General features: G+C 38.0%; 2 protein-coding genes across 2 annotated transcripts; both read right to left on the bottom strand.

Annotated features, from left to right (window-relative positions):
- Positions 1-23383: 23383 nt before the first annotated feature.
- On the bottom strand, positions 23384-78633 carry LOC150091837 (bcl-2-related ovarian killer protein homolog B-like). Its single transcript, XM_090385895.1, has 2 exons — positions 77860-78633; positions 23384-23562 (listed from the first exon to the last, which is right to left on the bottom strand). The coding sequence occupies exons 1-2, from the start codon at positions 78559-78561 to the stop codon at positions 23449-23451; spliced, it is 816 nt and encodes a 271-aa protein (XP_090242021.1). The 5' UTR covers positions 78562-78633; the 3' UTR covers positions 23384-23448.
- A 38544-nt stretch (positions 78634-117177) lies between these two features.
- TM9SF2 (transmembrane 9 superfamily protein member 2) lies at positions 117178-235574 on the bottom strand. Its single transcript, XM_090377241.1, has 18 exons — positions 235341-235574; positions 220348-220415; positions 201324-201417; positions 196664-196791; positions 195007-195136; positions 194749-194894; positions 178787-178904; positions 169499-169575; positions 156620-156728; positions 154967-155099; positions 152531-152592; positions 150681-150738; positions 140425-140482; positions 133590-133749; positions 133232-133383; positions 125654-125765; positions 120570-120741; positions 117178-118417 (listed from the first exon to the last, which is right to left on the bottom strand). The coding sequence occupies exons 1-18, from the start codon at positions 235467-235469 to the stop codon at positions 118350-118352; spliced, it is 1974 nt and encodes a 657-aa protein (XP_090233367.1). The 5' UTR covers positions 235470-235574; the 3' UTR covers positions 117178-118349.
- Positions 235575-259830: the final 24256 nt, after the last annotated feature.

Here is a 259830-nt window from a genome sequence, read left to right as displayed (position 1 = left end):
TATTCGTATCCAAATCATTAGCCACAGTTGTGAGGGTCAAACGAGATCGCTTGCCACAATTTCCCGAACTTTTGCAACTCTGTCCTCATTTCGAGATGTTGATGCCCACTTCTTGGGTCATCCTCACGTCCGTCTTTGAACCTCTCATACTGTAAATGCACTGTTACGACTTTTTCATCACCATAAACAATTTTTTTAACATTTCATATTTCAGATTTTCTTAATCTAAAGCAAAATTTTAATATGCGCTCATTGCTACTTTGTAAAATCGTGACACGTGACTTTAGCACTACTAACGAAACTAGGTATTTCTTGAAACCTGTCAGCCTACTCGACAATCTTCGTACTATCATCTCTTGAAGGAAGTTTGAACCGTTCTGTTTACTTTCAAATTCGTCGAACATGACCACAACAGCACCAGCCAGGGAACTTTATTGCCACAACTCGTACATTGCAATAGAGAACAATACAATATATTCAGGGTTGGCTCGATAGGGTTATCAGTGCAACTGCACCAGCCACTCTACTTTCAGAGCTCCGAACTCTCCAAAATTATTTGCTATTTATACAAAATGCGTAGATATTTAAAACTTTTTTGGAAAAAATATTAAACACCTGCATGCGCCTTATTTTCTTTAATTATTCTAAAATTTATGTTTTATTTGTATTTATATTCGTGTTTTTTTCTTTTATGTTGATAAAATTTACTATAATTTTTTTCAGTTTTAAGAGGAAGCTCCCATGAACTCCTTTTATTGGATCTCGCGATTTTTTCTAAGCCCGTTCTGAATTTATTTATTTACTGTTTCCTGCAAAATTGGTCCATGAATATGCTTAAAAATGCTTGTTTTAAACGTATGGTATGCTTTTAACTTTGGATCATGTTTACGATGCTCAAGCATTTAGAGAGGACTCAATGTGTTGCACGCCACTTGTTTGGACTGAAATGCTTTTCACAGGTCTCTTCAGTCAAGGATTCCTTTTCCGCTTACCAATTATTTTGCCTCCAACTCATTTGCATACGACAGTTTGCAAAATACGATTCTGGTTAATTTATGATTTTTCTCGTATAACCATTTTCATTTTCCTTGCTGTTTCTTGGCATTTAAAGTTAGAGGGCGTTTAATGAATTATTTAAATTAAGAAAGGCATTTTAAAATAGCGTTTATGTTTTTTAAATTTAAAAATCTAAATTTGAGAAGCCTGCTGTATACTGATCAATAAAATAATGAATTTTTTTTTATTTCCCTTTTTTTTTTTTTTTTTTTTTGTCTGCCTAATTCGTATGTATAAAATTGACATCGATCACAAAACGATGTTTCTTTCTTTTCTTTTTATTTCATTTTACAGTTCAGGAAAGAAAACATAATTAAATTTTCACAAAGGAAAAAAAACTTTCGAATTGAATTACAGTTATGGAGTCTACATAATTCAATTTTATTTTTCACTTTTTTTTTCTAAAGGCAGGAATGTCCATTCTGTCTTCTGCCTACAAATCTCACTGCTTCACAGAGGTCGCTTCAGTCATTTATGTTTTATAGGTTTATAATCCATCGAGCTGCATTCAATCAGGATCTCCTTGCTGGAATGATTCGATTTTTACTACAGAGCTCTGATAATTTCTTATTAATAATTAATAATAATTAATTATGAATAATTTTGTGATTTTAATTTCGCAAAATAATTAATTTTGTGATTAATTATTAATATTGATTAATAATTTAAGTTTAAACAGAAACGAACAGTATCCACAAAAAAGCAGGTTCGAGTGCAACAAAGGGAATGCTTTAAATACACTGCTCGACAAAATTAAGAGAACAAAGTGTTTTTCATGAATATTTTATTCTGATTGGTGACACCGAAAGCGAATATTTGATATAATAGGCATCCTGCAATATCCGAGTATCCAATAAAAAACAATCTACCACTTACAGAGCATCACATTATGGAAATCATTCATGCCTATAAAAACGGGTTGCGACCACATCACTTCATTCCCATTTTTGGCTTACTCAGTGGGATAGCCACATCTGCAGTACTCAGGATAGCAAGTCATCATCGTTTAGTTGGTTCTTTGAGATGGCGAGCCGTTGGACGACTTGAAGCGGGACAGTCTCAGGTGGAGGTGGTACGTTGGCTCAATGTGTCACGCAGTGTCGGCTCGGCACTATGGGGCAGTTTCGAGCAAAGATTGTCCTGGATGACCTGGTAAACTGGACCCTCACAAATAAATTAAAAATATCAAACACAAAAACAAAGCTAATGATCATCAAAAACAGGTTGGATTACCGCAGACCCCCCCGAAAGTGCTTATTCACGGGAAGCAAATTCCATATATGGCACTAAACACCTTGGCATAATATTGGACGACAGGCTCAGTTTCCAACCACACGTGAACAGTTTAGCAAACAAAACCAAAGCCTTCACTGCAGCCGTCATCAGGATCTCCCGTTCGGACTGTGGACTAATCAAAAGAACCATATCTCTCTACTATAAAGCTGTGTTCTTGCCAATTGCCTCCTATGCTGCTGCGGTCTGGTTCCATAGGTCACTAACAGTAAAACCCGGGCCAAACTCCTTTCCATACAAAGAACCATGCTGCTTGCGACACACCGACTACCAAGAACAACATCAACTAATGCACTTCAGGTTCTATCTGAGGACCTTCCCCTGGACCTATATATAGCTTACAGAGGTTTCATCTACAAATACAAAAAAGGACTACCAACCTCACTCCTTGGAATAGACTGCAATCCTGCTACAAATATCAAACAGGAAAAAATAAACCTATGGAATAAACTCCTCTCCATCTGGCAGGTTAGATGAGATGAAAGTCCCACTGGAGAGGTCACCAGACTTTTTATCCCGGATGTCACCTTTGCCACGAATAAGTCACATTGTAATTGGTTCTACCCATCCATGAGCACATCCTGCATCTTAACAGGACATGGCGCTCTAAAAGCGAAACTGTTCCAATTCGGATTGGCAACAAATTCTCATTGCTCCTGTGGGGAAGAGGAATCCTGGAACCACATCCTATTGTCCTGCCCCAACTACGAAGAACAACGGACAACACTTAAAAATAAGTGTCCAGAACATCCCAGAAGTCAATCTTAAAGCCTTAATTGAAAATGAGACGAACTTTCAAGCACTTCAAACCTTCACCAACGACGTCTTCAGCAGAAGAATGCAGATGCTTCACCACACTGGATAATTCAACAAGCTCTTGCTGAGCTGTTTCCTGTGTCACCTACCAGTCATCCTGGACTTGAATTCTTTTGATCTCTGAGGTTGTTTAGAGATGTCAACCACTGGTGTGTTTTTTTTTTTTTTTTGTTTTTTTATATTTATTTATTATTATTAATTTATATATTTTATTTTATTTTTTTTTTTTCTGCTGGTACTCAGGACTTGAGAGTTTTGTTGTGTTTTATAATTTTGTAAAAGAAGCTCCATTTTCTGCTGGAGTTTCTTACACAGCTTTGAATGATTGTAAATAGAGAGTGTTTATGTATTTTTGTATTTATGTAAATAAATAATAAAAAATATGAAGCAGTTTCAGGAGAGAGAGAGAGAGAGTACCATTACAAGTGGAGCTGGCCAAGGCCGCCCGACTGCTACGTCTACTACAACAGACCGCTATATGGCTCTAACACCAAGACGGAAGGCCTACGATGTCCTGTCATCGTAGAGCTACCGCCTTCCACAGGTGAAAACATTTCCAATCGGACTGTGTTAAGAATGCCCAATTCAAGCGAACTCTACCCAAGGAAGCCAGTGGTTAGTATCCCATTAACCACCGTAGAGCTCGTCGAAACTGGTGCTGTGAACATGTGACTTGGAACCCTGACAAATTGGGTTCAGCTCTGTTCTTTGAGGAGTCCCGTTTTGGCCTACAAATAGATTCTAGACGCTACTTCATCTGAAGACAACGAGGAATGCGGCACTAACCCTCCAATATCGAAGAAAGGGAGACACGGTGTAGGCGTTGTTCTCATGTGGGGTGGAATAATGATCAACGGCCGCACCTCTCTTCATGTTTTTGATCTGGGTACCGTAACTGCGCAGAGGTGCCGAGAGCAGATCCTCGAACCCTATGCGAGACTTTTTAGGGGGTGCTGTTGGCCCAGATTTTCTTTTCATGCTCCACAACGTCATGGCACATTGAACTCAAATAATGGAGATCACTTGAGCTCTATGTGCAATGATGAAGATCTTGAAATTGAAGATATCCAACGACTGCTTTGGCCAACTCGATCATCACACTTGGTAAGGTCTATGCTGGTAGAAGAATGGGATTTGTTGCCACAGAATCTTATAGACACCCTTATGTCGAGCATGGTTCACCGCTGTCAGGCCTGTTTAACTGTTGGAAGGATCATACGCCGTACTGATGTCATGTAACTGTATTTTCGAGCATCTTGTATCGACTTCTGTAATGTGACCTTTTGGTTATTCTTATACAACCCCTATAAATGTCCCCTATACCTGTCCGAAGGTTCTCGGTTTCTCCTCATTTTATCGTTGTTCTATGGTGTACCACCATACCAAATTTTTTCCCGCTTTATCTCAAGCTGCAAGGTTGCTCCACGTTTTCTACGAGTTTTGTTAATTTTGTTGAGCATTGCAGAATAACAAGCCTCACATTTCCACTTTTAGTTTTGTAATAAAACTTCTTTACAGCAAAGGAATCTGGTTAATATCGAGCTTCATTAAGAGTTAACTGCACCTTAGATGTGCACTATTTTAGGTCTGTAATTAGTATGCGCTTGTTTTTACAGCTGACTGTGCGCTGCATGTTAGAAAAGTTCTTGGACTCATAATAAGAGCTAGCCAACTCTTATTATGAGTCCAAGAACTTTTTTCGTAAAGGAGCTCGTATTAAAAAAAAAAGTGTAGCAGTATGAAGTAAACTAATTTCAAGAAAATTTGCTTGTCTTTAATAGAATAAATAAATCAATAAAATTAATTAATTAATTTGAAAAGGCTGCAAATTAAAATATCGCAGGCCGTGTCAGAACTATCGTTCTTCGAGGTAGCACAACTGATATATATATTGCCGTTCTCCTGACACTGGGTGGAAAAGACTTGAGTTTGAATCCCATCGATGACGTAAGGAATTTTTATTTCTCTTTTTCACAACATGGCAGAGTTAGTTGGTGTCGGGGAGGGCGGCATGGTTTTTCCTCCCGAAATATATATTTACCAAAGTTCTGACCATCGTTCTGACACGGTTTTCATAGCTAGAACCCCTGTTATTATATGGTACACACACAGTCAAATGAGATGCCCAATGGAAATGTACCGAGCTGTCACTCGTGATTCGGTCATCACCAGATCGTGCACACTGCCAACTTCTGGAGTGATGGACATTTGAGGTCTTCTACAGCATGTGTCATCTTCCAGGCTCTCCCTCACTCGTTTAAATTCTGCTGATCACTTTTTAACCATGAAATAAGAAGGGGTATCCTTCCCCAGTGTTGTAACCATATCTTCCTAAATTGCCTTTGGCTTTGCTCTCTTTTTTTCTCAAAAATTTGATGACTGCAAGGTGACTGATGTTGCCTATCTTTCCTCATTCACACAATTTGACTTCAGGACCTGTATTTAAAAATATAATTATTGAAACTGCATGAAACGTGGTGGTTTACTATCTGAATTTTTATATGTTAAGTACAGAAAGGGCAGAGGAATCAGAGATCAGATCTTAAGTCTACGACTGGTTATTGTAAAATGTAAAGAATTCAATGTTCCAGTCGTTTTGTGTTTTATAGATTATTCAAAAGCATTTGATTGTGTTCAACATGAGAAACTATGGGAAACGATTACTAATATGGATTCCGAATCCACGTAATTCAGCTGATTAAGCTGCTCTACCAGGAACAGGAAGGAACTGTGAGAACCAACATAAGAAACACAGACTTTTTCAAAATAGGTAGCAGTGTCAGGCAAGGCTGTATTTTGTCACCTCACATTTTTAATCTTTATGCCGAAGATAACACTAAAACTATGGTGATTGGTGATAATCTCGGTTCCAGTAAAGTGATGGTTAATGGGCAAGACATCGAAGAAGTTGATGAATTTGATTCTTAGGATCAAAAATAAATAAAAATAGTGACTTCTCAAACGATGTAAAGAGACGACAGGCAATTGCTAAAATTGGTCACTGATCTTAAAAAATTATGGAGAGATTAAGATCTGCCCTAAAGACGAAACTGAGAATCATTGATTCGTTAATTTTTCCAGTTGCCACTTCTGGATGTGAAGAATGGAATCTGAAGAGTTGACAGGAAGAAAGTTGAGGCATTTGAAATGTGGTGTTACGGGAGAATACTGCGTATTTCTTATCTTGATCGAAGAACAAATGAGTGGATATTGAATAAAATTGGCAGGCCCAAAATTCTTCTTCATAGCATCAACAAAAGAAAACTCAATTTTTTTGAACATATAGTAAGAAGGGAAAACTTTCTGTTGAAGAATATCATGGAAGGAAAAATCGAGGGACGAAGGTGCAGAAGAAGCCTTCAACTAGGTGGAAGGATGGGATCTGGGCATGACACTTTGCGATGCCGCTCGTAGAGCACATGATCGATGCAGTTGGAGGAATTTCTTGGTGACCACAACAGCTCTTCAGGGAGCTGTTGTGGTCACCTAGCTGTTGTGGTTTCATACTCAGGCCACGAACTTTTCAAACGCCCCTAGTAACACTGATCCAGTGTCTTTTAATTTAGGGATAATCAAAGTGATGTATAATGCATTGTTAATGTCAGAATAATATAGTGTTAATATAGTGCTATATGAATAGCGAATTGGAAAAAAAATTATTTAACCAAATTAGATCTTTGTGGAAAGAATTAATATCGTTGCATAAGTAAGTAAAAAAAAAAAAAAAAAAAAAGAAGAAAAGAAAAGGATGAAAGAAATTCAATGCAAAAGTCGGCTTGTAATCCTAAAATGACACAAGTTAATTAGTGTTACTTTTTTGTCTACTTCAAGCAATTAATTATAATTCACAGCGGGTTTCGTTGAAGCGTAAATCGAGAATAAAAATGGAATTTTCATGAAGGTATAAAAAATAACTCGATTTATCTTTGTTTACTAAAAGCAGGAAACGCAAAAGTATCTCGAAGAGAATTACTTTTGGTTCCCTTCAACGACGGAACTCGAATCAGGTCATTTCCACCCGGTGTGGGGAGGACGACGATTCTACCAACTGTTCTACCCATGAGGGCTTGTGTGTCGTGCCTAACATTGCCATCAGAAACCAAAGAATGGAACAACTGATCAACATCAAGTTTTGTGTAAAGCTGGGGAAAAGTCCCACTGAAACGCGAAATGTTACTAACAGATTATGGATATAGATGAGGTTATGTTCCGAGCACAAACATTTCGATGTTTTCAGCTTTTTAAAGAAGGCAGAGAGAATGTAGTAGCCGATCCTCAATTCGGACAGATTCAGATGTCTGATCTGCAAGACCCAATTGGTGGACAAAGTGCGCAAGTGACCGTTGATTAATACTGAGAATGTTAGCAAGTGAGTTAAATGTGAAAAAAGAATCGATAAGGTCCATAATTACCACCGACTTGGGAAAAAATAAAAAATTACACGGTTCGTTCTGTGGAACAAACTGTTTGAGTGATGAGGAAAAACGCAGACGATTGGACGCTTGCAAAGATTTTGTTTGATAACAGCTGATAGTGTACTGGGAACGAGAGTTGTTGCTTCCAGTATAATCCTCTAAGAACAAAATACAAAGTGCAGAAGGGAAATCACAAAGTTAACCAAGACCAAAAAAAGTTTTTTTTACAAAAATCGCCTATCAAAATCATGCTGATTGCATTCTTCTGTCACAAAAAAGGATAATCCATATGGAATTTATTCCAGAAGGAAGGACTGTTATGGCGAGCATCAAGCACGTGCAGCCAGATTTCATACAGTCTGGTTGGTGAATGTTGCACTACAGTACGCCTGCTCACATCGCGATAAATGTGGGGTGGTTTCCAGCGCACAAGCAGGTTGCAGTGCTCAATCACCCTCCTAACCCTTCTGACCTGGCTCTAGGAGACTTTTTTTAAATCTTTCAAGTTGAAATTGAGATTCAAAGGGGCCATAATTTATGATATCCAGAAGAATGTGACAGCAGAATTAATTTTTTTACAAAAATCGCCTATCAAAATCATGCTGATTGCATTCTTCTGTCACAAAAAAGGATAATCCATATGGAATTTATTCCATATGGACTGTTATGGCGAGCATCAAGCACGTGCAGCCAGATTTCGTACAGTCTGGTTGGTGAATGTTGCACTACAGTACGCCTGCTCACATCGCGATAAATGTGGGGTGGTTTCCAGCGCACAAGCAGGTTGCAGTGCTCAATCACCCTCCTAACCCTTCTGACCTGGCTCTAGGAGACTTTTTTTGAATCTTTCAAGTTGAAATTGAGATTCAAAGGGGCCATAATTTATGATATCCAGAAGAATGTGACAGCAGAATTAATTATCATCACAGCAGACTAGTTTCCAAGTGTTCCCGAAGCTTGTATGTACGCTGTAACAAGTATATTAGGTCCCTTGGGAGTCGCCTTTTGGGTAGTACAGTCGGTATAATCACCGTCCTGGCAAACAACAGGTGGAAAAGACATGAGTTTGAATTCTGTGAATGACGCGAGTAATTTTAACCGGTCTTTTTCACAACATGGCTGAGTTAGTCAGTCTCATGCGAGAGTAACATGGTTTTTCTTCTGGAAACTCGGGCTTTTCTTCCAGCAGACAGCAAATCTACAACAAAATACACGCAATTCACAGAGATAATATCTATGGTGCAATATGGTGTAACTCCTGATGCACCTGAAACCCTACAACAAACCAACTCATGGGGACTGTTTTGAGGGAAACGAGTAAGGAAATATTGTTTATGCGTTTTGAATAAGGAGATCTACCTCCTTAGCCTAGAAGTGTGGTTGTGTCGTCCATCAACATCACAACCAACCTATATTATATTAGGGTCACCCGGTAATTTCTTACATATATCTATGTGTATTGTAACTGTAAATTGCGTGTGTGCCACTGGTCGATTTGCCTGTTTTGCTGGACGAAAAACCCCAGGTTCTGAGGGGAATGCCTTGTTATCCGCCTGAGACCGACTAACTCAGCCACGGAGCGAAAAAAGCCCATTAAAGTTCCTCGCTTCATCGACGTAATTCCAACCCATCCCTTTTCCACCCAGTGTTGGGAGGACGGTGACGATACCACTACGCGCGCAGACTCCATCGACATCACCAGAAGTGATTCAAAGAATTAATGACAAAACAACAAACCCAATCAAATTCATTAAGATTATCTCTATATATCTCGTACATTTGCCGAGCACATGCCTTAAAAGTAAGCCTCCACTTGTTTCTCTATAAAACCAAACAAATCTTCAACTGGAACCATAAGACTCAAAGCGTTCATTTCGCTTGGTGAATGAGTGAATAGTCATTTAACATTCTATGGATGAATTAAGTGTATTTTCACCTTGATGGATCTGTGACAGGGGGGTTGAGAAATCACTCCACCCATTTAAGTCACTATTGGTCCCTTTATATTTGAAACCATTAACAATCGAGGGTGCTTTGATACATGCACTGTTAAAGGCACGCAACATCTTAGCCTGTTGAAGACCAAAATTATCTCAAGAGATTAATGAATATTGTTTACGTGGAAGCACAATTTTTATGCAGGATGGTCAAACCTCCTACAAGAAACCTTCACGGAAGAACGATTCGATTGTTTCATATTCGAAGGATACTGGTGAAGATCCCATCGGAAATTTTGAATGCAGCTATGGAGAACACAACGCCCCTTCCTAATTATTTTTTAGAAAAAAATGGTGGATACGTGGAAATTTTATCGTTCATAAAGATTGGTGACTATTTTACCTTTGTGTTAGTCTTCTAAATTAATCACTTTATGCGCGCCATCGTGGTAAAATTCCAAACTATTTTATCGTTTAAATAAAATAAAAGAAAATAAATAAAAATCCTCCATAGACTGATTACAAATGCAAAGAGCCCCGAGTTATTAATTCTTAAAAAGGAGAAATTATTTATAACCACCCTATATTAGAAGGAAGGTTTTTATATTTTTTTCATTGGAATAAAAATTCCAATGAAAAAAAATATATATATAATTTCACAAAAATGAGACTGCACTCAAATGAAGCATATTTTAGCGAAATTTCCTAACATTGTTTTAGCTCATACATTTAAACACATTAAACCACGTGCTATCTGAAACAGAGGAAAGAAAGAAAGAAAGAATTACCTTCATTCTCAGAATTCCAAGATACGATTTAATGTTTTTCTGGTGTACAGGCAAGCAGGACTATTTAGACGAACCACACACTGCATGTAAAAATGGGTTTGTTTAGTAGTATTGATCTGATAAATGCAGGTCAACGCGGGGGTCTCTCTCTCTCTCTCTCTCTCTCTCTCTGTTTAGCTGTTTCTTTCTTTCTCTCCTGAGACCCAACTTCCACATAAGAATGCCAAGCATTATCATGCTCGCAAAATCTCAACTGGTATACTGCCAGAGTTACCGAGAATTTTTGTTTATTTCCTAAAAGAAACTTTTAAGTAAAACTGTAGCTTTGGAAAATATAAAACAACACTCTTAGTTAAACAAACACGACAAGAAATGTGTTTTAAATAGTTGCAAGTGACAGAAAGAGAGAAAGAAAGAGATTTATTCCTACTCCCATCTCTGAAATCCTTTTTGCGTGGCAAGCATATCTCTGACGAAGACACGTTTTAGTATTAGTAGTGGAAAATGATGCAAGAAAGCAAACTTATAAAGCATCAGCCAAAAAATAAAAACAATTCTCATATCATATCTGTCTATCTAGTTCTTCCTCGAATTTATTAAAACTACCACTTCTACAAGAACAAATGGAAGTTTGTTCCAACAATCAACCATCTGCTGGCTGAAGGCAAACTTCCTCACATCTATCCTGCAACCATCCTTCTTTAATTTGAATTTACGTCCCCCTTACGTGCAGTCTGAGCAAGAGGGAAAATGCCATCATCATTTAGCTTGCTCAATCCATTCAAAACATTAAACATCTCAATCAGATCTGAAAACGACTAATGGTTTCACGGGCAATCTTCAAAAGTATATCCATGAGTGGCAAAAAAAAAGTGCCTGGGAAGGCACTTATTAGAAGGTGTTTTATGTGTGAATAGATCAGGATTAATGTTCTGTAAGGAATACTGTAATAGTTTAAGAACCATACTAAAAGGGGCCATTAACTGCAGAAATGGAAGTTATATGCTCAGTTCAGTCCAGTTTAAGCGTAGGAGGAAAGCCAAATTTTCATAACTCTAACCAAGCATGCTTTGCCATGCGGTTCCGTTCAACCTCCAATAATTTTCTGTTTTACTTTGGACTGCCGACTCGGTTGTTAAGAATTGATTTTAACTTTAACATGCATACATTTCTTATTTGGATCTGTTACTATAAAAGTCTGAAATCCGGTAAATCCTGGGAGTTACCAATTTGCATGACATTCGAACTTTTGCCAAAGCCTAAATTTCGATTGTCATGTTTAGTGTAAGATAGGGAAATTTATAGAATTCATTAACAATTTGCAAGTATTCATATAATGACTGTCTTGTTCTTTCATCTGTTTTTGCAGACAGCAGGATCAGAACTGCATGGATAATGCAATGGTCATAATTCTCACACTAGAACAAACGTGCCTTTTTACCAAGTTGCCCTGGTGTTGTACTGTTTTCAACAGGTAGCTGTACTCATGTTTTAACTTTGAAAACGAATACGCGTAACAGCTTACTTCGAACAATTTTACGGCTGTTTTTAGCATTAGCATTAGTAGAAGCATATGATGCAAGAAAGCAAGCTTATACAGCATCAGCCAAAGAAAACCCTTCCCATTTCACCCATCCAAACACTGCAAATGTTTGTCTAGTTCTGCTTTGAATTTATTTAGGCTATCAACTTCCACAACGACAGCTGGAAGATTGTTCCAGTAATCAACCACCCGCTGACTAAAGGCAAACTTCCTCACATCTATTCTACAACTGTCTTTCCTCAATTTGAATTTATTCCCCTCCCAGGCGATTAATCTGGGTAAGAGGAAAAATCCCATCAGCATACAGCTTGCTCAAACCATTCGAGGCCTTATACACCTTAATCAGATCACCGCGTTTTGTCTAGTTGTCGCTGGAGGCCACTTGCTATGCCATCGTGGATAGCACAGTTGGTAGGATCGCTGGCCTCCCCACACCGGGTGGGAAAGACCTGAATTCGGATCGGTCGATGACGGGAAGAATTTTTATGAGCCTTTTTCACAACGTGATTGAGTTAGTTGGTCTCAGTCGAGAGAAGTATGGTTTTTCTCCCGAAAACTCGGGTTTTTCATCCAGAAAACTGAAAATCAATCAACTAATAACATTTATTTATTTTCTATTTTTTGCCAAGCACAATTATTTCTCTAAATAGATGTCGCTAATATCCGACCAAACGACAACCACGTCTTCATTTAATTTTTAGTATAAATGGCGGTTCATGAGGATGAATTATTAATAAACATTTAAAAATATGAATATGTCACTCTGCTCTGTTTCCAACAGAAATTTTAAATATTTTTACATTTTTCTCTATCAGAAGCTGTCATTTTGCTGTGCAGAGGCGAGACGATAATATCGAACTGAATAAATAAATAAATATTTCATCGTTTAAGCGATAAAAGGAATGTCAAGTTAGTATGCCATATTCAAATTTTTAGTAACTATATTCACGCTCAGGATTTGTTTAGAATTACAGATAAAAAAAGAAAAAGAGAAACATCATGGTAATGACTTTACATTAAATTACTGTTTTGAACGTTTGTTACCACTGTACTAGCAAAAAAAATGATATCTTGGAATGTAAAGAAAATTCTTGTCTAACAGGCAGTAGAGAGCTGGCAGAATGCTTGATGGCTGCAATAAATATTCTACATATTAGTTTCAAGAGTTCAGGGTTTAAAAAAAAGAAAAGAATGTTATCTTAAATGCGGAATATTAAGATAGAATCTTTAACCATTTCTCCTAGTTTATTTGCGAGCCTTAAGATTCTTGTGTCTGTGCTAAGCGTTAAAGTGGCATTCAACAAATGCTTTTCACTATTTGAATAAAGACATTGAATTTATTTTTTAAATGTCGATGTTACATTTTCTGGATTGGTTTGTATAGTAAGAATAAAAGCTGATGATTCTGTATACACGGTGGTAAGAAAAAATGGAAAGGAAAATAGAAGGTTAGTAAATGTCGATAGACTGCAGCGCTCCTAGTATCTTGGAAGTTAGCAGTACTAATTCCTTAACTATTATTCGTTCGTTTTTGACATTTAACTGTAATTTTAATTTTTTTCGAGACATTTTTCCGACTTTTGCATTGTGTGCTCAACCATGCATCTGTTGTTGTTGTTGTAGATAAAAAAAGGTTTGGTTCTGTGGTCGATTTTCTGTTTGCTGAACGAAAAACCCAAGTTTCCGGGAGAAAAAACCATGCTAACCTCGGCTGAGACAGACTAACTCAGTCACGTGGTGAAAAGACCCGTAAAAATTCCCCACGTCATCAACGGGACTCGAACTCAGGAATAATGTCCGAGTGTTCTCTCCAACTGCAGTGGAACAACTAAATCAAACACCGAGTAATCTTGCAGCACTCTAGGCCTTTGCAAAAGAAGTTTTCGCTTGGAGGAAGAGGCTTATTCAGAGGGCGAACCCGTATCTACCCCGGGTTTAAAACAAGTTTTCTCTCTCTCTCTCTCTCCTGTTTTGCACTGGCTCTGGAACTTGTTCCTGCAGCCGGTGTAGCAATAGCGCTCTCATGCTACACTTTCCCTTTCAGTTCCGTGCCGGATGGAAAACTTTTTCCCCCTTTCTTTATCTTACTTTTTTTTCCAAATTTTCTCTTTGCTGGCAACCCCGGCTGCGGGCTCTCTTGTTTATTATTTTTGCCTCCCTACACTAACTCGTCCTCCTCCCTGAGGAAAGAATTGAATTTCAGATAATGAGGAAGAGGGGGAATGGGGAAAAGAGAAAGGGGGACTTCTCTGTGCTGGGAAGTCCCCCTTTCTCTTTTCCCCATTCCCCCCTCTTCCTCATTATCTGAAATTCAATTCTTTCCTCATTGCCTTCCTGCGGCTAGGGAAGAGCGCCTGGAAGCGGTCTTCAGCGCGATTGTTACTTGTAGGTAGCCAAAAGGCCATAACTAACACTACACCACAGAATACACACTAAAGCTCACAAACAGTTTTTTTTTTTCCTGTCATTCTCCTGCGTAGGATGAAATGCTCCTGTGCGGGATGAAAAACTTTTTACCCCCTTTTTCTTCCTCTATCTTCATCCGGCACGGAATTTTCTTGTGCAGGACATGGTTGGTTGGTTGATTGATATGTTGTTTAATGGCACAAGGGCTACTAAGGCCATATTGTGCCTTGTGCAGGATATACATATATATATATATATATTTTTTTTTTTTTTATATATATATATACTACACGCATATTGGCTAACCTTAACAGTCTTTAAAAATGAACAGGGCAATGAGATGGAGAGGAACTTAGGTTCTTCCTGCGAAAACATAATTTTCCAAGTTAAAACGATTTAAATTTATATAATATTGACGTGTTTACAAAATTAGTTAGATTCCATGATGTTTGGAGAAAAAAAAAAACATGAGTTTTAAATGAGATTACAATCTATCGCGGAGGTGGTACAAAAATTGCACACTATCCCGGTTCGACAGTATCAAGAGTGTGTCGGGAATATGCTGTTGTTGTTATTTTATTCCGGAATATTTTATTTCATCGTGGACAGCGCTGTGGGCGGAGAAAAGTGGTGGATGAACTGGCCGTCGACGTCTCTCACATTGTTTCAGCCAACCGGACAACCGAAGAGCGACAGTGGTACAAATCACCGCTGACTTCAACGAGGGAGGTGCCAGAAACGTCTCCACCAAGATCATCAGGCATTAGCCGCAATACGTCATGGGAGCCGCCGACCCGCCAGAGTCCCATTGATAACACCACTACCCAGGACTCTATGACTCAATTGGGCAAAAGAACATCGGCACTGGACCTTGGATGATTGGTCTCCTGGTCCGATGAGTCCCGTTTCCAGTTATTTCGAGCGAACGGGAGGATGCATATCTGGCGGAAACCGCATGAAACTATGCACCCGTTGTATCAACAAGGAACTGTTCAGGCAGGTGGACGGTCGGTAATGGTCTGGGGCATATTCAACTGGCAAACGTTGAGACCTCTGGTACGTCTAGACACATCTCTGAACGGTCCAGGTTATATGTCCATCCTTTCAGATCATCATGCATCCACAGGGCAATGGACTCTTCCAAGCAGGACAATGCGCCTCCCCACAGAGCCGTGGTGACTAGAACATGGTTCGAAGAGCATGTGCAGATTTTACCACCATGGAATGGCCTCCCCGTTCATCGGACATGAACCCTGTGGAGCATCTTTGGGATGCTGTGGAAAGATCCGTTCGAGCTTTGGATCCTCCATCCAGGAATGATCTTTTCGCACTGTTAGCTTTCTGATTCTCGAGAAATATTCTCGTTAAATACAATTTGCAATTTTGTTTAGAAATTTTAAAGTTCTCATATAACCTTGAGCTTCCAGTTTGAAAATCAAATTTGAAGAAAAAACTTTTTTGATTAAATAAGAAAAGAATATATCAGAAATTGTATGGACTATTCTTACACCATGTGGATTTTTTGGAAATTTGATAAGAATATATTGTTTTACCTCCCGGAAACTATAGGAATATGGCAATGAAGTTCCCGGACTAGTGTTGTTGCAATAATACTCAATGAATTTGAAAATAAACAAAAGTGGTATGTTGTAGTCCAATCTTTCACCAACACATAGTGGTAGATAGATTGTTCAAATAACAATCAGTTTTGTTAGTAGCGTTAACGTTCCTTGTCACGATTTTGCAATGGAATAACGAACGAATACCAAATTTAGCTTTAAACTGGGCAAATCTGCAACAGAAACGTATGAAATTTTAAAAACTATTTGTGATGTTAAGCCTTTAAGTTTCAAACCAGTGTGTTTGAATGGTATAAGCGGTTCAAATACGTTCAAATAAGTGAGGAAGATCGAGATAATAAAAAAAGTGGACGTCATCAACTTCTCGAATGAGGATAGAGTTGCAAAAGTTCGGGAAATTGTAGCAAGAGATCGTTGTTTAACCCCCAGAAAAATGGTTGAAGATATGAATATGAATAAGGAGACGAGTAGTCAAATTTAGCATGAAGATTTAGAAAAAAAGAATATCTGTGCAAAATTATGCTGCACATCCTCACGGATGAACATAAGCAACGAAGAGCGTCATCACGTTAAGACTTCGTCCAGGCTTGTCAAGACAACTCTAATTTCTTTGACTTTATTGTCACCACTGGAAATGAGTGAAAATGGTGTTTCACTACGATCCTGAGACCCAGCATCATAGCACGCAGTGGATCTCAAAATCATGACCAAAAAAGTTTCGTTTACAGAAGTCCAGGATCAAGATGATGTCGATCATGTTTTTCGACAGTGTTTCACAAGAAAATTTTACCTAAAGGAGGGGGAAGAGAGCTAATGCTGTGTTTTATGTACCAGGAGCTTCAAAGAAAGATCTCTGTAGTGCATTTCTCTGATGAGACCGCAATTTCCAGAGAAAGGCAGCTGGTTCCTGTTGCACGACAATGCTTCCGTCTATTCCTCGCTTGTTGTGAAGACAACAAGCGTTTGTTGTCTTCACAACAAGCGAGAATTGTTGATCGATTATTGATCAGTACAATGCCATGACAAAATATGGTATTGTACCAAATCTAGCACCAGCAGACTTGTTCCTCTTTCCCAAGGTGAAAACTTCTCTCAAAGGAAAGAGATTTTAGGATGTTGAGGACTTAAAGAAAAACGTAACCGCAGAACTGGACATCATCTCTTTGGACGCCTTCGCTGATTCTTTTGAGAAACTTTTAGAACAGTGTAATAAGTGCATTCAATCGGGTGGTGATTACTTCAAGTAAAAATAAAACCATTTTTGAGCTCTTTCACTTTGTGTTCCTTTTATTGCACCAGTCCGCGAAATTTATTGCTTCCATTCGTATATCAACAAACTTATTAAACAGAGGCCTTTCAAAAACTATATTTAAATAATAAAGTAGGGTGATAAAAAAGCACGGGTTGAACAGTGGTATCGTCACAGACCACCCCCAGGTTCGGATCCCGTCGATGATATAAGGAACTTTAATGGGCTTTTTCACTCCGTGGCTGAGTTAGTCGGTCTTAGGCGTAGATAGTTAGGTTCCCCCCAGAAACTAGGGTTTTTCGTCCAGCAAAACAGGAAAATCGACCAGAGAACAAACGCAGTTCATATATAAATGCATATATGGGTGTATGTAATCAATTATGGGTTACCTTAATATAATAATATATTTTCCTACTTGGGAATAAGAAGTGGGGGATTAAAATAGGTAAAAAGTACGTACAGGCTATTAAGTTTGCAGACGAGCAGGCCACACTAGCAGGTTGCCCTGCTACGCTGCAAAAAATGATCAAAAGACTAAATAAGAAAGCTCTGAAGTATGGAATGAAGACAAACATTATGAAATCTAAGGCAATGATGATTGGTAAAAGGTTAATTCCCTTCCGAATTGAGATCGATGGAGTAAGAATAGAACAGGTAGAGCACTTTAGGTATCTGGGGCAGTTATTTGCACAGGACATTTCATGTCAAACTGAGATTCAATCCAGAATTGCAATGTCAAAATAATCTTTCAATAAACTGTCCTTGATTACACAGAAGATGTCATAAGAAATTAGAAAGAAGATAATAAAGACATATATCTTGTCGGTGACAGTATATGCAGCAGAGACATGAATTTTAACAAAGAGAGACAAAAATAGACTTGAGGCCTTCGAGATGTGGTGCTGGCGCAGGATGAAAAAAATTAAATGGACTGAAAAAGTTTCGAATGTGGAAGTATTAAGACGTGTCCAAGAACGAAGGAAAATTTTAGGTAGAATAAAATCAACTGGACCAAAATGGGTGGGCCACGTGATTCAACATGGTGCTTTGCTTCTGGATGCAATGGAGGAGACTGTGGAGGGAAAACTTCCTTGGGTAGACTAAAAAAGACCTTCATCGGAATGTTGCTAGATGAAGCAGGACTTAAAAAACTTTGAGGAACTAAAACAAATCAGAACAGGAGAGACAAAGATGGCGACAGCTCATCAGACCAACTGACCAGTCACAAGACTAAATTACTGATGATAATGATGACAGTTGTTGCAAGTTGGATGATTTCAGCTATTTACTCCAAACAGCTCGTGTTTTCCACCTCATCCCATCAATGCTCCATTGGATTTAGATCTGAAGACTGAGTAGATAACAGCAGCAGCAGGTTGAATTCACTCTGATGTTCCTGAAATTAGTTTTCGTGGAACGTTAAAAGTTATTTAATTCATTCGTCTGGTCCATTCTCGCACTGAAATGCACATATGCAGGATCCCATATGTGCATTTTAGAAGACGGATTTTCCTAAAAAAATGTATTTTTAACAGTGTCTATTTTTAACGGATCTGCATTTGTTATAACTTGTGTAAATGTTACCAGCCAAACAAAACAGCGTTGAGCGATGACCTAAGACAGTGCAACATCCTTTACAGTCAGGAGACGACAATATGTACAGCTGACGGTCTTTGAAAGGGATTGGATCATTCGACTGTAAGAAGCTGGATGGTCAACACGACAAATCACTATTCGTGTGGGTTGTGATGTCCGACAGGTTGGACTCTGTTGGCACCAACGGATACAGGAAGGTACTCGAACACGTTCCAGGTCTCTGGTGATATCAGAACTTGCAGGAAGCGGATTTGTCAAAATGGGCCAGATTTACAACGTCGTAATGTCATCTCCACCTGAGTCTGTGTCGGCAAGCACGATCAGCAGACGGCTGCAAGGGCTGTATTCTAGCCGTCCGTTGCTTTGTCTGCCCTCTGACGCCATCTCATCGTCTTCTGCGTTTGCAATGATGTGGAGAAATGCTGCTTGGGCAAGAATGGTATCGTGCCATCTTTAGTGAAGTATAACGTTTCTGTTTGGGACCAGTGACGGCCATATGTGCGGCTAGAGTTAATCCGTCGTATATATACTGCCGTACCATTAATATCCGGACACTCCTCGATGAATGGGGAAACAGGTCCTGTGCATGCAACACATTACAGAACCTGCTATAAATATGCACACTGGGCTTCGAACAGACAATCGCAAAAGTGGCATGCAAAATGACACATTCAACAGAATTACCTCAACAGTTTAACAGAATTGATCACCGTAACAAATGTTAGACGCCAATTAACATGATGTGAGGAGCGCGAATCCTGGACTGTAGAGCAGTGGAAAACAGTCCTACGGACAGATGAGTCGAGATTCTCACTTTACCAGTCTGATGGCCGTTCCTGGGTGTGGCGAATGCCAGGGAAACGGTTCCTTCCTGATTGTATCCTCCCAACAATGAAGTTTGGTGGAGGCAGTGTCATGGTATGGAGCTCCTTTCATGGTTTGACTTGGACCCATTGTCGTTATCGCCGAAACCATCAATGCTGTGCAATACCAGGACAGCCTGGACAATTATGCACTTCCAACATTATGGCAATACTTCGGGGAAGGCCCATACCTGTATCAGTAAGACAACGCGGCATGCCATACTGCTCGGGTCGTAACAGAGTGGTTTGAGGACATGGATGTGGAAAAGTTAGATTGGCCAGCCCAGCTGATCTGAACTCTATCGAGCATTTTGGAATGTATTGGATCGTCGGGTACGTGCAAGTCGAGATCGCCCAAAGAACAATGCCTAACTGGTGACTGAGATAAAGACCGAGGGGAGGAACATATCACCTGACATTTATAAAAAGTTGGTTGAGAGTAATCCGCGAAGACTGAAGGTCGTCATAAAAGCAAAAGGGTTCAGCACAAAATATTAAATGACACAATAAAAGCTTTTTTTGTCTAAAGGCAGGTGTACTGATATTAATGGTAGGGCAGTGTATATATAAAGCGATATAAACAAAAAGTTAAAGAGAGGAAGACAGAGAGTGAAGATAACTAATAAAATATGCATAAATTACAAATAAAATATACATAAAAAACAATTTCAAAATTAACCAAACATATCAAAATTAACCAAACAGGACAATTAAACCAGTGACATTTTCTAGTTACCAATATTATGTTTAGATAGGTACTGTGTCCAGTTGCATACAACAGTAGATTCAAAGGTATATGAACTCAATGACTTCGGGACAAAATTCTTCTGGGATCTTTAGTCTCCACAGGTGTTCACATAAATATACAGGAATATCAACTTCTCTTATTACAAAATGTTACTATTATAAAAAGAAACAACCTTGTACATTCATTTTCTACTTGTAAGAAGCATTCCAATAAAAATTCATGAGTATAAAGAATGGAAGAATCATTAATATACGAGTCAGCTCATTTTTAAACCACTGATCTAAGATCGTATACTAATCTGCACACCCAGTGGTATCCAACTATTTCAATTCCATTCAAAGATATGTGACCATATCGATCTTTCTAATAACTATAATTACAAGATGGAAGAGCGCAAATAAACTCAGTGACAAACATCATTTCCAATGTCATAAATATTCTTAAGGGAGTTATAACTCGTACAATTTTGCCTAACTGATTATTAAGAGTTCGGTGGGATGAAAGATTAATGTATTTGCTTTCTTCGGGGACAGTAAAAGTTGTCCAATTAACTGAAAATACTTATAGTAGATTCAAGTTTCCAGGAATAATCCTACAATGTTTATCACAGATGCAGATGTTAATAACATAAAAGAGGTAATTTATGTTATATATTACATTTCAGGCACGTTAGAATTTTTATTTTTTTCTTAAATTAATCATTTTTAGACAAGTTCTCAAATGTGTAAACGCCTATTAGTTTCAGTCCATCCGTCTGTCCGGCTGCATGTAACAATTGGGCTCCAGTTGAACGGAATTTTTAACAATTTTACATTTCGGTCTTTTAGGAAAATTTATCGAACTGTTCCTAATTTCATTAAAATCGGAGAAATAAAAATCCGACTTTTTATACAAATCTTATATAATATAAAATAATAAGTAAATAAGGTTACTTGTTTATTATTTTATTTTATTATTTTAATGTGTCATTTTAGACATGAAATTTAAGAAAAAAATCGTTCAATATGATCCTATATCTTTTTAAATATAATAATACAAAACCCCAAGACATTTATTAAAAAATGTTCGAGTTCTATTTTCCCGATTTTAATAAAATTTGGAATGGTTGGACAAATAAAAGAGCCAAATATAAAATAGCATTAAAATCGCGTTCTTGGTAGTCGAATGTTGCATGTGGACGAACAGACATGAAGCTAATAGGCGTTTACCACTTAGCGAAAGCACCTAAAAAGATGAAATCCGTCTTTGCTGTTAAGTTACAGTTGTTTTTTTTTTTTTGTAAGAAAACCCCAAACACGAAAGGTATAAAAACCTATAGTACTTAGTACCGTGCATGAGTTGAAGGAGATGGAGGACGGATGCCGAAAACTTTGCTGTGGTGACTAAACATGGGTTTCACCACTTCAAGACTCCAATAAGCAAAGTGGTGGAATTGCACCGGTTGATGAGAGCCATCTACCACCTACCATAGAACAACGATCAAATGAGGAGAGAGCGAGAAACTTCAGACGGGTATAAGGGACATTTACATGTATAAGAATTACCAAAAGGATCACATTTCAGGTCTACACAAGATGCTCGAAAATATGGTCACATGATCCCCATCAACGGCTAAACAGGCCCGACAGCGGTGAACCATGCTCGCTATAAGGGTGTCTGTAAGATTTTCTGGCAACAAATACCGTTCTTCCACCAGCGCAGGCCTAAGCTCTCCAAGTGACCGAGGAGTTGGCTGTCGGAGTGCAATGCGACGCCCAAGGGAGTCCCATACATGTTCCATCGCATTGAAGTCTGGTGATCGGCAATCGTTCGATATCTTCAGTTTCAAAATATTCCACCACCACTTGAGCTCTATGTGCAGTGGCGTTGTCGTGTGCATGAAAAGGAAATCTGGGCCAACCGCACCCCTAAAAAGTTGCACGTAGGTGTTCCAGTATCTGTTCTTAGTACCTCTATCTAAAACATGAAGAAGGGTGCGGCTGTTGATCATTATTCCGCCACAGACGAAAACACCGCTTCCACCGTAAGTGTCCCTTTCTCATTAGCGCATTCCTCGCTCTCTCGAGATGAAATAACGTTTAGAATCTGTTAGTAGACTAAAACGCGACTCCTATTTTATTGTGATCAGTGTCACCGAAGACACTGTTCACAATAAAATATTCATGAAAAACATTTTGTTCTGTTAATTTTGTTGAGTAGTGTAATAACCTTGTTAAAAAAATATCATTGTTTGTTGCATCGCTCATCTCGGCCGGACCCCCCTTGAAGAATTCCTGACCCGGGTACTGTATACCCTAATTCACCCCACCTCCTCGTGCCTGTTCATAATTCGGTTATTGACCACCCAGCAATCTTCACGACTCAATATGAATCCCAAGAGGAGACTACTCCCAAGCATTTTGAACACGTGACTGTGTAATCAGCCATTATATTCTATACACCAATGAAGACTGATAATATATTTTGTTCTTTGAGACCTTCATGTTATTCTACTTTCTGTTTAGAATAAATTTTGAAACTTCCTCGCAGGATCTGCTGTCACTGTCCACTTATTTTTACTTCTCCATACTTTATCTACGAAATTCCGAATGACTGACTGTTCCATTCGTGTATTTTCTTTTTGGCTTTTTTTCTTTCTTAAGAATAATGATATTCAGAATTTAGTTGTCTTAATGATTCAGAAACACGTTGGCAGTATACTTAAAACACTTTTGAAATAAAATGAACTGTAGAATCCAAAATTCTCTATCTGTCCATTAATAATAATTAAAATGTCATTTTATTTTGGCATCGACGATCAATTTTTGAACACGATAGGTGGTTATTTTGATATTTATGCGAAATTTAATGTGTTCACAGCGCCATTTACAATTCTAATGACGTCACCATTCGCGTTTTGGAAATTCACAAATTCTTTAAATGCAACAGACTGAATGATCGTCTGCAGAAACCTAAGAATGATCGTCTGCAGATTCCTAAGCACCAAACGAGCAAGAAAAAAACAACTCTCGTTAGCAGGTTTAGTCGAAATAAATTAAAACACTTTATTTACACATGAATATTAAACATCGGTTTTAAAATACTGTACTGACATCAAACAAATGACACAAACGTTAATCTTCTCGTGAGAACCCTATTATTCCGAACACGTGCCGTTGTCAGGAGAACCAGTAAACGAGCAGGGCGGCCACAAGAAATGTTACCGACGCAATCGTAGCCGCTTCCATAATCCGGGCAGTCGTAGATTTTTTGAATCGAGATAGCATCGTTGCCTGAAAATTTAAAAATAATAATATTTAAATAAAAAGTTGTAATATATGACCTCTTTTGAAAACTATTTTACTACAGAATTGCAAAATAACTTAATTATTACATTTCTATAAACAATACTTCATTAACTGCAAAAGAAGAAGAAAAAAACATAATCATAATAATAATAACTAGGGGGTTGCGCTCGCTTCTTTTGATAAAGTAAAATAATACCTGCAGAAGCTTTCGACACTGTGTGTCTCTTCCTCTGCTATGAATACATAAATACGTTACATATGGAAATCAAGAATGGTATCGCATGGTCAAGTTAGATAAACATAGAGCGCGACCACGCTTAAACAGAAGCTTGTTTTACCACAGTAAAACAAGCTTCTGTTACGTATTTTAGTATTTGTTACGTATTATCACGTAACCCGCATCTCTCTTTTCCCATTGGCTGAATAAATATCACTAGGAGGAAAATTATTTTAATGTATAGAAAGATAATAATAATTCAAGTGCTAACATACTTCGGGATCATAGATTGGACTAACCTCGAGCTAGAGGATATCATCAGAAAGACAAGACCAATGATGACCAAGAGCTGCCAACAACAGACGAAGTCAGCCTTGGGGAGACTGATAATATCTCGGAAAGAGGGAAGAAGAGGACTGATAGAATTCAACAGAAAACAGCGATAGCTAACCTGAAAGATTATTTTCAGAAAAAAAAAACAGCAGCACTCTAGCAGGAAGGAAAATAGACAAGCAGCATACTCCATTCAACCTAAAAGGAGTCCACTCCCACCCAAACGCCACAAACGAAGTTAGAAAGTTGGGCAAAGAAGACACTCCAGGCAGACACTACAATGACCTCCATCAAGATAAAATTGCTTCCAATTTATGGCCCACAAGCGGGACGCTCTTCCTCGAGACTGAAGGATTCATGCTCGCCATCCAAGACTAGGTAATCAACACCAGAAACTATAGAGGGTAGAGTGTATTTAGTGTCAAACCGCAGTAAGGGTTTCCTCCATCTCCGCGTTGCTTTCATTGAAGGTGTACCAGTTCACTGGGAAGGCCAGAGATTTAAAGTGTGTGGATCATGTATGTAGTGTTGTGTACCGTTGTTCCTCTGGCCATTTAGTCGTTGAACCCCTGCTGAGGCCCAACGTTGCTCGCATTCAGCCCCGTGGAGACAGATGACCAGTAGGTTTAAAATTTCACTCTGGCAGGTCCAGCCAACTAATTCCTGAGATTTCAGTGGCTAGGCCCTAAAAAAAAAGGGGGGGGGGGCGTTAAAACTGGAATCTAGTTAAGCCAAAAGATGGTCTTAAGTATGCAAATTAATTTTTGGACATTTAAAATTTTTAACATTGTGTGTGGCATTCACTATCAATATAGGTAGAGTAGTGGGGGAGAATGAAGACTGGGGAGAAAGACAGAAATATGGCGACGATTGGGAAGGCGACCCGAGTAGGTCAGTGAGGCAGGCCCATGCCTCACCAGGCGAAGAAAGGGGGACAGCAGGGAATGTGTTGTGTCTTACGCAAGGCGGCCCTTAAACGTTAGTTTATCTCCACCATGGTTCTCTGTGATGATATACAAGGTTCTATACAATGGCCAGAAATGAGTGTATTTCATTGCATTGTGTGTGTGTGTGTGTGTGTGTGTGTGTGTGTGTGTGTGTGTGTGTGTGTGTGTGTGTGTGTGTGTGTGTGTGTGTGTGTTATTTAGCTGTTTCTGGCTGCTTTGCTACTAGGAAGCAGCGATCACCAGGAAGGCTGCTTCCCAGTACCCGTTCACGCCACGAGGAGGCGGGCCCAACTATACACGCACTAAACTAAATGTAATATTGTAAACACCGATAGGAATAAGTGCAAGTAATAATAATAAAAAATAAATAAATAAAAGATAATAATAATAAATTAATTAGATAAAATGTTAAAATAATTTTTAACATTTTAAAACGGCAGGGAAGGGAGGAAACAGAGGAACCGTCTCCTCCCCCTGCCAAGGGGAAGGGAGCTGAAAGTGAATAGGGTTAGGGCACCCTATTCAGATCGCCAAAAGGCGTTTGGCAGCATAGCTGCGATTTGTTTGGTGGTTCCACTCCGATCTCAGCAGAGATCAGACCGGTTATCATGTCATTCGTGGGATAAGTCCCGTCCGTATTGTTTTTATTGTGACCTGTTGTAGTGGTCGGTTTAGATCTGCTTCATTACTCCTGTGGCCAGTCTAACTTTATAGATAGTTCGGATGTGAGTATTCAACGTTGGGCTTAATGTTAGTTTAGTGCGATTTGTGCTCTCCTCGTAAACAGCTTCTGAGCGAAGTGAGAAAATGCCTCATATTCGTCTGCAGGGTACTCTTGATTTTTTGGCAGATATGTAGTCTTCGTGATGTAAGTCATCATAGAGAGGGCAGTCGTGCATGAGGTGCACCAAGTCTCTGTTTCCCACAGGGACACCATGTGTCGTCTTCTAGGCCAAAGGACACTAACTTGGCCCTGATCGCACCATGTCCTATGAGGATATACTTGGTATACAATCCTTGTGAGAACCATGGGGGAGGTTTTGGGTAGGTTTTGTTGATGGTCGGGATGAATTTCCTTGTAATTTCTTCCTGTTTTTCTCAGCCTTGAGGTTGTTTCTGACATCTGTTTCAAATCCCAGGCATGTCTTAGTGACTCATTTAGATAGATGATAGAGCAACCCTATCCTAATGACTTCGAGGTCGAGTGGGAGGGCCCCCACCATCATCTGGAGCGCGTGAGTGGCCAGAAACTATAGAAAATGCATCGCCAAGGAGCCTGGAGTATCAGGTGACACATGTCGACGATGCCATCTGGCCTCAGAAACGATCCAACACATCGCCGCCGGATGCAAAGTGATCACTCCAACAGAGTTCACAGGTAGCCAGGATAATACATCAGAAGATAGCAAGGAAATACCAGTTGATCGAAGAAAGTGTGCCATACTACAAGTACGAACCCCAGGCAGTACTAGAGACCCAAACCCACAAGCTGTACTAGGACCGCGCCAGTAATAATAACCGATAGGACAATCCCACACAACAGACCGGACATAACCCTCGTGGACAAGAAGGAAAAGGCTACCTATCCGATTGACATAGCAGTACCCAACACTGGCAACCTGCAGAAAAGGGGGAAAATCAGAAAGTGCACGAACCTAAGACAGGAGATCAAAGAGATGTGGCATCTGCAAGGAGTAACGACCATCCCGATCATCGTGTCAACCACCGTGCCAAAGACCCTACATAACAGCCTAGCAGCAATAGGTCTCCCAGCGAACACCTACAAGGAACTCCTGAACACCTGTAGGATAGTTAGAGAGTTCCTCGATGAACAGTAACACCAGACATGAATATTCACCATCCTGTGTACTGTACTTGGTAGCAATGTCTGTCACGAGGTGGAACCCTCAATCAGGGAGAAATAATAATAATAATAATAATGTCAGAGAGTTCCTCGACCAACAGTAACACCAGACATGAACAATCACCACCAATGTACTTGATAGCAATACCCGTCACGGGGTGAAACCCCAGTCAGGGAGATAAAATAATGTTAATATCAAAAAAATTAAGATTAACAATCATTAAAATTTTAACCATTGTGCGTTGTACAAACACATTTTATCGTACTTAAGTTAAAAACAAAAAAAAAAAAAAAAAGATGGGCACGTGCAAAATATTGTTTATCCTCTAATACTCTAAAGCTAACGTTACTTCCATGTTTTTATGACCTTGTATCTTATTTTAAGGAACATTAATTTCCCAAGAATGACACGTTAAATATTTCAATAATTTTATGTGTTTACATTACACTAAAGTTGTGAAAGTGATATATATTATTACTATTTTCTTTCCGGTAATAAAAGTCAAAAGTTTTCGCAATGCGGAAGTCTGAATGATTTGTGTTGTCGAAGTATACAAATTACGAATTCAGTAATATATATGCTTAGTAATCCCTTCTGCAAGTAACTGTTTCTTAAATTACTTTCTTAGAATTGCAGTCGAAGTGGTTTGGATTCAATTAAATTTATACAGGAAAGTTTTCCCATTTGTTTCATCACCATCAGACCATTAGTCATTAATGAACGACGCCACTACAAGAAAGTCTTCCTTTTGAAATAATGACAGCGGAATTGATCAATTTGTAATAATTTTATAGATTAAATATCAGTAGTTTATTTAATTAAAATAGTTTTAAAATCAGATTATTTTAAATTAATAGCGATTTTAATCAACATGACCAAATACAGGGGGTGGGCAAAATAATGGAAACATCTGCTATGCAAGTTGTAGTTTTTGTAATGACGTATGCATGACGTATTTATGAACATGCAGTGACTATTTTATATTTTATTTGTTTTATTTTATTATTATATTTTTTTGTTTCTTGAAGGAAAGAAGATAAAAGCTGATGTTTGTTTAGTTGCGATATAAAAAAGATCCATGAAGAAAATAATCGACCTGTTTGAATTCCAAGCCACTGTAGGCATATTCGGAGAAGAGAGTGAGAAGCACATTTCCTCTACCTTCATCACTCAAGGGGTTTGAGACATTCCTCTATGAAGAATGGCCAAATGTTCCTCTTAAGACAGTTCAAGATTTATTTGAATCTATTCCACGCAGAACACAAGCTCTTTTAAAATGGCCCAACACCATATTAGTGTATACCTGTAACTTTTATCACGGGTGTTTCCATTATTTTGTACACCCCCTGTATATGAAGGTTATTATTAAATCGAAAAATTGTGAGGAACAAATAAATCATTTTTTTAAATAAGTTTCTTAATGTACAATAAAATTAAATATACCAAAATTCAGATCGTACACAAAAAGTATAATTTACTAAAAAACGGGACGTCACGTCAACGCAGGTTAATGCAAAATTTGAAATAGTCTCATCAATAACGCCCTCTGTGTTATGTTTTTCAATCGACCGTCTGAGGGCGCTGTCATCCTTCCGGTGATGGTGACAGCTCTTGGACTTCAGCTCTTTAAAAACTACATTTGTCCACGTAGCCAACCTAAAGTAACTAATTTGATAATGAATGCAATCTTTGACCGTATTTAGCAGTCACGCGAGCATGAACCACGGTCCACGCAAAGAGCGTGTGCTTCTGCATCCTGGAGCCTTGCCTATGTCCGGCCTATTATCTGTTTATTATTCCAAATAAGTTGGGAGTAATAATTATTATTATTTAATTTGTAGGGGGAGTTTGTCTACATTTGAAAATCGCATTTTGTTGTGGGGAGAGATGAATCGTACAACTTTTATTTTAAATATTTTGAAAAATTAATTCGAAATGCTTGGGTCGTCTGCTTCAGTTCTATAAGAACCAGAATTAAGCAAATTAAGAATCGAAGCAGACGACTCAAGCATTTCTTGTACTTGCGTCTGAGTCGTCTGCTTCGGATCTATAAGAGCCAAAGCAAAAATCTCAGACACAAGTACAAAGAATTTTTTTTCTTTTTTTTTTTTTTATTAAAAATTAAATAAAAATTAGTTGAAGATTAAACTGAAGGAGAAAACAAAGAAAACTGAAGGAGAAAAAGTAGAATTAAACTGCTACTGCTAGGAAAACAAATTTAAAAAAAAAAATGGTATTCCATGACTGCGTATTTTGTTTATTTCTCTGAATAGTTTTAATGAATTTTTCCTTAAGTAAGAAAACACGCAAAGAGAGAAAAAATGTTGGAAAAAAGTCAAGATTCCGAAATGCCATGACGTTTAAGCTTTGCTAACGGATATCCTAAATTATAAATCGTGTTCAGTGCAGGAGCCGAGTAACCATAGAAACCAGTTGTGTCTTCCCACGCCTGGCAGTACTATTCGATTAAGATATAGATCCTCGCGTTCATGCAGATGTAGCATTAAATGTTGGTCTAATTTAAGATAACCGGGAACTAGATTAAACGAGTAATTGTTTGCCTGGGGTGAAGAATACCTGTGTTGTTCACTCTCTTGGAAACATTGATTGCTTTCGTATTGCTCTCTCTCTCTCTCTCTCTCTCTCTCTTTGTTCACAACTAGCTCGTGCAAGCAGGCACTTCTGTGTACTTGAGAAGACCAGAGATGAAATACTGCAACAACAACAAAAATGACGTACACACAGACAAGAAAAAGTTAACAAGTTAATTTAATGTACACAGTGCGTTTCACTTCAAGCCCGTTTGATTTTTACTTCTTAAACAGATTTTTTTTCTTTTTTCTATGATTAATAGAAGAGAAAAGTAAATAACTAATTATCTTATTACCAATTAATTACTAAATTATTTGCTAAAAATATATAAAAGTAATTGTTTTCACTTCACTGCACGTATTGTAATAATTTATAATCAACAGCGCGTGAAATGCAACACATATTTGGTCTAAGTGATATAATAAACAATCGTGGTACACTGTCAACGCTTTCGTAATGCAATTTACACTGTTTTTTCCTTGATTTTAATAAGAGTTGAAATACACCACGTATTTAACGTTTCTGCTGTGATCAATATAATAAGCAAATACTGTAGTACTAATTTATGATTTATGAATTTAGTAAACTGATAACAAAAAAAACGAGCAAAATGTAACGACTTTTATGGACGAACAGAGAACGTTTCGTTTCTGCGTATATTCGCTGCACGTTTTGTAATGATTTATAATCTGCAGAGCGAAACATATTTGGTCTAAGTGATGAAATAACTTAAAAGAATGGTGGTACACTGTCAACGTTTTCGTAATGCAGTTTACTTAGTTCTTCCTGGATTTTAATAACAATTCAAATGCATCCCGTATTTAACATTTCTGCTGTGATCAATATAGTAAGCAAATAGCACTAATTTCTGATTTATGAATTTAGTAAACTGATAAAAAAAAAAAAAAATGAGCAAAACGTAACGACTTTTATGAGCGAGAACATTTGGATGGCTTGGCATGTTTTTTTTTTTTTTTAAAGCTAAATATAAAATTTTATCAAAATTCATGTACTAGGAATCAAGTTATTACATACCGATGGAGGGAGAAAGAAATAATAACGGGATTTCTATTGGTCCTATTTTAATAAAATTTGTTATGGATCGAAAAATTTTTCTAAAAGAACAAAATATAAAACCGTATGAATATCCATCGATTAGAAGTCCTGTTATTACATGCGGACGAACAGACAGACGGACGGACATTGCGAAGACAACAGTCGCTTTACGCATACGAGGTATGGTAATAAAGTTCCCGAACTGGTATAATAAAAAGAACACTAACTGAAGGAGCTCAAAAATAGGTTTATTCTTTTCAACATAATCATCACCTGATTGAATCCACTTATAACTCCGTTTTAAAAGTTTCTGAAAAGAGTTAGCGAAGATGGTCAAAAAGATGGTGTTCGGTTCGGCGGTTATGTTTTTCTTTATGTCTTCAACATCCTGAAATCTTTTTTTCTTTGAGGGCAGTTTTTCACATTGAGAAAGAGGAAGAAGTCCACTGATGCTAGTTCGTGAGAGTAGTGTGGATGGTTGATCAGTACAATGCCATATTTCATCAAAAATATCTTCATAAGTGCAAAATGGGCAGGGGGGCATTGTCGTCAAGCAAGAACCAGCTGCCTTTTTCTCGAAATAACGGTCTGACTTGGAAAATGCGCTTCAATAGTCTTTGAAGAAGCACCTGTAGGTAAACTGAGTCTTTCCATTTCAAGTACAGATTTTTTTTAGATCACACCCTGTTTGTCGAAAAAAACTTGATCAGCATCGTCTTGATCCTGGACGAAATGTATTGGGCCTTGATAATAATTTTTAAGTGCACTGCATGTTCTGACATCTCATTTCTGGGTCCGACTGAATCACTCAACACTCATCTCTATTGACAATACAGTCGAAGAAATTAAGATTATCTTGAAAAGTCTGAATGAAGTCTTCATATGATGATACTCTTCCTTGCTTCTGATCATCCGTGAGGCTGTCCAACACAAACTTTACACAGACCTTCATTTTCCTAAATTCATATCCAACTCATCAGCCATCATTCTGAGGGTATCAAACATCGATTTCTTGTTACGAGGAACTTTTGCATCTCTCTCTCTCCTCATTTCGAGAAGTTGACGGACGCCCACTTCTTGGGTCACCACAAACATCCTTATGTCTGTTTTTAAATCGCTTATACCATTCAACACACTGGTACGACTTAAAATTTCAGCACTATAAACAGTTTTTAACATTTTATACATTTCCGTTGCAGATTTCCCCAATTTAAAGGAAAATTTGATATTTGTTCGTTGCCCCATTGCAAAAGTATGACACAGAACCTTAATCACTAACGAAACTGAACAATCTCTTACCACCATCCGTTGAAGGAAGTTTGAAATACAACATACCACTTTTGTTTCCTTTCAAACTCATGACCATAACAGCACCATTTTAATGAAATTTCGGATATCTCGACAATTTCATCCACTGGGAGTGGAGTTATTACATGCGGACGGACGATATCGATAAGATAAATAGGCGTTTGACGCAAAGGTGCTAACGCGTCTAAAAACGGTATGAAAATTAGAATTTTTTTTTTAAAAAGCCCACAAACGCTACTATTATTATTATTTTTTTATTATATTGTACATTATGAAAATACAAGGAAGTTTTAAAGATGGTTCCACAATCGTGTGCAGAGTTTGAAGAAAATTTTGCAAGAGTGTTTTTAATCAGACCATGACTTGTATGTTCCCTAAATAGAACTCATTTTCCGGCTTTCAAGAGATGTAGTTGGTTTTAGAAAGACGACCCAGATGTCGTAAACGTAAATTGTTTTGCCAGGATGCGATCGAAGGTTGGCCATTCCGCGTATACTCGGGAGAGATGGAGCCATAGTTGTCCAGCTATTACCTCGCAAATCAGATGACATTCGCTTTGCCGACAGTCCTGGAAAAAACATTTAGAACTAAAATAGCTACCCAGCAAGATCAGGGTTGCTTTTTTAGGTTTTACTTTAATTTTAAAATTGCCTTTTCTTTGCCCACTAAAGTGTAAAGACATATTTCTGAAGAGCAAAAAGTATGTATAATGAAGTGGAAGGACAAAGAAAATCAGGATAAATACCCCCCTCCCCCAATGAATACCCATAAAATTTCTGCCCAAATTTCTGGTATTAAAAAAATTCTACGTTATACAAATATATATAGTCTACCGTCTTGTAACTGTTTGCATATACACTATATGACCAAAAAAATACGGACACGCTGATAGTTGCAAAAAGAGCTTATAATTCAAAAGGCTAATACATAGGCAGGGCCACCTTTGGCATGTACGATAGCTTCAACTCTCCTGGATATGTTTTCTATCAACTTCCAGTAGATGTTGTTGGCTATTTCTCCTGTAAAGAAGTTGGCAGAGCCGGTTTGGGGGAAGCAGTTTCGACTGCAGCCTAATCCAAGGATCCAATTCTTGCCACAGGTGTTCAATGGGGTTGTGGTCCAGCTCTGATGTGGTCATTCTAATTTTTTGATGTCATTGTCCACAAACCAATTCTGTGTGACTTTCACTTTATGACATAAAAAGTTTTCGTGGTAATACTTACCCCCCCCCCCAAATTCACAGTATTGCCATAGTAGAGGTAGCTCACAACTGTCAAAAACATCTAAAAAACATGAACTTTTAGGCACTGCCATCAACGGGCCAAGTCCAGACCAATCGAAACAGCCTCATACTGTCAGAAATCCACATCAAACTTCATGGTGGAGACAATACACTCTGACCTTCGGCTTGTACACGTTCATTGGAACAAAACACTCTGTAGTGAGATTTGTCACTACATAGCACCGTGTTCCATTTTTCATTGAACCCAGTGCGAAACAGCATTCGCACAAAGTCATCTAGAATTCTTTTTTCTTTTAGGTATTACCCAGTCTTCCATCTTTGAATAACATCCACCATAGTGAATTTCAGACAAGTTGATCCAACCAACATTCGACATTGAAAGTTTTTAAGCTCCGATCCAGGACCTATACAGGTTTCTAACTAATACTGATGCGGCAGAACCAGACTCACGAAATTTTTACTGGAACGTCCGAGCCGATACTTTTGGTTATATACTGTATACAACAGGACGAGTGAGTTACCAAAGGTTAACATAAAATAGGAAAAGGAATTACGGGCACACATTGTCGAGAAGTGACCATAGAATGGCTGTCAGCAACTGTCATTCTAGGCAACCATGCAGTCAGCACCCTTCTTCCCTCAATTCCCAGGCTGCTGACTTCTAAATGAAAAGTGTTCTATTGAAGTCTTTGTAGGTTTGTAGTCATATACCAACGATTTCCTACCAGTAATGATGGAACAAAGGTGTGGTCGGTAGCACGTTGAAGGAGTCTGACGTGCAAGAACTCGCCGCTTTCTGTGATCATCAGAGAGGATGCGAGGCAAAGTCACTTCCTAACTTTTCCTAACAAATTGCCCACATACTGCCCTTCTGGGCAGAACAGTGGGTGGAAAAGACCTGAGTTCGAATCCAGTCGATGACGTCAAGAATTTTTATTGACCTTTTTCACAACGTGACTGACTGAGTTAGTTGTTCTCAGAAGAGAGTAGAATGGTTTTCTCTCCCGGAAACTTCCAGCAGTTTTTCGTCCAGTAAACAGACAAATCAACCACAGAACGCATGCAATTTACAGACATATTATATACGGCGCAATATGGCCTAAGTTGCTGATGCGCCGAAAACCCTAAAACATCTTGCCCGCATTGTCTACACTGCTCGACAAAATTAACAGAACAAAATTTTTTCATGAATATTTTATTGTGAACAGTGTCGCCGAAGGCGAATATTTGATATAATAGGCCTTCTGGCATGAAAATTCCGAGTATCCAATAGAAATCGATCTATCATCTTACACATTATACAAATTATTCATGCCTATAAAAACACGGGTTGCGACCACATCACTTCATTCCCTTTTGTTTGTCTTTCTCAGTGGGATAACTATTATATTAGGGTTATTTCATCTACCAATGTGTATTGTGTTCTCTGGTCGATTTGCCTGCTTTGCTGGAAGAAAAATACCAGTTTTTCCGGGAGGAAACCCTTGCTATCTACGCCTGAGACCGACTAACTCAGCCACGGAGCGAAAAAAGCCCATTAAAGTTTCTCGCGTTATAGACGGGATTCGAACTTGGGCCTTTTCTACCGGGTATGGGGAGGACGATGACGATACCACTGTCGCTCAAAGGTTACGTCAACCAGAACAGACCGCTATATGGCTATAACAACAAGACGGAAGCCCTCCAATGTTTTGTCTTCAACTGTCTCTTGAGGTTGCTGCAGCCACAGGTGAAAACATTTCCAACCGGACTGTGTTAAGAAGGCTCAATTCAAGTGGGCTGTACGCATGGTTTGTATCCCATTAACCCCAAACCACTGTAGAGTTCGTCGAAACTGGTGCCGTAAACATGTGACTTGGAGCTCGGATAAATGGGATACAGTTCTGTTTTCTGATGAGTACCGTTTTAGCTTAGAAACAGATTCTACGTTATTTCATCCGAAGACAACGAGAATGCGGTACCATCCCTCCAACGTCAAAGAAAGGGACACTTAAAGTGGAGGTGGTTCTCATGTGGGGCGGAATAATGATCAACGGTCACACCCCTCTTCATGTTTTTGATAGGGGTACTGTAACTACGCAGAGGTACCGTGGACAGGTCCTCGAATCCTATGTGCCACGTTTTATGGGTGCAGTTAACGCAGATTTTCTTTTCATGCACGACAACCGCACTGCACATAGAGCTCAAATGGCGGATGAATATCTTGAAACTGAAGATATCCAACGACTGCAGTGGCTAGCACGACAACCAGACTTAAATCCATCGAACTTGTGTGTGGGACATCTTTGTGCATTGCATTGCACTCCGACAGGCAACTCGTCGGTCACTTGGTGAGCTAAGGTCTGCGTTGGTGGAAGAATGGGCTCTGTTGCCACAGAATCTTGTAGACACCGTACAGTTTATTGAGCATGGTTCACCGCTATCATGCCTGTTTAGCCGTTGGAGGAATCATACGCCGTACTGATGTGATGCGACCATAATTTCGAGCATCTTGTGTAGACTTCTGTAATATGACCTTTTTGGTAATTCTTATACAACCCCTATAAATGTTCCTTATAATTGTCCGAAGTTTCTCTCTGTCCCCTCATATCATCGTTTTTCTTTGGTACACCACCATACCAAATTTTGTCCCACTTCATCGCAAGCTGAACGAGTTACACCATGGTTTCTACGTGTTCTGTTAATTTTGTCGAGCAGTGTGGTATAGACTGCTAACCAATGCAGTATCAGTTTTCCACCAAATATGAATTAATTATTCAAACCGAATTTCTGAAATTTCCTAGTAGTTTGCGAATATTATAAAGTAAGTATTATTGCAATTGAGGTTTATATTAAAGTTGGAAAGTGCCCCAAAAAACAGTCATTAGTATATGAAGTTCCACTACTATTAACAATAGGGTTAGAAACTTCAATTTAAAAAATTACCAGTTTCCTCTCTATTTCCATTAAAACTTTCTTATAATTCTGATGTAAATTCTTACCATCTATATACTCCTTCACGTCGTCCGGCAGAAGAATGAAACACAAGACAGAAGAGAGTGAGTTGCAATCATATCTGCAGTATCTCGTTATAAACTTCCTTGCGAGGACTTCAAGCAAGGCAAACTAACCAAAGGAACTTAGTAAGTAAAATTTCTAAAGACTTGCTACTTAAGAAGATTGAAAGCTCTCGACTTCTCCTCCTTAATGACGTGCTTTTCAAACACGTTAATCACTTTTTTGCATTACGGTTCTCGTTACGAACTATTCGTCTGCTCCATAAAAGTATTGCTCAGCGTTCTTTGATTACTTATTTCACAACGCCTTGGCAGCCTGGAAATTATTTTGATGGTGCCACGCAGACTTTGATGACTTGCGTGGTCACAAGAAATTCGCTCTGCGAGATGTAGCTCATACATGGTATTGATTTAGGCCTAACTTCCCAAATGTCGTGTCTTCCAAGAAGCAGGTACTGATGGATGATAGCTGTCTCTTAAATTTATTATCACATTGAAATATTAAATATATTACTACACACTGTATTTTAAATTTCGCTTCTTGTACACAATATTTCCAAGCATAGACCGCTCTAAAAACTTAAATTATATATAAATAACAATTAGATACATACTGTCCACTTACCTCAATTACAGTATTAACTTAATATCGAAAGTAGTGAACCCTGGTAGTGAAAATGTCTTATATTTTAAATAAAAAAATTAAAAATAAATAAATATCTATTTTTAATGTCAAATTTAATTATAATTGGTGGTTACGACTGATATTCGTGTCGTCTGCATTTTTGTATGAAAATTAGTGCGATTAGACACAGTGAATTTTTATATGAGGGGAGGGAAGTGTTAAACACTTCTCTCATATAAAAATTCACTGTTTTTTTTTTTTTTTTTTTTGACTTCTCGGGGACAATGGTAGACTTTGCAAGGCGAGGTGGACCCAATACTATGCAAGGAGAACCCAGTTCCTCCCATGGTACTCGTGGGTAGCACAGTTGGTAGACGGTGTCAGGAGTTGGGAGCATGATTTTTTCTCCCGGAAACTCGAGTTTTTCGTTAAGCAATCAAAAAATCGACCACAGAACACGCGCAATTCACAGACAGTATATACAGAGTAATATGGCCTTAGTCACAGATGCTCCTAAAACCCTACAACAACAACTCCCATACTTGGTTTTTTGTATAAACCAAACAGATAAAGGGTGAGTTTTGTACAGTATGTAACGCTGGCTAATTAAAATTAAATTAACATTGTTGCAAAGCTTAAAACTTGTGGTGGATGATCAGCATGGCGTTGAGCATCCACCATTGGCCAATTGTGTGCAGACTGTCTTACACAAAGATGCAATTGTGTTCAATACATATAATTATCTTCATTGTTGAACATTACGTATTATGCTAACTCAAAACATCCAGAATAGATAAGGTAGGAATTTCAGATGGTCCGGTTCCGAAATAAATAGACAATGTATCATCGTGTTAGCTATTTTCGTGAACCATGGAGCGTCGATCACAAGAATCTTTTGATGGGGTCGACCATCAGTGTTCAATACTGAAACACTCGATAATGTTGATCGATGTTCTTTGCAATTGCCACGAAAATCATTCGTAAATTTTTTTTTTATCAAAGGTTTCATTTTTATTGCATTCGAGATATGCAGAAACTTAAAAAATAGAATTTTCACTGAAGAAGTGGTAAGAAAATGCCACGAAATGTTTGACTCCATTATGTACGTACATATTTCCAAATCGGAAATAAAAATATCATTAAACTACAGGTGATTGCTTATTATCTTCAAATAACACAGTTTACCTAAGCGCCATGTCGTACAAGGAATATCTAATATTAGGATTTTTTTTTCTTTGCTTTTAGAAGTTCATTCAAAATGGTGTCAACAGTTTAGACGCTGTTTTTTATTTTTTTCTTTCTTTCTTTATTTTTTTAAGGATGTGCTCTTAATTCCATCTAAGTGTATATTATGAATAGTCCAAATCTGTGAAATATAGTGAAACGAAAGTCCCAATGTTTTTCACGAAATGGAAGAACTAAAAAGACTCAGAAACTTAAACAAAAACTAATATTATTCCCTAAAAATATATTTATTAAAGCAATACATAGAAGTTTTGCGACCTTTCAGTATGACAAACTAAAATCAAAAAATTTAAAAATGGAACTTTTAATGTTGAGTAATAAAGTACTAACGGTAACATTTTCTTCGATTTGAAAAACATGGTGGGTAGACCCGGGCACTCTAAATTCAGCTATTTTAAATCTTTCTTTTTCGCAATATAGAAATCGCAATGATAATAAAGATCATGTGGTTTGGCATCAGCCCATTCTTTTTGTGCCCAGAATCTGCAATATTCCATCTTGTTGTCTTGAGATGCCCAATGATGAAGAAACATTTGCAGAAACTGGCAGATCTGCTGAGGATTCAACGCTTGGACCTACTTCATCATATACACTAGTGTGCAAAACTTAAGGACCAACACTATTTCTAAAGGTTACAACCACAAAATCAAAATCAAGCTAATCTGGCTTGATTAGCTTGATTTTGATTAGCTAATCTAAATCCCATCGAACAGATATGGGATGCTCTGGGGAGACGCCTAGCGGCACGCCCACATCGGCCAGAAAATGTTCACCATTTCTTCCTCTTCCTGAAGATGGCGCTGACAGAGGAATGGACGATGTTACAGCAAGAACTTATCAACAACATTGTTCTAAGTATGGACAGGCAGTGCAAAACCTGCATCGACATTAGGGGTGGCCATATCTCCTACTGAGGACCACCTCTTCCCTTTGTTCCATCTTTGGCAGTGATGCATCTGTATCATGGCAGCCAGTGCTATGTTGCCATTTTTGAATAAAGTCCGTCTGTAGCGTTTTGTTTCCGTTGTTGTGTCTGTGTTGTTTTCTTCATCATTTCTGTACCTCACGAGGTTCCTTTGGTATGGTTTCCCATATCCAGGCCACTCATATGAGAAGCTACAGGTGAAAACCTGACTGGTCTTTAGGTTTTGAACACCAGTGTATAATGAAGCAGATTTCCTCCTCTACATTAGATATGGTGTGGGTTTTAAGATCCATAGCTAATTTTTTCAAGCACAATACTTTTTCCTTCAACCAGAACCTATTGCGTTTTTGCGTATTCCCGATGACTGCTTTTGTAAATAATGAAAGTCAGAATTTTACTTATTTTAGCTTTTCTTTTTCTCTCTGTGCTCCTTCAATTTATCATCAGGAATTGGTGATAAATTCTTTAATAATTTTTCAATCCATCTAATCTTAGACCTTTTGTCATATTCGTTAGAGTTTGTGATTGTAGGTTTATGAGTCATTCATTATTCATATCATTAATTTTTCATGGACTCTTCACTCCGGAAATCCCTATTGGTTGACCCTCCCTTGAAATAATTTTAGAAAAATTAATTTTCTTCAGAGTTTTGTAAATGGCAACCAAGAGACTGTGAACTAATTGTGCGCTAGGATTGTACTGTTATCTATAATCAAACTTTAGAGTGCCCAGTGGGCCACCCAGTTCTTTCCTATGCCCTCGTGGTTCGTAGGTGCTTATAAACGCCGTTCTTGAGTTCAAATCCGATCTAAACAGGAGGGACTTATGGGATTTTCACACCGTAATCGAGCTAATCTGTCTCGAGCAAGGTTTGCTTGAATTTTTCCACCGTCACTAAAATTCGAATTTTCCATCCCGAAAAGTAAAATAAAATACACGCCATTTACAGCAAGTTACTGGTGCCGTCTGACCTAATTTGCCTTGGCGTGAATTCAGAACAACCCGCTACAACTCTGATTTCTATGTCGGCATGTGGTTTGCTCTTTTCTTCACTGAAATTGTAACTACCGAAAATTACCACGCAGTTCATTTTATAAAAAAAACTGGTGGCCACCACGATCAAGGGTGCATTTCAACCTTCAGAAACTTTATGTTTACAGATAGTGCAGAAACATAAACGCGGCTTACTGTTGGTAAGTAAGATCATGCTTTTGGAATGATCTTAGGCGTGTAATTACCCATTAGCCAGCGGGTGGTTGATTGTTGGAACAAACGTCCATCTGTCGCAGTGGAGGTCAACAACTTAAGTTCAAGGCAGAGCTAGACGAGCATTTGGAGTGAATGGATAGGTGAAATGGGAAGGGGGTTTTGGGGGGTGCCGATGCTATATAAGTTTCCTTTCTTGCATCATATGCCTCTACAAATGCTAATGCTAATTACTCCAATTACCCAACTAGAGCCCGCGTGGGTAGCTCAGTTAGTAGAACCGCCGTCCTCCCCACACTGCGTGGAAAAGACCCGAGTTCGATTCAGTCGATGATGGGAGGAATTTTTATAGGCCTTTTTCACAACGTGGCTGAGTTAGTCAGTCTCAGGAGAGGGTAGTATGTTTTTTCTCCCAGAAACTCGGGTTTTTCGACCAGAAAACAGAAAATCGACAACAGAACACACGCATTTTACAGACAGTATACACGGAGCAATATGGCCTTAGTCGCTGATGATCCTAAAACCCTACCACAACAACATACCCACCTAGATGCACTGTTTAACCACAGACCCCGGCTTTATCTTCTCCAACTTTTCCTTTGAGACTATTTAACACAGAATAGTTATACAAACGACCCCTAGACATTGAAGGACCGCCAACAAAATATTGTAAACTTTTAGATCACTCTGTACATATAATTTAATTGAAGAATAACTCTTTATCTATCCATCAATTTAACCTAATAACCCCTGGCTTGTAGCCGTGAGGCTACAAGCCAGGGGTTAAATTGATGGATAGATACTATGTTACAAAAACTGATGTTCACTTAAGTTTTCGAATTTCTGTTTTGCATTATATACACTACGTAAAAGACTGGAAATATTAAATTAGATGGAAAATTTATATGGATACACGAATAATAAAAATATGGATGCGTATCTTTTTATACGGAAGTTGCTCAGTGCTATTTTGTTTTTATTGCCATCTTATCTTTGCTACTGTGTGCTGCCACCTGCTTAATAACCGATCAGCTTTCGCGGCTTCCTGTTGCTAAGCAAAATAGCAGAGGGCGGTTTATAAGTGTTGTTTCCCCTTTCTTGAATCATTTTACACACCAGCTACTGTATTTTATTTGAATAAGAGTTGCAAAATTTTTATACTTGATCGGTGTCCAAGTTTAATTTTAAGCGAAATATTCAGAACTAATAACGGTATACAAATGACACTGCTAAAACTAAAACAGTAATAACTATCTTTTGATTTAACCGGATAGCTATCTTTTGGTTTATCTGGATAACTATCTTCTGGTTTAACAATTTATTATTTTAATTAGTATATAATTATGTATTTGTTATTTTATAATTAGTATTTAAATAAATGAATAATTACCATTTATTTATTATTCTAATGTTTTTTATATTAAATGTGTGAGTATATAAGTCGTTTGGTTTTTTTCCCCCTTTTACGATATATATTGCTTTCAGTGATATTAAAATGACACCAACAACTTCAAAGATAAATTTAGAAATAAATATTTAATTTAACAAAAATATTAAAGAGATTTTTCTCTATTGCATTAAATGTTAAGAGGGATCTCTGTTCTTTTTTCTCAAGAATTTCATCGTTTCGCTGTCCATTGATTTCGTATTTTTCCAATATACGTTTAAAAATGTATTTTTATGTAGATACAACAAGATGGGCTTTAAAACGTATTCCTGCCTAGGGGTCTCACAAAACTTGATCAGCCGTTGAATTCTCCAAGCTCGATATGCCCAAAGGGAGATGTGTCTACTTTATGTGAATGTCATCCGCTGTCTTTCACCACTTGTTGCGCAGTCTCCGTATGGCTTAGTGCATCCTCTTGACAACACAGTGTTTTCTTAATAAGAAGCGAACGAACTGCTACAAAAATATCTCTGATCGTAAGAGTAGCTCCATGGCAACGCATCACTTTCATCCCGTGCAACAGAAACATGGAGTTAGAAGCCTAAAAGAAACCAGGTGAATTTAAGACACTATTGTCACTACCATTATTCACAGGTGGTAGTTTGCGGTAATAAAAAATAATATTTAGGAGGGAATAAGCAATGTCCTTACTAGTTGATTAAAAAATCCACATTTTTGAATATTATCTCTGAGGTACACATCAATCTACACACACAAGCCAAAAGAAATGCTTTTTAATTGGTTAATTACAACGAAAAGACATCACTTTGGAGTAGAAAAAAAAACAAAAACAGCAATACTGGCGTTTAATGAGGGATGGTGTACTATCTGGAAAATCTCAAAACTAGAGGAGGTAACAGATCCCTCAACGAGACTCTGATTACAGATAACAGGATTAAAATAAACACTTTCTCCTACTCACCGATGTTTTCATTTCTTAAGAAAGTTTTCCAGAAATACAAAATATGTTGAACATACTTGATAACCTTTTTTATTACCGAAAAAAATGGTAGCTACAATTGTTTGAACTTTTTTCTCTTCATTTCTTTCTAGAAACAGAAAGAAAGAAATTTCTTTCTTTCTTTCTGTTCTAGAAAAACCGGGTAGTTTTTCTAGACCAGAAGCGTAGTGATTAAAAGATAATTGTGTCTTTTCCCTGGAGATATTCTTTTCGTGCTGTCTGGAGAAAATTGTTGTTTACTTGCACCAGTATTACGTTCTACAAGTTCATTAATCCTTAACTAATTAACAACACGTACTCCGATTTCTAGAATTTTCTAGATTTCTAGAATTATCAAAGCATTAGACGAATGCTTTGATAATACATCCTGAATTCGTAGACTACAGTTATGCTTAAAACAGTTATAAATAAAATATTAGTGAAGTGCGTGAATAAAATACTATTTGAATTACTGGCATGAGATTAGTTTACACTACGTATACAGTTCACATCCGGTAAACCATAAATTTTGTGTTCAGATAATTAAACCGGAATATTACGTTTCAATTGGTGTATCCTGCTCGTTTTCGGGGCACATAAAAATAGATATTTAAGCAAATTTACATTAAAATGCAGCATAAGAAATATCTTTAATTTCTGATTTTATATATGAATACTCTTTTGTGTAAGAACACTCCTTGAACCTAGTACTGTTGTTTAATCCACGAGACACCCTTGATTTCCAGAGGGTGTGTGCCAAAAGAATTAAGAATGCTTGCAATCTGGGATTGAAATCACAGGAATTAAAAATTCTTGCAATCGCATATTGCAGGAATTCTTAATTGTGCTGATGGGTCTATCAGACCTCATCAGTTGTTTCTTTTCTTGCAATTTTAACAACGTTAGACAGACAGTATCGGGTATCTATGTATTCTCCATAGTACAGAAGCTTGAGCTGCCGGTGCTTTGTCTTCTTGGTAGCACAGTATTTATAATCACCGTCCTCTGAACACTGGGTGGAAAAGGTCATGATTCGAATCCCATCATTGACGCGAAGAATTTTTATGGGCTTTTTTCACTCCTTGGCCGAGTTAGTCGATCCCAGGCAAGAGCAAGATTCCCTCTTCCCAGTTTTTTTTTAATTTTCTCAGGTTTTTTTATCCAGCAAAACCGACCTGCGAATGTACGCAATTTACAGCTCTTGGTAGAAGTAGGGTGGAGTCCATTCCACTCCATCAGTATTTATGTTAGTATTTTTCTGAAGCGTTTTTAGAAGTAACAATACTTTATTTTTCAATAAATATTTTGGAATAAAACAGTCGTTTTATTTTTATTTTATTTCTGGTCATAATTACCATGCATTAAAAAAAAATCGATAGGCCTCTGATGGTGAAATGACTGCCTGCTGGTAAAAGTGTTTTCTGAAGGACAATGGTAATAAAAGACTGTCTTCTGAAGTTAAAAGTACTGTTGATAAAAATTATCTTCATATCGACCGATCGTCTTCTTCAGGGGAAGATGCCCTCTTAGGTAGCAGAGTTGGTGTTACCACCGTCTTCCCCACACCGGGTGGAAAAGCCGACTTCGAATTTTGTCAATTACGCGAGCAATTTTTATGGATCTTTTCACAAAGTAGCTGAGTCGGTCTCAGGCGAGAGTAGCATGGTTTTTTCTCCCAGAAACTCTCGTTTTTCGTCCAGCAAACAGCAAATCAACCACAGAACACAATTTATAGACATATATACGGCGCAATATGACCTAGTTGCTAATGCGCCTAAAACCTTACCAGAGGAAGATGTTAACAGCAAGGAAGAGTCTTCCATTTTAGTTGTCCAATCCAATTACAAAAGTCCTCCCTAACAGAATAGTGGTTTAGCCACTCGACAACAGTTTTAAGAGGTCTGAACTGAATTTCCATCATAGACTGGAGGAATTTCTAAAAAAAATATTATATTAGGGTCACCTGGAATGTTAATTCAGCTACCCCGGTGTATTGTGTCTGTGAATTGCGTGTGTTCTCTGGTCAATTTTCACGCTTTGCTGGACGAAAAACACCAGCTTTTCCGGGGGGAAACCCTTACTATTTACGCCTGAGACTGACTAACTCAGCCACAGAGTGAAAAACAGCCCATAAAAGTTCCCGGGTTCGACAGGATTCGAACATGCCTTTTCCACCCGGTGTGGGGAAGACAGTGACGATACCACTGTGCTACCGTGCAGACAAAGGAGGATTTCTAAAGGCTTCTTCAAAATCGAGGTTGTAGTCCATATCAGAGTTAGAAGTAGGGCCTACAGGCATGATTTATTCCGGTATTATCGCCCGCGAACACACAGTTGTATAGAAATAATACACAATGCTGTAATATCGTCTAAGTGTACCATATTACAGCATTATGTACCTAAAAATCCGGCAAGTGTACGGTCGCTGTACCTGTCAAACCTCCATTGTATACTTTTGAGATGTTTGCTTTTGACACACTAATGGTTTCTTATGTTTTCTCAATTGTGGCTTCTGATAAACGTGCTCCAACAATAACACCTTTCTCGAAATCGGAAACATCACCCTGTCTTCCCCATGACCGGATCGACTAAGAAGCCGCAGAAAAGCGTACAGTATTTATCTGATATCAAGGAACTTATGATCATTCCATGTGACAATTTACGAGGGCTGTTCAATAAATAATGATCATAATTTTTCATGAACAACCGTACTGCTGCCTATTTCTAGCTGATCTGCGGAATTTAAGACCAAACCAAGTTGCATCACACAGCAACTGCGCAGTTGATTCGTGCGCACGGTGTGACCTTGGTGGTCTGACAAGTTTATGCCTGTGCAGTTTTGCTACGTAACAATAGATGGGACACGTGAGACACAGTATGCTACTCTCAAATTTTGTTTCTATCTCAAGAAAACATCAGCTGAAGCGTACGAAATATTAAAAGAGGCTTGTCTACACTTCCACACAATACAACTCGCTTTCGGTTATGGAAGTTTTAAAGATGGACGTGATTCAATCACAAACATAGGCGGTTCTGCAGTTTCAACCACCACTCTCAGAACAGATACCATAAACACAGCTTCTGTAATCGTCAGAGAATACCGTCGTATAACAGTAAGGCAACTGGCAGGGATGTTGAGAATATCAGTAGAAAGCACGCACGGTATTCTCCATACATATGATACGTGTTTGTGGACGCTGGGTTCCAAGACTACTCACACATGAGCAACAGCAAGTTCGCATGGAGGTTTATCAGGAGCAGCAACGGAGGGTTACTGAAGACAATGAGGTTCAGCACAAGGTGATAATGGCGGATGAGAAATGGCTTCATCATTTCGACCCAGAGAGTAAGCAACAAAGCTCTGTTTGGAAGTCTGCGTCCAGACACACAGAAAAAGCAAACGTTGTGGCAGGAAAGATTATGGTAATCTCTTTTTTTTTTTTTTTTTTTTGACCTTCAAAGAATGGTTTACCAGCCTGTTGCATCATACGACTGTTACGGGATCTCACTACGAATTTTACGCCCTCTTGAGCAGCACAGTTGGTAGGATCGCCGTCCTCCCTACACTGGATGGAAAAGACCTGAGTTCGAGTCCCGTCGATGACGTTTTTATCGACCTTTTCCACAACGTGGCTGAGTTAGTCGGTCTCAGGCGAGGGTAGTACGTTTTTTTTTTCTCTAGGAAACTCGGATTTTTCGTCCAGCAAACAGAAAATCGACCACAGAACACATCCAATTTACAGACAGTATACACGGAGCAATATAGCCTTAGTCGGTGATGTTCCTAAAACCCTATAACAACAACAACAAAACTGTACAGTACAGTACTGTACTGTACACTTTGGAGATCACATTCGTCGCAAACGACCAGAACTGCGAGAAGGTGGGTGGATGCTGCATCACGACAATGCGAGATGCATTGCTCATACTGTCATCGAGTACTTAGCCAGCAGTTTCTCATCCGCTCTACAGCCCTGACCTTTCACCCTGTGATTTTTATTTTTATTTTATTTCCAAAGTTAAAGAAGGAGCTGCGAGGAAAACGTTTCTAGTCAACAGAAGTTGTGAAGACATTGGAGGCGATTCTCAAACGCATGTCAAAAATGGCTTCCACCATGTTTCTGAAGAATGGCAGAAACGTTGGAGTAAGTACATTTCATCATCTTTATTTATCATCCATATTTTGATAGTCCTTCTCGATGGACCATCATGGACATTTTGATGGACCATCAAAATATGGATGATAAATAAAGGTATATTGTGGGAAAAAAATGATAAATTTTTATTGAACATACATATCGTATTTCCATACCGTATGTTTAATTATCTGTTGACTCCAGCAGCTTCAGAGCTCGGCATGTCCCGTGTTCGAATCTGAACGACTCCACAAAATATGCTATACATTATTTAGAGTAAGCATCATATCTCATTACTGTAGCTGTGTATTTCTCTAACCAGACCTGCTGTCCTGGAGAATAAATAAGAGTATAAAATGCATTTAAATATCGACAATTGACTAAACCATATACGAGCATGCAAAGTGTTTTCAAATACTAATGTTTTTCTAGTGAATTCTATACTGAATTTTTAGAACTCAATGCCATAAAATGTCATTGATGAATAGATTTTTTTGCTGTACCTTTTGGATACGAATAGACTGCTGCTCGTTCAATCATGTCATATGGTAGTAGCTACAAGAACACACCTTAGCGATACAACCATGCGTTTCCCATTCATTTCGACCTATAATTCAAGCGATGTACCACTCCCATCTTTTGTACTTCGTTATCATAGTGGCACTAGAAATCCCCTTTAATTAAGCTCACGAACATGGCCGCACTACGAGCCATTAATCTGTCTAATTAGCAGAGCTACCATGTGGCTCGGCCATGATTCTTTGACTGGATATTATTCTACGTGATCTTATCAAAGTGTTTCTAACTCCCATTTAAAGCAACGAGAACCGAAATCGATAACGAATGTATCAACTCCTCGCGCAACACGTTAAAGTAAGTCAGAATCTAGTACTGAATGGCTAAACGCTTATAAATTAAGATATGAGTCGAGATTTTTTACTTGATGTATCTATTGCTCTGAATTACTAAAACCAAGTGTGAAGTCTACAGTATTTCATGCTTAAATATAATTTTATTCGAGAAAATAACCACTTTTTCCCCAAACGTTTTAAGGTTTCTGTTCATTTTCTGTCCCTGAGAACTGCAGTCTGCATAAATGCTTCCATTAACAAGGCAGGGACGTTTCATGTGTAACAATTATAATCAAGAGGTTATTCAGCTGAAAGTAGAAAAGCTGATTAATCTAGGATTTTCTCTTCTTTCAGTTAAATCCCTTATGTGAAATTCCAACAGTCTCTTGTAAAAGACGGAATATTACAATCCTAACTTCAAATTTTTCAAACATGGAAATATCAGTCTTTTCCCTCTTCACTGGTCTTCAATGGAGATGTTAGAGTTCATATATATAAGATTGGCAAAAGAAATAAATTCATTATGTATATATATATATACTGTATATGCAGGATGTCCTTGAAATCTATGTCGATATTTATTGAGGACTAGTTCATTAAAATGCAATAAGAAAAGTCTACACTCGTTTGAAGTAGGAGCAACGGGTTTTGAGTTCGGGATTCGCTTAGTTCCGCTTTCTAGCGTTTTGCGAACATCACGAAGTGGAGTATGCCAATCAGATTGTTGCTGTGATGAAAATGTAAGGCTACAACGAATGGATTGTTGCTGTGCTGTACTTCATTGCTCGCCATACAGGTAATGAAGTTACTGTGGTATTACTTCATTACGTGCATGGCGAGAAGGAGCATTAATGCAGAATATGCAGGCATTCACTTTGCGTATGGTGTATGTGAAGGAAATGCTAGAGCTGCAGCCACCGAGTACTAGCGTCGTTTTCCAGCAAGGCAACATCCTAATTGGTTGTAATTAGGGCTTACAATACCGGGATACCGGTCATTTTTTTCCGGTATTGATACAAAAAATACCGGTTTTTCGGTACTAATTTAAAAAAAATCGTTTTTAATTTAATCCCATAAATGTTATAAAATCGCCTTTATGTGATTATGACGTCGTTATCTCTACTAGCAAATGTTCGATAAATCATCGATAGGACACCATGCAACATTGCAACCTGTCCACAATTCTCGGACAACTTCATGTCTGACTGTACTGTAACTCCCAAGTCCCGTTCCTCCACTACTGACTTTAGTTCAACTCCACTAGGTGTATAAGTTATTTTGGGGTTGCTGTTCTCCAGATGTAAGACCTTCCATTTTGCTGAATTAAAGCATAGCTGTCACTTTCCTGACCATCCCAGAAGTCTATCTAGGTCACTCTGAAGAAGCTCTGCTTGGCGGCGATCATTAACTACTCTACTGATCTTTACATCATCTGCAAGTTTAGACCTCACGCCCTCCATCCCTTCATAGATGTCATTTAAGATAATCAAAAACAACAATAGTCCCAATACTGATCCTTGGGGAACCCCTCTACTTACATTAACCCAATCTGAGGAATAACCATTTATCACAACCCTCTGCCTGGTGCCCTCAAACCATCGTGCTATCCATCTAAGGATTTTCCCTATGATTCCAGCCTGCTCCAACTTATAAAGTAACCATTCATGTGGGATTGAGTGAAATGCTTTGCTGAAATCCAAATAAACATGTCGAAATTATTCCCTAAATCCAGCTCACGAGTGACCTGTCAAAATGGCTGACTAGATTTGTTAAACATGATTTTCCCTTTACAAAACCATGCTGTGTTCCATCTCCATTCCCATCTAAATGATCCTGAATTCCACCCTTGATCATTGCATCCATGATTTCCCCCTACTACCGAAATTAGATTGGCCGGTCGGTAATTTCCCGCTACACTCCTAGAACCGCCTTTATGTTCCAATTTACACCAATCCAACGGAATCTCTCCTGTCCAGTGATGCTCTCATAACTAGCCGTAATGGTTCAATGCACTCACTTGCCACCTCCTTTAAGATTATAGGGTATATGCCATCAAGCACAGGAGCCTTACTCGCCTGTAGGCGCGAAAGTTCTCGTTAATTCTCCTTAAATAATCATTTGAAATTTCAACATCATTAACCACTTCCATAATATCTCATTGACACAAAGGGTTTTTTTATGTAAATATCAATGCAAAGTAACTGTTGAGTTCATCTGCAACTTCAGCTATGTCATCTAATACTATCCCATGCCCATTACATAAGGGTCCAATCTGATTTGTCCTTCTGTTCTTTGCATTTATATATGTGAAAAATTCCTTAACTGCACTCTTTGCTCTCTTCTTTATTCCTTATCCCCACTCTTTGCTCTCTCCCAGAATCAGTAAAGATACTAGAGTGAAAATTATACTTCACTTAATAAAACGCCTTTCTCCTTCAGAAAATGATGAACATAATTCGACCATGGAAGACCAACATGGAACAGAACATCAGTGTTCCGCAAATTCTTTCCAAAATAAGAAATTGCCTGACTCCAATGAGATTTTAAAAGATGAACTTGAGTCGGAAATTAATGAAATACTTTTAACTATTTTTGCTAAAAAATTTCAAAGCCTAGAAAATATGGACTGAGATCGTCTACGATTATCTCAGTACCAGAATAGAATCCGAAAGGGCGTTTTCTGCCAATAATCAAATACTGTATGTACAAAAATTAGATCCATTTTAAACGATCATACTATTGATTGCTTATGTTTCTTAAGAGCTCACTTTATTCGGACAGGTAGTGTGGATGCTTAAACATAGCTAAACTTTGCAGTATTTTTTTGTTTTTAGAATAACTGTATTTTAATGGTTTTTTTTCAGAATATTTATTATTGCAATAAAAGTTTATTTAAAACATGAGTTCAAGTATTTACAGTACTCGTTTTTTTCCTTACTTTATTGCACCTAATTGTCATCAAAATTTTTGAGAAAAACGTTTGTTTTTGGAATACCGGTATCCCGGTTTCATAAATTAAAAATACCGAAATACCGGTATTAAGATTTTGACCGGTATTGTAAGCCCTAGTTGTAATAGGGTTTTAGGAGCATCAGCGACTAAGGGCATATTGTTTCGTGTATATTGTCTGTAAATTGCGAGTCTCCTGTGGTCGATTTTCTGTTCGCTAGACGAAAAACCCTGGTACCCGGGAGAAAAAACCATGGTACCCTCGCCTGAGACCGACTATCTCAGCCATTTTGTGAAAAAGGCCCATAACAATTCCTCACGTCATCGACGAACTCGAATTCAGGTCTTTTCCACTCGGTATGGGGAGTACAGCGATTCTACCAAATGTGTTACCCACGAGGGAAGACCTAATTGGCGTGTGTTTGTTTGTCAACGTCCACTGTAATTTGAGGGAATGGGGTTCAGTGAAAGGGCACCACGACCGAATACTTTACACAAGCAGAGGAAGAGGTGGATATCGTGACAATAAATCCCTTCACCAGCACTCGAAGAGTTGCTGTAAGAACGGGTTATCCCAAAACCTTCGTTTGGCGCACTGAACTACCTGCATATGGAGTGTATGCATGCCAGATGCATCGAGTTCAGGCACTGCAAGCAGGAAATTCATTTGCGGGTCAGAAATTTTGTTTATGGAAATCCTGGAAAATCCTCACACCATTCGGCAATCCGTTTCAAAGTGGGATTTAGCTTCAATATTGCAGGGCCGCCATTGTAGGAGATAACTTTATTCATCACGAGTTCCCTGCCCACCTAAACGCTACTCATTACTTACAGTTTTTTGCAGGGGACATTGCCAACACGTTTGGAAGATGTTCTATTCCTTTAAGTGTACATGCTAATATGTGCTTTCAGCACGACCGAACACCTCCATATTTTGGGCGACAAGTAAGAACATTCTTAAATGATCGTTACCAGAATCACTGGATTGGTCGCGGAGGTCCCATTTCTTGGCCTCCGCGCTCTCCTGACCATAACCCGTGCTTGTGCGGTAGCACAGTGGTATCGTCACCGTTCCCCCCAAGAAATGTGAAAAAGGCCAGGGTTCGAATCACGTCGATGATGCAAGGAACTTTAATGCGCTTTTTTTTCACTCCGTCGCTGAGCTAGTCGGTCTCAGGCGTAGATAGCAAGATTTTTCCACCAGAAACCGGAGTTTTTTCGTCCAGAAAAACAGGCAAATCGACCAGAGAACGCACGCAATTTACAGACATAATACATATACTGGTATATGTAAGAAATTATGGGTGGCCCTAATATAATAATAATTTGACCTTAATCCGTTGGATTTTTATGTGTGGGGTCATATGAAACAAATTATTTGCGCCAGAGAGGTAAACAACCGAGATGACTTATTGAATCGCATCCACCAAGCTTCTTCTGCTATTAAAAGCAACACAGTGCTACAGGCGCATGTACGGGATTCCTTCTCACACCATGTTGAAGCCTGTCTTCTGTCACATGACACTTATTTCGAACGTGTTTTGTGATATTTCTTTTGATCCAACTTCAGTTTGATTGCAGTACTAATAAAATTCATTTACTCCTGCTGTACAATGTTATCGAGTTACTGTGTGCTCTTCATGTCATGACTAAATTTTAATCAAATCAACTAACATTTATTGTTCTGGATTTATTGATAAACACGTACAGTACAAGTAGCATTATTCAGATTCTTAGTAATGATTAAAATAAAAACGTCTTTACATAAATAAAATGTTTATAATTAAAGTATGCTTTTTCATAATGATTGCTTTTCATAAATTTATTATTATTCCCAAAACGCTATAATCGGAAATTACATAATTAATCCTTCTGTCCTTGCCCGAGACCGAGTAACTCAGCCACTGAATGAAAACCCATAAAACATTCACGCGTCATTCAAGGAATTAAAACCTTCACAACGGACTACGGTAGATCTAAGAGACGCAATCCTGGCGAAATAGTAGAAGAAACCTTCTCCAACGTTTTTTAGAAGCTTTATATGAGATGTGGCAATAAAATGAATACAAAATGAAGGAGTCAAAAATGGTTTTATTATTTTTTTCCCAAAGTAATCACTAACTGATTTAATGCACTTATACCATTCTAAAAGTTTCTGAAGAGTCAGTAAGGGCGTGCAAAGAGATGATGTTCAGTTCAGTGGTTACGCTTTTCTTTATATCCTCAAGATCCTGAAATCTCTTTCCTTTGAGAAAAGTTTTTTTTTTTTTTTTTTGTTTGTTGTTAGCGCATCGGCTTCTGTGGCCATAATGCATCTCCCAAAGTTTTTGCATTTTACTCTGATCCAAGCCAGAGGCGGGATTCGAACCCGCGCCCTTTGGGTTGCCAGGCAGGCACTTTACCCACCTGGCTAGCCCGGTCGGCTGAGAAGTTTTCACCTTGGAAAAGAGGAAGAAGTCTGCTGCTGCTAGGTCGGAAGATTAGGTTGGATGGTTCATCTGTACAATTCAATGTTTCATCAGCAGTAACTTCACAACAACTAGGGAATGGGCGAGGTCACTATCATGCAACAAGGATCAAATGCTTTTCTCTCGAAATTGCAGTCTCACCTGGGAAATGCGCTTCAACGATCTTTTTGGCACGTGTACGTAAAATACAGCATTGACTCTCTCCCCTTAAGGTACAACTTCCTAGTGAATCACACACTGTTTGTCGAAAAACATGATCAGCATCGTCTTAATCCTGGACGTCTGCAAACGAAACATTTTGGGCCTTGGTAAATAATTTTGGAGTCCACTGTATGCTTTAACGTCTCATCTCCTGGTCGTATTGAAACACCCAACACTCATCTCCGGTGACCATACGATAGACGAGATAAGGATTGCCTTGAAACGTCCCTTCATTGCTTCTCCTCATCCGTAAGGCTGTGTGACACAAATATTGCACAGACCTTTTCCCCCTAAATCGTCATGCAGAATTTGACGAATCGTCTCTTTTATCTAACTTATCAGCCATCATTCTAGGGTCGAACGAAAATCTCTTTCTCTTTTCTCCGAAGTTTTGAAACTCTGTCCTCATTTCGAGAGGTTGACGGACGCCCACTTGTTGGGTCATCGCAAACATTCTCAGATCCGTCTTTGAATTGCTTATACCATTCAGGCACACTGTTGCGACTTTTCATTACCGTAAACAGCTTTTAGCATTTCATACATTTCAGTATGAAATGATATCAAAATTTGATATCCGTTCATTGTTCCTTTGCAAAATCGTGCTACTGACGAAACTGGTTGTTACTTGTTTCGTTAGTAGCAGTTTTGACTGGACAGTGTCCAGTCCAAACATAATGAAACCTTTCACTTTACGAAAACTCTGACAGATCTACTTCTCGTTATACTCTCATTGTACTGACTTCTCTCAATCATCTGTATGACGTGTGGCGTGACTTGAACCCCATGAGCTTTATTTCTTAAGCAACTCTGTGACCTCCTGTACTTCCGGACCAATCCGACAGTACGGACTATCACTCTGTGGAGATTGGGGATAAGCGTATTATATAATAAAAATATTCAAACATGATATTTGCAAATATTTTTAGTTTATCAGCTAGAAAATAGCATACTTATTTTATTATACAATCTAAAGATTTCCCCGAATTTACATCGGTAAAATAAAAATTTCTATGATTATGTGACTGCATTACATTATGCTGTCAGCTCACCTGAATTTTTCTGATATTAATACGAATTTTTCCTGAATACCTAGGCTACGTGCATAACTTTCAAAAAACAAAAACGGAATTTTCTAAAATCCTGAGTTGTCCTGTTTCCCGAGGATTCTGGATTTACAAGGTTCTATTATATTATTCATTATAAAGGCGAATTAAAACATTGACCAGTGCAGTGTCACACATGGTCACCAGGAAAAACAATACTGAATTAGAAATCTTTGTATTATGCTCAAAGTAAGTTTTTAAGAGCGCATTTTGCAAATTTACTTAATCTAAGCTGGCCTTAACTTGGCCAATAAAATCATTATTTCGATTTATTTTAGGGAAATAGCCTAAAGTTGCATATCCGTCAGTTGGAGTAATAAATTATTCATTAATTTTAGCGAAGTTTATAATCGTCCATTTAACCCTTGAAGCAGGGTGATTTATCACTTCATCCATTTTCTGAACCTGCTGTAGATGCGGAAAGTTGTTGACTTCCTCTTGTGAAAATCGTAATTTGATCTCAATTCTTTACAGTGGGTAACAAAATTTCAATAAGATTCTATTTATATGCATTTCTTGACGTTTCTTTAAGAATTTTGGTTTGCTGATTTCGAATATGACCTTAGTTTGGTATCAATTGTTTTCCCAGAAATGAAACAAAAACATATCAGATTTATTAACAACGTTTAACCTCTGTGCAGAGTAGAGTATTAATCTTTGCTACAAGCAAAGAACAAGATAAAAAAAAAATCATAAATTAAAAAAGTAGAAACTTTGTTCCGTTATCAGAAAATCTCCTTAAAAATGTCTGTATTTTTTGGTCAGTCTGACGATCCCAAACCAAGAATCAGATATAGTTGCCCATCAAAACCCAACTATTATTTTTAGGCCACCAGAATAATTAAATCCATCTGCCATTCACTGTGCATTATATCCGTAAATTGAGTGCGTTCTATAGTCGATTTGTCTGTTTTGCTGGACGAAAAACCCGAGTTGCCGGAGAGAAAAGCCTTGCTGTCTACGGTTGAGACCGACTAACTCAGCTACGGAGTGAAAAAAGCCCATTAAAGCTCCTCGCGTCATCGGCGGGATTCGACGCGGGCCTTTTCCACCCGGTATGGGGAGAACAGTAACGATACCACTGTGCTACTACTCGCGCAGACTAGTTGCCCATTATATCTTCATCCCGCCTTCTTTGGTACCTCTTCTTTATTGACTATTTCCTGGAGCAATCTCTTTCCACGTGCTCTTGACTATCATCACCTAGTTCGGCTGAAAAAAAAAAAAAACAAACCCAGATGAGTGCGAATGATGGAGCTTAATTGACATTCCGCATCCAATTTTTTACAATTTGAATCCCTTGTCAACTAATTCTTTGTAACTTTCACTCTCAATGTTACCAAGAAAGTCATCATCACAAGACGAAACGGCTTTCAAACATTTCGCCTTGTAGTCATTTTGTTTTCCAGTTTTTGCGAGGTCAACATCTGTTTAATTTGCAGAACAATAAATAGTCACTTTTCACTTCTGCATCGGAGAAATTTAGAAATGTATTTGTAGGTGTCACCTTGAAGATCCAATGTTTAAATAAATTTTTTGGCCACTCCCATCTTGAAACCTAGTTGGAAACCAAGAGGTCGTTTACAACATTGTGAACTAGGCTGGAACTGATTCTTGCAGACCATTTTTAACTTCTATGATGACTAAGGGTGAAAATTACAAAGAACTAGTTGAAAAATGAAATTACCGAAAAATATAGTGCTGATCTACTACTCTGTGTCAAGAAGCACAGAAAGCAAGAGAACTTAGTGAAATCTCTTTTTCAGGGGAAAAGATTCCCCTGCATCTTGAAGTACACACATCCCATTTATACTGGTCATGCTTGATCTTTTAATCTAAGGAGTACTTATTTTTTTGTAATCTTTCTTGATATAAGCAAGGTGTGCCGGAATCTATGGGCGTATATTCCCATTGTGTAGCGACAGCTTTCAAACTTTCACTTGAATTGGCTAAGAAAAGACGCCATCTTTTTCCTTTTGGCGTCTTTTCTTATGTGACAAATACCAATTTCTTAAAGGCCAAAAGGTTGGCAAATACTAGTTTCTTAACGGCCATAACAACTTGTATAAGTGACAGTCTTTTTGTAAATGTGGAAGTCTTGCAACTGGGATCGAGTAGATTCCATTCTTGTAAAACAAGGTGTCAGGAGCTTTGCAATGGATTTGGTTAGACCTATGTCGCTCGCCAAATCATCCAATTCTTGTTGATTAGGAAAAATGTTTTACTTGAACAAGCTTCTGAAGTGCACCAGTTACCCTGTTCACTAGATTCATTATCCACTTCTGAGCACTTCTCTGGAAAGTGGAGTACCGGAGCAACAGAGAGTGAGTGAGTTTGGATACACTTCAACTTTTCAATCGACAGACTTTTTACTTAGATATATCCACCATTTAAATGATAGATCCCAACATAATATTGCATCTGCGTGACAGGAAAAAATTATTCCTCACATTTTATTCCACAGATTTTATTTTAATTTTATTCCAAAGATTTTATCTAAATCATGCATAGCTGTTATATAGCGAAAATACTATAAAGCCCTCGCACTATACTTATACATAGGGAAAAGAGTAAAGTAGAGATAGCATCCATAATTCAAGGCAGTATTCGGATAAAAGATAACTGCACTTTATCTTTATTAACTGATAATTGTACTGTATTTTACTTTTATTATCTTTTATTATAATTTTATTTTTAGCTTCATATAACTGTATTTTACTATTTTGTCTTTGTAATACTGCCAATAAAAATTTTCGAATTTCTAAGAGAAATTCAGTTTTCAGTAGATCGAAGTGAACTACTGAATTTTCAATTTATCTACTGATAAATATCGAATGCAGAGCAGACGCAAAGTAGCGATGGCGATGGTAATTTCCCTGTTGCTTTAATCTACTTAAATTCCATTAAAAGTTTATGAAACAAAGCTTTAATTATCAAGTTAAACGTAAAACAGAATATTTTATTTTACAGTAAAATATTTTATTTAGCTTACTTGAAATTTTACTTCATGAACGAGCACTGTTATTCGCAGGTGAACAATGCCTTCGTGTTCAGAGGTAGGTGCCATTACTATTTATTTATGCGTGTGACTTCCTAAAGCAAATTTTAGTTAATTTATTTAAAATGATCTTGATTCCTTTGTGTCTTCCAAGGCTATGCTGCTCACGCAAAATAAAAAGTGTGGTGCGTGGGAGATGCAGTAATGGCATGACATTACCAATTCTTTCTCGAAATGTTACGAACTATCGCTTTAGACTTAATTTTTGAGTTTGGCGCAGCTCATCTATTTAAAGAGTAAACATCCTTTTTTTTTTTAGACATCTGCATTGCAGATATCGTAAAGAGACTCTACAACGCAGCATATTGGTTGTGTGCATTCCAGTATTAGTGATAATGGTTTGTTTAGATTTATCTTAGAAAGTATATACTTTCCAGATGAATATCGCTTTATGGTATTCGTTTATCTACGTAATAAACGATGTTACATGAGTATAAAATGGCGCGCAGTTACACTGCGCACAAGCCATTTTATACCTGGGTACGTTTATTTATAGCTAGTTGTTTTATCTATTCAAACAGATGCGAAATTTCAGATCTGCAAAGATTAATAGCTTCTAGCTTTCCTTCTAAGTTTCATCAAAGAGTAAAAATATATTGAACTAGATCTCGGAATATATTTTTTACCTATATATGTCCCCTCTTTACTAGTCGTTCACCCCTACAGAAAAATGAGTTTATTTTGCATTACCTAGTTTATTTTACATAGTTTATTTATTATTTTTTAAATAATAAGTTCGTATATGAATTTTATATTTAAATAACTGGTATATTTATCATGATTTCTTTGTGATGTTTCTAATAATAATTTTGAAATTTTCAAGAGAAATCTTCAGTAGATTGGATATATTTATATTGATGTTAATATTAAATATTTTTAAAGAATTGTTTTTTAATAAGCGTTGGGCTGCTGTTTTTTAGAAACATCTGTTGATTAGACGCATTTTTATGATTAAGAATTCATTCAATTTTTTAAATATTCCTTTTGCATCGGGGATGATTCTTAATGAATTCTTTTGCTGTGAAAGAAACAAGTTGACAATGTTTTATTTTTTTTTTACCTCCTGGACTTTTGGGGATTGAGGAGTTCTTGAACTCTTGATGTTTTCTTTCTGAGTGACATTGAAACATCCCTCTTTCTTCATTAATTATTGTTGTATAAATATTGCAGTGCACAATGAAACATGTCAGAAGAAGTCTGCAAAGGCGGACACCCACTCACCCAGGCATTAATATAAGTATTGACTCCACTAGATAACTGAAGACGTCCATAGGGATCTGCTGTCTGCAGTTCTTTCCATAGTGTAGGAATAGATGACGGTTGCGTGTCCATACGCTTCACTTCCTGTTCCAAAACATCGAACAGGTGTTCAATTGGATTGGGGTCAGGCGAATTTTGATGCCAATCAAGATGGTGGTATTTTCATTGTTGTCCAGGAACCACCTGTGCACAGTGCCGTCCCAATGACACGGTCCATTTCGTCTTGGAAGATCCCGTTTCTGTCTGGAAAAATGCAACATAGCATGGTGCACATGATCTCCTAAGAGCTACCCCTAGACCTTACCAGTGGCCCACCTCCTCGTGGTGTGGACGAGTACTCAGAAGCAGCCTTTCATGTGATTGCTGCTTTTGAGTAGCCAAGTGGCTAGAACAGCATAACACGCCCTAAACTCACAAACATCACTAAATCACATGCTTAGTCCATTGACTGTGGTACTGTGCTTCTCAGTGACCCGAGGCGGAGTTGAACTGACTTTCTAGGAACCGCCCCCTCCTTTCAATAAAACATGCCCCGACCTTACTAGTGAAACATTGGTCCATATACACCAGGGGTTCTAGTTCTTGCTAGCAAACATTCCCCGTATTAGCAACCACCGCCATCTGCCTGGATAGTGAGCACCATGCACGATGAGTACATGGACTGGTATCGCTTGCACCACACACGAAGGCGTTCATCGGCTTCTTGTACCAGGTATTTGGACTCGTCCGACCAGCACACTCGTTTCCAGTGTCCAACCAATGTGTTGTTGACACCACAGCGTTTGCCGTCGACGATGAGCAGTGGAAAGGAGAGGCTGTCTCTTGGGTCGTATGCTGTTGAACTCCATATGTTTGAGTGTGCGGCGCATCCCCATTTGGGATATTGTTCTTGCATTCCCCATTTGTAATGCGATGTCAACTGCTGCACAGTGACCTGTCGTTCAGCTCGGATAACACGCTTCCCCCTTTGCTCACCGCGAACCGACATTGCTTAATCATTTACAGTTCTGTCAGCGGGAGATGGTTTCACCCTTTCGACATTCCTCGTACGCCTTAACGATAGTGGACTGAGCATCCGACAAGACGTGCCGTTTCCGATATGGAAGTCCGACGCTCTAAGAAGTATAATCATAACACGGATACAATATCTTCCAAAAGCAATGGCGCATCATCTCATGGACTCGGAGCAAGAGTACAGGGCTCTATCAGAATATGCGCAGAAACTCTTCTTAAGAAGAAGAACACTAAATGCCATCCACTACGACTGAAAGGTGCATGACAACAAAAAGAAGAAAGAAAATGAGAGAAAAGGAAAAAGAAAAAGGGAAGGAAGGGAAAATGTTGGACTGGAACTGAAGGACTAGCTACCTGATATGACACCCAAACTCTTGGATCAACCAATACCCCCCAGGAATGGAACTCACTGACTGACATCACCACCCTCACTCCTGGTCATGGACGGTTTTGGCCCATCCTCTCACCTCACAGTATGGACCCAATCAAACTGGACCTTACTGAATTAGACTTAACTTACTGACATGGACTCATACAAACCGACTGATCTTGGATCCCCTGAAGTGGATTCGCTAGGAGGGATCCCACCCTCACTGTAAACACTGACCTGGACTGACCTCTCAGCCATGCTGCTCTTCAGCCGGCTGGCGATCCAACCATGCGCCCTATGGTACTTTTTAACCACTATCCTGTGGGGGGAGGGGAGGTGGGCCCCCACCTTCTCTACTCCTCGCCATACCTTATTTTCGTTCTGGTGAGCATGGGCCTGCCCCACTGACCATTACAGAGGCCATCTAACCAATCGGCTCCTTACTTCCTTTCCTTCCCCCGGCCTTCAACTCCCTCCCCTTCCTATTAACTTACACAGCGATCGCCCCATATGTCAAAATTTAAAACATCAAAATTAATGTCCGACCTTTTAGGATTTTCTCCTGCTTTTCAGGGGTATAATCCCTTATATACAGCGACTCTATTTTTTTTTAGGTCCTGAAACATCAGGAAATTAGGTGGCAGGACCTGCCAGAGTAAAACTTGCAACTGGGTATTCCTGGTCTGCCCCCCCATTTGGAAGCTATAGGGCACAGTCAATTACGGATGGGGTGGTCATAATTTAGTGATCACTGTGTGTATTTTCTACTGTTGAAAGGTGCACATATAGTAGAACCTCATAAATCTGTCATCCTTGGGTCATAAAACACATGTCGAATTTATGAGGTTGTACTGTATTTTTATTATTTTTTTTCACAGTGATATGAAAGCAAATGCCTTTCAAATATCTTAGTCTTAGTTGAATCGGACAGTTCCTTTACCTCTCTTTCTTTATCTCTCACACACGCTTCTCAAAATCTGCTAGTCTTTGGGTTCTTCGCACAGCTCTGGGACTACCATCACATCCCTGAAGAAGAACAGGTCTCACAGACTAATTTACTTTTCATGCAAATAGAAAGCAACAATCTCCATGGCAACAAACATTTTGCATTCTGTGACCAAACCACTCTCCCCACCAACTGTTTACAATTTTGTACGTGTTGATTTTACTCTGCTAGCTTCGCTTTCTGTAGAGGAAATAAGGTACAGTGAGACGCCAGTCATCCGTGAAACCCCCTTGCACTTCTCCGAGGAATGTGTTGCCAAGACATTTTGACGTCATGCCTGTTGATAACCTTTCGCCTGTAGTAATTTGAAAGGGTTCGCAGGAGAGTAATATGGAATCCTCTGACAGTGCGCGAGATATTACAACCGCCTATTAAAACCCGAGAAGAAAAAAAAATATAATAATAAATAAAAATCCTTCATAGAAACTTGGAAATGAATGTTGTTTTATCCTTGTGACCTTGGTTAACTATAAAAGAACAATGGAAAGTTTAATTATCAAAAACTGACATCATTAGCATATTCTGTGGCTGTATTGACAAAGAGAAAAAGTGGATATTTTTAATTGGCTTCAATGTTGACGAAAGCGAGAGCTCGTGAACTGATATTTTTTTCATTATTTAGCTGGAGGTCTCGTTCAGCGTTAAGAGTTGGGCAAGTCCTCCACCTTTTACCATAAACGACGTAATGTGATTTCGCTTGTCTCAGCTTGTTTAGGTGAAGGCCAACATTTCCTGTTTACCTCCCTCCGAAATAGCGCACAGATAAGATAATGGATGAAGTAAGTAACAACACTGAATCTACTTAGAAGAATACAGTTCAAAGTCTGGAATTTATGATAACTAAAATCAATGGAGCGCGACCCTTAAGAGGAGTTAGATACCAGAAGTACCTCCAAGATAAGTAACAAAATCCATTCAGCTTCTCGCTGAAAGAACAACGTATTTCTTCTATGCATTAATTTCCAGGACAACGTGTATTAACTTTCTTTCCATTAAGCTAGAATCTTTTGGCCATTTGGTTAACTGTTTTGAATACGCCATGCAAAATCGAAGTTGCACTTGTAACATATACAGTCATTGGACACCAGGACCTTAACTTTGAACTACGCTTGTTTATTATTTAAACAGAGCCTTTTAAGTGGACTTTGATAAGTTTAAAAAGGACCATTGAGATACATGACACGTTTGTCAATAATGTCTGCCTGGAGAATTTAAAAGCGTCAACTAGCGATGCCTCTCAGAATTTACGAGAATATGGTTGTAAATAATTACTTTATTACCTCGTGTAAATAAATTTTGCTGTTTCTATGACAACCAGGAAAAGAACAATCTGAAAGGATGAAAAATCTTAAATGTGGGTTGTCTTTTTCTCACTTATGCTTTCCACATATCGGTATTTTTAACTCATTATAGTTACCAGAAATTTCTGTTCTCTCATTCCACTTGGGAAATAAAGCGAATACGAGACTGTATTATTATTAACTGGTATTATGTTCTTTTAGGCTGGACAGAAGTTAGTTTACAGTTGTATATTGGAGAAGACATTCCCTACTTCGAAATATTTTCCGAACAGTCCGAAGAAAGCACGCTTCTACACTACCAAAGATGAATAGTATGCCTGCAGCAAATGGCTTTCCCTGCTTTTAAGACCTGCAAGAAATCAGATAATGGAGGAGGATAGCTTTTTTTCCATGTCTGGCGACGTGGAGTTCTATGGAACATGGTCAAGTAATGGACATTTAAACCCCTAGGGGAATGCTGGAGAAATTCTCAAATAATGTACGTTAGTGAAACTCCTCGTCCCTGTCTACCTTAATGATGTCGAGAGTAGATTTGTACTATGTCTCTTGGGAGATGGCAGTCACAAAATATAAAGATTTATGGATACACGACTAAAAGTCATGGAATATCCAGGTTTACAAATTCAAAATTAGTACATTTAGAGTTTAGAAAATTATAATTACTGATTAAGATTTAAGATGGTTAAAAATATTTTAATATACATTTTGTATTTTAATGATATATTATGGTTTTTGAACTCTGGCTTGGCTGGGTCAGGGTCTATATCCTTTTCATGAGCGTATATATTTATGTATAATTTTTCGGCGAGAAATTTCTTCGTTTCGATGAGCCGTGTTATTAAAAACGTTTAGAAATAATGTCTCGAAACACCACATACGTCACTTATAATAACCTGTTCATAAACTGGTTGGTTCCTGCTTGTTTACCGTGAAATGGAGTTTTTCGTGTAATGGGAGTTGATTAGATCATGGAATGAGATTGGGCTTCCATTTTCATTTTATGAAAATGGAAGCCCGATTTCGCTAAAAAAGAAAGTAAAGAGTAATTTATAAATTGGATATAACAAACTGAGTGCTTGTTGATCGAGTTTCACTTCCTCCTTCCTCACCTCAGCATTTGATCGAAATCTTTGATCTATTGGGTGATCCTTTAGCGACTGTTTTGTATGTTTGAAAAAAATGTTTTTTCCCTCATTATCAATAGCGCTCATGTAAGGGAATGCGTTATATTGATCTGTTACACCAGAACAGAACTTGAAACTACTGTGGGAACAATTTCTTCTGGTCAAGAGACGAAACTTATTGAAACTCTCTTTAATCTAAACGCGCTTCATGTGTTTGCCAATCAGGTGTTTAAATAGCGGAAATTTCTGCTGACCGGCTTTGGATAGGTCTAGTGTGTTGTAAATATTTCGAGTGGATAATTAATAATTTATATAAGGAATAAATTGTTTATTCTGTGGTCAATTTTCTGTGTGCTGGACGAAAAACCCGAATTTCCGGGAGAAAAACCATGCTACCATCGTCTGAGAACAACTAACTCAGCCAGCCACGTTGTGAAAAAGGCCCATAAAAATTCCTTACGTCATCGATGGGACTCGAACTCAGGTCTGGTCTTTTTTACCTAGTGCGGGGAGGACGGCGTTTCTGCCAACTGTGCTACCCACGAGGACATAAGAAATATGTATAGTATAAATACTTTATGAAGACAGTGCATGAGTTCAGTGAAGGGAAAGGTTAAGAATTTTATGATGGTCTTCTGCTCTCCACTTTTTTTTTTTTTTTTTTATTGTCTCAAAGACTGAGACTCTAAGCGTCCTAATACTGGAATTGACCCACCTTCCCGTGTTTTTTTTTTTTTTTTAGTGTTTAGTGTGTTTAGGGTCTAACAGCACCAGGGATTCCCGCATCTGCGCGTAGTATACTTTGTGGTGTGGTACAGAACACTGTAGAGGCCAGAGGTTTAAAAGTGTATGGATATTGTGTTCTGTAATATTTTATACCGTTGTTCATTTGGCCTTTTAGCCGTTGGGCCCCTAATGAACCCCACCGTTGCCCACACTAAGCCCCGTGGAGGCAGACCACGTACACCAGTATTTTAGATATTTACCCTGGCAGGTTCTGCCACCTAATTTCCTGAGATTTCAATGGCTAGGATCTAAAAAAAAGGGGGGGGGGGAGAAACGCTAGAAATTAGGTCAGGCCGAAAGAGATATAAGTTATTCTGGGTAGAGTTAAAAATTTTGAGTGTGGGGCTTGTGTAGTTTTGACAATGGCCAAACGCCTGTTGTGAGATAGCTAGAGAGAGAGAGAGAGAGAGCGAAAGGAGGTTGAAGACTGGGGAGGGGTGAGAGACAGAAGTATGGGGAGAATAGGAAAGACGGCCCCAGAGTATCAGTGAGACAGGCGAAGAGTGGAGTGGAGGGGGACAGCACGCTGTCTCCTCTCCCTCGCCCAGGAACGGGAAAGATAGGAGCACCTCGCAAGAGAGTGAGGTACAGATTGCCAGAATAGCTGGGCGTTTTCACAGTCAGGGTTAGAGTCTATATCAGTTGTTGGTGGTCCACTGCGAATCATTCATGGGAAAAGCCCCGTCTGGTGAGGTTGTCTTGATATTGGTAGTTTTTGGTTCACTCGAGGTCCAATTTGCGTGACTGACCGGGTTATACGTTGTCCAACAAGGTGTGGAATGTCCCAGATTTCGAATTTCCTGTGTGTATTGTCACTTCATCTAGTTCGAGTTTTTTTTAGTTGGTACCGTGAAATAGCAATCAACGTTCTTCTCCTGGAGAATAAGTCCTGGGCGAAGCGTGAGAGCGCTCTGTAGTCATTCTCCGTTTCGAGTAAGTGCGACTCCAGATTCAGCGGCGTGTATCTTGTCCTTGTTATTAGGAGGCATCGCAGATCCTCATAGTGTTCACATCGGTGCATTAGATGGTCCCATGTCTCCACCTGCCTGCAAATACATAGTGGACTATCAACCAAGCCAAAGGCTGCCAATTTGGCATTGGCCATGTCCTATGATTAGAAAGGTCAGATTCAGGCTTGGATGAAACTAGGAAAGGGGCTGGGGGTACACCCTGTCAATATCTGGTAGGAATTTCCTTGTCATTTCTCCTTTCGTCGAATGCGCCCATCTGTTCTGCCATGCCCGCTGCAGGTGTTGGATTAAGTTGGCTTTCTCCGTCTTCCGATTGTTTGTGGGATCTATGGTGTATCCAGCAAAGGTGATGGGGACTCCCTTTGCAAGGTGGTATAGAATGACTGTCTTGATTACTTCTAGGTCCAGCGGGAGGGCTCCCGCGAGGACCTGCAGAGCGTGTGTACTGACCGTACGGCAGGTTCCAGTGATAACAAGGAGTACAGTTCTTTGGATTGTATCCAGGGTTCGTCTGTTTACAGCAGTTATGGATTTGTGGTACCATATAGGTGATTTCAGGGATGAAAATGGTTTTGTAATATAGTGAGAGAGTGCGTTTGTTGTTGTTGTCGTAGGGTTTTAGGATCATCGACTAAGGCTGTATTGCTCTGTGTATATTGTCTATAAACTGCGTGTGTTCTGAGGTCGATTTTCTGTTTGCTGAACGAAAAACCCGATTTTCCGGGAGAAAAAACCATGCCGCCTGAGACCAACTAACTCAGCCACGTTGTGAAAGAGGCCCATAAATGAAAAATCATCGTATTTTTTATATTAAAATATTGTATTATATTCGAATGAATGTTGTTATGAAGTCTTTAAATATATATTTGAACATTTTCCCCTCTGCTGTATATCTCTAGCAGTAAAAGTTCTTCAATATATTTAAGTTATACAATATTTAATTACATTTTAATTATTTAAATTTTAATTACAGTGCCACCTTGCGATTCAGTGTTCCCCAGTAGTCTGTTGACACATGCGCGTTACCGATATGAAATTGTACATTATCAGATAGCGATTAAGGCTGATTTTTTTTTACACTACAGTACATTCTGTTTTCGTATTGTCTGCAAACGTTTCGCTTGTCAAGTTCCTTCAAGTGTAGCAAAGTCAATAAAAGAGACTTCAAGTGTTTGTGCTATCTATAATGAATTTTGTGGAGAATGACGTTCTGTAAACGAACAAATGTTAACATCAAAATACGGAACAGAGATGGTCAAATACTTCAACTCTGTTTACAATTCTCGCCCTGTTGTTAAAAGCAAACATAACACTGCTAAGTTGGCATTTACTTCAGCTGATGACAGGTTGGTAATTTCGATATGTGAGATGGAAGTCGTTCCTGTGTAGTCTTACAGCAAAGGAAGAAAAAAGATTATTTTCCACCTGAAAGGATTGACTTTATCACACTCGACCACTAGCAATCTTCTCGCATTAGAGGAGGGTACACCTCGCTATTCATGGTGTACCATAAATATTCAGTCCCCGTGCACATTTAGCCCTGAGGAAAACCAACGGAATTTGTTTGTAGGGAATGAATAAGACTTAACAGCAAGTCACGTTCTAGTGTGATGGTCCGTCGAAAGTTGCCTAACAACTAATGGAATTTTTGCAGATATACAGGCAGACCAAATAAACCACGGCTAGCCTTGCAGTAAAATGGAACATGAATTCTTCAGTATCCTGTTATGAGCCAAACAAAAGTAACAAAGATATTTGAATGGAAATATACAACGCTGAGAAATCCAATCCGTCTGTTTGTATCGATTGCTGTTTTAAATCGGTTTTGTGTGGTCAAAAAATAAACCAATTTCTCTAAAAGGAATTCAGTTTTGTATAATATCTATACAAGGAAAAGAATGACATTGTCATGGCAACCAAGATCCAGTTATGGACAGTAGAGTGTAGAGTGTGTTTAGTGTCAAACGGCACCAGGGGTTTCCCCCATCTCCGCGTGCTATACATTGTGGGTGTGAAACAGAACACTGTCAATGCCAGAGGTTTAAAAGTGTATGGATTTTGTACATGTGTAGTGTCGTGTACCGTTGTTCCTCTGGTCATTTAGCCGCTGGGCCCCTAATGGGACCCAACGTTGCCCCACTCCGCCCCGTGGAGGCAGACCAGGTACACTACTTAGTTATTTACTCTGGCAGGTCCTGCCACCTAATTTCCTGAGATTTCAGTGGCAAGGACCTAAAAAAAAAAAAAAAAAAAAAACACGCTATAGATAGGGGTCAGCCAAAAAACAAAGGGAGTACTAGTCGGGCGATTTGATGTTGTTAAGTTTTTGGATGTAGGGCTCAAACAATTTGGAGTTGATTCAAACACTAGTTGAAAGTTAGAGAAGGGGAGGGAGACTGAAGACTGGGGGGAAAAGACAGAGTTACGGGGTCCATAGGGAAGATGACCCCAAGTCAGTGGAGCAGGCCCATGCCCCACCAGAGTGAAAAAGAGGGGTGGCGAGGGGGAAGGACACCAGGGATGAACTCCCCCTCCCGCCAGGGAGTGGAAGCAAAGGACCACGCAAGGGAGCGTGGCTAGGGAGGCCTAAAGGCAGCAGCTGAGCTGTGCTGGTGTAGGTTCTGTCACTCCTGGGACGAAGGAAGGAAGGAGTTTTTTTTTTTTTTTTTTTTTTTTCCCTTCTCCTGAGAGGACTGTCATATCCAGGAAGTTTCTTACTTTGATCTTCAATGGGTGCTGTTTGGGTGCCTAACCCGTCTAGCAGTGAAGACAGACTGCGCAAACTCTGTAAAGGCGGCGTAGCGCTGCTCGTCCATCATAATCAGGTGTTCACAATTCCGGGGATTTTCTTGCATTTTAGTGGCAAACCTTAGCCGGAACTCGTCATATACATGGCAATCATACATCACGTGATCCCACGTTTCTTCAGCCCCGCAGTGACACAGTGGATCTTCTATGCCTAGGGATGTTAGCTTCGCTTTAAAGGGTCCGTGGCCTGTAAATAGAAATGTAGTATGGAGGCCTGGTGAGTACCAGGGAGGAGGCTTTGGACTGATGAGGTTCACAGAGGGGATGAACTTTTTGGTTATCAATCCTTTGTTGGTGGTGTCCCATGTCTCTTGCCAGGTCCTGTACATAATTTCAGAGATTCTCTTCCTTTCCTGTTTGGGGTTGTTATCAAGGTTAAGAGTGATGCCTGCTGTTTCGGTGGGAATACTCTTCTTCAATCGTTGATATAATCCTCTTCTTATTACCTCTAGGTGTAGGGGTATACATCCAGCTAGCACCTGCAGAGCTGGGGTGCTTACTGTACGGCACGCCCTTGTTACGGCAAGGAGCATAGAACGCTGTATGGAGTCTAGTTTACGGCGATTTCGGTCGAGGGAGGCCCTAGTACACCATACTGAGGCTCCATAGCAAGCTATTGGCACAAATATGGCATTATAGATGAGGGCCAGAGCCCGGCGCTTTAGGCCCCAGTCTGCACGGCTTATACGGATGATCATGGCCGAGTATTTTTTTATTTTCTGTGACATATATTTCAAATGAGGATGGAAATTTAGCTTCATATCTAAGACGATTCCTAAATACTTGATTTCAGGGTATAATTTTATGGAGGTGTTGTCAATTTTGATAACCGGTGGTCTTCGTAGTTGGAGCGTTCCCTTGAGCAATATAGATTTGGTTTTCTCTCCCGAGATCTTTAGTCGGTGAATGGCTGTCCAATCCTGGAGCTTAGTTAGTGCACAATTTGCTCTCTCCTCTAAATCAGCTCTTGTGTCACCATGCACCACCAAAACCAAATCGTCAGCAAACGCAAGGGGTTGAGTCATCCCCAAGTCCATCCCAAGGAACTCGTCCAGGACGATGGACCAAAAGAAAGGCCCCAGGACCGAGCCCTGGGGACAGCCTCGGGAGACCTGGCTAGTGACAGACTTGTACCTGGTACTAACATGGACAGTGCGGTGTCTCAGGTACTCCTTGACACAGCTATAAAGGTTGAGCGGTGCTTTGGCTTGTCGGAGTCTTCTGAGAATACTTGGCCACCACAGCCGATCAAACGCTCCAGCAAAGTCAACTGTGATGGCTAGCACATACTTGCCTTGAGTGCTTGAAACCGTAGATATTAATTTCAGAAGAGCATCTTCAGTGCTGCAACCAGCTTTGAAACCGTACTGAAGTGGTGAAATGAGGTTTTCTTTAGAGTAGCATTTTGACAACCTGCTGAGGAGAAGCCTTTCTAGAAGTTTGCCTAGGACTGGCAAGAGAGCAATTGGCCTGTAAGATTTTGGCTCTTCAGGTGGTTTGTCTGGGTTCTTCAAGATGAGTTTAAGGCATGCCTCCTTCCAGATAGCAGGAAAGTGGCCTTCCATTAGGCATCTGTTGAAAGTGGCGAGCATGGTGTTTGGGAAGTAGGTTGCAAATTTCTTGATAACATCCACCTCGAGGAGGTCATTGCCAGGAGTTTTTTTTTCTTTAGTTTTGTCCAGTGCAGCTTTTAGATCATCATTTGTAAATGGTTCTTCTGTATTTTCTGTTGTATAAGAATCGTTAGCAGTAACAATCTGTAGTTGCTCCTCAGTTAGCTGTGCATCATCTGTTGGAAAGAGGGCATTTAGCATGTTATGGACAGAGTCCTCCCACGTGAAGGTGGAAGAACCATCAGGCTTTACAGTTGTACTGAGGACTTCACCTCTAGGGAGTTTGTTCACAACGATACGATAGACAACTCCCCAGGGGTTATCATTTCCAGTGATCGAGACCAAATTCTGCCATGAGGCTTTTTTGCAGCGTCTAATCATGGTAGTGTAACTGTTCCTTAAGAATCGGTAACTGTCTTTTGCGGCTTCGACCTCTAAGGGTGGGAGATGAGCACGGGCTCTCTGAAAAGTTTTACGAGCTTGGTGGACTCTCTTCCTCATATCTTGTAGTTCAGCATTCCACCAAGGGACTGCGTTTTTGAAGGGCCTTCTCTTGGGGATTGCCATAGCACAGGCCTCTTTAATGGTCTTGGAGAGGGATCCAGTTATGGACAGTGGAGTGAGAATAAAATAAATTTTTGGGGGGATAGTTGGAGGGCCATGCTTAAAACAAAAAAAAAAAAAAAAATGCGCTTTTGAAAACAAAACTTAGTAAACAGTCTTCGAGGAAAAGCGCCTTCGTGGTAGCACAGTTGGTAGCTTCGCCGTCCTCCCCACACTGGGTGGAAAAGACCTGAGTTCGAATCCCATCGATGAGGGGTGGAATTTTTATGGGTCTTTTTCACACCGTGGCTGGGTTAGCGGGGCGAGGGTGGCATGGTTTATTCTTCCGGAAACTCCGGTTTTTCGTCCAGCAAACAGAAAATATACCTCAGAACAGACAATATACATCTAAAACCCAACAACAATATCGAGGGAAAGCTTTCTTAATATCGATGTGGGTTTTGAGTATTACATTTCGTTGTTAGCAACGGTTCACGTGTTATGAGATCTTAGTTCATAACACGTAGCAGTGCGATTTGTTGCAACGTTGTAAGAATAATGGAAGCATTATAGGACTTCATTAAACATCATAGATGGGAATTCAACTATTTTAGCTAATAGGTGTTGAAAATGAGAAACTCCTTGTCCAGCATTTCCTTTGGGCATATGCACCTGCTGCATACCAACAGCGTGTGTCTGCATTGTAATACTAGATGATGAGAGGTATAAATCGGCGTTTGAATAACCCTTCAACAGGTAGATTAATTGTTTGCCACAGTTGGCATTACACCATGGAAATATATTATTGTCCGTCGAAATGCAAAACAAACATTGCAACAACTAATTACCCAAAAGAGGTATACACCTGTAGTTAAAAATAGTTTCTTATAACCTAATCAAGAAGAGATAAGAATTATTTCTTATCTCTTCTTGATTAAGAAAAAACAAACTCAAACTTTTAGAGATATGGATTTGTTATTCCTGAATAACGTATTTCAGTTCTGTAACTTCCAAATTTATACGGAAAGTTTTTGTTCAATAAACATAAAACATATCTCCAATATAGCTAAAGTCATGTTGCAATTTTAGATTATGATAATCCGTTGGATCTACCTATTCCAAGAGTCACCCAATATGGCAATGAACTTTTCTACCACCCCGGATATACTGTAAAAGGACATTCATAACAATTAATTATTCTTGAAATATATTGTAAAAAAAAAAAAAAAAAAAAAGATGTGAGGTGAGGAACGTCTTGCTAATCGAATTTTTTGCGCCAATAAACCCAAAATCAATCAATCAATCAAGCTAATTGAATTACTGGACTACTTCTATCAGTCCATCGGTTTGGATATAACATTTAAAACACGAAGAACGTGCCTTAATCTGAAATGAGATTTCATTTCTTCTTTCAGTGTCATTAGTTATGGGAATATCAGAATTGTCCGAAGTATTTGGACTAGCAGTTCCTAAAGTGTTGGACGCCCTTGGTTTTTTTTGGGGACTCTTGTTTTTATGAAGCACGTTTTCACGAAATATGGACAAACCATTCCATTAATCCCAGGTAGAAGTTTATTTTATTTCAATCTTTGATATTAAATGTATTGAAGCATATATAAATTGATAAAAATATGTTGTTGTAGATGGGTTTTGGAAGAAACGAATTAAGGTCATATTGCTCCGTATATATGCTCTGTAAATTTCGTGTGTTCTGAGGTCGATTTTCTATTTGCCGGACGAAAAACCCGAGTTTCTGGGAGAAAATACCATGCTACCCTCGCCTAAGACCGACTAATTCGGCCACGTTGCGAAAAAGGCCCATAAAATCAACCCAGGTGCTCACATCTGGTGAGTATGGGCTTGGCAAACCCAGGGTCCTGAGCTGGATATCATCATTCTTCTCTTTCTTGGTGATTCCTTTCTACTTCTCTCTCTCTCTCACATGGTAACTCGGGAATTATTTTTTTTCGGCTGGTGTAGCATAAGCTTCAGGCTTCCTTGTACCATATGGCTGTTGATAATAAAAATATTCCTCCCGTCATGGACAGGATTCGAACGCAGGTCTTTTCCGCGCGCTCTGGGAAGGATCGCGATTCTACCAACTGTGCTACCGACGAGGGCACAAAAATATGTATACTTATAGCTAAATTACGCTAAATGTGTTTATTTGCACTGGTTGTGACAAATGAGGGGGGTGGACGCTTGAAATTTTGGAAATATTTATTGAAGTGCTTAAAATATGGATGTAGAAAAAGGAAAGTTTAAAAACTTAGTACGTTTTCTAACATTTTATAATCGAGGATGTCAATTGTTTGTAGAAATTAAAATTTTAAACTTCTGGACGGTTTCTTTTTTCATTTCGATAACCCCGTTTTAATTTAATGTCTTGGAACTTTTACTATTAGAAATATGAATCATTTCAGAAGTAAGAGCCATCATACACGTTCCTAATCAGTTCAAAAGGGACAGACAAGAGGCTAGATAAGAAGAGGGTACTCACTTAAACAAGCATTGCTAAAATTATTTTCAGATGAACTAGTTTTGAATGGCATTGGAAAGTACATTGCACTTCACGTATCACACCAGTGTAAAGGTCTCTTTGAACTTAAGAATCTACTTGAAATTTATGATTCCATTAAAAGAAAAAACGTGAAAACTTGTTCGCCAGCCGAATTCAAACTCTGCTGTTCTTGAAGTGAACTTCCAAGGAAATTCGTTTTTTTCCCCTTTTGCTTCATTTCTTGAGCAACACATACATAAAGAATCACTAACGTTAAAAACTTAAATAGCAAGCCTGTTTTTTGTTTTTTTTTTAATTTTTTAAATATAATTGTGTAAATTTTATATGAAATCTATGAAGTCCTCGTGCCAATTAACATGACAAACTGATTACTCTCCCGCTTAAAATTACATTTCATTTTTCTTAATTTCCAAATATTTTATTAAAATGGGACGAAATTTTAACGGTTTTTATTAAAATATTTCTATTATGTATAAATATCAGAAAATTTAATATTTAAGAACTTTCTTGTTTTTTGTTGACAGTTGTGCTTTCTGCAATACTTCGTTGATTACCACTTTGTATTGGTTGCTATTCAACTGACTGCAGCCGTTCTGATACCCTACATAGTAGTGTCAAACTCTGTTGGCCTCTCGCATCACTGAGCTGTTTGAGACCACAGGATCGCATTGGCCGGATGTTATTTGGTTTTTTGGATAAATCTGGATGCACCCTAGGCATAATCATACGTGAATCCTCAGCAGGGTTGCAGTTTCCGAGATATCAATACCTCCTCGTCTGGCACAGACTACCATGCCACATTCAAAATCACTTAAATCTCTACTCAATCGTACGTATCTTCCCCACCTTCTTTATGGCTCGTGGTACGAACATTGGATGCTGTTACTGAAGGAGGTTCCATTTCATAAAAAGCGCAGGTCAAAGTGGCCAATGAGTCTATATAGATTAATTGTAAATCAGAATGAAAACAATGCTAATATGATGCCAAAATTTGGAAGCACCCTTTGGGACATAATACAACATTTCAAGATATTTCACACCCACTTTGGATAGCTGTTTGTTATTTTGGTTTTTAGGAGCATTGGCAACTAAGGTCATATTGCTCCGGGAATATGCGGTGGTCATTCCCTTGACCTTTCCGCATCCTCCGTATTTGGTGGTGACGGGCTCGAACCTCTGTCTAATCAAGAAGCGTGTGCTACCACTGCTCCTCCTTCCCACCTGGCTACGGAGGCGCCTCACTTTGGACAGCCCTGCCATATGTGTTTAGCTTCATTTCTGATTTTTCAAATGGGTTGTTTAATTTTTTTACGCTACTTTTTCCCACTACGAGGCTTGCCACGGATTGGCTACTTCTGTTTCAAAACTATTGATCTTGCATTTGAGCCTTCGTGGGTTATACAGTTGGTAGAATCACTGTCTTCCATACACCGGGTGGAAAAGCCTGAGTTCGAGTCCCGTCGATGACGTAATTTTATGGGCCTTTTTTCATGACTTAGCCGGTCTCAGGCGAGGGTAGCATGGTATTTCCCCTTCTGGAAACTCGGGTTTTTCGTCCAGCAAAAAGAAAATCGACTACTCGCAATTTATAGACATATATACGGATAGACTGTCTATAAAGTGAATTATTTCTGGTTGTTTTTATGCTGCTATAATCAATAGAATTTATATGGGAGGGAAAAAATTGCCCAACTTGTTGGTTGTACTACATGTACAGCAAATAAAAAAAAGAGAGGAAAAAAATTCAAATTAAAGAGAATTAATTATTATTTTTTTTTTTTTTGCAGTACTCCTTCCGCCACTACTGAATTTTATGTACTACGCCACATACGTGGTGTCGTACATTTAATTAACGCCAAAATATTAAGTGGGTTAACAAGCATTAAAATTGACCTTACTGTTTTTTATTAGAATCGATAGCATCTAGCTAAGTTGGGCGTATCCTTGAATGTTCATTGTGTTGTCCTTATCGGCATTGAAGGTCACTGACCGATATGGATATTTTAATGCCGTGGACACGATAATTAGATACCTTGTTTTTAAAATTAATTGCTGCATATCCTTAATAAATAATACGAAATTCCCTTGAACAGAAGTACCGGTAAGTAACAACAAAAAGGGGGGGGGGGCACAAATCTAAACTGAGCCTACTTTAGAAGCAAATCGAAACTCATTAAAAAAAAGAAAAAGCTCTATTTGTCTTGAAATGTCTTACTCTGGGAATTTTATCTCCAAAAAGACTTTGCTGTTTGGAAAGGATAATTAGTTTTATTTACGAAACTACATTCTTTCATGTTTTATAAAAGAAGCTGAGTTTCATCATTTAAAGATTAAAAAGGGGGGGGGGAGGATTTGGTATTTGCATTGGATTGGTGAATTTCTCCATTCATATCGTAAAAAACGTAAAGAAGTAGTTAAAACATTAAGAAAATGTGAAAAAATAAAAATGATAAAAATTTCAAATTATAAAAAAGCGCAACCGATTATTTTTATTTGAAAAATATTTATATCAAAAAATGAGGATTAGAGATCTCCAGATTTATTTTGATCACTTTAAATGACCGACAACTGAAGAATGAATCTGTTTTTCTATAAAAAGTTACCCCCCCTCCCTTAGACTGAAGTACCTGTATGCTGTTTTTTTTACAAACTTGGTACAAATCTAGCAATCTAAGGATGAAAAATGTTCACGATGCTCTTAGGTCCAGAAACGCTTCCTTTCCAAGTTATAGCCTTTTTCTCGTTTTTAGAGTGAAGGTAAATACGCCTGTCAATAAGTAAGTTGATATCTAAATTTGAACAGTTGCATATCTGACTTTACTGTAAATGCATGCAAATTTTGGAACGGATTCATCTAATCTTTCTGGATGGGGACTTTGAAATTCAAGCAGATCTTTGAAATTCTAATCTTTCTGGGTGATAAATTGTTCCTAAAGTGAGCCGTTGGTTTTCCTGAAGTTGCCTATAATGAATAAGTATTCATGTTATTTTTTTACATCGACCACGGATAGTCGTTACTCTGAAAGATAAAATGGCAGACATTTATGGATGATCGAATGGGAACAACAGCGAAGCGCAGTGTTTCAATCGGGAAACTTTTCTGCAATGACGATCTCCGGTCACAGATAATTTTGTTGTAATCAATCACAGTTTACAAGAAATACCATCATGAATTTTCACAACCATTCCTACATGGTACAGGAAAATCCTCATTTGATTACCCAGTCTCGGTAGCAGCAGTTCCATTGGACCATTTAGGGTAATAAGATTGGTGACTATCCAGTTGGTTAATTTTTTCCCGCCACGTACGCTCAATAGTTAAAGGTAGGTCCTCCTCCAAGAAATGCCTGCAAGGAAGACTTCTGGCCTATGCTCCGCTAAAGCACTAATTGCTCTTGAGAAAGAAAATTGTGCCAGATTTTCCCAGAATTGATAGGCTAACGACTCCTGATGCCATGAGAGAAGCCCAAGCTGTTTGAGAAATAGCTTTACTGTAAAGTTTTGACATTTGCAGTGCCAGGGATGTTGTTCAGGTATTCTGTTCCATAGTTTCATAATCATACTGCATTTTGTGAGCCTAAGACTGCGTATTGGCAACTTTGTTTCGACAGAAGACAGACTATTTATTGTTTCTATAAAATTCCAAAAAAGACGGTAAATATATGCAGTACAGTGGATAGTGTTTCTGGTGTGGGTTTTTGAAAAAAAAACCCACAAAAAAACCCAAAACCCAGAAAAAAAAAAAAACACACAAAACCCAGAAAAAAAAAAAGTTTCATGCTGGTAAAGGAATTAAGATTAAACTTTAGAACATGACTCTTAACCATGAATCTTTGCAACAACAAATTATAAGCACATCTAGCTGTGTCCCCTTCTTCACACTGATTGGACGATCTATTCCTTCGAGTAATTTTGTTTTCCGATCTAAAACCAGCAGTAAGGGGGGAAGGAAATCGTTTCCTGATTTTAAACTAGCGCCAAAGGGGAAAAAAACATGTTTTCCAGTAAACGGTTTAAGTGTTCCCCCCCCCCCCCCCCCTGATTTTAAATCAAGAAACAGAATCACGCGAAGGAATATATCGTCCAATCATTGTTCCATCTCGCAAAGATCCATGGGTAAGGATCTTGTTATAAAGTTAACCGGAATTAAAATATAAGCTAAAGGTTCAATTATAAAAAGCTTCTTTCAACCGTACCCTCCTACCCCGAAATTTTCCGATCGACATTAATATAGTTACTATAGTACTTATAATCCTAGTAAACGAATATTAAAGTAAATAAATTATTTTTTTTTTATATTCAGTTCAATTAAAATAAATTGTTTTATTATTAAAATAAAATTAGAATCCAATTTATTAAGGAAACTTAGTAACAGTTTAAACATAAAATTCTAAAGGCTTTTGCTCCAGTTATAATTGTATACAGCCATACGAAAAGAAGCAGTCAGATTGGCGCCTGCTGTTTTCATAGGTACAATTTCGTCTGCCACTGTCTTCTGTTATTATAAATGGATTTCAAACGTAATTATTTCCATTTATCTTAATTCGCGTTAATCATATTTATTTTATATATTTTAATTTTTATTCAAATTAAGAAAATAAGGATTTTTATAGCACTTTTTATTTAGTTTAAATAATGCGATTTTTCCCCCTCTTCGTTTCGTGTAATTCTATACTTTTGGTAGAAATACATTGCTCTTGGAAATAACAGGGAAAAAAAATCGCACAGTCGTAATTTGCATATACAACACCCGGTTGCTCTTGCTAGAAACTTCTCCTTTGACAAACATAATCGCCCAGCATCCATCAGGCACCTGACTACATCACCGCTAATAGACTACGTGCGGTTACGGAGATGTGCACGGCAACCTCATTATGTTTGCATTATTTGATCAGCAGCGCTTCGAAGAATCAGATGTACTGCTGGAGGTGGTGATGATGTTAGGAAAGACAAGTGGGGGAGAGGGAAGTGGAGGAGGGCGAGTTGGAGTGAAGTATGTTAATAAGGTTGAGTCATTTAAAATCGATAAGTTTATGCGTCTGTGATTTCACCTCAGTCAGTTTGTTATCTGGAAATATGCAAAAGAGATCCAGAATTTTTGTCCAAACTTTCTCTCAACACAAAGATGGACAGAAAGCAAAAGGTTAAAGTGCATACGAGTTTCAAACAAATCAGTGAACATTTTTAACTCTCCTCCCCTAACCTCGAAATGTCTCTTCAATAAGTTGACATATGGTTTAAAGAGTTTACTTACCCATCCTCCTTGTTGGACGATCCATCCACACAGTTCTCTCTCCATGAAGGCTCCCATACTTTGTACCAGACCAAGTACGAACTCCGGATGACCTAACTTCACGCAATCCACTGCCAATGCACCCGCAACAGCATACAACGCAACAATCCTCCCCCATGTAATGTCTGTACGAAAGAGTTCATTGGCCAGAGCGTGGAAAAGGTTTTGAACTACGGTTTCCGAAGCCAGGGCATGCAACCCTACGTTCTCTGTGACACTATGAAATAACTGTGGATGCAGCCGTTCAAGTTCCGCCCCCAGCTGTCGGAGTTCGGCTGCCACTTCTACTACAAACGACCCTCTGGCCAAATTGCTGATACTCTTCAGCCTCTGAAAACCCAATTTCTTATGAACTGCCGCACAAGACCGGAGTTTGGAGCGCAGATATCTACCACACAGACTCTTCGCTTGGTCCACGATCATCTGGTGAGAGTAAGCTGTGCGCCAGCCGATCGTCGACGACAGCCTGTGGGTCATAACGTGACCTACCTGGCCGAACTTCCGGCGGCGCAGGTTTGTTTGCGTGTCTCTGGCACTCTCCGCTGCCGCTGCATAGCCAGACAGCGAGGGTTTTTGACAGATCAGAGGCTGGCCGCACTTCTTTGGTCGGCATGGTGACTGGGTGCTGTTGGTGGAGCGAGCGAGCGGCCCGTTAGTAGGCATCGGGGTCGGCTACGACCGTTAATCCCATATGATCAACAGGAAAGGTCGACGACGTTTAGGTAGAATGCAACCAGGTGAGATGGCATGTGGCAGAACACATACCGCGCACAATCTTATCACCAACAGGTGGCTGTGTATCTGAGGTAGTCTTGGAAGAGTCCACGTCTTTGCGAGGGATGGAAGGAGACTATCACTATGTGCCAATATGAATTAAGAATGCAGACGCCGAATGTTTTAGGGAGGAAAGATTAAAGATAGCAAAGAACGGCGGAAAGGTCAGTGCTGGTTTGGAAGAGTACGGAGGTTAAAAACATTGTTAGGCGGGATCGCGAGTGATTGATATTCGTCTGCCCGCTAGTTATGCCGTTAGTGTGTTGAGGAGGTTCGCGATCGTGCTCACTATTACCGGGAGAATGTGCGTGTTGTGTTGCGCGCGACATGAAATCTACAGAAGTGTTAAGTTGCGTTCCTGTGGAATCTAGATAATTATCGTATTGGTGGCAGACGAGTTTTGGGTGCTGTTTGATCGTATGCTTGTTTTTCTGATTATTATTTTGGTATTCACGTACTGTACATAAGAACACTGATCGCTTAAGTGCACTTCCTTGATAATAATCAGTTGTCCCGGTATTGCACTACTGTACTTCAAATAAAATATTTCCCTACTGAGCATTATTGCCTTTAGAAAGACGATGCCACGGTATTGAGAAAGAGAGAAAAAAAAAATCTTTATTGCAGCATGAAACGGCGCGGCACGCAAGCTTGAGGTTTACATACTTATGAAAGTAAATTACATACAAAAGGGTAAAGGGTATTTTCAAATTAAAATTTAAAGTAGCTTATATTAAAATAGACTAAAAGGGTTAATAACAAACACCGAGATAGAGAGAGAGAGAGAAAAGCTCTCTGCACCTTCAGTTTGTAATTCATTCGACTATTTTTACAAAAAAACAATAAACATGAGAATTCGTTATATCATCACCATCTTACTTCTGTTTGGGAAGCATCATCACATTACAAGCGTCAAACCCAGCGATCTGACCCAGTCTGACAAAAAAAAAAAAAAAAAAAAGGCACGACATGCTTAGTTCGATTGTAGTCGTTGCGTGAATAAAACGTCTTTCTATAGCTTTTGTCATATGCAAAATTCTGAAGGTCAGCATCAAGTTTGTAGAACTGAGACCGCATTTGAAAGGAAGGGAAACGGTCCATCACGAAAAGTCTCGTATTCTGGGAGGTGGGCAGTCTTTAAATAGTCCTCAAAGCTGAGAGAGGCATTCTCCAGCAGCATGAATCCCATATGGATGGTTCAGAAATGAGTCCCGCAACATTTTTTAAATAAAAATATTTTCTGTTTATACTCCGGGACGACCACACGGAGTTCAGAAGGTAGAGAGAATACAAGAAAGAGCACCGTATTCAGCAGTCACGGGTTTGAACCCAGGTCACTCAAGGCACGTGTACTTATGCACCCTCGCGCTGACCACTCGGTTACGGTGGCCCTTGTTCACCTTGATGCCTTTGGTAATCAATAAGTTCAGAGAGTCGGGGAATGCTCATTGCATTTGCTAATGCTGTCCTTCTGTTTTGGGGCGGTAGGTTAGATTCAGTAGCCAATATTCAGATGCGATTAAAGGCTTTTTTGGTGGTTGGAGTGGCCGAAGCCTATACTTGCGATGCGTACAATAATGGTGGGTTCACAGTGGTTCTGATGTTCACAGTGGTTCCAGAAACTTTAATACACAGCAGGTTTTGTTTTGTTGTCTAACGCAGACCCGAGGCCCGTGAGGTGAGTTTATCCAGCTGAATAGTAAAATGGAGTTTAGGGTTGAACGTTACACCCAAACCAGAGTGCTCAGTTACAACAGGGATTTGGGTGTCACCAAAAGTCGTAGCGATCCCCGCGGGATTAGTCTTCAGTGAGAATATCATCATCTTGGTCTCCTTGGTGTTGATCGTCAGATCGAAGTGATAAAGAATGCAGTTTTCATTCGACTATTATTGATTACTGAGTGAAGTTAAGACTGGGCCTAATTGGGGTTAAAATCTTAAAGTCATTGGCATAGGAGATGATTTGTTAGTTATTCCGTACTAGTGGAGCTATAATTGCCGTGAATAACAATCCGGAGAGGATGCCACCCTGGGGAACTCCTATAGCATCATGAAGATGGCCACCGGTAAAATTACAGAGCCGAATTTCTGGGATCACTGCTTTTGGCGCATTCCTCTCCCTTATCTCCGGTCTTCAGCACAGCTGCTAGCAAACCATAACCGGCTTGTACTAACCGGCAGATTCCTGCCAAAGCAAATGCTGCCCTCACTGCAAGCCATCGACGGGGACCTCCAAGAAGTGGTCAACAATAAAAAATACAGGAAGGGAATCCTCGTCGAACTGAAAATGTAAAACTGTGCTTTGTTGCCTTCCAATAATCTGATGTAACTTATATGTTTTTCTCATGTGTATCTCTTTTATAAATATATTTTGCAAACCCCTGGCACCACCATACCGTGACGGGACTAATTGTATATATATCATGCTGCAGTTAAAGATTCTATTCTATTCCTCCTGTGTCAAGTTGCAACAATCTCTTACCAAGGAAGAAGAGAAAGCACAGAGTGTCTCCCTTGATGTGATAATATGATTCTAAAAGCCATCTTCAGGACGATGGCTATTAGAATCATATTAACATGCTGTATATTAAACTGCAGAATTAAATAAATGGAAATTTTGAAGCAAATGCAATAAAATCCCGTTAGAAAGAACTTCTCGTGGAAGGGGAGCGTATAATTTCGTTGTGCTAATATTTCGTTCTAATGAATATTAGTTGAAAATTATTTCTAAAGAGTCCTGTTGGTAGAAATAAATTCTGCTGCACTTATATTAAAACTTATATACATGTATATAAGTAGTAATTTCTGCTGTATTTTATTAAAATATTCTCTGTGACAGTACAATGGTTTTGCCACTTGGCACTCGATTGGAGAGGTTCGAGTCCAGCCGTAGAATGGAGAATTTTTCAAAGGCCTCTTCAATTCAGATTGTATTTAGCCGATCTAAGGCAGAGGGAGTAGCGGCTCCTCCTCCCCACGTGAATTATCAAAATTTAAATTACGAGCCGTCACAAGTATAAATTTAGGGATTTGGTACTAATGGTTCTACTTAACAACAGAGCAAGTTGACATATGTATGTGCAGCAGCAGAGACAATATGGCGTTCGCTGTACCACGAAGAAAGAAAAACTCGCCCAGGACAAGACAGTGTCATCATGGCGGATAGATGCACAAAAGCTGATGATGTGACCAGGCGGTTGATATCAATCAGGTGCATCCTAACCACCATCCACTATAAATTGGAAACTCACATCACAGGAAGGACTTGATTTTCAAAACTAAGGTAATACTGACATTGTTATAGAAGCGCCAAGTCTACCAATATGCTACATCTCTGCACTTGTTCGTCTACATTTAAACATTTCATAAATAGGTATGATCAGAAATTTCGAGGACTGACTTGTTTAGACATGGTAACGTGTGACTGATCCGTTTATCTGCAGTCAGTCGTAATTAGTGTACGTTGAATCCACGAAATGTTATAGCAGCTTTCGGAGAAGTGCTGTGTCGTTCGAAGACTGCTGTTATTCACAGAGTTTAAAAAGGGATCGCCGTTTCTTCGAAGATGGGTAATCCTTGCTATAGCTGCTCGCCAATTTCAAAACCAAAGATTCTATCACTTGTGTCCCTGATCTGATCAGGAGTGACTGACCTTTAACTATCTGCGAAGTCCCTACCGAAATTGGTGTTTATGGGACATGTCAATTTGCTAATGGGACCTGTTTCAGCCAAGTTTGTGCCTTCTCGCTGACGATCACAGAGAGTGACGAGTTCATACTGACCCACACTTTATTCCTTCATTCATTATTGGTGACCAAATCGTGGATGTATGTCTGTGATCTGGAAACAAAAGCCAAGTGCTCTCAGTGGAATATTCCATCTTCCCCAAGGCCAAAAAAAGCAAGACAGTTTCGATCAAATATGAGGATCATGTTTATCGTATTTTTTTTTTTTTTTTTTGATTCATAGAGCATTTTTCATTATGAATTTCTCTCGCATGGTTAAACAATGAATCAGGAATACGGCAAACAGTTCTATGTCGATTCCACGATGCTCTTGATAGAAAACGACCGGAAAAACAGGCTTTGGAGAATTGATGTTTACATCAAGACAACTCCCCTGCACACTCGACACTTTACATTCAAGAAACTTTTACGAAGTCCTCCATCACTTTTTTGTTATTGTTGTTGGTTTCCAAGCTTCAAGTTTCCTTGAAAGGTCACAGATTAGTAACGATAGAGGAAATTTTTAGAACAGGAACTCAGCATCTCCAAAAGAAGCCTATCAGAAATCCTTACAGAAGTTGCAGAACCGTTATACTCAGTGTGTACAATGTCGAGGAGGCTATGTCGAAGGAGATCCATTCGAATAGCCGGTAAGCATTAGCATTAGTAGAGGCGTATGATGCAAGAAAGCAAACTTACATAGCATCAGCCAAAAAAAAAAAAAAAAAAAAACTTTCCCGTTTCAGTGCTAGTGGCATAACTAGGGGGGTTGTGGCACCCAGGGCAAATAAAAAACTGGCGCCTCTTGGAAAATGCAAAAATTGGAATTTTTGCATATTTAACCATAAAAATGGCGCCTTCCAAATTTGGCGCTTAGGCAGGGCCGAATTTACATATAAGCTAAACAAGCTACAGCTTAGGGCCTCACATTATAAGGGGCCTCTCTCCATCTTAAAAATCCTTGTGAACTGTAAGAGAGAAGGGCCTCGTACATGCTATAGTTTAGGGCGACAACAAGTTTAAATCCAGCCCTACACCCAGGACACGTACCCCACCTGCCTTAGAGATTTAAGTTGTTTCCAGCTATTGTATCAGATTATTAGGAATTATTTGATGGGGAGGAAAATAATAGTTAAATCTCAACGTTTAATGTATGAAAGAGATATTAATCGTGGTTGCTCACAGGGTCTGTTTTAGGTCCCATTTTGTGGAATCTGGTTTTAAACCAGTGGTTTTGTGGAATACGGTTTTAAACCAGTGCATTGCAAGTTTTAGCTGGGGTTGATGCCTTTGGATTTATTTTTTTGTATGTAGATCATTCTATTATTATTTACGTAAGGGAGGTCAAATAACGTTTTTGGGTATTACTGTAAATCCATCATTATCAATTACGGAAATACCAACTAAGAAATATTGTTCAAGGTTTAGGCCTAAATGGTTGTCAGATGGACTAATGAGACATGTGGCAGAGAAGAAAAATGCATGGGATACATACAAATTAATGGGTGACATGGAAGCCTATGATAGATATAAGTTGGTCTGTAACCAAGTCACAAAGGAGATTAGGCAGGCAAAGGCAGACTACGAAAAATCCTTGGCAAAGGATGCAAAGAAAAACAGAAAGGAGTTCTTTACATACTTGAACTCGAGAAGGAAAGGGATGAATCAGATTGGTCCACTGGATATTGATGGTTCAACAGTTGAGGATCCTGCTCAGGTGGCTAACAATCTAAACGAGTATTTTGCATCTACATTCACGCATGAGGAGTTATTCAGGAAGGAGAATGATGTAGGTAAAGTAAACATTGGCAGTGAGCTGGATGATTTTGTAATAACTGAGAGGAAAGTGGAGGAGAGATTGTTGAGGATAAACATAAAAAAGGCACCTGGGGTGGATGGGATCTATCCAGTTATATTAAAGGAGGCAGCAAAGGAAGTATGCAAACCCCTAGCCATAATTATGAGAGCTTCTTTGGACTCAGGGGAGGTACCCATAGACTGGAGATGTGCAAATGTAACCCCAATTCACAAAGGAGGATCAAAGGCTGACACAAGTAATTATAGACCTGTTAGTTTAACTTCTGTTCCAGGTAAATTAATGGAGGCACTGGTTAAAGAAGCACTGCAGGATCATCTAGACAAGAATTCAGTTATAGCTCAGACGCAGCATGGTTTTGTTAAGGGCAGGTCTTGCCTGACCAATTTGATTGGATACTATGATGTAGTCACAAAAGAACTGGATGCAGGGAATAACTTTGATATTATATATTTGGATCTTAGAAAGGCTTTTGATACTGTTGCACATGGAAGACTGCTGCACAAATTGGAGCAGTGTGGCATTGGAGGCAAATTGCTGCTATGGATAAGGGGATGGTTGAGTGGCAGAAGACAGAGAGTGGTAATCAGTGGACACTGCTCAACGTGGACTAATGTTATTAGTGGAGTTCCTCAGGGTTCAGTGTTGGGTCCATTGTTGTTTTCGGTGTTTATGAATGATATTGATGATGGGATATCAAGTTTAATGTCTAAGTTTGCAGATGATACAAAGGTTGGCAGGGTCGTTAAGGACACTACTGACGCTATGCTGCTGCAACAGGATCTGGAAAGGTTGAACAGATGGGCTGAGAGGTGGCAAATGAAGTTTAACATTGACAAATGTAAAGTACTACATATGGGTAACAGTAACCCCAGAGCAATGTATCAACTCTGCGGTACTACACTGACAGTGGTGGAGAATGAAAAGGACCTGGGGGTAATTGTGCAGGCAGATATGAAGTTCTCTGAGCAGTGCAGACGAGCTGCAAGAGTAGCTCATGGTGTCTTGTCAATGATATACAGGAATTTTTCTAGCAGGGATAAGGAGGTGATTATTCCCTTGTATAAGGCAATGATTATTCCCTTGTATAAGGCCACATCTTGAGTACTGTATACAGGTCTGGAGGCCTCATTTCAAGAAGGATGTAGAGCTGCTGGAACGGGTACAGAGAAGGGCAACAAGATTAGTAAATGGAACAAAGGGTTGCTCTTACGAAGAAAGGCTTAAGTTTTGCAAATTACAGAGTCTGGAGACTAGGCACCGGCGAGGTGATCTGATAGAGGTGTATAAGGCTTTGAATGGTTTGAGCATGCTCAATGCCAATGGGATTCTTCATCTTTCTCAGAATAATCACCTCAGAGGGCATAAATTCAAATTGAGGAAGGACGGATGTCGGATAGATGTGCGGAAATTTGCCTTTGGCCAGCGGGTGGTTGGTTGGTGGAACCGACTTCCATCACTTGTTGTTGAAGTTGATAGCCTAAACAAATTTAAAGCTCAACTGGACAGGTATTTCGAACGAACGGAGGGGTGAAATGGGAGAGGGTTTTTTTTTTTTTTTTTTGGCTGATGCTGAATAAGCTTGCTTTCTTGCATCATATGCCTCTACTAATGCTAATGCTAATGCTAAAACAAGCGGAATATATTATCTAAGTTAGTTAATTTGTGGCAGGAGCGTTGGGACTCATGTAACTAGTCGAACAACGCATTCTTTTATTTCTAGTGTACAATTTCATTATAAGAATAAATTAAACAAGTGGTTTTATTCTTGTATGGAGGGTTCATACATGCTTACAGGACATGGCTCACTGAAAGCAAAATTACATGAATTAGGATTGGAAGATGAGCCTTACTGTGTTTGTGGCATGGTAGGATCATGTATTGTACGATTGTAATTTGTATGGTAAGTTCAGATGACATTTGGTGGTTAATTTTGGCAGGAGGAATGAGGCAGTGTCGTCTTCAGTTAATTATGATGCATTACATAATTTTTGTAGAATGGTTTTTAGAAAGAGGTTGTTGTCAGTTAGTACTTAATAATTGCATTAATGACGTTACAAATATGTTTACATTAATTATTATGCCTGTACGCTTTTTCCCCCCCTAGCTTCCTGTGGATTCAGATTGCTTGATGTTTTTATCCCGTATTTGGGAGTTATCTTCTGGGGTGTGTGTGTATATATATATATATTTTTTTTTTTTTTTTTTGCAAGCTTCTAGGAGTGGGCATTCTAGGGGCGGAATGCTGGTCCCCATTAGTCTTGCACTTCACTAGTGGGTGCAGGAGTTAGGTATATATCGTACCATCTTATGATAGTAAACCCAGGACTGGTTCTTCGTGCCAGCACTGGCACCTGGTGATATTTGTCCATTTGTGGCCATCACCTGGTGGCTGAGTGGTCTGTTCACTATAACATACTACACACACTTACATTAACAGACCACCATATTTAGATGGAGTATTATGCCTATAGTTATATTGGTAGAGATGAATATAGATCCGGGTGCCACCCTGTGGCAGGAAAAATACATTAATGCCATGCCCCACCTGCCTCGCCCTAGTTACGCCACTACTTTCACCCATCCATTCACTCCAAAAGTTTGTCTAGTTCACCCATGAATTTATTTAAGCTGTCAACTTCCACAACGACAGATGAGAGTTTGTTCCAGTAATCATCAAACCCGCTGGCTAAAGGCATCTGTTCTACAATTATCTATCCCCAATTTGAATTTATGTCCTCTCGGGTGTATGGAATCTGAGCAAAAGGAATAGTCCCATCAGCGTTGAGCTTGCTCAAACCATTCGGGGCCTTATACACCTCAATCAGATCGCCTCGCATGAGCCTAGTCTCCAGATGCTGCAATTTGCAGAACTGCCTGTTTTGGTAACAGCAACCATTTGTTACACTCACTAATCTTGTTGCCCTTCTCTGTACTCGTTCTAGTAGTTCAGCATTTTTCCTAAAATGAAGCCTCCAAACATGTATGCAATATTCAAGGTGTGGCCTGACCACTGCCTTACACAAGGGGATAATTACCTCCTTATCCCTGCTAGCAAAATTTCTATATATCATTGGCAAGACCATCATGAGCCACTCGTCTAGCCTGTCTGCACTCTCAGAAAACTTCATATCTGACTGCACAATTACCCCACCAGGTCTTTTTCATTCTCCACTACCCATATGCAGTACTTTGCATTTGTCAATGTTAAACTTCAGTTGCCACCTCTCAGCCCATCTGATCAACTTTTCCAGATCCTGTAGCAGCGTACCGTCCTTACTGTCAGTAACAACCCTACCAACATTCGTGTCGTCTGCAAACTTGGAATTAAGCCTGATATACCTTCATCAATATCATTGATAAATACAGAAAACAACAATGGGCCCAACACAGACCCCTGGGGAACTCCACTAATAACATTAGTCCGTGAAGAACTCCACTAATAACATTTAGTACATGAAGAACTCCACTAATAACATTAGTCCATTGATTACCACTCTCTGTCTTCTCTCAATAAACCATCCTTTTATCCATTGTAGCAACTTGCCCTTAATGCCATACTGCTCGAACTTGTACAGTGTCTTCCATGTGCAACAGTATCAAAAGCATTCCTAAACTCCAAGTATATGATATAAAAATTATTTTTTGCATCCAATTCCTATGTGATCACACCATAGTATCCAATCAAATTGGTCAGACACGACTTTCCCTTAATAAACCCATGCAGTGTCTGTACTATAACTGCGGTCTTGTCTAGATGATCTTGCAATGCTTTAACTAGCGACTCTATTATTTTCCGCTGAACAGAAGTTAAACTAATAAGTCTGTAATTACTCGTGTCACCTTTCAATCCCCCTTTGTGAATTAGGGATACATTTGCACAGCTCCAGTCCATAGGGACTTCCCCTGAGTCCAAGGATGCCCTTATAATAATGGCTAAGGGCCTACTTACTTCCTTTGCTGCCTCCTTTAATATAACTGGATAGATCCCATCAACCCCAGGTGCCTTCCCCATGTTTAACTTCAGCAATTTCTCCTCCACTTTGCTCTCAGTTATTACAAAATCATTTAACTCCCTGTTAGAGTTTGATAAGCTTCTGACTGGCACTTCCCACAAAATTCTTCATGTGTGAATGTAGATGCAAAATACTCATTCAGTTTGTTAGCTACCTGAGCAGAATCGTCAACAATAGAACCATCGATATGAATTGGACCAGTCTGATTCATCCGCTTCCTTCTAGAGCTTACATAAGAAGTCTTTACTGTCTTTCTTTGCGTCCTTTGCCAATCATCATTTTCAAAAATTAGTTCAGTCCCCAAACTTTTTGATCACACCTCCTGTGAAAAAAAAACTAGTTTTACAGAATACTGTTCATTCTTCTCTTCTAGAAAGTGTTTTATGAGCACACAGGGCACATTCCCGGGACTTCAGACTTACGTAAGAGCATGAACAGTGGGAATAGCTATATTCTACTCCCAGAAGGAATCTCAGCTTGTCTAAAAATGGCCCTGCGTATGGGTAATACTAAAATTAACTATAATACATTGTTACCAATTTGTCATTACCGAAATGAAATAAAATACTGTATTTATCCTTGTTTATAATCACCGTTCACCCAACACCAGTTGAAAAGACCAGAGTGCGAATCCCGTTAGTGAGGTGAGGAACTTTTTTTGGGCCTTTTTTCACAACGTGGCTGTTAGTCGATCTCAAGCAAGGGAAGTATGGTTTTTCCCTCCTGTAAATTCGGATTTTCCATCCAGCAAACAGTCAAATCGATCACAGAATGCACTTAATTTACGGATCAATATACTGACGCCTCGTGACCTTAGTCGCTTTGCCGCTTAACACACTTTGTACTACATCGATGTCAGTAGGCACTTCTAAAGGGATTTTTCAAGCAGTAGCTGCGTTAATTGGTGTTGGGAAGAATTAGTGTTCTTCTGCAGCTCTGATAATTCTGTAAAATACGAAACCGACCTTAGACCACACTATTAACAGATAACACTATACTGACTCCTTGTGGCCTTAAATGGGGCCTTTATTTGTTATATCTGATTGAAGAGATAGTCGTTTATGATTCTCAGCTCCTTCTCCCTCTAGTTGTGACCCACTGATAATACTGGTAATTTAGCAAACTCATACCAATGCCTCTGAGGAGTTTCACGACCACATTGACAGAACTGAAGAAGAATCAATAACATCAGAATTTCATGAAAAGTTAACTGTCCCAAATCCGTGGTCAACAGGCTAGTCCAGAGAACCATTCGGGTGGTTATTTCCAGGATACTTCTCTCCTCAGCTTGAACCTAAACTCTCCACACCACACATGATATCATTTGCATGATATGTGATTAACAAGAGAGCATGGCTGGCTAAAAATCATTGCCTAAAAATCTTCACCACTAGTGGAAAATGCGCCTCTTCAACCAGATCAGTCTACAAAATCAAATGACAAAATCATATCGGTAAAGGCCAGAATGTGTATGTGTGAGTGTATATTTATGCAGTGTAATGTTCAGTTGTGTTTTTCTGTCGATTTAGTTGGGCCCCCGGTGGGACTACACGTTGACCATCACTACCACGGGGAGGTAGGCCAGGTAGTAGAGAGATTAAAACTTTGGCTAGAACCAACACAGAATCACCTGAGCTTTCTATGTCAGCCCAAAAAATAAAAAATAAAATAAAATAATAAATAAATGAAAATAAAATAATAAATAAATGAAAATAAAATAATAAATAAATAAAAAGTAAAAATAAAAATTTTTGAACGAGAGCGCATGGAGGTTATAGAGGGGGGAAATGGGAGGGGGAAAAGGGGCAGTCATAGTGGAGGTAGCTGCCCGAAGTAAGTGAGTGATCAGAGGCCAAATGAAATGGGGGAAAAGGGCAGAAGGGGGGAAAGGGGGGAAACCCAAAGCAAAAGTCATCGGCAAACAGACTGTCCTATGAGAGTGAGCCAGATGGCGTCTGTGCTGGGTCGGCATTAGCAATCCCACATCATCCAAAGATGATGTCATTTGTCATTTCCGAGAATCAAAGTCCGTTAGTAGATCGTCTAATCGTATAGTGAAAGTGTAATCAGTTCCAGGGAGAGTCCACATTTAGAGGGAGTCGTAAGCTGGTATCCGTATTTGCATTGTAGGTATCTATGTCATTTCTTAGTTCATATTTAAATAAATCTTTATTTGTCCTACCAAATTTAAAATATATGAGTACATTGGTAAGCGACAAATTCCCTTCACGGCAGACAATGCCAGGGGATTACCATAAAATGTGAATAAAAGAATGTCTAAAATATACAAGAAAGGGCAACAAATATACATGAAAAGATGACATATAAATTGCATTACTCTTCACTACATTTCTGTCTAGAGTCCTGGCAATTGTAATACAAAAGTTCATCTTAACATCACATCCACTGATCAACTTGTGCGAGATATACATTATTCAATTGCGTACACACAGTTCGACAGAAATTCACACAACTACTAGGCAACAGTAGCCTCAGCGAGCCACACTGCGGTTTGTTTCCTATAATTCGGGTCTTCTATGAGCTTTAGTAGGTCAATTCCGATATGTGTTAGGCACTGAATTGATTCTAACGCACTGGCGGGTATAAACCTGTCGGCCATCTTCAGTCTGTTGATCTTCATTCTCAAGGATTTTGTACCTCTTAATGCAGATGGCGGGATGTGCCACTCACAAAGCTGCCAGAAGCATGGTGATGATATCGTGCCAGTCATCATTTTGATTGTGGTTATTAATCGTTTCCAGGCAATGATGTCTGGTAAACGCTGCAGTTTAAGCTGTTCAGAGAGCTTCGTGGTCCTTAACTGTTGTGGGAGGTGGTGCTTATGGTTTGCCCACTTCAGTTCTTAGTCCTTCGACGGAGGAAGATACCCCAGGCGAAGTGAGAGGGAGAATTGTAGAGTTTCTGCACCAGTATGAACATATGTTCCGTGCCAATAGGCAGGCCTATTGGCACGGAACATATGTACCTTTGTGATGAGATCAGCCGTGGGGTATTCATAATAGGGGCAGGAGTACAGAACGTGCTCCAAATCTTCCAGTCCACCTCAGGAGCATCGGCGTTCGTCTTTAATACCCAGTTGAGTGAGTTTGAAGTTGAGAGAACCATCAGCAGAAATATGACGTGAAGGCCGGTGTGAACCAGGGCAGGGAGGAGAGTTATGCTAACCTGGGGAAGAAATCTTTTGGTGGTTGTGCCTTTGGGAGTATTATCCCATCTAGTCTGTCAGATACGGTGGAGTGGTTGCTAGTATCTTTTATCTCCTGCTTGACGTTTCTATATATATGATTGATAATCATATCTAGGATGTGAGTATTCCTTTGCGCAGTCCGTACAAACTATTATTTTTGGGCCACCCGAATAATTAAATGCATCTGCCGTGCTGTGTGTCATGTCTGTTAATTGCATGTGTTCTGTGGTTGATTTTTCAGTTTTGCTGGACGAAAAACCTCAGTTTCCTGGGGTAAACTTTGTTATCTACGCCTCAGACCGACTAACTCAGCCACTAAGTGAAAAAAGCCGATTAAAGTTTCTCGCGTCATTGCGCAGTCTGTACAGGAGTCCATGGCAAATGACCTCCGCGATCAGGGATAGAATCCCCGCAAAAACCTGGCGAGCCAGGGTACTGACTGTGCAGCACGCAGGTGGGACAACGTTGGGCCTCAGCAGGGGTCCAGCGGCTAAACGACCAGATGAACAACGGTACACGACACTACACATGTACAATATCCATACACTTTAAATCTCTGGCATTTCCGGCGAACTGGTACACCCACAATGAGAACTACGCGGAGATGGGGGAAACCCCTGGTGCCGTCTGACACTAAATACACCTTACACCTTTTGGGCAGCACGCCCTGGAAATGGGTAGTAGCATTGTTTTCTGAATTGACTGTAGTTCTCTGGAGTTATTTGCTAAGACAGCCCTTTGGGCCCAGGCGCCAGCACCGTAGCAAACACCAGTTTGCTTATTGGAGGCCTGAAATGGTGAAACCCATGTTTAGTCTCTAGAGCAAAGTTTCCGGCGTCCTCCCCTTCTCCCTCACCCTCAACCCATGCACGGTACTACTAGTACTAATACTAATATAAAAAAGCACTTATAATACAATACTGTAGTATAATACTTCAATTAAATTGTCAGCGAAGTTTATCTGTTATTAATGATGTATCTAGTTTAATTTCTTTACATAAATTTTCTGTTTTGGCTCTCCAGGAGCCATACTCCTATAAAGGTGTGATTAAGGGCTTGCCCTGTCAATCTCAGTTAGTTCAATCTATCCCTGATACTTCTGGGGTTGGAGGCAACGCGGTGACTAGGGTTTGGGCTGCTCTGGTTATCGTGGACCCTCTGATCACGGTTACTAAGATCAATAGTCTCTGCTCCAAGTTTGCTGCTTGTGCCTGTCTTGAGGGTTCCTTCGGTAGGATTTATGCCGTCTCTTTGTACATGCGATGTTCGCAGTATGCACAGCCTATTGAGCCGTTCTTAAATTACCTGGAACTGTTGTTAACCAGACTTTCTGGTCTTCCGTTAATCATTATGACGGATTCTAATGCTTCTTCTCCCCTTTGGGGAAGCCCTACTTCTAACCCCAAGGGTGATCTCCTTGAGGATTTCATCGTTGCAAAAAACTTAATTGTCCATAATGTCCAGGGTCATCCCCCAACTTTTTCCAGTTCGCAGGGTCAATCTTACATTGACATCACACTTTCAAATCGTGCTTTTTCTTTCGGTATAAATAATTGGTCGGTTCGTACTTCTTGGTCGAGCAGTGACCATCACCCTATCACTTTTGACCTGGTCACCACTGTTAGGCCTTCTTCCTCTCGAGTTAATCGATTTCCCTCGCTATAAAACTAAGGGTTCTGACTGGAGCATTTTCGACTCTAATCTTTTGAGTTTGGTTAATGAGGATTTCATCTCTAATCTTTCTGAATTGGATCCAAATTCCCTGGAAGAAAAGATAACTGGAATTATTACTGAGGTCTCTGACCTTAGTTTTCTTAAAAAATCTCGTCGAATCAATTCTGTTCCTTGGTGGTCTGATGGTCTTTCCTCTCTTAGAAGAGATCTTAGGACCACCAGGCGAAACCTTAATAGAGCTAGAAGGAATAACAGGCCACCAATTGAAGTAAATAGGCTTGCTGACTTGTATAAGGCAGCTCGCAACAGATATTTTAACAGTATTAGAGAGGAGAAGGCCCAGGCTTGGGCTCGTCTCGTGGAAAGAACTATTAAATCAGATCCTTGGGGTTTACCCTATAAAGTCATTGCCTCTAAACTCCACCCACATATTCCTCAGACCTCGATCCATGTTCCAAATTCCACTGAAACTTTAACTTGGTCGGCATCTGTTGATGCCATCTTGGATGAATTGCTTCTCAGGGACATCTCTGTTCCTGAGAGCAATGAACAAACTCTTTTTAGATTACAGCATCTTGTGTTTGAAGGCTCTTCTTCTGAGGATCCCTTCACTAATATAGAAATTGATTCTGCCATTAATACCCTTACTATTGGCAAAAGTCCAGGTCTGGACCTCATGGAGGTTTCTGTGATTAAAAGAATCTGGAAAATCAAACCTATCCTTATTTCTATCCTTATGAATTCTTGCCTTCGGTTTGGTGTTTTCCCTGATCGCTGGAAAATTGCCAACTTAAAAATCCTTCTCAAGAGTCCTGGCAATCCAGTTGACTCTCCTTCTTCTTATCGTCCAATTTCCCTTCTTCCTTTTCTTGGCAAGTTGTTGGAAAAACTTCTGGTTTCACGTTTCAAGGGTTACTATAACTCAAAAAATCTTTGTTCTTCTTCCCAGTTTGGTTTCACGCAAGGTAAATCAACTACAGATGCAATTAATCTTCTCCTGAGCACTGTTCGAGCATCTCCTTCTAAATACGTTCTCGGTCTCTTTGTAGACTTCAAAGGGGCCTTTGACACCTTATGGTGGCAGAGTGTCCTGGCGAGGTTTCGGGAGGCCGAGGTCTCCTGTCCTATCTACAAACTAATTTCTAGTTATTTCGATAATAGAAGCCTTGTGGTCTCCTCCGGTTTTTGCTCGGTTACGAGGCCGGTTTCTAGGGGTTGTCCTCAGGGATCCGTTCTTGGCCCTGTTTGCTGGAACGTGGTCCTTGATGGATGGCTAAATGCCCCTCATGATGATATTGTCAACATTGCCTACGCCGACGATCTTGCCTTGCTTGTACCTGGGAATTCTCGTCTTGAATTGGAAATTAAAGCAAACCGCATCTTGGATGATCTTCACATGTGGTGTTCCCTCCATAAACTCTCCATTTCAGTCCCTAAAACTAAACAGGTTCTTCTGAAAGGCCTACTGAATCGTAATCGTCCCCCTGTGGTTAAAATTCTTGACCAGGCTGTTAAATTGGAAAGTGAATATAAATACCTTGGGGTGGTGATTGATGATCGTTTATCTTTCATTCCCCATTGTAAGTACCTTCGGCAGAAAATCCGTTCTCTTACCGGCTGGCTGTTGCGTCTTGCCCGTTCCCTCTGGAATCTTAAGTCGTCTTCTCTTGGTCTTTACTACAAGTGTATCTTCATCCCCATCGTCTGCTATGGTGCCGGCGCTTGGGGCTTCAGAATTCTTAATTCACTGGTCCAAAAATACCTTCTGCAGGCGCAGCGGTCCTTCCTTCTCTATACTTTCAGGGCATGTAGAACTGTTTCTACTGATGCCCTGCTTGTTATTAATGGTCGTCTCCCTATCTACCTGGAAATTATATTGCATTTCTTGTCTTACCATAGGAAATCTCTCTCTCCTGCCTCGGTGGGAGATTTTGCTAATAATAATTATGAGAACTCTACAAATGTTGATCTGGCCAGACTTTCCAGTCTTGCTTTGGAAGAGTGGCAACACTCTTGGGATGATTCCTCTCTCGGCAGAATCACATACGCTTTCTTTCCTCGTGTTTTTATTAAAGATAAAAATTTTAACTGGCTTCAACTTGGGTTATTTCCCACTTTCTTAATCACGGGACATGGAATTAATTCTCGTTTGTATAGATTTGGACTCGTCCCCTCTCCTCTCTGCTCTTGTGGCTCTGAGGAGACGGTTGAACATATTGTCCTACATTGTAATTTATATGTGGATTTAAGACAACAATTGTCTATCTGTACAAATATATATAATTTAGATGATTTTTGGCGCCTGGTTGGGTCGGCGGACTCTCTTTCTGCCTTCTCTTCTTTTGCTAATAGTGTCTTCCGGAGAAGAGCGGCTTTATCAAGGAATAACCCTTGATTTCGTTATTTGTTCTTAATGCTGCCCAAGTCTCAAGAGTTGCCCGGAAGGACTGGGGCTTAAAGAAGAGAACGCTGTCACTCTTCTATAAGGCAGTTTTCATCCCGGTTATCACCTATGCTTCTGGAGTCTGGTACAAGAAGGCCAATACCGTAGTAAACAGATCGCGCCTAGGAACTATCCAGCGCTCTCTTCTCCTTCTGTCCTCGCGTGCTTGTCGCACTGTCAGCACCCATGCGCTACAGGTCCTCACTGGATCTCTTCCTCTGGACCTGGAGATTGTTCGTCATGGGTTGCTCTACCAAATAGCCAAAGGAAGAGCAGTTACTTGTGCAGGTTTCACCACTGACCCAGCAAATAATAGAAACGCTGAAAAGATGAGACTTAATGAACATCTAACAGACACCTGGCAAGAAAGATGGCAGACATCAACTAAAGGCGCTGTCACCAAAAGATTCCTCCCTGATGTCAGGGCCTTCTACCCCCTCACACCTGTCTGGTTTTCACCAGGACTCTATGCTACCTACCTCCTCACTGGACATGGCTCCTTCCAGAAAAAACTACATGACTTCAGAATTTCAGACTCACCCCGCTGCCACTGTGGAGAGGATCAGACGTGGGAGCACCTTGCCCACAGCTGTGAAATCTACGAGGACTTCAGGAGGATCCTAATAACAAAACTACGCTTCAACTACCAAAATCAAGAACACCTCACCCTACAGAATGAAGAAACTTACCGAGCTCTGACTCAATTTGCAATGGACTTATTTACCAGGCAGAAAGCACTACCACCACCTTAGTATCCGAATCAATAGGTCATAACAACCATGACTGCCAATTGTTGCTATTCATCATTGAGCCATGAATGCTAATGCCTTGGACCAACTTGCACAAGACTTGACCAGCAGTGCAATCAAAGACAGGGTCCACACATACTTTGACAAATTCCTCATCATTGATTCCTGGACAAACTTTTCTCGACCAGACGTGACACATCTCATCAAGAAGAGGCCTAGCATCGATCCCTGGACTTGACCATTAATCTTGGACTCCCGGTTTTGACCACCCCCACTGTTCGTTCTGATGGACTACTGGACCAGCCTTCAGTCTGGATGCGACAAAGACTCACCAAATGGAGTCCCAATGACGGCACCTGAACTAGACCTTACTGAACATGACCCATCCACCATAGCAGCACTCACACTGCTGGATTTCCAGCAAGTTGTCGGCTGCAACTGACTGGCCGTGCTAGCTGTACCTACCCTGAACTTGCGGGGTATATCTCTCTCTCATTTTTTTTTTTTTTTTTTTTCCGGCTTTCTTCTGTTTCCTGCCATCCGTTCTTTACTCCCCCCCCCCTATTTTTCTCTTACAGAATGATTTTTTTTTTTTTTTTATTTATTTATTATTATTATTTTTTATTTTTATTTATTTATTTTTTTTTGTGGGGAGGTGGTTTTCGTCCACCCGCCACCCCACTCTTCTCTCTGGTGAGGCGTTGGGCATGCCACACTGTCATCAGGGGCCATCTTCTCTATTGGCCCCTTTCTTCTGTTTCCTACCCTCCAGTCTTTTTGCCTTCCTCCCTTACTTTTCTCTTGCACAACGTTTTTTTTTTTTTTTTTTTTTTTAGTTTATATATATATATATATATTTGTGTGTGGGTGTGTGTGTATATATATTTTTATATACACACACACTCATGCCCCCACAGGTATAAATCTAAAAACATCAAAATTACTGCCCGACCTATTTGGCCCTAGAACAAGTTATCAGCGAACAACCCTACGCTCTGTTAAAATTACAACCGTTGCTCAAGAAACAGCGATCATCTCATTCTTAAATCTGGTCCTAGCCACTGAAATCCCAGGAAAGTAGGTGGCAGGACCCGCCAGAGTACTCTAGCTACAGTGGTACACCCGGTCAGCCTCCCCGTGGCATGGTGTGGTAACGTCGGGTCCCACTAGGGGCTCGGCGGCTAATAGACCGGAGGAACAAAGGGCACAACACAATACACAGCACATGACCCCCACACACTTCAAATCTCTGGCCCCGATACAATGTACACCCGCGGAGATGGGAGAAATCCCAGGAGCCGTTAGACACTAACATACCTTATACCTTATACCTTATTTGTTCTTAATATTTATATATATTACTGTATTGATTTTTTTTTTTTTTTTTTTTTTTGAGAGGAGTTTCTTCCTTGCCTAAATTGTCTTGTGTTTTGGACGCAGAGTTTTTGCGTCTTTTTCTGGAGACTTGTTTCAGGTTTTGCCTGGCCGAGTGGGAGAGATAGACCACCCCTCTCCCACTTCGAACTCTGTCCGGGTTGCCTGAAATGATTTTCTGTATTAAATTGTATGTATTTTGTAAATACTGTAATTATCTTGTTAATCTGTAATTATCTTGTAAATATCATGGTGCTTTTGTTTGATTTGCTGTTTGCTCTCAGAATTGAGAGTAACTGATTTTATTGTTTTTGAATCAGCAGTTAATCTTAAATGTTTATATTGTACATTACTTGTGTAGTTAGCTCATTATTATGTGAAGAGACAGTTTTTCTCTTCTTGCGTTGTCTGTTTGGCTCTGAGGAGTGGGATGGACCTCTCCCTGCTCCCTCAGATCCAACCTTCAGTTGGCTGTTCTGGTTGAGTGAGATGATTTTCTTCTGTAGCCTGTCTTACTGCTGGCTGCTTCTCTTGCTGCTTGTGTTTTGATTTAATTTTGTTCCCTGCGGGGCTAATTATTTGTTGTATTTTTCTTTCCTGCCTGATTGCAGCTGCAATCAATTGGGTTTTTGCTAGTACCATATAGTTCTTGGTCTAGCATTTTTAGTTGTAAATGGGTTTTGGTTCTGAGGGGTGGGATGGACCTCTCCCCGCCCTCTCAGATCCAATTTCTTTGGCAATTGCCATCCATTTTTTTTTTTTTTTTTTTTTAATGCTTACCTATGCGTTATTATTAATTCTACGTGTCTTGTTATTTGAAACAAGTTTTGTTTTTCGCAGCTTGTGGTAGCAGCTTTGCACTTGCTGGTTATGTACATATGTTTATAGATTAGATTACTTGTGCAGAGACATTTTCTCTGCATATTCATTAATTATTGTTTAATACTTAACTTATTATTTTGATTTGTTATACTTAGATTTAAATTTAGAATTGCTTTTGATTCGGTTAACTAATTTATTTGTACAGTATTTATTGGTTTTGTCTTTGGCATATCTTTGCCTTGGGTGAGTTCTGTTTGTCTCTTTGTGTTTTGTATATATGTTTCTGTATTTCTTCTGGTTGACTATTTCTGTTAATTTCTTGGTTGACTAATTTTTCAGCCAAGATTTTAATTACTTATTTTGCAAATATTGTATATTTTACTCTCTGCTTATGCAGTGTAATTTGTTAATATGTTTACTGCTATGTTTCATATCGGTGACATAAGTATTTATTATTTATCTTAATTTATTCTTTTAAGTGGCTATCTAATAGCCACTTGTACATTACCTATGTTCTTTCCTTGAGACTTTTCTTTTTCCCCTTGTCGGTGCAAGTTGGGCTTCCTTCCCGGCTAGGGGAAATCTTTCTTTCAAAATTACAAGCCTTCAGGCTTCAAAATTTTACCTCTTCAAGCTCTCTCGCTTGTTAGATTTTCCAACTAGTGTTTTCCTCTTTCCTATTTCTTCTTTTTCCTGAGAGAGTGTTTTGCTCTCTTTTCTTCTTCTACTTTCTTTTCTCCTACTTTATCGTCCCTATTCCTTATTTATTATAACCGGGATTCCACTTGTTGGAATCCCACTAAGTGTAATTTAGATAGTTCCTGGAGCGCCTCCACGTGGCTAGGGACGGGAGTCGGGACGCAGGTAGCTTGCTCCCTGCCTCCCGGCTGCTAAGACTCCAGGGCCGGCAAACTACAACCATCACAACACACATATATACTTACACACACACACTTACACACACACTTGCCGGCTATAAATAACCTACAGATGCTACAGCGGTATATAGGGGTAACCCTGGAGGCCGCAATCAATACAAGAATACCTTGTCCCTTGTAGTATAATACTAACACTAGGTGGTAACATCAACCGGTGCAATACCACCGCTTTGCATATTGGAGGCTTGAAGTGGTGAAACCCATGTTTAGTCTCTAGAGCAAAGTTTCTGGCATCCCTCTCTCACCATCTTCTTCAACCCATGCACGATACTAAGTACTATAGGTTTTGATTTTGATACCTTTCGTGTTTGGGGTGTTCATAAAAAAAAAAAAAAACAATGGAGAGAAAAACAACTTTGTATAGAGCTGTCAGGGTTTTACCACGGATGCCCCAGTCAGCGTGAATGATGCTCTTAAGCATTGCAGTATACTTTCAAATCCAAGGTAAGTCACGTAAAGGGTGAAGGTGAGTTTGTTGTCGATTATTATACCAAGGTATTTTATTTCAGTGACGAGCCCGATGGAAGTCGGTCTAATTTTTATCACAGGCGGGCTATTGATGTTGTATTTCTTTGAGTAGAAGAGCTTTGGTCTTGTCTGGTGAAATGGCTAGTATATTTTCCTGGGTCCAGGAGTGAAGTACACCAATGGCAGTTGTTGTTGTAGTAGGATTTGTAGGAGCATCAGCGACTAAGGCTAAATTGCTCCGTGTAGACTATATTGTCTGTAAATTGCGTGTGTTCTGAGGTCGATTTTCTGTTTGCTGGACGAAAAATCCGAGTTCCTGAAATTAAAAACCATGCTACCCTCGCTTGAAACCGATTAACTCAGCCACGTTGTGAAAAAGACCCATAAAAATTCCTCCCGTCATCGACGGGACTCGAACTTGGGTTCTCCCCACTCGGTGTCAGGAGGACGGCGATTCTACCAACTGTGCTATCCACGAGTGCAATAGAGGAGGAAATACAAGGAAGTGTTCCTCATTCAGTACTTTCCCAGTTCCCTCTCGGTTGCACCATACTTACACCAATCGGATATACCCACATCTCGGATGATCCACTCGACTAGAGTGGCTATTACTATTGAAGAAGGAATCCTAAAATCTTGTCACCTAATCCGCAGAGTGTGGACCTTGCTGCCTTCGGCCAGTATTGATGTTACTATCCCCGAGAACACATCTGAAGAACCGGCTTCACCTGGAGGAATGCCTCATTACAAATGGCCGATTGTTTTCTGTTTTGGGACTTATAGGAGTATCAGCGACTTAGAGTTGAATTATTATGTATTATTTTTGAATTATTGTGTATTATACCTGTACAGGGCCCGATTTGCATGTTGTGCGTGCTGAAAAACTCTACTCTCTCCATCTGAGATCGGTTAACTACAACCTTGATTGGAGAGGACTAGAAATTCTTCCAGTCGTCGATAGACATCGAACCCACCTCTCCAAACGAGTGACAAGTGGCGAAACCACTATACCATTTATACCTTCACGGTATAATGGTTTCCAACTTGGATACGGAAGTGACATTGAACGATGGAAGAAGCCCTACGAAGCCGTACAGCCGTCTTGGACATCAGCAGCAACAGTTGACTTCCATGATGTTACCTCTGCCACTAACTTCTCATTAACTTCCCAGAGAAAAATACATCCATCCAGTAATTCCTTAAGGCAAATGTGATCTGCAGTTACCTATTCAAAGTGATTCTTTTTGCTTCAGCTTGTTTTGTTTCTTGTATTTCATTTCAGTGTTTTTCACGGAGAAAGGATTTCAGGGCAGGGAAGAGGAAGAAATCAGAGGGGGTGCAAGGTCGGGAGAATAAGCAGGATACGGCATTATTTCAAACCTATTAGGTTACACCTAACTGCAACAGGCGAGGAATTCACAGGGACATTGTCGTGGAGCAGGAACACACCTTTCGACAGCTTTCCGCGTCTTTTTTCTTTCATAGCAGCACGTAGCTTTATGAGGAGGTTGGAATAATACTTCGCCGGCACAGAACAGCCCTTTTGAAGGTAATCTGTTAGTTGATCCCAAAAAAACTGAGAGCATCACCTTGCTATCAGTTTTTTTGACACAAATACAACCACATACTACTTACCACAAGTACAACCACAAGGTACTTGTGGTTGTACCTTTGCCTTTTTTGGAGGGACGGGTGATTCTAAATGCTTCCATTGTTTTGAAATTTGTTTAGTTGTGGGGTGATAGTTATGGACCCAAATTTCATCCATGCTGAAGAGCCATGAAAAAATTTCTTTAGCTTTTCCTGGCACATCAACAACATTTCCTGTGCACATTGCGCCCTTTCCTTCTTCTGGTAAGGGGTTAGAAGTCTGGGAATCCATCTATCAGATACTTTACTCATATGCAACCGTTGATGAATGACGTTCTCCATAGACTCCACACTAGTTTGAATCTCTGCAGGTAGTTCTTTGACGCTAATATGGCGATCTTCCAGTATTAATTCCTCAAATTTTTACATCGGTTGCTGGGCATCCTGGGATTTCTTCATAGTGCACAAAGGTTCTTCCACATTGGAATTGATGACCTACGACTACGCCTAATAACAGCAATCCAATATATACCAGACAACCAAGAACCCAGACTATTAGACACTCAAGAGGACTACAAGGCACTCAGTCAATATGCCGAGGATCTATTTTTCAGAAGGAAATCAATGATAGCAATACACCAAAGGCAACCCGACTAGAATGACTGCAGAACTCAAACAAGTACGTGATATACAAAAACTCATCATACCACAGAAAGACAAGACTTTAGGGTGATTTGGATGGCCTACTGGCAACCCAAAACTGCACTCCCTTGTGCGGCTTTGTTTTTTTTTTTTTTCCTATTTCCTGGGGAGGGGGGGAGAGTATTTGCTCTTCTCCCCATATTTTCACTCTAGTGGGGCATGGGCATGCCCCACTGAAAATGGGGGGGTCACCTTCCTATCCGACCACTCATCTTCCTATTTCATCCCCCCAGTCTTCACCCTCCCATCCCAACACTTTCTCTTGTACAGCGACTTCCCCACACGTCCAAATTTAAATCACATCAAATTTTTCCCGACCTTTTAGGCTCTCTAGAAATAGTTCTTTCAGTGTAAAAACCCCACGCAGCGCTTTCTAAATGCAGTTTTACTGAAATCAACCGCGATCGCTCCAACCTTTATTTTAGGTCCTAGTCACCGAAATCCCAGGAAAGTAAGTGGCAGGACCTGCCAGAGTATAATTAGTCTCTTGGTGCACCCGGCCGGCGTCCTCGTCGCTAGGTATGGTAACGCCGGGTCCCACTAGGGGCCCGGCGGTCAACAGGCTGGATGAACAATGGACACAACAAACTATATACCACGTGACCCATACATTATTTTAAACCTCTGGCATAGACAGGGTACAGTCACTCGATACGTAGCACATATGCGGAGATGGGAGAAATCCCCGGAGCCGTCTGATCCTCAACATACCTATACCATACCTATTGAAATTGTTTATACCAATGAGCAACAATGCTGTACCGTGAGCAGTCTTCTTCATAAACAGCGACCATTTCTTCGTGAATTGTTTTCCCTTGCAGAAATAAGAACCGAATCACTGATTTCACTTTATCCATTGTGACACTTCATGTCATTCAGCGATGCAAAGGAAAAATGAATTGTCCGATCGAAATCAAATTTTGTGTGGTTGCTATAGCGATTTCAAAGTATCAAACAAAATAAATTTCATCCTTTTATCAAAATTGCTTCTGGGTGAGTACAAATCTTTTTTTTTAACTCCCCCTTCCCCACTCCTAGTCTGAGGCTTAGTCACCCAAAACATTAACAACAGATAGAACTCTCCAGGCACCTTTTTTTTAAGTTTGGCTTCTGCAATTTCTCTTCCACTTTCCTCTGCATGAAAAATCATTCAGCTCCCTGTTATGAATGTTCTACTCGTTAATTACAAACTAAATGGCATTTATAAAGTAATTTGATGCAGTTTTTTTTTTTTTTTTATCTTACCCCTTTCCGTTCTTCTCCTTCAAACTCGCTTTTATTTTATTATTTTTTTTAAACCTGACTTTTCAACGAATGGTGGCTATGGGATGGGGAAAAGCGTGGAATCTTTGTATGACGTAAGCAACTGAAATAAATAATAGATAAAAAAAAAAACACACAGACCAAGATATCGCTTAGATAATTTAGCTAATAAAGAAACCTTCCCTCAGGACTGACGTCAGCAGTAGAAAAGATGTTAATTGCATTTTAAGTACTTCTGCGCAGTCGGTTTGTGTCACGTGCCCCAGGCCCCAGTTTGAACGAGTGGAAAGTAGAGTACTTGCATGAGGAGAAGGATTTCTTTTTTTTTTTTATCTTTCCCAAGACATAAAACGTTCAAAACACGTTCAGAATCTTGAATACAGAACTATTAAATATTCTCAGTTGCAGGATTCGAAATATATATACACTAAGGGGCCACTTTTTTAGATACATTTCCTTTTTATTATTTGTTTTTATATAGTCTTATTTAATTTACTTTTCTTTTCTTTTTTGGCTAGTGCAGTAAAAGCCTGTGGCTTCCTTTCATTGTATGTGGCTAATATTAATATTCAGCCCAAGGCGAACCCGTAGTTGGAAACTTGTCGATGCGAGAGGCCAACGGAAGTTGCCAAGGCTTGTGCACAGTAATATGCTACAGTCAGTCAAATAACAATCCACTATAACAGTGGTAACCAAAGAGGCATTTCAGAAGGTACAGCTCCTTGTACCCTGTCATAGATGGAGTATTGCTGCCAACAATCGAACTAGGTTCGACTCTTGTCAGCAGGAAAAAAGGAGAGCACAGTTACACTCCGCTCAGGAACACCAACCCTGGAGAATTTTTGAAAAATATCTGGGCTCAAGAGTCCCGGTTCCTACAATTTTTCTCTGATGAGAGGACCATAATATTACGAAAACAGTATGAGTCCATGGACCCATCCTGCGAGGTGTTAACAATGCAGGCTGGTGATAGCAGTTTAATGGTGTGGGGAGTGTTTTCGTGGTGCAGATCGGAACCTTTGATGCCAGTGCAGCAACGTTTGGGTACCACAGGTTATTTGGAACTCGTTTCCAACTAGGCGCATCACCTTATGGCAGTTTCCATCTGCAAGTGAGTTATTTCAACACGAAAACGCGACGTAAAAAAATTGTACACCACATTTTCTACGTGTTCTGTTAATTTTGTCGAGCAGTGATTAAGAGCAGTGTGTGTAAACAATTTTGAGGCCAACAAATGTTATATTGTTTCCTTCTGGGATGATACCAATTATTGTTAACATTTGTGATAATTGGGCCAATTATGTTGCCCATTATTTTGCATTGGTATATACATGTATGATTTGGAGGGTCATATATTTTTATGGCCCTCCAAACATTTTGGGGACTTTACCTTAAAGAATCTTTACGTAGAGTGCCCACTGTCTGTATTCAGACATAATAGCTCATTGTAATTAATTATTGTTAACATATAGATATATAAATTTAATTATGTATAGTGTGTGTAATCATCACTTAGGTACCTACCCACCCACCGAAGAAGGGCCAAATAGCCCTGAAACGGTGCCGTCTGGGTGGTGGTATCCACTGAGAATGAGTAACAACAGTCTTCTCCTTCGGGCGAAGCGTTACTTATTCGAAGTAGTGCAATGTCATGGCAACTCGTCGTGAAGGTATTCACAATATGAGATGTAACTTAAACGATGCCGCTATTGCAAATTTGCTAATCTATAATTAACTGTGTATAAATGATGCAATTGCACTAAAATACACAGTCTAATTTTCTTCCCTTGATGCGATAATTTAGCACCTTTAGTGAAAACTGAACACGTTGCAATTCTAAAAACTAGTGGCCATGTTAAAAATGCGCAGAAGCTTGCACGCATCGGTCATTTCTATAATTTTTACTCAAGCTGTACGCAAGTTTTTTTTCGTGTGATTTAGCATATTTAAGGTTCTATCTGAGCAAATATTTATGAATGTAGTACTGTTTGTTCCAAAACCTCTCAGCAGATACAAAAGCTCTTCTAACTATATTGTCTAACTCACAATGCTGTCGCTTAGAGTAGTTTAATGATCATGAATATTTACTATGTATACTGGGTTTTCTGTTATTTTGAGATCATTCCCACTTTTTTTTTATGTGTAAACATCTTTGGCGGCACCTACTAAATTTCGGACGGTAGTAAAACCAATTTGTCACGATTTTATGAAACGGAAATGGCGTAATTTCAAAATTTACGGAAAAACGTTTATGATTCTGGGCATACCACTTAGGTGGCTTTGGGCTAACCATTGCCACACATGGCAGAAATCTTTTGGTAACCAGAGATATCTTGAAGGCAGTGATCTTGGATGTGTTCAGAGCCAGCATAAACCAGCTGGTTGCGGAAAAACGTTTATGATTCGGGGCATATCACTTAGGTGGTTTTTGGGCTAACCATTGCCACCCATGGCAGAAATGTTTTGGTAACCAGAGAAATAGATATCTTGAGGGCAGTGTACACAGTAGTTCCGTCTATCGCAACGGCAGCCTTACTAGTTGAAGTGCATGTATGTAGGCGTTACAGTACCCGTCTGTATTACTGAAGCGATTGTATATTTCCATCAAGAGGCGAATCATAAACGTTTTTCCACAACCAGCTGGGCTGGTCAAGAATATTTGAATCGGTTCGCGATTGGGAGATAACAGACTCCAAATTACATGCGCCAGTCGGTTTAGCATGGCGAGCTTTAGATCCTCATTCATCTCACTGTTTGGATGATTGTAAAAGTTTCGAAAGGGGTCTTCTTTTTCGCAGTCGCGTTACAAGGCTATGCAGGTCTCAGGGTCACCGTTGTCGTTGTATTGACACATCTTACATATTTCAATTGTTTTGCGAATGTCCAAGTCCGATTCATGCAATTTACGCTGTTCTAATATGAACTCTTGATCGTCGTCGTAGATCTTGACATATTTCATTTCTGACAGTATCTGTTTCCTCATTCCGAAATGGAATGTGCAGCGTTACCATCTCACGCTTGTACTTGTTGAGATCCTGAACCAAGTTATAGTTTCGATAGCGTATTATGCGTGGATACTGTCGTTTCTTGGAGACTCGTTAGAGCTGCATTTGTAATTTGAGACAAAGCATGATAGTATGACTGTAACAATACAAATACTTGTATTGTTGCAATCATACTATTCAACAAATGGCTACAATCAAATGGGTAATTAGCTATTGGCCTAACCTCTTCCAAAAGTTGATTCGGTAGAGCAAGCAGTGGGCATGTGCATAAAACATTACATCGTTCATACTAAATATTTTGGACTGAAGTAGGAAGCTAATTTCACTAACGTTGATTCCGCAGAGCATCGGACATGAGCATAAAACGTTACATCGTTCATGATTTCGGTTCTAGCTGTTCGATTTTAAAACGGTTCTGATTTCCGTCAAAGACGTTACATGTAAAACATCTTTCGTGCGTACAGGGTACACATGCAGTTTTGATTTTTTTGTGAAGGGTGGTATATGAAAACTGATGCTGTGCAACTTAAAATCAAGTAACTGCCATTATGATTATAATTATATTTTAATGTTGAAAATCTGTTCTTCAACATTAAATTTTTTTTTTCATTTTTTTATCATTTTAATGATAAAAAAAAAGGTTCTAGCTGTTCGAAATTTAGTAGGTATCATCAAAGATGTTTACACATAATACATCTTTTGTGCATCCAGGGTACACAAGCATTTTTTTCCCTTTCTCTTGTGGGTGTAAGGTTTAGTCCCTTTTTGGACCTTTAGGCTTTCGTCACTAGGATTTCACCATGTGGCCAGCACAACACTGCAACACGACACGCACAATTTGCACAATGCAAAAACATAATACTACCCACACTTCTGGTCTTTTACAGAGCTCTGTATCTGCACAGTGAAACGAGGTACAGATGAACTGTTTCAGGTGCTACCACAACAAAAAATATACATACAAGTTTTCCGGAAAAAAGTCATGAAACTCTCTCCAGAGACCAAGTAACTCAGCCACGTTATAAAATAAGAGCCCATGAAAATTCCTTGCATCATTGACGGATTCGAATCCAGGACTCCACCCTATGTGGAAAAAACAGTGCCAATATGCACTGTGCTACCCATGAGGGAATAAGTGCTTGAAATGTTTGCTTCACAATGGCAATATACGCCCATCAGCTCCCGTTGGTTGAGTATTCTATTCATATTAGAGGCCACAGAAATGTGTTATTAGAGATCCAGTGTGTTAGTAGAATATTTATTGTAGTTAATACCATATGTGCAATATTGAATATCTCATCCCAGCTAGGGGTTTTACAAGTTACAAAAAAAAAAAAAAAATTATATATACAATCTCATTTTTGTAAGAATAGCCCTCCTACATTTGCTCTTCCAGTGTTTCAGATTGGCATTGAGGCCTTGTGTGTTGCCTGAAGCATTTGAGCTGGCAGACATCTGTTTGCAATATGCAGATGATCCAGATTTGACTAAAGGGATAGTGAGGCCCTTGGGATGTAAAAAGGGACCCTCCCGTGGCATAAATCTCAAACACTTGGGGAACTAATATGGCCTGCCATAAACTTTACTGTGGTGTAGTCTTTTCATGTAGATTTTATGATGTAGCTTGGTATACTGTAGGCTCTGTACGAACTCTGTGGCTCTGACTTAAGGTGGCAGCTGAGGTCAGAATCACATCCCAATCTCTGACATGGCTTCTGAAAAAAAGATCAGAGAATAGTAAAAGCCCAAAATTTTAGGCATACAACAGTACTAGGTGAATCATTCTATTTTAATGTCCCAATCTCTGACTTGAAGCAGATGTTGCATTGCAATCCATATCAGTTGACTAAATATTCAATGAGTGGACTGCAACTGGGCATGAAAGTTGTTTGGGATCAAATATTACTTTCAGATCCTAGTATTGATAGTTATATCTGTGAAAGTTGTATTTTGAGGGAGAAAACTCTGATGGCAGAATTGGCAGGGTTTTTACAGCAAGAATTGTGCAAGGCAATCAGAGAAGTTACGGAAAACTTTTATTCTGTTGGTAACATATTGATGATCATGTATAAGACAGAGTAGTAAGAAATTTGATGTCATCATTCATAGCATGAGCACTGTTCCCTAGGTTACTAAATGGGAAGATTAGTGCAATGAACAGAAGCCCAGAAAATCCCTCCCTGGGGTATGCCAATAATGACAGTGAGGAAATGATTGTCATCCAGCAGAAAATATATAACTCCGGAAGTCAGCAGTGAGAGGAGGAATCCCAGGACATTTCCTTAACATGAAAGAATCTTTCCAATAGCAATTTCAGAATTATTCTCAAAAGCCTGCAAAATTTTTGAGGATGCTAATAGGTGTTTGGTGACTGTGGATCGGTGCTTGAGGGCACAGTGAATTTGGAGAAGCATCTCAGGAAGTGGGTGGCTGAAAAAAAACTGGTAACAGTAAGTTCAAGTAGACTAGATGCTTTAGGTATGGGCCTGTAGTGACTGATTGATGTTGGTCTACTAGATTATGGAATGGGCATTTGCTTCTAAATATTCCATTGCTGTGGAAAGTTTTCTTTTGTCAAAATATTATAGATTGTTAATAGGACATCAGTGATATTCAGACTTAAGCATTTTAACATGAAGTGTGGACTTTATTATGGCCAGCAGTATCCAAGTGGTAATACTTTGATAGCATTTAAGTCGCTATTTGGTGATCATGTCAAAGATATCCCATTTTTTGGAATTCTTCAGGACCTGGAGATTGGTAAGGGCAGCATTTAAAAACAGAGTGATATGGTCGAGCTACTCATCTTGATTCTGTGAATTTTCCCTTTATCCAAAGTGGCACTAGCTCTGGAGTAGGTCACTCTATGGAGTGTGTCACCAGTCTCCTTCCCAATGGTATGCAGGTGTTGCTTAAGCATAAAGTCATTGTGAAGACATGGTGTACACGGTGCAATGTGACCCTAGCATCTTTAGGACTTCGAGATGCTAGGAGGCCTTTGCATGGTGATTTCAATAAGTTTTACTTCCCCTCAGACAGCAGAGCACTACAGAACAGAGTGGATTGTATAAGTCAGTACAGATTGTACAAAGCATATACTTAGTTTTCAAAATTGACTGATGGAAAGTAAAAGGTATATTCACTGGTCCACAAGTAATGCATATGGTGAGTTCACAAGAACTGGAAGCAGCAATATAGCCAAAGCAGCTTTTGCACCATAAAACCACAAACAAACAACAAGAACTGTAAGACTAAATGACTGATGATGCAGGTCTGGCCTACTGAGTCTTGTAGCAAATGGCTTTTTGGTAACATTAAGAATCAAAATTACAAAAAAAACTTGAAAAATTGAAACGTGGGATGCAGAATGTCAACATGCTCCAAAACTTTTGTTCTCATCTGGATTTCTTCACCAGGACATATAATCAATGGAGAAGAGGTACCAAGGAAGGTATCTTTTTTGGTAGTAGTAGTTGCATGTGATGCAAGAAAGCAAGTGTATGAGCTTATACAGCATTAGCAAAAAAAAAAAAAAAAAAAATCACACCATGCCTGTCCAGTTGCTCCTTAAATTTATTTAACCTATCAACTTCCACAACGACAGATGGAAGTTTGTTCCAGCAATTAACCACCCGCTGGCTAAAGGCAAATTTCTGCACATCTATTCTACATTTGACTTTTCTTAATTTGAATTTATGTCCCCTTAGGTTCGTAATCTGAACAAGTGGAAGGATCCCATCAGAATTCAGCGTGCTCAAACCATTCAAGGCCTTATACACCTCAATCAGATCACCTCGCAAGTGCCTAGTCTCCATCCACTGCAATTTGCAGAACTTAAGCCTCTCTTGATAAGAGGATCCCTTCATTCCCCTCACCAATCTTGTTGCTCTTCTCTGTACACGCTCAAGCAAATCTACATCCTTCCTAAAATGAGGCCTCCAGACCTGTACGCAGTACTCAAGGCGTGGCCTGACCATTGCCTTATACAGAGAAACAATCACCTCTTTTTCCCTGCTAGCAAAATTCCTATATATCATTGACAAAACCCCATGACCTGCCCTGGCAGCCTGTCTGAATTGCTCAGAAAACTTCATATCTGACTGCACAATTACTCCCAGGTCTTTTTCATTTTCTACCACCTTAAGTGTAGTACCACACAGTTGGTACGTTTCTCTGGGGTTACTTCTACCCATATGCAGTACTTTGTATTTGTCAAGGTTAAACTTCAGTTGCCACTTCTTAGCCCATCTGCCCAAATTATCTAGATCCTGTTGCAGTAGTACACTGCCATTAACAACCCTGCCAACCTTTGTATCATCTGCAAACTTAGACACTAAGCCTGATATACCTTCATCAATATCATTGATAAATATACAAAACAACAGAGGACCCAACACCGAACCCTGTGGGACTCCACTAATAACATTAGTCCACGAAGAGCAGCACACATTAATCACCACCCTCTGTCTTCTCCCACTCAACCATCCTTTTATCCATTGTAGCGACGTACCCTTAATACTGCTCCAATTTGTACAATAGTCTTCCATGCGCAACAGTGTCAAAAGCTTTCCCGAAATCCAAATATATGATATAAAAATTATTTTTTGCATCCAGTTCCTTTGTAACCACATCATAATATCCTCTCAACTTTGTCAGACAAGACTTTCCCTTAACAAACCCATGCTGTGTCTGAATTATTGCTGCGGTTTTGTCTAGATGATCCTGCAATGCATCTTTAACCAGTGACTTCATTATTTTACCCGGAACAGAAGTTAAACTAACTGGGCTATAATTACTCTTGTCACCCTTCAATCCCCCTTTGTGAATTGGGGATACATTTGCACATCTCCAGTCCGTGGGGACCTCACCTGAGTCAAAGGATGCTCTCATAATTATGGCTAAGGGTTTGCTTAGTTGCTTTGCCGCCTCCTTTAATATAACTGGATAGATCCCATCCACCCCAGGTGCCTTTATGTTTAACTTTAACAATTTCTCCTCCACTTTGCTCTGTTATTACAAAATCATTAAGCACCCTGCTACGATTTGATGACCTTCTGCCATTTTCAAGCCTTAATAACTCATGTGTGAATGTAGATGCAAAATACTCATTCAGTTTGTTTGCTATCTGAGCAGGATCATCAACAGTGGAACCATTGATATCAATGGACCAATCAGATTCATCCCTTCCCCTTATAAGTAAAGAAATCCTTGCTGTTTTTCTTAGCATCTTTTACCAAAGATTTCTCGTAATCTGCCTTCTCCTGCCTAACCTCCTTTGTGACCTGATTACAGACTAGCTTATATCTGCCATAGGCTTCTGAGTCGCTTGATAGTGTATATGCATCCCATGCATTTTTCTTCTCTGTCACGCGTCTCACTAGTTCATTTGATAACCATTTAGGCCTAAACCTTGAAAAATATTTTTTAATAGGTATGAAACTTTTAGTAGCATCCACGATTAATTCCTTGAATGCTTCCCACTTAGAATTTACTGTTGGTAACATCGTCAGCTGATCCCACTGTACAGAATTTAAAAACTGTCTGAGACCACTGTACTCACCTTTACGGAAGCAAAAACCCTTTCCTTTACCCCTGATGGTAATTAAATCTTTAAGTAAATCCCACATCAGTATACTGTGATCACTGCCACCTAGTGGTTTCTTTATCTGCAAATTCTTAATACACGAATGATCACTGCTGATAACCAGATCAAGAGTATTACCCTCTCTGGTTGCCTCTTGAACATGCTGCTGCAGAAAACAATCATCCAATAAATCCAAAAAAGTCTTACTAATGTGTGAGTGACCAACCCACAAGTTCCAGTCAATATCTGGGAAGTTAAAATCCCCCATTATAAGACATTCTGGTTAACTAGCCCATTCTATTTCTCTGTACAATTGTTCATTGTACTCATTCGAGTCATTAGGCCTATAACCCACTCCTACTCTTATTTTTGCTTTCGCAGTGCTTATGTCACACCAAACTGACTCAACAGTGCACAGTTCATCTATATCAACTGGATGCACGTCTTTTGATTTTATGTTTTTCTTAATTAACAGCACAACACCTCCTCCCTTCCTATCCTTTCTGTACACATTGTACTCCCCAAATGCCAGTTCTGCATTCCTTATTTCTGTGTGACACGTTTCTGCTATCCCAACAATATCCGCCTTTGATGTCTTGACCAGCACTTCAAATTCAGAATGATCACTAAAGACAAATGTTCAATGTACATTTTTAAGGAAAAATTTTAACTTAACCCAAGGATTTCTCTTTTGTGATTTTTTTAGCTTGTAATTTGTAGCAAGAATAATACTGTACTGTGTACATAAGTCAGTGTTCATAAATCTAACAGTATTATTGCAAAGTTACTTTTCTTTTATTTCTTGCCCAAAAAAAAAAAAAAAAAAAGTAAAATTTTGGTCAGGTTCTACTTTTTTAAGCAGGTGCATATAATGAAACATTTTTTAATATACAGTGGATTCTGGTTATTTGGCCACCAGTTAATCGGGGCAAATCTTAAAAAACAGAAACGAATCGAGAAAATAGCCAGAGCTTACTTCGCTTAATTGGGACAGCCTGCCGTTTAATCGGGGCAGGAGACCGCAGCACTGGAGATTACCCTGATTGTCTCCGATGGTACCACGTGGTTCGGTCGAAATTCTGGAGGTCACAACCATAAATCAGTAAAAACAATTAGCAGTCATCTGTTTATTGGGCTTTTCTGTTAGTGAAATCTATCATAAATGGATAGTAAACTCGATCTTATTGAATTTGCGATAATACCGACAGCTGGAATTCTGCGGGTTATTATGGTGAAATGTGTTTACTTCCATGAAATCTTCACTCATATAAAAAATTAATTTTTAGATCTCTTCATTCCTATTTTTAAAGCTTTGTAACTCATTATTCCATTCTCACTTGCGCATATTGTGTTACTTGCAGTTTGTGTGTGCCGTGTTCGTTATTGATTGCTTATCTTTTTACTGTTTTAAATTTTAACCCCACCCACAAATGTCAGTGAACAGAAATGTCAACTAGTTCGTATGTACATATTACAGTATGTATTGATTATTACGTATATTCTTCCGATTTTCACGTATCATTTAATTTTTTAATTGGTATGGTAATAAAGGGTAAATTTGTACTTAATATATCTTTGCTTTTATAGCCTGTGGATAATATTCCTCCTTTTTTTCGCTAATTAGAATCGCTGTTTAATAGAATTAAAATTCAATTCACAAACGTGATCACAAGGACCGGCACTTACTACACATCGCATAGTGAACGGTACTTTACTATGGTGAGTTCGTTGTAACGTGATTTGATTGTACACTGAACCAATTGTAAAGGGGGGGGGTACATTGTATTTTTAACTATTTACGTGAAACTTCGGATAATTGGGGCAGCCACTTAATCGGGCTAAAATGCACTAGTCCTGATGTGTCCCAAATAACCGGAATGGACTGTATTAGGCTTCAAAAAATGTTCTCACTTAGGTTCCAAAAAATTGCTAAAAATATGCACTTAAGATTATAAAATTGAAATTTTTAGGATTTGTTGTGGTAATTACCAAGTAATTAAAAAACCATAACTAGAGCTAAGAAAAGAAAAAAAAAAAACTTGGTTCATCTTAGCAGATGTCACAGTGCTGCCCTTACTCTCCTGGGTAGTTAGCAGTGTAGTGTTATTTTACTCAAATGAGCGGTTTTAAAATTTCTGTGATGTCAAGCTGACAAAGCAATACTTTTTCTGACTCATGAATAATCAGATCAAATCATTGTTTTTTGATGTAGTTCAGTCATCTTGAAAAATGCAGTTATCCATAATAAACTGGATTTTTTATTTTTGGCTTATTTTTTGTGAGCAGAGGTTTTTCCCTTTCTGTACAAATGTTAACAGTTCATAAACTTACTTCTCCAGAACTTCCAAATTGAATCATGATCATCTATCCTACCAAAAGTATTCAGGCATGCTTCCTAATTTAATTAATAATGTGAACAAGATATATGCAAAGTAGCTTGATCATTGGTTCCATATCAATTTTTGTGACATCCCCACACTTAAACCTTGCAAAGTTAACAATAGCCATGTAGTGAAAAGATGGAAGAACAAGAGTGATGTGGATGCAGGCAAACCTTGGCTAGGCTAAAAACCCATGAGGGTATTGACACTCATGGGGGACAAAGGTAGCCTTACACTTTATTAAGCTATTCATTAAAACATGTTTTTGAAAATGTTATGTCTGCATGGGTAGTACAGTGGTATCGTCACCATCCTCACTTAGGTTCCAAAAATTGCTAAAACTATACACTTAAGATTATAAAATTGAAAATTTAAGATTTGTTGTGGTAATTACCAAGTAATTAAAAACCATAACTAGAGTTAAGAAAAGACAAAAAAAACTTGGTCATTTAATGAAACCAGGTGGAAAAGGCCTGGGTTCGAGTCCTGTTGATGACACGAGGAACTTTAATGGGCTTTTTATACTCCGTGGCCGAGTTAGTTGGTCTCAGGCGTAGATAGCAAGGTTTTCCCCCTGCAGAAATTGGGTTTTTTTTCATCCAGCAAAACAGGCAAATCAACCAGAGAACACATGCAATTTACAGACACAAAATACAGTTTATGTAAGAAATTACTGGGTGATCCTAATATAATAGTTTGGTAGTTTTGCAAATGTTGTCTGCATATTTTTGGTAGGCTAGTGTAGTGTTTAAAGGAACATATATGGGAGGGTGTAAAAGTTCTCTACTTTTACCAACCTTTGTTGGTAAAAATAGAACTTTTAACTTAAAACTCGCTAATTGTTTTACATCTTGAAATCAACTTGTTACTCTGCTTCCTCCTTTCCGAGAAATTTCCCCCAAACCTGCTAGGAAATTTCTTAAAACTACAAAACTACTAGAGAAAATACTCTATTTTGAATTTTTTAGTTTTTTATGCATGGAGCAATAGCTTTGATGAAATCTAAGCAAATTATGTCAACTTGACATATTGTACTCCACTCTCTCTCTCTCTTGGGTATTTTATGAAAGTCTCCTGACTCCATGTAGGTGAGACCACTAGTCCTGGACCTAAATCCTGCCAACTTGTATTGGATGGAAGCCATTAGATGAACTGAGATGACAGCTATCTCCAGTACCTCTCTATAGATGGCAACTAGTTTGTGGAGAAATGAGATTTGTTGCTTTGCTTTTATGTAGGTAATCTCATAATCAAAATGGAGCAACAAAACAGAACCTACATAGCAACTGGGGGTCATAGTCCTATACCAACAACTTGGAAATAAATTTTCGGTTTATACTCCGGGATGATCACATGGTCGGAGGAGTTCACAAGAAAGAGCACCATATTTAGAAGTCACGGGCTTGAACCCAGATTAGTCAAGCCACTACTCAGCCTTGAATGGGTTGAGCACACTGAATTCTGATGGGATCCTTCCACTTGTTCAGATTATGAACCTAAGCGGGCATAAATTCAAATTAAGAAAACAGATGTAGAATAGATGTGCGGAAATTTGCCTTTAGCCAGCGGGTAGTTAATTGCTGGAACAAACTTCCATTTGTCGTCGTGGCAGTTGATAGGTTGAATAAATTTAAAGAGGAACTGGACAGGCATTTGGAGGGAATGGTGTGATTTTTTTTTTTTTTTTTTTTTTGGCTGGATGCTGCATAAGCTCATACACTTGCTTTCTTGCATCACATGCCACTACTCAGCTATGGTAGCCAGCCTTCTAATCATGTCTACATTGAATATAATTTTTTGTTTCATATCATTGCTGTAACTTTTATTACTGGTGTAATTTTTTCTTCTTTATATTGGTAACGATAAAATGCATCCTTGTATAAATGTTAAATTTATATACTCAGAGAATCAACTTTCCGAAGAACTCCTACCCATATTGAAATTTATGCATCGCTTTTATATACTGCTAGCTATTTTTAACAAGGCAGAAAAAGCATTTAAAGTAATTGAACAAGTCATTTGATATTAAAACATGGCAATTACAGTTTGTTCACTCTGAAAGTTTTAATGGTGAAAAATTAAACATCTTGCTATATGGACAGTGCAAATCAATTTTTCCTATGATAAAAACACTCCATTAATGAATCTACTTCTGATTTTATTTTTAAATTCCCCAAAAACATTATTTTAAAATTTGATAAGCTGGTCCAACAGATGCAAATATAGAAAGTTCTGATTTACTTGCTCCAAATACAGAATTTTACAATGAAATATGATTATACACAATAAACAAAATGAAATTTAAAATTCATAACTACATGTACTTTTAGAACAAACCAAAGCGTTTTAATATTTATCAAGTATGACTTGAAAATTTTTATATTGTTGACAGACACGTTTAAATTGGTGAGGTGCTATTCTGTAATTTTCAATGTCCATAACTTGACAAAAGAGAAACAGCCTAATTTTTGTAAAAAAAAAAAAAAAAAAAAAAAAATGTAAAATGATGCCAACTAATTATTAACTGATTTTTTTATTTCAGTATATAGAGAAGGCTAAAATCTTATTTTTGCATTTTTCTCAAAATAATAATAATAATAAAAAAATAAAAAAAATCACTATATATATCAGTAAATATTTAACACTTATATTCAATATATTATAGTGCACATTTAGCCAAATGCTTTATGTTAAGAGAATTTAACACTTAACTTGTGAGAAACATACACAATGATAATACATTCGATTAAGTTTAGAAAAAATGCTAAAATGAGAAAAACAAAAAAACTGAATTTGTTAATACACACCTACAAAACAAATGTCAATTAATGTGCCTTTTACAAAGTTTTGAGAAGAGTTTAAAATTTTCCGATTTGCGTAAAGTTTAATGTGGCTGCATTTACACTGACTAGATTTTAGCTACTTTCAGACACACAGTAGCGGCATAAAAAGAAAAAGACTAAAGTACTATCGCAGTGAGGCTTACCAAAATGTTACGTAAAAAAGACTGGCTGAATATACAAAAAAGATTGCTGAAATAGTAAAGTTCTTATCAACCTTAAGTATGTTATAAAAACAATTGGCTAATGTACAATTTGTCCAATACCTTAAGCCCCCAAAACTATTTGTAAACGACCAAGCTTGATAACAAATCTTGTCAAAATCATTACATTTCACAGTATATTACATTATAATTTTGGAAATTAATTTAGATTCTTCTCTAGTCTTAAATATATTTTAAAATTCTTTTCTTTTGTCAACACATCAAAAATAAATTACGAAGTACTTAAAAGTTTAATATAATGCTTCAAAACAAAAAAATCAGCTGCTTCAATAAGAGAGATATCCACAATTTAACCATAATTATGCTATTTAACCATTTGCTTGATCTTGCAGAAATGACCATACACAAAGATACAATAAGTTTTCTCTATCATCCTAAAATGATTCCAATATTCAATGTAACAATGTTTTTGTATTTATACAAAATCCACTTTGCAAAAGATGCTATCTGTCACATTATAGTCATAGTGTGCTTTATATGAAATGAAGAATAATTTTTCTGCTATAACCTGGTGATAGGATACCTGCCACCAATCAAGGAGAGACTTTAGATCACCCCAGAACTAAAATGGTGTCGCTTTGGTGAAATTAGATAAAGTTTTTCCTTTTCTTCTAAACTGCCAAATCAGTGCACTTTTACCAACTTTAATTCTGAGGTGTTTATCCCTTTTAATTAATGCTCTTATTATACAAAGAAGTGCTGTGGTTCAATATAGTGGCACTGTACTTTGTAAAAGAAAATTTCTTCCTGATGTAACTGGGCAAGGCATTCACTCTCATCTTATGGCTAATTTTTGCAAACTTCATCATACAGCTTCTGTACATATCCAATTTTTATAGACTTTTATAACAGTTATTAATCCACCTTGACCACTGAATAAATTTTCCTAACAAACCAGAAGCAAGCGAAAAATCCGACAGTTCCTGTAAAAAAAACAAAAATCAATTAAGAAAAATTTATATTCAAATTTATGACTATAGAAAATAAAGTATAAAATTAATTTAAACATATAATCATAGAAGGGAAGAGGGGAATTATAAGTTATCCAGAAATAGGTTAGGTTACTCAAATAGTGTTTCTTTCTGAAAAAACTGGGAAAGAAAGAAACACTATATAGGGAATGGGCAGGTGAATTACCATATGACGTCATTCTGCTGAATACACACCATACTGTACTGAAATTGAAAGGAATGATTCTAAGACCACTTTCAATCTCAGAGCAGTTCAGTGTATATTGAACAGTTTTCTGTGCAATTTGTACCCTAAAAGAAACTGAATGTAGTATTGTTCTTCTCAAATACCCAATGCCAATTCCTTAAATGTCAACTACGATCTTTCTAAGACAAGCCTGTCTTACAAAAAAGTCCATTATTTCTATGCGACACCCTCATTTTTTGACGAGATCACAATTCTGTTAGATCCTGACTTCTAATTTCTCTTGGCATGAGCACATTACAAATATTGCAATATTGCTTCCTCTGCATGAGGGAAAAAAAAAAAAAAAAAAAAAAAATTTTTTTTTTTTTTGTTCTTGACATTACTTTCTTCTAAACTACTCACTCTGTGAAAATCTCAAATCTGCCCTACCTTGGAATACTGTTCCCCACATCTGAGGTGGCGTCCTCAAAAACCTCTCTCAAGCATCTAGACTCCATTCAAAAGAGAACCAGTTTAATTAATGACCAGTCTCTTATAAAGTCTCTCCACTCTGTCCCATAAAAGTTCAGTTTTTGCTGCAACCTTTTCTCTAGATACACATTCCAGATTACAAATGTTTCAATTTTAATGAAATTTGGAATGGCTAAATAAATTTTTCTAAAAGATCCAAATATGAAATGTCACTGAATTAAACTGACTGGGAGTTGAATTAATACATGCAGATGCATGAATGGATATGGTCAACAGATTTAATACTAAATGTTCACTATATACATACACTTTACACATTTGCAAATGCACCTAAAAATGGGTAAATGAATTAGAGATAATCATGGATATTCCTACAATATTCCTGTGCATAGATTAAAGTCATGTTAATAACAACTTAAGCCATATTGCACAGACTGAAATAACATAGTACAAGTTGTCTTTGTACTGTTTCCTTTCATTTTTAGTTGACAATCCCTGCAAGAGGTGCAATTCTGAATAGGTGGTCTTATATATATTTTTTTTATATTATTATTTCACTTCTTTCTTAATGCTCTTTATATATAAGTCATGTATAAAAAAGCAACTGCTATAACTCTTCACAGCATTTTTTTTTTTTTTTTGCTTTCGTTAAGTTCCGTAAGTGTTAAGTTCCGTTATAATTAGATTTGCCTTTCTTCTCAAACTGTTCTAAAATAGCTCTATAGCTTTGTAATTATTGTTAAGCTGCTGCATATAAGCTTCCCTATATGATCCTCTTGGTTTCTGCAATAACCTGCTACTGTGATATCATATCTGCTAATTCCATTTCAATGGCATATAAGCTTCATATCAATGGTACTAATTATGATTTTCAACAAAATAAAACTTTTATTAGTTCTGCTGAAAATTATTAAAATTTAAAATATAAATATAAAAGTCACTTCCATTGTTCAGTTCAGTGAACTTAAGAGTTTAAAAATTGAATTATGCAGTGTGCATATATATTTTTTTCAAATAAAGGAATAAATAGATAAATAATAATCAAAACAAGAAACTACTTTACATCAATAATAATAATAATTGAGACAAAAAACACATTTTTTACAATTAACATAAAATTTCTGTAGTAGATATGTTAGTCAACAGGTGACCACCATATTGTTTACGTTATGCTGAAACCAAAAACTAGGACATTAAAGCAGACAGCATAAATATTCTGACAGGTTCTTTGTATGTATAATTTCAAGTAAATGTTAGCATTTAACCAACAATTAATGTGCAATTGTTATTTTGGAGAGGGAGCTGAGAGATCTCATGCACCCACCTTAGAGTTAACTTTAGTTAAATATACTGATCTTTCTAATTTCTTTTATTATGATCTTTATTTTCTAATTAAGTAATGTAATTTTAAGCTCTTTAAACTATTTGTTAAAATAGTTTCCTTACCTGTCAATAAGAAGAAAAGAAAAACCATAATGAAGGTATAACCAAAATAAAGGAATGTTGATGTTATTCCTGTGATATTTAACTTGGTGAGAAAATAGTGAACGCAGTAGATGAAAAGATAAAAGGCTGTGAATCCACTTGTTAAGAATGAGCGCCACCACCAGTGATAATCCTATAATGAAAAGGTTATACACCAATGATGAATTAATAATTAAACAATTTAGTATTATTATTTCACAATTCTTTAAATGTACAGGAAATTATGGTTGCTTCCAGTGATCATGGTTATATAACTCTGCAGTGAATAATTAACAGAGAACTGAAAAGCTACTTTGCACTGTGGCTTCATTTTCTGCTGCTAAGCACAAATACTAGGAAATATCAAGTTTGTGTGAAAGATGAAGTGACTGATACATATGCATACTGCCCAATGACTAAAAGGCACTACATATGCCTAACTGCAGACAGTACACTAATGCTGCATCTCAGCCAGGATGTTTTCCACCTGGTGAACAATTTTCTGCTTCAAATCTTGTAATGGTGCTCGATATCCATGCTCCTGTGACTTTAAGTATCTCCATAATAAGAAGTCAGTGACTGCGAGATATTGCTCCTCAAAGAAGGAATGGGAAAAGACCTATTTTGTAAATATTCTGTAAGACTGCTACCCAGTTGATGACAGATCATTATTAATAAAGGAAAACCTCATTATTTCAGCGGGGAACAATACTCTAAAGTTGCTGTCATTTCCAATCAAATGAAAATTAAATATATGGCTATTGTGAAACCTGTGTGGTTCCTTAGACTCAACCTGATTAAAATATGTTCAATGAATTTGCATCAGTGTGGGGGAGTGAGGGTTATATTTTTCTTGCCAAAAAAGATCCCAAAACAAGTTGCACTGCTGTGTTATTGTGGTTGCCCAAATTCAAAGGACTACATACTTCAAAATCTGCAAATGTACATCTATAGGGAACCTACAACAACAGAAACGTTTCTTGTTAGTAATATAAAATAACTATGCAATAAAAATAATAGTATATTCCAATTGCTTGGATCTAGCTGAATTTCTACAGGTCCAGCAGCAGACAATGCATAAATTAATTTTGAAAATGAAATGCACAAGGCATAATTCTTATGGGTTTTGGTAATTAACTATATAGTATCGGTGTAAATACACCATAGTTAACCCATAAATTTGAACTACGTAAGTAGTGTAGAAGGCATCGTTTTAATTGTATCTCATATTGTGGTTGCCATCACAACGAGATAGTGGTATTGCACTACTTCAAATAAATAACACTTCTCTAGTAGAGAAGACTACTGTTATTTATTTTCAGAGGATACCACCACCACCCAGACAATCGTATTTACACCGATACTATATAGTTAATTACCAAAACCCATAAAAATTATGCCTTGTGCATTTCATTTTCAAATTACATTTTTACCAACACCCTTTGGCATCTCTCATATTGTGGATATAACTTTGCAACCGTGATGGCATGTTGTATTACCAGGGTACCTGCCCACCCACTGATGAAGCCCAATAGCCTCAAAATGATTGTCTGGGTGGTGGTATCCTCTGAAAATAAATAACAGTAGTCTTCTCCACTAGAGAAGCGTTGTTTATTTGAAGTAGTGCAATACCGCTATCTCGTTGTGAAGGCAACCACAATATGAGATACAATTAAAACGATGCTTTCTACACTACTTACGTAGTTCAAATTTATGGGTTAACTATGGTGTATTTACACAGATACTATATAATAAATTAATTTTGTATGTCAGTATTAACGTGGTTCATTATTTCTTGAGCTAGAGCAGCAATGGGAAACTCATGGTTTGCAGACTGCTTTTTCACATGGCTTGTAGCAACTTCAGAAAAATACTGCAACAGGCATTTATTTCTTATTCCAAAAAATTTCTGCCTCGTGTGACATCTGACATAACGTTTTTTTTTTTTCCCCCTCCCCATTGGTTTGTTTGTTTGTTTTTCTGCTCTCTCACTCATTCTCTCTAAATTTGGAACAATATCCTTCTATACAGTTTTCTCCATTAGTAATTTCTATAATATCCCTAATCAGGAGTACATATCTATACAAGCAGCAGTTTCCAAATGAAATACATAAAAACAAAACTGAGGTGAAAAGAACCTCCAAAATAACTTACAAATAGTCATGGCAAATACTGAAAATCTTTTGAAAATTGTCCAATTATTGTATTAATATATTTGATTTCTTGTGCTAATATGAAATAAATTCATGTATTTTTTGGTGTGTTTCAATTTTAATATTCCTAGTAAAGAGTTTAATAATTTACCATTTTTTTCAAAATGTTATTTAAAAAGAATATACAAATGAAAATATATGTGCATACACACACAACTTTTTCATCATATTAGGGCTGAAATTTTTGAACTTAAATTTTAAATAAGTGTTTACGATTTAGATTTTAAAATTTCCAAATTAAATTTCTACCCAATCAAATGTGAACAGTTGGCTGTATGGGGACAGTTTGTGTTGCATCTCCTCATGCTGCAACTGCTGTGTTTTAATCTTTCTATACATTAAAATAATTTTCCTCCTAGTGATATTTATTCAGCCAATAGGAGAAGGGAGATGTGGGTTACGTGGTAATACATAACAAATACTAAAATACGTAAGAGAAGCTTGTTCTCTTAGGTATTTAAGCATGGTTACGCACTATGTTTATCTAACATGACCATGCGGTACCATTCTTGATTTCCATATGTAACATATTTATGTACTCGTAGCAGAGGAAGAGACACACACAGTGTCGAAAGCTACTGTAAGTATTATTTTACTTTATCAAAAGAAGCGAGTGCAGCGAGCAGGGGCAAAGCCCCCTAGTTATTATTATTATTTTTTTCAAATAAAATCAGTTTTCATTTATTTCAGAAGTACACTAATAGTGATTGTAGACTAAACTGAGGATGGGGAGCAACTTTCCAAATTGGGGGAAAATGCACACTAACCATAAAATGAACTATAACAACTGATATAAGGCAAAATACGCCTCAATTTTTTATGATAGGTGCACAATATATGTTGTCTGTTTGGATACATTATTTTTTATATCCGGTTTATTAAAATCAGGTTCTGATTTAAGACATATAAATACAAAATATAAAAGATGATAACTGCAATTATTATTATGCACTTTACACATTCAACAAAAAAAAAAAAAAAAAAAAAGCAGTTTTTAGACAGACTAATATTTAGAAAATTATTTTTACCTTACTTCAGTAGTTTCAAATATCCATATCAACTTCTACAACAACAGATGGAAGTTTGTTCCAGCAATCAACCACCCACTGGCTAAAGGCAAACTTCCGCACATCTATCCTACAACTGTCTTTCCTCAATTTGAATTTATGCCCTCTCAGGTGATTATTCTGAGCAAGAGTAAGAATCCCATCAGCATTGAGCATGCTCAAACCATTCAAGGCTTTATACACCTCAATCAGATTACCCTGCAGGTGCCTAGTCTCCAGACACTGTAATTTGAAAACTTAATCCTTTCTTCGTAAGAGCAACCCTTTGTTCCATTCACTAATCTTGTTGCCCTTCTCTGTACTCGTTCCAACAGCTCTACTTAAAATGAGGCCTCCAGACCTGTATACAGTACTCAAGGTGTGGCCTGACCATTGCCTTATACAAGGGAATAATCACCTCCTTATCCCTGCTAGAAAAATTCCTGTATATCATTGACAAGACAACGTGAGCTACTCTTGCAGACCATCTGCCATGCTCAGAAAACTTCACATCTGCCTGCACAATTATCCCAGGTCCTTTCATTCTCTACCACTGTCAGTGTAGTATCACACAGTTGATACGTTACTCTGGGGTTACTGCTTCTCATATGCAGTACTTTACATTTGTCAATGTTAAACTTCAGTTGCCACCTCTCAGCCCATCTGCTCAACTTTTCTAGATCCTATTACAGCAGCATACTGTCATTAACAACCCTGCCAACCTTTGTATCATCTGCAAACTTGGACATTAAGTCTGATTTACCATCATCAATATCATTAATGAACACAGAAAACAACAACTGACCCAACACTGAACCGTGGGGGAACTCCACTAATAACATTTCTCCACGAACAGCAGTGTCCATTGATTACCACTCTGTCTTCTCCCACTCAACCATCCCTTTATCCATAGCAGCAATTTGCCTCCAATGCCACACTGCTCCAGTTTGTGCAGCAGTCTTCCATGTGCAACAGTATCAACAGCCTTTGTAAGATCCAAATATATGATATCAAAATTGTTCATAGTATCTTCTACAACAGTTTATACTTTTTATCAAATTGGTCAGACAAGACTTCCCTTTAACAAACCCATGCTGCGTCCGAGCTATAGCTGAAGTCTTGTCTATTTCTAGAATGTGATAAAAAGTATAAACTTTGTTGCAGAACCATAGATTTAATGCGACCTACAGCTCCCATGTTTAACAAAATACTGTTATACTGCATTCCAATAGAATACGTATTCACACCAGCATTTAGCAAGAATCAATTTAATGTTCCAATGCCCCATATGTCATTCACCTATATACTAACCAGAAACCACAAAGCAAAATCAATGCACTGCTGGAAATCTCATGGAGTTAACTGGTGCAGTAATAAGGGTCTACACTGCTTGACAAAATTAACATGAATATTTTATAGTGAACAGTGTCACTGAAGGCAAATATTTGATATAATAGGCATCCTGGAATGCAAATTCAGAGTACTCAATAGAAATCGATTACCACCTTACAGTCATATATTATGCAAATTATTCATGCCTTACAGCATTAGCAAAAAAGAGAGAGAGAGAACTATTCTAATGCTAGCAGCATTTTAACCTGACTTACTTAACTCTCTTGTCAATCAGTCAATCAACTTACCTCCCATCACCAAAATTTGTGTTATACGGTTTCACAGTGATGCTGGTGGGTTAAGAGAGCAAAATAAATACCATTTCATATACTATGAGGGTCCTCATATATTTAGCTGGTTAGAAAAACAGGTCTTGTTTGGTAAAGTTAAGTTTTCCTACTGTGATGGCACTTACCTCTGCACACAGATGGAAATAACAGAGCAGAATTGTGGTCTCAGAACACGTGATGATCAATATTACAAATACCAAGAACAGAAATCCAAACATGTAGTACATCTGACTTGACCTACAATAATTTTATAACATTAGTAAAAGTATTATAGAAAGGTGAAGAATTAAAACTGATATATGGTAACAAATTTTAACTCTTCAATTTTAACATACATATTAGCAGGCGATTATTTACCTAAGTTTAGGAAATCACACCACAACTACTGTCTTAAATGTATTCATTCAAAATACACTCATCAAAGTACAACCTTATGAAATTATTTATTTCAAATAAGGATGTTTTACTTTGACATCCTAGCACTTACCAAATTGTGAAACTGTAATGTTTAAAATGCTAACAGGAAAAATATATCACTAACAGTTAAAAAAAAAAAAAAAGTTTATGCAAATACAATTGTTATTCTCACTCAAAATTTGTTAACCTTCCTATAAGTTGAAAAATCAAGAATTTTTAGGTGAATAATTACTATACAACTTCCATCTGAGATGGACTAACTAAACCCTGCTTGAAAACAAGCTTGGATTGTTTGTTATTCGATTTTTAGGAGCATTAGCAACTAAGGCCATATTGCTCCGGGAATATGCGGTAGTCATTCCCTGACCTTTCCATATCCTCCGTATTTAGTGGTGACGGGCTTGAACCTCTGTCTAATCAAGAAGCGTGTGCTACGCACTGCTGCTTCTTCCCACCTGGCTACGGAGGCGCCCAACAAGCTTGGAAAAGTTTCCCCATCAGTGAAAGGGCTTGAAACTAATCTTTATACAAACTGCTAGCAAGTGACTTAACTTGCTATACCATGAAGAATTAGATATTCAAAAAGGCTTCTAAGGTTGGGAAAGTTCATGTTCACAATATTAAATTAATACACCAACTGTTTAAATTAACATAGTTTAATATTTACAAAAATAATGGATATTATAAAATAATCTATTTACAATGACTGACTTACTATACATTATAATAAAATAAAATAAAATAAAATAAAAGTACAAATACAATAAAATATAAATACTTAAAAGCATTAAAACTGTGCAATTGTAGCTTTCGGGGGTGCCTGCCTCCTTTCTCAACAACACAGCACATTAAGCAACACATTCTTAAGTATCAGGTTCATGGCACACGTGGTTGACCGGGCACATAAATTCTGGGACCGCAAGTGGCTCAAGAGCTTGTGGATTAGTTCACCTGAAAATAATACTATGAATAGAGATGGGGTGTTCGGCTTCACCCCCTTTTCGAGGCTGTAATCCTTGCAAAAGATGAGCATTTCTGCCTTCCATGTCCCCGAGCCGCTTCCGGTTCTGGTACACACGAAGAATATACTGCTCATGCACCTGGTCAACCACGTGTGCCATGAACCTGATACTTAAGGATGTGTTGCTTAATGTGCTGTGTTGTTGAGAAAGGAGGCAGGCATCCACGAAAGCTACAATTGCACAGTTTTAACACTTTTAAGTATTTATATTTTATTGTATTTTAACTTTTTACTTTTATTTTATTTTATTATAATGTATAGTAAGTCAGTCATTGTAAATAGATTATTTTATAATATCCATTATTTTTGTAAATATTAAACTATGTTAATTTAAATGGTTGTATTAATTTAATATTGTGACCATGAAGAATTAGTTGCGCTTTCTCCATTTGTGTGGTAACAGCATATGTGAAACTAGAATGCTTAAATTTCAACCTGCAGCTATTTAATTACTAGATGACAGTGACTGATATCAGAAGTTACTTATACAGAAAGAGTAATTATGAGTGATTATGCAAGCTACTTAACTAAGAATGCAAAGACAGAAGGAAGAAAAATTTTTCATGTTAGTACCATAGCCAAAAAGTAAAGTTGGAAAAGAAATAAAATCAAAGTGAAAACTGATTTTATTTCTTTGTGAAATAAAATTGTGAAAGGCTGTTTTCCAGATGTAAAATCAAACTCGCTATAATGTTTCACAAGCTGAAAGGTTACTTTTTATGAAGTAAAATCTGAAAATGAAGATGTGTAAAACTACAATTACTTAACACAGACAAACATATATGCAAATCTAGAAAAGGAGGATTCAGAAGAATGCAGCCAAATAATCAACTTTAGCAGAATAATGGTCTACTAAAACCTTCCAACTGTCTATGTGGGCAAACAAAAGGTTCACAGTTCTGATAGTTGACTCGAGAAAAATTTATTTTGCAACAGCAAATCAGATTAAGCATGCCAATCTGGTTGCGCTTTCAAGCATTCCAATGAAAACTGCAATACAGGAAAATTGACTGGATAGTTTTTTACTTCGACTGTGTGAAAATAAAAAAAATAAAATAAAAAACATACACCTAGGCACGATATAATTAAAGGAATCAGTAGGGATAAGGGTTATGGGATTATAATTTAAAAATTGTATGCATTTTCTGTATCGAGGACACTTTCACTGATAGAGAATGATTTTCAACCATCAAGGCTTGGACTTGCTCACATCAGAGATGACGCTATTACAGTCGAATCTCATTAATACAAAGTTCAAGGGACCTAAATTTTCACGAGGTCACCCAAAAGTGTCAAAATTATCTTTTTTTTGGGTACATACTATATATCTAAAAATAGTAATAAATAATAATAATATCAAAAATAAATTAATTTAAATTAATAAAATAAAATAGTAATAGGAATAACACATTTTTTTAAAGATTTTATTTTATTTGTAAGATAAACTAAGAGAAAAGCAATTAACGGAAATGAAAATATTGTACAGTATATATTTTGATATATACAATATTGTAGTATCAGAGTAAAAAGAATTACAATCTTAATATAAAACAAGACATACAAACCATTAACTTTTTAATAAATTAAATCTTATTTAAAGAAAGAATCCAATGTTTTTCGCACAATTGTCCTATATGCATTTTTAACTACAGCACAGACATTATCAATAGTTGTTTCTTTATTAACATTACTTCAGGTCAACACATTCTTTATTATGCTCAATGCATTTTGTGCATCCTTTTTAGATGGCAATGTATATGCTTCACTTTTGCTGCTGCTGGTAACAAAAACATCATCGTTGCTATGGTAGAAACTTCATTATCCACCTTCACAAACTCTTCAAATTCACCAATAAAATCCATATGCTCCTTCAACTTCCTCCATTCCTGAACATTGCCATCACATTTATCTACTGGACCATGTTTTTCGATGATATTCTCTCCAAAACTATTCTTTCTGAAGTAGTTGATTAATACACTTAATGCAATACGTCCCAAGCAATAACAAGATTACAGATAGCATACAAAACATTCCAATTTGGCTGCAAATTGTTCCCTCCTTCTATGTTGCGGATCAAGTACCTTATCAGGCCAGAGCTCTATATGCTCTCTTGAGGTTATAAATAATGCCCTGATCCAGTGGTTACGTAAAACTGGTGGTACTGAGAGTTAAAAACAACAGCCGTATATTTGTCAACTTAAGTTCCTTGGCAGAATGTGCAGTAAAATGATCTAGAATCATCAAAATGTTCCTTTTTTCTGAAGCGATTATTCTGTCCACTTTTGATAACCAAGACTGAAATTTTGACCGTAAGCCAAGCACTTCTATTGGCCTCATAATCACAGGGATGTTAGTTAACTTCTTTAAAACATCTTGGCTTGGAAAACTTACCAATCACAAGTGGGCATAGTTTTGTACTGCCATCTGAATTGCAGCATAACAGAGCAGCAAGTCTTTGTTTACTTAATTTTCCAACATGACAAAACTCTCCTCGAACAGCAAATCTTTTGTTTGGCAGCAAATTATAAAATAAACCTGTCTCGTCAAAATTAAAAATATCCTTTGTCTCATATTTTTCAAGAATGGACCAACTGTACAGACTAAAACCAGTCTGTAACCTTTTCTTTGTTGACTAAACCAGACTCGCCACAAACATTCCACAAAACCAGGTTATTCCAGTTTTTAAATTTTTGGAGCCAGCCACTGCTGCATTTGAAGTCGCTAATTTCATGCTGCTCAGCTAGATAATTTGCCTTTTCTTGTACCACTCGAAGAGTTTTGAACCACGAATTTGTTTCCTATTTTTATTTTTTTTTTAATCGCTGCTGCATTGTCACACACTTCAAGTTTTTTTTGGTATCATAAAGTAGGTAAAGGGAAGTTATATTCCTTTGCAATGTCCATTTTGTCTCATTCCATCCTATCAGCCAATTTTCAGTTTAATTTCATCCGTTTACATTTTGTCGCCATAACACTGCTAGATAAGATTTAATATAAACAAATTTTAAATTAATTTAAAGATATAAGTTCCAAAAAAGGCATCAGCTCAGATAAAAATGGCACAAAAATTAGATTACTGTATACTGTAGCAAAAGACTTTAAACTACCATAACAATTACAACTGACCTTAATCCCATGGAGAGAAAGCAACTTAGAAAAACTGTTTTTATTCTTTTGTTAATTTAACAGCTCATCCTTCAGAAAGATGTTTTTCAGAGTGCACTTACATTGTAGCTACTATAAACTGCTTTTGTTTACACAAAAGTAATTTCTAACACGTCTGTGCCATCCTTCGGAAAGTAGGGAACCAGGTGGCCAGAGGCAATAACTGGATAGCTGTGCCAATGTGCCAAGATTTGTATTAAACATACAAAATAACAATATTTATTTAAAAGTGTGAAAATGAACTTTGTAATACATATTAACCAAATTTTGTAATAAACAAATATATTTACAGTAGAACCTCTATATTTGTCATTAATCCATTCCTGAGGGACGGACGAACACTGAATCGGACGAATATAGAATCAATTTTTTCCATAGGAATTAACTAAAATTGGAATAATCCGTTCCCAACCCCGAATCTGATACATAAATAAATAAAAATTTAACCATAACTTTTACCTTTACTGAGGAGCGATGATGGCAGAAGCTGAAGAGGAGGAAAGAAATTATGTATTGTTTAGAAGGGGAGTCGCCTTCCATTAAAACATCAGGTAGTACTGTAACTCCAATTCTGGTGATCAATGTCTTTTTTGTTCCTTTCCTGACGATTCACTAGCACTTGATTTAGCAAAGAACTTGTCCAATGTTGTCTGTTTGTTTTTTAAAATTTTCCGAAAGTAGCCAATCACATTATCATTGAATGAATTTATATTTTGATTAACTACGGCAATGTTCGGGTGCCACTTCTCAACCATGCTCTGCGTTTTGGCCCAATTGGACAGCTTTCCTTAATGTCAGCAGTTGGGATGCTGCCTTCACTTGACCCTCCCTCCTCTAATAAAATTTTCTCCACTGCTTCAGCTTCCTGTTCTTTATGAAGGTCCAACAGTTCTTCTGTGGTGAGCTCCCTTCTATGGTCCTCCACCAATTCCTCTACATCCTCACTATCAACCTCCAATCCCATGGACCTGCCCAGAGACACAATTTCATCAACAACAGGCTCTGACCCCAAAACCTTCAAAGTCTCTTTCTGACACACACTCTGGCCACAATTTCCTCTAGGCCGAGTTCATTGTCCTGGAAGAACTTTCCCCTATGTCTTATCAATTATCCTCAAACAATGGAGGATATTAAAGTGATTTTTTCAAAATTCTCTCAATAACACCTTTGAAACAGGGCTTTTGTATAAAGTTTTTTAAAATAGGCAAGGACCTGCTGAACCATGGGTTGGATTAGAGGAGTTGTTTGGTGGTAGATATTTAATACGAAGAAAGCTGTATTCCCCTGCCAAATCGTCTTCCAAGCCAGGGGGATGAGCAGGAGCATTGTCCAAAACCAAGAGGGCCTTTACAGGTAAATTATAACTTTATAGATAAGCTTTCACATTTGGGGCAAACACTCCGTGAATCCACTCCAGGAAAAACTGTCTTGTTACCCAAGCCTTACTGTTAGCCCTCCACATCACATTTAGTTTACTTTTTATGATATTGTTCTTCTTAAAAACTCTCGGATTTTCTAAATGATAAATGAGCAATGGTTTAATTTTGCAGTCCCCACTAGTGTTACCACATAGCAAGAGTGTTAATCTGTCTTTCATTGGTTTGTGTCCAGGCAATGCTTTTTCCTCTTTTGTGATGTATGTTCTTCTAGGCATTTTTTTCCAGAATAGGCCCATCTCATCACAATTAAAAACTTGTTGAGGGATAAATCCCTCAGTGTCTACATAGTTTTTGAAATCTTCAAACTTTTTAGCATCTTCTGCATTCGAGCTTGAAGCCTCTCCATGCCTAACTACACTATGAATGCCTGTTTGCCTTTTAAATTTTTTGAACCAGCCCCTACTTACCATGAAATCACCACTGGCTCCTGGGTTCTTTTGCTGCAGGTCATTATATAACTGCCTTGCTTTTTCGCCGATGATATATTCTGAAATACTATCACCAGCCATTTGCTTTTCAGTAATCCATACTAATAAAAGATTTTCCATGTTTTCATACGTTTCTGATTTTTTAGCAGCAAGAATTTTTACACCTTTTGCCACATCAGCCACTTTAACTGCTTTTTTATTTTTAATTATACTGCTTACTGTAGTTCTTGGCATGTTAAATTCTAATGCTAAGTTGGAAACATGTGTTCCACTTTCAGACTTAGCAATGATTTCTTCTTTCAACTCAATTGTGGTTCTCACAGCTTTCCTTTTTGGTTGTTATTCTTCACTACACTTTTTTGGGGCCATGGTCACTTCTTTTTACAAAGATAGCTGCAAAAAAATTGCAAAATTAAAAAAAATTGCAAACAGAAAATAACAGGTGATGCACACTGAACGATCACACAAGGCAGACTGCTAAGCTATTGCATGGAGCTGGTTGACTGCGTGGGTAATTGTGCGAGGCTAGGATGACCATGTGGATGACTTTTCGTGACGAATATTGGATTTTTGGACTAATATCGGAGCATTTTTTTGCTGAAAAAAGTAACGAATATTGGATTTGACGAATATAGAGGTTCCACTGTATATAGAAAAGCCTATTCTTTCGCAGGGAAATGGTATGTGCTTCATATAAACGAGTTTGTATTAATGAGATTTTACTGTATACACAAGTTTACTTAATCTGCTAATGTCATTTTAATATAAAGAGCATAACCAAAAAAGAGAATCTGCTATTTACTTTAAAACTCAAGGTACCATACCATTGTGAGATGTACCAATTTAAATTATTTCAATGCCTGTATAAGAATATCAAGAAAATAGCAAGTTATTAAATAAATCTATACTTGTGATTTTCTGCATAGAATATCAGTTTCGATGAACACCAATTAATAATGCTACTAGCGTCAGCTAACTCAAGAATTCAGTGATTGTATTTATTACATGGCATATACTGTTATTGGCTGTTTATTACATGCTATTTCTGGAAAAGTCCATGCTTCAATGTGAAAATAAATCATTTTGCATTTTTTTTATAAAATGCATGCAACAATGAAATTATCATTGTTTAAAATTTTCTGACAATGGGCGTAAATAAATTTTTAAGAGAAATTAACGCACACATCTTTTCTGTGTAAGTCATACTTCATATCATTTATTTCATATACTCACCAGATACTGTTTAAAATGAAAAAAAGCTGTATAAAAATGCAACCAAAGGGTAGAATTCCTCCCATGATGATTCCAGGAATAGGTTGCGTATATATTGATTGCTCTGGGATCTGTCTAGGTATCTGATTTGTCCTCACAGGATGTTCAATGATCTGTACAATAAAATAAACACATGGATATTAATATTTATCTCCATATCAATTACATCATAATTCAGTCTAGCCAAAGAGTTAAATTAGATTTTATTTTGTCATAGTATACACCAGAACACATACTTCAAATATTTTAAAAGATGTGCATATGACTTAATGTTAGACACTGGATAGTATGAATACTACCAGAATCATCTGATACTCACTCGTTTCTTGAATCCAAAATAGGCTCCTACAAATGTCAGTGGCAAGGAGATACCAAACCACAAAGCTAGCAGAGCTAGCAGCGTGGTAAATGGAATAGCAGCAGAACTTCCTTTTACCCACAGAATAAGATTCATGGAAAAGAACAAGCAAAACAGAGCACTAGAAAAGATAAAGTAAAAGTTAATAAAATTTTTTGATGTAAATTATATTAACAATGCATATTTGAGAAAAAATAATAATAAATAATTAAAATAAAAAATAAATTAATTAAAGAAGAAATCAAGTGTTTATCTTACTTCAAAATCTGCAAAGCCTACCAGAGTCACATTTATAAGCTACTGTTCTATAAAAGTACAGCAGCTTTTAAAGCAATTTTTTTTGTAACAACTTTTTTTTTTTAAATTTAAATCCATACATTTAAAGGACTGATTTAAATGGCCAACAGGCAGAAAATTCGAAGTGTGCGTTACATTGAAATTATGTTTAAAATAAGCCTGCTATCTTTGTAATTACTGTTGTCAGAAATTTAAAATACGAGATAACTGCATATTAGTCAAATTTATTTTGTTTAATTTTTAAATTTTAGCTTAAAATTAAGCTTTTGTTCTTTGTTATTGCTGTTATCAAGATCTGCCTTGTGTTTTTTAAACTTCTGCTATTGCATATTGAAAAATGGGGTAGAGTAACTCAAGAAAATATTTGCCAATGTTTAAAATCTTACTTTATAAAAATTTTAATATACATCTACTGTTTTGCTCAAATTCACAATAAACAATAACACTGACCAACATGATTTTCACCTCCAATAATATATCAGCTGTTTGCAGTCAATTTTTATAACATACATTATGTTTGCAGTTTGTAACACATTTTTATGACTACATATAGCCATGAGATAAAGGCTCCATTGGAGAAGAGACAATCACCAAGTTGTGATCAGAGGTGCCTAAAGGACCACTCACTTTCACTGTGTACTTAGAAGAGTTGTTTGTGAGAAAGAGATCAAGTGTGTTGGCTATATAGTTAGGATTATCCAGTATTCTTGTAGGTAAATGAACAACCTGTGCAAGGTCATTAGTAATTGCAAAAGCCTCAGCATTAAGTGTATCCCATTCCTGCTTCTATGGGGATGGGATACACTTAAATAGAAAGAGTGCAAGAATATTTGCTGATGCTATCGATGCAGTGTTAGGTGGTCGGAAAACTGCTAGATTGGGGGAGATACACAGACTAAAAGATTAACAGTAGCCGCTGGCAGAGGTGAAAGTGATTCTTGCACTGCTTCTATTGGAATGAGCAACAGCCTGGAAAACAAGATGCAGGGGATTTCAGAGACTCCTGGGAGTCATTGCGGTACAAGTAAACACATGGGTTGTGTTAGGGTAGCTAAGAATATGAACAGGTGCATATATACTTGCATGTACACCAACGCTAGAAGTTTGGTAAATAAATTTGATGAATTTGAGGTGTTGGTCAAAACATCAAAGGCAGATATTGTTGGGATATCAGAGACGTGGTGTCACACAGATATAAGGAATGCAGAACTGGAATTTGGGGAGTACAATGTGTACAGGAAGTATAGACAAGATAGGAAGGGAGGAGGGGTTATGCTATTAGTTAAGAAATACAAAATCCATTGAGGTACAGCCAGTCAACATCACTGAACAGTGCAGCATCGAGTCAGTTTGGTGTGACATAAGCACCAGGAAATCAAAATTGAGAGTAGGAATGTGTTATAGGCCTAATGACTCTGACGAGTATAACAAAAAAAACTGTACAGGAAAATGTAGTGGGCCAGTAAATCAGAGAGTCTTATAATGGGGGATTTTTATTTCCCGGATATTGACTGGAATTTGTGGATTGGTCACTCACACACTAGCAAGGCTTTTGTGGATTTACTGGATGATTGTTTTCTACATCAGCATGTTCGGGAGGCAACTAGAGGGAATAATACTTTTGATCTCATTATCAGTAGTGATTTCTAAGTATCCTTATATTTCTAAGTGATTTCTCATTATAAGTATCCGCAGATAAAGGAACCACTGGGTGGCAGTGATCACAGTGTGCTGGAGTGGGATTTATTCAAAGAGGTAACTACAATCAAGGATAAAGGGAAGGGTTTTTGCTTTCGTAAAGACGACTACGGAGGTCTGAGACAGTATTTAAATTCTATATGGTGGGACCAACATGATGTTACCAACAGAAAATTCAAAATGAGAAGCATTCAAAGAATTAATCTTGGAAGCTACTAGGCTTTACATACCAACTAAGAAATATTGTTCAAGATTTAGGCCTAAATGGATGTCAGATGAACTAATGAGACATGTGGCAGAGAAGAAAAATGCATGGGATACATATAAATTAATGGGTGACATGGAAGCCTATGATAGATATAAGCTGGTCTGTAACCAAGTCACAAAGGAGGTTAGGCAGGCATAGACAGATTATGAGAAATCTTTGGCAAAGGATGCAAAAAAACACAGCAAAGAGTTCTTTACCTATGTAAACTCTAGATGGAAGGGAATAAATCAGATTGGTCCACTGGATATCGGTGGTTCAACTATTGATGATCCTGCTCAGATGGCTAACAAACTAAATAGTATTTTGCATCTACATTCACACATGAGTTATTCAGGGAGGGGAATGCCAGAGGTAAACTCTGGCAGCGAGCTAGATGATTTTGTGTAATAACTGAGAGGAAAGTGGAGGAGAAATTGTTGAAGATAAACATAAGAAAGGCACCTGGGGTGGATGGGATCTATCCAGTTATATTAAAGGAGGCAGCAAAGGAAGTAAGCAAACCCTTAGCCATAATTATGAGAGCTTCCTTGGACTCAGGGCAGGTACCCATGGACTGGAGATGTGCAAATGTGACCCCAATTCACAAAGGAAGATCAAAGGGCGACACAAGTAATTATAGACCTGTTAGTTTAACTGTTGTTCCAGGGAAATTAATGAAGGCACTAGTTAAAGAAGCACTGCAGGAGCATCTAGATAAGACCAGTTATAGCTTGGACACAGGATGGTTTTGTTAAGGGGAAGTCTTGTCTGACCAATTTGATTGGATACTATGATTTGGTCACAAAGCAACTGGATGCAGGGAATAACTTTGATATCATATATGGATCTTAGAAAGACTTTTGATACTGTTGCACATGGAAGACTGCTGCACAAGTTGGAGCATTGCAGCACTGGATGCAAATTGCTGCTATGGATAAAGAGATGTTTGAGTGGGAGAAGACAGAGTGGTAATCAATGGACACTGCTCTTCATGGACTAATGTTATTAGTGAAGTCTCTCAGGGTTCAGTGTTGGGGCCATTGTTGTTTTCTGTTTTTATAAATGATATTGATGATGGTATATCAGGCTTAATGTCCAATTTGCAGACGATACGAAGGTTGGCAGGGTTGTTAATGATGCTAATGACAGTACGCTGCTGCAACAGCATCTAGAAAAGTTGAAGAGATAGGCTGAGTGGTTTAACATTGACAATTGACATTGTTTAACATTGACAAAAATAAAGTACTGCATATGGGAAGCAGTAACCTCAGAGTAACATATCCACTGTGTGGTACTACATTGACAGTTTGTTTGTTATTTAGGAGCATTAGCAACTAAGGCCATATTGCTCCGGGATATGCGGTGGTCATTCCCTGACCTTTCCACATCCTCCATATTTGGTGGTGACGGGCTCGAACCCCGGTCTAATCAAAAAGCGTGTGCTACACACTGCTGCTCCTTCCCACCTGGCTACGGAGGCGCCTACACTGACAGTGGTAGAGAACGAAAAAGACCTGGGAGTAATTGTGCAGGAAGATATGAAGTTTTCTGAGCTTTCAGAAGGTCTGCAAGAGTAGCTCATGGTGTCTTGTCAATGATATACAGGAATTTTTCTAGCAGGGATATTGAGGTGATTATCCCCTTGTATAAGGCAATGGTCAGGCCACACCTTGAGTACTGTATACAAATCTTGAGGTCTCATTTCAAGAAGGATGTAGAGCTGCTGGAACGAGTACAGAGAAGGACAACTAGATTAGTGAATGGAACAAAGGGTTGCTCTTACGAAGAAAGGCTTATGTTTTGCAAATTACAGTGTCTGGAGACTAGGCACCTGCGAGGTGATCTGATTGAGGTGTATAAAGCCTTGAATGGTTTGAGCATGCTCAATGCTGATGGGATTCTTCCTCTTGCTCAGAATAATCACCTGAGAAGGCATATATTCAAATTGAGGAAAGACAGATGTAGGATAGATGTGCAGAAATTTGCCTTTAGCCAGCGGGTAGTTGATTGGTGGAACAGACTTTTGTTGTGGAAGTTGATAGCATAAATAAATTTAAGGCTCAGCTGGACAGGTATTTCGAACGAACGGAGGGGTGAAATCGGAGCGTTTTTTTTTTTTTTTTTTTTAATTTTTTGCTGATGCTGCATAAGCTTGCTTTCTTGCATCATATGCCTCTACTAATGCTAATCTCAACCAGCTGGGTTGGTGTGACTAGACAACGGAAGCCAGATTGAGTTGTGAACATTAAAATCACCAAGGAAAATTACCTCACTGTTAGGAAAGTTGGACTGGAGAAAGTCAAGTTGCTAAGAAAGAGCTCCAAATGATTAGTGGAGTTGGGAGAATGGTAGAGACAACAGATGAATTTGACAGAATGAGGTAGAGAGATTTTAAGCCAGAGAAGATCGAAAAGAGACAATTGACTTAAGACAATTTATAAGCATTTTACCAAAAAATACATAGATATTCATAAACAAATAGAAAATTTTGTTTTCAGTGTGCCACTGAAAGCATAATAATTTTCATATTAATAAAATTAGCATTATTTTAACCCACTGGTGGAATGTCAAAAAAATCACAACAGTGAGTACAGTCAGTCCTCGTATAACACGTGTTTACACTAAACGAATTCGATCATACACAATTTATAAATATGGGAACGATATCTCATATAACACGAACCGAATTCGCTTATGCACGATTCGCCTTTGTGTTTACAAGAAATGGCAGTCGAACGCGGAATCACCCCAACTGAACGCAACACGATAGGAATGAAGAGAAGATTCTGAAAATGTATTTATGTGTTTTATATCAGTGAAGGGGAAACACATTTCACCATAATAACGTAAAAACCAACACAATTCCAGCTATAACAGATTCCACTAGCAGGAACGCAACTGGAAATTGTTTTTATTGTTTTATGGTAGTAACCCCTAGAAATGTGCTGTGGTAAAATGTGAGGTGTTAATAGTGTATCTCTGCCTTTACAGTGTTGTTTATTCAGTTGCTACACGTGCGCAGCTTTGTTTATGTGTATCAAGCGTGCCTCCTCGTTTTGTAATTGTGCCTTATTCCCTAAAAATGAGTAAAATACTTAAAAGGTGTGAAAAGGAAGCGTCCTGGTGAAGACACTGTAGATTCAGAGAGAAAAAGAAAAGCAATATCGATAAACAGAGGTGGACTGGGCCAAAAATTCTTACCCGGAAAAATTTAGTGGCCTCATACTATGGTTTATGGCCAAAATCACACCGGCCTCCGGCCCACCGGGGTTTCCCCAGTAAGGCTTATGGCCAGTCCGTCTCTGTCGATAGAGAAAAAAATATGAAATTGAATTGTGAAACGCTTTGAGCAAAATGAAAGACCATGTGATATTGCACGTGCTACAGACCTAAATGAGGCAACGCCAAGAATTAGAAAGAATGCAGAGAAAATAAAAACAACTTTCATAGCATGAACAACTCAAAGTGATTAAGACACAAAGAATTGGAAGAGATGCAACAGCTGTCATCTGTTTGGATAGAAAATCAAACAAAAAAACAAGTTTGCTTACGATAAAAGCAAAAGCATTAGCAATATTTTATTACGTAATAGTCGTAATTAAATGCATAAGTATTTTATTACGATTATTTATTGTGTTTGGTAATATTTTGGTTACAAATGTGTGTTCAATCTTGGGTGGTCGGCACCTAACCCTATTTTTCCCATAGGGCCTGTTGTTTATATTGCACGATTTTGCATTGCACGAGGGTTTCTAGGAACACAACTATCGTGCTATACGAGGACTGGCTGTATTGGAATACATGGCAAGGAATAGTAGTTGTTGTTGTTTTGGTTTTTAGGAGCATTAGCAACTAAGGCTCCGGGATATGCGGTGGTCATTCCCTGACCTTTCCACATCCTCCGTATTTGGTGGTGACGAGCTCGAACCCCGGTCTAATCAAGAAGCGTGTGCTACGCACTACTGCTCCTTCCCACCTGACCACTGAGGTGCCAAGGAATAGTAAAAAACGGGAAAGTTTAAAAGTTATTCTTAATTCTGTCATTATGCTGCATATTATGATCAAAATGTATCATCAAAAACAACAGTAGAGTTACCAAAAAAAAAATAAATAAAATAAATAAATAATAATAAATAAAATAAAAAATCCAAATGCCTTAATATTAAATTTCTCAGTAGCAAAGTGGTCAAAAGCAAGGGCACCAAAAATTCTAAGGAAAATTAAGTGTGATAGAGTGATGTCCATTTTTACTCCGAAACCAAGCCTTAAAGGATTTTTTATAGTTAAGCTTCCCCAATTAAAAAATAATTAATGATCATACTTAAATACTAAAACTCACAAAATCCAAAAAGATCAGTCTGTTTTTGACTGATTAATTTTCACTAATGCACCTGTTTGAAAAGTGCATTAGTGAAACCAAAACATTTTTCATTATGAGAACATCACTTAAAAAGCAAAGTCATATAATGAATGGATGATTCTTATGTGTGAATGATAGTTTATAGCAATCTATTTTTACATTACAACAGTCAACTCCATAAAGGGGTTACTTACCCAGGACAGAATAGTGCTGTTAACATTACATTTGACTTCCATTTTAAACCTCCAAATCCTTTAAAATCAATATAAAAATAATTAATTAAAAATGGAATATATTTATAAAATACTCTAAAAAATTTAAAAATGAAGATGATATTTAGATTTTAAGAAACTCCTAAAATTATAGACGGACAATTTAAATTACTAAAACATTCGATAAGAAGCCAAAACTTCTGGAAAATGCTGAATTTTCATATTTAATCAATCAATTTATCAATATCACCTATAATTCCTGTCAAAGCTTGGTCATCAGGAATAACAGGGTGTTCCTATATCTCCACAATTTTTTTTCATCAGCTGATTCTAAATGTATAACACAATTATGCAAGTCTACATTTTTTTCTACCTTACCTTTCTTTGAACTTTACCTTAACTGGCAAACATCTGCTCACAACAAATTTTATTTTTGTGTGGGTGTGTGAATTCATCTAATCTTCAAAATAATCAAAAATGATTTGTATTTTTATGATTCCCAGGTCTGATCCTGTGTATTAGCATAATACTAGTGCCAACTGAAGAGGTGTTTTCATGAAAATTGGCTATATTATCAAGGTATACTTAATTGAGATCACAGTACGGCAACATATGCTTGAATGGCTAGCTAAAAATGCTGTTTGCAGGTTGATTAGCTTATGTATCAATTAATTGAAAACTAAGTTTTCAATTAATTATATGAAGTCAAAAATTATTATATAAATATAAAATAATGTATATAATATATAAAATTATATGAAGTCGAAAATAATTTTGACATCATGTAATTAGATTTCAATAAAGCTTCTAATAATGTTCTGTATGAAAGATTGCTATAAAAACTGGAACAGTAAGGCATTAGGGAAAATGCTACTTCATTGCTGGTTTCTTTACTATTTTCCAATATTTATTAACAATATTGATTAAGGCACTGATACAAGCTTAACACGTTAACTGCCACATCGGCCATATGTCTGTCAGCATTAGGTTTTTCAGGTGGCGCGTTGGACATATATTGCCGACACCCACTGTTTCAGTGGGAGCTGCGTCGGTTGTATAGTGCTGATGATTGTTGGAAAATTACATTATTTTTGAAAAGTGTGGCCTCTGGTGATACATGTGATGAAATTTGCATGGTACTATGAGAAAAAATAAGCGAGTAACTGGTCATTATTTAAAAATTATTTATTACACAAATTTTACAATTACAAAATTATGAAGATTTATGGTGTTGTCCAAAACACTAAACACATGAAAGGCTGACAAATAGTCTGGGTAATATATCAAAACTCTTTTCCCCTTTCTGCTAGCAAATGACCTTCTGATTCTTTCAAATTTTGCATTAAAAAAAAAAAAAAAAAAAAAAAAAAACTTACATTCTTCTAACCTTCCTGTTGTTTGCCTCGAATTTTGTGATTAGCATATGAGTATTACCACATTTTGGCTTTTCACGTTTTTCTTTCCATTCTATATTTAGCAAATCGATCTCTTCCCGAAAGCTTCTTATTTTTATATTTTTTTGCGTGGCACTCTTGTATACTACATAGCATTGACAAGTGATATACCTGATATGCCAAGTATATACTCTATCGCTAATTCTTGGTACCACTTGATCCCCTTTCTCAGCGTTGTGGCATATGAACCCATTTGGTCGGACAGCTCAATGCTTGCTTTTCCCTTATTGTATGCTAGAATAGGAAGTGGTTTTTGTTTGGCTTCTTTTCATCTTTCTTTACTGGTGAAGGGTCCACAACCATTTCTGGGGCATGCTTTGTTGTTAATAGTCTCATATCTCGGGCATCTCTCCACTTGAGAACAATAATTCCATTTTTTTCTTCCTTGGTGATCGTCTCCCCTTTTATTTAGCTTTGAGTACATGACATCTTTAGGCATAAATTTTTTACTGGCTCAATGTACCAACAACGTGAATTTTTTGATGAAGAAATGATAATGCCAGTTGGTAGCTCGTATAAAATTTGTCTACGTACAAGGTGAGACCTTCATTTAGAAGTCCCTGCGATAATTCTTCGCAGACCTTTGCAACTAAACCTACAGATTTTATATAATTTTCAGATTTACCTGAATAAATCTTACTCAACCAGGTATATCCTTCAGTGGAACATAACTTGAACAGCTTGATTCCATATCTGCGAGCTTTATTTGGTATGTATTGTCGGAATATCAGCCTGCCCCTCCAAGAATTAAGAGTTTCATCAATGACATAATCTTGGCCAGGGAAAACTATTTTCTGATATTTGAGCTGCAAAACATCCATTAGGTGTTGTATCTCACTGAGTGTGTTCCCTAGAATGGCAGTTTCATTGTCTGAAAAGTGAATTAGGCAAAACAACAATTGAAATCTGTTGCGAGACAATTTTTGTTACTAAGTTATTTTTATAGATAGGTTTGGTTGACACGTAAGATGCAATACTGTCCAATCTTACTAGTCCCATCCACATAAGAAGCCCAAAAAAACTTTCTTATCTCATCAGCAGTTGTTGGAACCCACTTTTTTAGATGACTCTACCACGAAGCTTGGGTACTCTGAATTTTCTGTTCGGCATATCTGTTTGTGTCTGTTACAATAAGATTTATGACTTCTTCATCAAAAAATAATGATAACACCTCAAGATGAGTAATATTTCTTGGTCTATTTGCAGTCCCAATCTGCCTGTAAAATCAAATCTTTTTTGGTGTCCTTCATATTCAGTCCATTCCACAGCTTCATTTGTTTCAGTCGCTTCAATCTCAGGTTCTTCGGTCTTTTCAAATTGCTCATCAGTGTTTCCTTCTGCCATCCAGTCTTGAAACACTTCTTCAATATTTTCTGGTATTTTAGTATCTCCTTCTTCATTTGAAGAAATATCCCAGTCAGGATCTTTTACAGAGTTGAAATCTTTTTCATCTTCAGAACTACTACTAAGATTTTCAGAAATTTCTCTCAGTTCCTCTTCTTTTACTAATTTTCTTTTAGCCATTGCGTTTTAGATTTTTTTTTTTTTTTTTTACAACACACTTGTACAAACTTGTGGAGAAACACAACACAACACAATATAGTGGATAATACAGTGTGCTAACGAACTTGTTTTCACAAAATCTCTAACAATACTGACAAACTTATTGCGACGTTTGTGTGTTTATTTTATTGTGATTAGTTTATTGCAGTGTGTGCTGCACATGCAATAAACTAATCACAAATGACCTTCATATGTGGTCCGTAATAGCGCCACACGTATGTGGCCGACATGGCTTCTCGAGAAATAAAGTAACCTACTGGGCCATGTTGGCCACGTATGTGTGACACAAAAAAAAAAAAAACTATTTTTTGATATTTTAAGCGAAAAAACGACATAACACTGACATTATAATATTTACTTTAGAATTACTAATCAAATTATTTACTAACTATTTTTTGGCCTCGGGGAAATTTTTTTCTTAAACTAGCTTGGCAGTCAAAGTGTTAATGTCAGGTATCAGGGTATGCTGCTACAAGACCTACAGAAATAGTACAGATAGGCTAAAGAATGGCAATTTGAGGTTTAACATTGATAAATGCAAGGTACTACCTTTGGGTAGCAGTAATCCCAGAATAACATACCAATTGAAGTATACCATGCTCAAGGTAGTGAGAGACTGAAAAATGCCTAGTGGGTAACTGTACAAAAAGCCGTGAATTAGGGTTGAAATTGAAAGTGTCTGCAATTCTGCCCAGACACGATAGGAGGGAGTATATGATGAGAGCCCTGTCAATCAATTCGGCCCTGGAAAGATTGTGCAGGGCTCAAGGAGTAGAATTTTTTTCAGCCTGGTCTGTACTTGTTAACAGGAGAGACTGCTTCTACAGGGATGGGATACACTTAAATAGAAAGGGTGCAAGAATGTTTGCTGATGCTATCGAGGCAATGTTAGGTGGGTCGGAAAACTGCTAGATTGGGGGGATACAAGGACTAATAGATTAACAGTAGCCACTGGCAGAGGTGAAAGTGATTCTTGCACTGCTTCTATTGGAATGAGCCGCAGCCTGGAAAATAAGATGCAGGATATTTCAGAGACTGCTGGGAATCATTGGGGTACAAGTAAACACATGGGTTGTGTTAGGGTAGCTAAGAAAAAGAACAGGTGCATGTATACTTGTGTGTACACCAATGCTAGGAGTTTAGTAAATAAATTTGATGAATTTGAGGTATTGCTCAAAACATCAAAGGCAGATATTGTGGGGATTTCAGAGACGTGGTGTCACACAGATATAAGAAATGCAGAACTGGAATTTGGGGAGTACAATGTGTACAGAAAGGATAGACAGGATAGGAAGGGAGGAGGGGTTATGCTATTAATTAAGAAACACATAAAATCCAAGGAAGTGAAGCCAGTCGACATCGCTGGACAGTGCAGTGTCGAGTCAGTTTGGTGTGACATAAGCATTGGGAGATCAAAATTGAGAGTAGGAGTGTGCTATAGGCCTAATGACTCTGATGAGTATAATAAGAAACTGTTCGGAGAAATAGAGTGGGCCAGTAAATCAGAGAGTCTTATAATGGGGGATTTTAATTTCCCAGATATTGACTGGAATTTGGGGGCTGGTCACTCACACAGTAGCAAGGCTTTTGTGGATTTATTGGATGATTGTTTTCTACATCAGCATGTTCGGGAGGCAACTAGAGGGAGTAATACTCTTGATTTGATTATCAGTAGTGATTCTTCATGCATTAAGAATCTGCAGATAAATGAACCACTTGGTGGCAGTGATCACAGTGTGCTGAAGTGGGAGTTACTCAAAGAGGTAACTACCATTAGGGGTAAAGGGAAGGGGTATTGCTTTCGTAAAGGCGACTACAATGGACTGAGACAGTATTTAAATTCTATACAGTGGGATCAACTGATGATATTGCCAACAGCAAATTCAAAATGGGAAGCATTCAAAGAACATATCGTGGAAGCTACTAGGCTTTACATACCAACTAAGAAATATTGTTCAAGGTTTAGGCCTAAATGGTTGTCAGATGAACTAATGAGGCATATGGCAGAGAAGAAAAATGCATGGGATACATACAAATTAACACGTGACACGGATGCCTATGATAGATACAAGTTGATCTGTAACCAAGTTACAAAGGAGGTTAGGCAGGCGAAGGCAGATTACGAGAGATCCTTGGCAAGGGATGCGAAGAAAAACAGCAAAGAGTTCTTTACTTATGTAAACTCTAGAAGGAAGGGGATGAATCAGATTGGTCCACTTGAGATCGATGGGTCAACTGTTGATGACCCTGCTCGGGTAGCTAACAAACTAAATGAATATTTTGCATCGACATTCACACATGAGGAGTTATTCAGCGAGGGGAATGCCAGAGGTGTATTCAACTCTAGCAGTAAGCTAGAGAATCTTGTAATAACTGAGAGCAAAGTGGAGGAGAAATTGTTGAAGATAAACACAAGAAAGGCACCTGGGATGGATGGGATCTATCCAGTTATATTAAAGGAGGCAGCAAAGGAGGTAAGCAAACCCTTAGCCATAATTATGAGAGCTTCCTTGGACTCAGGGGAGGTACCCATTGACTGGAGATGTGCAAATGTGACCCCAATTCACAAAGGGGGATCAAAGGCTGACACAAGTAATTATAGACCTGTGAGTTTAACTTCTGTTCCCGGAAAATTAATGGAGGCACTGGTGAAAGAAGCACTGCAGGATCATCTAGACAAGACTTCAGTTATAGCTAGGACACAGCATGGTTTTGTTAAGGGGAAGTCTTGCCTGACCAATTTGATTGGATACTATGATGCAGTCACAAAAGAACTGGATGCAGGGAATAACTTTGATATTATATACTTGGATCTTAGAAAGGCTTTTGATACTGTTGCACATGGAAGACTGCTGCACAAATTGGAGCAGTGTGGCATTGGAGGCAAGTTGCTGCTATGGATAAAGGGGTGGTTGAGGGGGAGAAGACAGAGAGTGGTAATCAATGGACACTGCTCATCGTGGACTAATGTTATTAGTGGAGTCCCTCAGGGTTCAGTATTGGGGCCTTTATTGTTTTCTGTATTTATAAATGATATTGATGATGGTATATCAGGCTTAATGTCCAAGTTTGCAGACGATACGAAGGTTGGCAGGGTTGTCAAGGACACTACTGACACTATGCTGCTGCAACAGGATTTGGAAAGGTTGAGCAGATGGGCTTCGAGGTGGCAAATGAAGTTTAACATTGACAAATGTAAAGTACTACATATGGGAAACAGCAACCCCAGAGCAACGTATCAACTCTGTGGTACTACACTGACAGTGGTAGAGAATGAAAGGGACCTGGGAGTGGTGGTGCAGGCAGATATGAAGTTCTCTGAGCAGTGCAGACGAGCTGCAAGAGTAGCTCATGGTGTATTGTCAATGATATATAGGAATTTTTCTAGCAGGGATAAGGAGGTGATTATTCCCTTGTATAAGGCAATGGTCAGGCCACACCTAGAGTACTGTATACAGGCCTGGAGGCCTCATTTCAGGAAGGATGTAGAGCTGCTGGAACGAGTACAGAGAAGGGCAACTAGATTGGTGAATGGGACAAAGGGGTTCTCTTACGAAGAAAGGCTTAAGTTTTGCAAATTACAGTGTCTGGAAACTAGGCACCAGCGGGGTGATCTGATAGAGGTGTACAAAGCCTTGAATGGTTTGAGCATGCTCAATGCTGATGGGATTCTTCCTCTAGCTCAGAAAAATCACCTGAGAGGGCATAAATTCAAATTGAGGAAAGACAGATGTAGGATAGATGTGCGGAAATTTGCCTTTAGCCAGCGGGTGGTTGGTGGGTGGAACAGACTTCCATCCCTTGTCGTGGAAGTTGATAGCCTAAATAAGTTTAAGGCTCAGCTGGACAGGTATTTCGAACGAACAGAGGGGTGAAGTGGAAGTGGTTATTTTTATTTATTTATGTTACTTTTTTTTTTTTTTTTTTTTTTTTGGCTGATGCTGCATAAGCTTGCTTTCTTGCATCAAATGCCTCTACTAATGCTAATGCTAAAATGCTAATACTATGATGTAGTCACAAAAGAACTGGATGCAGGGAATAACTTTGATATTATATATTTGGATCTTAGAAAGGCTTTTGATACTGTTGCACATGGAAGACTGCTGCACAAATTGGAGCAGTGTGGCATTGGAGGCAAATTGCTGCTATGGATAAGGGGATGGTTGAGTGGCAGAAGACAGAGAGTGGTAATCAATGGATACTGCTCAACGTGGACTAATGTTATTAGTGGAGTTCCTCAGGGTTCAGTGTTGGGTCCGTTGTTGTTTTTGGTGTTTATGAATGATATTGATGATGGGATATCAAGTTTAATGTCCAAGTTTGCAGATGATACAAAGGTTGGCAGGGTTGTTAAGGACACTACTGACGCTATGCTGCTGCAACAGGATCTGGAAAGGTTGAACAGATGGGCTGAGAGGTAGCAAATGAAGTTTAACATTGACAAATGTAAAGTACTACATATGGGAAACAGTAACCCCAGAGCAACATATCAACTCTGCGGTACTACACTGAAAAGGACCTGGGGGTAATTGTGCAGGCAGATATGAAGTTCTCTGAGCAGTGCAGACGAGCTGCAAGAGTAGCTCATGGTGTCTTGTCAATGATATACAGGAATTTTTCTAGCAGGGATAAGGAGGTGATTATTCCCTTGTATAAGGCAATGGTTAGGCCACATCTTGAGTACTGTATACAGGTCTGGAGGCCTCATTTCAAGAAGGATGTAGAGCTGCTGGAACTGGTACAGAGAAGGGCAACAAGATTAGTGAATGGAACAAAGGGTTGCTCTTACGAAGAAAGGCTTAAGTTTTGCAAATTACAGAGTCTGGAGACTAGGCACCAGCGAGGTGATCTGATAGAGGTGTATAAGACTTTGAATGGTTTGAGCATGCTCAATGCCAATGGGATTCTTCATCTTGCTCAAAATAATCACCTCAGAGGGCATAAATTCAAATTGAGGAAGGACGGATGTCGGATAGATGTGCGGAAATTTGCCTTTGGCCAGCGGGTGGTTGGTTGGCGGAACCGACTTCTGTCACTTTTTGTTGAAGTTGATAGCCTAAACAAATTTAAGGCTCAACTGGACAGGTATTTCGAACGAACGGAGGGGTGAAATGAGAGTGGTGTGTTTTTTTTTTTTTTTTTTTTTGGCTGATGCTGAATAAGCTTGCTTTCTTGCATCATATGCCTCTACTAATGCTAATGCTAATGCTAATGCTAATCTGACAAAGTTCTCCGAGCAGTGCAGACTGGCTGCTAAGGACAGTTCATGGTTCTGTCCATAATATACAGGAATCTTGTCAGCAGAGACAAGTTGAGTATCCTGCTGTAAGCAATGGTTAGGATGCATCTGGAGTACTGCATACAGGTCCAGAAGTCTTATTTTAGGAAGGATGGGTATCTGCTGGAATGGCTGCAGAAAACAGTAACAAGATTAGTTAAGGTCACAGAAGGGTGCTCTTAACAAAAGAAAGTTCAATTCCTCAAATTGCAGCATTTAGAAACTAGGCATCTGCAAGGAAACCTAATTGTAGCATTTAAGGCTTTAAATGGATTGAGTAAACTAAATGCTGATGGCATCCTTACTCTTTCTCAAACAACACACAACATAAGGAAACACATTTAAACTAAAGAAAAATGGATGCAGGATAGCTATTTGAAAATTATTTGCTTTCAGCTAGAGAGTAATTGTTGGAACAAACTGGAGTGTTGTAGAAGTGAATAGTTTGAATAAATGGAAGGATGGATTAAACAAATTAGAGGGGATGGACAGATTTTTTTTTTTTGCTAATGTTTAAGCTTGCTTCCTTGTATCATTTGCCACTACTGGTATTAATGTATAAGTGCCTATTGTCAATATATCCACTAACCAGATGAACTCAGCTCCCAGCAGACAGATTTTTTGTGAAAATTTATATTTGGATCACTTTACATCCCAAATTTCACTAAAACTGTATCAATAGAAATATGGCAATTTAATATTTTTCCACAAAATATCAAGTTCTCTCAATGTAAATGGAAGGGTTTTGGTCATTTGTACTCTGTAAGGAAAGTTAGATTTTCAACACATGTTCTGCAGTACCTCAGAAGATCCTAGGATCAATTCCATAGCCATCCCTCCAAATTCCTTCTCTTATCTATATGTAGTTTTGGATTTCTGGGCCTTACTCAAGAAGGGAAAAGTTAGTCTGACACCAACTTTCAGAATACTTTTCAATGGTTCGTTGGGGTGGGTTTCAGGCCAAATTCAGATTACAGCCCCCCCCCCTCTCCTGCAGAAACATTTCCATAATTCTGGAACAGCAGCTCTGACCTTTTTCAAGGACTTTTGTACCAGATTTCATACTAATGAGTTAATCTATCTCCCCTTCCCCAAAAAAGAACTGCAAGTATTATCTAACTTGTTATCTAATGAGATGAGTGAAATTTGCTGCAAGCATTCTATTTACATATTATCTGGATTTTCCTTCTGCTAATGCAATGAAAATTACCAAGTCAAGATTTGTTATCAACCAATACTCACTTTATTTGATTTAATGTAAAATTATCTTCAGACTTGCATTACATTACATATTATGCACAGTGACTACTCCTCACTGCTGCTTTATAGTGCCAATCACCTTAGCAATAATCAAGCATGTTTGAAGGAATTTTAGAGATTTCACCCAGAACTGTTTGGGCTCCTTATATTTTTACAGGTCAGGAAAGCAATGGCATTCTCCTCACATATTTTTTGTTTTGTTTGTTTACTGTGAGTATCACTGCCTTACTCATATCTCATCCAACTGTTAATAGTTTTAACATTTTTTTGTGAAAATTTCAAACAAGTAAGAAATTCCTCACAGAAAGCAGTTCAATATTTTCTTATTGACGTGGTCCACACATTTTATTCATTCACTCTGATCTAGATTAACTATTTAACAGCCTAGAACAAGTGCAACATGTTGCCCAGTAATGATTTTTTTTATCACTGTTCTGAGAGGTGTGTGGGGGGGGGGGGAAGAATCATTCCAAATTGCTTAAATTTAGCTTTGTTCAACTGCTTAGTTGTTAATCCTATACTGGCACTCTGATATTTGTATTAAATTTGGTTCTGTTCTGAAATTTCAGGAATCACTATAATCAATAGTCAATGCACTCAACATCTCACACACGCACACACACACACACACACACGCTTACAAAAGAAAGATTATTTCAATGAAAGCACCTCATTTCTCATACCTTTATATATTCGGGCAGAAACATAACCAGCTGGTGTTCCTAGGCAGACATACAACACCTGAAAAATTCAAGTTGTGGTAAAAAAATAAAGCAGCACTCATGACTTCATTTATATATTAAAACATGTAAATTACAGCATTACTTCAACATGAAAATATTATATCTTAAATTCATATCTAGTCTTAGGAGAGATTAGTTTCACCTCACAAGCTAGTAAAGAAATTTACTTTTGTTAGTGCTCGGATATATCTACAAAGGTTGGCTCTATAATATTATTGTATAAAGCTGAATGCAATAAGATTACTGTATGCACTAAAATTCCAACTGTGCTTGATCAGATTCTGAAAATGATCTGGCTGCCTTCAGATAGCTTTTGATATTAAAAAAAAAAAAAAAAACCTCCCTCCCATGGTGTCAGTCAGTGCTACAATATCAGCATTAGATGACTTGACAAGAACTCAATTCATTCACTTTGCTTACACTCTTGATATTACTATATAGATTAAGTTTTGTATTCAATTACTGTTTACTATCTTAATAAATTCCTTACACCTACTTAAGCAAAGTAGCTATAAGGAATCTATTTTTCATGTGAGTGATTAATGATGTATTATTATTAATCACCCATATTTGCTAGTGATTTTGGCACCTATTTCATTACTTCTTTTCGTGAATACGTAATTCAGAGTTGCACCAAAGTTCTCAGTGAAGGTGCAAGTACAACTCAGATCCATGCCACTAATCTGGATCTTTACAATGATTCCTCTCTCTTCCCCAATTAGCAGTTTTGATGAAGCCTAGAAACCTCCTCTATGGCAATAGCAATGACCCTTGCACTTCCTCTATTCAGGTGAATTTATATTAACAAAAATTCCTTCTTCCTATACAGATGCCTTATAGAAAGAGTCCAAGTCTCAAATTAATTGATAAAGCTTTAATTCTATTATCCCACCTGCATTATACGATGAGAGCTGTACCAGAAAAGAAAATTAATATTTTGATCTCACATAGTATTTTTCTAGCATTCCCTTATATTTCACAACCAAGCCTCGGTTCATTTAATGCTTTTTGTTACCCATTCCCATTTTACATCATCAGTTCATCTCTAATCTAGCAATACTTATTACAGAAAATATTCCTGTTTCTCTAATAACTGAATCTCCCTTAAACTACTTCATTTCGAACCAGAGAAGTCTGTGCTTAATATCCATTCCAGTGGACAAATTATTTGTAAGAGTGCTATGACATAGTATCATCCATGCAAATAACTGTCAGTCCCCAAGATTCATTATTTTCCATTTACTTGCTTTTTCGGTGACATAATTTTGTCCAATAGTACACAAAGTTTCAACTTAAGCTCTTGCACTCACTGTATCTAGCACATAAAAATGCCTTCCCATTAGCTAAAGATAGTTCTGCATAAATGCCATAGCGAGAAGAAGCAACAAGACTGACCCCCGGTAAATTACAAGTGGTATTTGCTTCTGAGTCACATTTATGTTTATCGTTTATAATGAAAACTATATTTACTAGTATATAAAATTAGCTTGAAATTACAATTACAGAAATATCAAAAATAATCAATAAAAGTAATATATAAAATGATGAAGTACTTTTAAAATATGCTATACTACAATTTGTAATATAGGATATTGAACACTAGATATAACTATTATAAACTACCAATTTTCACCAGTGGTGAAAACTGATAGTTTAATAGTTGTAGGGTTTTTTTTTTTTTTTTTGACATATTAAGCAATTGATAATTTATTAATCCTTTTAAAAACCATATTTCTATAACTTCTGAAAAAATTGTTTGCTTAATATCAATATTAATTTACCACACTTACCATGGCCCAGGTCATCAGAGATCCTCTGTTCGCTGGAGAGAGAAATCCAAGGCAAGCAAAGACTGAAAACAGGAGAAAACACAAAAGGAGAATGAATACTAAGATGCACAATAATGATAAATAAAAACAAATGAAAATTTAGAGTAAATTAAGAAACACTGCATTCACCTGAAATGGGGAAGGGAGAATCCTAAAACTAACAACTAGTATGTATGTTCAAAAAGCTATCTGCAGCATTTCAATTCAGTGGGAAGGATATTTATTAAGCCTCTCAAGGTTCAAATATATGATTCAAATATATCTGAACCTCAGAAAGTTCAAATATATTTTATTATAGAAAAATTCAAGGTACATCTTCAAATGATATGCTAGAAAAGTTGGAATGTTAATTTCATACAAACCTGAAATGAAAGTACAGCTTTTATAAGGATGCCTACAAATAATAAGTACAGGGGTCCCTGGCATCTAAGTATTCATTTCGAAGTTATAGTATATATTCCGAGTATATATTTCGAAATTAAAGAATTAAAGCTTTTTTGCTTGAAAAAATTTACCAAGCATTTGAATATTTTTTGTGAGAACGATCTTCATGATTGTGCAACAAAAGTTAAGCGCAAAGTTGAAGACATAACTAAATGCTACGACACAAATATCCTTTATGAATTATACACAAACTGGTTAAATAGTAACCATTTAAATTAATGACTTACACTTCTTATACTTTTTAACGATATGCACTTCGAATATCATTTAAAAATGTCACAAATAAAATCTACATCTTTCTTAGCACTTTCCAGCAAAAGTAATCAAGGTGAGATTGAATAGCTTACTGTCAAAGCCTCTCATTTTCTTTAGAATACGTGTTTTGGAATCCAACTATGACCATTCAATCACTTGCGTGTTTACTCCTGTCACTGGATCCACATAATTTTCTTGATAGTTCACCAATTGTGATAATCCATGACATTCAGACTGCTATACGCAGGCCATTCATTGGAATGAATCACTGAACCAGATTGATATTCCATTCAATGGTGGGAATCAAGGTACCTCTGTCATGCCATTGCACATAAAAATACCAACAATCAGGGCCTTGTTTGAGACCCAAAACCCAAGGCTCATCAATTCTTGGTCCATAGTGCCTATTGTTTTGTACAACTACATTAATATCTTCGGAGAGAGGAGCTTGGTCGCCATTTAGCATGCTCTGTACCAACCATCTTACCTCATGCATTGTAAGAAACAGTCGCTCCACGTACTTCTCTGCACATATTATACCAGTCAGTTATAGAGTGCCGTGTCCATTGGTATTTCCAGTGCTAAAAAGAGACATCAGTTTTAAATTTCGCACAAACTCAGATTGCAGTGTAATTTGTTGTTCATGTCCATATAAAATGGAAGAATGAATTGTCTTTCCAGAGAGAACGAAGTATGGCACACTTTTACACAGACAACGAAGTACAGGCTTATATTCTCCACCTATATCACGTTTTCTTTTTTCTTGCGTAATGCTACCACATCGATGACAAAGCCCTATGTCTTGGGGTACATTCAGAAGATGGTGTTCACATTGAAATGCAACTGCAGTGCCTTCTGTCAAGATGGCACTTCTGTAGAAATATTTCAACAGCATTGCATAGGGTAAAATTTTTATACTTCTATTTTCGAACTTCAGGTTTCTTATTTTTAGCTGAAGGTAGACCTAGTGTAAATGTCGCATAAAAAAATCATTCAGCACATAACCGTGTTTTTATCATAATATTGCACTACACAAAATTAGAGTAGCTAATATTTAAGCTAATATTTAGTCTTTATTAAAAATCAATTAACACAATTTTGTGTTTTTATCACATTCATATTTTTCATATCATATTTTTAGCATCCACTATAGCGCCGGTAGACCATATGCTATAGTGCCAGGAGTACATTACACATAATGGTACTATGCTTCTCTCATTTTCCCCATCTCACATTCCATTTTCTCACAGACATTGGTTTCTGACAGTTACTTTATCCATAACCTTAAAAATGGTTTAACAAATTTTTATCTTTCTTAAATCTCATTACATATTTGTAAGGGCTTTACTATTAATTTCGAATTTTTTTTAGGTGCATTAACCCTTTATTTTTCTAACCAATTTTTGGTTTCCAGCTGCAATGTACTACCCAATCTTCCTGGAATTTTAATGGCTTTAATTTTTCACATTTTTACTGCCACTGCACATTAGGTCATTTATCATGCTGATGATAGATGGCTTGAAGAAAATTAATTAATATGACATGATTGGCAATCAATGGATAAGTCTCCAATATTCTTTAATGTGCATTTCAATTATTATTTTTTAATTTAGCAAAGCCATTGTGAGAGGTACTTCCAATAAATGAAATTAAATTCCAAACAGACTATTTTACATATACATCAAGTAAGGAACTTACACAGTGTAATCAGTGTCATGAAAAACACCTGCACTCCACTACCCAAGAACACTGAGAGTATCATTCCTTTGCGAGGTGGGCGGAAAACATCACCATGTACTAGCTTCCAACCAAATTCTTCCTGGGCATCATCCTAATTTAAATAAAGACAAATTTTAATTAAAAAAAAGTTATCTAAAGCTCAGTAAAAATTTTATTTTATTAAAATAAAATCAGAAAAATAAGATAACAGAACCTAACTTTTAGAAATATGAAGATGCAGGAAGGACATATAGTTCTGCAAACAATCACTCTGTACAAGTAAAGAAAAATTAATATATAAACTACGAGAGCAGATCAATAAGTAATGCACAATTACTCACACATGTGCATGCATGGGGGGATTTATGATGTACATTTGTTGTACCTACCAATTATTCAATTAAATTACACACCTAATATAATTTTTCTTGTGTTTTTAGATCTGAAGATAGGGAAGGGCAAAGTGACAGCCATTTCTAGCAACAGTGTGTGTGTGATGGAGTTCCCATTCAAATCAGATGATCGTTGGGCCACATCTATCTGTTGAAAACTCCTGGCAGTCTATGGGGACCAGACAACTGATTGAAGTAATGTCCAGGGATGGCTCCAACGGTTTTGGGAAGGTAATTTCAACATCAAGGACAAACCAAGAGCCAGAAGACCAACATCTGTTACAAACAGCGAAAACAAAGAAGTCATTGACCAGCTCATTCAAAGTGAAGGTGCATAACCCCCAGACAGGTAATGGATGCTGCAAAAATGTCAAAAGGAAGTGTTTTGATCATCATCAACTGACAGGATCACAGAAAAATCTGTTTTTGGTGGGTGCCTAAGCTGCTCACATGAGATATGATGGCTATGAGGAAAGAGATCTATGAACCTCTTCTGGAGAGGTTTGGTGCTTACAGTCATGCTTTAAAGGGATTGCCACATAATGAAACATGGCTCTTCCATTATGCCTCACAAACCAAACGACAATTCATGAAATGAGCACACCAGATATCACCTGTAAACAAAAATTGCATAATTTTTATCGATTTCTTAGAAAGTGGAACACTCATCACTACTTTTCCAGGGACAAGCAGTGGAATACTGCTTGTCCCTGGGAAAGCTTAATCAAGCTCTGAAAAACTAAAAGACCTGAACTGAATCTGCAGGACACCAAGTTTCATCAGGATGATGCAAGGCTGTGCACAGTATGGATAACACTGTCAAAGGTTGCCCAGATGGGGTGGAGCATAATGCCTCATCCACCCTATTGCTCTGACTTTGCCCCATTAGATTTTTTTTTTTTTTTTTGGTAGACTGAAGGTGAAGACATACCTGCATGGTAAGGTGTTTGAGAGTGATATGGAACTCATTTCTGACAATGAACATTGGTGTAAATGTAAACATCAGCCTGGTGATTTCTACCAAAGTGCATTCACTGCCTAGAATGAATGTGAGAGAAAATGCAGTGAATGTGGTGGTTCTTACATTGAGTAATATTTTCACAAAACTGAACAACTGTATATTTTATGTATGCGAAGTATGGTTGCAATATTTTAAATAATACAGCTTATAGTGCATTAGTTATTGATCAGACCTTGTAGATGAACATTCTTTGCATTTTCAAGATTTGAAAATACCAACCCCTGATTCAATTTGGTTATATCTTGCTATATCTTTATGTAAAGTGCGTAGAAGGATCATGGCCACCATTCCAGTCAAGAAAAGAACTATCACCAACGAGTTGAGAATACTTAAAAAAAAATAAAGAAAAAGGACTCATTTGGCTACATATAATTGATACAGAGAACTCAATTTTTTTTTTAATAATAAATATATAAATTAACAAAACTATAATAAAATCTAAAGAATCAGATAAACACTGTCATTGCACATACAATTCAGTTAATTCTGGTATTGAACAATACCAAATATTAATTGAATCTAGTATATTAATTTGAGATTCTGGATATATAAATGTTAAGTATAATTACTAAATCACTTTTATAAAAATTATGTTAATAATTATTAACCAAACAAAGCAATTTAGTATGAATCATATATACCAAAAAGAGAAAAACTTGTATGAATTTTGTGCAATTTAAAAAAAAAAAAAAAACAAGTGTGAATTTTAGTATTCCTCAGCTATGGTATTTGCCCAAAATCTGCATCATTAATTACACTAGAATACACAACTTTTACTGGCTGAACATTATATGCACAGTTTTTTTCCCTACTTGTGGAATTACCAAAAAACCACTGTTGTTTTCCATAGTGCATTCAGTTATATTGAATATATATCATAGATTGTATTTTCTAATAATGAAAGAGGCATTGTAGGTGTTTTAATTGTTATTATTAATGCATAGCTACCAGCCTTTGACTTGAAAAAAGCAGAAAATTTTGTAATTTTTTATCAGAAAAAAAGCAAGAGAGTTTATTTAAATCCATGTCCCTTTCATAGTAAGATACAGATGTAGATAGGTATGCTTTCAAACACTATGGCACCTAGGATTTTTCTGTGTGGATTATCTATTAGACACCAACCATATATTAGACAACTCCAATCATCCAGCTCATATCAATCAGCTCATGTCCTTCAAGACAAGATCCAGATGAATGGAACAAGGTATTAATTAAATGTGGCAATTACAGAAGAATTTCACTCCTTGAGTGAAATTCTTCTGCAAGTAATCTCCTAGTACACCAGGTAGTTCTGAGAGAGAATACTCAGGTTGCAGACCAAACAGGGTGTACCAAGACTAAATATTTGCACTAATACAAATTACAAAAAAAAACATCATACAGCATCGAGGTTATTTTAAGTGGAATATAAAGTTCATATAAAAATTATGAATTTGCAGTAAAGATTGGAAGTTAGAAAATGATTTAAGATTAAACTTCGAGTGAAGCAGAGCTGCACCTAACTGCCACTTCATTTTATAACTTTCACAAACCATTTTAAAAGATGTTAAGTGATTGAAAAAGTTTATCATGAGAGGTGTAAAATAAAATTTATAGTATGCTAATGTTAGTGTGTTGTTAAAAACTGATCAAAAGATCTTTTATAATCTCTAAATAAATCAGAAACAATTTAGGCAATTTAGCATTAACATTACTGACAAAAAAAGATGAATATTGGTAAAGACAAAGAAGATATGTATATAGTAAAGACTAAATTACCAAAAATTAATATTAGCGTTATATGCTGCTGAATGCAATAAATTAAGTTTCAGCAACATACAACACCCCATTTCTTTGTATGCAATGAGCAGTTTCTGAACTCCATTTATGTATGCAGATTAGTCATGCTCTTAGTTCTAATACTAAAGCATAGCAGGAAAGCCGACCATGCTTTTATTTCTAATCCACTGAAGCATTTTTCAAAGCATCGTTCTGATTTGAGAGTCCACAAATATTCTCTCATTTTAGTAATGAAATTCTCTTGAATTCATCTGATGCATTGCTTTCACAAAATTCTTCACTAGGCCATGTTTAATGTGGAGAGGTGAAATGAAAATTTTCACTGGATCAGTTAATGGAACATAATGCACACTACTCATTTCTGGCCTACACATGCTTCTTTGAGGCCAGTCACATCTTATTAGTATTAGTACTAGTAATGGCTGCATGGTGCAAGAAAGCCTATGGTTTATGCTGCACCAGCCAAAAAAAAAAAAAAAATCCGAACAAAACGATAAAAACAAAAAATAAATAAATAAAATAATAATAATTAATACAAAAAAAAGGAAATTAAACCTATCATCCTATGCACTTCGCTTACGCGAAAGTACTATCCAGATGACCTTTGAATTTCCCCAAACTGTCGGCCTCTACCACCCATGAAGGCAACTTATTCTAGTAATTTATAACTCGCTGGCTAAAATAAAACTTCCTGCAGTCCAATCTAAACATTTCCCCCCGTAACTTGAATTTATGTCCCCTAGTTCTAGCATCATTTATAATCTTGAAACTTTTGTCCTCATTCATTTTACTGATGCCTCTCAGAGCCTTAAACACCTCAATCAAATCTCCTCTAAGGTGTCTAGTTTCCAAACTCTGCAACCCACATATTCGAAGTCTTTCTTCATAAGGATGCCCTTTTGCCTATCTCACCAGGCGAGTTACCCTTCTTTGCACCCTTTCAAGAAGCTCGATGTCTTTCTTTAGGTGCGGTCTCCATACTTGAACATAGTATTCCAAGTGTGGGCTAACATAAGCCTTATATAATGGGATTATCACATCCCTATCTCTACTTGCAAAAGTTCGATAGATTATCAATAGGACACCGTGGGCCTTCCTTGCAACCTGTTTACAATGCTCAGAGAATTTCATGTCTGATCGTATTGTAACACCCAAGTCCCTTTCCTCCAGTACTGGGTTTAGTTGAACTCTACCAAGTGAATAAGTTATTTTGGGATTACTGTTTCCCAGGTGTAATACCTTACACTTTGTTGGATTAAAGCATAGCTGCCATTTTTCTGACCATTCCTGAAGTCTATCTAGGTCTCTCTGAAGAAGCTCAGCTTGACAGTGATCATTAACTACTCTACCAATTTTGACATCATCTGCAAATTTAGACATCACGCCCTCTATCCCTTCATCAATGTCGTTTATGAAAATTAAAAACAACAGTGGTCCTAATACTGATCCTTGGGGAACCCCACTTCTCACATCAACCCAATCTGAGGAATAGCCATTTATCACAACCCTCTGCCTCCTGCCCTGAAGCCATCCTTCTATCCATCTAAGGATTTTCCCAGTGATTCCAACCTGTTCCAGCTTATAAAGCAACCGCTCATGTGGGACTGAGTCAAAAGCTTTGCTGAAATCTAAATAAACAATGTCGAAATTATTCCCTAAATCCAGCTCGTGAGTGACCCTTTCAAAATAGCAAACCAGATTTGTTAAACATGATTTTCCATTTACAAAACCATGCTGAGTATCCTTTAGAATTTCAATTCAATCCAAATGATCCTGAATTCCATCCCTGATCATTGCCTCCATGATTTTCCCTATTACTGAAGTCAGACTGAGAGGTCGATAATTTCCAACTTCACTTTTAGAGCCACCCTTATGCATGGGAGATACATTTGCACTTTTCCAATCCAAGGGAATCTCCCCAGAGTCTAGTGATGCTTGCATAATTAGCCTCAATGGTTCAATGCACTCGCTTGCCACCTCCCTTAAGATTATAGGGTATATTCCATCAACTCCAGGAGCTTTACTGGTCTGTAGGCTTGAAAGTTTATTCATTAAATAATCTTGCAAAATTTCAATATCATTAATTACATATTTTTTAAATTCGTTCCCACAATTTCTCATATGTAATGGTATGCAGTAGAACAGCTGTACCACAGGCATATGAAACAACTATCTTGTGAACCCTCCTTGCATGCCCATTAACTCACCAATGACTTTTAAGTCACTGCAGATATTCCATTGAAGAGTACTGTATTGGATTACTTTGAGTAGTGTTTTCATGTTATAGTATGTCTATCTTAAGATGAACAGAGTGGGCAATGGGGATGGATCCTGTTATGCAAGAGAAAAGCTTCCAAACTTCACTGAGAGGAGCCAACAAAGAGGCACTATTCAGAAGTGTGTACTTTTGACAATTCCATAAAAACACCATTGATATCATGCACCAGCATGATATCAATGGTGATATCAAGAAAGTTAACAAAACTTGGTTATTTTTTCAATGGTGAGACTATGTTCTTCTCAACCAAGCATTTCTGATTTGTCTTGAGATGAAAAGTTAAACTTTATATCTTGGAGAGGGCTAGATTTATAATGAGGCCATCCAACTCATCTTGTGTATACAGCTCCAGCTCCAATATCTGTTTGCAGTGTATGTGTATTCAGTATCAGTTGGCATTTTTAGATCCTTGCTAGTTGCACCCTCATCACATTCTATTTTGTCTTCTAAAGAAGAAATTTGTAATTTTGTATATCTAGGAACTAATGAAGATGGAAGATTACATACATAAACACACAACAGAATAAGTAAAGTACAGAAGAAATGTAGAAAGCAAGTTATAATTTGGGGCAAATGAGAAATTAGCTATTTATAACACAATTTTTAAACTAATTTTAATCTATGGAGCTTAGTTCTAGGTAAGAAAATAAAGTAAATTGATTGAGAATTAACTGATCAAAAATTGTATCTTCAGAAATTAGATTGTATCTGTAATATCTTCAGATTATATCTGTAGTATCTTCAGAAATTAGAGTTTTAAGAAAAATAAAACAAGCAGATGGAACCAATAGTAGATTCACATTACAAATAATAAAATCAGAAAAAAATCTTTGGGTAATCCAAAATAAAGTAAGCAAAACAAACTTCAATGATACAGACATGCAGAAAGGATGGGAGAAGGGAAACTAACTAAACCAAAACAAAAATGAATGGAAAGGGGCTCAAAAGAATATGAAGTGACTCTGCCAAGTAAACATTAGAGAAATATTAAGTTTACTCTCACTAGGCCTACAAGATGAAAGAGAAAACAGGTTTGAAAATATTGAAGGAGAGTCTAATAATCCAGAAAACATTGAAGGAGAGTCTAATAATCCAGAAAACATTGAAGGAGAGTAATAAATAGACAACAACTGTACATTGTTGGCACAATGTACAGTTGACACCATTGAACGCTTCACAGATTTTTATTAACAGTGTCATAGGACCAGAGAGTTTTGCTCAATATAGCTGTTATTTGTATTACCCGTGGATTTTTACATGCACAAGTCATCAAACTGTAATCTATATGAATGAAATTGTTATTGTCATTTAAATGGTCAAAATTTGTAATTCCAATTTATTTCAGCCATTCTGATAGAGGTAGTAGATAGTCTTCATTAATATTTTGGTCATTATAAAATTACAAAATTGGTCATTAACAGAAAATTCACCCAATGTTAAACCACATTTCCAGGAACAATTCTGGGATGCCATTACACCATCGCAAGTTTAACAGCATCCAAAGCAGCTTTCATTAAACAAATTTAAATACAAAAACGCTGTATTTAAATTCTGTGGAGTGGAGTGGCCGTATTATATAGCTACTCCTCGACTTACGTAAGGGTTGCATTCCACGGAACTCTACGTAAGGCGGAATTTTTCTAAATGCTTATGCAGCACTCACAAATTTGACTGAAGCAAATAAGGAATGTTCGACGAACATGTAAACAGAATTATTTATTCAATTTCTTATCTCATGCGTAGGAAAAATTTCAAAATTATAAAATTGCAAAAAGAGAGAGGAGACAGGCATGTCAGAAAGTTTTACCTTTCAAGCATCGTTGCCAAAATTAACCCTCCTGCTGATAAGCACGCTGATGCGGAAGTTGAGGGCTGTGGAGATTTAGGAGTTTTTTCCAACACATCACAAAATCTCTCTGCAGCTGCAGAACGGCACGGGTGACTTCACCACATACTTTAATGTTTTGGAAACCAGCGCGATGCTTGAACCTATTAAACCACCCGTTGCTTGCCACGAACTTGGCTTGGGGTTTGCCGTACTTACCCTTAATATCTTCATAAATACTTCTTACTTTTGCTTGAATGGCCATTGGACTCTGAGGCACTCATTTCTGAATCTGATTTTCCATCCATATTATTAATAGCTTTTCCATCTTCGATATAGCGCCTGAATGCTGTTTTGCAATCACTGTTGATATTAAATTCGTTGATCCTTTAATATGTTCTTTTATACATGCACTGTCCCTTAAAATAGTATTCACTGTTGAAGTAGTGAGACCTAATTCCGTGCAATAGATGACAAACTTTGTCCTGCTTCATACTTCGTAATTAACCATCTTCATTTCTAAATCAATTTTTGTTTCCTAGTACTACCAGCACTTGCACTTTCTGTTGGTCCCTTTCCCTTCACCATTGTAATAAGTAAATAGGAATGAAGAGAAGATTCTGAAAATTTATTTGTTTTTTTATATGACTGAAGATTTCAATGAAGGGGGAACTCATTTCACCATAATACTGTAACGTAAAAACCCACAGAATTCCAGTTATCGGTATTATTGCAAATGCAATAAGATCGAGTTTACTACCCGTTTATAATAGATTGCACTAACAGAAAAGCCCAATAAACCAGAAAGTGAAAATTGTTTTATGGTTGTGACCTCCAGAAACGTGCTTTAGAAAAATATCACAAAGGCATTCAGAATTGATTCTTATAACGGAATCATATGATAACGATAAAAGTGTAGTGCAATTTCCATTATAAAAATGACCTTTTGGAGAGATAATAGAACCAAAAAAAAAAAAAAAAAACACAATGTGTTATTTGGTTCACATTATGATATTTTCACAATACTACCTCCATTTATTCCGACGGGATGCAAAATACGTTTCCACGATTTTTTTTAAGTTTGGGCTGGCAAAAACTTACATAAAGTAGAATTTCCATAAGTTGAGTATTACATAAGCCAAGGAGTGGCTGTAATACCATTCTCTTTGTTTAATCAGTTGGAGAACCAAGAATCACCTGAAATAATCACTGAAGCTTTTAACAATGCCCATGTTTCTTTGGCTGTAAAGCAGAGGTTTGCATTTGGAAGCATAAACACCAGTTTTATATTGGATGAATCCTGCATGTAAGGGTGTGCAGACAGTAATCTACCAGAAGTAAAATTTTTCTTTATTCTTTAGCTCATTGTTCCTTGTACTTACAAATATTGGAAGTCATCTGTACCTTCTTATTAGCTGCTTATTCAATGGGAAGCTTTGTTTTTGTAATAGGATGGTTTTTGCTATTTTATTTGCATTTTCCAATAACAAAAACCATTTTTTGTCAGTTACAACCACGTTCGCACACATATTAAGGCTGTTAAGTTTTTTAGGACTTTTGTCACCAACATATTTTTCGCTTTCAAATTTAAGTTGCACTGAACATCATGTCATAAAACACTCCACTTTCGTCTGTACCATAGATGCCTTCTTCCTGTAACCTTTCTAACATTCTACTCAAAACATTTTTCATTCATTCAATTGTTTTATTCCACTGATAAGGCTTCACCACTAACTATTACACAAATAATAGTAAGCTAATTTTTAAAACAATCAAGTCACCCAATATTACATGTGCAATTCCCATGCCCTAATTATTTTGTAAATATTTCTGCCTGTACCTTTAAAATAGGGAGGATGGAGAAACTAGCATTCCTCTGTGCCTAAATCAACTTCACTCAAGTCACATTTCCTTGTTTTCTTGTTTGTAGTTAGGCTGTTTTCCATGTAGATTAAATCTGCTTCCGCTTCCTTCTTCCATAAAGCTGAAGCTAAAAGAGGGTGCTGATGCGCTTTAAAAATTACAACTATGAATTACAGGCTCCAAAAAAGTGATGTGTTTGCCTTTTTATTTACCTAATTGTTATTTTATATTGTACTTTATAAGTAGCCTTATAGTTCTAGTTACGCTGGTTATTTTTGTTTTAAATTTAGATAAGAGTTTTTGTAGATTACTACTTAATATACATAAAATAGTTGTTTCATTCGATTCTTGCAGCCATTGTTTTTGTATAGAGTGGTAGGAATTCATTTTTTAATTGTGGTAACTAGGTAGCTCTAACATAAAATTATATAGCGTAATTCGCATCCCTGCATTTAGGATTCTATTAGATAGTGTAGTATTGACAATTAATTAAATTTATTGATCTTATTAATTTAAAATATCATGCCCCCAGACTAGAGCAGAAAAGCAATGGGCACAAAGTGGCAGGAGGACTCGAGGGAGAACTGAGGGGGGAACGATTCTCCAATGCATCACAGCCTAAAAAAATGTACGACTTGTGAAATGTTTGCCGAACTCTCTGGAACAGAACATGATCTAGCCAAGGAGGAGGTCTTTGTGTGTGCCAGGTGCAGAGAGTGTCTAAAAATTAGGCGTCAACTCAGCGTTCTGATGGGCATCTATGAGAGCTTGAGGTGTAGGGTAGATGCCCTCAAAGAAATTAATGAGGGGCCCGTCAAGCTCTCAGCTGCCCAACTCAACGCCAGAGCTCACTCTTGGGCATCAGGCAACACAGAGGCGATCTCCAAGGCAGAATGCGCTGGTCCCACAGGAGTTAGTTATCTTCAGTGACTATTGTCAGGGAGACGGGGAATATATTGTGTAAAAAGGGTAGATGGATTGGACCAGGGTATGTCTGCCAGGGGCAAAAGTTTATGACTCTGTAAAGCATATCATCTTTTAAGGGCATAAAGGGTGATATTGTTGTACACGTTGGCACCAATGACATTAAGAGTAGGAGATCTGCAGATTTACTTAACAAGTACAGGTCAATGTTGCAAAAAAGTCGAGAGTTAGGGTTAAATTTGAAAGTGTCCGCAATTCTGCCCAGACACGCTAGGAGGGAGTACATGATGAGAGCCTTGTCAATCAATTCGGCCCTGGAGGAAATGTGCAAGGCTCAAGGGGTAGAATTTTTTTCCAGCCTGGTCTGTGCTTGTTAACAGGAGAGACTGCTTTTACAGGGATGGGATACACTTAAATAGAAAGGGTGCAAGAATATTTGCTGATGCTATTGAGGCAGTGTTGGGTGGGCCAGAAAACTGCTAGCTTGGAGGGATTCACAGACTACAAGGTTAAAAGTAGCCGCAGGCAGTGGTGTAGGCGATTCTTGCACTACTTCTATTAGAATAAGCAGCGGCCTGGAGCGAGGGATGCTGGGGATTTCAGGGACTGATGACAGTCATCGTGAAACAGGTGGGTATATGGGATGTGTTAGGGTAACTAATAATAAGAATAGGTACATGTATACTTGCATGTATACCAATGCTAGAAATATAGTAAATAAATTTGATGAATTGAAGTGTTGGTCAAGACATCAAAGGCGGATTGTTGGGATACCAGAGACGTGGTGTCACACAGATATAAGGAAAGCAGAACTGGAATTTGGGGAGTACAATGTGTACAGAAAGCACAGACAGGATAGGAAGGGAGGAGGAGGTGTTATGCTGTTAATTAAGAAAAACAAAATCAAAAGAAGTGCATCCAGTTGATATAGATGAATAGTGCACTGTTGAGTCAGTTTGGTGTGACGTAAACACTGCGAAAGCAAAAATAAGAGTAGGAGTGTGTTATAGGCCTAATGAGTACAATGAACAATTGTACAGAGAAATAGAGTGGGCTAGTAAATCAGAATGTCTTATAATGGGGGATTTTAACTTCCCAGATATAGACTGGAACTTATGGGTTAGTCACTCGCACATTAGTAAGACTTTTGTGGATTTATTAGATGATGGTTTTCTGCAGCAGCAGCATGTTCGAGAGGCAACTAGAGAGGGTAATACTCTTGATCTGGTTATCCACAGTGATCGTTCGTGTATTAAGAATTTGCAGATAAACGAACCACTAGGTGGCACTGATCATGGTGAGATAGCTCTTTTTCCTGTTTTCAAAACAGGAAAAAGAGCTATCTTTTTCCTGTTTTGGTGTGGGATTTACTTAAAGATATAATTACCATCAGGGGTAAAGGAAGGGGTTTTTGCTTCCGTAAAGGTGACTACAGTGGTCCCAGACAGTTTTTAAATTCTGTACAGTGGAACAAACTGATGATGTTACCAACAGCAAATTCTAAGTGGGAAGCATTCAAGGAATTAATAGTGGAAGCTAATAAACGTTTCATACCTATTAAGAAATATTGTTCAAGGTTTAGGCCTAAATGGTTGTCAAATGAACTAATGAGACTCGTGGCAGAGAAGAAAAATGCATGGGATGCATATAAATTATCAGACGACACATACATATATAAGCTAGTCAGTAATCAAGTCACAAAGGAGGTTAGGCAGGCGAAGGCAGATTACGAGAAATCTTTGGCAAAGGATGCTAAGAAAAACAGCAAGGATTTCTTTACTTATATAAACTCTAAAAGGAAGGGGATGAATCTGATTGGTCCACTTGATATCGATGGTTCGACTTTTGATGATCTTGCTCAGAGAGCAAACAAACTGAATGAGTATTTTGCATCTACATTCACACAAGTTATTAAGGTTTGAAAATGCCACAAGGTTATCAAATTGTAACAGGGTGCTTAATGATTTTATAATAACTGAGAACAAAGTGGAGGAGAAATTGTTGAAGTTAAACATAAGAAAGGCACCTCGGATGGATGGGATCTATCCAGGTTTAGGCAGAAAGGAAGTAAGCAAACCCTTAGCCATAATTATGAGAGCATCCTTGGACTCAGGGGAGGTTCCCAAGGACTGGAGATGTGCAAATCTATCCCCAATTCACAAAGGGGAATCGAAGGGTGACATGAGTAATTACAGACCAGTTAGTTTAACTTCTGTTCAGGGTAAAATAATGCAGTCACTGGTTAAAGATGCATTGCAGGATCATCTAGACAAGACTGCAGCAATAATTCAGACACAGCATGTGTTTGTTAAGGGAAAGTCTTGTCTGACAAATTTGATTGGTTATTATGATGTGGTTACAAAGGAACTGGATGCAAAATATAATTTTGATATCATATACTTGGATTTCAGGAAAGCTTTTGACACTGTTGCGCATGGAAGGCTACTGTACAAATTGGAGCAGAATGGTATTAAGGGTAAGTCGCAACAATGGATAAAAGGATGGTTGAGTGGGAGAAGGCAGAGGGTGGTAATCAATGGGTGCTGCTCATCGTGGACTTATGTTATTAATGGAGTCCCACAGGGTTCGGTGTTGGGTCCACTGTTGTTTTGTATATTTATCAATGATATTGATGAAGGTATATCAGGCTTAATGTCGAAGTTTGCAGATGATACAAAGGTTGGCAGGGTTGTTAATGACAGTAATGGCAGTGTGCTACTGCAACAGGATCTAGATAATTTGGGCAGATGGGCTAAGAAGTGGCAACTGAAGTTTAACCTTGACAAATGCAAAGTACTGCATATGGGTAGAAGTAACCCCAGAGAAACGTACCAACTGTGTGGTACTACACTTAAGGTGGTAGAAAATGAAAAATACCTGGGAGTAATTGTGCAGTCAGATATGAAGTTTTCTGAGCAATGCAGACAGGCTGCCAGGGCAGATCATGGGGTTTTGTCAATGATATACAGGAATAACTGCTACACTGCCATTACTGTCATTAACAACCCTGCCAACCTTTGTATCATCTGCAAACTTTGATACTATAGGAATTTTGCTAGCATGGGAAAGGAGGTGATTGCCGTCTGTATAAGGCAATGGTCAGGCCACTCCTTGAGTACTGCGTGCAGGTCTGGAGGCCTCATTTTAGGAAGGATGTAGATTTGCTTGAGCGTGTACAGAGAAGGGCAACAAGATTGGTGAAGGGGAATGAAGGGATCCTCTTACCAGGAGAGGCTTAAGTTCTGCAATCAGCAGCTAGAGACTAGGCACCTGCGAGGCGATCTGATTGAGGTATATAAGACCTTGAATGGGTTGAGCACACTGAATTCTGATGGGATTCTTCCACTTGTTCAGATTACGAACCTAAAGGGGCATATATTGAAATTGATGGACAGATGTAGAATAAATGTGCGGAAATTTGCCTTTAGCCAGAAGGTGGTTAATTGCTGGAACAAACTTCCATCTGGCGTTGTGGAAGTTGATAGGTTAAATAAATTTAAGGAGGAACTGGACAAACATTTAGAGGGGATTGTTTTGAAAATTTTTTTTTTTTTTTTTTTTTTTAGCTGATGCTGTATAAGCTCATACAGTAGCTTTCTTGCATCACATGCCACTACTATTGATGCTGATAGATTCAATTTTCTTGCATTATTTAATTTTTTTTTTTATTTTTTTTTTTACCATGTTCTAACTTCTATGACCTTTTCATAGACAGATACTTCCTTTTATTTACAGACAATACTCACTGAAGGGAGAAACCTCCACTATTATTTTTTCTCATAGAGTACATTACTGATTTTTGTCACCAATATCACAAATTTTTGGTAAAATCTGAATGCAGTACTGTATGTATGTGGTGCCACTAAATGCTATGACAAGTTTGATTTCGGCTAAGTGCTCACTGGATCCAGTGGCTCTCAATATTCCCAATACGGTAGGAAAAGATGCCACATATTGTTGTTTACAAAATTTATAACTGAATATGGCTGACAGATATGGCAAAGGGGAAATTTTGCCATATCTGTCAAGACATGGCAAAGACACCAAGGGATAAATGTTTAATTTTCTGAGTTTCCAGTGTGCAATTAACGTTTTATTCATGTACTTTATTATTGAATCTCTATATAAGGGAGACAGGGGAGAAACTGAACATCCACTCTTGGATAAGACTTGTTATTTATAAAAGTTTAATAATTTAAATTGAAGGAATAGACTGTGGAAAGAGAACACAGTAACCTCAACAGTTCAAGTTTACCCAATATATCACACAAAAGTTTTGTATGTAAATGCTTCTAAACTTAAACTAGAGATAACATTTTCTCACTATAGCCATGACCTCGTTATATCCATGCTCATTATAACTGAGTTTGACTGCACCTGTAACCAATGTAATATAGTTGATTGTTTACCTAGGAAACACATCTTTTACCTGAACCACTGAATATTTGTATGAGGCATTGATTCCAAGATGTAATCCCAACGAGATGACCATTTAATTGTGCTTCCCTGCAAAAAATAAAGTAAAAATAAATAAATTACACTATAATATGATGCATTTGTATATGTTAAATGTTACAAACTATGTAAGCATAACAGAAATTAATAGTTTAATCAAAAATTTAACTTGATATACTGACACTCCATTTTCTCTTCATATGCAATAATAGTATATATGCCTCATAAGTTATCTCATTCATGTCATGGTTTGCACTACATGCACACACAAACACGTAATGCAAATACATAGCAGTGATAGTGCATGCTGAATTCTGATGCCAGTGCTCTAAAAATATTACATAAATATCCTTCGTGGGCATTTAAACCAGTCTACAATAAATGTAATTAGTATATTCATGAATTCTTAAAAGCTCAGTATTACTTATTAAAAGACTTTGCAACTAGAAGAGTGGTTTTTACTAAGCCTATGCTCTATTTCAAAAAAAGATTTGTCCAATAAACTTGATGAATTTTATTAAGTATATGTATTTTATTGGGTATATGCATCATACCCCATTCTGAAAACATAACTTGAAGGCACAACAAAGTTCCATAAGCTTCAAATTGCTAGAATACAGTGTAAAATTCTTTTTCTGAGGATTCTGTGCTAACCACAAAACTTAGATCTTTATAGTCAGCTGCTAAGGAGTTACCTTTTTACTAAAAGTAACTAAAAGTTTTTTTTTTTTTTTTTTTACTAAAACCTTTACAAGCAGCAACATCTGCTTGCAAAAGGTTTTAGTAAAAAAAAGACATGCTTGTGTTCTGTAATAACTATTGTTCATTTTTGGTTTACTTGCATTTAAAACTGCTTGAGAAGGGTTTCTTGGTGAAAGAGAGCTTTTTCCTGGTTTGAGGAATAAGCTGTTTATTACCAAGTGTCATGCAAAATCATACTCTTAAAGAATACAGGATAACAGCCTTCAGCTGTTTTTTGGCAAGCATAGCATTTCTCCATTAGAAGAAACGGTCATAAAGGACATTTCTATGAAGATAACATTTTCTGGAACACATTCATTTCCAAACCTGACAGAAAGTAGCACAGCCCGGATCATTTTCTTATGGATTTGGTAAGAGGTCTACAGGTGTTAAAATAATGACATTGCCTTTTTCATATATATACACTGCAGTTGAAAGAAACCTTACAACAAACAAGTACTTTTCAGTTGAAAGTTGCTGTGTGGTGGTACAGCCCATAACAATTCACAAAAATATGAACTGATTAAGTAATTGAGGAGATGCCTTAAATAGTAAGAAATCAGTAGAAGATAAATGTACTGCATGAAGAAATAGTGAAACTGAAGAGCTGAGCTAAACTAATAGCTGAAACACCAGAACGTCTTTAACTAGAGAAGCCATAAAAAGTTTATATTAATGAAGTTTCATACTGTTTTACCCAATGTAACTTTTTATTATCATTGTATTTTTAGTTATTATTATTATTTAAGCATTTACAATGGGTATACATTTACAACTTATGTGGTATCATCACTGTAATAAAATGAGATATGATCAGAAAGACTCTGTATCTTAAAATTGCAGCTTTGCAACGTGTTTCGTGATTCATCTAGACAAAGTCATGCATGAATCACCCATTTACCCATACAATCAGTCTAAATTAGCATACCATGAATAGAAGGTTTTTTTTTACGTATTTCATCATATTTGAAAATGAATGGTTTTACTAAGCCAATCTGCATCAAATCTTGCTTCTAATTAGGAAAAGTGCAACAGATATTTCAACCCACAAAATATTAAAAATAGCTTTTGGAGAAGATACTGTGTGCTATTTAAAGAATTAAGTGGTTTGTAAAGTTTAAAGAAGGCTGCTTGTCCATTGAAGACAATCCTTGCTCTGTCCATTGAAGACAATCCATTAAAAAGTAATGTGTTAATTGCTGGTGTTCGTGATCCAATCAGGAGAATTGGCATTTAACTATTTGTGAAGTTGCTGGTGAAATTGATATTTTTCATGGGACATATCAATCAATTTTTAACACAAAGGTTTGCGAATGTGATACATTTCGGTCCAATTTGTGTTACATCATAATCCCAGAAAGAGTTGAGTTCTCAAATGTAAAGTTCTTTGTAACATACTGCTGCTGACCCATATTTTCATAATTTTCTGGAACAATTTTCCAGTTTCATCCATCATTACTGGTGACAAATCATGGGGTTACAGTCAATGGAAGACTCAAGCCTCAAAAACACAAGATAATCTCAATCAAATGCAAAAATCATGTTTATTGTATTTTTGATTCACAGAGCATTGTTATTTATGAATTTGTCTAGTGTGGTAAAACAATGAACCAGGAATAGTACAAAAAAGTCATATAGCAACTGTGCAATGCTGTTAAGAGAAAATGGCCAGAAAAGTGAGATTCGGGGAATTAGCACTTGAATTCCTTTCAAAAATTTCTTGCAAAGAATTCCATCTCTGTGTCCCCAACTGCCATACTCACCAGATTTAACTCTCTGTAACAGAGATAAATCTGTTGATATGGCAGAATTGCAGTGACAGAGAAAATTATTCAGAATGCAACACATGAGCTATTAGCAATTCCAAAAGAACCTATCAAGAATGCTTCCAGAAGTTGCAAAAGCAGTGGGATCAGTTACATATAGTAATATCAAGGAGACTACTTAGAAGGATACTGTTATGTCTGTATTTTTAAAAAAAAAAAGGGGGGGGGGGGGCTTATTTACTGTCATCTGGAATTTAACAGAATCCTGAACATTTTCATTAAAGCTCCTACATTAATCTTGGCACCTCTTCATTCAGGCTTCTATAAACATCCTGATAAACTGTATAACAACAAAGCAGCCAGAAGTACAGTCACAGGCAGTGGCCATTAATACCGTCTACTTTAAGCAAGAGTATTTGAAGCCATTACTCGTGACTATACCACTCAGAACTTTTCACATACAGAATTTGCTTCACTTGAATCATGCAAAATTATAAGCAGTCCACTATAATTGACCTTTTGTCTGATGGTGAGAATACTTGTTTGACAGCAAAAGAACAAATATCTTGCTCAAAGGAAATCTCCGGCCATCAAAATTTTAACACAATACTTACATTCTTGGAAATCAAAAGCATTGCAAGTGACCACAGTTCATTTCTTTCCTTCAATGGCCATTGCCAATGATTTATATTGCACTCAATTCTGCTGGAATTTTTTATGCTGTACATTATGCATCACTCAGTCTTCACATTTTGCTTGGTAGTGAAACATTACAAATCTTGTTATCAAAACTTTTCAACACAATACCTTTGCAATCAAAAGTTTTCAACACAATACAATTTCCTTAAATCAATGCTCATATTCTGGTCAATATTTCAAAAGCATGGTTCCTTGATCAAGTTACACTCCTCTGTGTACACTTCAAGAAAGCAAGAACTCGTGATGATATAGCTGACATGATACCTATTTTTAAAGTTCACCTGAGCATTTTCTTCATTTAATTTCTTCTTCTTTGGCCTGCCATTGAGAGAACAGTTTTAACAAAATGACCTGTTTTGTTTTAACAAAACAGGTCATTTTTAACAAAAGTTCAGTTTTAACAAAAGGTCAGTTTTAACAAAAGTTATCAGTGTCCCCCCCACCCCCAATATTTTCAGCCAAGAAACCAAAAGACTAAGTACACTTCTCTTTTGGAGATGTTCATATTAAAAAATTACTGCAGTATTTAAATATATATTTTTTTAATTTTTAGATTTAAATTTTAAATCCACTCGATTTCCCAATTTGGCATCCAGTAATTACAGCTCACAAAAAAAATAAGATTTTTGCCATCTTTTCACAAATTGATAATGACAATTAAATGATTATTTTCAATAAACTTCACAAAAAGAATTTGTTTTTGTATCTTCTTTTTCAATTTTATTCACACCAAGTTCAATTATGTTAATTTAACTGAATTAGTCTTTTGTTACAAAAAGGCTAAACATTTCCTTCTCTTTTATACATTCTCTATACAGTCAGTCCTTGTATAGCACGATAGTTGTGTTCCTAGAAACCCTCGTGCAATGCAAAATTGTGCAATATAAACAACAGGCCCTATGGGAAAAATAGGGTTAGGTGCCGACTACCCAAGATTGAACACACATTTGTAACCAAAACATTTAGGTCTGTAGCACATGCAATATCACATGGTCTTTCATTTCGCTCAAAGCGTTTCACAATTTCATATTTTTTCCCTATCGACAGTCGGACTGTCCATAAGCCTTACTGGGGAAACCCCGGAGGCCGGTGTGATTTTGGCCATAAAGCATAGTATGAGGCCACTATAAATTTTCCAGGATAAGAATTTTTGACCCAGTCCGCCTCTGTTTATCGATATTGGTTTTCTTTTTCTCTCTAAATCTGTAGTGTCTTCACCAGGACGCTTCCTTTTCACACCTTTTAAGTACTTTACTCATTTTTAGGGAATAAAGCACAATTACAAAACGAGGAGGCACGCTTGATACACATAAACAAAGCTGTGCACGTGTAGCAACTGAATAAACAATACCGTAAAAGCAGAGATACACTATTAACACTTCACATTTTACTAAAGCACATTTCTAGGGGTTACTACCATAAAACAATAAAAACAATTTCCAGTTGCGTTTCTGCTAGTGGAATCTGTTATAAACTGGTAGTAAACTCGATCTAATTGCATTTGCGATTATACCGATAGCTGGAATTGTGCTGGTTTTTATGTTATTATGGTGAAATGTGTTTTCCCTTCACTGATATAAAAAACAAATACATTTTCAGAATCTTCTCTTCATTCCGATCGTATTGGGGTGATTCTGAGTTCAACTGCCATTTCTTGAAACACAAAGGCGGTTCGTGTTATATAAGATATCGTTCCCCTATTTATAAATCGTGTATGATCGAATTTGTGTAGTGTAAACAAGTGTTATACGAGGACTGACTGTATTTCAAAAAAAAGTATGCTTATGCCAAAGCTTTTGTTTTGCCTTAAGTATATTTTGCAATATAATGTATGCAAATATATTTGCAGTATATACACTGAGTGATCACTGAATTATGACCACCTACATAATACTTCGTAGGTCCTCCTTTTGCCCTCAGTACAGCAGTTATCCAACGTGGCATTGATTCAACAAGATGTCGGAAGCATTCGGGATGAATGGCCAACCAGGCTGTGTGTAATGCATCAGCAATGCAGGTATCGAGGTGATTGGTGTATCCAGAAGCCTGATATGCCTTTCCATAGTGTCCCACAAGTGCTCTATGGAATTGATATCGGGGAAGTTCGGAGGCCAATCGATATGCTGGAAGTCAGTTCCTCAAACCATTCCTGCACGACAAGTGCCCAATGGCTCGCCGCATTGTCATCTTGGAAGACACCATCACCATTTGGGAAAAATGTGTAACATAGGAGGGTGTACATAGTACTGTCAGTAATGAACACTTTTTTCAAGAAAAGGGTGAACAGAAAGTGGACATGGAAGAGTCCAAATGGATTAACAACTAATGAAATCGACTTCATCCTCACTAACAGAAGATATATTGTGAATGATGTTACAGTCCTGAATAAGGTAAATGTTGGAAGTGATCACAGAATGGTAAGATGTACACTTGATATAGATGTAGGAAAGGAAAGGAAAAAACTGACTCGAGTAAATAATACAAAGGTCTTTGAGATAACAGAGGAGGAGAAAAAGCAGTATGTACTGGAACTTAAGAACAAGTTTGAGCTTCTGCAGACTGCTCAGGACCAAGATACCGAGGAGGAATATTACAACTTTCTGAAAGTGATAAAGCCCAAGAAACCTATAGGGAAACAGAAATCCAAAGAAGAAAAAATTAGTCAAGAAACACTTGTCATGATGAACCAAAGACGACAAATGAAGAGCAAGAAAAACACTGACAGGGAGAAAATTGAGTATACTGAGTTATGCAAAGCCATTAGAAAGAGACTCAGAGAGGACATAAGAAGATTTAACACAAGAAAAGTAGAACAAGCATTAAGGGAAAACAAAGGATTTAAATCAACAGCCTTGAGCAGTAATACAGAAAGACAAATGATACTGAAACTGAAGAATAGCGATGATGTTCTTATAAACAGCAGAGAAGGCATAATTCAAATAGCAGAAGACTACTATAGAGAATTATACAAGGAGCGAGGGAATGATACCAGCAGTGGGGAAGATGGATTGCAAAGTAGCAACACATATGACATACCCGATATTCTTCCTGATGAGGTAGAACATGCATTGAAGAAAATGAAGAATCGGAAAGCCCCGGGGGAAGATGAAGTTACTGTAGAGTTGTTAAAATTGGGAGGAAGAGACATAACACAAAAACTGGCAAGGCTCTTCACAAAGTGCATTAGAAAAGGTGTGACGCCTAAGCAGTGGAATAATGCAATCATAGTTTTGCTGCATAAGAAAGGAGATAAATCAGAAATTGGAAATTATAGACCAATTAGCTTGTTATCCCACATCTACAAGTTGTTCACAAGGGTCATTACTAACAGATTAGAAAGAGTACTTGATGAGAATCAACCAAAAGAGCAAGCTGGCTTTAGGACAGGATTCTCAACTATGGATCACCTTCACGTAATATCACAGCTAATGGAGAAAGCAAATGAATATAAAACACCATTATGCCTGGCATTTGTGGATTATGAAAAGGCATTTGACTCCATACAGCATAAGGCAATGTTTCGGGCACTGGAAAGACAAGGCATAGATACCCCATATATTATGATTTTGAAGAAAATATATGAGAGTGCTACCTCCTTTATTAGACTAGACAAAGACAGTAGCACATTTAAAATCGAGAAAGGAGTTCGACAAGGAAACACAATATCTCCGAAGCTGTTTACTGCTGCCCTTGAGGAAGCTTTCAGAAGATTAGACTGGTCGCAGAAAGGAGTCAATGTGAACGGAGAGTACCTAAACCATTTACGATTTGCAGATGACAATGTGGTTATAAGCCACGATCCCAAAGAATTAGAGGAAAATCTTAATCAGTTATGCACAGTTAGTAAGGATTTTGGACTAAAGATGAATATGACTAAAACAAAAGTAATGATGAACAAGTATGCCACGGAAAGGGAAATAATGATTGAAGGAGCAGTAATTGAAAAGGTGGAGTCATATACTTATCTGGGACAAGTTATTAGCTGTAATAATGATAAATGGCTGGAAGTCAAGAGAAGAATAAATTTTGGATGGATAGCATTCAGGAAATATAGTCACATACTGAAGAGCAATATCCCAGTTTGTCTGAAACGTAAAATAATGAACCAATGTATACTCCCCACCATGACTTATGGAAGTGAAACTTGGGCACTCACCAAAAGAATGGAAGAGAAGCTGAGAACTACACAGCGAAGAATGGACGAATTATATTGGGAATCAGACTGTTAGATAAGAAGAGAAACACATGGATTAGGCAGCAAACTCAAGTAAAGGACATTCTTATCAAAACTAAAGAACTAAAATGGTCTTGGGCAGGACACATAGCTCGAAGACATGATGACAGATGGACTAAGAAAATAACAGAATGGTACCCAAGAGGAGCTAGAAGAAAACCTGGAAGACAAAGGCGGAGATGGATAGATGAAATTCATGAGTTTTTGGGTAGTAAATGGATGGCCAGTGCTCAAAACAGAAGGAACTGGAAAGTTGCTGGAGAGGCCTTCATCCTGCAGTGGATTGAAAATGGCTGATGATGATGATGACATAGTCAGAAAGCAGTTGATAATAGCGGAGACCACTGATATGTTGTTTCACATGCACCAGGTGTCCAAGTTCCTGCCAGTGAAACACACCATACAATCACTTCCACCGGCCTGCACTTTTCATTCCATGCACGATGGATCAAGAGCCTCATGTTGTTGATGCCAAATCCGTACAAGACCATCCACAATGTGGAGTAAATAACTTGACTCATCCAACCAGCACACCTTCCAGTCTTCTAACGTCCAACTTGCATGCTCTTTACATGGCGAGTCTTTTACATCGCTGAACCTTAGTTAGGAGAGGATGCCATAGGGGTCATCTGCTGGTATAGTCCATACGTGCGATGCATGGTCATGGCACATATTATTCCGGGTTGGCCCATGTTTATGGGTAGTCAACTCTTCAATAGTGCTGCGCCTGTTCGCCTATATGAGTCGTCTGACCTGGCGCTCACCTCTAACATCAACTTTTCACTGACCTTTGCAGTTTTGCCATCAGGTCGTTGTTTGACCATTTTGATGCCAGTACTGGTCACTTTAACTATGGCAGCTCTTGAACACCCCACCAGTTCAGCCATTTGGGAAATCAAGGCACCAAGCCCATAGAGCACCCACAATCTGTCCTTTATCAAAGTACAATAAATCCTTCCTTTTACCTATGCTCAGAATTTTACTACCTACTGAATCACTGACACCTTATCTGTGCTACGTAGGTCGACTAACTCCGCACTCTCGTACCTCACGTGGTCAACGGGTTGCATTCAGTTTCCATAGGGGGTGGTCATTCAGTGTATATCCAAGTATATTTGCAATATATTAAGCATATAATGCAAGGGACTATGTTTTTATATAGTCCCATTTGTAAATTGCAATCTTATTTAAATTAAATAATTTTCTCTTATATTTACAACATCTCTAATGATAAATAACTGGCTAACAAGCTTTAATTTTACTTATTTCTTTGTTTAATCAACTTTACATTTCATTGCCTGTAAGCTGATTTAACAAAGACATAAGTATAATTTTAAACAAAGAAAAACCTTATTAATATTTGTAACTTATTTCTTAATTAAATTTACATGTAGTGAAGTAATTTCTTATTTCAAGTGTACCTGCATAAATCATACTGTTGCCTATTTCATTAAGGAGTTAAGTTAATTAGTATGTTTACACTTAATATCTTCTATTGTCAGATTTTTATAATAAATGAAAATAAGAAATAAAGTAAAGACTACATGCAAGATATTTTAAAACTTATCAAATGTAGCTTTACCGAGTCATTTTCTTGTGGACATATCTTACTGAAAATTCTTGCTCCCTGTGCCTCCCACCCTACATGCTAAGTTTAAAGATAGAACATGTGGCTGTGTCACTCCTTCCTATACAGTTAAATCAGGATATAATATAAAAAAAAACAAAAAACATTAATGTAATATTAATATAATATATTGCATTCCATTTAAGTAGTTAGCTGCAAAAATAATATATTGTCTATACTGAAATTGTAACATACCCTAAATATGACAGAATATGTATAATTAATGTGAATAACCTCATCCTGTTTAAGATTATTTGCAATAGCCATGGGTTGAAGTTCACTGCCACAGCCTACTCCCTTTTCATACTTGAAGCTAGAAAAGAAACAACTTTTGAAATATCACTCCCCATATCTTTAATAGTTTAGCAAAGTTATAGCCACAATTTTCATTAATTATATTTATTTTTTTTTTTTTCAACAGCCTTCTGTTGAATTTATTTTATGTATGCACAACCCACAAAATTTAAGCATATATACTGGGCACTAGCTGGATCACTATTTTAACCCTTTAAAATGAGAATAACATACTGTATGCTGTGAAGAATATTGTAGTTTCCCCTTTTTGCTGTTAAAAGCCATTATAACTTAACATTCATATTATACACTATCCTGTAAAATTAGACTGAAAAATTTGGAAAGCACTTACAAAAGTGTACACAGCTTGCCGATACTGTTTTGTTTCCTCTGCAGTTCATGCTTTCAGAGGTATGAAATCTGCAAATAAGATAAAAAAAAAAAAAAAAGGGATGTTATGTGCTGGGATCCCATCCCATCCCATCAAGAAGCACAAAGCCTGTTTTCTTACAGCACAGTGAGTATTCAATTGTACTTCTTGAACTTGAACTTTCTGATGTGAACGGTTATTTTCCATTATACACATCTCAAAAGGTCCTGGGTATTTTCTTAATCTGCTAAAATGCATGTTTCTTAGAATATATATATTTCAAAATCAGACTGAGTTTTTTACTACTGAAAGAAACAAAGAATGTTTCACTCTGTTTGTCTACAAATCTTGCACATTTAAATGGTTCTACATCTGGGAAATAACTTGAGAATAACTTAGGCATTGGTAGGGGAGGGAGCTTAAGGGTGCAAATGATGAGATGGTACTATGATACAATCAGACATGAAAGTTCAATTCAGCATAAGCAGGTGCACAGAGTATTACTAGTGATTCACCACACCTATATATTTTGGAAAAGGTTATTTTCCATTATACATATCAACAGTAAGACAACATTTGGAGTACAGGTCTTGATACCACATCTAATAAAAGACAAAGCCTTTTGAAACTGACTACAGATAGATGATTCATCTGGTGAAAATAGCAAAAAAATATTCATATTAAAAGAAAAACAGATATATGGATTACAAAAGCTTGGAAGCTAGGCACCTCGTGGGGGGGGGAGAGTAACCTGATTGAGGTCTGTATTACACTAAGGGTGGGCGGGGGAACAAACAACACCTTGAGTACATAAAGCAAATGAGCAAATTGTGTGGCTAATCAAAATCCTACAAGCAACATACAGTCTGATCATAACCCCATCATTCTCTCTGCCCATCACTTCTGGAAAAAGGAAAGTCACAACCAAAACAATTACAGCGCCCAAGTACCTTTATCCTGAAATGTGTGTTTATGCGGCTCAAGCAATCCCATGGGATGTCCTTGAGGAATGTGATCCCGAACTCGGGATTGACCTGATGACAAGATGGATAGCCACTGTTTCTCTCTATGCTGCAATGAAGAAACTAACCATCACAGAGCATTCAAAGGCCTGGTGGAATCCAAAAGTCTCTGAAAGTTTCCATGTTAAACAGAATTTGCACAAAGTGGAAAAACTCAGGCTCACCCTCGGACAGAACTGCCTATTCCCAAGCTAGGGCGCTTTTTATTCAGAACAAGAGGGAGGCAATAAAACTTTACCTAGAGGATACCATAAATAAGGGGAAGCCCTTCCATAGAATCCAATCAGAGGATGCCATTGACTCACTCAATATGAGCAGCTGGCTGGACTATATAACTAGGTTCGCTGCTCAGCCAGAATCCACTACGCCAATGGAATTCCCAGTCAATCCGATTTCGACAGACCCCTTAAATTCAGTTCACCTCACTAAATACCAGCTGATCGACGCAATGAATAGCTTAGCACCTACGGCTGCATTAGGTGCCGACGGAATTCTTCAGTTTATGCTGAAATGCCTCAGTACATTTGTTGTTGATCCTATCCTGTCGTTATTTAACAAGATCCTTAATCAAAATTTTTTCCCTCCTAGGTGGCATGTCTATCTAGAAAGACCACTGCCGAAAACACACTGCTTCTCAGCCCAGTCACTTCCGTCCAATTTCCTCCGCATCATGCCTATTAAAGCTCTATGAGAAATCTCTTCTAAGAACATTAACCATCCAAATTATGCCACAACAGCTACCGCAGATCCACTATGCTACCCAGTCAAGATCCACTGCTACAAATCTAGTCACCACTACCAAGATCCTTGAGGCATTTTAGCACCGTTCGGAAATCACCGCTACGTATATCAACATCCAGGCAGCATTTGATTCTGTATCCGTTCATGCACTGGCAAGGCTACTACGTGAGTATTACCTCATTGGTGGAGACGTGCTCTGTTTTATTCAGACAATGCTGGAGAATAGGACCATTATTGTTCGCGATGGCAATCTGCGCTATACCAGGACTATTACAGCTGGAGTCCCACAAGGCGGGGTCCTGTCCAGAATCTTGTTCTCAGCTGTTCTCGTGCCATTTGTGACAGGCCGAACTGACATCCTCACCTTTGCCGATGACATAAAACTGTTTACTCCCATCAGCCCTGGAGACACTGCTGAATACATCAATACCTTAATCCTTCAGAAAATCCGGAACCTTGAGGCCTTCCTCTCCGGTTTCGGACTTCAAATCAATCCTGAGAAGTCAAAACAGTTGACTTTCTCTCTCAAATGGAGCCCAACAATAGTACAACCCATTTTAAGAGGATGCGCGATTTCTGCTGTCCAACAACATACAGATCTGGGCGTTATTTTTAATCAAAAGCTCTCCTTTCTACCGCACATAGACCACTTGCAAATAAAGTTCTGTCGACTCCGGTGGATGATTAAACAACAACTAATGCACGTCCATGACCAGGCTGTTGGGTGCAGATATATTAAGACGTGTTTATCCGGTCATACTCTATGGCACCGAAGTCTGGACTTCAACTGCTACGACCCATCTTAGATGGATTTTCGCAAGGAAATTCTGGCTACTGAAGTGGGCCATATGGAAATTTCGGCTTCCCCCTACACCAAGGACCACCCAGATGACGGCAGTTCTCAACATCAGACATCTTCCTGCCATCATTCATGAGAGAAGACTCGTCTTTGCCATCAAAATGATGGTCGACATTATTTCAGTACCAGATTTCTGGCCTAACTGCGGATGGAGAATCCTGGTCCCAAGCCTTAGGGCTAATCCAATCCTACAGGCCATTCCAAACCGGTTAAAGCTAACTGATCGGTTCCTACCCGTGCAAATGCTGCAAGACATACAGTCCTTGTACAGCGACTTCTACAAATTCGCAGTCAACAAGGAATATAGGCAGAAAGTAATTGGTTGACTTTCTTCTCAGGATCACGTCAGACGACATTAGAACCTTCTCCTGGAGACCTATTCATCACTGCCTTGAATCCATCATCCCAGTGTTCAAACCTTTCAGGAGTCATAATGCTTTTTTTTTTTTTTTTTTTTTGCTTATTATGTTGTGTGATTTCTTTTATGTAAATCCCTGGCTTGTAGTCGTGAAGGGAGTTGTATACAGCAATGTGCTTTCCGTATATAATAAAGAGTTCTTCTTCTTCTTGTTCTTCTATAAATACAAACTACAGCAGGCCCTCATTACAACGTGGTTCGCTTTAGGCTGATTCGCTATAATGCTGTTCTTATATTATAACCTGTATCTGACTATAACGCTGTCACGAATCACTATAATGCTCTTTTACAGATTGCATTTTTGGCATATTCAACAAAATCGTTTCATTTAATGGAGTTGATAATTTGAAAATGAATAGCAAAACATTTCACACACTGATTTGAGAAATTTTCCCATATGCTAATTTAATTGCAGTACAGTGACTTGTTACATAGTTCCGAGATCAACATTTTAAAAAATGTTGAAGTTATTGCTTGTAATATTTGCGTTATATGCATTTATCTGAAGTCTAGTCATCATTCAGTATAGTATTAGACATTGTGCATAACAAACAGTTTACTCAAACATTGAATCATAATTAATGCAACCAATGCAGTTACATTTTCAAAGAGTTAATAATGGCGAATAAGAATAAAAAAGAAATGTCTAGATGCAGTACGAGGACTACAAATGTAAAAAAAAGACTGAATTTGAAAATTAAATTTTTAGCAAATTGATTTCAGTCAACAACAAAAGGATGTGTGCTGTAATTTAGGACTGGCAAGTTTAACTGTAAGAACAATTATAAAAAATAAAGAATTAATTTTAGCAGCGGGAAAGTCAGCTGTTACACTGCAAGCAGAATTCATTTAAGTTAAACATTATATAAAAAAAAAAAAAAAAAAAAAAAAAAGATTAGCCTATATAATGATCTGAAGAAAACTCACCTAAAAAAAAAAAAAAAAAAAACCAATGTGGAACCATTTAAAACTAGTAAGGGCTGGTTGAATAGGTTTAAAATCCAGGGAGAAGACACAAGTGCAGATCAAGGAGCTGAAACTTTCAAAAAAGAACTTGAGTTCTTTTTTGAAGAGGGGTATTATGTGTCATACTTCTCATCAAGTTTTTACCATAGATGAAGCAGGACTTTTTTTGGAAATGAATGCCTAAAAGAAGTTTCATATTGAAAGAAGAAAAAAACATGCCAGGTTTCAAAGCGGCGAAGGATCGGTCATCTTTATTGTTGGGTGGTAATGCTGTGAGGGATTTAAAATTAAAACCCCTTTTAGTTTACCAGGAAGAGGGCCAAGGTACAACCCAAAATCGACACATTTTTCATGATTAAATTCATCGATTAAATTAAATCAATTTAGATAAATTAAATTCATGATTTTAATTGGAATTTTAAGTTTAATTTTGATACGTACCGTATTTCCCCATGTATAAGATGCTCCGATGTATAAGATGCACCTTAATTTTGGGGCCCGAAATTTGAAAAAAAAAAAAAAAAAAAAAAAAAAAAAATGTATTACAAAGTTATTGAACAAGTTTTATTCATCATAAAATTCATACAACTCCTCATCACTGCCAAAACTCCCATCCATTAGCTTGTCCTCATCTGTGTCTGATGACGAATCACTGTCTTCATATATTGCCTCGTCCTCAGTTCCATCTATGGCATTTGAAATGCCACACTTCTTAAATGACTTGACAATGATCTCAATCTTGATATTATCCCAGGATCTTTTCACCCAGGTACAAACTTCTCCTATAGTTGGTTTCTTCACTCTTCCTGCTGGTGTCAAATTGTCCCCAGAAGACTTCATCCATTGGTTCCATTTGTCTCTCATGGCAGCTTTGAAGGGTTTGTTAATGCTGACATCAAGTGGTTGGAGCTGGGATGTCAAGCCTCCAGGTATGATGGCAAGTTTTGTTTTTTGCTCTGCAGCAATCTTCTTTGTGTTTTTTGTTATGTGTGCCTGAACTAATCAAGCACCAATAGGGCAGGTTTGCGTAAGAGCCCACCTGGTCTCCTGCTCCAAACTTTCTCAAACCAGATCTTCATCCCATCCTGATCCATCCGACCCTTGTCATGAACGTGGAAAATCACTGCTCGGGGAATGTCTTCTTTTGGCATTGTTTTGTGTTTGAAAATCAGCATAGTAAGCAGCTTGGTTCCATCGGCACAACAAGCTAGAACAACTGTATAATAGCTCTTTTCATGTATAATAGCTCTTCAATTTGATGTCCCAAGTAACAGTTCTGTTACTTGGGACATCAAATTGAAGGGGGGGACTTCGTCCATATTTGCAATCTGTCCCAACTCAAACCGATGTGTCTTCTGACATTGAATGACAAAACAATGAAATTCAAGGAACTTCTGCTCATAGCTTTCAGGCATCTTTTGGGCAAGTCTGGTGCGTGTATGCATGCTTAGTCCATTCCGTTTCATGAACCTGAAGCACCAATTGTGTCCTCCTTTGAAATCAGTAACTTCTTTTTCATCAGCAGTTCTTCTTGCCTCATGCTGAGCCATCTTTGTGGACACAGGAATTCCAATTGCCCTTTGCTCTTCAATCCATATCTTCAATTCCCTCTCTAAATCAGGCAATTTTTCTGACTTGCCTCTCATGGCCTTCTGCCGTGGCATTTTCTGTAGGGTTTCTTCTTCCCGTAGCCAGTGTCGGATTGTTTTCTCAGTTGGAGGAAGACCAAACTTACGTTCAGCAGCATAATTTCCATTCACTTTTGCAAACTGGATCACTTTTAACTTGAATTCAGCACTGTACGAAAATCTTTTCTGAGCCATTTCTGGGCAGAACGTGGCAAAACGTAACCTAATATACCGGTAACAAGTGCGAAACAACGAGCACAAAGACAAGCATGAAAAAGCGGGAAATGCAAGTAAAAAAATCTACAACCACTGTATGCTTATTGGAGGCTTGAAGTGGCGAAACCCATGTTTAGTCTCTAGAGCAAAGTTTCTGGCATCCCCCCCATCCCATACTTCTCCTTCAACCCATGCACGGTACTAAGTACTATAGGTTTTGATACCTTTCGTGTTTGGGGATTTCATAAAAAAAAAAATAAGACGCACCCAGTTTTTAGACCCCAAATTTTTTGAAAAAGGGTGCATCTTATACATGGGGAAATACGGTAAGTAGTTACCACATAATTATATATGTATGTAATGCAGAATATTTTATATGTACAAATATTTGAATATTAAATATTTTGACCGACATTTGTGCATCTTTTCACTACCGTTTATTATTTATTAGGAAATATCCTATGGCACCAAGTGCAACTCACAAATACATATGTTACCTTATGGGAATGCGGCGCTCGCTTAGCGCGGATTCACTTAGCACTGTTTTACCGGAACGAATTATCAGTGTTAAGCGGGGGTCACCTGTACAGGAGAAAAACTAGACTGGACTTTAATAAGCTTGTGTCAGAAAGTCTGGGTGGTCATGGTTGACAATCTGATCAGAATGAACCAGATCAATATATCAGAATAGCAGAAATCAGGGAAAACAACAGGATGAAGATGAGAGCTGCAGCAAAACAATAATTATAAATTAATTTATTCTCAAAGTAGTAGGGATATCATCACAGAGGTTATATCAATAGCTATTAAAACTAGTTCAGAAGAAAATTTAATTGGCAGGGAAGCATTATCCAGAGTTATATGGGCAAAATTTAAGACCAAAAGTTGGGTGACAAAATTTATACATATGACCTGAAGGCTCAAAAAAAAAAAAAAAAAAAATGAAACAGAACAGTTCTTTAATATCTTAGGAAAAGCAGTAGAAACCAAATTTCAAAGAAAGAATAATGTCGAAGAGTTAAGTATCAGAATGGGAAATGACAATTACATCTGCAGAGAAGTTTGTAAAGTTTGTCAACCTAACAATAATAATGGGAGAAGGCTATTAGAATTTTGTGCAAGCCATGCACTCAATTACAAACAAAGTATTTCAGTATAAAGATACCCATAATTTTAAATGGAAAATAGACTCACTCAAAAGGTAAAGACCACATCATTATAGAAAAGTTAGTATCTTAAACTAGTTGAAGATGCAAAGCTATGTAGAGGATTTGAGATCATAATAATGTTATCATTTTGTACTGAAAAAATTAAAAAAGATAACTGGTAACAGTAATCAGCAATAAAAAAAAGTTAAAATGGACAAAAGCTGAAAATCTCTCAAAATCTGCAAACAGCCATTAAATATCCTGTCAAAAAGATAAATGGCATTCCTGATGCTAACATAATTTTAGACAAAGAATAGCAAAAAGTTTTAAGAGAACTATAGCGAAAGTTGTAAAAAAGATAAGAAATTCAGAAAACTATGGTGGACCCAAGAAGTTGAGGCAGTTAGAGAACAGAAAAATATAATAAATTTTTGACATCTAAATTTTATAAGTGACCTGGACTATGAAAAGGTGGTTAATGTGTCAAGATATCGATTATGAGGTTTTAGGTGATTTTTGTAGAAAAAAGTACGTTCTTTCCAACAAAACCCAATTCCAGGTCTCTAGCTCAATTCGGTGCTTCACAATTTGTACCTAATAATGGGGAATAAAAACTGGAAACTTAAGAATTAAAAATTGAACATACCTAATTTTTACCGTAAAAAAAGCAGACATACAGAAATACTCATACAAAATTATCAAGTTTAAGAACAAATAGCATACATTCACGCTGGACGTTCACCCATTTTCCTCTTCAATTCTTTATTCAATTGTGGGGGCACTTCATCTGCTTTGGAAGAATCAGATGAAGTGTTTCACATCCTTGTGTTTCTAGGCTTCTGATGTTATACAAGTACCATTGGTGATCCAGCGACAGTCCTCCTGGCTTGATTACCTTTGGAATCTTCCCATCCAATGGTTTTAATAGAAGAGTGAACTCATCAATGTCCTTACTATCAGCAAATTTCCTTGCCTTCACTACTCCACTAGGGCAAATCATGAAGTGATGGTATTTAGTAATCCCAGCTAACTGTTCAAAAAGTTACTTCAAGTATACATCCCATTCAAACGAAGTCACTTGTTTGGCAGAGACAGGGGAGGAGGTAATAACACAATTTATCAAGTCATTGTGGGTATCAATATTACTGACAGCATACTTTGCATTAAATATTACAAACATCCGATCACGACTAAACTTAGTATGACCAGTTAGGAGAAAATTGAGGAGAATACACTGCTTCATTCCCTTTGCCACTCTCCACATTAGATATTGAAGCATTGTATTATTTTTATTCTGTTGCTGCTGTTATTTGGTTTTTAGGAGCATTAGCAACTAAGGCCATATTGCTCCGGGAATATGCGGTGGTCATACCCTGACCTTTCCGCATCCTCCGTATTTGGTGGTGACGAGCTCGAACCCCGGTCTAATCAAGAAGCGTGTGCTACGCACTGCTGCTCCTTCCCACCTGGCTACGGAGGCGCCTTTTTATTCTGTCCCACACAGTTGTCTGCAAGTAGGACAAGGGTATGGCAGCTTCTTTAGAAGTTTCCAGGTAGTGTTGCAACAAACTCACCACACAATTTGGACCTTTTCCTATGTCTTGTTCCTCATTAATCAAATAGATGAACTGAATTTTTTCTTTTTCATTAGTTATACCAAATACTGTACATTTTCGTGTGCACTTGAAATAAGCAGAACCTCGTTGCTAAGGACTTGTTGGATAATTTATTGTTTGAGCAAAATCGAAAGATATTACCTTAGTCATATCTGAGTTGCCTCACCAGGTTTGGTAATACGATATCTGATTTCTGGCTTTCCGGAGGTGGTCCAAAGCACTGTTCAGTTTTAGTTTTTTCTTTTCATCCTTGCAGTTCTTGGCTTGAAAAATAGATAAGAGAATTACTTCCACAAACATCACACAGATCAGCAGCTGGTTTCATGATTGTCACATAAGGGATGTATTTTGTCCATATTCTTCTAAAAGAATGTCATAAAATAAAGCAGATTTCGCTGGGGTTTCTGTAAGTTGTTGCCCACCGTGAGCAGAGGCCTGCGAGAGATGTCTACCTTGCACGGAATTGTGTTTACTTTAATGGCTGTTTACTCAAAAACTTCTTTTTGCACTTAACCACCTTTTCGTAGTCCAGGTCACATATATCTAATAAAGATGCAAGAAGGCTAAGATGTGTGTGAAAGAGGATATAAAAAATTTTCATAAAATTTTTGGAAAAATATGGAAAACACATATTGGGAAGGTTAGTTCTGAGATTTTTAGTTAATCTCAGAAAAGGAAAAACCATTACTAAGATAATCAAAAATGATAAGAGCATAGTAAAAACAGAAGACAATGACATTTTAGAAGGAGAAAATACTTTGAAGACCTGCTAAACAAAGAGCTGAAGGATTGAAGTGGGGAAAATTTAAACCTAACAATAATACCATTTCTACTGAATAGAAGAAAAAGTCATGGAAATTATTAAATATTGAAAGGCAGCAGATGTACAAGACATTATAACCAAAATGGTGAAGGCTGGAGGAAAGATAGCATCATGGCAGTTACATCACTTTATCCAGAAGTCATTTTATGAAGGACAAGTTCAAGAAGGTATTACAAAGCATAAATTGCACAGGCATAACAAGGCATTAATTGCACCAATATAAAAAAAGGGGGAAATAAAACGACGGCTCAGGGATCGTCTGGGGGAGCATTTAAATGCTATAAGAACCACCAATTATAAGTCTGCTGTGGCCGAACATTTTTGGGAGAAGCAGCATCAGATCTCCCCAGAGGATGCAATCATCGTGGACCATGCACATGGGTACTGGGAGCGTAAGTCGCTAGAGGGTTTACGAATTGGCTCATCCAGTAAGAATACCATGAAAAGAGAGAGGTATATGCATACATCCTATTTTTGAAGCAGTTATCCGCAGTACGGATGAACGATTTTGTTTGCCACGTACCAGAGCCATTTCCGCTTCCAGTTCTGCCCAAGAACCCGAGGGAACCACGTGTGGAGGTGTGAGCCTGTTATATAGGAGAGGTTGCAGGAAGTCTCATCATTGTTGAAGAAGAGAGCTGACGCTCTCGAAAGCTTCAGGTTTTTTTTTTTTTTAAGCGCTTTTAATCTTTATATTTTAGCATATTTTATAGTAAATGATTTTATTATAGTTTTAGCATACCATAATATGCAGTCATCAGTTTATGTTAAATTATAGTAAATTATATAATGTTTTTATATTTTTTTTGTTATTTGTAAAATTTTAGTTACAGTAAAATTCATCTAATGGTTGGTGTACGAGTTCAATTATTTCCTGGATATAAAAAAAGGGAAAGGAAAATAAAGCTTAATGTAGAAATTACAGAGCAACCTCACTTCATAATAGATTTCATAAAATGCAAGGGTTGTTCAATAAAGAATGATCATAATTTTTTCATGAACAACTATACTGCTTGCTATTTCTAGCTGAGCTGCAGAATTTAAGACCAAAATAAAAATGTGCAGCTGACTCATGCGCATGGTGTGATCTTGGCAGTTGGTTAAGTTTATGCCTGTTCAGTTTCGCCTATATAACAAAGGATGTGAAACACAAGGAACAGTATGCTACTCTCAAATTCTGTTTCCCTCTCAAGAAAATATTAGCTGAAGCATATATATTTTTTTTTTTTGGTAGTTGCTGAAGCATATATATATATATATATATATATTTTTTTTTTGGTAGTTGTTGACGCATCGGCTTTTGTGGCCATAATGCACCTCCCAAGGTTTTTTTGTAGTACTTTGATCCAAGCCAGAGGTGGGATTCGAACCCACGACCATTGGGTTGCCAGGCAGGCACATTATCCACGCGGCTGAAGCATATGAAGTGTTAAAAGAGGCTTATGGTGAAGTTATGCTTCCATATAGCACAGCTCACAGGTGGTTTAGAATGTTTAAAGATTGATGTGATTCAATCACAAAAATTGGCACTCCTAGAGTTCCAATCACTGATTGTTCCAATTTATGATTTCAGTTCCAATCACTGATTGGAACTCTAGAACTGCCGATTAATCACATTCTATAATCATGAGAAATTGTCATATAACAATAAGGCAACTAGCAGAGATGTTGAGAATATCAGTAGGAAGCAGGCATGGTATTCTCCATGCCATTTGCATATGACACGTTGTGCATGCTGGGTTCCAAGACTACTCACACCTGAGCATCAAGCAAGTTCGCATGGAGGTTTATCATGAGCTGCAATTGTTAGTTACTGAAGATGGTAAGGTTCTGCACATAGTGATAACAGCAGATGAGACATGGCTTCATTGTTTCAATCCAGAGAGTAGCAACAAAGTTCCATTTGAAGTCTATGTCATTGCCAACACCATAAAAAGCAAAAGTTGTAGCTTCTGCATTAAAGGTTATGGTCATTTTTTTCTTTGACATTCAAGGAATGGTTTACCAGTATGTTGTATCATGTCATACAACTGTTAAAAGACCTTACTACAGAAATACACCGAGTGATCACTGAATTATGACCACCCCTATGAAAACTGAATGCGACCCATTGACCACGTGAGGAATGAGTGCAGAGTTAGTCGACCTACATAGCATAGATAAAGTGTCAGTGGTTCAGTAGGTAGTAAAATTCCGAGCATGATGTAAAAGGAAGGATTTATCGGACCTTGATAAAGGACAGATTGTGGGTGCTCAACAAGCTGCTGCCTCGATTTCCCAAATGGCTGAACTGGTGGGCTGTTCGAGAGCCACTGTAGTTAAAGTGTACCAGGACTGGCATCAAAATGGTCAAACAACACCCCTATGGCAAAACTGCAAAGGTCAGCGAAAGGCTGATGTTAGAGGTGGGTGCCAGATCCCACAACTCGTAGAGGAGAACAGGCACAGCACTGTTGAAGAGTTAACTACCCAATAAAACATGGGCCAACCCAGAGCAATATCTGGCATGACATACGTTGCACACTCGCACATATGGGCTATACCAGCAGATGACCCTTACAGCATCCTCTCCTAACCAAGGTTCATTGGTATAAAAGACTCGCTTGGTGCAAAGAGCATGCAAGTTGGACGTTAGAAGACTGGAAGAGGGTGTGCTGGTCGGATGAGTCACGTTATTTACTCCAACACAGAGGATGGTTGTGTATGGATTTGGCGCCAACAACATGAGGCTCTTGATGCACGGTATCAAAAGTGCAGGCCGGTGGAGGTGGTTGTATGATGTGTTTCACTGGCAGGAACTTGGACCTCTGGTGCATGCGGAACAACGTATCACTGGTCTCAGCTATCAACTGCTTGCTGACTGTGTACACCCTCCTATGTTACACTTTTCCCGAATGGCAATGGTGTCTTCCAAGATGGCAATGCGCCGAGCCATCGGGCACTTGTCGTGCAGAAATGATTTGACGAACACAGTTCTGACTTCCAACATATCAAATGGCCTCCGAATTCCCAATATCAATCCCGTAGAGCACTTGTGGGACACTATGGAAAGGCATATCAGGCATCTGGATACACCAATCACCTCCATACCTGCACTGCTGACCACATTACACACAGCTTGGTTGGGGATACATCCTGAACGCTTCCAACATCCTGTTGAATTAGTGCCACGTCGGATAGCTGCTGTACTGAGGGCAAAAGGAGGACCTACGAAGTATTAGGTAGGTGGTCATAATTCAGTGATCACTCAGGGTATACTGCACACTTTGTGGGATCACATTCATCACAAATGACAACACCTGCACGCTAATGGGTGGATGTTGCATCATGACAATACGAGATCTCACATTGCTCATATTGTCATCAAGTACTCAGCCAGCATTAATTGTCAAATGTGATCCTTATCTGTTCTACAGCCCTGATCTTGCACTCTGCAATTTTTTTTTTTTTTTTTTCGAAAGTTAAAGGAGCTGCAAGGAAAATGTTTTCAGTTATCAGCAGCTGTAAAGACATCACAAGTGATTTGCAAATGCATGTCAAAAAATAGCTCCCACCATGTTTTTGAAGAATGGCAGAAACACTGGAGTAAATGCATTTCATCAAATGGGAACTACTTTGAAAAGGACCATCAAAATATGGATAATTAATAATTAAAAAAATTATGATCAATCTTTATTGATCAGTCCTGGTATATGCAAGCATCTTAGAGAAAATGGTTGGAAGTATTATTTAATATAACAATGGGAAAGAACAGTCAGATTTTAGGCCAATATTTGCTAATTCAAATTACAGAAAAGTTATGAGAACATACCAAGAACTTGTACTTAGGGTTTGTTGATCTTAAAACATATGACAAAGTATCTGGAATCTGCTGTACCAAATTTAAGTGGAATAAAAAATATTGTATAAAAATAGGAAATCTGCAATGAGAACTGGAAAAAACACTTTAAAATGTTTTAAGATTCAACCTGGCATAAGGCAGGACTGCACCTTATCAATAGTTCTTTTATAAATTTCATGGATTGTTAAATAAAAGAGTGCAAGTTACTCAAAGTTTAGTGTGGGAGAAATTAAAATAAAATAATAGTTATAATATCTGTAAAATAATAGCTTAGGAGATTATCAAGATTCCCTGAAGGATGTAGAGATTAAAGGATGTAGAGAATTTTGGCATGAAAATCACTTTCACAAAAACAAAAGTTATAAAAGTTGGAGAGACAAAAATTTAAGACTAAATAACCAAAAACTGAAACAAATTAGTAATTTTGAATCTAGGGATGGTCTTTAATGAAAGATAAAAGATTAAACATCAAAATAAACAAGTGAATAAGTACAGTAGGAAGTGCAGGCAGCCAGTTATACAAATCCAATTGTAGAAAAAAGAGAATTTAACCAAAAGACAAAATTAGATGTTAATAACACAGTTTTGAAATCTGTTTTAACCTACAGGACTGAGAGCTGGGTAAGAAATAAAGCAATTGATCAAAAATTATTGAGAATTTAAAATGAATAGAATTACCAGATGGAAGTGATAGACCATATCAACAAATGAGAAAATTTCATACCCCAAGTTGTTTCCCAATTTCCCCCATGAGGAAATCAGAAAAAATCTTGGAGTACCATATATCCAAAGGCAAATGCAAATTTAAGGTAACATAGGCATGAAGAAAAGATGGAATACGGTGGGTAGCAGAATCTTGAAGCAAAAATGAATGGCAATACGTCGAGAGGCAGACCAAGAGAAAGACTGATTGATGATATCTAGCAGGCATTAAGAGTTAATTTTGGCTATGGCTAGGGTTTAACAAGAAATAGGACAGCATTTAGGAAAACAGTAAACATTAGGCTAATAGTTCAGAAGGACTGATTTGTGCTATCATAATCACTTGTAAATTCATTCTTAAGAGATTTGAATGATGCTATAAACAGCCACACCAAAAAAATGCAAATCCATTATTTATTTAAAACTCAAAATACCACTGATACAGCCATTTTGAGATTTATTGGTCTCTTAGATGATGGGTGATCAATATATTGTCAATGAATAACATAAAGAATCTAAATGAACAGAGGCAACACGTGGAAGAAATTCGTACAATTAAAAACATACAAGGAGCAGTACGAAAGTAATGCCTCCTATTTTTTCCCCCAGAAAATTTAACTAGTACAACTGTCTTTTATAGCATTCGATCCTCAATCATTAATAAACACACTTATTTTTCTACACAGTCATCATCATTTTCTATGCACTTCTGCCATCTGAGTCAGACACTGTATTCTAATCCTATAAAATTCCTTACTCTTGCTCTGGAGGGCTTTGTGAACACTGCTTGATCTGGTCGTCATCCACAAAATGGGTTCCACAGAATGCACCCTTCGGCAGACCAAAGAGGTGATAGTTTGAAGGTGCAAGATGAGGGCTATGAGAGGGGTGAGGAAGAACAGTACACCCCAATTTTGCAACAGCCTCCATCATGCGCAGACTGGTGTGGGGTCGTGCATTGTCAAGGAGAAGAACCTCATTAAGGTTTTTGTCCAGTTGAACTCTACAGATGCAGGTTTTCAACTTTTCCAAATATCAATCTGAGTTGATTGTCGTGCCATGCTCCAAGAAGCACACAAGCAAGATCCCTCTTTGTCCCAAAACACTGTCGCCATGACTTTGCCAACAAAAAGCTGTCTTTTGAACTTCTTGCACGGTGAATTTTGATGGTGCCACTATGACTGTCTCTTCGTTCCAGGGTCATAATGGTGGCCCAAAGTTTCGTCACCTGTGAGTATGGGTAAAAGAAAAACCTCTCCTTCACTCTCATAGCACTGTAGAAGTTCTGTACAGATGACTTTCTGGGCTTCTTTGTGCTCATGTGTTTTTTTGGGACCCACCAGGTGCAAACATGGTGGGTCAAACCTAAACTGCAATTTAAAAATTTATATTTTCTTGATCATTAATGGTGACCAAAGAAATTTCAGATCTGTGCGTATGATTTTAATTTGTATAAGTAAGCATATATAAGATGAAGAAGGAAAACCAATGGAGAGGAAGTAACAAGTTTTACCTTTTCGGAGTAACTTTAACACTGATTATACGGCCCCCTTTTTCTTTAAAAGCAACTCCCCATGTTTCTTCTGACCCACTATGATAAGTGACTATGAGGTCTACATGGTTGAAAAGGTAAAATGTGTCCTTTTTGTTGAAAACATTCTAAAAAGAAGAATAAAATTTTATAATTCATTAGGAGCATATATTTTAAGGCAAACATAAAATGGAGCACAATAAAATTAGAAAAATGAAATAGCAGGTACTGAATACTAACATTTGTAATGCAGGCATCTTTGGGCATACCATTTGAGTTCACATAACAGCCCATTGGAAATCCTGTAGAGCAAAATTTTTGCTTTCCTTCCACTTCATAGCACCAAGTAACTGGCATGTTATCAACAATCCTATAAAGAAATATTAAATTACACCCTTAATCATTTCATATAAAACTTGTTACATATTACATATTTAATAAATTATACATGAAATAGAAAACTGAGACTTATTTTTATTATCATAATGACATGTAACAACAGATTTTTGGATTATTATTATTTTTTTTTTAACATTATCATAAGTTCTTACTTTAATCCTTGGCACCCAGATCTGGAATTAAAAGATTGTTTCATCTCATAGACTTATAATAAAAGAGGGATGCTAAAGATAAATAACAGTTCAACTTATTTGTACAAAGAAATAAAACTAAAAATAAAAAATAAAACAGAAAGTTTATATCAAAGTCAAGGACACTTTTCCATGAAGTATTTTAATTAATATGATCCCAACAACTAAGTATATTGGGCTATGTTTGGATATCAATATCAAAACCCATCTTCCAGGTCTAAAATTGGATTTCGGATGATGGTGGAAAGGGGTGAATTCCAAGCTCGAAGACAAATTTTGATACTGAATTTTATTTAGTTATTGGGATTGTCTGGGGTCTACTTGTACCAACTGTCCTTTGTATACCAATAAACTAATTAAAATACTTCACATGAAAAAGGTGTCTTTATTAAATCTTTCTTTCTTAGAAAAAAATATTTAATAACACTTTTCCACTTAAATTTTAACATACTTCCAATTGATGTGGAGAGTGAAATCATCATGAAAGTTGGGAGAGACAAGGGAAACTTAGTATACGTTAAATAGCCAAAATTGTAGCAAGTTAATAATTTTGTATATCCAGTAATGAAGATGGAAGACATCAAAATAAAAACAGAATAAGTGAAACAGGAAGCCAGTTAAATTCATTTGGAGCAAAAGACAAAATTAGCTTTATTAGCTTTATTTTAATGTTTTTATGCCTCAACCTATAAGCCATGAATTAACCTATGAAGCTGCCAGCTGGAAACAAAGACTGTGATCAAAAATCAGAAAACACTGGGGGGGGAAGAAAAACGGAAATAACATATTGAGCAATGAAGAGACCATACTTTCAAACAAAGAAATAAGAAAAATTCTTGGTTTTACTAATATCCAATCAAAGAGGAAGATAGATCAATGGTGTCAGGCAATAGCAAATGGAAAGTAGACACTTTTATTATCACAGTAATCTGTGTGTGTGTGTGTGTGTGTGTGTTTTAATGAGCATTTTCATAATTATTTTAATCCTTGGCATCTAGATCTGGAATTAATAGCTTGTTTCATCTCACATACTAAAAGAGGGGGCAGGTAGAGACAAAGGGGGGAAATGTGTGAATTCCACAATAACATTTTCCATCTGAATACATTAATTTTAAAATAATGCCATAAACATAACTTGATAAATGCATTTATGTACTGTTCATTACATATTCCTTAATATTACCTCTAAAAAGATTACAAAAATGTCTATTTTTTTGAAACGGATGTTTCCATGAGCAATCACAATAGACCTCACTTTCTTCTGGAATCATCCAAAAGTTTACTTCATATGCAACACAATCACTTACCAATGATGCTGATAGTTTTTCAGCATTCCTTTCTTCAAGATATTAAGTTTTGTTACATCTTCTTTTTTCTTCATGTCATAAATCTTTTCACACAGAGGTGCACATGTTACATCTCTTAAGAAGCTTATCTGAAAATTCAAAGTACCATTTGTTAGTTATCGAGTTAGTAATAAGCTACTTTCAAAAGAAATAGAGAACATGCACTCTGTATATCTAATGCCATAGTTTGACTCATAAAATTAGTAAAGTTAAAGTTTACTAATAAATTTATCAATCAAAAACTAAGGAAAAACAAAAGTTCATACGCTATAACAATTTATCATACACAAGATATCTAAAAGTATTCTGTATAGAGTAATGTCAAAACCTACCTGTTGTTTTAAGACTGAGCCTACCTACAAACAAAAGTGCTACTGTGTTTACCAAGGTTAGTACAGTTTCTGTGATAATTGGAAGCCTCAAATTTGGCAACCTTGGGGCCAGTCTGATGCCGATTAACAGCCAACTCTTAAACTACCTAGAAACCTTCCGTCTAATCAACGATTACCAGTATGAATTCCGTCAGTGTCAATCCACTGGTGATATTCTGGCTTATGTTACCCATTTATGGACTAATTCAATGGAAAGGTTCGGTGAAACACAGGTAGTTGCTCTTGACATCTCAAAGGCTTTCGATTGTGTTTGGCATAAAGGTCTTCTAAACAAGGTTTGCCAACTGTTTTTAGTAATTGGTTATCCAGTTTTCTCTCTGATCGCTCACTGAGGGTGATGGTAGATGGCTCTCTGTTTTCTAACGTCTCCACTAATGCCGGTGTCCCCCAAGGTTCAGTTCTTTCCCCCACTCTTTTCCTCTTGTATATTAATGACCTTCTTCCATTGACTGGAAATCCTATCCATAGTTTTGCCGATGATAGCACATTGAATTCCACTTTCCATTTTGAGAAACCTTGTCCTGCTCAATCAGCTTCAACTTCTCAAAAATCTGCTACCAATTCCTTAAATGCCGATCTTCAGGTAATTCTCCAGTGGGGCAAAGACAACTTAGTTGATTTCAACCCTTCTAAAACTCAGTCTTGTCTTATATCTCGCAAAAAGGATTCTTCTGCTCCTATGCTTATCTTTAGTGACACTCCGATTTCTAGGCAAAATGATATATCTCTTTTGGGGATTACCCTGACTTCTGATCTCTCTTGGCATAAGCACATTACAAATATTGCTTCCTCTGCATCTAAAAAACTTGGTTTTCTCTTTCGCTCTCACCATTACTTTTCTTCCAAACAGCTGCTCACTCTGTATAAATTGCAAATCTGCCCTGCCATGGAATATTGTTCCCACATCTGAGGTGATGCCCCCAAAACCTCTCTCAGGCTTCTTGATTCCATTCAGAAGAGGGCAGTTAGGTTAATTAATGATTCATCTCTAATAGAGTCTCTCCACTCGCTTTCTCATAGACGTACTGTTTCTGCTGCATGCCTCTTCTATAGATACTTCCATGGGCACTGTTCTTCTGAATTGCCTTCTATAATTCCCACTCTCTCTTTCAAAACAGTCTGAACACGTGCTGCCACCAGCCAACATCCATTTACTGTCCAACTTGAAACCCATAGAACCAACTTTTCATCTTCCTTATTTATTCATTCCGTTTTCTGGAACAACCTTCCTTCATACGTATTTCCTGAAAATTACAATCTACAGAAGTTCAAGTCCAATGTCAACAAATATCTTCTTTCGTCTTCTCAACCTCCAACCCAAGCACGGTACTAAGTACTATAGGTTCTAATACCTCTTGTGTTTGGGGTTCACATAAAAAAAAAAAAAAAGTCTGATGCTGATTAAATTTATGGCAATTTCCAGCTTATGGGAACTCATACTGTGTATATAGATTCATTCAAATGTAAATAAAAAAGGAAACATATCATATATAACTATAATTTTAATGAAATAAAATATTATAATTGTATACATAAATGCATCGAGCAAAAGACAAAAATGAGGGAAATTGATATGAAGTGACAGTGCCAAGAAACTGATAGTTGAGGAAGGGCAAGAAAAAAAATCAACAAAGAAAACAAATCTATAAACGTTATAATGTACAGACCAGGTCATTAACACTAAAATGTACATTGTTCTCCCCCCTAGAACAAACAATTAGTGTGCGTGTGTGCACATGCACGCACGATGCACTTTCATTAGTAAATGATATAAGGAAGCACTTATACAGCAGCCAAAAATACATATATTTAAATAAAAAATACTCAATTCATCTTTTCCATCCACTCTAATAATTTGTCCAATTCTTCCTTAAATTTATTCAAACTATCCACTTCCACCACAACACTAGATAGTAGTTTGTTCCAACAACTGGCGCCTCCGCAGCCAGGTGGGCAGGAGCAGCAGTGTGTAGCACACGCTTCTTGATCAGATCGGGATTCAAGCCCGTGACCACCAAATACGGAGGATGTGGAAGGGTCAGGAAATGACCACCGCATATCCCCAGAGCAATATGGCCTTAGTTGCTTAGTTGCTAAAAAAAAAAAAAAAAAACAAATAAATAAATAACAAATAGTTCCAACAACTGTTCACTGGCTGAAAGCATATTTTTTCATATCTATCCTGCAGCCATCATTTTATGCATCTAACAATGGGACTAGCTTAAAAACTAGTTTTAAAAGGAGGAATTGCAAACACTGGCTGTTGCCTGGTATTTAACTTTCATACTCCAAATAAAATTTAACAATAAAAACTGCTTGTATTTTTATAAATAAACATGACAGAGGAATCCAAATTATTTACAAAATATGTAATCACAATTATGATTTCAATACAATATCTAAAATGCCCCCCTTTTTCTTCTCATTTTTTATATATCTTTCTTTATATTTTTATTTATTATTTTTTTTTAATTGTTATTATTTTTATTTATTCATTTTTAAAATTTTTTTTTTTTGCCATGACACCAGCCAAAAATTAAAAAATAAAATAAGGAAGGAAGAAAATAAGCAAGGAAGCCACAGGCTTCTTTTTACCATATGGCTAATATTAACACTGACTTGCAGAAACTATTTCTGATATGCCTATTATTAGATAATGATCTCATCAAATGATGTGCAGTATGAGACCATTCATATATTCTCACACTCTACATCGTTTGTACTAATCAGTCCTTTTTTGCTTGTATCTTGTTACATGCTACATGCTAGTTCTGTTAATTTTGTCCATTTAATTTGCAATGGGTTCAAATCTTTTTGATTTTAAAAAGCAACAAAACCTCTAACACTGGAAAAGAAATCAGATTGTTAGGTGTTCTGAACATGCTACTGATATGAAATATCATTATATAAAGGGTCTATTTATAGTATTGAGTCTATGAAGAAACAGACGCTGATATTTGTTAAGTTATGTATGTTTAGGGAACAATTAAGGAAAATAGCAGGATACTGAAATACATAATACATTCAACCACTCCACTCATTTGTCACAGCTGTCTGCAAAATGTCTATGTCATCAAGTTCTTTAAACTTAGTAAAAGTGTTACTAAGAAGCTGACACATTACAAAATGTTCATGGAGACAATGACAATGCTTTGAAGAAATTGGCAGCTTACAAGTGGTTAAATCAATTTAAAAACGGATAGGAAACACTGGAAGATGAACCTTGCAGTGGACACCCTTCAATGTCACAAAATGACAAAAATGCCACGAAAGTGAAGGAATTCATGTGAAATCACAGGGCAAATGACTGTTGAGATTGTTCATGAAGCTGGACTGTCTGTAGGCTCAGTACACACAATCCTGATGCAAGATTTAGAGGTTCATTGTGTGTGTTCCATGCTTGCCATTGGACAATCAAATGGACTGCAGGAAAGCCATCACAAAGATTTGTTCGAAAAATCTACACAGGATCCAAGCTTGCTAAGAAAAGTGGTCAATGGGGATGAGAGTTGGGTGTTCACCTATGATCCCAACACCTAGGCAGAATCATTCAAATGGCACACAAAAATGTCTCCATGTCCCAAGAAATCTTGTGCAACAAAATCCGTCGTGCGGATTGTTTTTTCAACAATGAGGGCATAGCGTACCATGAATTTGTGACTAGGAGAAGAAGCATTACTGCTACTTACTAAATGACACTTCTGTGTGAGAATGTGAGGCGAAGACTACCTCAAAAATGGAAGAATGGCAGGATCCGACCCCATGAAAAAAAAAAAAAAAAAAAATCAGCCATGCAGCAGCCTCCCTACTTTCCTGACCTTACACTTCTGGCTGTCCCCAAAACTGAAAATAGAGTTTCAGGGTCATCGTTTCACTACAGTCAATGACATCAAAGAAAGTGCCAAAGTGGCTCTGCATATGATAAAAATCACAATTTTAAAGAATGTTTCATAGCTTGGGAAGACCAATAAGGGGAAGTGTATGCAGAAGGAAAGTACTTTGAAGGTAATTAGATTAGTAAGCGCAACTAATATTTATAGTAAAATTCTGGGAACTTTTTGAATGTACCTCGTATAAATAAATGTTAAAAAAATAACAAATATGCAACTGTTAAAGAGAAAGTTTGTGTCATAAGACCAGCAAATCCAGAAATTTTCAAAGCCAACTTGGAATAGAAAAATAATAATCTTTATACTAGAAATAATAAAAGAATGAATAAATATACTAACATTATAAGGAGAAGGCCTAATTCTCTCTCCAAAAACAACTTGTCCCAAGTTTTCCACAGGTGAATCTTCTTCTCTTGCTGTACAGAAGTCAAAGCTGTAATTATAAGAAAAAAACTGAAAACTGTAATTTCTTACAACATTGGTTATGAACAAATAAAGTAAATTTAGTGTAAATGGTTTAGTCAAACAAAACTACATAATTTTACTTTATGATAATGTAAAAAAACCTGGAAAAGCAATTATTAAATTTAAAGAGGAAGAAAGCACAAACAACTGATGGCATTATTAATAGAAGCATCCTTAAATTGAGGTTTCAAAGAGTGATATAGGAGAACTATAGACCTGTATGTCACAGGAAAATTACAAAATCTATGATTAAAATTAAAGTCCAAGGTTGCCTTGAATGTTTTGTCTTCAGTTGAAAAGGTATAGTGAGACATTGTTATTAATTATCTAAGAAATATGTCTATAAAATAATATTTTCAACATTTAATAATACTTATCTAATGCTTAATATAATGCCAAATCAGAGATTAAACATTAATTATTATTCTGCTTATCTGCATTTCTTGGCCTTTAAGAATTTGGGCGTGATGATTCTGAATATCACTAATTTTTTCATAGCATCAATAGTTTGCCCAGAATGCAAGAAGAAAAGTAAATATGTAATAAAATTATATCAAATTTAATAGTAGTATGAATCAGAGCTGTAATGCTCAATACGTTCTACGTTGATATTAATATTTGCAAAATAATAAGAGGAGTTTACCTCAATATAGTACGTAGACCACTTCCGTATGATACTCTCCAGAGATTTTTTCGTTTTAATTTCTGGAGTATCATACGGAAGTATTCTACGTACTATATTGAGGTAAACTCATCTTATTATTTTGCAAATCAAATTTAATAACAATTTATCTTCTATACAAAACAGAGTTAATCTTTGCCACAAGTAAACAAGCTAAAAAAAATCAAATTAGAAAGTGGATACCCTCCTTGGATTAATGAAAAAAATTCCTTAAAAATGTACATCTGAATAGCTTTGTCTTTTGTGGTAATGTAATTACCCAAACGAAGAACCAGATATGATCATCCATCATAGCTTAATCCTAACTTCCTTGGTACCTCTTCTCCACTGAGTTGATATCCTGGTGGATCTTTCCTGATGTTCTTCACTAACATTGCCTACATTTGGTTGGAAAAAATCTAGGTAAAGAAAAAAAGTAATGGAACTTGACTGACATTATACACCCCATTTTTCCATAATTCTTTTCAAATGTTACCAAGAAAGCTATTCACTACAAGGCAAAATGACTGCTAGTTATTTCACTTAGCATCGATCGTTGTCTTTCAGTTCTTGAGAGCCCATTAAACTTGTGGACCAACAGGACCAGGATATGTCTGCCGGGGGCAAAAGTTGATATTGCAGAGCAAATATCTTTTAAGGGCACAAAAGGTGATATAGTTGTACATGCTGGCACTAATGACATTAAGTGTAGATCTGCAGATTTACTTAACATTACAGGTCAATGTTGAAAAAAAGTCACAAGTTAGGGTTAAATTTTAAAGTGTCTGCAATTCTCCCAAACATGATAGGAGGGAGTGTATGATGAAAGCCTTGTCAATCAATTCGGCCCTGGAGAGATTGTGCACAGCTCATGGGGTAGAATTTTTCTCAACATGGTCTGTGCTTGTTAACAGGAGACACCGCTTCTACAGGGATGGGATACACTTATACATAAAGGGTGCAAGAATATTTGCTGATGCTATTGCGGCAATGTTAGGTGGGTTGAAAAGCTGCTAGCTTGGGTGGTGGGGTTCACAGATTAACAGTAGCCACAGGCAGAGGTGGAAGTGATTCTTGCCCTACTTCTAATGGAATGAGCAGCAGTTATCATGGAACAAGTAAATACATGGGCTGTGTTAGGGTAATTAGGAGTAAGAACAGGTACATGTATACTTCCATGTACACCAATGCTAAAAATATAGTAAATAAATTTGATGAATTTGAAGTGCTGATCAAGACATAAAAGGCAGATATTGTTGGGATATCAGACGTGGCATCACACAGATATAAGAAATGAGAATTGGAATTTGGAGAGTACAATGTGTACAGAAAGGATAGATTGGATATGAAGGGATGAGAGGATATTCTGTTAGTTAGGAAACACAAAATCTAAGGAAGTGCATCCTTACATGAGCAATGTTGAGCCAGCATGGCATGACATAAGCACTGGGAAAGCAAAAATGAGGGTAAGAGTTCATTATAGGCTTAATGACTCTGATGAGTACAATGAACAATTCTACAGAGAAATAAAAGTGGGCCAGTAAATCAGTGTCTTATAATAGGAGATTTTAACTTCCCAGATATTGACTGAAACTTGTGGTTGGTCACTCGCATACCAGCAAGGCTTTTGTGTATTTATTGGATGACTGTTTTCTACAGCAGCATATTAGTGAGGCAACCAGAGGGAGTAACACTCTTGATCTGATTATCAGCAGTGATTTTTCAAGCATTAGGAATTTACAGATAAAGGAGCCATTAGGTGGCAGTGATCACAGTGTACTGATGTGGAATTTACTTAAAGATGCAACTACCATCAGGGGTAAAGGGAAGGGTTTTTGCTTTCGCTAAGGTGACTACAGTGGTCTTAGAGATATTTTAAATTGTATACAGTGGGACCTCGAATAGTTTTTTGGCCATATAATAAGAAGAGAAAACTTTCTGTTGAAGAATATAATGGAAGGAAACATCAAGGGGAAGAGATTAGTATTAGTAATGGCCGCATAGTGCAAGAAAGCCTATGGCTTATGCTGCACCAGCCAAAAAAAAAAAAAAAAAAAAAAAAAAATCCGAACAAAACAATGATAAAAAAAAAAAATAATAAATAAATAAAATAAATAACTGAATAATAATAATTAATAAATAAAAAAAATAAAAAAAATAAATAAAAAGGAAATGAAACCTATCATCCTATGTGCTTCCCTTACCCGAAAGTACTATCCAGATGACCTTTGAATTTCCCCAAACTGTCAGCCTCTACCACCCATGAAGGCAACTTATTCCAGTAATTTATAACTCGCTGGTAAAATAAAACTTCCTGCAGTCCAATCTAAACATTTCCCCCCCGTAACTTGAATTTATGTCCCCTAGTTCTAGCATCATTTATAATCTTGAAAATTTTGTCCTCATTCATTTTACTGATGCCTCTCAGAGCCTTAAACACCTCAATCAAATCTCCTCTAAGGTGTCTAGTTTCCAAACTCTCCAACCCACATATTCGAAGTCTTTCTTCATAAGGATGCCCTTTTGCCGATCTCACCAGGCGAGTTACCCTTCTTTGCACCCTTTCAAGAAGCTCGATGTCTTTCTTTAGGTGCGGTCTCCATACTTGAACATAGTATTCCAAGTGTGGTCTAACATAAGCCTTATATAATGGGATTATCACGTCCCTATCTCTACTTGCAAAAGTTCGACAGATTATCAATAGGACACCGTGGGCCTTCCTTGCAACCTGTTTACAATGCTCAGAGAATTTCATGTCTGATCGTATCGTAACACCCAAGTCCCTTTCCTCCAGTACTGGGTTTAGTTGAACTCCACCAAGTGAATAAGTTATTTTGGGATTACTGTTTCCCAGGTGTAATACCTTACACTTTGTTGGATTAAAGCATAGCTGCCATTTTTCTGACCATTCCTGAAGTCTATCTAGGTCTCTCTGAAGAAGCTCAGCTTGACAGTGATCATTAGCTACTCTACCAATTTTGACATCATCTGCAAATTTAGACATCACGCCCTCTATCCCTTCATCAATGTCGTTTATGAAAATTAAAAACAACAGTGGTCCTAATACTGATCCTTGGGGAACCCCACTTCTTACATCAACCCAATCTGAGGAATAGCCATTTATCACAACCCTCTGCCTCCTGCCCTGAAGCCATCCTTCTATCCATCTAAGGATTTTCCCAGTGATTCCAACCTGTTCCAGCTTATAAAGCAACCGCTCATGTGGGACTGAGTCAAAAGCTTTGCTGAAATCTAAATAAACAATGTCGAAATTATTCCCTAAATCCAGCTCGTGAGTGACCCTTTCGAAATAGCGAACCAGATTTGTTAAACATGATTTTCCCTTTACAAAACCATGCTGAGTATCCTTGAGAATTTCAATTCGATCCAAATGATCCTGAATTCCACCCTTGTTCATTGCCTCCATGATTTTCCCTACTACTGAAGTCAGACTGACAGGTCGATAATTTCCAACTTCACTTTTAGAGCCATCCTTATGTATGGGAGATACATTTGCACTTTTCCAATCCAAGGGAATCTCCCCAGAGTCTAGTGATGCTCGCATAATTAGCCTCAATGGTTCAATGCACTCGCTTGCCGCCTCTCTTAAGATTATAGGGTATATTCCATCAACTCCAGGAGCCTTACTGGTCTGTAGGCTCGAAAGTTTATTCATTAAATAATCTTGCGAAATTTCAATATCATTAATTACATATTTTTTAACTTCGCTCCCACAATTTCCCATTGCCACAAAACGTTTTTCATTTGTAAATATTGATGCAAAATAACTGTTGAGTTCGTCTGCAACGGCAGCTGGTGTATTTATTACTATCCCCTTTCCCTTACATAAAAGGTCCGATCTGGTTTGTCCTGCTCTTCTTGGCATTTATATATGTGAAGAATTCTTTATCCCCCCCCTCTTTGCTCTGTTTGCTAGTGATTTCTCATAAACTGCCTTTGCCTGTCGAACCTTTTCTGTGGCTCTATTACACATCACCTTGTAGCTGTTATAGGCTTCAGTACTTTTTATTGCTCTGTAACCTTTCCATGCCACCTTTTTCTGCTCAAGTAATGTGGCAACTTTACTATTCATCCAACTTCGAACCCTTCTCGTGGAGTATTTTTTTAATGGTATATACGCATTCAAGGCATCTGAGATGCAGAGGAATACCTGCAACTAGGTGGAATGATGGGATCAGTGAACTTCTGGGCATGACACTTTGCGATGCCATTCTACTGGGATCGGATTAACTGGGACACTTTATGACTCTAAATTTAAAAAAAAAAAAAAAAAAATCAACCAGAAATCATAAAATTCAAGTAATAACTACAATAGGTAAAACAGACGTTTTGAAAGTCATAAATAAGCGACAAGAAGAAGCGTTATAAGTCATCGTTAGGAGATCATTGTACCTATTATCTTGCAACCAGTGTGGTTGCAAAATAATAGCCATAATTTTTTGAGTGCCAAGCATGAAGCCACACTCGTCGCTCAAAAAAAAAAAAAAAAAAAGTGAGAGACCAAATGTTTAGTTTGTTTTAGCGTGTCGCGTTGATTGCTGTGTTCCATCGCACCACAAAAGGACAAATTTTGTTTCATTATTTATGTCAGGAATGTCGGAATTTTTTTTTTGTTTGTTTGTTTAGAAATTACGAAAATGTGCAAATGTAGGAGAATTAAACAAAAACCTGAAAATATTCAAAAGTTTGAAAATGGTGCATCCGTTAAAGCTCTAAAGAACCATTATAATGTTGGTGACCAAACCACACGCGTCATTTTAAAAAATAAAGAGAAGCTATTAGATTTCAAATTGACATCGTAAAAAATAAAGGGAAGCATTGTATTGGACATGCGAGTAGTACGTGGTAAGTTTTTTCAGTTTTTTATCTATCGTCATACTTTTTACGTAGGTTGCTAAACATTTTTTGATACAGCAAGTCCCAGACTTACGTAGCTTCAGACTTACATTACGTTAGCAGGCACCTCCAGGTGGGCAGGAGCAGCAGTATGTAGCACACGCTTATTGATTAGACCAGATTCGAGCCAGTGTCCACCAAATACGGAGGATGCGGAAAGGTCAGGGAATGACCACCGCATATTCCCGGAGCAATATGGCCTTAGTTGCTAATGCTCCTAAAAACCAAAATAACAAACAAACATTGTTATTTATAATTTTTTTTTATATTACTGAAGATTTCATGTGAAGGGGACACACTTTTCACCATAATGTAACAACTCACAGAATTCCAGCTATTGGTATTATCGAAATGCAATAAGATCGAGTTTACTACTGGTTTATAATTAATTGCACTAACAGAAAAGTCCAGTAACCCGGAAAGTGCAAATTGTATTTATTGTTTTATGGCAGTGACCTCCAGAAATGTGCTTTAGTAAAATGTGAGCTCGCGTGGAGTGATAATAGTGAGTTTTTGCCTTAATCCTGTGAAGTTCTTTTCAGAAAATTTCATTTTGACCGTTATCATGGTGCCAACTAAGAGAATATAAGTGGCAGCAGTTAGTAGTAAGTCTATCAACAAAATGAAAGCGATTGAATTGGATCAGAAAATTAAAATAATAAGGATGTATGAAAACAGTCAAACATTAACAAATATCGTGCAGAATTCAGATTTGTCAGTGGCAACGTAAACACAATAAAGGAGAAAGTTGTACGAGAAATGGTGAAGCGATCGGCACCAATGAGGTCAACTAAAATAACCAAGGCTAAGAAAATAAATCAGTTTTTACAGTATAATAACGTGTTTTTTCTTCCTTTTATGTTTTCTTTTCTTAATTGAACTAATTAAAAATATATAACTATTTTTCTTCATTCTTCTGAGGATATTACGTGGTTTTTGTAATTTTGGCATATCAGGGATATAATAGCAATATTTTTTTAGTCATTCCCGAGTTATGTAAAACTCGACTTACGTAAGAAGTCCGAGAACGTATCTGTTATGTATGTAGGGAACTTACTGTATTTTTGGATTAACCAGGAAATCGATTATCCGGGAATTTTTTTTTACCATCTATCCCGGAAAATCGAGAGTCTACTGTACTTGGATTTTGGGAAAGCTTTTGATACTGGAAGACTACTGTACAAACTGGAGCAGTATGGCATTAAGGGCAAGTTGCTACAATGGATAAAAGGATGGTTGAGTGGTAGAAGACACAGAGAATGGTAATCAATGGACAATGCTCTTTGTGGACTAATGTTAATAGTGGTGTCCCCCAGGGTTCAAGTGTTGGGCCCATTGTTGTTTTGTATATTTATCAATGATATTGAGGAAGGTATATCAAACTTAATGTCAAAGTTTGCAGATAATACAAAGGTTGGCAGGGTTGTTAATAACAGTAATGAAAGTATGCTGCTGCTGCAACAGAATCTGGAAAATTTGGGCAGAATGGCTGAGAAGTGGCAACTAAAGTTTAACATTGACAAATGCAAAGTACTGCATATGGGTAGCAGTAACCCAAGAGAAATGTACCAACTAGGTGGTGTTACACTCAGGTCTTGTCAATGATATACAGGAATTTTGCTAGCAGGGATAAGGAAGTGATTATCCCCTTCTATATGGCAATGGTCAGGCCACACCTTGAATACTGCATACAGGTCTGGAAGCCTCATTTTAAGAAGGATGTAGAGTTGCTAGAACAAGTACAGAGAAGGGCAACAAGACTGGTGAGGGGAACAAAGGGTGGGGTGCTCTTACGAAAAAAGGCTTAAGTTCTGAAATTTCAGCATCTGGAGACTAGGCACCTGCGAGGTGATCTGATTGAGGTGTATAAGGCCTTGAATGGATTGAGCAGACTCAATGCTGATGGGATTCTTCCTCTTGCTCAGATTACAAACCTGAGGGGACATAAATTGAAACTGAGGAAAGACAGTTGTCAATAGTTGTGCAGAAATTTGCCTTAAGCCAGCGAGTAGTTGATTGCTGGAACAAACTTCCATCTCTCCTTATGGAAGTTGATAGCTTAAATAAATTCAAGAAGTGGACAAACTTTTGGAGCAAATGAATGAGTGAAATGGGATGTGTTTTTTTTTTTCCCTAATACTCTATAATCTTGCTTTCTTGCATCACATGCCTCTACTAATGCTAATATTCTACCTTTCACTTCTGTATCAGACAACATTGGAAATATAGATTGTATGTGCCCTAAGGTGTCACTGTGAAGAGTCAATGTTTTAACAATTTGTTTGATCAACTACAACTTGATATGGAGTAGTGGAAAAAAACTTTTTTTTTTTTTTTTTTTGAAACCAAGGGATTGTTTATTATGTTATGTGCAGCAGGCTAAAGCTCAATTTTGGCAGACCATTTGCTTCTCCTGTAGTCCTATACTGCCCAGTTGTCCCAATAGCAGAGAAGGCAAGGGAAGAGTGAAACCACCTTACAAATCAAATAGGAACCCCAGCATCTAAAAGTCCCCACAGACCATTTACACTGGTCATACTTTATCATCTCTAACACACACTTAACATTTTCATAGTTTTCTTCATTATGAACAGTGTGTAAAAGAAATCAATGGGTTTATATTCTCCATTATGAAGCCTTCATGCTTTTATTTGATCCCCCTATGAAAAGGGAACTCTTCTGCACTAGCAGATCCAGAAAAAAAAATGACAGGAGGGCACCATTTTATGCCCAAACAAGGCAAAAAATAATGCACGGAACACAAAACAAATACGACACTAAACATAGTGTGACTGGCAGACACAGGCACGCAGCTAAACTCTGAATTACTTTGAAGTAAACATTACACACCAAACTGCGTGAAGCCTCAAACTAAAATGGCAATCACATCAGCATTAGTGTTCCCAACTGTAGTCAGCTGAAAATAGCTGAGCCAAAATGCAAAAATAGATAAAATCCTATGTTAACAATGAAAAAAAATAAATTTTTTTGTAGCTAAAGGGAATTAAACAATTGGTGTATATTCTTCGAAAAACAACAGGAGGGAGGGCACATGCCCCGGTGCCTCTCCCCTGAATCAGTCTATGCACTTCTGGATTGTGACCAGTATCAATTTCTTCAGAAAGATCAATCAAATCAAAAAACTAAAACTGGATTTGGTTAGACCAAAGCCCTCATGAATTCAACCAATTCTTACTGATGAGAGAAATGTGGTGTTTTACTTGAACAATTTTCCGAGGTGTAAACCAGTCATCCTGCTCATCAGATTCATCACTCAGTTCTGAAGATGCTTGTAAAAAATTGTAGCTATTTTTAATTTGTATTTGAACCCTTCCTGACTAATAATTCCGAATGGTGAAAAGAACTACTCATCCCCTATTAAAAGTTGAAAGTTAACAAATGATGTCATTAATGTTTCATGTGTAGGCCTAAAGAATTATAAAGAGACTACAGACTGGAAGTTATTTTATTGTATAATTATATAGAAAAGTAACTTTAAACATTGTTGTAATAATTTTGAATTGTATCAGAGAATTTAGAGAGTACTTATCTATAATAAGAAGTTGTTGTTAGTTTATCCAGCTTCATTTGCAATCATAACTTATAACTTCCATGCATATCCATGCACATTTAAAATGGGCGACCTGTTTTTAACTCTAATCTACGACCAGTGCCCTATTGTTTTGAAAGCTGACCACTAGTTGTTGCTAGCACTTTGGGAATCATTTAAAAGGCTTATTTATTGATAAAAGAGAGAAGACAGATAGTTTAGAGAGAATATATAAAGAACTTTACAGCTGTGAGTGGATTATAAATTAGAAAATATACACAAGAGTGACATACAGTTGCTTTTGGTGTGATAAGTTTTGCTTGTGAAAAGTGTCATATTATTCCTGTTTAATCTGAAAAGCAAGCTGTTTATTTAAATGCACATCAGTGGAATATTAGTCTGAAGGTGACTTTTCACTAATAATAATATGAGCTTTGTAACACAATCATCTGAAACATACAAAAAAAAAAAAAAAAATGCAAGCTACAAGCAAAGAATAACACTTTTTTTTTATGCTAGATAGGTATTTTATAAGTACAATAGAGTTAATTTCATCACACAGCTCAATCATTTAAACAGCATATTTTACGATAGTGAAATTATAGTAGTTTTATAATACCGTGACAAAACTGACTAAAAAAATTGAATGGCAAATGCCTAAAAAACGGTACTCACCTTGTATAAATCTGCAATAAATTTATTGGTAAATGGTGGCTGAATTTAGTTTAGAAGAAGCATTAAAAAGAACTAAGGCAGAGAATGGGGTAAAAATATTTTTAAACAAATTTTAAAATGAGCGCAAGGAAGTAGAAGTGCAGATCTCCAATCCTTGGTTGTCATAAAAAGGTTGAAGGACGCGAATGAAAGAATGAAATAAAAGAGAAGACCGGTGGTGTCAATAGTCGTTGCAAGAGACTTTCGTTAAATGAACCGTCATCAGTTGGCAAATGGAAGAAAAATGAGCGCGTGTTGTATTTAAAGTTGGTCTATACTCTCGTGATGCTCTTTTTGACACGTGGGAACTTTAGCTGCGAGAGGTTCCAAGCCGGTGGGAGGTTGAAGGGAAGTTTTGCGTTAATAATATTGAGATCGGAATGGTGTCGGTACCATTCGATTGTGAGGGCTTCATATTGAAGAATTCTGTAGCTCGATCTAAGTTTAATAATAGTGATGGCAGAGTCAACAAGGGGGGGGGGTTGTGGTTTTGAGAATGGGTTGTTAACTCAGTGCAGGATTGACTTGTCCTGAAACTGTTGAAGTGGTAGTATGTGCGGGTGTTGGAAGTTGTGGAGGAACCGAATTTGGTGGTAGGGACCACTTTCTTTAATCATAAACATTAATGTATTTTGAAAAAACTGTCTCGGAACTTAAAACTATATTTATTCAGAAAAGTTTTATTTGTTTATTTATGTTGACAAAAAATAAATACTTCTACTATTTTTCAGAATAGCAAGAGGGGTGCAGTATATAGCTTAGTAAGATTAAGAAACTGTTCTCTATTAATATGGTGGGGAGAGATTCAAAAAAAGATTTGTATTCACCCAGGAGTGAATACAAATAGATGTGATAGAAAAGTTGTGATAGTAGGATGCAGCAATATTTCAAACCCACATTCTTGGACACAACTCATTGCAGCCTGTAAGGAATGTGCAGGGGCATTAATGTGCAGCAGTCACACCTTTTGACAACTTTCTCCATCTTTCTTCTTTTATAGCAGCATCTAGCTTTAAGAGGAGGTTGGAATAATACTTTGTCATCAAAGTAGAGCCCTTTTTAAGGTAATCTGTTAGTATTACACTTATGTTCATCTCAAAAAACTGACAGTATCACTTTGCCAGCACTTGGCTGCACCTTTGCCTTTTGGGGTGGGGGGGGTGATTCTGCATGTTTCATTGTTTTCACATTTAGTTTTGGGATCATAGTTATGGATCCAACTTCATTTGTGGTGACTAGCTATAAAAAAAAAAAAAACCCTTTCTTTTCTTGGCACATTTACAACATTTCATCTGCACATTGTGCCCTTTCCTTCTTCTGGTAAGGGTGAGAAGTCTGGGAATCCATAAGGCAGACACTTTATTCGTATGCAACTGTTGATGGATGATGTTCTCCACAGACCCTACAATAATTTGGAACTCTACAGTGAGTTCTTTGATTCTAATACAGCAATTTTCCATGATTAATGCCTCAATTTTTGCAACACTTGTCTGTTACAGCAATTGTTAAATGTCCTGGATTTTTTTAACACACAGAGATTCATCCAAATTTGAATTTTTTATACCAACATGCAACAACACTGTATCCTAAAGTCATCTCCATAAACAGCGATCATTTCTTCGTAAATTGTTTCGGGTGTTTTCCCCCTTGCAGAAAGAGAAACTGAATCACTGATCTGTATTCTGCTTTATCCACTGTGACACCACTTCATTCAGTGATGCAAAAAAAAAAAAAAAAAAAAAGTATTGTCAGATCAAACCCAAAATAATGTGTGGTTAATATAATATAGAGATTAATGTATATAAAAAAAAATAAAAAATAAAAAATAAAAAAGAAATTGTTTTCTATCACAATTACTTCTGGGTGAATACAAATCTCTTTTGAATCCCCTCACATGTTGGTTGTTTAGGCGAGTCATATTTTAAACAACATAGCCACAATCTGGAAGGCACACTGGGAATTTGGCAGGTCTTCACTCTATAGCTTCAGAGCAACAGAGGATGGTACGTTGGTACTACAGCTTATGAGCTGCACTTTTTAAACTTTGATATATCCACCACAGATTTCTTAAATTGATACATTCAAACCATCATGATGACTACAAATAACTACTGTCATGAGAGTTTGTGGGTTCTTTCCATATTAGAGGTATAGCAAAAGGCATAGCCTAATGAATACCACAAAACAATCCCTCTAATTCTGATCTGCAGGTGGTGTGCACAACTTGTCTTGATTACCCATGGTAATATCTCTAACCACGCTTCATATGCACTGCTGCCAATAATGTTACTCTTCATCTACTTTGGACCTATATAATATATACAAACATAGCAATATGATTCTGGAGATAACTTTCACTTTTACATTTAGCCACAGTGCACAAAAAACTTATACAAATATTACAGGTTCTTATATATCATGGTATTGGTATGCACTTATGTAATACATATAAATGTCACAAAACATAACACTTTCAACTGCTGCCAAAATTCTGATATTACAAAAAAAAAAAACCAATAACACTTGGATTCAGCACACAAAGCAGCATTAGTATTGGCAACATGATACATGGAAGCAAAGCTTATATATCACCAGAGGGGGGGGGAAACTTCATTTGCTCATTGCTTTAATAATTTGTGCAAATCCTTTTTGAATTTATTAAAACTACCCATTCCCACAACATTGCATGGAAGTTTATTTCGACAATAAATTATTTTTTTTGTTGAATGCAAATTTTCAGACATTTATTCTGCAACTATCCTTTTTTCAACTTAACTTTGTCCCCGTGTATACATCACCTGAGAAGGATTATAACATAGCAATATGATTCTGGAGATAACTTTCACTTTTACATTTAGCCACAGTGCACAAAAAACTTATACAAATATTACAGGTTCTTATATATCATGGTATTGGTATGCACTTATGTAATACATATAAATGTCACAAAACATAACACTTTCAACTGCTGCCAAAATTCTGATATTACAAAAAAAAAAAACCAATAACACTTGGATTCAGCACACAAAGCAGCATTAGTATTGGCAACATGATACATGGAAGCAAAGCTTATATATCACCAGAGGGGGGGGGAAACTTCATTTGCTCATTGCTTTAATAATTTGTGCAAATCCTTTTTGAATTTATTAAAACTACCCATTCCCACAACATTGCATGGAAGTTTATTTCGACAATAAATTATTTTTTTTGTTGAATGCAAATTTTCAGACATTTATTCTGCAACTATCCTTTTTTCAACTTAACTTTGTCCCCGTGTATACATCACCTGAGAAGGATTGTTATTTGTTATTTGGTTTTTAGGAGCATTAGCAACTAAGGCCATATTGCTCCGGGGATATGCGGTGGTCATTCCCTGACCTTTCCGCATCCTCCGTATTTGGTGGTGACGGGCTTGAACCCCGGTCTAAATCAAGAAGCGTATGCTACGCACTGCTGCTCCTTCCCACCTGGCTACGGAGGCGCCCCCTGAGAAGGAATAAAGATGCCATCAGCATTTCGGGTCACCTTGATTGGGCCTAGTTTCCAGAGACTGTAGTTCACAGAACCCTAGTCTTTCTTAGTAAGGATATCCTTTTGTACCCCCATCTGATCTTGTTGCTCTTCTCTGCATCCTTTCTAACAGATCCGTCCTTCCTAAATTAAGGTTTCTAAACCTCTATGCAATATTCCAGATGTAGCCTAACCATTGCCTTAATCAAGGGAACAATTGTCTCTTTGTCCCTATTGCAAAGTTCCTGTATATCACTGATGGAACCCTATGAGTTGTCTAATAACATGTTTGCACCATTCAGAGAATTTCATGTTGGATTGTACAATTAAGTCTTTTTCTGTATTAACTACGTAGAGTTTGGTGCTATCCCAATGATATATTATTCTAAGATTACAGACACTCAAGTCAGCACTCACATTTATCAATGTTGAACCTCATTTGACATTTTTCAGTCCATCTGTTTAGTCTGTCCAGGTCATAAAGTAGCATATACGCTGATAATTATCAGTAACCATTGAGTACACCTTTGTGTTATCAGCAGATTTATACAACAAACTTTAAATAATTACATCAATATCATTAATAAATACTAAAAAACAGTATGAGACTTCACATTGACTCCTATGATACCTTATCACATTAGTTAATGAAAAGTAGTGGCCATTTATAACCACACCTTGTCTCCTCTCACTTAACCACCCCTTCATCTGTATTATAACTTGCCCCAAAACCATATTGTTCCAATTTATACAAGAATTGTATGTGCCACAGTATCAAAGGCTTTACTGAAATCAAGTCCAAGCAAGACTGCCAAAATTATTCTCTGCATCTAGTTCCTTTATGACAACCTTATAGAAGCTAATTATATTGGTCAGGCATGATCTTCCTATAACAAAACCATAGTGTGACTGCCATATGACTCCATTCCTATCAAGATGATCTTATATTATTTCTTTTAACTTCTGAATCCATTATTTTTCCTAGCACAGATATTAAACTTACAAGTCTGCAGTTATCCTTTAAACTACCTATGTGAATAGGAGAGACATTTGCACATCTCCCAGCTGTAGGGACTGCTCCTGAACTAAGGGTACTCTCATTATTATAGGTAAAGGTTCAACAATGTATTTTGCCCCAAAGAATTTGCAGAACAATTTTTGGCCATAAGTATTACAAACCCAGATAGCAGACAATGTTTTGTGAATTGGTAAAATTCACATTTTAACTAAATGTGAATTATTAATAACCCTAACTGTGTTTATTTATTACTCCTTAACAACCCCTATTTATCCTTTAACAAGGATTTAAATGCTCCTGGCTTGACAGTCTGGGCTGGAATTTAGACAGGAGATATTTCTCTGACCTTTTTAATTTGAGGAAATCATAACAGGACAAAGCAACCTGAACTGCTAAAAAAAAAAAAAAAAAAAAAAAAAAAGAAAAATTATTCCATCGATGCAATCCAAAATCAACTTTCAACACTGCTTTTTCATGCATGATGGAGCCATCAGCCCACTATGCAAAAACTGTCCACATATTCTTAGATAAAAGTTCAGGTTGATGGTTTAGACAGACAGCTTCCACCCAATTGGCTGCCATACTCCCCAGATTTAACACCCATGATTACTTTCTCTGCTGAAGCTTCAGCAGTCAATAGTTAGAGAATAGGAGAACATTTCTGAGGAAGTGTGCCTTGCTATATGTCACTCTGTGCCAAAAGGAAATAATGGCTAATTTCCTAGACAGGATATCAATCAGCATTATACAGGGTGTTTCAAAAGTGATGGCCATAATTTAAAGGTGAACTGTACAGACTACAATATGCAAAAAAAGCCTAGTAAACATGGGTCCTTAAGTGAATCGTTTTTGGGATATTGCACATTTCTAGTTGGGATCCACCACTGCAAGGTGAACTGTACAGAGTTGGGATCCACCACTGCAAGGTGAACTGTACAGAGTTGGGATCCACTACCGACGTGTTTGTTTAGGTTAGGTTATGCTCATTCTCTCCCTTTCCCCTCTCTCAATGCTCTGAGACGTAGCAAGTATACTAGTACTTGTCGAAGGATAGTCAACATGTAAAACCATAGGATAGTTAAAAAACTATAGGATAGTTAAATCCTATGGTTTTTTGTATCTGGGGGTCATGAAAAACCTTGGTGTATACTTCTGACACAGTTGCGAAATTGCAGTGTTGGGTTGGAGCCTTTCAACAAATCAGAAATGACCCAGGAATGCCTCAGAGAATTAGCAACTCAATGCAGAGAAGGCTACAAAGCTGCATACGGATGTAAGGACAGCATTTTGAACACCTTTTGTAACATCATGTAACATCTGTAAAGTCCTGTGGTATTGAAACCAAAAATTAAAAATGTATTATCTTATGTTTAATAAAACCACCCTTAGTAAAGGATTCGCAGCTTTTTGCTAAACTAGTGCTCCCATAGTCAGTGGCAGATCTTAACAGAAAATGTGTATTATCTCGAAAACGGTTCATTTGCGGCCCGATATTCACCGGGCTGCAAATGAACTAAAATTTTTGCTTATTTTAGTTTGTACTTTTCACCTTTAAATTATTGATCATTTTTGAAAGACCCTGTATAGCCCTTCAACAAACATGCTATGGAGTATAATTTGGAAAATTCTTCTATGCAATACAAAATTTTTTTTTCTGTATAATTGCTTTTTTGTATTATCTGATTATCATAGTGTTAAATTTCAGCTATGTGCAATTATCCATCCATCCATCCTGGACATATAAAATATCCTAACTAATAAATTGCTCATATACCTTTCTCTAAATTAGATTTTCCTAGAAAATAAAAATTACTTGGAAGAGGAGATTTACGTGATTGTTCATTATGTTAATGAATTGATAGCCATTACACTATTATATAACATGGTAGATTAAGTAATTTATTATTGAAATGATACAATTTTAAAGGAATTGAACTGCCTCAATGCCAAACTCTTATTAAACTGTTTACAGCTACGTTTCGGAAACTTACTGTTTCCAGTCTTCAAGCCTATGGATTCCGGAAATGTAGCCATAAATAGTTTAAGTGCTAGGCACTGAGGTGGTTAAATTCCTTTAAAATTGTATAATTCTGATAATAAATTACTTAATCTACAACGTAATATAACAGTATAGTGTCTATCAATTCATTAACAAAATAAAAATTCTTTTTCTTAGAAATATTTTCTTACAAAACAATATATGGAGTAAGACCACTCAACCAAAATCTGTAAAATAAAGTCTAAATTATTACCCAGAAGCATTTAGATTTATAATTAATTTCATTGTTGAAAAAATGTTTCCTCGTAACACAACTGTCATCAAATAGTACTGAATTTCATGATATTGTTACAAATATTTATAATAAGAAACTTACACGCAGAGCACTTCATATTTTGCATATGGTGTGGGAGGAGAGGTTTCAGCTATCTCAGAGAAAGTAGGGGTGAAAGCAGCAAGGAAGAAGACAGTGATGCGATTCAAAAGTCTCAACTGTCATTTTTTTTTTGGGCATGTCTAAGGCTCTGGCTGATCTGACAAGGTGTTTAAAATGGACCATCTTTTGGAGCATAGTCTAAAATTTAAAAGAGAATCTGAGACTTTTACAGCCACTTAACAAAATTAAGCAAACATTCATGACAGGTTCTTTCAAGAACTTCACAACTACACCACCTTCCACTGCAAACCCTTGTAAGTCACCATCGCATCACTACCATTTTCATTATCTTTTCAATATCATCAACAAGTTAACCATTTCATAAGACTTTAGTCTCAATGTTCACAGTGATTTCCAGGAACATATCCCATGAATACACAAGGTTCGCTGTGTACAAAACTTACTAACCCAGTTCTGCATATTCTTTTAATAAAAAGGTCCGCACATATCAATAACCATTCAATAATCCTGTTAGCTTCACAATTCAACATTACCATAATTACTTATAAATCAAAGCAGAACAGTGGCAGAACTGAGTATAAAACAGAACTTGGAGTATTTAATATAGCAAAAGCTATATGGTCTATGAATGTGTCTTCTTTTCCAGAAAATAAGACACATTCACGTTTCAGGAGACAAATTTTTGGGAAAAAATATTTTATTGCATACATCTAAAACAGATTTACAAGTACTTATTAAACAAAATGTGAGCATAAAGTGAAACTTTAATTCTTTGAAGAATACTAGAAAGGTTTAAGTTTTGCAAATTACAGAGTCTGGAGACTAGGCACCGGCGAGGTGATCTGATAGAGGTGTATAAGGCTTTGAATGGTTTGAGCATGCTCAATGCCAATGGGATTCTTCATCTTTCTCAGAATAATCACCTCAGAGGGCATAAATTCAAATTGAGGAAGGACGGATGTCGGATAGATGTGCGGAAATTTGCCTTTGGCCAGCGGGTGGTTGGTTGGTGGAACCGACTTCCATCACTTGTTGTTGAAGTTGATAGCCTAAACAAATTTAAAGCTCAACTGGACAGGTATTTCGAACGAACGGAGGGGTGAAATGGGAGAGGGTTTTTTTTTTTTTTTTTTGGCTGATGCTGAATAAGCTTGCTTTCTTGCATCATATGCCTCTACTAATGCTAATGCTAACTACTGTCACACTTATTATTGTGATAGTAGTGAAGAATATCATCTTCAGTGCCATCAAGGGCATTGCTGATTTGCAATTCCTGAAAGACTTGGCAACTCCCTTGTGTGACACTAATTCTCACAAGCTTTTCATCTATTTGCACACTTATGAAATTGTTGGTTTCTTCATTCATCCCTGTTGATGTCAAATTGTGATTTGTTGCCTCCATCTATATGGTCCTCTCTCCACACATAAATGCTATAAAAGATTTAACTGAAATGTCCACTGGCTATGTTTGGCTAAGGCCTCCTGGCCTTACAGCTAGATGCACCTTTAATTCCACAATCATCCTTTTTCTTGCCTCCAATATGTGATATGGTTAGACATTACGCACTGGCATTTTCAGGTCATGTAGATGTTTTCACCATGCTTTCTCCAGCTTCAGCTAGAGATAAAAAACATCACTGCATACACACCTAACATAACTTTGGACCATAAGATGCAGGGGAATTTTAGGAAACATTTAACAAGAAAAAGTCTTATTGCCCAGAATATATGGTATGCAAGCTATATAGTTACTGCTATATTAAGCTCAAAAGTTAACTTCTTTATATCATATCACAATTCAAGAAATTTGTAAATAACAACCACCTGCAATTTAATGAAAGATGAATAAGTCTTGAAAGAGGCAGGCATAGGAATGTTTTGTACTTATATTTTAAACAAATAACAGCCAAACAAATAATAGCCTTTCAGTGATGTTATATAGTGCATCTTGAGGAGACCCAGACATTAAAGACCTAGCTGCTAAATACATAGGACAAGAATAGAAGAATTAAAGTGGCTAATCCAATCAAAAATTTTATTAAATAAAAACTGTTTTCTAGAACCCAAAGAAACAAAGTACTTATATTACAGTTATTAAAGTTCACTTTTTTAATGAAACTATTTATACTTACTAATGATATTCATATGGTATAATTGATTCTTCTGAATTCAGTCGGTTCACATATAAAGGTACTTGATACTGTTAAAAAAATAATTTTCCTATTTTAGCATCTTTTGAAAAATGAAAAAGATATTTAACTCATTTTTTTAAGAAAAAGTGATACTATAAATAATTTTATTAATAGCAGTAATTAATAATTTAACATCATTGCTAATCAGCCTCAACTAAGAGGACTTAAGTTCTAGCTCTCAATGGGAATTGAATCCAGACCTTTCCAAATGAGTAGCAGACAATGGTGTATCATGCCAACTAATCTGTTACAGAGGTGTAGTAATCAGTAACAGCAAAACCATTATCGTTATAGATATAAAGCTTAAAAAACCACAATGATGGCCTATTATTATTGTACTATTAACAATTCTTGGGGATAGAGGAACATCTTGTGCAGAGAACTGAGAATATGTGCACGAATACAGTGAGCAAAGTAAGAACAGTGATGGGGTTGACAGAGAGTTTTGAAATAACATCAGGTATGAGGCAAGGAGGCATCCTGTCACCACCACTACTATTCATAGCTGTCATGAATGATGTGCAATGTAGAGTGGTGGAACAACTTGGACAGGACCAGATAAAAGTCATGCTCTTTGCAGATGACCTCTGCATATGGAGAGAGATCAGGGAACAAGCACAATGGAAAGTTGATATATGGGCTATTATGGCCAATGAATTTGGACTAGTTTGCAGTCAGGAGAAGAGTGAAGTAATTTTTCTAAAGAGAAGTGGCAAGCTTGACAGATACATTACAATGAAAGGGAAAGAGCTAAAAATGGTTAACAACTTCAAGTATCTAGGAAGCACCATTACAAAGACTGGAGTGATAGACGAAGAAATAAGTAGAAGGATACAAGCAGGTGGGAATTTCTATAGGCAGACAGAGATCTGATCTGGAACAGGATCAGAAGTGTAAGAAGTGTAAGAAGGCTGTATTAAGAAGGACCACTGAAGTGTAAGAAGGCTGTATATCAGGCCTATCCTATTACATACCAATTCTGACGTATGCATCTGAAACTTGGACTATGAGGAAAAAGGATGAAAACAGAATTCAGGGGGCAGAAATGAGATTTGTGAGGAGCATAGCCGGAAAGACAAGACACAACAAAATCCGGAATGATGTGATTAGGGAGAGAATTCAGGTTGAAAAACCCCAGAATAGGATTGAAAGGTCCCATTTGAAATGGTTTGGACATGTCAAGAGGATGAATGAGAGGTGTTTGGCAAGAAGAATGTTTGATTTACAATTAAAGGACATAAGACCAAGGGGGGGACTACGAATGAGGTGGCAGGACATGATAAAGATCAATGTCATTAACAGAGAAGGAAACTGGAGTGAAATCAACAACGGAGAGAAGTATACAGACAGGGCATGGTGGCAAGGCTTCTTACATCAACCAGTCAAACAGTAGAACAATGACAAATGATGATTAGAATTATACAAGAGTGTGAATATTAGTATTCCTCCAATATAATGATTTTTTTTTTTTTTTTTGCTGACACTGTTTAAGCATGCTTTTTTGCATTGTTTTCCACTACTACTGACATTCACTTCTGATCTGTACAATTATTTTTCAATTGGAAAAGTTTAGCCATAAAAAAAATTCTTTATGGCACCACATACAACAAAATACCTATTACTAAGGTAAATTAAAACAGTTTTGATTTCCTTTTTTCAGTTATTTGTAGCCATTATTTCTGGCTATACAGCTGGTTGGGATTTTTTTTTTTTTTTTTTGATAACATGATGTTTCTAATGTGTTTTATCTTATTATAATGTCAGAATTAAGAATAAATTTTGAAAGTTTCCCATTTTTGACTATTTCTTTTTTCACAAACAAGTTGTGATCAAAAAGTGCAAGGACTAAACTAACACATGGGGAATGAAACTTACCGGCTATTTGGATGGATTTCCTTCAAAGTAGTCTCCTCAACATTGTATATACCCCAAATCCAATTCTGAAATATGGTCTGCATAGTTTCCTCGGTTATTACAAATCAAAAATCTGCAGGGCATTAGTGGATGGGAGGACCACAGTGATGGAGTGCTTTGCAAGAAACTTTTGAATGGAAAGGAATAAGTGTGCAGGGGCATATTGTAGAAACAATGATCAGTCCCAGGAAAGCCTATTCCCTCCCCCAATTCCCAGTCCCAGGAAAGCCTATTCCCTCCCCCAATACTCCTGCCTATGATCTCTATCAGCTAATAGTTCCCTGAAGATTCTCAATACATGCAGAATCACTGCTGATAATTATATCAAGAATAGTGTAACCTCGGTGAATACACGCTATTCAACAGTTCAAGTGTTTTTAAAAAAAAGTACACACACATTGTGATATTTTGTACTTTAAAACTTGAGTATCTTGTTTTGTGTTAACTCCTTGTTTGTTTGTTATTTGGTTTTTAGGAGCATTAGCAACTAAGGCCACGTTGCCCCAGGGATATGCAGTATCTTGGTGGGCACGGGCTCGAACCCCGGTCTAATCAAGAAGCATGTGCTACACACTGCTGCTCCTGCCCACCTGGCTACGGAAGCACCGCTAACTCCTTGTACATTCCAGCAGCCAATATTCATAATCCATTTCTGTTTGCCAGTTCGATTACTATTTGTCTGTTAGGTCTTTTAGCATTGAAAGAATGTTTTATGATGAATGGGGAGCTGGTCCATTGCATCAACCCCCAACCTGGGGGACCAGGGTATCTTTTTTCATCTGGTCTCTAGCTACAAACTTTTCTGGCTTGGGAGGCCCTACCAGTAGCAAGCTACCACCAGCATAGCTCTGTAGACCACTGAGACATGCAAGCCCCACCACCACGACAAGGTAAAGACACCATTGAGGATTGGTGGATGGAGATCAGGAAGATAGAAGAAAATGGGAAAAAAAAATAAGGGAATGACTTTTCGATGTTAGGTTGAGGAAAACCATTGTAATAACGGAATAAATCCTAAGAAGAAGAAAAATAACTTGAGTAACCTTGAAACTAATATACTCAAAACCAATTTCAAAAACTTTTCTGGCCAATAGAGCAAATGGGTATTAGCATTAGTAGAGGAATTTGATGCAAGAAAGCAAGCTTATGCAGCATCAGCCAAAAAAAAAAAAAAAAAAAAAAAACACTTCCACTTCACCCCTCTGTTCGTTCAAAATACCTGTCCAGCTGAGTCTTAAACTTATTTAGGCTATCAACTTCCACGACAAGGGATGAAAGTCTGTTCCACCAACCAACTACTGGCTGGTTAAAGGCAAATTTCAGCACATCTATCCTACATCTGTCTTTCCTCAATTTGAATTTATGTCCTCTCAGGTGATTATTCTGAGCGATAGGAAGAATCCCAACAGCATCGAGCATGCTCAAACCATTCAAGGCTTTATACACCTCTATCAGATCACCTCGCTGGTACCTAGTCTCCAGACACTGTAATTTGCAAAACTTAAGCCTTTCTTCGTAAGAGCACTCCTTTGTTCCATTCACTAATCTTGTTGCCCTTCTCTGTACTCGTTCCAGCAGCTCTACATCCTTCTTGAAATGAGGCCTCCAGACCTGTATACAGTGTGGCCTGACCATTGCCTTATACAAGGGAATAATCACCTCCTTATCCCTGCTAGAAAAATTCCTATATATCATTGACAATACACCATGAGCTACTCTTGCAGCCCTTCTGCACTGCTCAAAGAACTTCATATCTGCCTGCACAACCACCCCCAGGTCCCTTTCATTCTCAACCACTGTCAGTGTAGTACCACAGAGTTGATACGTTGCTGTTTCCCATGTGTAGTACTTTACATTTGTCAATGTTAAACTTCATTTGCCACCTCTCAGCCCATCTGCTCAACCTTTCCAGATCCTGTTGAAGCAGCACAGTGTCAGTAGTGTCCTTGACAACCCTGCCTACCTTTGTATCGTCTGCAAACTTGGACATTAAGCTTGATATACCATCATCAATATCATTTATGAATACAGAAAACAATAATGGACCCAACACTGAGCTCTGAGGAACTCCACTAATAACATTAGTCCACGACGAGCAGTGTCCATTGATTACCACTCTCTGTCTTCTCCCCCTCAGCCACCCCTTTATCCACAGCAGCAATTTGCCTCCAATGTCACACTGCTCCAATTTGTGCAGCAGTCTTCCATGTGCAACAGTATCAAAAGCCTTTCTAAGATCCAAGTATATAATATCAAAGTTATACCCTCCATCCAGTTCCTTTGTGACTGCATCATAGTATCCAATCAAATTGGTCAGGCAAGACTTCCCCTTAACAAAACCATGCTGTGTCCGAGCTATAACTGAAGTCTTGTCTAAATGATCCTGCAGTGCTTCTTTAACTAGTGCCTCCATTAATTTTCCTGGAACAGAAGTTAAACTCACAGGTCTATAATTACTTGTGTCAGCCTTTGATCCTCCTTTGTGAATTGGGGTCACATTTCCACATCTCCAGTCTGTGGGTACCTCCCCTGAGTCCAAAGAAGCTCTCATAATTATGGCTAAGGTTTGCTTACTTCCTCTGCTGCCTGCCTTAATATAACTGGATAGATCCCATCCACCCCTGGTGCCTTTCTTGTGTTTATCTTCAACAATTTGTCCTCCACATTACTCTCAGCTATTACAAGATTCTCTAGCTTACTGCTAGAGTTGAATACACCTCTGGCATTCCCCTCGCTAAATAACTCCTCATGTGTGAATGTCGATGCAAAATATTCATTTAGTTTGTTAGCTACCTGAGCACAATCATCAACAGTTGACCCATCGATATCAAGTGGACCAATCTGATTCATCCCCTTCCTTCTAGAGTTTACATAAGTAAAGAACTCTTTACTGTTTTCTTTGCATCCCTTGCCAAAGATTTCTCGTAATCTGCCTTCGCCTGCCTAACCTCCTTTGTAACTTGGTTACAGATCAACTTGTATCTATCATAGGCTTCTGTGTCATGTGTTAATTTGTATGTATCCCATGCATGTTTCTTCTCTGCCATATGCCTCATCAGTTCATCTGACATTCATTTAGGCCTAAACCTTGAACAATATTTCTTAGTTGGTATGTAAAGCCTAGTAGCTTCCAAGATAAGTTCTTTGAATGCTTCCCATTTTGCATTTGCTGTTGGTAACATCATCAGTTGGTCCCACTGTATAGAATTTAAATACTGTCTCAATCCATCGTAGTCGCCTTTACGGAAGCAATAACCCTTCCCTTTACCCCTAATGGTAGTTACCTCTTTGAGTAAATCCCACTTCAGCACACTGTGATCACTGCCACCTAGTGGTTCATTTATCTGCAGATTCTTAATGCATGAAGAATCACTGCTGATAATCAAATCAAGAGTATTCCTCCCTCTAGTTGCCTCCCGAACATGCTGATGTAGAAAACAATCATCCAATAAATCCACAAAAGCCTTGCTAGTGTGTGAGTGACCAGCCCCCAAATTCCAGTCAATATCTGGGAAATTAAAATCTCCCATTATAAGACTCTCTGATTTACTGGCCCACTCTACCTGTACAGTTTCTTATTATACTCATCAGAGTCATTAGGCCTATAGCACACTCCTACTCTCAATTTTGATCCCCCAATGCTTATGTCACACCAAACTGACTCGACACTGCACTGTCCAGCGATGTCCACTGGCTTCACTTCCTTGGATTTTATGTATTTCTTAACTAATAGCATAACCCCTCCTCCCTTCCTATCCAGTCTATCCTTTCTGTAGATGTTGTACTCCCCAAATTCCAGTTCTGCATTCCTTATATGTGTGACACCACGTCTCTGATATCCCAACAATATCTGCCTTTGATGTTTTGGGCAATACCTCAAATTCATCAAATTTATTTACTAAACTCCTAGCATTGGTGTACACGCAAGTATACATGCACCTATTTCTATTCTTAGCTACCCTAACACAACCCACGTGTTTACTTGTACCGCAATGACTCCCAGCAGTCTCTGAAATATCCTGCATCTTGTTTTCCAGGCTTCTGCTCATTCCAATAGAAGCAGTGCAAGAATCACTTTCACCTCAGCCAGTGGCTACTGTTAATCTATTAGTCCTTGTATCCCCCCAAGCTAGCTTTTTTCCGACCCACCTAACACTGCCTCAATAGCATCAGCAAATATTCTTGCACCCTTTCTATTTAAGTGTATCCCATCCCTGCAGAAGCAGTCCCTTCTGTTAACGAGTACAGATCAGGCTGAAAAAAATTCTACCCCTTGAGCCTTGCACAATCCTTCCAGGGCCGAATTGATCGACAAGGCTCTCATCATATACTTCCTCCTATCATGTCTGGGCAGAATTGCAGACACTTTCAAATTCAACCCTATTTCACGGCTTTTTTTCAACAGTGACCTGTACTTGTTAAGCAATTCTGCCGGTCTCCTACTCTTGATATCATTAGTGCCAACGTGTACAACTATATCACCTTTTGTGCCCTTAAAAGATGATATCTACTCTACAACGTCATCAACCTTTGCCCCTGGCAGACATACCCTGGTCCTGTTCCACCTATCCTTTTTACAAAGCATGTTCCCCGTTTCCCTGACAATAGAGTCACCAACAACTACTAGTTCCTTTGGGACCAGCGCATTCTGCCTTGGGGGGGGGGGTGTTGCCGCTGTGTTGCGCAATGACTAAGTGCAAGCTCTGGCGTTGATGTGGGCAGCTGAGAGCTTGATGGGCCCCTCAATTTAGTTCCTTCGAGGGCATCCACCCTGTCCTTCAAGCTCTCATATAGGCCCATAAGAACGCTGAGTTGCCTGATTTCGATACACTCCTTGCATCGCGCGCGCACACACACACAAAGACATCCCCCATGGCAATATCATGTCCCGTACCTGAATGCTGCACAAACATCATGCAAGCTGTGCATTTTAGAAGGCTGTGATTCAGAAGGCAACTGCCCCCCTCAGTTCTCCTCTGAGCCACAGCACTTCCATTAGCTTGAGCCGTTTGTTTTGCTGCTCTGGTCTGAGTCATGATTTCTTTTAATTTAAATAAAATTTCAATTTCAGTTTATAACCGTAACTTATCTCCCAACACAGTTATAATGGGATATATATTTTTTAGTGTCAAGTATTAATTATCTCCGAGTTCCCTTTATATAACTTCCGTATCAGTTATGTATTAATTAATTATGTTACATTTGTTATCTAAGTCGGTATATGTATTTAGTTAAAAGTACAATTTAAATGCCAACGAAGTTCAACAAGTTTAATAGATTTTACCGATCACTGAAAATATTATAACTTATACTATACTAACGCTATCTAGGTTCGATATATAACGATCGTATGAAAAAGAAAGGCGGGAAGTTACGAACGGTAACTCTATGGACACTTAAGTATTAATTAACTTTCAAATCTCGCTGTCTCAATTCAGAATAAACTAATGATCCTTACTAGGTCTATAAGCTACTTACAAAAAATAATTTGATGTAAAAAATATTCAATAAGCGGCTAAATATGGCTAAAAACTTCACATTCAGCGGAGTTGCGACTTGTAACACGTGGATACCCTTACCGATCCTTTTATGCAATTGCAAGGCCGAGTAAAAAATAAATACACCAAATTAATCAGAAAATCACAAAATAATGCTATACTACTAAATTTAAATCAAAAGTTTTAGAAAAACAATAATTTCAAATCAATAAATAAGAAAAATCCACTTAGCGGCTTTGAACACGTCTGGCCCCTACTGGCCTCGTCAGCAGACTTGTCAAGATGATCCTGCAATTCTTCCTTAACCAGTGACTCCATCCGAAACAGAAGTAAACTAACAGGTCTGTAATTACTCATGTCACCTTTTGATCCCCCTTTGTGAATTGGTATACATTTGTATATATCCAGTCCATGGATACCTCTGCTGAGTCCAAGAATGCTCTCATAATTATGGCTAAGGGTTTGTTTACTTTCATTGCTGCCTCCTTTAATATAACTGGATAGATCCCATCCAACCCAGATGCCTTTCTTTTGTTTAACTTCAACAATTTTTCCCCCACTTTACTCTCAGTTATTGCAAAATCATTTAACTCCCTGTTTGATTTTGATAAGTTTCTGGTCTCCACTTCCCTAAAGAATTCCTCATGCATGAATGTAGATGCAAAATGCCCATTCAGTTTGTCAGCTACCTAACCAGGATCATCAACAGTCATACAACTGACATCAAGTGGACCAATCTGATTCATCTCCTTCCTTCTAGAGTTTACATAAGTAAAAAGATTTCCTGTAATCTGCCTTCGCTTGCCTAAACTCCGTGACTTGATTACAGAGACTACACTATATCAACACATGATAAATTATCATGTGTGATAATATATATTATCACACATGATAATTTATATGCATTCCATGCAATTTTCTTGTCTGCCACGAGTCTCATTAGTTCATCTGACATCCACTTAGGCCTAAACCTTGTACTGTATTTCTTAGTTGGCATGAAAAGCCTAGTATCTTCCAAGATTAATTCTTTGAATGCTTCCCATTTAGAATTTTCTGTTGGTAACATCATTAGTTTGTCTCACCATATAAAATTAAAAACTGTCTAAGACCACTGTAGTCACCTTCATGAAAGTAAAAACCTTACCCCTGATGGTAGTTGCAATTTTTAAGTACATCCCACATCAGTACACTGTGATCACTGCCACCATGTGGTTCTTTTATCTGCAGATTTTTAATACATGACTAATCAAATAATTTCATCTGATAATCAGATGAAGAGTATTACTCCTGGTTGCCTCTCAAACACTGTACAAGGCAATGGTACGTCATGGCGCCTCCGTAGCCAGGTGGGTAGGAGCAGCAGTGTGTAGCACACTTCTTGATTAGACCGGGGTTCGAGCCCATCCTGAGTACTGCATACAAGTCTATAAGTGTCATTTGCAGGAGGATATTAGCATTAGCTTTAGTAGAGGCATATGATGCAAGAAAGCAAGCTTATGCAGCATCAGCCAGATAAAAAAAAAATTCCACTTCACCCCTCCGTTCGTTCGACATACCTGTCCAGCTGAGCCTTAAATTTATTTAGGCTATCAACTTCCACAACAAGGGATGGAAGTCTGTTCCACCAACCAACTACTGGCTGGTTAAAGGCAAATTTCAGCACATCTATCCTACATCTGTCTTTCCTCAATCTGAATTTTTGCCCTCTCAGGTGATTATTCTGAGCAAGAGGGAGAATCCCATTGGCATTGAGCAAGCTCAAACCATTCAAGGCTTTATACACCTCTATCAGATCACCTCGCCGGTGCCTAGTCTCCAGACACTGTCATTTGCAAAACTTAAGCCTTTCTTCGTAAGAGCAACCCTTTGTTCCATTCACTAATCTTGTTGCCCTTCTCTGTACTCGTTCCAGAAGCTCTACATCCTTCTTGAAATGAGGCCTCCAGACCTGTATACAGTACTCTAGGTGTGGCCTGACCATTGCCTTATACAAGGGAATAATCACCTCCTTATCCCTGCTGGAAAAATTCCTGTATATCATTGACAATACTCCATGAGCTACTCTTGCAGCACGTCTGCACTACTCAGAGAACTTCATATCTGCCTGAACAATTACCCCCAGATCCTTTTCATTCTCTACCACAGTCAGTGTAGTACCACAGAGTTGATACGTTGCTCTGGGGTTGATGTTTCCCATATGTACTACTTTACATTTGTCAATGTTAAACTTCATTTTCCACCTCTCAGCCCATCTGCTCAACCTTTCCAGATCCTATTGCAGCAGCATAGCGTCAGTAGTGTCCTTAACAACCCTGCCAACTTTTGTTGGCAGGGTTGTTAAGTAGTGTCCATTGATTACCACTCTCTGTCTTCTCCCCCTCAACAACCCCTTTATCCATAGCAGCAATTTGCCTCCAATGCCACACTGCTCCAATTTGTGCAGCAGTCTTCCATGTGCAACAGTATCAAAAGTCTTTCTAAGATCCAAGTATATAATATCAAAGTTATTCCCTGCATCCAGTTATTTTGTGACTGCATCATAGTATCCAATCAAATTGGTCAGGCAAGACTTCCCCTTAACAAAACCATGCTGTGTCCGAGCTATAACTGAAGTCTTGTCTAGATGATCCTGCAGTGCTTCTTTAACCAGTGCCTCCATTAATTTTCCTGGAACAGAAGTTAAACTCACGGGTCTATAATTAGAGTAAACCCCCGCTATTCGCGGGGGTTACGTTCCTGAGAAATGTCGCGAATACCGAAAGCACGAATACTGAGTTATGGCTCCCATAGTAATAAAGGGGTTTCGTTCCAAAGTATGTGATATATAAGAAAAACTAGTCTAAAATTTTGTCTGTGTATGTATTATATGTACCTTCATAATATGACTATGTACGTAGACAGTACATAGTGAAATGCAAGCATATGGCATCGAAATGAAAATAAGAAACAATTTAATATTAAATGTAATATTTATTAAAAATTTCAAACAAATCTTTCAAACCAGCGCCTTTGCTAGCTAAAAAATTTATCCCGCCAGTGCTATCACCAGTTTCGCTAAAGTGTTGATAAAGGAGTTTTGCTTTTTCACGAATGATAAGTGAACTTAACAGAATTTTATTTTGAGTTCGTTCTTCTACCTACAAATTTAAAGCTTTTTCCATTTATTCTAATTTAACATCACGAGTTACAGAGCAAATTTCTGAAGCAATTAGCGTATTTTCACGGACACTACGGCGGATTTTTTCTTCCGATTTTTTGATTGATCCGTTGACTCATTGATTTTATAATGTTTTGCCACTGAGGAGACACTTTCACGATTAGAAATTTTGTCTAATAACTCTTTATTCGCTAATGTCATCACCTTCTTTGATCTTTTCACATTTCCCTTGTTATTCATAGCCATATTTTTGCACGGGTTAGAAAGAACTTGTCTACAATAAAGTCACTTTCTTCCATTAACACGCTCGAAAAAGTCTGTTTTACACTGTAAAACAGTAGATTTATCACTTTTGTAAGCATATCAATTTACAAATTGATAAATTTATAAGCATATAAATTAAAAGCAAACGACGAAATCTTCCATGACAAGTGCATAATACATACTGAACAAGGATTAGCGAGAAACATCCATGGTCGTGATTTCGTCACCCCCTCTCCCCCCACCCACTGAGCGCTGTTTTGACCGGGAAAGATAATTTTAGCCACGCGCATGTTTTTTATGGCGGAAAATATTCACGGCGCTTTAAAATTCACATTTTTTTAGGTTTCATTTTATATTAAATCGGCGATCGCGAATACGCGAAACCGCAAATACAGATACCGCGAATAGCAGGGGTTTACTGTACTTGTGTCAGCCTTTGATCCTCCTTTGTGAATTGGGGTCACATTTGCACATCTCCAGTCTATGGGTACCTCCCCTGAGTCCAAGGAAGCTCTCATAATTATGGCTAAGGGTTTGCTTACTTCCTTTGCTGCCTCCTTTAATATAACTGGATAGATCCCATCCACTCCAGGTGCCTTTGTGTTTATCTTCAACAATTTCTCCTCCACTTTACTCTCAGTTATTACAAGATTATCTAGCATACTGCCAGAGTTGAATACACCTCTGGCATTCCCCTCGCTGAATAACTCCTCATGTGTGAATATCGATGCAAAATATTCATTTAGCTTGTTAGCTACCTGAGCAGGATCATCAACAGTTGAACCATTTATATCAAGTGGACCAATCTGATTCATCCCCTTCCTTCTAGAGTTTACATAAGAAAAGAACTCTTTACTGTTTTTCTTTGCATCCTTTGCCAAAGATTTCTCGTAATCTGCCTTCGCCTGCCTAACCTCTTTTGTAACTTGGTTACAGATCAACTTATATCTATCATAGGCTTCTGTGTCACATGTTAATTTATATGTATCCCAAGCATTTTGCTTCTCTGTCATATGTCTCATTAGTTCATCTGACATCCATTTAGGCCTAAACCTTGAACAATATTTCTTAGTTGGTATGTAAACTCTAGTAGCTTCCAAGATAAGTTCTTTGAATGCTTCCCATTTTGAATTTGCTGTGGGTAACATCATCAGTTGGTCCCACTGTATAGAATTTAAATACTGTCTCAGACCATCGTAGTCACCTTTACGAAAGTGAGGTGCCTCCGTAGCCAGGTGGGAAGGAGCAGCGGAGCATAGCACACGCTTCTTGATTAGACCAGGGTTCGAGCCCGTCACCACTAAATACGGAGGATGCGGAAAGGTCAGGAATGACCACTGCATATTCACGGAGCAATATGGCCTTAGTTGCTAATGCTCCTAAAAAAAAAAACCTTTACGAAAGCAATAACCCTTCCCTTTACCCCTGATAGTAGTTACCTCTTTGAGTAAATCCCACTTAAGCACACTGTGATCACTGCCACCTAGTGGTTCCTCTATCTGCAGATTCTTAATGCATGAAGAATCACTACTGATAATCAAATCAAGAGTATTCCTCCCTCTAGTTGCCTCCCGAACATGCTGATGTAGAAAACAATCATCCAATAAATCCACAAAAGCCTTGCTAGCGTGTGAGTGACCAACCCACAAATTCCAGCCAATATCTGGGAAATTAAAATCCCCCATTATAAGACTCTCTGATTTACTGGCCCACTATTTTCCTGTACAGTTTCTTATTATACTCATCAGAGTCATTAGGCCTATAGCACACTCCTACTCTCAATTTTGATCTCCCAGTGTGTATGTCACACCAAACTGACTCGACACTGCACTGTCCAACGATGTCGACTGGCTTCACTTCCTTGGATTTTATGTGTTTCTTAACTAACAGCATAACCCCTCCTCCCTTCCTATCCTTTCTGTAGACGTTGTACTCCCCAAATTCCAGTTCTGCATTCCTTATATGTGTGACACCACGTCTCTGATATCCCAACAATATCCGCCTTTGATGCTTTGAGCAATACCTCAAATTCATCAAATTTATTTACCAAACTCCTAGAATTGGTGTATATGCAAGTATACATGCACCTGTTCTTTTTCTTAGCTACCCTAACACAACCCATGTGTTTACTTGTACCGAAATGACTCCCAGCAGTCTCTGAAATATCCTGCATCTTGTTTTCCAGGCTTCTGCTCATTCCAATAGAAGCAGTGCAAGAATCACTTTCACCTCAGCCAGTGGCTACTGTTAATCTATTAGTCCTTGTATCCCCCCCAAGCTAGCTTTTTTCCGACCCACCTAACACTGCCTCAATAGCATCAGCAAATATTCTTGCACCCTTTCTATTTAAGTGTATCCCATCCCTGCAGAAGCAGTCCCTTCTGTTAACGAGTACAGATCAGGCTGAAAAAAATTCTACCCCTTGAGCCTTGCACAATCTTTCTAGGGCCGAATTGATCGACAAGGCTCTCATCATATACTCCCTCCTATCGTGTCTGGGCAGAATGGCAGACACTTTCAAATACAACCCTAATTCACGGCTTTTTTTCAACAGTGACCTGTACTTGTTAAGTAATTCTGCTGGTCTCCTACTCTTAATATCATTAGTGCCAACATGTACAACTATATCACCTTTTATGCCCTTAAAAGATGATATCTGCTTTACAACGTCATCAACCTTTGCCTCTGGCAGACATACTCTGGTCCTGTTCCACCCATCTTTTTTTACAAAGCATGTTCCCCGTTCCCTGAAAATAGAGTCACCAACAACTACTAGTTGTAGATCTAGTTCTAGATATAGATCTGTTGGAGTAGGTGCAGAGAAGAGCAACATGTTTGGAGAGGAACAAAACAGGCTCTTACCACGAAAGATTTCAGTTTACAATTTGCAGTGCATAGAGACAAACACCTGCGAAAAGATTTGACATTTAAGACTCTGAATGGATTGATTATGCTAAATGGTGGTGGCATCATTGACTTGCTCAGAAAACAAACATGAGAGAACATTAATTTAAACTGAAGAAAGATGGTTGAAGAATAAATGTGTAAAAATTTGTTTTCAGCCAGTATTTAGTTTATTACTGAAACAAACTTCTGTCTAGTGGTGGGGAAGTGGGCAGATTGAATAAATTTAAGGAAGAACCAGCCAAATTATTGGAGTGACAGGTGATGTGGGAAATGTTTCTTTCTGGCTAATACTGTACAAGCTTGCTTCCTTGCATTATTTGCCACTACTAACAGTAATAATAAAAATTTCAGTTGAATGAGTTGTGTACTACCAAAATTTCATTGTAAAGGGATTTTATTTCGTTAATATCCATAACATTTTTTCAATTGCACGTTTCATGTATTTGCATTTTAAAATTTCTTCTCCATCCATCCATACCCAAATATTCATAATTTGAAAGCAAAGTTGAAGGTGGTGGGATTAATGAGTTCATAATTATTTCAAATTTTCACAATTCACAGATTTTTATTGTTTGCAATGATTATCAACATTTCATGTTACTGAATCTTACGAAAACATTGTAATCAATATGTTTACTTGTTTTTTTTTTTTTTTTGTAATGTTCATCAAGAAGCGAAGGTTGGAGTTCTGGTCCACCGACAGCGTAATTCTCAATTTTGGAATCTCCCCCCCCCCCCCCGCGTTCCAGAACAACCATACCAATGATCGGTCCCTCTAATTCTTCACACCCCTTTCTGGTACCGGAAGTATTAGTATGGTAGTTTCGTCACTGTTTTCGACTAACATTATGAAATTGCAGCGAACAACTGCCGAGGGCTCTTGTAACTAATGAACCTATTCCATCACCCAAGAAATCATCATTTATTCATTTCATTATTATTATTTTATATATATTCAGACATTTACTAAGCCTAAGTAGATTTCAAAGTTGATGTAGCTGTAATAACTTATTTCACGGTACGAAATGATCATCCATTAAACAAAAACACATTTTCCCTTTCTAATTAACATTTACTAATACAGTTCTGCTGTGCAAATCTAAAAACAGCATTTTATAAGCCAAGAAAGGAAAACTGAAACGATTTGACCGAAATCCAAACTTGATTTCAGTTATGTACACGAAACAACCCACCTGACAAGTAGCTGTAGTTTTACCTTCTTCACAATAATTGACTGGAGCTAAACCAGGCAAGTAAAATTGACAGGATAAAGATATTAGAATAAAATAAATTACACAAAACAAATTCCACGTTGCGACCATATTAATGTTTTATCACATTAACAGGCATAAATTAAACGTAATAAAAACTACTTCGCGAAGGTGCCTAAACATCAAACTAATACGTAACTTTGCTGACGCACACTTTTACTCTCCGTCCAGTAGGTACTGATGAAAGTGTTTATTAACAACCAATAGGAAACATGAAATTTTAAATTCTCTACAGCACTTAACTTATAATTCATTTTTTAACTATTATATTTGGATGAGGACATTTTTAAATGGTAATAACAAGACGATTGGCCAAATCTTAGAAATATTTCCAAAAAAATAAAATCGATGCCCAACTACCCTTGCCAGTCCCGAGGTGGCCAGCTTTTTGCTCTATCACACAGTGTGCAAAACGAGTGTTTGATCTCTTCGATAGCTCAAGTGGGATATATTTACTATCCAGATGAGAGGAACTGCAATAGATGCTTTTATGCCGGGGCAAATTAGTAAGTCACAAGAGAGATAATTGTATGGCTTTTTCCCCATTTCCCACAAATTCAGTTTTTCATCCAAAAGAACTCTAAAATCGATTCTTCTTTGAGTTAGCACAAGGCAATTAGGATCAGGAAATGGAAATCTAAGTGTGAGGCAATTTCGCACATTTTATAGTGCAAAATTGGCTCACACTTAGACTTCCGTCTCATAAATTACGCTTATACATATTATACATTGTTATGTAATTAACGCTTATACATATCATTAGTATTAGTAGTGACATAAGACGCAAGAAAACAAGCTTATACAGTATCCGCTACAAAAAAGAGTTGAACTTGAAAGTGTCTAAAATTCTGCCCAGACACGATAGGAGGGAGTATATGATGAGAGCCTTGTCGATCAATTCGGCCCTGGAAAGATTGTGCAAGGCTCAAGGGGTAGAATTTTTTTCAGCCTGGACTGTACTTGTTAACAGGAGAGATTGCTTCTACAGGGATGGGATACACTTAAATAGAAAGGGGGCAAGAATATTTGCTGATGCTATTGAGGCAGTGTTAGGTGGGTCGGAAAACTGCTAGCTTGGGGGGAGACAAAGACCAATAGATTGACAGTAGCCACTGGCAGAAGTGAAAGAGATTCTTGCACTGCTTCTATTAGAATGAGCAGAAGCCTGAAAAACAAGATGCATGGTATTTCAGAGACTGCTGGGAGCCATTGCGGTACAAGTAAACACATGGGTTGTGTTAGGGTAGCTAAGAATAGAAACAGGTGCAGGTATACTTGCGTGTACACCAATGCTAGGAGTTTAGTAAATCAATTTGATGAATTTGAGGTATTGCTCAAAACATCAAAGGCAGATATTGTTGGGATATCAGAGACGTGGTGTCACACAGATATAAGGGATGCAGAACTGCAATTTGGGGAGTACAACGTCTACAGAAAGGATAGACAGGATAGGAAGGGGGAGGGGTTATGCTATTAGTTAAGAAACCCATAAAAACCAAGGAAGTGAAGCCAGTCGACATCGCTGGACAGTGCAGTGTTGAGTCAGTTTGGTGTGACATAAGCATTGGGAAATCAAAATTGAGAGTAGGAGTGTGCTATAGGCCTAATGACTCTGATGAGTATAATAAGGAACTGTACAGGGAAATAGAGTGGGCCAGTAAATCAGAGAGTCTTATAATAGGAGATTTTAATTTCCCAGATATTGACTGGAATTTGGGGGCTGGTTACTCACACACTAGCAGGGCTTTTGTGGATTTATTGGATGATTGTTTTCTACATCAGCATGTTCGGGAGGCAACTAGAGGGAGTAATACTCTTGATTTGATTATCAGCAGTGATTCTTCATGCATTAAGAATCTGCAGATAAATGAACCACTAGGTGGCAGTGATCACAGTGTGCTGAAGTGGGATTTACTCAAAGAGGTAACTACCATTAGGGGTAAAGGGAAGGGTTATTGCTTCCGTAAAGGCGACTACGATGAACTGAGACAGTATTTAAATTCTATACAGTGGGACCAACTGATGATGTTACCAACAGCAAATTCAATATGGGAAGCATTCAAAGAACTTATCTTGGAAGCTACTAGGCTTTGCATACCAACTAAGAAATATTGTTCAAGGTTTAGGCCAAAATGGATGTCAGATGAACTAATGAGGCATATGGCAGAGAAGAAAAATGCATGGGATACTTACAAATTAACACATGACACAGAAGCCTATCATAGATACAAGTTGATATGCAACCAAGTTACAAAGGAGGTTAGGCAGGCGAAGGCAGATTACGAGAAATCCTTGGCAAGGGATGCAAAGAAAAACAGCAAAGAGTTATTTACTTATGTAAACTCTAGAAGGAAGTGGATGAATCAGATTGGTCCACTTGATATTGATGGGTCAACTGTTGATGATCCTGCTCAGGTAGCTAACAAACTAAATGAATATTTTGCATCGACATTCACACATGAGGAGTTATTCAGCAAAGGGGAATGCCAGAGGTGTATTCAACTCTAGCAGTAAGCTACAGAATCTTGAAACAACTGGGAGTAAAGTGGAGGAGAAACTGTTGAAGATAAACACAAGAAAGGCACCCGGGGTGGATGGGATCTATCCAGTTATATTAAAGGAGGCAGCAGAGGAAGTAAGCAAACCCTTAGCCATAATTATGAGAGCTTCTTTGGACTCAGGGGAGGTACCCACAGACTGGAGATGTGGAAATGTGACCCCAATTCACAAAGGACGATAAAAGGCTGACACAAGTAATTATAGACCTGTGAGTTTAACTTCTGTTCCAGGAAAATTAATGGAGGCACTGGTTAAAGAAGCACTGCAGGATCATTTAGACAAGACTTCAGTTATAGCTCAGACACAGCATGGTTTTGTTAAGGGGAAGTCTTGCCTGACCAACTTGATTGGATACTATGATGCAGTCGCAAAGCAACTGGATGCAGGGAACAGCTTTCATATTATATACTTGAATCTTAGAAAGGCTTTTGATACTGTTGCACATGGAAGACTGCTACACAAATTGGAGCAGTGTGACATTGGAGGCAAATTGCTGCTATGGATAAAGGGGTAGTTGAGGGGGAGAAGACAGAGAGTGGTAATCAATGGACACTGCTCATCGTAGACTAATGTTATTAGTGGAGTCCCTCAGGGCTCAGTGTTGGGTCCATTATTGTTTTCTGTATTTATAAATGATATTGATGATGGTATATCAAGCTTAATGTCCAAGTTTGCAGACGACACAAAGGTTGGCAGGGTTGTCAAGGACACTACTGACACTATGCTGCTGCAACAGGATCTAGAAAGGTTGAGCAGATGGGCTGAGAGGTGGCAAATGAAGTTTAACATTGACAAATGTAAAGTACTACACATGGGAAACAGCAACCCCAGAGCAACGTATCAACTATGTGGTACTACACTGACAGTGGTAGAGAATGAAAGGGACTTGGGGGTGGTTGTGCATGCAGATATGAAGTTCTCTGAGCAGTGCAGATGGGCTGCAAGGGTAGCTCATGGAGTACTGTCAACGATATACAGGAATTTTTCCAGCAGGGATAAGGAGGCGATTATTCCATTGTATAAGGCAATGGTCAGGCCACACCTAGAGTACTGTATACAGGTCTGGAGGCCTAATTTCAAGAAGTATGTAGAGCTGCTGGAACGAGTACAGAGAAGGGCAACAAGATTAGTGAATGGAACAAAGGGGTGCTCTTACAAAGAAAGGCTTAAGTTTGGCAAATTACAGTGTCTGGAGACTAGGCACCAGCGAGGTGATCTCATAGAGGTGTATAAAGCCTTGAATGGTTTAAGCATGGTCAATGCTGATGGGATTCTTCCTCTAGCTCAGAAAAATCACCTGAGAGGGCATAAATTCAAATTGAGGAAAGACAGATGTAGGATAGACGTGCGGAAATTTGCCTTTAGCCAGCGGGTGGTTGGTTGGTGGAACAGACTTCCATCCCTTGTGGTGGAGGTTGATAGCCTAAATAAGTTTAAGGCTCAGCTGGACAGGTATTTTGAACGAACAGAGTGGTGAAGTGGAAGTGGGTTTTTTTTTTTTTTTGGCTGATGCTGCATAAGCTTGGTTTCTTGCATGAAATGCCTCTACTAATGCTAATGCTAATGCTATTATCCACCCCAGGTGCCTTTCTTGTGTTTATCTTCAAGATAAACACAAGAAAGGCACTTGGGGTGGATGATATCTATCCAGTTATATTAAAGAAGGCATCAAAGGAAATAAGCAAACCCTTAGCCATAATTATGAGTGCTTTCTTGGACTCAGGGGAGGGACCCAGAGACTGGAGACGTGCAAATGTGACCCCAATTCACAAAGGAGGATCAAAGGCCGACACAAGTAATTATATACCTGTGAGTTTAACTTCTGTTCCAGGAAAATTAATGGAGACACTGGTTAAAGAAGCACTGCAGGATCATCTAGACAAGACTTCACTTATATCTCGGACACAGCATGGTTTTGTTAAGGGGAAGTCTTGCCTGCCCAATTTGATTGGATATTATGATGCAGTCACAAAAGAACTGGATGAAGGAAATAACTTTGTGTTGCACATGGAAGACTGCTGCACAAATTGGAGCAGTGTGGCATTGGAGGAAAATTGCTGCTATGGATAAAGGGGTGGTTGAGGGGGAAAAGACAGAGTGGTAAGCAATGGGTGCTGCTCTTCGTGGAGTAATGTTATTAGTGGAGTCCCTCAGGGTTCAGTGTTTGGTCCATTATTGTTTTCTGTATTTATAAATGATATTGATGATGGTATATCAAGCTTAATGTCCAAGTTTGCAGACGACACAATGGTTGGCAGGGTTGTTAAGGACACTAATGACAGTACCTGCTGCAAGAGGATCTAGAAAAGTTGAGCAGATGGGCTGAGAGTAGCAAATGAAATTTAACATTGACAAATGTAAAGTACTACATATGGGAAGCAGCAACCCCAGAGCAACGTATCAACTCTGTGGTACTACACTGACAGTGGTAGAGAATGAAAAGGACCTGGGGTAATTATGTAGGCAGATATGAAGTTCTCTGAGCAGTGCAGACAGGCTGCAAGAGTAGCTCATGGCGTCTTGTCAATGATATACAGGAATTTTTCTAGCAGGGATAAGGAGGTGATTATACCCTTGTATAAGGCAATGGTCAGGCCACACCGTGAGTACTGTATTCAGGTCTGGAGGCCTCATTTCAAGAAGGATGTAGAGCTGCTGGAACGAGTACAGAGAAGGGCAACAAGATTAGTGAATGGAACAAATGGGTTCTCTTACGAAGAAAGGCTTAAGTTTTGCAAATTACAGTGTCTGAAGAATATGCACCAGCGAGGTGATCTGATAGAGGTGTATAAAGCCTTGAATGGTTTAAGCATGCTCAATGCTGATGGCATTCTTCTTCTTGCTCAGAATAATCACTTGAGAGGGCATAAATTCAAATTGAGGAAAGACAGATGTAGAATAGACGTGTGGAAATTTGCTTTTAGCCAGCGGGTAGTTGGTTGGTGGAACAGATTTCCATCCCTTGTCGTATAAGTTGATAACCTAAATAAATTTAAGGCTCAGCTGGACAGGTATTTCGAACGAACGGAGGGGTGAAGTGGAAGCGGGTTTTTTTTTTTTTTTTTTGGCTGATGCTGCATAAACTTGCTTTCTTGCATCATATGCCTCTACTAATGCTAATGCTAATGCTAAAATGCTAAAAGAAGAACAACATTAAAGCTTAGTGATAAACTTGATATATATATTCCAGCAATCAATCACTGTCCAGCTAAAGACAAACTTCTGCATATGTACAGCCTTCTAACACTGTCCTTCCCCAATTTAAAGCTATGTCCCCTCATGTGCGTAGTCTGCGCAATAGCAAAAATCATCAGCATTGAGCTTGCTCAATCCATTCAAAGCATTTGCAGCCTTGTTTGTTAAAAGCACGCCTTTATTCCCCCTTAATACTCCCTTTGCCTTTCTCTGTACGTTTTCCAGCAGTTCTACATCTTTTTATAATGAAGCCTCCAGACCTGTATTCAGTACTCAAGATGTGGCCTGATATCTATGATTTCCTTATACAAAGGGATAATCACCTCCATATCCCTGCTAGCAAAATTCCTGCATGTCATTGACAAAACTCCATGAACTGTGCAGACAGATTGTCTGCATTGCTCAGAAAAGTTCATATCTGACTGCACAGCTACCTCAGGTTTTTTTTCATTTTCCGTTACCCTGAGCGTAGTACCATATAGTTGGCACCTTACTCTAGGATTACTGCTGGCGATCGCAGCAATTTGAATTTGTAAATGTTAAACTTCAGTTGCCACTTCTCAGTCCATCTACCTAACTTTTCTAGATTCTGCTGCAGTATGCAAAATATAGGGGATAGGATACCGGATCTAGAAAAAATCTAGTCATTACTGTTATTAACAACCTGCCAATCTTTGTATCATCTGCAAACTTGGACATTCAGCCTGATATGCCTTCATCAATATCTCTGATAAATACAGAAAAGAATGAACCCTGAAAAGAATGAAAAGAAAGAATGGGCACAACAATGAACTCTGGAAATACTCCACTTGTAACAATAGTTCATGAAGAGCAGTGTCCAATGATTACCATAACATTACTTATAACATTAGTTCACGAAGAAGTGTCCATTGATTACCACTCTCTCTCTTCTTCTACTCGGCATCCCTTTATCAATAGCAGCAACGTGCCCTTACTGCAACACTACTCCAATTTGTATAGCAGTCTTTTATCTGAAACAGTATCAAAGCTTTCCTGAAATACAAGTATATCATATCAAAATTATCTTTCTCATCCAGTTGCTATGTGACAACATCATAGTGTCCATCCAATCAAATTGGTCAGGTAAGATTTACAGTTAAAAACTCATGCTGTATCTGAATTATAACTGCAGTCATATCTAAATGATCCTGATGAGTCGCGACTTCGTCGTTTGTACATGCATTCTAAGGCTGGTCAAGTAGACAAACCTAGCTCATTTTGGTGATTCTTTTCTTTGCAACCGATGTGAGGAGTGTACAGATCTCAAATGACAACGTGGTGCGTTATGAAAAGAATTTCAGTAACTGAAGAAACGAGTGCTTTTCCTGGAAACTAATGTAACTTGGAGCTCGGCAGGGACGCAAGTATCTCCTGACCTGCGAAGCGATGCCCCATGATTCGGGTCCCAGAAGGCACCCGAATCATGGGGCATCACCTTTTGGTCGAAGGTGATCTAGGAGACTCTGATTGGGAGACTCTGTTGTCAGGGAAATGGGTAAATTTTTTTGTAATAAAGATATGTGATTTAGAACCAGACTGTGTTTGCCATTAAACACGATTAACGATGTTACCAACAAATTATCAGATTTTAAGGGAGGTAAAAAGAGGGGTACTAACAATGTTAAACGTACACTTCCTGACCATCTGTTGGATAGATATGCTGAAAAAATGTAGCGAGTTAGGTTAGAATATATGTGTCTGCCAGACATGATAGGTGGGGTTATATGCTGAAAGCCTTGCGGATTAACTTGAGACCTGAGGAAATCTGCAAGGCTTTAGGGGAGAATTTTTTTATCAGCATGGCCTGTATTTGTAGATAGAAGGAGTCTATATTTTAGATATGATATTCATTTGAGCCAAGGTGGTGCAAGAATTTTGCCATTATTATTGGGGATCCCATGAGAGACAGCCATACTTGCGACGAACCCTATGAGACTCAAACACCGGACTGGACCTCAAACACTTGACAACTAAACACTGGACTGGACCTCAAACACTTGACAACTAAACACTGGACTGGACCTCAAACACTTGACAACTAAACACTGGACTGGACCTCAAACACTTGACAACTAAACACTGGACTGGACTCTGATCACGATTGTGACAGCAGAGTCAATCACCGATCTGGGCTGACCACCTGGCCTGGCCCACTTTTCCCTCTCCCCAGATAGGGGAGGGAGCGGTCCCCGTCTCCCCCCCTCCTTCTTCTTCTGGTAGGGCATGGGCATGGCTGGTTGAAAGAAAAGGTAACTCCAAGGCTGGTCAGTTGGGCATGGGCATGCGACACTGACCAGCCTTGGGATTACCTTCTCTTTCATCCAGAAGGGGTTAGCATGGAAATTAGTACCAAAATTCAAACCGCTCATGACCGTTCGGCCTTGCAAAATTCTAGCGCACACCCCACGTTTTTTTTTTTCCCATAGGCCCTAGTCACTGAAATCTCAGGGAATTAGGTGGCAGAGCATGCCAGAGTGAATATTTCAAATTACTGGGTACCTGGTCTCCCTCCACCAGGCGAAGCGTGGGCCCCAGCAGGGGTCTAGAGGCTAAATGGCCAGAAGAACAACGATACATAACACTATACTTACAAAATCCATACACTTTTAATCTCTGGCCTTTTACTGTAACCTGTTACACCCATAATGAAAGCTACGCAGAGATGGGGGAAACCCCTGGTGCCATTTGTCATCAATATACTTTACACTTATCATTCAGGATAGCCTCTGTCAGGAGGTTTAGGCGATCCTGGCAGAGACCAGCCAGAGAACTATGGACTGCCAGACTTACTTCCTAGTAGTGTTGGAGGGCAACTTAGAGTTCGACATTAGGACCCTATGGCCAAAAGTCAGAAGAACAGCAGAACCCAACGTTACTCTAACACAAAACATCACACTACACCCACTTCTGGTATTTACAGAGTTCTGTTTACTTCACACAAGAAATGATGGTGCAATTGTGGGAACCACCAGTGGCGCCACAGACCCAAAACACTATGCCACTAAACTACTATCATTGAGAATACCCTAAGGGTTCAGGGAAACTGCTAGTTTGGGGAGAGAAGGGTAATTTATATCCGCGGTTATCTGATGATATAGGTCAGAATAATGCTTGCATTCAATTCATAAATTCTTGTTTGTTGTCACAACAGCCGATGTTGATATGTTCTGAATGTAACAATGTTTCAAATGAGAGGGAAGATGAAGCTTTGGATACAAACCTAAATAACTTCAAGGGGTGTGTCAGGGTAGTAAACTATAGAAGATTACTTGATTTCAACTGTGTCTGTATCCAAAAAGAACAAACACCCAAACTATTATATTAGGGACACCTGGTAATTTCTCACACATACCAGTATTTGATGTGTGTAAATTGCGAGTATTCTCTGGTCAATTTGCTAGAAGAAAAAAACCCGGATTCTGGTGAGGAAACCTTACCATCTACGCCTGAGACTGACTAACTCAGCCACGGAGTGAAAAAAAAAAAGCCCATTAAAGTTTCTCGCGTCATCGAACCAGGGCCTTTTACAACCGGTGTGGGGGGGGGGACAGTAACGTATTGAAAAAATTAGACTTTACACCAGCCGGTATTCAAATAAACAAATTTCAATCCTGCAACTAAAATACTATATTTACAATAAAATAAAATACAAGCGTATAAAATGAAATGAAATGAAATGAAATAAAATAAAATATATAGTAGTCTAAAACTGATGTGATTTAATTTACAATAAAATAAAATATGATGATAAAAGCGATAAAAACAGTTAATAAAATACCGTAACAACTGTAGCTTTCGGAGACAGCGGTCTCCTTTCTCAACAGCATATTTCTGCTGTGTGGCACATCCTTAAATAGCAGATCCACGGCACTCGTCACATGGTTCCTTGGGAAATATGGCTTGGGAAAAAAAAGCGATAAAAACAGTTAATAAAATACCGTAACAACTGTAGCTTTCGGAGACAGCGGTCTCCTTTCTCAACAGCATATTTCTGCTGTGTGGCACATCCTTAAATAGCAGATCCACGGCACTCGTCACATGGTTCCTTGGGAAATATGGCTGGAATTTCCCATTTATGCACCAGAACCGGAAATGGCTCGGGAGCGTGCTAGCTGAAACCGTTCATCTCCCACAAGAACAACGGTTTCAAAGAGGGGATGTAAGCGTACACCCTTGTCTCTATTAATGGAATTGCAAGCTGCCCCAATATGTAAACTCTCAAACCATTTACGGTCCCAGAACCCCTGTGCATGATCAGTGATGACAGCATCCTCCGGGAGATTTGATGTTGCTTCTCCCAGAAGTGTTCTGCCACGGCAGACTTCCCATAGTTTGCGGACTTTATTGCATTCATATGCTCCCCCAGACGGTCTTTCAGTCGTTGCCCCGTCTCACCTACATAACACACCCCACAATCCGGGCATTTAATTTCGTATACCACCCCACTGTTGGCATCTTTCGTTATGGGGTCTTTGTCACAAGATATCACTGTGTACAACCTCCGTCCCGGGAGTTGCACACAACGTATCTGGCACCCCCTAATTATTCGTGCAATGTGGTCTGAAAGGCCCTGATAGTAGGGAATGTATGCAGTGCTCACAGGGGCGAACGGCTCAGTACGGGTGGACTCCGCTCCTCTAATAATTTTGTCCAACACCCTCTGGGGGTAGACGCATTTCTTGAGGTCTGCCGTGACACGAATAATTTCGTTATCTCTGTCCTGGGAGGTGCTACAGTGGGACCACACCCTATCTACTAAAGCCTTGACAACACTACCCTTGTGTTGGCTGGCTTGTGCCGAGGTATAATGAGTATATTGACCTCGGCACATGGGCTTTCTAAACACCTTGGTCTTGAGCCTATAACCATCCCTCATAACCAACACGTCAAGGAATGGTAGGGTTCCCTCTGCTTCCACCTCCGAAGTAAATTTAATAAAAGGGGAGAAACTATAAGTACATCAAGTATCTGATCCTCCCTCCCTCCCCTTTTGTATAATGGTGAATGTGTCATCAACAAATCTTTTCCATTTATGCATGGGAAATTCCAAACTCTCAAAAATTCTGACTTCCAACTCTTCCATAGCTAAGTTAGCCACTATGGCACTAATGGGGGAACCATGGCTGTGCCATGGACTTGCCTATACATGACATCTTGGAAAACTATCGTGGTACTGGATAAATAAAATTCCACACCTTCACAAATATCATTAACTAAGAGGAGACCTAGTACTTAACAAAACATCCTTTTCTAATACCATTCTAACACATTGGACTCCGAATTTAATAGGGATACAAGTGAACAATGATGTAACATCGAAAGAAATCATAATTTCGTCTTCTCGTATAGTCTGTCCTTTTATAAAATCGACAAACTCTTTTTGCTATTCTTGATAACAAAGTTGGAAGGTCCTACTGTCGTTGGGATCAACTTGGCTAGGTACCTTGATAGAGCATACGTGGGACTATTTACAAATGATACAATTGGCCTGAGTGGTACACCCACTTTATGTATCTTGGAGAGCCCGCAGAATCAGGGTAAGCGGCATCCAGCAGCATGTAATGACCAATATACCTCCTTGGATATCCATCCTGACTTGTGCCAACGCTGTATAATAGTATTAGTATTAGTATTATCGACAAAGCACCACAATTCATCATTAAATGTTTGAGCCCATTTCTAAGTGATCCCCTCCTAATAATTTTCAACAGCATATTAAAAGGAGAATTTTTCCCTCCAATATGGAATTTATATTCTGTTAGGCCACTCCCAAAAGTTTCCCAGCCAACTGAAGCCAGGCACTTTAGACCCATCTCTCGTTCCTCGCGTCTATTGAAATTACTTGAAAAAACAGTACTGAAAACACTTACCACGCACATTCTCCCGCACAGGCCCCAGCAAATTCATTATTCGTTGCAAAACAGATCAACAGTTAGTAACCTGATTATGACTACTAATGCAATCCTTGGATCATTTGAGGAGAAAGAAGAAATGGCAATCACATATCTTGATTTACAAGCTGCGTTCGATAGTGTTCATATCCCAGCCTTGCTCAAACTCCTTCGAAATTATTATCACATCACAGGCCCAGTATTGAAGTTTCTGACATCCTTTCTTCAGAATAGAATCATCCAAATGTACATAGGAAAACAAAGGTATACTAGACAAATACAAGCAGGCGTTCCACAAGGAGGAGTCCTGTCCGGAATTCTTTTCACTGCTATCATCTACCCACTAATACACAATAGAACAGATATGATATCATATGCAGATGATTTAAAGATCTTCACAAAAATAAATTTGACCGATGAAGCCAAAAACGCCACAGTAACCATCAACAAGACCTTATCAGAAGTACAGCAGTACCTCAAGAATTTTGACCTGCAAGTGAACCCTGAGAAATCTGCCATCATGGTATTCTCTCTTAAACCCATACCAACCATAATTCAGCCTGCGATTGACGGAGTCCCGATCCCCTGCGTTGAAAAGCAAAGAGATCTGGGTGTAATCTTCGACAGAAAATTACGATTCCATCACCATATAGAAGAACTCTGTGTTAAATTCAACAAGAAACGGTGGGTTGCCAAGCAGCACTTGCTACACATTCACAACAGAAACCTGATAAAAATGTATATCAGGATGATGATTTTTGGAAGTGTACTGTATGGAGTAGAGTTGTGGGGCTCAGCTGCAGACACCACAATTAAACCATTAAAAAAAGCCGCTGAATACTGGCTCCTGAAGTGGGCAACCTGGAAGTGTCATCTCCCACCACAGCAGCGTACAACACCGATGGCCAACGCGCTGAATTTAACCAGGTTTTCAGCATTAATGCACGAGAGAAGACTCATATTCACCGTAAAAATGATTGCCGGGAGAGTCTCAGCACCCAACGTTTGGGACACCGTGTGCTGGCGGATTCCCCAACCAGGTCTCCGCTCCACTCCCAAGCTTCTTGCTCTTCCTTCAAGACTACATTTGAAAGATCGGTTCCTCCCTTATCAGAAGCTCCACCTGGTTCAATCCCTGGATGCTGACTTATTTAAAATCATAGATGATAAAAAGTATAGACGGATCATCCTAGATCTGCACGTGGTCTCCAGAACTACCAACTGATCTCAGATCGTTATGGCGGGGCAAGAGACTCTCAGAAAACTGGACTTGAGGAAAAGCTTTTGTTATCACAATTTGTTGTTATCACAATTTGTTATTTTTGTTATTTTGTATTAGTTTTCCTTTCAAGTCAATGTTATCTGCTATGAGTACTTTTTTTTTTTTTTTTTTATTATATAATTTGCTTAATCTTTACAATTCCTTTATTATCTCTGCTGTTTGTTAACCCCTGGCATGGTGCCGTGAAGGGTAATGTATGGTCGTGGTACCTGCGTGTACCGGTGAACTGTACAATAAAGATCTTATTTATTAGTAACGGCCGCATGGTGCAAGAAAGCCTATGGCTTATGCTGCACCAGCCAAAAAAAAAAAAAAAAAAAAAAAAATACGAACAAAACAATGATAAAACAAAAAAAAAAATAAATAAATAAAATAACTAAATAATAATAATTAATAAATAAAAATAAAATAAAATAAAATAGATAAAAAGGAAATTAAACCTATCATCCTATGCGCTTCCCTTACCCGAAAGTACTATCCAGATGACCTTTGAATTTCCCCAAACTGTCAGCCTCTACCACCCATGAAGGCAACTTATTCCAGTAATTTATAACTCGCTGGCTAAAATAAAACTTCCTGCAGTCCAATCTAAACATTTCCCCCCGTAACTTGAATTTATGTCCCCTAGTTCTAGCATCATTTATAATCTTGAAAATTTTGTTTTATTCATTCATTTTACTGATGCCTCTCACAGCCTTAAACATCTCAATCAAATCTCCTCTAAGGTGTCTAGTTTCCAAACTCTGCAACCCACATATTCGAAGTCTTTCTTCATAAGGACGCCCTTTTGCTGATCTCACCAGGCGAGTTACCCTTCTTTGCACCCTTTCAAGAAGCTCGATGTCTTTCTTTAGGTGCGGTCTCCATACTTGAACACAGTATTCCAAGTGTGGTCTAACATAAGCCTTATATAATGGGATTATCACGTCCCTATTTCTACTTGCAAAAGTTCGATAGATCATCGATAGGACACCATGGGCCTTCCTTGCAACCTGTTTACAATGCTCAGAGAATTTCATGTCTGACCGTATCGTAACACCCAAGTCCCTTTCCTCCAGTACTGGGTTTAGTTGAACTCCACCAAGTGAATAATTTTTTTTGGGATTACTGTTTCCCAGGTGTAATACCTTACACTTTGTTGGATTAAAGCACAGCTGCCATTTTTCTGACCATTCCTGAAGTCTATCTAGGTCTCTCTGAAGAAGCTCAGCTTGACAGTGATCATTAACTACTCTACCAATTTTAACATCATCTGCAAATTTAGACATCACGCCCTCTATCCCTTCATCAATGTCGTTTATGAAAATTAAAAACAACAGTGGTCCTAATACTGATCCTTGGGGAAACCCACTTCTTACATCAACCCAAACTGAGGAATAGCCATTTATCACAACCCTCTGCCTCCTGCCCTGAAGCCATCCTTCTATCCATCTAAGGATTTTCCCAGTGATTCCAACCTGTTCCAGCTTATAAAGCAACCGCTCATGTGGGACTGAGTCAAAAGCTTTGCTGAAATCTAAATAAACAATGTCGAAATTATTCCCTAAATCTAGCTCGTGAGTGACCCTTTCGAAATAGCGAACCAGATTTGTTAAACATGATTTTCCCTTTACAAAACCATGCTGAGTATCCTTGAGAATTTCAATTCGATCCAAATGACCCTTGATCATTGCCTCCATGATTTTCCCTACTACTGAAGTCAGACTGACAGGTCGATAATTTCCAACTTCACTTTTAGAGCCACCCTTATGTATGGGAGATACATTTGCACTTTTCCAATCCAAGAGAATCTCCCCAGAGTCTAGTGATGCTCGCATAATTAGCCTCAATGGTTCAATGCACTCGCTTGCCGCCTCTCTTAAGATTATAGGGTATATTCCATCAACTCCAGGAGCCTTACTGGTCTGTAGGCTCGAAAGTTTTTTCATTAAATAATCTTGCGAAATTTCAATATCATTAATTACATATTTTTTAACTTCGCTCCCACAATTTCCCATTGCCACAAAAGGCTTTTCATTTGTAAATATCGATGCAAAATAAATGTTGAGTTCATCTGCAACGGCAGCTGGTGAATTTAATACTATCCCCTTTCCCTTACGTAAAGGTCCGATCTGGTTTGTCCTGCTCTTCTTGGCATTTATATATGTGAAGAATTCTTTATCCCCCCTCTTTGCTCTGTTTGCTAGTGATTTCTCATAAACTGCCTTTGCCTGTCGAACCTTTTCTGTGGCTCTATTACACATCACCTTGTAGCTGTTATAGGCTTCAGTACTTTTTATTGCTCTGTAACCTTTCCATGCCACCTTTTTCTGCTCAAGTAATGCGGCAACTTCACTATTCATCCAACTTGGAACCCTTCTCGTGGAGTATTTTTTAATGGTATATACGCATTCAAGGCATCTGTGATTAATGTTTTAAAAGCGTACCACAGTTCAATTGTATTCATTCTCTGCGCGATATCTACCCAGTTAATAGAGGCCATGTAGTACCTTAAGGCATCGTAATTTCCTTTTTTGAAATTAAAACCCATTCCTTTGCCTTTTACTTCTGCTACCTCTCTCGTCATCATCATCCACCGTAGAACTCCGTGATCACTTCCTGCTACTGGTTCCTCTACTGTCAGCCCTGTTATGTCATCTGATTCATGTGTGATGATGAGGTCTAGGATTTTCTTTTCTCTAGTATTTTCCCTGACATGTTGATACAAATAATAGTCATCTAGTTGATTTAAAAATTTTGTTCCCCATGTCGAGTTTCCTTCCCATTTACTCCAATCAATTAGAGGCAAATTGAAATCACCCATAATAAGGCATTGACGCTTACTTGCCCATTCCATTTGCATGTAGAGGCTTTTGTCATAATCTTCACAATCACCTGGTCTGTAGATTACTCCTACTCGCATAATACCTTTGTTTCCAACTATCTCACACCATACAGACTCTATACTAGCATGTGAAATGTCTGAATCCGGGAAAGCTAACGTCGCACTCAGGCTGCTTCTGATAAGAAGCATTACCCCACCACCCCTTCTATCTATAAGCCAGCCAACACAAGGGTAGTGTTGTCAAGGCTCGAATGAATCGAGCAAGCCAAATGCCGATGGAATCCTTCCTCTTGCTCAGACCACACACGAGGAGCTACCCACTTGGACTTCATTGTGGACCCTGCAAACGACTCCAAATCAGAACGTAAACGTCTCCCCATATACCTCCAGCAGGTCTGGCAAAACCGCTGGCAAGCATCAAGCAAGGGTGAAATTACTAGAAAATTTATACCCAATATACAACTAGTATTCCCAAATTATCCACCTTGGCTCTCTCCAGGAATCCTTGTAACCATTCCGCTAACTGGACACGGCGCTATAAGAGACAAACTCCAAGGATTCGGACTTAGCGACATCCCCTTATGCCATTGTGGCCAACGGGAAACATGGAGACACCTAATGTACGACTGCCAACTGTACAAAGACCTCCGCTGCCGACTCATAACCAACACCGAACTAATATTACAAGACCAGGAGCACCTCCTACTAACTGAAGAAGACACCTACAATGCTTTCACCCAGTTTGCACAAGATCTCTTTACAAGAAGAAGGATGTTCCCACAACCATAACTGCAACCGTAAAGAGTCTACCCGGCATAAACTATGGCAAACCGCGGCATGGACCTGATACCAACATAACCCCAAACGGCATAAACCGCCCGCAAACAGACTACACCATCGATTGCTTCAACTGTAGTGAGTACAAGAAGCAAGAAATAAAGATGATATGGACGAGACTAGTCCCATGAATTACTACTAAATAAATTGGACCTTTGAATACCTTGGTCGGATGCTGTCCCATGCATGACCTTCCAAAGACTGATGATACAAGCCATGTTGGCAGTCTGAACCGGCACCCTTGCCTGGCCCACCTTTCCCTCCCTTTCCCCGGAAGTGGGGGGAGTAGACGGTTATCCTGTTTCCTCCCCTCCTCACCATCCCCACTTTCCCTTCTGGTGGGACATGGGCATGCCCCACCGAAATCTGAAATCGTCTTGCCTGTTGACTCCAATATTTCTGTCTATCTCCCCCCAGCTTTCGGTCTCCCTCCCCCACTCTATCTGATGCAAGCGAATGCCCCCCATTTTCTAAACCTAATTACATTCGCCCATTAATATTTCCGGCCTTTCAAATCCTAACGCTATCCCCACTACGCGATTATTACTTTTTTTTTTTTTTTTTTTAAGGTCCTCGCCGCCGAAATCTCAGGAATTTAATCAGCAGGACCTGCCAGAGTAAATTTTCGTCTACTGGTGTTTCCTGGTCTGCCTCCAAGGGGCGAAAGTGGGGCAACGTTGGGCCTCAGCAGGGGTACAGCGGCTAAACGACTAGAAGAACAACGGTACATGACGCTACACAAATACAATATCCGCACACTTTTAAATCTCTGGCATTTCCAGTGAACTCGTACACCCACAACGAAAACAACGCTGAGATGGGGGAAATCCCTGGTGCCATTTGACCCTAAACACACTTTACACTTTTTTACACATACACATGAGCAGGGCATAAGTTGAAGTTGAGGAAAGGGGCTCACATCTGGTGAGTATAGGCTTGGCACACCTAGGGTCCTGAGCTGGATACCATCATTCTTCTCTTTCTTGGTGATTCCCTTCTACTTCTCTCTCTCTCTCTCTCTCTCTCTCTCTTTCTCAGTGTAACCCGGGGGATTTTCTTTTTTGGCTGGTGCAACATAAGCCTCAGGCTTCCTTGCACCATGTAGCTAATAATAATATGATTGCAAGTTAGCTGTGCAGAAATTTGCCTTCAGCTGGTGGTTGATCGTTGTAAGAAACTCTCATCTGGTGTTGCGGAGGTTGGTAAGTTTGAATAAATTTAAGAAAGAATTAAACAAATTATTAGAGGTTAGAAGAAGTGAATGAGTAGGTGTTTTTTTTTTTTTTTTTTTGCTGATGCTATTTATATAGCTTTCATCGTTTGCAATTTCTAATATCAATACTATAATAACTCTGAAATTGTGTAAAATACTGACACAACAATATTCAATGATTGTTATTTGAAACGAGCTTATCAGCAGATCAAAGTCACTCACTAGACCTTCTCTTCCATCTCCTTTTGTTTTTCTTCCTATTTTGGTTGTTGTGATACTGTATAAAGTCTAAGTACGCTCTTGATATGTCTTGTATTAGTCTCACGTACACGAGAATCATATGTCCAAAGCACTCGCACGACTACATGCTTTCAGTTTATATAGACTTGACTAATAATTAGCTTATCCATTCTTCCCCATGGTTTCGTATTTATCATAAAATTTGGTGGGAAAAAAAAAAAAAAAACTAATTTCAATAACGATAAAATGTTTGTTAGTTTGCTTCAGGATGGCGAAAGTAGAGCTATTACTAAATATTAATGGGCCTGGGGGCAAAATAAAAATTTTATCCCCCCCCCCCCCCGATATATAAACATTATAAATTAGCAGTGCATAAATAAATAAACATTTGCAAATACGCTGAGCGCTAACTTAAATAAGTTAGAGCTCATTAAAAATTAAAATTAAAAACTAACAATATGTGATCATTACTATTAAGTCGAGTACACTACTGTATAAATAAAAATTAAATACGTATTTAAATTGCGATATCAACCGACAACCATGATTTTTATAACGGCTGCTGGAAATTATGGATATTAAATTCGTATGAATTATGTTGTGTAAGTATAGTTTGCAAATATTAACTGTTTTATATTGTAGTGTATTATGTATGCAATGCATAGGTAAAATGTCTAAATATATGCAAAATTATGACGTCTTTATTAAGTGTACAATACTTTATCAGAGAATTAATTTTTTATGATATATACTCATGCGCGTTTTTGCAAAAGTGTCTGTGATACAAACTACATTATATCCTTGAACTTCATGTTTCTTTTCTCCTGAAAATAATGGGCATTTTACTTATTTCTGTAACTTAACGATACTAAGTTATGAAACAATTACCTGTACCACTATCGTGTTTCGATTTCCACACTTCAGAACAGAAGTGGTTAGTCACAAAGGCAATGAAACAGTTCCATTTAAGGCATGGGGGGGGATAGTTTTGACATTGACAAGAAAAGTCGCAAATTATTTCTAGTTAATAGCATATGGATAATAATAAATGTTAATTAACCCGTATTTTTATGAATTTCAAAAAGACATTGAGTTTCTTGAAGGGGTACAAATACGGGCAATTGGAATGGTGAGATCGACAGAAAGACTCCGATTATGTGGCTACAGAACTTGGCAACCAGGCACCTCAGAGGTGACCTGATTGAGGTTTATAAGGCACCGAGAGGGATTAGTAAAATGAATGAAGGTGTAATTCTCACCGTTCTAAAGAATTCCAGAACTAGGGATCATAAATTCAAATTACAGAGGTTGAAGTTTAGATTAGATTGTAGGAAGTTTTCTTTTAGCCAGCGAATCTTAATAGCTGGAATAAGTTTTCCCGCAGGTAGTTGAGGCTAACAGTTTGAATAAATTCAAAGTTCAACTGGATACTTGTCTGTGTGAGGAGAGAAGCATATAATTTGTGTTTTCTTATCTATTATTTTTTTTATTTTTATTTTATTTTTATTATTATTATTTTTTTTGCCTGTGCAGAAAAGCTTCTTGCATTATATGGCAAATGCAATACTATTACAACAACAATAAATTGATTATTAGAACAAACAACCATCTGGTGTTGTGGAAGTGGGTAGTTTGAATAACTTAAGGGAGAATTAGACAAATTATTAGAGGCAATGGACAGACGAGGTGGCTAGTTTTTTTTTTTTTTTTTGCTTGCATCATTTGCCACTACTAATACTAAAATAAATTATACATACCATAATGAAACCCATAATCTCTTTTTGGGTGACACCATGTTTTTGTTGTTACGGTTATGTCAGTGTTAATTGTTCTAACCAGGAATTCGAATTCACTCATTTCATTGACAACACTTCTGACATTACTGAAGACACAGTTATGACCATAAACTGTTATATTAGGGCCACCCGAAACGGTCTCATCTACCCATGTGTATTACACTGGTGTGTAAAACCTAAGGATCAGTTCGGTTTTCACCTGTAGCTTCTCATAGAAGTGGCCTGGATATGGGAAAAGCATACCAAAGGAACCTCGTGAGGTACAGAAATGATGAAGGAAACAACACCGACAACAGAAACGAAACAGTACAGAAGGACTTTATTCAAAAATGGCAACATAGTACTGGCTGCCATGATACAGATGCATAACTGCCAAAGATGGAACAGAAGGAAGAGGTGGTCCTGGGTGGTAGATATGGCCATTCCTAATGTCGATGCAGGCTTTGCACCGCCTGTCCATACTTAGAACAATGTTGATAAGTTCTTGCGGTAACATCGTCCTTCCTCTGTCAGCGCCATCTTCAGCTGGTAAACATTTTCTGGAGGCTGTGGACGTGTCGCTAAGCGTTTCCCCAGAGCGTCCCATATCTGTTCGATGGAATTTAGATCGGTGAAACGGGCAGGCCAATCCATACGAACAATGTCCTCACTTTCCAAAAGCATATCAACAGCTGCAGTGTGATGGGGTGTGGCGTTATCATTCATAAACAGGAACTCGGGTTCAATGGCACTTCGGAACAGACGCACATGGGGAAGGATTACCTCAGTACAGTAGCGTGCACCGGTTACAGTACCGCCTTCCAGTATCTGGAGTTGTGTACGTCCATCCAAGATAACGCCTTCCCAGACGAGAACACCTCGACCTCCATATCGATCCCTTTCAGTGATGTTTGTGGGGTGATACCGCGTACCAACCTTTCGCCAGATTAGCTGACGTCCAGAATCGCTGCTGAGACTGAATCTACTCTCATCAGTAAACAGTAACTTATGTAAAAATTTTGTGGTTGTAACCTTTAGAAATAGTGTTGGTCCTTAAGTTTTTCACACCAGTGTATGTTTGTGCAGTGTGGGTGTTGTTTAGTTGTTTCTGGCCGTTTTTTCACCAGGCAGGCGATCACCTGAAAAGCCTGCCCAGTGTCTACACCACGGGAAGGTTGGCCACAACTACGTATGTATCATGACCAACCCCAACATACACGCACTGAACTGAATGTCCAAAGCGAGTTTGGAGCGATTCAAAAGAACCCCGTGCCGGCAACAGGGCAGCAGAAGACGAGACAGGGCAGCAGAAGACGAAGAAATAAAGAAGAGACTAGCATAAAGGGAAAAAAAGTCTTTATCCATGTCTTTGCCCACGCCTTTATGCAGTGCTGCCCAAAGTAGTCCACAAAAAGAAAAAGTGTACAGTCAAACAGAAGTAACGTCATCCAAAAACACGATCAGCACGAACAGGTTCTAGATATAATTCTGTTAATCTGGAGTGGTATCAGAATTAATTGGTTGATGACGGTATTACTGTCCAAAAGAAGGATTTAGTTTGGAGAATATTGATAAAGAATGAACCAGAAAAATGCAGCACCTTCGTGTTTTCTTGAAAATCAGCAAAAATTTTTATATCGCGTTATCAGGACGACAAACGAACAACAGATTGTATTTTCATTTACGAAGTGTTTTCCATTTGATTGCTTATATTAACGTTGCGGTTAAAAGTTTTCCTGTAATTAAAAGCAGCATTGCAGAAGGTTTGAAGGGCCTGCCTGGAAAAATATTGATAGTAGTAGTAGTGGCATGTGATGCAAGAAAGCAAGTGTATGAGCTTATGCAGCATCAGCCAAAAAAAAAAATAAAAAATAAAAAATTCACACAACCATTCCTTCTAAATGTTTGTCCAGTTCCTCCTTAACTCATCAACTTCCTATCAACTTCCACAACGACAGATGGAAGTTTGCTCCAGCAATTAACCACCCGCTGGCTAAAGGCAAATTTCCGCACATCTATTCTACATCTCTCTTTTCTTAATTTGAATTTATGCCCCCTTAGGTTCGTAATCTGAACAAGTGGAAGGATCCCATCAGAATTCAGCGTGCTCAACCCACCTCAATCAGATCACCGCGCAGGTGCCTAGTCTCCAGCCATTACAATTTGCAAAACTTAAGCCTCTCTTGGTAAGAGGATCCCTTCATTCCCCTCAACAATATTGTTGCCCTCCTCTGTACACGCTCAAGCAAATCTACATCCTTCCTAAAATGAGGCCTCCAGACCTGTACGCAGTACTCAAGGTGTGGCCTGACCATTGCCTTATGCAGAGGGACAACCACCTCCTTTTTCCAGCTAGCAAAATTCCTATATATCATTGACAAAACCCCATGAATATGAGTATCTTCTCACATCCAGGAGACAAGTTTGGAACTGTTCGCTTAACAGCTAATCTTAGGTCCTCATAAATGGAGCATTCAAAAAGGACATGAGGTGAGTCTTCCGGTAGCCCGCATGGACAGGAAACCGTATTAGAAAGTCTGAATTGGTAGAGTTTTGTGTTAAGCGAACCATGTCCAGTTAGTATGTAGGATGTAAACAGTGAGGGTGAAAACCATTTTCTGGTGGATGATGGAAATAGCGCAGTTACACCAGGAACAAATGTTTTTGGTAATAGCTCCTTTTTCGGTAGAATTCCATCTATTCTACCAGGTGTTGACTAACAAATTCCAGCATCGGGTTCGTTCAGTTTTGGGTTCACACCGAGGATTGACAATGAATCAATGAAATTCCCTAGAAATGCCTCGGCGGATGTAAAAACAAAGACCTCTAAAGATAACATGCAGGTCAAGTGGTATAGTGTCCGCAAGAGTGTAGCGTTGGAGTTGATACTGTGGCTAAAAACGGACTCCACCCGAGCAGGAACTGGGCCTAACAACAGAACCTGAACCATCTACAGTACCCTCTTATGCCGGCGCTGTACTTAAGAACCTTTCAACCTCTAAACTGGGTGCCTCCATCCAAGGGTATCCACCACAGACCAGTCGATAGAACCCACAGCACATAAGAAAAAGAACCCTGATAAAACAGCAGAATCTGGTTGTTATCAGACCCATTAACTCCAAAGAATCACATACAAGTGAATAAATGAAGACCAAAATAATGGCAGAGTTGAAAGATGATCTCAAAACTACGAAAATAAAAGCAATAAGGAAAACTAGAAATACAGGCATAGTGATCGAAACGGAAACTAAAAAAGAAGTTAACAAAATTATGACAATGCAAAAATAATAACAATGGGTTTAAAGGCAGAGGCGCCAAAAAAGTTGGGGCCCTCTATCATCATTTTTGACCTCAGTGACAACCTGACCCCATAGCAACTCACTGAGGAACTATACTGTAGGAACTTGCAGGAGTGCTTCCTGGACTTAGAGGCAGATGCCTTAATCATACCTAAATACTCGAAAAAAAGTCAAAGGGAGAGAAGGCAAAAACTGGATTGCTCAACTCCAATTGCCTGGAAGGTCCCAAACAATCAAGCAAGGGTATACATAAACTGGGGCAGTCACCGCTTTCGCGAACACGTGGCTGTGCCCAAATGCTTCAAGTATTGCAGGTTCGGCTACACCTCACACACTTGTATCCAAATAGTGCCAACGTGCGGCCATTGTGCTGAAAAAGGCCACGAATTTAACAGCTGTCCTAACAAAACCAAAGATCCTATTTGTGTGAACTGTAAAAGTTTCAAAATGGACTCAGCACATTCCATCAGAGACAGAAAATGTCCAACATATATAAAAGCCAAGGGTCAGCACGAACAATGGATCGATTATGGGGAGACACCTTAAAAAATTTAACTTCGAAGAGGTAAAAATAATGCAAATTAACGCACATCGGGCCCCGGCTGTGGTCGGCCAAATCAGGATTCGGGCAGACGAGGACAACACGGACGTAATTATCCTGGAAGAGCCGTACGCCCATAAGAACAAGGTCAGAGGCTATCCCTTGACCTAGTCTGCGCGGTAGCACAGTGGTATCATCACCGTCCTCCCCACCTCGAGTGGAAAAGGCATGGGTTCGAATCCCGTCGATGACGCGATTCGAACTAAAGATAACATGCAGGTCAAGTGGCTGTTAGTTGGTCTCAGGCGTAGATAGCAAGGTTTTTCTCCCCAGTAACGGGTTTTTTCGTCCAGCAAAACAGGCAAATCAACCATAGAACATACGCAATTTATAGTCACAAATACGGGTTAATGTATTTAATTACGGGCAAGCCTAAAATAATAATAATAATTTTATCCCTTGACCTAAAAGTCATCCAGGTGGAAGGGGAAATCCCCTGGCCAACAATAGTTGTAAGAAACCCTGACATCACAGCCACAAAGATAACCCAACTTTGCACAGACTGGGCCGTGTGTGCCCACATTATTACAGTGCTTGGAAACTTTTACGTCGTCGCCCTATATTGCCGTCCAGGCGAAGGTATTACGGGGCTATAAGACACCTTCAAAGTGTAGTAAACACTCTCCCAGGAGGGAGAATTATCGTCGGGGCAGATGTAAACTGCAGGTCTCCTGC

This window comes from Mastigoproctus giganteus, chromosome 1 (genome assembly GCF_048544385.1).
Source record: "Mastigoproctus giganteus isolate SK-2022 chromosome 1, ASM4854438v1, whole genome shotgun sequence".
NCBI lineage: Eukaryota > Metazoa > Arthropoda > Arachnida > Uropygi > Thelyphonidae > Mastigoproctus > Mastigoproctus giganteus.
The sequence above is the reverse complement of the archived record's forward strand: the minus strand, read 5'-3'. Positions and strand labels throughout refer to the sequence as shown.

Bases quoted from the DNA above. Each gene is read 5' to 3' on its own strand.
- TM9SF2 (XM_090377241.1), bottom strand. From the start codon at position 235,469: ATGGTCGCAACGTGGAATTTGTTTTGTGTAATTTATTTTATTCTAATA. The intron at 169,576-178,786 runs GTATGTTACAAT...TATTTTTTGCAG, and splicing joins CATATTCTGTCATATTTAGG to GGAAGCACAATTAAATGGTC. The intron at 120,742-125,653 runs GTAAGTGCCATC...TTTTCATTATAG, and splicing joins ATTTCCATCTGTGTGCAGAG to GATTATCACTGGTGGTGGCG.
- LOC150091837 (XM_090385895.1), bottom strand. From the start codon at position 78,561: ATGCCTACTAACGGGCCGCTCGCTCGCTCCACCAACAGCACCCAGTCA. The intron at 23,563-77,859 runs GTAAGTAAACTC...TTAAATTTTCAG, and splicing joins TCGTCCAACAAGGAGGATGG to GCAACGATGCTATCTCGATT.